Below are 267,056 nucleotides of genomic sequence, written 5' to 3'. Positions count from 1 at the left end.
TACTTACAACCCATCAAATCTTATAAATATCAAAAGTGGAGACATACGGAATGCATAGGGTCACGATGTGGCATATAATCAAGTTGCTACCTTGACATCAAAGCAGTGAATAAAGGCAATGCATGACAGTACTAAGCAGCTTGATTTTATGGCTTTCCTTATAATTTCCAGGAGTGTGGCAGGGAACCTGAACTAAAAATATGGGTCTCCATGTCTTGTATATGTGGGGGGGTGGGGGTGGCGCTAAGCGGACATATGTAGATTACCTCCCTGGATTTCCTAGCTCAGGGAATTGAGGGGCCTGACTGACGTATTTCAGTCTCTTAGGATATTAACAAATCAAAAATATGTCATTGGAAACAGAGCAGACTCCCTCTCATCCTAAATACAGGGGTTTTCTCATACTAGATGACTCCGTTATTGCTGATCAGTCCTCCAGGCTGCTATGTAAAGCCACATTAAAACCATGTTAACAAGGGAGCAGTTTGGTGCAGGTTGGATAGCAAGTGCCGAGGATAAGAAAAGAAACAGGCAAATTAACAGTTTAATTCAGCTCATGTTGTGGGGATAAATTCAGTCAATTTAATATTTGAGCAGCACTGTGCCATGACAAAGAAGCAGCTGGAGGGAATAATGGAAGGGTGCCTGCTTGCCAGGTGCTGAGTTTCACTGAAGCAATGTGGGAGCAAGACTCAACAGAATTTCCAACCACGTGGGTCTCTCTCTGTGACAGCAGGTGGGGAAGAGGAAGCTGCACAACTTAGGCCTTGGCTACACTGGCGCTTTACAGCGCTGCAACTTTCTCGCTCAGCGGTGTGAAAAAACACCCCCCTGAGCACAGCCAGTTACAGTGCTGTAAAGTGCCGGTGTAAACAGTGCCCCAGCGCTGGGAGCGCGGCTCCCAGCGCTGCAAGCTAATCTCCACGGGGAGGTGGAGTACCTGCAGCGCTGGGAGAGCTCTCTCCCAGCGCTGGCGCCGCGACCGCACTCGCACTTCAAAGCACTGCCACGGGAGCGCTTTGACGTTGCAAGTGTAGCCATACCCTTAGCGAGAAAATAGTGCAATGCCATTGCCAGTTACCCTGCTTCTGTGTCTCTATTACCCCCACTGTTCTTTCCTCTGACCATGGCATAACCTCTGGCAATGTCCCTTTGGTGTCAACAGAGCCAGCTCTTTTCCATAGGCAAAGCAAACAATTTCCTAGGGAAGCAGAGCAGCTGGGTTGTGTTTGTTGTTTGAGTGTCAGCTGGGTGGAGTGGACGTTTGCCCTATTGCCCTATTTGCCTCTAATTTGCCTAGGGCAAATGAGCAAAAGTACCTGAGCTGGTTACAGATACCAATGGTGCCGCTATTGATAAGTGCCACTCTCACAGATCTCGCTTGGGCCCACAGCCAGTCCTTTCGATAGTACCCACCGGGACGCGCACAGTCACTGTCACCACCCTTTCTTTCCACCCCCTGTGGTTAATGGCACTCTACCCTCCATCAGAGGTCTCAAGACCCATGCTCCCCTAAACACAGACGCTCCTGCTCGGGCACATATTTTAAACATATTGGAGGCTCAGATTGTAACATGGCTCAGGAAGGATTGGGAACATCCCTTACAATCCTGACTGCTCTTTCCTGGCAAGGGTTGGGAATACCATGGCTGATAAAACTGAGTTGCTCAAGCACCTGCAGACCCCCAGTTCTCTCCTCGATAGCTCACTGTGAGGCCACCTGTTTCGCTGCGTCAGGGAACAGAAAAAGAAAGCCCCTGCTGAATTGTTTGGGAGAAACATGAAAATGCCCTAGAACCCAGCAGGAGGCTGAGTGGACTTCAGGACTCTTAGGCCAGGAGAATCCTTTGTTGATGGAGCATTGGCTGTGTAACCTAACACCCTGCTAGTAATGGTAGCCTAAGAGTTGTCCTTGAAAAATGACATGCAAAGGGGAAAAAATAGAGCGGCAGCCTTTTGCCTTTCTTTATGATGGCTAAAGAAGGCCTGAAGCTATTTTTAAAGGGCTTTTCCTTCCTGGTTTTTTTACATTAGAAATTTTGGTCCTGTCTACCCTGTTTTTCCTGCAAGATTCTATGAAGAACTAGTAGGATTGTGACATCGAGATACAACATAAATAAAGCTGATTGACTGAGAAGAACATTGATTTGTATTCAGTCATTTTCAAATTCTTTGCTTTTTGTTTGCATAACTCCTATTTAACTCAATTACGCGATTAACAAAGATATATATTTACCTATGTGTTTATGATTCAGCATCCCATCTACCTCCGACAAAGGGCTGAGAAAGCTCATAAACTTCATTTCTGAGACTTCCAGTAAATCCTCTAGCAAAATCAGGAAAGACAAAAATTTGGCATTTCTGAAAAACAAGCAGAAAACCCTTTGGATTTTCATCATAAAGCAGAAAAAAATACCACAAAACCAATGTTTCTGCCTCCTTCTTCAGATCACCTTTAAAATTAGCTTTCAAGCTTGGAAGCTGAGACACCTGCCAATGTTCCACCAGGGGGCACCATGCCATTTTCCAGGGTAGATTGAAAAATTCCTGTGGAAGTGAGGAAGGATGCTGAAAAGAGCAGGAATTAGAGAGGAAGAGTCATCAGAGTGGGGGTTTCTGAAGATGGAAGAGACTCAGATGACCATCGTAGATAAAAGGGGCTCAACGTACACAGAAAGAAATGCTCTCCTCCTTGTTCCCTGTCACAGAAGTTTCTTATCTGCTCTCCTCCTCTAACACGTCCACTTCCCCTAGTGAATGACCCCCATCATCATCATATATCCTGGTCTTCCTTGTGCCCACTCTCATCCCCTCCCTTCTTCCCCCCTTAATCTCTCACTCATGTGGAGCTTTCTGCTCACAAGACAAACACCACTTTAGTTGCTCCCATATTAAACCGGCCTTTGATTCCACTTGTCTCTCAAACTACCACCCCATCTGCCGTCTGCCTTTCAGCTCTAAGCTCCTTGAACGTACTGTGTACAATGACTGTCTGGAGTTCCTCTCCTGCAATTCAATCCTAGGCCCTCTCCAATCCAGCTTCTGCCCCTTGCACTCCACCAAAAGTGCTTTTGCCAAAGTCTCTAATGACCTCTTAGCCAAAAAACAGAACCTGTACCCCATCCTCATCCTGCTTGACCTTCAGCCACCTGTGGGTACATCTACATGGCAAACAAACAAACAAAACCATAGCAGCAAGTCTCAGAGCCCAGGTTAACGGACGCAGGCTCATGCTGCAGGGCTAAAAATACCAATGTAGTCATTCAGGCTTAGGCTGGAGCCTGGGATCCGCCAAGACCCTCACCGGGTTTCAGAGCCCAGGTTCCAGCCCAAGCCCAAATGTCTACCCTGCTCTTTTTAGTCCCAGTGTGAGCCCTGTGGGCCCAAAGCAACTGATCCATGCTCTAAAACTCACGGCTGCAGTTCTTGTTTTTTGCTGTAAAGACATGCTCCTAGATACTATTGACCATGCTCTTCTTGAAATGTTGTCCTCCCTTGATTTCCATGACTCTGTCCTCTCCTGGCTCTCCTCTTCTCTAATTATTCCTTCAGCACGTCCCTTGGATGGTCCTCCTTACTGCCCTCTAACTTTTCTGTGAAGCTTCTACAGCACTCTGTTCTTGGTCCCCCTCTCCTCTCCCTCTACATCTTATCTTTTAATACTCTCATCTGCAAACACAAATGCAACTACCAGCTCTGTGCAGAGGACTCACAGGTCTACCTCTCTACTGAAGACCTTTTACTCTGTCCAAACTAAAATCTTGGCTTGTCTCTGACATCTCCTTGTGGATGCCGAGCTGGTGTCAGCTTGAGCACAGCAGGACTAAAACAGAACTCTTAATCTTCTTCCTCCCCTTCTCCCCTTCTTCCCCCCGCAAAAAGAATCCCATTCCCTCCTTGGATTACTGTGGACAAACCCACCATCCTGCCTGCCACTCAAGCCCATAACCCAGTTGTCATCTTCAATTCGGACAGCTCGCTAGGTCCTTACATCCAGGCTGTCCAAATCTTGCTGATTATTTCTGCATAACACCTCTGAAATACCGCCTTTCTTATCCATCCACACAGCTAAAACTCGCATCCAAGTTCTCATGATCGCACATCCTGACTACTGCAACATCCTTTTCTCTGGCCTTGACAAATGCTAAATATTTCCCTTCTTGTACTATTCAGAATGCTGCTACAAAACTCATTTTCCTAGCCTGTTGTTTTGCCTATGTCACCCCTCTGTTTGCATCCCTCATACTAGGTCCCCCTTTTTTATTGCATCAAACATAAGCTACTTAGCTTAACTTTAAAGGCCCTTCAGTGCTTATCCATATGCTATCTACTGTCACTCATTCACTACCAAAGGTCAATTCCCACCTCTGATCGGCCATGTCAGCATCCATCAGATTTTCAAATCTCTCTCATGCCACCCCTCACACTTGGGATGGCCTCCCTGTAAATATTCACAAAGCTACCTCATTATCCTCCTGAAAATTCTGCCTTAAAACTCTCCTTTGCCATGCTGCCTATAAAAAACTTGACAATGGTTAGGCCACGGGTATGCTAAAAACACTGCCCTATCATACTGACCAATATTGTCTCATTGTCTCCTTGTATTCTCCTGTCTCCATCTGTGTCTCTTGTCTCATGCTTAGATTGTCAGCTCTTTGGGGCAGGGACCACCTTTTTGTTATATGTTTGTGCAGTGCCTAGCACAATGAGGTTCTGTTTCATGCATTAAGAAAAAGAAAAGAAAGAAAGAAAAAGAAAGAAAGAAAGAAAGAAAGAAAGAAAGAAAGAAAAAATAAATCTGAGCAATAAGCCAGAGTCCAGGCATTTCAGGGGAAAGGCAGCAGTAAAGAAAAGAGCTTTATCATCCAGACACGCCAGAGCCACAGCCTCACTTCTGTCAGGGCTTGTCCACACTTGGCAGATGCATCATGTTAGAATATGTGTTAACTAACAATGATGTAAAACAACGTAGACAAGACCTGTCATGGTTACAATCCTCTTGGCTGGTTCTGAGGCTTGCCCACAACCATCAAGCACAGTGTTAAACAAGCACCGCTGGCCCTGTCTACCTGGAGTGTTTTCCAGTCTAGGGGGCGTGAATGAGGGATTTGCTCTAGGCCCATCTTTAGATCCAGGTGAGTATCACTTTAATATCTGAGACAGCCCCTGACAGGGGGAGGATGGATGGTCTAATTAGTATTTCCCATCTCTAACTATTATAATCCTAATACCCAGTCTGACTGTTTGTGTACCAGAGGGCAAACGTCATTATGCTAATGAGATGCAAATGTTCCCCTTAGAGTCATTCATGCCCAAAGGGAACCCAGCAATGACAAAAAATGTCATGCTCACAATGGTTCCCTCTCGTTGCACTACAGGGAGTGGACTCCTCCAGACCGAGGCTGTTATTTCAATGCTGCATATCTTCTTTAAGTCATGATGCCGGGGCAGGAAAGTAACGCTGATATACAGTGAAATGCACTCCCCTCTTCTCGCTCAGCCAGCCCTGCAGTAGTGCTAGACAGAGCAGTTCCCAGTGGTGACCCAAATAAATCAGAAGAAATCAGAACTAGTCCCACAGCCCTGACCCTTCTTCACCCATCCTGAGACCTGGGAAATAGAAATGCTGAAAGAGATAGAGGGTGATAATGGAGGATAGTGAGGCCTGATTCTGTGAGGTGCTGAGCATGGAACCTGAAGGCAGCAGGGTTAGATATGAGTTTTTGGTGCAATGTGGCAGTGAACAAGGCTGACAGCTTGGTGCTGCATACATAGTGGCACCGTGCCCCATGTCTGGACAGGAAAGGGTCCCTCTCTAAACAGCTCTGATGTGTCTGCAGTAATGGGTTTATTTCTAGGAATCTCGGTACCTGAAAGACAAACTGGAGGAAGCTGAGAGCAAGACAGACAATCAGGGCTCAGGGATTGATGTGGGAAGAGAGATTACACTGAGACCTGGTCTACTTGATAAAATTAGGTCAAACCAACTACATTGTTGTGTCAGTGATGTAATTAAGCCAACCTAACTCCCACCTAGACAGCAGTAGATTGATGGAAGAATTCTTCTGTCAACCTAGCTACTGCCTCTTGGGGAGGTGAATTACCTGCGCCTATGGGAGAACTCCTCCTGTCATGGAAGGGAGTGTCTACGCTGAATCTCTACAGCAGTGCAACTGTGCTACTGTAGCATTGCAAGTGTATACAAGCCTTGAGTAAACAACTAATAAGGGGAGAGGGGAAGGGACACGATAACAGTAAAGGAAAGTGGAGCAGACCCAGCAGCCATCCTTAAAGAGGAAGCTAGACATCCTTGTGGCCTGCCTCCTAATTAGCTAACATCACACAGACAGATACCTGAACCTGTTGCCGGTAGGGTTGTGTAGGCAGGAAGTTCTTCACACAGCACACAGTCAGCTTGTGGAACTCCTTACCTGAGGAGGTTGTGAAGGCTAGGACTATAACAGCATTTAAAAGAGAACTTGATAAATTCATGGTGGTTAAATCCATTAATGGCTATTAGCCAGGATGGGTAAGACATGGTGTCCCTAGCCTCTGTTTGTCAGAGGATGGAGATGGATGGCAGGAGAGAGATCACTTGATCATTGCCTGTTAGGTTCGCTCCCTCTGGGGCACCTGGCATTGGCCACTGTCGGTAGACACAGCAAAGAATCCTGTGGTATTCACCCACGAAAGCTCAGGCTCCAAAATGTCTGTTAGTCTATAAGGTGCCACAGGATTCTTTGCTGCTTTTACAGATCCTGACTAACATGGCTACCCCTCTGATACTTGTCGGTAGACAGATACTGGGCTAGATGGATCTTTGGTCTGACCCGGTACAGCTGTTCTTATGTTCTTAAGGTTGCGAAGCCTGTTGCACAGTCACAGCAGAAGGCCCTTGCAATTCTGCAGACTCAGAATGAAAGCTGTCACCACCCCAGCCCAGCAAAAGAAGGTAGAAAGGTCACAGGATCCGTTCAGTTCATACAATGTAGGAAGATTACCATCGTGTTGGTTGCCAGCTCTATCTATCAAATCATTCTCAGTACTAAACAGCGAGGGAGAAAACCCTGCAGCAGATCTGGGAGGGACAACAGAGCCGCTGAGAGCGGGTTCGGGCCCCGGTGAAAAAATTTTTCGGGACCCCCAACGAGGGCAGACCAGCTAAACAGGGATGACGAAGCCAGGGAAGCTGGGCCCCAGGCCCCCTTCCAGACCGCCGGGCCCCAGTAATTTGTACCGGCTTCCCCCCCTCTCGTCGGCCCTGAGAGACAGAGGTAAATTTGGGCCTGAAATGAGCAACACTCCCTTGCAATGGAGGGGGTGGGCACTGTTAATGAGCGAAGGGGGATACCAAAATGCCAACATTGCCCACCATGGAGAGAAAAGAAGTTTCTCCCTTGACCCCTTTTCCTCTCCTTTATTATCTCCCCCTGTCCCTTGCTCCGGGCCTGTCGTTAGTGAATCAGAACTCAGGGCTATTTTGTTTTGAGCTCGCAGAGCTTGTCAAAGAGAAGAAAGGCTCCTTGTCTGGAGGTTCGTGGCTCTAATCCGCTCATGTGTCCATGACAGAAAAGAGAGAGACAGAGTGAGAAAGACAGACCTCGTTTGTATGCCAGTTCCCTCTCTTTTATACCCTCTCGCCCATGCCAGCCATCGCCCTCTCACAAAAGACAGTCTCCCCTCCCGGCCAACTAACCAAGCAACTACAGTGAATAGCTGCCTGCAGCCTCTCAAATTAAAAGTGATTAAACATCTTATTAAAACACATGTGTCATTCTGCTGAATGGGAGGCACATTCTTTTGCAGTGAATGTGAAATCAATTCAAATGACCAATTTAACACAGTGTGGCACCTCTTACCCCTTCCCTCCTTCACCTGCGCCCTGTCTCTCTTGTGTCCCACTGTATTGGAGTGAGGCCCTGGACAGGAACCAGACCCCTCAAATGTACCTGATTACTCAGGCTGTCATTCCTGTCCTTTCTAGGACTAACTTTGCCTCCATTCCATACAAGACCTGCTGGTATCTCACTTTTCCCCTCCATTATTGATAGCAGATACACTGGAGCATTAAACCTGAGGCTACAGAAAACTTTGTAGGTAACAATTAGAAAAGCACGTTATAAACATTAGCCCTCACATCAGCTAGAAAAGGTTCATCAACCTCATTATACACATGGGGAAACCGAGGCACAGAGCAGCAACATGACTTGCCCAAGGCCCCAAAGGGAATGTGTGCAAAAGATGAGATTGGCGCTCCTGACTTCCAGTCATGTATTACCACCCTTTGGGTCTAGGCAAGTACAAGAAAACAATCAAACTCCATGTATCTGGATGGAATGGGAAACTTCAGTGACTCAGATACTATATTAACAGGTGCAGTATAGGAACCTAGATAGAACTGAACTGAACAGACTAGACTAGAATTGTCCAGGGAACCCCTAAGCTGAAGTAATTTACATCTTCTGGAGCTCTTAACACGTTGGTTACATGAACATGGCCGCCCTTAGCTTTACTCACATACTCCAGCCTGACTGCTGCACTCAGTTACATTCCCGTAACCCACTGAAGTCCGTGGGCATGCATAGGTGTAACAATGGAGAGAATTTGTCTCTTAGGTTCGCACCCATTCATACCCCCTTACTCATATCCTCTGCAACGAACCTCTGAAGTGTACGGGGTTTGGACTGGAGGCAGTCACCAGTGCACTCAAACAGGTGGGTAGGTGAGGGACAGGTGCTGCTTGGTTTTTTTGCTATCTGCTCTATTTTCTATGCTTGTTATAACCTGAGCTGCTTTCTGAGCAGCCAAATAGCAGCCAGAGGAAAAGGAATAAAAAATGAGTCATGCCGTCTCCAATGTGAAGGTCAATTACCGGTGAAACCGTTTCCCATCAGAACCCTTGGAAGTCTCACAAAGGTGCTGTGAGCAGCGGCTGTCTGGGAGGAGGGCGACGGCTCAGACCATGCTTCAGAGCCAGCGGGCTGCTGGAAGGCTGACCAACCGCTAAACAAACAAATTAAAAAAGCGAAGGCAGAAATGCTAATTTCCTTTCTTTCTCAGAGCCAACTGGTGATGGCAGCCCAGCTGCCAAGTGGGAAATCTCCAGTGCTTAATTTGTAATGAAAGAGTTGCTGGGGCTCACGCCGTTTTTTTACTTTCATAACTGATGTGGCAAGCCCAGAGGTGCCCGGGCTATGAACTGCTAAGCCTAGAGGTGCCAGGGCTCAGCCCTTGCAAGTCCTGGCACAAATTAAGCACTGGAAATCTCCTTAGGGCTTCCCAGGGAAGCAGGGACAGAGTGGGTCCCCCTGTCTACTGGGGCTCTTACTTATACCCAGTGGTTTTCTCCTGCGAAGGAAAGTTTTCCCTCTCCTGCAAAACTGAATCATCTGAGTAGCCAAATCCACAGCACTTAGCTCTGATAACTCCTCTAAACGTGGGTGGCGGCAAAGTGAGTGGACTGTGTTTCTGAAAGACCCTCATTGCAAGTGCTCAAATACTGTGGTGAAGTAGATGGTATAGGAACTAGTAAAGCAGAGATAGCAGAGAGATAAGGACAGGACAAGTCAGCTGTGAGTAACGCTGGAGCTACCTGGTGTATGCTCTTACAAATGCGCTCCAGAGGGACATGCACGCTTAATATATAAATACAGCCAGCTGGTGGATTCTTTCACACACACTCAGGGGACGGTTAGCATTGTACCTGCTGCACACCTTGTCAACCCCTTAAGTGCGTGAAGGGCAAATGGGAGAGTTCTCTGGAAGTTCCCGCCGAGCGAGGGGCTGGTTTGAGATCACAGGAAAGTGCAGTCAAGTTTAGCTGGAGCAGGAGCATGGTGAACTATGCACTGTGCACAGGGCTGGGGCCAGGAAATCCTGGTGTCCAAGCCCAGCTCTTCCACTGACTTGATGTGCAGGCTCTGGTGACTCATGCAACCTGCTGTCAGTTGGTCTGTAACCTGGCTTAGCGCTGTACTTACAACCTGGAGTGGTTTGCCGATGGATTAACTAGTGGCGGTTGCAAAGCCAGAAGGGACCATTGTGATCATCTAATCTGACTTCCTGAGTAACACAGGCCAGAGAGCTTTCAGGAACTCATTCCTGTTTGGATGAAAGCAAAGATCTTTAAGAAAAACGTCCCATTTTATTTAAAAATTGCCAGTGACGGAGACTCCACCACAACCCTTGGTCAATTGTTCCAAGGGTTAATTACCCTCATTGTGAAATCTTTCTTGCTTCTACTTCCTGCCATTGGCTCTTGTTAGAGCTTTGTCTGCTAGGCTGAAGAGCCCACTAGCAACAATCTGTGCTCCATGTGGGCACTTACAATCAACTAGCCCTGAAAATGGATGGCGCTGGAGCGTCGGGCCCATCCCCGGCCATCGCCGCAGTTTTATCTGGTAAAGAGACTGTGATCAAGTCATCCCTTAATGTCCTCTGTTAAACTGAATAGATTAAGCTCCTTGAATCTATCACTATAATGCAGGGGTTCTAATCCATTAGCCATTCTCACGGCTCTGCTCTGAACACTCTGCAGTTTATCAACACTCTTCTTGAATTGTGGACACCAAAACAGGACACAGTATTCTGGCTGCAATGGCACCAGTGGTAAGATACAGAGGTAAGATAACCTCTCTGCTTCGACTCAAGACTTCCCAGGGACCATTCTAAGTTTGATGGTGAAATATTGTTTTACTTCTTTTATCTGACTTGGAGGGATTGGCTTGCAGGCTTCCATCCTGAACAAATGACATTTTTCTAACGGTGTGCTAATTGCTTATTTTTCTCTCTCTGAAGGCTATATTAGGCTTGGCTTGAGGATGAATTCCTCCTCTAGCAGAAACCAATAGATCTGGGCGGTCACTTGGAGAATGGTACTGAGGAGCAGGCACAGTTTCGCTTTCCCCACAGCGTTGGGCTTTATCGTGCTGTCCCTGCTCATACAGAAAGCCAGATTCTGATCTCAGTAACTCTAGCACAAATCTGGGATAATGTTGTTGAAACAAATGTCTTGATTTACACCCATGTAAGTGAGAACAGAATCTGGTGCAAAGTCACTGAAGTTAATAGGAGGTCTGCTTAAGCAAAAATGACAGGATTGGGACTGTCTGTATTCAGCCCCTACAAAAAAAAAACCACCTGTGTGAACTTTGAATTAGGGTTGTTACATTGCCTATCGCTCCAATGCAAACCATACAAAGCAAGGAATAATGCCAGTTGCAATTGTCCTCTGAAGAGTCATTCTGCCCAGTTTGGAAGATGAAGTTCAACCATTACGGTGTGTAACCTTGTGCTTTTAGTGCTGATTTAAGTGCAAATCTCAATGCGACCTGAACTACAGAGTTGTTACCAACACAATCAGAGTACGTCAGACAGTACCGTCTGATTAAAAAAGTATTGACTGAATTCCTACTCTCACTTACACTGTGTTATTCCAGAGTAACTCCTGTGACTTCTCCACTGTAACTGAATGCAGAAGTTGGCTTGGAGGGTTTGTTGATGGGGTCACACACTGAACTGCTGAGGGGTTGCCCCACTGTCTGGGTAAGCACCACAGACCAGGTCAATATATTGCTACTCCTTAATTGTATTACAGTAGCACTTAGGAGAATCAAAGAACAGAGCCCCTCAGCCTCATTGTGCAGAGCGCGGCACAGTCAGCAGTAAAAAGGAACTCTCTGCCCCATTGAGCTCACAAACTAGGTTAGCACAATATACAACAGGTGCCGGAAAAAATGAATGCGGGGGAGAGAATGAGGTGAACTAAGTCAGTCACTGTACGCTAAACAGGGGTGTCTGCTCACCATGGGCCTGATCCAAAGCCCAGTGGAGTCAATGGAAAGACAGGATCTGGCCCCTCCTGCCTATCTATGATAAGCATTGCAGGTAACATGGCAGGACTGAGGCCTCAGGTGGGACTGGAAGAGTGAAGGTAGAAATTTGGCTGATGTTTGCGAGAGGTTTTAATGCAAGAAAGCCTAGTCCATTGAAGAGAGAAATGACCCACAGATGGTGACGGCTGGGAATGTTGGCAGAGAGGATGTGAGTGGTCAATATGGGGAGGCATTAACAGGGCAGCTAGGCAGGTCAAGGCACGTCAGCAAGGGCTCTACAGGCCAGAAGCCTGAGTTGGTGGAAATATTCTCCTCTTGTCCCCCACTGCTGAGCCTGGTTTCTATGTCCAGTAGTGATAATCAACAGCAGCTTTCCTCTCCCCTACGTACTATGGCCTGATGTCAGTCTTCGTGTCACATCCCCTGGCTAATGTAGCCTGCAAGCTCTTGGGAGCAGGGACCTTGTCTGCCTTATTTGTGCAGCACAGTGCACCTAAGGGACATTCTGTACATCACCATTTCTCAACACCAGGCAACATGGTTCTGTTTCATTATCCTGCTCAAGTGGTTGAATTCCTTCAGCATCAACAGGGGGAAAAATCCAGGAGCAACCATTTGCCTAATGCCCTGGACTTAATCCGGGGGAGGAAACTAGGACATTAATAATTGAAATGTAACGATTAGGCACTCAGCAGTACAAAGTCCATTTTGTAAAAAAATTTCTTTTTACATAATGGTTTGGCAATGTTAGAAGATTGTGAGTGGCTGTCTGGACCCCCTCTGCTGTCACTGGAATAGACAGTGACATTGACCTAACTAGTGGGCTTGGTGCAAATAGTTATGAACTTTCTTTCTCTCTCTCTGAAGATCAGTTTGAGAAAAGGATTTAGGAATAATAGTCATTTATTACAAGAGTTTGAAAAATCAAAAAAAAAATAATCTGGCAACTGGGCATCGTCACTGTACATAGTACTTCACACACCAACGAACGCTTACCTAGAGTTCATCTGGATTAGTAAGGGCGTCACGTTCAGAATTCTAATAATTCTTGGCATTTACAGAAAGCCGCCTGATTTTAGATGACCACCTTGAGGCATCTTCAAAGGTGTTGAGGTGTTTCGTTAGCACCTAAGTCCCCCATTTAGGCATTCAGCAGCCTTCTAACCCCATAGGCACTTAAGTCCTGTAGATGTCTACATTTCCACTGGCCAGCATCCATAAAACTGCCTAAATCCTGACATCATCTCACAACTAACGAGCCACTGAGCATCCTAGCATATGCCAAGGCCCCTCCACACAATTCTCAACTTAGTCGGAGGAATATCTATCCTGCCAGCAGGGTCTGAGCCTTTAGGCGTGCTGTGAGCACACCTAACAGCTGCTGGACCCCCACGGCATAGCTTCACAGATTCCAAGGCCCAAAGGGATCAGTGTGATCATCTAGTCCGACCGCCCGTATGACTCAGGCCAGAGAACTGCCTCGAAATAAGGCAGAGGGCTGGCTGCAGGCCTCCAGTAGGTAAGTGGGCAGCACAGCATCCACACAAAAGACAAATGGGGGCCCAGGGATCTATGGGGTGAACATGAGAGAGGTACTGAGTGTGGCAGGAGAGAGAGAGAAATAAGTGTGATGGCTACAGCGTGGGTTACTAAAGTGCTTCCACTGACTGCAGGGAGAGCTCTGGGCACTCAGTACCTCTGAAATCAGCCCCTGCGGGCGTCTGAAGTTGGGTACCCAAAGGTTGAGGCATCTAAAATTCGTCAGTTTGTCCTGACACTTCGCCCATCACCGTGCTTAAAAAGATTCCAATAGCCTTGGGCCTGGACATGAAGTTTCCTACCTTGACAGCACTCTTGGGGTTTTTTTGGACCAGCTGGGTGTATCCTCTAGGCCTAATTACCTGCAGCAGCAGGAGGAAAGAGAATGGATTATTGCTGGAGCTAGGGCTTTGGAGTCATCATCTGTATGACTGACTCCATTGTGGAAGGGGCAAGAGAAGTGACTTGGCTTGGGGTCCTCTGTGTCATTTGACTTTCCCTTCCCGTTGCTTCTCTTTAGCTGCACCCGGCGTGCCCACGGCCGTAGCATGCAGTGAAGTGTGGCACTGATTGCCTTCCCAGCAGTGTTTCATCAGCACTGGCCCGGTATCATTCTTCATCCAGCCTTCTCTCCCCTCACCACCCCAGCAGCTGATGACAGTGGCAAATATGAGCAATGGCTTGACACGGCAGTGGTCATATGAGAGCGTGTGCTTCTCCTCCACGTGCCTTATCCGGAAGGCTTTTTGCAGGGCAAAGCTCCCAGTGCCATCACAAACACTCTCAGCTTTTGCCAAGATGGACAGTGCAACACTGCAGTAGGACCCCACCTTGCAATGGAGTAAATTGAGGTTCCGACTCAGTTTCACCCTGGCATTATTAGGCAAACCAAGCAAGCCTCACAGGCCAAACCCCATTGATGCCAATGAGAGCTTTTCCCGAGTAAGGACTTCAGGAAATTACCCCCTTCTAAACAACATTTCCCCAGGATCCTCGCCAGCCCTCCACAGGTGGCATTAGGCAGTTGTGTTGGGAATTCTGCAGGGGGAGCTGCTCCCTGTGGCTCAGCAATCAACACCCCAGCAGGGTGTCAGACAGTACTATTCGGCTGGATGTTAGCTGCTATTTGTTATTCTGTTTAACATGCTTCGTCTGCCAGTAAGGGGCAGAAACCATATATCGTGGCTTGACTGGGTTAGCACAGCCTGTGACTAATGGCTAGCCACAAGATGCAGTGAGCAGCTCCCTGCCAATCCATGCGCTAACATTTTTTCAAATCGGGTGCAATTCAAGGTCACTGCACCACTACTTTGAGGACTTCAGTGCTGCACAGACTTTGTGCTGGATCTATGGACGGCTGCGGGTTATCACCCATAATCCATTTGGCAAATACAAATATATTCACAGCTATCACGATCAATATGCAAATAGCACCAAGGGCTAAATTTACAACAATGGTTGTTTGCGATTATCGACACTTGCTGAGCGCTGAAATGGGCAGCCGCTTGGAAACAGGAGTCGATCGTGGCCTATCAATGACCTGTTTGACCTTTTCCATCTCCAAGACAGGGATTACAGTCCGGCCCACTCACACAACAGCAACAGGCAACCGTGTGGCTTAACTTTAAAAAAATGTTTTATTTCAAGATCTTTTTTTTGTTTTTAACTCGTATTTCAAAAAAAGTTGGGTAAAAGTACAAAAAAAGTCAGTTGAGTAACAGCAAAGGTTTAGAAATCACAGCCGTGGAACTAACCCAAGCAATATACAGACAGAGCACATACCAGACAACCCAACGGACACAATTCATCTGAAGAGCATTTTGATTCTTCTTTTGTATTATTTTTTCTCTGTACAAAATACACCAAAGCATGCCATGGAGCCGGGGGAAAAAAATATAACAAACAGTTACTAGAAATGAGAGTTGTACAATAGGAAATGGAGTGTGCTCTCTCTTTCTCTCTCCCCCCTCCTCTCTGTTTCCTTCATGTCAAGTTGTTCTGCAGACAGTTCACACCGGCCTCATCCTGTTCGCCCTTCCCGTTATCATGCTTGGGCGACATGGAGTTCTGAATATTAAATGATTCCTCTTCTTTCACGCAGGATTTCAGCGAGTCCTGCAGTTTGTGGGAAGCATTGGGGTCATCCTAGAAAAGAAAGAGGGAGGGGAAAAAAAAGGAGAAGAGAGGTCACAGAGGAGGCTCTGAAGGAGGCCAGAGTAGCCAGAGAAACCCTGCCCCTCTTTATTAGCAGAGCACTGAGAGAGCAGGGGGTGATCACATAGGAGTAACAGGCACAGCACTGAGAGTTGGAGCAGAGGGGCTCCCTCGCTGCGAATTACCATAGAAGGTTCTCAGCCGGCCTGTCACCCACGCTCCTCCCGCCTGCCGTCCTCTCAGACATGTCGTGTCACGAGACCCCATGACTCAGCTTTGAAACAAACCCACAGTGAATGAAATCTGCTCTCAGCGAGTTACTGCATGGCCTTGCTCTCAGCACTGAAAGCCGCTGAGCATAAACAAAGGACCCTGCCTGCCTTAGGGGCCAGCTGCTGTCATGCATCCTGTCACAGCAATGGAGACTGCCCGAGCTGGGTTCAGTTTCGAGAAGGCAAGAGGCAGGGCTGGGGAATTGTGTCCCCCTCGACACACAGCCTTTGGGGGGAGGATTGAGATTGTTTTGTTTCCTCCTCATGTTGCTGATGGAGGTTGTGTAGGTCCCTATTGTTTACTGGGGTTTCCCGGACATTGCTTCCATGCTGCCGCCCCTAATGACCAATCATGCTGAGCCCTTTCCACCTGCAGATGTCAAAGCACTTTACAAAGTCAGGGGAGAGACTATCAGTTAACGGCTCTGCCCCTGCACTAATTGGCACTGCTAGGTAAGCCACAGGAACTAAATCTCTTAACACCCTGGTGAGACAGGTCACCAGCGCCACCATAGGCACGGACTCCGTGGGTGTTCAGGGGCTGGAGCACCCATGGGGAAAAATTGGTGGGAGCTGAGCACCCACCGGCAGCACTTCACCCCACCCCAATGCCCCAGCTCTCCTCCACCTCCTCCCCTGGGCGCGCCGCGTGCCCGCTTTTTCCCCCTCCCTCCCAGCGCTTGCGCCACGAAACAGCTATTTCACACGGCAAGCGCTGGGAGGGAGGGCAGAGGAGGGGAAACGCGGCACGAGGCAGGGCCGGGGATTTGGGGAAGGGGTCCAATAGGGGCAGGGAGGGGGCGGAGTTGGGGCAGGGACTTTGGGGAAGGGGTTGGAATGGGAGCGGGGCTAGGGAGGCACGAACACCCACCGGCGCTGGGGAAAGTTGGTGCCTATAAGTGTCATCACCTTACTCTTTTACAGACGAGGACACTGAGGCAGAGTCACTCAGCCAGTCAGCAGCAGAACCAGGAATAGAAACTGGGCGTCCTGATTCCCAGCCTCCTCATCGTATACCATCCTTCACCCCTTCTTATATTGGAATTGGAAAAGGTTCAGAAAAGGGCAACAGAAATGATAAGGGGCATGGAGCGGCTTCCGTATGAGGAGAGATTAATAAATCTGGGACTTTTCAGCTTGGAAAAAAGACGACTAAGGGGGGATATAATAGAAGTCTATAAAATCATGAGTGGTGTGGAGAAAGTAAACAAGGAAGCATTATTTACTCTGTCTCGTAACACAAGAACTAGGGTCACCAAATGAAATTACTAGGCAGCAGATTTAAAAGAAACAAAAGGAAGTATTTTTTCGCACAATGCAGTCAATCTGTGGAACTCCTTGCCAGAGGACATTGTGAAGGCCAAGATTATAACAGTGTTAAAAAACACCACAACTAGATAAGTTCATGGAGGATAGATCATGAATGACTGTTAGTCAGGATGGGCGGGGATGGTGTCCCTAGCCTCTGTTTGCCAGAAGCTGGGAATGGGCGACAGGGGATGGATCACTTGATGATTCCCTGTTCTGTTCATTCCCTCTGGGGCACCTGGCATTGGCCACTGTCGGCAGAGAGGACACTGGGTAAGACAGACCTTTGGTCTGACCCAGTGTGGCTGTTCTTATGTTCAAAAAAAAAAAATCCTTGCTGCCAGGTGCTCCAATGCCATACCCTCATCGGAGCCGGACAAGGTTCGTCACCACCCCTTGCTCCTGGAGGAGCTTCTTCGGCAGGGCCCCAGCATTATGGATGGTGCAAGGCGTCTGGTGGGCTGTGAGCTGGGTGTCTGAGAGGGAGCTGCTGTTTTTGGAGGGAGCATGAAGAGCTCCTGGGGATCTTTCTGGGGGCCTCAAACAGCAGAGCCTAACCCACTTGCTCAAGCCCCTTCAGATGTCCTTTGCATATTGCTGCCACACTGGGAAGCCCTCTGGGCTGTAAAATCTACATTACCACATGAATGTTAAAGGATTGCAAAGACAGCTGTATATGGCATCCCCTGGGGCCTGGCATAGCCTCCAGCAGCTCCAGGCTAGCCCACACCTCTGCCCATTGCACCTGGCTCCTATCCGGCAGCCCTTCTGCTCATCCACTTCTGGGTCCTTTCCCAGCTCTGCCGAGCCGCCTCACTCCTGCTGTGCCAGTCCTGCCTCCCACAGCCTTTCAGCCCCGCTCCGCCACACCACCTCCACTCCTATTTGCAACAGCCTCTGCTTTTCTGACCCCTGCCTCCCCTGGATACAGAGATTTTAATGACTGATCCTGCCGTGCTGATATGTTAACATGCTGCCTCTCTGCTGTGCTACGCAACCATTGCACCATCAATTCCCTCAGTGATTTGGGGGATTACTCTGCACTCCATAGAACAATAATTCTACAGACAATGAATCAAATCCATTGATGGGAGGTTTGCTACTTGTACATGAACATGGTGCCATGAGCCACTCCAGAAATCAGGAGGAATCTGCCTCTAGTAAGGCGTGAGATGGTACGTTTGGATCTAAAGGCATTCTGGACTGCTCCCTTTAACTAAAAGGAGAAAGCCATTAGTAGTGACTAACACCACTTCCAGACCTCCAGCCACTAGAGAGAGAGATGAGTCCAGCCTTGTGAAAGGTCAATACTGTATCTGCAGCACTGCCCTCTACTGGATGGAATCAGTACTGCTATGCTGTGTGTCATAGGTGCTATACTTCTAGCAGGTAAAGGAGATTCTCTTTTGGCTCAACTCCTAGGATCCTATGCTTTTGGATGAGGAGGAGGATCTGAGCTCTGTCCCCAGTGGTGCTGTGAAGTTCTGCATGGCCATGATAGGCAGCATAATGAAGACCTAGGCAGTTGCAGGTTCCTTGCAGGATTTTAGTACCCAACATACTGCATATAAGAAAACAAATGCAACAAATAATGAATTCGTAGCTATTAGCGGGTGCTACGCTGAGAAACTGGCTGCCTGGCAAGAGCCCAGAGAAGGGTTAGCTAATCACGTGACACACTACAGTAGCACGTTCGACCAGCAGGCTTAATTAAATGCCATCCCAATCACTGATGCTTTGCACATCGAGTAACCGTGGTTATGTAGCTGTGGAGCGAGAGATGCAAATTCTGAGACTCAAAGTGCTCCAAGCTGATCAGATCTGTCCAGTGGTAGTTCCCCTGTCACAAAATACTCATCTTTAGTCCAGTTTCTCTTTACCAGTTTTCCCTCCATTTAACTGAGTGTGGTGAAGGTACTAGATTAATATCCCTGGAGCCTGAGCTCCCCTCTGTGTACACAGGACAGGTACAGCCTAGACAGCTTCTGTGGAAGATTCATACATTTTAAGGCCGAGGGGACCATCTGGGTGGGCTCCCTACTTTGGGACTCCCCCAGCGAGCCCTCTAACTTCTCACACACCTCACTCTGCCGATCTGCCTGCCTTAGCCCCACTCTGGGGATGGAGGGCAGTTCATTCTCCAGGGCCAGTTCAAACCTATGGTCAGCTGTGGTGGTGGATTCTGAAATCCAGACACCCCCAGCCTGCTTCCCACAGACCGCTAGACTGGACTCAAAGCCAGGCCCTAGAAGGGGAAAGTGCCACCATCTGGAACCAATCCTTGAAGCCATCCAGTCTGCCATTGCTGCAAGGTTTTGTTTGTGTTGGTGAGGAGGGAAAGAAAACAAATGAAGCAGCTCGAAGCCAGAGCACAGGATTTGGAGAAGACACCTGGGAGGTGCTGGAACAGGTCTGATCCTTGCACTCCTTCCTCTCTGCTGAGCCAAACTCCCATTACACAGGAGCTAGCCCATGGGATGTAACAATGACCAGGAAAGATGCTGATCTGCAGAGCAGTCAGGAGAAGGGAGCCAGCTCCCGTGCACAGCTCCTTACCCAGCCAACTTAGGCAGCTGATGGACCTGGGAAGCAATGGGTCAGACCAGGGGAGGTGGAGAAGACAGAGGACTTGATTATACTGATGGTTGATGGTCCCCCAGCCTCATAGATCCAGATGCCAAACGGCCCATATATTAGTGCTGCTAAGTTTCTCTCATATTTCTCAAGATATGACCAATGTCTTCCACCTGGAGTGGGGAAACGAATGGCTTCTTCATTTCTCTAGTGGAGCCCTCGGGATCTTTCCTCCCAGTCCCCCGCGAGCCATTCAGCTCAGGGGGTTAGTGCATAGACCTAAGGACAGGGAGATTGATGGCTACGAACCAAGGACGGCCAGTTGTGGTGAGAGGAGTGAGAGATAAGGAGAGTTGGGTTCTTGTCCCAACCCTGATACTGGCCTCCCAGCATGCTCTTGGGCAAGTCACTTAGCTTATCTCTGTTTCTGATTTTCACCCTCTGAAACATAAGGCAATATTATTCCAACTGTGGGGAAGTGTTTTTGAGCTCTGGAGGATAAGTGCAAACTCCCATGGCCTGAAATCTAGCAGAGCTGTTTCAGTATCAGCCAGAGGGGACACTGCACTTTCTAGCCTCAACTAGCTGTACCACACAGTGTTACTGTGTGCTGTGAATCAAGTGCTGGGATCCACCCCAGAGCGGGCTGCGTTTCAGTCATGGGTGAAGTGATCCATATATATCCATTCCCTTCTTCTCAGGGGTGCCGTGGGAGTGTGTGCCAAGCACTTTGAGATTCCCCAATGAAAGGAGCTATAGAAGAGTGAGCATCATTCTCTGTCCTACCCAAAGGTCAGGATCGTTAGAAGAGGTAGATTAATCGCAATAAACGCTGCAGGTCACCCTTGCCCTCCTCTCTGATTGTCACCTGCTCTCTGCACCGGTTTCTCATTGAGTCTTCTCTAAAGCCCTGTACACGCTCTGGCGCTGGGACTGCACCTGTACTAACTGTCTGCGATCAGTGCTGCCCAGGGCTCCAGAGGCTCTGGCTTGCGACTCAATGCTCACTTTCAGGTGTGAGTCAGGAGATGGGAAGAGGAGACCAAGAGATCAGGGCCGGCTTTATGAACGGCGGGTTCCGATTTGAATACCCAGTGGCAGACCGGGGTTTCGGCAGCACTTCGGTGGCGGGGGGGTCCGCTCCGGGTCTTCAGTGGCACTGAAGGACCCCCCCGCTGCCAAAAGACCGCCAAAGACCCAAAGCGGCCCCACCCTCCACGCCGCCAGGTGAGTTAAAAAAATATTAAAAATTAAAAAGATGCCTAAGGCGCGGGGCCCGATTCCAGGGAATCAGGGGAACTGGCCTAAAGCCGGCCCTGCAAGAGATAACAGGTTAGTTTTCACCCCCAATGGTGGCATTCTCTGCACCCAGGTCCTAACCTTACAACACCTTCCTACCGAGAGGCAAAATGGAAGCTGTGGGTGAGCATCTGTCCTGTACTTGCCCTTAGCTGGACATGCTCTGCAGTTTGCATCTTTGGCTCCCTTTTCTGACAGGGAGTAAGGAGCTGGGCGGTGCCCCTGGTCAGGCACAGAGAGGAAGCCGAGCCTCTGGAGGATTCAGCAGGCTGCAAACCCACCTGGACAGGCCAAGAGTGGCCTCCTGAGGTAAGACCCCATTGCTGGGAAATTGGAGGGGGTCATGCAGGATCTCTCAGGCACCCTGTCCTTGGCTGTGTCCCATCTAGCTGCCCCATGCTGCTGTGTCAGAACCACTCACTCCCCAAGGAACTCTGCTTGCTCCAAGGGGGCAGAGCAGGCATAGGGACGTGGAGAGGTGAGCTGGGGGCACCGGGGAAATGGGAGAGAGAGGGAGGGAGCCGGAGGGAGGGCAGAGAAAGAGTGGGGGGAAAAATGCTCCCTGGATTTCAGGGATCAGTGACCCACATCATCCCAGATATGGCATGGCAGGACCCTGCAATGTCCTACGCATGGTGACACAATGGGTCCCTCAAAATCTTACATTCAGAGGGTTCCACAAAGTGCAACAGTGCCCACAGTGTCCCACACAGAAAGGGTCCTGCAATGCCCTATGGTTGGGGGCACAGTGCCTAGAATGCCCCACAGTTGGGGGTGCTGGGTCCCACAGCATCTCCTGTGTCATGGGTCAGCTCAGCCTCTCCCATTTCAGAGCTCTGTGTCACCCATTTGAGGGCTTGAGACCCCTATTTCCACTTACAACACCCAGGGCTCACAGTGCCTCTCCCCCATGCCCATGCCTTGGGGTCTTTATCCCTTTCTCAGGGTCCACTCCCCCCCGACACAGCCAGCGAGGCCCCGAGACATGGGATAGGGGTTTGCACTAGACAGGGCCTCAGAACCTCACAGGCCCCACGGCGCTTTGCTGGAGAAAGTGAGTGACACACAGGGACACACACAGACAAGCCATGCTGCACTGCCATCCAGGCCTGCACAGCACTCCCACGTGAGCATGGACACGACAGAGGGAGGGCAGGGGAAGAAGCCGAAATGAGCGACAAGGGGGAGACGCTGACTAGACTGGCTGGTAGCAGCTACGGCATTGACGGAGGCTGCTTCAGAGTGCAAGGCACAGGCTGAGCAGGGGGTCCTGCTCCAGCAGGGCAAGCTCCCAGAGCCTGCGAGGATCAGGGGCCTCGCTCAGTGTCAGAGAACAGGGGTGAGGAAATGGAGATTTCTCCCCACTCCCACCATTACTGTTCTGGAGTTTGCCCTGAGAGAGGGGCCACTCTGGGCACCGCCAGTGAGAAGGCGGGAGAGAGAGCAGGACGTTCCACCCAGCGGCTTCACTCGGGCTAACAGCTGCCACCTCTGAGGTATGAAGTACCAGGAGGTCTGGGATGGTCCTGAGCCCACAACACTGGCTGGCTGGCAGTGGGTGCAGAGCACCCTTCCACACTGCCCAGGACAGTCCTGGGAAAACCTCGGCCAGTGGCAGCCCCACTCAGACCAGTGTCTATGTCAGGGTCCCCAGAGTGAGTCCACGGCCCCAGCCTGCAGACATCCCCCCTGGAGCCAGTAACCATCCCCAGCAAACCCTTTCTGTGCCCCCCGGCAGGGCCCTGAACTCTGCATTCCCTTCCCATGGCCCCTCCATGGGTGGCGACTCCCTCCTAAGTGTGTGAACCTCGGACATCTTCAGCCCCTGCACTCTCTCTCCTCAGACCTGAAACTGCTCCTGGCTCCCACCCTGTCCTGCCCCGCAGGCTCCTGCCCGGACTCCCTACGCCACCCCAGTTCCTGCCAGGATCCTGCTGTATCACAAGTGAGCAGGATGCCAGGCACTGCAACTCTCGTGGGTGGGGTTACAGTCCAAGACATGTTGCTGCGTCCTGCTGGGCAGCCGGTCACAGGGGCCCGGGAGTCACCTACACCTCTACTCCCCTCTGCACTGCTCCCAGGGGCAGGCCTGTGGCTATGGGCCAGGGGGTTTCACCACAGCCTGATCCAGTGCCAGCCTATTGGCACCACTAGCCGCAGTGCCCCCGCTCTCTGTGCCGTGACGCTGCATGCGCGTGCTGAAGCAGCCCCTGGCCAGTGCAGGCTGTGGGGAGGGGGAGGCGTGCAGAAGGGAAGACATGAAGAAGACGAGTTACCTGACAGATAATGTTATCATAGTAAGCCAATGCACGGGCATGAGGGGAGAGGTTACATGGGGTGTCGTAAAGTTTCCTTACATTTGGATGGGAGCCCTCGGCAATCGTGGACAGGGAAAAGTTATCGTTGTGGAGCTCAGACGGCGTTCGGTACCTGCCAACGGGGAGAGGAGACACAAATGGTGAGAGGTCAGCAGCCTGCTGATCAGTTGTACAGTCAATTGCTTGACCACCCTTTGGTTAGGAAATATACCCAAGAGACCAAATAACACACTGATTAATATGGCACAGGGAAAAGGTTCTACGCGATATGGGCCCCAGAAGAGTCATCCCATGCGATGTTCCATTCACCTTACGCAGAAGGCAGGCTGCCCAAAGCCACGCCCTGAAACCGGTCTTTCATACCCCACTTGTTTACCAGAAAAAGGTACCGCATCCGTCATTCAGCTTTCACGTGTTTGTGCTGGTGAGCCTGGTGTGCCCCATATATTCCAGACAGGGACGTACCCTTGGCTTTGTGTCATAGACTAGCAGGGTTGGAAGGGACCTCAGGAGGTATCTAGTCCAACCCCCTGCTCAAAGCAGGACCAATCCCCAACTAAATCATCCCAACCAGGCTTTAAAAACTCTTAAGGAAGGAGATTCCACCAGCTCCCTAGGTAACCCATTCCAGTGCTTCACCACCCTCCTAGTGAAATAGTGTTTCCTAATATCCAATATCCTAATGTCACATATGGACATTCCAGGTGCTAGGGGGAATGAAAGCACCACCAAGGTCCTGTGGGCAGCTCCTTTCCCATTGTTCTGAAGACATAATCAGCTGCCCTGATGCCGACAGTTTGCCTATCTAGTCAGGCCAAGGCCTCCCTCGGCCAGTGCAAAGAGTTATGGGCTATTGAACATCACTGTTCAGGATTATGACGCAGGGCAGGCCAAGTGGCCTCCATAGGTATAGTATGTCTATTTAAATGCTTGGGATACAGATAATGTGGGAAGTATTACTAGGATAATACATACATACATGCTGGCCAGTGGCTATTAGTCAACAGGCCCCACGAGCTCAGTCAAGACACAGCAAGGAGCACATGCCAAGCCAACCGACCCTCCCCTCCAACACCCAGCTCCCAGCCCCTCCTGCCCTGGCCCTCCACCCAGCTCATCCCCAGCGCCTTCCCAGAGGCCTTCGCTTCATGCACCCTTGCTAGCACAGAGCGATGGCACAAGGAGGCACCTCATGCTAGGGACGCCTCCCTAACAGCAGGGAGTGGGACTGCTGTCACAGGCAGAGTCGGAGATGGGGCCGTGCTAGCGCCATCTCCTGGAGTCCTCACACGCTGCCCACACTGACCTTCACCACGGTCACACTCACATATACTGGCCTGTACTCACAGCTACACTGGTATGTGCGTGCAAACACACACACACACACACTCGTCCGCACCCTCACCTCTAGGCCCATTTGCACACATTCATTCGCCTGGCACGCTGGTGTATACACACTCCCAAGCCAGCCTACATACCCATATGCTCACTCCCCATCCTATATGAACTTGAATGCATCGCGTGCACACATGAGTGTCTCCACACACCCACGCCATGCTGCACGCACATCTCCACCGATTAGACCAGGTATGCCTATACCCGCTCATGGGCACTGTGACAGGTACACTGGCCCTTTAATCCTAGAAAGACCCAGAAGACCCCGTTCCAGGAACAATGGAACGAACAATGGCTCAGGAAATGGTGGCCGCTGGAGGAGAGGCAGCAGTCCCAGGAATTAGTAGTGGAAATGGGAAAAACTCAGGACACCATCCTTTTCAGGGTGCAGGACAGGGTGGGGCAGGCCCGCTGGGAGGAGCTCTCCGCAGGAGGGCAGTAGATCTGCTGCCTGCCTTCGCCCGCAGCACAGCGGGCGGTGGGCAAAAGGAGGAAACCGAAATGGCTGAGCTCCGCCTAGAAAGGGCTGAGTGGGAGGGGTCGCTGTGTGCGGAGCAGGCTGGGGCAGAAGAGCCAGAGCCGAGTGTGACTCTTGGTGTTGTGGCCTGCAGCTTGTTTTGAATAGTTTCGGGGGGGCGGGGGAGGGAAGGGAGGGGCTGTTAGTCATGAGAAAAACTGCCTGGAGATCTTTAGGGGAAACAGAGGCAGGCTGCTGCAAAAACGCCTCTGGCCACAAGGGTGGGGGGTAACTCAACAGGCAGCTGCCCTGATATAAGCATATGCCCTCCCCCACACACACACACTACACACTCTTCCATGGACACTGGGGCACACCCCTCCCCCATACACAATAGCACACTCTCTCCATGCCTGCTGTGCCACCCTGCACTAGTGTGCACACACCGTTCTCGTGCATGCCCCTCCATGCATGTTCACACAGGTCAGGCGAAGCAGCTGGGGTGATGCTGCTGGACTGACGGCCAGCACCCTTCCCCCTGCCCCCTCGGTGACCTGAGGCCCAGAGGCTGGTGACTGGTGGAATCTGTCCCTCTGGGTTTTCCCCAGAGGCTCCTAGCCCTGGGAATGGACAAAACACCATCTGCTGCTGCCAAGCTAAGAAGCCCCATGCAGAGCAGCAGCTGCTGAGGGCTTTGCAAAGCTCTTTCCCGCGCCTCCCCCGAGGAAGGACAGAAGGGACAACCGCTTTGTGGCTGTGCATTCAGGCAGGGCCCGGGGCCTGGCTCGTTTGCATTTGTGCCTGCGGCGAATGGGAGAAAAGTGCCGCATGCACGTGCTGACATGCAGGCTGGCCCCATGACCCCCAGTCATTCAGGAGGAGAGTCCAAGGCAGTTCCCAGGCTGCACAGAGGGGCAGCCGCTAGGCACCGATCCCAGCAGCTGGGCTTCGTTAGAGCTTGGATTTAGATCTGAAAGGAGCCACTCCAATTTACAGAGGCTCTTTCATCCCACTGAGAATCCCAAGCCCTGAATGGGCACCAGTCAGCCAGCCAGCTCCTCTCGTTCCCTGAGACACCAGGGTCACCCCCACTATGCCACATCCACCCACTTCTGCATCAGGGCCTCATCCAAAAGGGCCACAGAGGGTGGGTGCATCTAAGCATGGAGCCGAGTGCAGGCTGGCAAACATGCATGAGCTTGTGCCATGCTGCGACTTTGTGGACAGTTTCAGAAACCCAGGGGCCAGTCCATCTCTGCTCCTTAATAACCCTGGGCCCCATTGTGCAGAGGCTGGGGTGAGACCCCAAGTGTCCTGGCCAAATTCAAATGGAAGAAATGTAAATCCGCTCCTCTTAATCTCCTCTTGTGTTGCAAGCTGAGAGGTTTGCTCACAAGACTGGGAGCTAGGAAATCGTGAGGATTAAACCTTGCTCTGAAAATGACCCTCTTCATAGCATTAAGGTAAATCATGTCCCCTCAATGCCTCAGTTTCCCCATCTATAAAATGGGAATAATCTTTAACGACCTCAGTGATGGGGGGTTACAAAAATGGTTACTGCCTGGGAAGTGCTCTGAAGATGTAAAGAGTGCTAATGAACCACCAAGGATTGTGATTCACTGGATGGAGAATTCTTCACTGCCGCACTACAGTGTTGTGTCATGTTGTGTGCGCTGTTAACCGCTACCAGGCGTCACTCCAGAGCTGGCTGCATTTCGGAGAGGGCTGAAGTAATTCACATGTCCTGTGTACTGCAGAGTTTGCTGGGCTCTTCGGGACAAAGAACTATCGATGTCTAGCCCTGAGGGAATGCAAGAGAAGAGTCTGCATGATCCTGCAGAGTGCACCCACCACGGAGGGAGGGGGCTTAATGAACAGACAGCGGGGGCTGTGGGGCGCCAGCTGGAGCAATGGGATGAAATTAAGAAAGGGAAAAAATGAGGCCAAGTGTTAGAAGCGAGGCGTGGCTAGCTGGGCTGTGGAATCGGCGCCAAGTGGAGAGAGTTGAGCGCCCCATCGCTTGGGACATTCAAACCAGGCAGTGCAAAGCACTTCCTAATAATAACACTAGGCACTTTACAAACACTAATTAACCATTCGTTAGGGAGCCCTCCTGCCTGGCCCCGAGGGATGGGAATCTAGCTGAGCTTGTCAAGTCCATCACAGGCAGTGGGGATCCTACAAGCCTTTGCAGTCCAGCACTGTGCTGCTTGGGGGTATAATCAGAGGTCAACAAAGCCAACAGATGGATGATCACAGGATGGGGGTGACTCCAGCAGCTAGCTCAGTCTTTTCCTCTCCAGTCTCTTCAGGGCAGAGAGTAACATGCATCTATAGTCTGGGGACGCAAAGGCAAAGCTCAGCTGGGTCTCTCTTGAGGAGCTGGGATGGTTTTGGGAAGGCCGTCTTTCTGCGCTCCAGAACTCACTGGGGCTAGGGAAGCGGTAAGGCTGCCCTATCCCTTTACTCTGCTAACACAAGCTGAGAGCTGCCCCTAAGAGATGCATGACTTGGCACACAGCCCTTTGCCCAAGAGACAAGCACCAAGCAGCAAGGTGGGCTATGGGTCCGAGCCCAACAACATGAGCCAGGAACTCCTGGGTTCTAAGCCCAGCGACGACACGAACTGCTGCTGTGTGCCTCCGTTTCCCCATCTTTAACATTGGGAATCAGAGATCTTAAGGTCGAAGGGCTCATCTTGTCTCATCTCCTGCATAATTTAGACCAGAGAAGTTCAATAACCTCCAACTCCCATGGGGGCCATGAAAATTAATTAGTTAGTGTTTCTAAAGAATGTTAAAGTATTAAAAATGTTGCAGGGTAACAGCGATGATTGACATTTCTATAAAGCCTTGCAGCCCAAGACTTCAAAGTGCCTACTCACTGAAATGCAGCCACCTCTGGGGTGGGTGGCATCAGCTGATGAACAGCACACAGCAACACTACCCAACAGCCTGGCACAAGTCGTGAAGAATACCTTCTCCACTTAATACTGCCAGAGGATTTAGAGAGGCAGAATCTAACTATCCAGACTGGACTCTGACTAGGACACGGGGGGTTATACTCCAACTTTTCCAAAAAATGCCAGGGGATCTTCGATAGTCGCAAATTGTCAGCACCTGTTTCATGGCTCATTCAAAAGATGGCACTTTCCGCAGCATAGCGCCCCCTAGCACCAGACAGGGGCATTGCTTCAGTACTAACAGTGGTAAGAGCACCACCTACTGACTCACCCACACCACTGGGGTTTCTCTGGGAGGTCTCCCACCCAGACTCTGCTTATTGGCAGAGATCTCAGCCTGCTGAGATGGTGACAAACCCAAACCAGAGGGAGTCAGAGACACGTTATGACCCCTTAGGATGACCAGATAGCAACTGTGAAAAAACGGGACAGGGGTGAGGGGTAATAGGCACCTATATAAGAAAAAGTCCCAAAAAACGGGACTGTCTCTTTAAAAACGGGACATCCAGTCACCCTATGACCCCTCCTGCCTGATCCCAATGCCCTTCCTGCTGAGGCTGTTCACACTGAGGGGGAAGAGTCTGCTCCTGTAGCTCGCTCGCTGCTACGCACGTCTGGGATTTCACCCAGGAGATTTACTAGCTGACAAGAATAACAGAGACGGACGAAACTGTTCCAGGTCACCGGCCAGGCAGCCTTCTGCCCAGCGCGGCAGCTCCACACATAACTCAAAGGCTCTGGCAGGGATTCCGCGGGTCTCTGGAGTGTGAAGCTGTGCCAAGCGGGAGCACAATGCTGCGTCTCATGAGGCTGTCCCATTACTCTGCACCTGTACCAACCCAGCCACTTCCTCCTGTGCCATGGGGAATTCCTTGGTGCGTGGATGAATGCACGTTGCACGGGGAAACAGTGCAAGGGCCTGCAGCTGGGGCTGGGGTTCTGGGGCGTTCCCTACATCCTGCTGTCCTACACCATTCCCAGTAGACTCCTGCTGGGCCTGGGGCACTCCCTACACCCTGCTGTGTGACACCATTGTGATGTTGCACACCATATGTTTACGGAAATATGCTTATGAGTGTGAATATAATGTAACTGGAATATGCTTTATGCAAAAAGGTCTCATTACAAAGCTTATCATCTACTGAGTGTGTTCAACCTATTTGTATGAAAGTATCATTCTTGTATCTGAAGCTAGAAATATGAAGGATAACTCTGAAGTCCTATTGTAATTATGCAAAGTGTGGGCCATTAATGGTGGCTTGGAATCTCGATGGCTTCCATAGACCAGGACAACTGGTTGTGAATTGGTTTAGTTACCTGTAAGCCTTCCTGTGTAGTGATGTGGGTAATGAAGAATGAGGTCTTACAGTGACATGTGGCCACATCACAATACTGGAATCCATCTTAAAGCTGGTGCTTTTCCATTTAGGAGGAGGGGTGGGGACCCAGAGAGACAAAAGATTCCCACCTTGGGCCAAAGCTATAAAAGGGGGTGGAACAGAACAAAGGGGGCTGCAGTCATGAGAAATCCCCCTAGTTACTACCTGAGCTGGAACAAGGACTGGACCAGGGGAAAGGATTGGGCCCAGACTAGGAAGCCTAGTCTATGAAAGAAGCTTATTGCAATGTCTCTGAGGATGAGATTTTACCAGTAATCAGTTTCTTAATGTATTAGGCTTAGACTTGCATGTTTTGTTTTATTTTATTTTGCTTGGTAATTTTGTTCTGTTATTACTTGAAACCACTTAAATCCTACTTTTTATACTTAATAAAATCACTTTTGTTTATTAACAAACCCAGAGTAAGTGATTAATACCTGGGGGAGCAAACAGCTGTGCATATCTCTCCATCAGTGTTATAGAGGGCAGACAATTCATGAGTTTACCCTGTATAAGCTTTATACAGAGTAAAATGGATTTATTTGGGATTTGGATCCCATTGGGAACTGGATGTCCGGATGCTGAAGACAGGATCACTTTCTGGGCTGTTTTCGGTTAAGTCTGCCTGTAGTGAAGTGGTGTAGCGCCTCCTGCTGGTTGTCCTGGGAATTAGCTCAATTCCAGCTTGGAGCGCCCTCTGCTGGCCAGTGGTTCACCTGCCTCAGGCCCCCAGTTCAATTATCCTGGGGTTCTGCCCTCTGTAGTAGCCCGCTCTGAGTTTCCCCTCCCAGGGGAACCCCCAACCCTCTGTCCCCACCTTGCCTCAGTGGCTACTGCCAGTCATTATCTCGCCCCCGCTCACTGGGGCAAACCGCAGTCTGTAAAAGGCCACTCATCACTGGCAAGGGGGGTCAGACCAGCTGCCTCCACCTAACTCCATGCTACAGCCTCTGCAACCCCAGTACCTGTTTGGCCTTTAGCAAGGCCCGCAGCCTGGGGATTTGCCAGGCTAGAGCTCCACAGCATCTCTAGCCTTTCCCCAGCCCTGCTCCGTCCCCTGTACCCTGAGCTCCCAGGCAGCCTGGTTCTTCTCCCTCTAAGGCTGGGGAGAGACTGACTCAGCTTTTGGCCTAAAATCGGTGAGCCCTCTTGTTCCACAGTGTCGCCTCCCCAGCTGGCAGGGCCAGGGGGCAGGAATGCCCCCGGGGGTTGGCAGGCAGTCACTCCCCTTGGATACTAGGTAAGTCCCCTTCTGTTTTTCACTGGCATCCCATGGGGTGGCTGGCATGTGCTCAGGTACCCTCCCACTCCCCATGGGTTAGACAAGTGGATGCTCCCCTCCCAGGTTAGCTGCATGGTGCCCTCTTGACCAGCATACTCCCTGTAAGCTAGCAGACAGGTCAGCTCCTGGGGGGCCCCAAGTGGGCATGGTACAAGCTGATTAGCACATGGACCCTGTCCTGTGAGCTGCCAGCTGGGTTCCTTCCCACTACCTCCCGCATCCCGCTGGGCTCTCTCCCTGCCCTCCCCACCGGGCCCCTTCCCGCTCCCAAGGCCGCTCACCTGGTCTTGCGCAGCTTGTTATTCTCAGTCTTGAGCAGGTATAGCTTCTTGGCGAAGAAGACGGTCATCATGAAGAGCAGCAGGACCACGAGTGCCGCCGAGCCCACGGCCACGCACATCACCTGGAAGTCGGTGATGATGGACTCGCAGCGAATTCCCTTGTGCCAGATGTAATCCTGGGTGTTGCACCTGTAACGGGACCCGTCCCACCAGTTAGGGGCCAGCTCAGCAAATGCCACCCAGCAACAGAGCCAGCAGGACATGCTGAGAGCTGGCTCAGCCTGGGGTGGGGGGGTAGGAAAAGGGTTTGCAGGATAAGAGAGGGGCAGTCAAAGCCAATACTGTGGGGGGCTGCCTAGGCACCAGGTCTCTGAGCAGGAGGGGAGAGTCCATCAGCCCACAGCACCCAGGGAGACGGAGACAAGCAGCTGAAGGATTTACAGGCCAGACTATGTGTCTGGCTGGGCTAAGCACAGAGATTACAAGAGGCTGAAGGCTGAGAACACAGAGGACGGTGAGGAATTCTTCAGGGTGTTCCGTGGGGGCCTCCCCAGGAGGAAATAGGATTACACCAAGAAAAGGGGAACCCAGGCTGAGTAACAGGAAATGGTTCCTAGCGGTGGGGCGGATGCCTGCGAAAGTGTTGCCTAGAGCAGAGGAAACGCCTTTATGTAGCCCCTAAGTCCAGCTCCGAGGTGATGCATGGCAGGGGGAGTCATGTGCCCCCCCCCCGCTCCCGATTTAACTGCTTGGCTTATAATATCTGCTGAAGACACTGCCTCACTCTGCTTTTACTTATGCCCCCTACACACATACTCCATAGGTACAGGGTGTCTCTGGACCAGATGTGCCAACCCAGGTGCCTAAAGTCAGGCTTGTCCCTCCACAGTTCGGTCCCTGAAGGAAAGCTGATCACTGGAGTCAATGGAGGCTCTGGTCGCCAAACCCACGTGCCTGGGTCCAGATGAAAATGGCTCACTTGACCAACATCCAAGTTCTGAGAACTGTTGGCCGAAGTCTCCTGGGGTGGGAGAATTTCCTTGCGAGTCACTGATGTGCTGCACCTCCAGACAACTAAAACACAACGATCAAGGCAATAAACCTCGGCATACAGCTTGACGGCCTAGTGGCTTTCATGGCCAATGGATCCCAGACAACACTGCAGGGTTAACCCATACACAGCCGGGGGGCTACAAGCAAGGGATTTGGAAAATGAGGCCACGAGGTCCCAGGAGGCTGTTCTAGATGGCCTGAGCTGCAAAGTAGAAGGCTCAGGAGTGGTACGAGCTGGTACTAGATGGACAGAGGGGGCCAGGGTAGCAGAGAGGGGACATCAATGAAATCAGCTGGAGCACATCCAGGGGAGGCTCTAGACATTTCGCTGCCCCAAGCAGGGTGGCATGCCACGGGAGGCACTCTGCCGGTCGCTGGGAGGGTGGCAGGCGGCTCCGGTGGACCTCTTGCAGGCGTGCCTGCGGAGGGTCCGCTGGTCCCACGGCTTTGGCGGACCGGAGCTGTGGGACCAGCGGATCCTCCGCAGGAACGCCTGCGGGAGGTCCACCGGAGCCGGCTGCCGCCCTCCCGGCGACTGGCAGAGTGCCTCCTGCGGCATGCCGCCCCAAGCACGCGCTTGGCGTGCTGGACCTGGAGCTGCCCCTGAGCACGTCCTTGGAAGGATGCAGACTCAAGGAGGCAGGGTGGAGCCATGTCCTGAAATAAACGGGAGGCCGACGCGGAGTAGTTTAGCGATAATAAATAAAACTGTTCCCTCCTTTAGCACTCTGTGAGGACCTCACAGCATCTTACAAACCTGCAGGAACTGAGCTCGTAGCCCCAACCCCCGTGAGATCTTAGCACCCCCACTGCACACAGAGGAAGCGAGACACACAGAAGTCGCATGGCTTGCCCCAGGGCACACAGCGAGCCTGTGCCAGAGCCTGGCAGAGAACTCAGACAGTCCTGCCTCCTTGGAGAGGGGCTGGGGCAACGCTCTTATGTCCGTGCTTGCTGCACATGCCGGGGCCCAACGAGCTGGGAAAGCTGTGAGGAGTAGGGGCAAAAGGGAGGTCTGGGACAAGAGAGCGAGCACAACCTTGGAGAATGGACTGCAGGGGGCGCTCCTGAACTAGCCAAGGGAGATGCTCTAGGGCTGGGGCTGAGGGGATCAGAGTGCGGGAGGGGGCTCCGGGCTGGGGCAGGGAGTTGGGATGAGGGCTTGGGGGTGGGGCTGGGGATGAGGGGTTTGGGGTGCAGGAGGATCCTCTAGGCTGGGACCGAGGGGTTCGGAGGGTGGGAGGGGGATCAGGGCTGGGGCAGGGGGTTGGGGTGTGGGAGGAGGTCAGGGGTGCAGGCTCCGGTCGGCGCTTACCTCAAGCAGGTCCCAGAAACTGCGGCATGCCCCCCTCTGGCTCCTATGAGGAGGCACAGCCAGGCGGTTCGCACAGAGCCATGGCATGCATGGAGTGGGGCAAGTCCCCAACCCCGCTAGAAGCTTGAGGGCCGGATTAAAAGGTCTGATGGGCCGGACACAGCCCATAGTTTGCCCACCCCTGCTCTAGGGGGCCCAGTAGGTCTCTTCCATTTCCAGCTTCTCTCCTCGGATCCAGTGGCCCAGCAGAAGAGATGTAGGTTCAGATAGGGGAGAACTGAGGCATCGGCAGAGCAGGCAGGAGGAGGGGCTGTCTGAGCACTTCTGGTGCTGTACCAACAGGAGGCTGTGCTGGGCTGGTCACAGGGCAGCTTGCTCCACGCTCACCAGCTCTGTGCCCAACTGTATCCAGCGATCTCAAGCCCCGGCTGGCCCAAGCCCTTGGCTGCCTCATAGTTTACCTCTGAGAAAGCCAGTCAGTCCTAGAGCCGGTCACGTCTCCTTGGGGTGTGGGGAAGTCAGCATCCAGGGATGACACAAACGCTCCCCATCTAAGGAGCAGCCCCCAGAATCCCGGCAGCGATGGGTGGGAATTTCTGCCCTGATTCCTTTGGACACAAGGCCCCAAACCTCTTCTGGACAAAGGGGAAAAGCAGCCCCGCTGACTGGTGAACGAGAAATGTCTAACAGCACAGGAACACCATGCCGCCCGGGGCCGTGGTGAGGAGCTCAGCCAGGACACCAGAGTGCACCCAACAGCCCCCACGCTCCTGGACATGGGCTCTCACCTGTTCTGGAAACCATCTGTCTGTGCCGTGAGCACCTGGACTAAAGGGCCAGGCCTGCGCTGGCAGGGCCTCCGGTGGAGTCATACCACAGATCGATCTCTCAGAGACAGTGTGCCTCAGATGGGCCCCCCGCCCGCCATCCGTGGACTCTAGGGCTGGCCACCTCAACTGCTGTAACCCTCTTCTGTCTGTGCCCACCACATCCCATCCCTAGTCTGTCCAACATGCCACTGCTCCAGCCATGTGAACCCCTCCGTGCCTCTCTCAGCAGCCAGTGAAGCTCCTCGTCCCCCACTGCAAGGTCCTGCCATAATCCTGACCTCTCCCACTGCTCACTCATACCTCCCAACCCTACGCGCTTCCTTGTCCTGTAACCTTACCTTCCTCCCTTCCCCTCCTTTTCCCACCCGGAGCTGCATGGCTTCCATCTCCCGGGCCCAAGCCCCCAGCCTCACCCTCCATGTGCCCTCACTCCACCGCTCCTGTCCTGTGTCTCCGCCCTAGTTGGATGGTCAGTGATTTGGGAGGGGGAATTGTCTCTTCTATGGCTCATGGGGACTGGTCTAACTCATAGAGAACAGGGGTTTCAAAAGCCAGCTGGTAGGTGACCAGAGGAGCTAGCAAAAAGGAGAGGTTTGCAAAGGAATTTAGACAGGGAGCATGAGAGCCAAATACACCTAACAAATATTCCCTAAACTTAGGCCAGTAACATCCCACCCCCAAAAAACAACACCCTGCAAGAGTACAAATAATGCAGGCAGAGTCCAGTGGCAGAGTGGGCAGTATCCAATTTATTGGACTGAATGCAGCATGTCCGGGTACCTGCCCTGTGGGCAGGTGGCGTATGGGGGCCTACAGTACTAGCAGCTCATGGCTCTCAGAGACTGAGGATGGGTTCTTGAGCCCAGAGCAGCTGAACTGGAGGAGCTAAGGGAGATAGAGAGGTACACAGAGGAGACTTTCCAGGGCACAGCAGAGTGGTTCCCCCCTGCCTGACAGCCTCTGTGCTGTTGAGGAGGATGAAAGTCCTGGGGAAGGAGAACATCAACCTGGAGCGGAGAGAAATGATCCCATAGTTGGAACTCTCCTTCCAGCTGACGTCATGGTGTCCTCTCACACTGAGGATTCCCCTGTGGGGGAGGGGACCCCAGTTACTAGGAAGAGACAGGTAATAGTAAGGGGGAATTTGATTATCAGAAATGTAGAGAGTTGGGTTTGTGATGAGCGGGAGAACTGCGTGGTGAATTGCCTGAGGGGTGTGAAGGATGCAGACCTCTTAAGACATCTAGATAGACTTATTTGCAGTGAAGGGGAGCAGCCAGTGGTTGTGGTACATGTAGGTACCGATTACATTGGAGAGAGGTCCTGGAGGCCAAATTTAGGCTGCTAGGTAAGAGAGTAAAGTCCAGGACCTCCATGGTAGAATTCTCTGAGATGCTCCCAGTTCCACACACCGGGCCAGTTAGACAGGCAGAACTGCAGGGTCTCAATGCGTACATGAGGCGATGGTGTTTAGCAGAGGGATTTAGGTTTATTAGGAGCAGGGGAACCTTTTGGGAAAGGAGGAGTCTGTATAGGGAAAGTGGACTCCACCTAAATGGCACCAGACTGCTCGCATGTAAAATTAAAAAGGTCACAAAGGAATTTTTAAACTAAGGGCTGGGGAAAAGCCAACAGGTGCCTAGGAGCACACAGTTCGGACCAAGACATCCCTTAGCGGAGGATCTATTAATGGGGATTCCCTGCATCCTAGTAAAGAGAAGAGGATGGAAGTTGATAAAGTGCAGGTAGCAGCAGAAGAGAAACAGTCAACGAAAGAGAGCCCTATTCAATTACATCACAGGCAGGCAGCCCACAAAATATTGATACACTTTATAAGTGCTTGTAGAAGACTAAATACTAAAATGGGCGAACTAGAGTGCCTGGCATTAAATGTGGTTATTGATATAACAGGCATCACAGAAACTTGGTGGAATGATAATCAATGGGACATGGTAATTCCAGGGTACACAATCTATAGGAATTATGGCACTATGTGTTAAAGAAAGAATAGAGTAAAATATAGTAAAAATCTTAACTGAATCAAACTGTACCACAGAATCTCTATGGAAAGAAATTCCATGCTTGAATAATAAGAATATGGCAGCAGGAATATACTGCTGACCACCTGATTAGGATGGTGATGGTGTTTAGGAAATGCTCAGGGAGGTAAGACAGGCTACAAAAACAGAAATCTCATTAATAATGGGGGATTTCAACTGCACCCATGTTGACTGGGTACATGTCACCTCAGGACAGAATGCAGAGATAAAATTTCTAGACACCATTAATGATGGCTTCTTGGAGCTAGTCCTGGAACTCACAAGGGGAGAGCCAATTCTTGATTTAGTTCTAAGAGGCGCATAGGATCTGATCCAAGGGGTGATGATAACTGAACCACTCAGTAACAGTGACCATAATGTAATTAAATGTAACATCCTTATACGTTAAATCATCCTTAATTAAATTTCCCCTTATTTGGGGAAAATACCAGAGAAACCCGTCACAGCAGCATTTAACTTCAAAAAGGGGAACTGCACAAAAATGAGGACACTAGTTAAATGAAAATTAAAAGGAACAGTCACAAGAGTGAAATGCCTGCAAGCTGCATGGAAACATTTTTCAAACACCATAATAGAGGCTCAAACGAAATGTGTGCCAAAATTAAAAAAAAAAATAAGAGGACAAAAAAATGCCACGATGGCTAAGTGACAGAGAAAAAGAGATGGTTAGAGGCCAAAAGACATCCTTTAAAAAATGGATGTCAAATCCTAGTGAGGAAAATAGAAAAGAGGACAAACTCTGGCAAGTTAAATGGAAAAGAAAAATTTAGCAGGGCAAAAAAAAATTAAAAAAATGGAAGAGCAACTAGCAAAAGACACAAAAACTAACTGCCCAAAAAAACCAAAAAAAACCCTAAGTATACTAGAAGCAGGAAGCTGCCAAACGTTCAGTGGGGCCCCTGGACACTCAAGGGGCTAAAGGAGCACTCAAGGAAGACAAGACCACTAGCTGTAGAGAAGCAAAATGAATTATTTGCATCTGACTTCACTGCAGAGGATGTGAGGGAGATTCCCTCACCTGAGCCATTCTATTTAGGTGACAAATCTGAGGACTGTCCCAGATTGAGGTGTCAATAGAGAAGATTTTGGAACAAATTGATAAATTAAGTCACCAGGATCAGATGGTATTCACTCAAGTGTTCTGAAGGAACTAAACTATGAAATTGCAGAACTATTAACCATGGTATGCCCTATTGCTAATGTGACGCCATTTTAAAACAAGCTCCAGAGGCGATCCTGACAATTACAGGCTGATAAGCCTAACTTCAATACCAGACAAACTGGCTGAAACTAGTATCAGACACATAGATGAACACGATACGCTGAGGAAGAGTCAACATTGTTTTCATAAAGGGAAATCATGCCTCATCAATCTATTGGAATTTTTGGAGGGGGTCAAACAAACACGTGGACAAGGGGGATCCAGTGGATATAGTGTACTTGACCTTTAGAAAGCCTTTGACAAGGCCCCTCATCAAAGGCTCTTAAGCAAAATAAGGAGTCATGGGGAAAGAGGGAAGGTCCTTTCATGAATAAATAACTGGTTAAAATATAGGAAACAAAGGGCAGGAATAAATGGTCAGTTATAAACGGAAAGAGGCAAATAGTGGTACCCTCCAGGGGTCTGTGCTGGGACCAGGGCTGTTCAACATATTCATAAATGAGCTGGAAAAAGGGGTAAACAGTGAGGTGGCAAAATTTGCAGAGGATACAAAATTACTCAAGATAGTTAAGTCCAAAGCTGACTGCAAAGAGTTACAAAAGAATCTCACAAAACTGGGTGATTTGGCAAGAAAATGGCAGATGAAATTCAATGTTGATAAATGCAAAGTGATGCACATTGGAAAACATAATCCTAACTATATATACAAAATGATGGGGTGTAAATTAGCTGTTATCATTCAACAAAGAGATCTTGAAGTCATTGTGGATAGTTCTCTGAAAACATCTGCTCAGTGTGCTGAGGTAGTCAAAAAAGCGAACAGAATGTTGGGAACCATTAAGAAAGAGATAGATAATAAGACAGAAAATATAATGCCCCTATATAAATTCATGGTACGCCCACATCTTGAACACTGTGTGCAGTTCAGGTCGCCCCATCTCAAAAAAGACCATATTAGAACTGGACAAAGGACGGAGAAGGGCAACAGAAATTATTAGGAGTATGGAACAGCTTTCATGTGAAGAGAGATTAAACAGACTGGGACTGTTCACTGTAAGAAAAGAGACGACTAAGGGGGAATGTGACAGAGATCTACAAAATCATGAATGTTGTGAAGAAAGTGACTAAGCAAATGTGATTTAACCCTTTACATAACACTAGAACCAGGGATCACCCAATGAAACTAATAGGCAGCAGCTTTAAAACGAACAAAAGGAAGTATTTCTTCACACAACGCACAGTCGCCCTGTGGAACGCATTGCCAGGGCATGTTGTGAAGGCCAAAGTATAACAAGGTTCAAAAAAGAACTAGATAAATTCATGGAGGACGGGTCCATCAATAGCTATTAGTCAAGATGGTCAGGGATGGAACCCCATGCTGGGTGCCCCTAAACCTCTGACTGCCAGAAGCCAGGAGTGGGTGACAGGGGAGGGATCCCTCGATAATTGCTCTAGTCTGTTCATTCCCAAGCAGCTGGCACTGGCCACTGTCAGAAGACTAGATGGACCTTTGGTCTGACCCAGGATGGCTGCTCTTATGTTCTTAAGTCCCATTGACTTCAACGGGGCTACTCATAGACTAAGTCCGAATCCAGTCATCTGCATGTGAACTGGTGGGACTACTGAAATGGATACGCTCATGAACGGGATCCTCTGACCAGGTGTCCTGTGAAAGCAAATGACTGGACTCAGAAACCCAGGAGATCCTGTCTAGTCCTATGCTCCTAAACAAATTACCACCCCAGCATGCACATACACACCCACTTTTTGATCACAACAGGGAAGACCCCTGGTAATGACGACATTCTATAGGATCCTACAGTTATAGTCCTAGGCTCTGCGTGACCCTCCCTGCAAGCTGCAGTGCCTGGGACCGGGCCTGTAGAATCCTAAAGCATCGTTCTAGATGAGAGAAGCTGCTCCAGTACATGACCCTCCAGGTCGGTTCCGCTACGGATCTGCAGTCGCTCTCCATCCCCTATGGAGTCTGGCCTTGGTCACTAGGTTTCTCCCCTTCGCTCTCACTTGGAACTGGAATCAGTTTGGCTCCTCTGCTTAGGCAAAACAAACCCCTCTGCACGGGCCCCGGGGCTCATCCTGCTCATTTTCCACTTAAGCCTGTGGGGCACGCCATGTGCTCTGGCATGTACACGCACAACTCTGCGGAGGGCGCCAGTGCCTGCGCTGTGCAGAAAAGGGATCTCTGGCCATTGCATTTGGGTGTGTCCCACCAATATGAAGAACAGTTTGGGCTCAGAGTAGTTGGAGGGTTTTTTGCGTTAGTTCTGGAGTCAGTACATAGGACCCAGAGGCTGTTTCCCACACTGGATTCTAACGATCATACAGGGGACGAGGGAGCTTGACTGAGATTTGGTGCCTTGTTTCTTCAATAAACCTTACAGAGCATGGCTGAGCCATGTGCTGGTGTCAGGATCGGTCTGGAGGCCCTTTCGTTCCTCTACTGTAATAACCCCTCGAGTGCTCTCGCAGGCTACAAGATCAGGTGTGTTCTATTATTGGCCTCACCACTGTGTTTCATGTGGTGCAGCTTTTCTATGAGTGACCGCACTGATGCTGGGAACATTGATGGCAATTATATAAGTGAACAGCCAGGTTTGGGAACACAATGCAGTGGCTTTGGAGTTTGAAGTAGCAGGAGTTGCTTCGACCTGCAGTTATAACTTGACATTAGCCTGGGCTGAAAAAATGAGTTGCCGAGCCAGGGTTGCCACAGATAGGGCTGGGCTATGCTGTGGGCACAGCCTGTGGCTGGAGCCCAGGCAACATCCTCCCGCATTACATGTCTCCCCACACACGTCAAACATCTCACTGGGGCTGTTGGGAGATCAGCTCTGCTGTGCCCCAGGTCACACTGTGGAAAACCTCCTCCAGCTCAGCCACATGGGGACCAATCGGACTTGCCTCTGATCTAGTGCTGGGAGGCAAGGGAAGCTTTCCCTGGCAGGGGTGCCCCTGCCACATCGCGCCACCTGTCCAGGTCCTCATCTGGCCCTTGTTGGTAGCAACCGAGACCCTCATGCTCGTTAGTGGATTTTCTCCTCACTGCCCCCCAGGAGGGAGGGAAGCATCATCCCCACTTCACAGTGAGTTGAGGCCCAGGGCAGAGGAAGTCACTTGGCCAAGGTCACACAGGGAATCTCTGGCTGAATCAGGAATCGAACCCTGGCTCCCGAGGCCCCGTCTGGCATCCAATCCAGTAGGCCATCCGTCTGCCTCAGAGAGCACTGTGCTGGATGAGGGTATGCCCAACCTCTGCCTGAGGCTCACCCCTGATAAATCACAAACCCTTAAGGCACAGGCTGCATGTCCAGTCAGGCAATGACCCAGCACGTCAGCCCATTATTACTGAGATTTCTGGTTTTGTAGCCTGTCTTACCTCCCTGAGCATTTCCTAAAAAAACTCTAGTGCCGCCGGTGAAGTGAAATATCAGGACAAATTGTGTCCCGACCAAACATTGGTCAGGACATGGGACAACCACCTAAATATTGGGATGGTCCCGATTTTACGGGACGTCTGGTCACCCTACCTCTACCCAGGAGTCCACTCACATTCACCAGATAACATTCCATTCTCTTTGTCTCTAAATTCATATACAATGGGGCCTCTCACATCTGCACACAGGGCACATGTACATTGTGTGTGTCATACGAAGCACGCTTGTCCTCCCCATGTGCACCAGGTACACGCTGTACATTACACAGGTGTCCTCCTCCCAGTGCACATGGGGTACATGCCATTCGTACACATGGCCTTCCCTTGTGCACATGGGGTACATACTGAACGTTACACACATGGCATCCTCCTTAGCACATGGGACATATGTTGTATGTTACATATGTGGCTTTGTACATGGCATACCTTACACATTCCCTGTGCACACGGAATACATGGCATACATTACACCAGGGGTCAACAACCTGCAGCACGTGTGCTAAAGGTGGTACGTGAGCTGATTTGTAGTGGCACTCTGCTGCTAGCCGGGGTCCCAGCCACCGGCCCCACTCAGCCTACTGCCGGCCTGGATGGACAGAACCCCGGGCCAGCAGCGGGCTGAGCGGGGCTGGCAGCCAGGACCCCGGCTGGCAGGAGCTGGCGGATGGAACCCCAGATCGCAGCGGGCTGAGCGGCTCAACGCGCTGCTGGTCTGGGGTTCCGTCTGTCGCCCCCACTGCTGGTCTGTGATTCCATTCGCTGGGCCCTGACAGCCAGGGTCCTGCCATCGGCCCCGCTCAGCCCACTTCCAGTCTGGGGTTCAATCCGCCGGCCCCTGTAGATGTAAAACATATTACTGGCATGCGAAACCTTAAATTACAGTAACTAAATGAAGCCTTGGCACCCCACTTCTCAAAGGTTGCCGCCCCCTGCATTACACACATGGCCTCCCCCTGTGCACAAGGGATACATGGCATATATTACATGCATGGCCTCCTCCTGTGCACACAGGGAATATGGCAGTGGTCCATCAATGGCCAGCCCTGGCTTTCCTGCAGCACAATCTGCCAGTGCCGATTAGAGACACGAGAGCATCACAGTGCACATCTCAGCAGAGTGGCACTGACCTAATTCCTACTCCGCTAAGCCCAGGCAGCGCTGCGGGGGCAGGGAGGGATGGGGAAATCCTTCCCCCTCGCCATCCTTGCCCTGCCGGCACTCAGGACCTGGCCTGCCCTCTCGATTACTAAGGATAGAACCGGCTGCCCCAGCCACAGGGGGCTGGGCCAGGATCCATGCTCCTGGAGGGCTTCTGTGGGAGCAGCAAAGGGAGCAGAGGAGCTCTGGGGCTTGGCACTCACCAGCTCCTTCCCAGCGTCACCCAGAGTTCAGCTCAGTCCCCAAACGAGCGTTGTCAATGAGGTCTGAGCGGGGAGCACGAGAGGGGTGGAAAAGGCCAGTCGCCAGCAGGCATCTCCTTCCTTCTGGATGATGCAGCCTGACGGGGGAGAGGGGCCTTCTTCTGCCCCATCCCCCTGCCAGACACTGCAGCTCCACAGAGGGATGGTACTGCAGAGGCCAGGGAGAAGCAAAGATAGGGTGGGGAACGGGGAGAAGGAGCCCCCTGGAGCCAGCTAGCAGAGCTGGGTGGATATCAGCAGCCATGGGGTCAGGAGAAGAGGGAGTCGTGTGATTATCAGATGCGAGGGGACCCAGTGTAGCCACACACCCTGCTCTGAGAGGCCAAGAGCTGTCTGCATGTAGTGTGCCACCCCGAACAGCCTCCGGCACCACCGCTTGCAGGCCAGCCCCACCAGGCACAGGCTGGCGGAGCTCCAGTGGCTCACCCGGAGAGACCCGGGGAGATTCCTGCCCACAGGGATCATGGTCAGTGACTCCAGAACCCCAGGAGCCAAGCAGGGAAGGGAAAAGAAATTCCCCCCAGCCAGGTGCCACAGAACATCGGCAACAGGCGTGCCTGGGAAAACACCAATTGTTGTACTGCTGCTGACTGCAGATAGTAGCTGATCCCCTTCAAATCAGAGCTTGAAAGAGAGGCACTGAGACGGGGGAAGGGGGAGAGAGGAAAGGCAGAGGGCAAGAGACAGAGAAGGGAGGGAAACGTGAAAGAGATAGAGATAGAGGGAGTTAAATTAGTGCTATTAAGCATTATTACTGACAGCTTCATTCGCATTTGCCCTAGAACTGTGGTGCTCAGATCACACAGTGATCGGTGCTAATACAAAAACGACAGAGTAGGAGGGGCTGGACAGATGGACGGACAGACAGACCGATAGGGTTTACCTGGCACAATACAAATTCCTCCTGGTATTTCCTAAGCCTGGACAGACACCCAGTTTCCCCTGCGCTCAGCCATAGCCACTAAGCACCTGCTACTGTGGCAGCCCCATGGTAGCTGCTGTAACTAACCCACTTCTGAAGGCAGAGATCAGCCTGGCCATGAGCAAAATGCCCAGGGGGTTAAAGAGCAGGCGGGGCGGTGCAGCAGGCTGTGATACTGTTCATGAGGTCGGGATGTGGCTCTGCCCCTCATGGGTCCTGGGTCACCCCAATCTTGTGGCTTGGAGGCTCTATCACTCCCCACCCTCACCAAAAGACACAGGGCAATTCAATAATAGATCTCACCTTGACAGACAAAGAGGAACAGATCACAGAACTAAAAATTCATGGTGGGTTACATAGAAGTGATCACAACTTGATCACATTTATAACGCGCAAACAGAATAAAGTCCAAACCAGTGACATATACACATGTGGGGCTTCAAAAGGGCCAACGTCATAACACCGAAAACAATCATTAGCCACATCAGCTGGGAGGAAGAACGTAATCAGCAAAATGTGAACGATAATTGGGAACGGTTTGAGAACGCTTTACTGGATGCTCAAAAAGCCACAAGCCCACAACAGACGATGAAGCATTGGCTAAAAAGACGACCTGACATAGCGGGGAAGTGGAAGCAGTTTTTAACTCAAGCCTGGAGGGCTTTCTAAAGATCTGCTCTAGGAACTATTCGGGGGGAGTTCACTGGCCGGCAGCATACAGGAGGTCAGACTCTATGATTGCAGTGGTCCCTTTTGGCCTTGGAATGGATGGCTCTATGAACATGTCCTCCACACACCACGCTGGCTTCTCACAGAACCTCAAGCCTAGATCCAGGTCTCGATCCTTATCTTCAAAGAGCTCCCTGGCCTGGGCCCAGCATATCAAAAGAGCCTAAGGCGCTGAGATTTCGGGCCACGGTCGACAGCTCTGCTCCTCAGGCACCAAACGGCCACAGATCATCTGTGTGAGAGACAGAGCTCGTGCCAGGGCTGGGCCGAGCATGTGGAACCAACTAAAGGCCACCACAAACCTCCTCCCAGAGAGGCAGGCAGCCAGTCACCCTGCTCCAACCAGTCCTTCTCTATATAAACACAGAGCAGTGTGAACACCACCCTGCCAAAACACACAATTCTCTGCTGCGAGAGAGGATGAGATAGAGCAAACTGCACAGGACAGAGGTTGGTCATGTCGCTTATTGCCCCACCGGAAAGGACTCAGAAGCTATGGTGCTGAACACGGAATAAGGAAGAGAAGAGAAGACACCTGAAAATTCCCTCAAAGAAAGCCCCTATCTGACAGCACCAGTGAGCTGGGACAGCAGCCCTGCTAATCCATGACCCCTCTGGACAACCCGCTCCATGCAGAGCCCAACAGAAATGCAACCCAAGAGCACTTGCACTGGGCTGTTCTGTCATCTGAGCTCCCGTCCCGCTGGGAGCAGAACCATGCTAGCTCCTGCCCGGGTGGGGGCAGGGCCGGAGCAAGGATGTTTCGCGCCCTAGGAGAAACTTCCACCTTGCGCTCCCCCCCACGCTCCCACTCTGAGGCGCTCCCCCCCCCGAGGCAGCTCCCTCCCCCGCCCTGAGGCGTCCCCTCCCGCGGCAGCTCCCCACCCCCTACCCTGAGGCACTCCCCCCAGCTCCATCTCCACCCCAAGCACGCCGTCGCTGCTTCACTTCGCCCGCCTCCCAGGCTTGCAGCGCCAATCAGCTTAGGTGAAGCAGCCACGGCGTGGTCGGGGAGGAGGCAGGGCAGGGGTGAGCTGGGGTGGGGAGTTCCCCTGCATCTGCCCCCCCCTTACTTGCTGCAGGTGGCCCTCCCCTCGCTCCCCTGCCCCAGCTCCCTCTGCCTAAATGCTGGCAGTGACTGGGGCGGCCAAAGATCCGGCCGCCGCGGTCGCTGTCGAAGAACATGGCGCCCCCAAATCCTAGCGCCCTCGGCAACCGCCTGGATCACCTAAATGGTTGCACCAGCCCTGGGGGCGGGGGCTGTAATGGCAGCTCCCAGTGCATCCATCACCACGCACAAGGCAGTACCCAGCACTTCCCTGCATTACACACGAGGCGGGAGGGACGGTGCATTCAGGAAGAACGAATCAAATGCTAAAACTCTCTGGAAATTAAATCACCTCTCATGTCTACAAAACTGTCTGGCGATACCTGCAACTTCGCTCTGGCAGGTCCCCCCCGTCCCTCCCCCTGATGGCTGCACCTCAGAGGCCATCCACACCCCTGCCCTCCCCTTCTCTCACCTCAGTGATTGCATCTCTCTTCTCTTTGCCCCCCTCTGCCCCAATCTCCACACTCCAGCATCCAAGGGTCAAAACTTCCATCACAATGGGAACATATCAATATATGCAGGCAGTGGGGTTCGGATCTCACAATGGAGTTACTCCAGATTTACACGAGAGTGCCTAAGGGGAAGGATGGCCCAGTGGTTAGGACCCTAGTCTAGGACTTGAGAAACTGGTGTTCCATTCCCTGCTCTGACACAGATTTCCAGTGTCCCCTTGGACAAGTCACTTAACCACTCTGTGTCTCAGTTTCCCATCTGTACCACGTGGGTAACAGCACTGACCTTTTTCGCAGGGGGGTTGTGAGCCTGGGAGATGATCAGGCAGGCTGGTAATGGCTAGCTTAAGTAGGGAGCAGAAGCAGACTCAAGCATGCTCAGATAACAACAGCAATTAAAACCTTTCATATATTTTCTCCCATCAAATGCCACCTGCCTCTCTGTGCCATGGTCTCTACGTTCCTCAGAGAGAATATTAACTGGAGGCTGCCATGCTGGTCCCAAGCAGGCCTTATTTTTGCTGGTGCCTCTTCCCTCTCTCAACTTTTGATCAGCCGGCTTAAGTCACCCAACACGATCTACCTCTCTGAGACTACAGGAGGGTGACGGCAATCGAGGGGAGCTTGCTTCAGGGGAAAACACTCGCTATAATTTAATAAACCGGAGCTTTGAATACTTGAGATATAGTAGGGCGAATACTGCCCATGCAGCCTCCCAGTTTGGTCCAGGATGTCTCGAACTGTGTCATGCATTTTGGTCCAAAATCTAGAGAACTGGTGACACTAATCTCTTCTCCTCTGCACACTGGAACAGCCTCTTCCTGCCTCCATTCGAATCGCAGCTGAAAACGCTTCCATTCTCCCCTGAGCTTGGCCTGTTAAACCCCGCACCCCTCCCCGATCATAACCTGCCTGCACGACCTGCCACTGCACAGCCTGATTCTGGGAGGCATTCGGGGGATGCGGTTTGCATGGGAGACCCTCCCCAGAGAATATTGTTGCATGGTAAGTTTTGGACCTCCCACCACACTAGTCCCTTTCGGGCCTGGCTCAGGCACCTCCTCGCAGCCCAGGTGTTGGTGCTTACCTGCAGAAAGCGCCCAGGCCCTCCACGAGGTAGCACTGGCCCCCGTTGTGGCAGTAGCTGGGGAAGATGTCACACACGGACTTGCAGGAGTTATTATGCCTGACGTAGCCACTCCTGCACTCGGTCCCGTTCTCGCCACCAGGTCCCGCCGCCATGGCCGACTGGCTCAGGTCCTTGCTGGTCTCTGCTGGGCGAGGTCTGGAGGTGGCATCACCCCCAGAGACGATGAAGGTCTGCAGCGGGGGGATGACGTAACGGCGGCTGGTGGGCTCGGCCTGCTGCACTGTGGTCTGGATCTTGGGCGTGAGCGGGGTAGGCAGCTTGGAGTTCTCTTCCTCCAGGTCCCTGGCCAGCCCACCACCCCCATCCTCCTCCTCTTCCTCCTCATCCAGCTCATCATCTTCACCATCCTCATCCCCGTCCGTGTAGAAGGAGGTGGTGGGGTAGAAGTCAGACTCGTCGAAGGGCGTGAAGTCGTCGTAGAGCTCGTGAATGGCCCAGGACGTCGTCTTGTCATCCAGTTTCCTCTTGGGGGAGTCTGCTCCCCCCGGGCCCCTGGCAGGGAAATCCTCCAGGCCCCCACCCCTGCCTTGGCTCTCCCCACCAAAGAGGTCGTAGTAGTCGATGTCGATGATCTCGGAGACCGACTGAGCTGAGGGAGGCTCGGGGGTCTTGAGAGCATTGACAGGGGTCGTGATGGCCAACTGGGGCCCCGGGGACACTTCAGTATTGAGCCAGGTTAGATCAGTGTGGCCTAGAGCCCCCTGGGCCGGGGAGCTGCTGGACGACGCCAGCCACAGGTCCAGGGGCTCCTCCTTCTGGGCTGAGTCCTGTGCCAGCCCTGCGCTGCTCTGCATCTGGGTGCCCAGCTCAGGGGCACGGCCATCCGGGGTGGGGGGCTGCAGCACCACTTCCCTGAAGGCCTCCAGCAGCAGGTCCATCTTGGGTGAATCAGAGCTGAGGCCGGGTCCTACTGATGAGCTGGCTGCGCCCGCCATCTCCATGGGGACCCGGTAGGCAGGCGGGGTGACCATGAGCTCCACGAAAGCTCCCGGGTTCCACACATTGCCCGGAGAGGCTCTGGCAGGCTGGTCTCCGCTCCCAGCCTCCTCCTGGCTCTCAGGGACAAGGGCAGTGCTCTCCGGCGCTCCCTTTGTGTCACTTAATGCCAAAACAATGGCCTCTCCATTCACAGGCCAAGCCACACTAGTCACGGCTGAAGAGGCTTCCATGGCCCCCTCATTGTCCTTAGCCAACAAAGGCTTCGGGGGCCAGGCACTCTGGCTGTCAACCCCCCTGGGGCATCCCAAACAGAGCGATGATTCATTGCTCTCCTCGCTAATCCCGCCAAGATAATACCGTACAGAGATCCCTGCTCCAGGAAGGCTGCTGACTTGGTCGGAAGCTGCAGCAGCTGTGCCTACGCCTTCTGCTGCCAGCCCGGGGAGATCAGCAGGTGTCTTTCTCCAGGATTCCTTCACTCTGGCTGCCTCTGAGGGCTCCACTGTGTAGCTATTTCCCCCTGCCCCAGTGACATTTCTCAGGAGCTCTCCGCTCTTGGGGTCCTGTTCCCTTCCACTGTCCGGGGGTGACGGAGGGGCCTCCCAGACAGCCCCCGGGGCATCTGTGGTGTTCTGGTGCTCTGGGGACCTTTTGGACGCTAGAGAGTAAATTACACAGGAAAGAAAAAGCGTCAGGCTGTGCTTTAAAGCCAGGTCTGCAAATCACAAGGAGGAATGCGCTGCTCTGTGTGTGTGTCTGTGCTCTGCATGTACATGGCAAATAAACCAGCACCTCTGCATGCCCAAAGGGTACTCCCCGCCCACCGGGGCAAATGTTCATGGCATCATTTTGAAACAAATCATTGTTTTCATAACAACAGACACCCCGGTAAAAATAGCGTCTGCATTTGCTAAATTAAGCCCTCGTCTGCGCTCAATCTCTCTCCTACACTCCCCACTCACACACACGCTCTATCTCTTTGATTCATGGTTCCCCCCCCCCCCCACATTTCAAGTGTAGTAAAGTAGCATCAGCTGCAGGGAATAAAATAGGAAAGTTTGTTCCAATTCCATCCCCTCCCCACTCCGGCTTCATTTTTCCATTCCTGCCTGGGTGTTCCCCCTAGTCTAACCCAAATCCCTGCCTGTCTCCCTAGAACGCTGCTGAAGAGGAGATCCCCTCTCTGCACAGGCAGCCAATAGGAACTGGGGGAGTGGGTGTATTTTGGGGGGTTACCCCGGCATGTGAACCTTTGCAGGACTGGTGAAAGCAGGCAGCAGTCTAATCTCTGCCCTCCTGGCTGTTATCATCATAGGGACCATTCACGCCTTTCATGCAGCTACTACTGAAAAATACACAATTAGAATCGTGCTCCTATCGCCGTTTTCACTGGAGGAAGGGGACAGAAGGGACTTATTTCCCAAGGCCGAAGGCCCCTGAAACCGAATTCACTGGGTCACGGAGACGTGAGCTGTATCACAGATTCTCAAGCCAGAAGGGACCGCTGTGATCATGTAGCCCCCCGCAACATAGCGCCAGCCAGAGAACTGCCCTCCAAATCACTCCTGGAGTCCCTCTGCTAGGGAAAAACCATCCTGTCGTGGGTGATAGAGGCTCCACCATCACCCTGGGGAAATGCTCCGCTGGGATGGGGCTCTGATTGTGTGTCTTGCTGCGCTTAAAAAGAAAAAAATCCTTCCAAAATAAACCAGGGTCCTGATTCTTTTTTGGGGGGTGGAGGGGAAGGTAAGAGGGGAAATGCGCCCAGTACAACCCCAATGTCCCTCTACCGCATCCCCCCACCCCACATCCTACAGGTCGCACATGCACTATGGCCAAGGGGGGGACCCCCCACCTTCGTCCCCCTCCCCCCACACATGCTCCATGGCTGAGAGGGACCCCCCCACATTCTTCCCACACACACAACATAGCCGAGGGGGGAGGGACCCCCCATCATGGCCAGAGGGAAGGGGGATGTCCCCCCACATTCTCCCCTCCCTTTTTACAATACAAAACAGCGATGTTTGCAGTATCGGCTCCATTTCTGGGGGCCCCCCGCCCCAGCTCGGCGTGGCCGTGCGGCATCCCTGCACGGAGCGAGGCTCAGGACGAGGAAGGATCCCCGGGGAATGAAACGCACCCCCAGACTCCCCCCCGCGGGTACCTACCGGGAGCAGCCCCCGGGCCGGCGGCGAGGATCAGGGCGAGGGTCAGCAGCAGGGCAGGTCTCCGGCAGGGACCCCCGGCGGCACCGGCAGCGCTGCCCATTGTGGCATTGGCGAAATCACCCCCCTGCGCCCCCCCCCCGGCTCGACGCTTCTCCTCCTCCCACCCCGACGGCGCCCGGCTCAGCCCCCGACGCGCAGCAGCCGCATGGCCCGGCCCGGCCGGCGGTGGGTGGGGGGCGGCCGCGGGCTCCCCGCTTTGCCCGGCTCCAGCGCCGCCTGCACTGGCGGAGCCCAGCCCGCTGCACCGCCCTGGGCTCCCGGAGCCCGCACGTAACTGCTGACGCCGGCTGGGCTGCTGCTGCCCTGGGAGGGGGAGAGAGGCTGGGGGGGGCGGCCAGCGCGGCCCCTGCCCCCCCCGATCAGTGCCCGCCCCAGCCCCGCTCCCCACGCCCGGCTCCGGCTGCCCCAGCCCGCTCCCCGGGTCACTCTGTCCGGGCAGCGGGGAGCAGGGACCCCCCACCGGGTGCGGAGCGGGGAGCCGGACCGGGAAGCGGCGGGCAGAGAGCGGGGACCGGGCTCGCCCTGCCTGCGGGCGGCTCGGACCCCGGCAGCGAACCAGGTAGGGGCGCGAGCCCGGGAGACAGCTGGGGGTGCCGGCTGGAAGGGGCTTCACAGGGGTCACCGTTGGGTTCAATGGCTCTCAGCAGCACCCCCACTATAGAAATTGTTCCAGCGCCTCTGCACCCAGATTAGAGGGATGGATGGGGGGGCGCATGGGGATGGATGGATGCCGGGGTGGATGGAGATAGATAGAGGGAGTGTAGGGGGACAGACAGACGGTCTCACACACATATGCTGTAGCTGCACTGCAGGTTTATGGGCTTGGTGCAGGAATCACTGGTGAAATTCTGAGCCCCCTGTGGTGCAGGAGATCAGACTAGATTATCCTAATGATCCCGTCTGACCTTAAAATCCCTGACTCTGCACACCTCTGACAGAGACATGTGCACATATGGAGAGACCATAGGGATGAGACCTGGAGCGACACAAAGCAGTAACATCAAGAGAAGGCGATAGGACGGAGGTGTCTGTGCAGTGAGACTGATGAGACAGACACATGCAGCTCCATAGAACAGAGCTGTACACACACGTACACACACAGGCATCACATATCAAGGTGTGAGTGCAGCTCATGCATTCAGACGAGTGAAACATCAAGAGGTACAAAGCTTAATGTGCAGCCATGAGAAAGCCAGGTAAGCTATCATATAGGTATAGTACACAGGAGCAACCTGCATGTCTACAATAAGACAGAGCCAGCCCATCTCACCACACCAAGTCAGCGACATGCTTCAGAATGAGCTGTGAAGCAGCATTACACACGAGTGGATAAAGAGCCAATCTGCACAACATGAGAGCCCATGATGGGATGATAGACAGCTTTTATCGAGGGGCATCTTAGCCAGAAGACTCGAGTGAGGGATGTGGATCATGCCAAACGAGCACTGGTAAAACCTTCCAACCTCTCCCTGCCCCAGGTAGTCTGCATATTAGATCCAGTCAGAAAATAGAATTCCCATCCCACAGGAAATTCTAACATTTCAAATTTGATTTTTCCCCATTCCAAGTCAGGGTGGAAAAAAAAATGTCAAAGTTTCCCACAGAGTGGAAATTCCAGAAAATGTTTAGTCAAAACTATTGAAAAGCTTAATTTCAGTAAGATTAAAACATTTCCATTCAGTAACATTGAAGCATTATTATAACATATGTTAAAATTAATATTATAAAAGGCAACACAGAATAAAAACTATAAAGTTGAAACAAAATGTTTTTTAACCCATATCGACACAAAAACCCTTTTGACATGATTGAAACAAGAATGTAAAAATGGCTGATTTCAAAACACTGCCGTCTAAAAATGTCATAAAAATTGACAGGGTCCCCCAACATGTTTCAGATTCAATTAAACTGCATTTTCTGGCGGAAAACTGTCCCACTAAACTTTTTCAACCAGCACGAGCTTATATGGCGCATATGTCACAGCCAGATTATTCTTAGGAACAATTTGGAGAATTTAAAAACATTTGCTGGCGCTATTTCTTTTATCCATCTGCCTGCAAAGTGCCAGTAGCCAGAGCAGGTATACAGGGCTCAGAAGGGACAAGGAATAATTCCACTTTAATGTCATTGTCACGTTAGCACTGACCCCCCCACTTGCTAAGGCAACTCCCATCTTTTCATGTACTGTGTATATATACCTGCTACTGTATTTTCCACTCCATGCACCTGAAGTGCGTTACAACGCACGAAAGCTTATGCCCAAATAAATTTGTTAGTCTCTAAAAGTGCTACAAGGACTCCTCATTGGTTTTGCTGATCCAGACTAACACGGCTACCACTCTGACACCCCTAAAAGTGACCCTAAATATGTTTTCTCTAAATCATGATTTAAGGTCCAACCCCTCGCAACATATCAGGGCTCAACACAAAAGGGAAACCTCAGTGCTACTCCATTATGACTCTACAGCCTGCATTATAACTTCTTAGTCCAGGCAGGTTACAAAACATCAGGTTGCCAATCTGTCATAGGTTCGGGCCTGAATGTTGCCTATCAGACAGATGTCATTTGGAGGAGGAAATTCTATAGGGAAGGGCAGAGAAAGGGCAGGCAGTGTTGATCAGAAATGGTGCCCGTTTGATAGAAATAGTCCTGGTGGCGGGATTAGTGAGCAGCAGGTAGGTGACACCATGCAAGCTAGACTGGATTAAATTCATAGACACAATAGGCCCATGCCTGGCACCAGGTCTTGGAGTCATGTGATGATGTGAGAATCTTGGTTTTCTTAAAAAAAGGTTTTGAGTCCTCATGGTTGTGGAGAAAAGTTTGGAAGCGTGACCTGCAGTCAACCAATGCCATGGTGTCTGCCTGAGCCTGCAGACAGCCTGAAACAATAGGGTGAACTGTCCTCTACATCCAGAGGTGAAAGTAAGCCAGTCCAGTCCGGTACGGCGTACCAGCAAGAGCCAGTACACCGTGCTGGACCGCACCAGTTTCCATGGCGGGGATTGAAAGGACTCTGGACTGCCCGCGGCTGCGGGTAGCCCAGAGCCCTTTGAATCCTGGCCACGGCTCTGGCAGCCGGGCTGGGGCCAGGATTTAAAGGGCTCCGGGCTCCCCTCAGTGGCAGGAGATCTGGGCCCTTTAAATCCCTGCCCCAGCCCCGCAAAGCTCCGGGCTCCCCCGGCTGCCGGAGCCTCGGGCCCTTTAATTTGCCCCTGAGGGCTCCCAGCCACCTCTTCAGCTGGGAGCCCCTGATTGATTTAAAGGCTCTTAGTCTCCCAGCCACAGCTGGTGCCCCAGGGCCTTTAAATCTTGAGAAGCCACGCCTCTTCCAGATGAGGCCACGCCCCCCTCAGGACTCCAGCAGTACCCATAAGTCCTGTAAGTTACTTTCACCGCTGTCTACATCTCAGTGGAGTGTTAACACCCAGCCCCGCTGCTCTGGGGGGGCCCAGCCAATGCCACCCCAGCAGAAGACTGTTTGTGTGGGGCAGGAGAAGAGTGTAGTGGTCCCAACTCCCTTCCTCCCAAATAGACACGCCCCATCCACTGGAATAACTCTTGGGGGCTCCCCTGCTGTCAACTCTGCCTCTTCAGAGTTGGGGGAACCCTTACTGCTGTGCCTGCAGGAGGGGGCTATGCTACTGCCCGCACCCCATTAGGAGGGAGAAACCCCACCACCACAACGCCAAGTAGCGAGCAGGGCCATGCACCACAGGGCCCCACGGCAGTGCGCACAGGAGCCTGGGTTGCCTTGATCTGGCTTTGAGTGCAGGTCACCTCACATGGGAGGAGGGCACAGGCCATAACTAGCAGGAAGCCGGCGCTGATAAAGAGAGCAGCAGGGACAGAGCCTCATCCAGTGCACATCAGGACTCCCCGCTGAGTTCAATGGAGCTGGGCTGATTTGATATCAACTGGAGGCCTGTCCTCCGGAAGGGATAGATATAGGGTGTGTGTGGGGTGTGGGGGGGACTGGATAGATAGGTGTGTGGGGATAAGATAGGTAGAGGGGATGTGAGGATAGGTAGAGGGGGTGTGTGGGGATAATATAGATAGAAGGATAGATAGAGGGGTGTGTGGGGTTAAGATAGATAGACCCCTTACAGGATCCTCCCCCCCATTTCCATTTGCTGCCCCTGGGCCATCCCAGGGCTGGGCTCAGGGCTAGGTCCATGGGGGGATGAGGGAAAGCAAAGGGCTGGGGGTGGGGATGGAGCCCACCTGGCTCATGTCCCTGTGGTGACAGCAGGCCCTCAGCAAGGAGGCAGCCACCAGGGATGGAGGTGAGGGGGGGTGTGTGGACAACACGGCTCCACAGCTAGAGGAAGGAGCTAGGATGTGGCCAACCCCTCCCCTCCTTTGACTGAGGACTCTTGTTGGAATCAAGCTGCGAGTGGGGCGGGGCGGGGGCACAGAAGACTCGTTGGCGCTCTGTCCCTTTAAGAAGAGGCAAGGTCTCAGCCGCTATGGGGATGGGCACTAATAGCTCAGTGATTGGAGCACTGGCCTGCTAACCCCAGGGTTGTGAGCTCAATCCTTGAGGGGGCCATTTGGGGATTTAGTGGGTGTTGGTCCTGCTTTGAGCAGGGGGTTGGACTAGATACCTCTTGAGGTCCCTTCCAACCCTAAGAATCTATGATCTATAGGTAGAAGGTGTGTGTGTAGATAAGAAAGAACGGGGAGGTGTATGACAGATACAGAGAGACACTGCAGATGGAGATCCTGGCCAGGCAGATGGCAGGTTTCCTGGAGAACTGATTTTCCCCTCCATGAGCATCCAGGCTGACGGTGAGATCCAGATGCACAGACACCCCCCGCCCTCTCTGAACTGTCACCCTGAGGAATGCAGCCAGCTCAGTGCTTTCCCTGTCGGGCTGCTCAGTGTCCTTCTGAGGCAGAATTGCCCCCTCTTCAGCTCCAGGTGGGCAGAGGCTATGCAGAAGGGGGGCATCAAGGGAGTTTCCTGTGCTAGGGACTGGTCCAGAGGGAGGCTGCCTGTGGCAGTGGGGTCCTGCAGAGAAGCTGAGCAGCTGTGCAGAGTGGGCCTGGAGCTTTCTTCTAAGCATCCTGCTTCTTCCTCAGCCAGCTCTTGGGCTTTAGCTCACACATGGCTCTGGGATCCAGCAGTGACTGCTGAGGAGTGGGTAGCGCCTGGAAGGAGGAGCAGCTGCCCCTCACCTCTGCCAAATGCAGCATGGGCCAGAGACACCCACAGTGCAGAGCTGGGCCCAAACCCAAACCCAGCAGGGAGTTCTGGACAAGGCCTCTGGGCCTGGTGCTCAGCTGATGTAACGCAGCGCAGCTGGGCCCATTTCCCTTTGGAAGGGAGCTGAGACCAGTCCTGGCCCCAAGCCCACCCAGGCTTTCACTAGGCAGCTGCGTGCATAGGCTCATTCACCTCTTACCCAGGAGCCACGGGTGCTGTGGGAATGAGAGAGTGGGGCAGACCCTGGGCAGAGAGGTGGCAGTTTTAACCGGTCCCCCCACGGGAAGCAAGGCAGCAATGTGCAGATGATGACACACCAAGGAGACCAATTCTCCCCCTTCCCTCAAATGAACCCCAGTGACTTTGCTCAGAGGCTGCAGTGGAAGGATCAGGACCACGTCCGGGAGAGAATGCGGGGGAGGGGCTGGATGCCAGACTGCAATTTAGCTCAATTGATTGGGCCTGAGCTGGAAAAGAAAGGGGCTGGAGAGGGGAGTGCGCTGGGGAGGAAGGGGTGGGGGACTGCTGGGAGCTGTACAGAGGCTGGATTGAGGAGGAGAACAGAGGGGAGAGGGAAGGAGCTGTGCGGTCGTGACCGGCTTAGCAATCGGAGAGAGGGAGAGACACAGAGAGGTTCTGGGCAGCAGGACAAGGGAGTCTGGGGCCAATCATCCCTGGGGGGATTCCCCTGGCTCCAAGGGAGTAGTGCTGGTAGCAAACCTCACCCTGTGGTGTTAGGAGCCATTAGATCTGAACCAGCTGGAAGCTGAACCACCGACTGTGTGTGCATGTGTGTACACCTATGCACAAGTGTAAGAGTGAGTGTGTGGTGTGCATGCACGTGGGTGTGTATAAGACTGATCATGCTTGTGGTGGCGCAGATTGTGTGTGTGTGTGTGCGAGAGAGAGAGAGAGACCGAGCACGGGTGTGTCTCCACCCTTGCACCCCTCCTGCTCCCATAGAAGTCAGTACCTCACTAGTCAGTACAGCACCGGAGTCGGGCTTGCTGCCTGTGGAACGGAAATGGGCCCAACCTCCGGGGGCAAAGCTGGGTCCTCGCGCAGCCAGGCCTGGTGCAGTGGGGGAAGTTCCAGAGGCCTGGTACAAAGTCAAAGTTGTGCCGCTATTCAAAAAAGGTCAATGGACTGCACTGCATAACCATCGGCTGGTGAGCCTGGCTTCAATCCCTGGGACAAGCGTGGAAAAATTGCTGTATGATGCAAGCAGAAAGCCTTAAAGGCAGGTAGCACACTTAATGCCAACCAGTGTGGGTCTATGGAAAACTGGTCTGGTCAGACAGTCGTGATATTGTCGTTAGCTAAGGCCACAAGTCAGGCCGATAGAGGTGAGTGAACTGATACACAGACATCGGGGTACATGGAGGCATTTGACTTTGTCCCATCTGATATGCCAGTAAAAAAACTAGCGCTGTACAAAATGAATGGAACCCATGTGAAATGGATTAAAACCCAGCTATGTGATAGATCGCAGAGAGGCATTGTCAGTGGGGAATCAGCATCCACAGGGGGCGTGTCTAGTGGGATCCCAAGGGCCTGGTGCTATTCAATATCTTTATCTATGATCTGGAAGAAAATATAAAGTCACTGCTGGCAAAATTTGCAGATGATCCAAAAATTGGTGGGCGCCGTAAAGACTGGTGGGGCGAGGTCAGTTATACAGGGTCAGGTAGTAAACTGGGCTAATTTGAACAACATGCATTTTAATACAGCCAAACGCAGGGTCATACATCTCAGAACGGAAAACGGAGGTCAGGCGGGGGTGGGGGGTTATCCCACACTCTTAAAGACAATGGGCAGGGGGGCCCAGTAGGTACCCAACTGCCTGGGAGCTCCCAGTGTGATGCTGTAGCTGGGAGGCCTAAGGAGATGATCCTTGGACGCCTGAGCAGAGGAATACCAGGTAGCAGCAGGTTGGTGGTATCACCCCTGTATACGGCATTACTGGATACTGCGTCCAGCTCTGCTGTCCACATTTCAAGGGTGTTGCAAAACTGGAGAGGGGTGCAGAGAAGAGCTGCCGGAATAACTGCAGGAAATGCCTTCCAGTGAGGGATTTAAGGAGCTCCATCTGGTCCGTTCATCCTCTAGGAGACTGACGGGAGACTAGATTATGGAGTACAAGTACCGTCCTGGGGCAACACCACCAGGGACTAAAGGGCTCTTTGGCCTATAACAAGAACCAATGGTTGGAAGCTGAAGCCAGACAAATGCAAATGAGAAACGGGGCAGAAATGTTTTCTGTGCTTCCCGGAGTAGGAGCAGGCAGGGCGTCAGTTTTAAACCTCACGGCGCTTAGCAGGCTCAATACCAACGCAGAGGGAAGAGTGCTGCCATCCGCACTGCCTGCAGCTGCTGGGTTTCCCCAAGCTGTCTCCAAGTCCTGTGCTGACCTGGCCCAGCCCTGCTTAGCTTGGGATGGGCGCTAACTGGGGAGCGGCCCCAGGATCCCAGCCCATAGGATGGAAGGAACAGGACTCTGTGTGCAGGGTGACCAGATAGCAAGTGTGAAAGAGGAACACACTGTGTGTGTGCAACATGCACAGTCTGACGGACATGGGGTGTGTGTAAATGCACACAGAAGGCCCGCTCTGATCTGCGTGTGAGCTGTGACCTCTACAGTGTATCGGGGTTTGTGTGAGCTGCATTGTGTGCATGCTTTGACCCATACAATGTGCATGTGTGCATGCACGGGTGCTCTGACCCATGTAGCGTCTATCTATGTGTGCACATATGCGCTGACCCACATAGTTCATATCTTTGTGTTTATGCACTGCCCTGTGCGGTGTGTAGCTGTGTGTGTCTCTGTGCACACACCTGCTCTGCCCCGTGCAGTGCGTAGCTGTGTGTATCTCTGTGCACACACTTGCTCTGCCCTGTGCAGTGCGTAGCTGTGTCTGCGTGTGCACAGGCATATGCTCTGCCCCGTGCAGTACGTAGCTGTGTCTGCGTGTGCACAGGCACACGCTCTGCCCCGTGCAGTGCGTAGCTGTGCGTATCTCTGTGCACACACTTGCTCTGCCCCGTGCAGTGCGTAGCTGTGGCTGCGTGTGCACAGGCGCACGCTCTGCCCCGTGCAGTGCGTAGCTGTGCGTATCTCTGTGCACACACTTGCTCTGCCCCGTGCAGTGCGTAGCTGTGTCTGCATGTGCACAGGCACACGCTCTGCCCCGTGCAGTGCGTAGCTATGCGTATCTCTGTGCACACACGTGCTCTGCCCCATGCAGTGCGTAGCTGTGTCTGCGTGTGCACCGGCGCACGCTCTGCCCCGTGCAGTGCATAGCTGTGTGTGTTGCATGAACCCTGAAAGCGGGTGAGGAAGAGCCTCTTCCCTGGAAGTGGGACAGTCCCTCAGCCTCCCCCCGCGAGGCCCGCGCCGCCCTGCCGAGCACGCTCAGCTGAGGGCTGATGAGTATTGAGTCTGGTTTCACTGACCAGCTGGTGCAGTTGCCTCCTTCCTCCTGGGGCGAATTGGGCGGTGCGCAGCAGGGGGTACGGCCCGGCTGATGGGATCTCTGCAGTCACCCACCCATCGACTGCACGTGGGGTCACAGCTGGCTCCAGCACGGGACACTCCTCCTCCCAGCAGAGCTCAAAGGCAGTGCTGGCACCAATCCTGCCCAGCCCCACTCCCTGGCTGGTGTAGGTGCTGAGGGTAAGGGCTGCGTGCCCCCAAATGCCACACCCATGGGTGAGTCTGCACAGCTGGGGGCTAAGGGAGAGACCATTACACAGATGGTGCCTAGCCCTCCGCCAAGGGGTCTGTGTCTTGCAGGGGCTGGGGTGGATGCCCCATGACCCCACTGTGCTCGCTTTTGCTGGATTGAACCCCCATCTCTCCAGCTCCCCCTGGGGCCTGCTGGGCTGAGCACTTTGGGCCCAATCCAGAAGGGACGGAAGTAAACTCCAACATGCCTCCTTCCCCCCACTTGCCAACACAGGGCGTAGCCACACCCAGGTTCCGCGAGGCAGGGGACACTAACACAGGCTGGGGGGCACTTACATGGACACCCCACTGTTAGCAGCTTTCTCTGCCGTGCACCTCTCTCCTGGCCCCTCATCTCTTAAGAACATAAGAACGGCCACACGGGTCAGACCAAAGGTCCATCTAGCCCAGTGTCCTGTCTACCGACAGAGACCAATGCCAGGTGCTTTAGAGGGAATGAACAGAACACGGCAATCATTGAGTGATCCATCCCCTGTCATCCACTGCCACTTTCTGGCAGTCAGAGGCTAGGGACTCCCCAAGCATGGGGTTGCATCCCTGCCCATTCTGGCTAATAGCCATTGATGGACCTGTCCTCATTGCAGCAGCTTGGGCTCCCAGGCCCACCTGATCCCCTGGGCTGAGCTCAGATGACTGGATGGAGTATCTGCCAGAGACAATGTTCACATTGCCATTTTTAGCACGCTACCTTGGGCCCTGCTGGCACGCTCTGACTGCCCAGGCTGGGCGGCTTGCCCCCCCGCTGTAGTGTAAACAGGTCCTAAGTAACTCACTGAAAGTTAAAGGAGAAAGAGAACCCAGGAGTCCGGACTCACAGTCCCCTGCTCTAACCAGACAAGTTGCAAGTTCAGGAGCCTGTGAGTCCCCACTGCAAGATTTCCCGGCCCAGGGCCTCTAGCACGCTCATTGCGAGGCATCAGCTTGCTAGCAGCTGCACGCGTTTGGACCAGATCCCGACTATGGCCTCCAGGCATTACTGGACTAGAAATACAAATCAATAGACACTCTAGTCCTGGAGCCAGTGCAGGAGCATCTTCGACAGTATCTGCTCCACTGTTCATTTTAAATATCCAAAGGGATGGCGCCTCCACCACTTCCCTTGGAGACCAAGAGACTTCCACATGCGAGTGTTTTTTCTTTGTTTAATTTCATCCTATTAAAAGCAACTGATCACATATCATTTATCACGTGAAAGGACTTCTGTAAAGCAACCACTTCACCTACCACTGACATGCAGCCCCCTCTGGGCTGGAACAGGGCCTCTGTTTCACAGTGCACAGGAAACACTGCACAGCAGTTTGTGAGGTGTGACAGAAAAGTGCGCCCACGTGGAACTGCAGGGGGATGTTCAAAAGGTGGAAGGCAATTTCCTCGGTTGGCATTTGGACAGGGCACTGCACTGTCCCATTGTGTCCGGAAGAGGACCCCTCTGGCCACCTAGGCTCCCTGAACACCAAACTGGGGCACTGGCTCGGTACTCACTCAGGAGGGGAAGCAGGGCCCAGCTACTGACTTACCAGCATTGCTCCCCTGGGGTCACCCTAAACTCCAGTCCTCTCCTTGCTCAGTGCTTGCACTACTACTACCCGAATACTGACTCGGCCTCCTAAACCATGGGTTCAGAAAGCTTGTCAGCTCTCCTATAAACGCCCCTTGCATGCATCCACCTCTCCCTGGTTGGAGCGACGGTGACGGAGTGGAGAGGGAAGTTACCTGGCCACAGAACAAGCGGAGCATGGCCAGGTGCAGGGCAAGCTCCCTACCCCCGCCCATGCCTTCACCTTGCCCAGGTGGGATCCTCTCAAGGGATGAGTTTGGTTTCTGCAGCCTTTCAGTCCTTGACTTGTGGCCACGACCAAGGGGCCCAGTTAGCGCCAGTTGTGATGGTGGTTTCCTGCGGGGGATAGCTGGCACCAGCAGCCAGGCTGAGACCCGTCACACTCATTTCACATGGTCTAGCACAGAGTCACAGAGGATACCAACCCCTTTCGGTCTCCACCCGGCTCCTGGAGGTGGGAAGCGTCAGCTCCCACTGCCAGCTCTTTGAAAGCAGCCGTCCCTCCCTTCTGCTTGGACAGCATTGTTTTCCTGAGCGCAGTGAGGACTGAGACCCTACATTTTTGATCCATGCCAGGCACAGTCAGCCTTGGTGCCCCATGTTGTACTGGTGCATTTCCCATGGGGAGTGGAGAATTCAAAGGTGTTGGGGTTAATCTGACAGGAACGGAACCCTAGAGGTGCAGGACACTGGGCCCCCAAAAGCCATCTTCTGGGGATACCTTCAGCCCCACGCTCACCAGAGATGCTGAGCCAGCCCGATTCCTCTGAGAGCCCCGTGGCCACGAACAAGGACACATCACCCCCGCTGGGCTCTGAACTCCCCCAGGGGGCTCCTGTCACACAGCACTTGCTGCAAACAAGCCCAGCTCTGTCTGTTTGATGCTGGTTTTCACAAGGAGTTTGAATGGGCTGCACCTGCTTAACATTCCCGGCGCTTCCGCCTCGGTGGGATGAATGCGCTCCCAGACTCCCGCGCACGTCTCAGAGCAGTTTCCAAGGGGACCAACTGAGAGGCAGCTCGGCCAGGCCTCAGGCTTGCTGCCGTGCCTGGGGGTGGGTAGAGAAGCTGGAGCGCTACAGCCTCTGGCTGCCTGGGAAAGGATCATCGCATGATTAGTGCAGAGTCCACTTCCAGCCCACTCCATACTGCCCTCCTGGAGCACCCACACCATCACCGTGAGACGCAGCCACTCCCGCTCTCCATCTTGGAGGAGTCTGGCCATACAATGGGGAGGAGGGTGAGCCTTCCCTTCCCCCCCCCACTCCTTTGGAGATTGTAAACTCTTTGGGGCTGGGTCAGACTCGCAGTCTGGCTAATCCAGTGTCTTCATCCAAGAGCAGCCAGTGCCAGCTGCTCCAGAGAAAGGTGGGCAGAGGTGGGATTCTCCTCTCACTACGTGGCCATGCAGCACCATGAGTCCTGGATCCCAGCTCTAACACACTACAGTGAATAAATACTGCTGGGGGGATGCTGAGGACAGGAGTGAGGGGGCATGGAGGAGCCATGCAGGGAACGCTCACCCACAGGACAGCACCACACACCTGCCTCTCCCACAAGGCCCATGAGCTAGGCTTGCCACCTTTCTAATTGCTGGTAACTGGACCTCCAAGGCCCCAGCCCCTGCTCTGCCTCTTCCTGTCCCCAAGACCCTGCCCCTGTCACTTGCTCCTCTCCCCCTGTCACTCGCTGGATAGTCTCAAGGAGCCTGGCTGCAATAGGAGACGGTGCTGGCTGAGCAGCGGCTGGTGTGGGTTAATGGCCCAGCGCCTTCTCCTGCCCCGTGGTATCTGGGCTTTTGGGTTGGGTGCCATTTAGGGTTGCCGGGTGCCTGGTTTTCAACTGGAAAGTCTGGTTGAAAAGGGGACCTGGCAACTCTACATCACAACCGGACACAGAAGCCCGAACCCGGACAGGTGGCAACCCTACACGAGCTGCCAGCCAAGAATGTTCATTGGTGTCTCTCCCTCCCTTGTTTTTAGGGTCTGGATAAAAATACCCTGAGAACCGAAGTAGCACGACAGGTGCCGTCCTCCCATCCAGCAGATGCTGTCTGGCATCTGGGTGGGTAGCATCTGGGGGTATGGGGCAGGTGTCCCCTGCAGTCTGTTCTGAAGCACCCGCTGAGCTTTGAGTTGTGCTGAAATAATGCTATGTTTTATGGTAGTGCCCCTGTTACAGTTGGGGCCCTGTGGTGTTAGGGGCTGTACGGACAGACAGTGAGAGAGGGTCCCAGACCCAGAAGTGCAGATTCAGAGGCAGGAACATAGGCTCTCGGGAACTTTCACTGCAAAAACATAGGTGCCGAGTGAGACCAGGTGCCTATAGCGTTTGGCAGACACCCTGCGGGAGCTTTGTGAATCCCAGCAGTGCCTATACACAGGCGCTGGGCACTTAAGCAGCCTGGGGAGCGTAGTCCAAAGACCAGGCAGCTGCACTTCAAGACACGGGTCAGCAGGGGGACAGCAAGGAACCAGTGGGATGAACCATGGTCACCACTCACCAGTGGCCTAACTGTGGTTCAAAGTTCTTTGCTACCTGCCATCATTACCACCCTGGGAGGGTGGGAAACACGGCCTCCGGTCAGAGCCAGGACCCTACGGCCAAGTCAGTACCAGGATCAGAACTCAGGGCTTCCCAAGTCCATACCCTGTGCTCCCACTGCTCCCTCCATCACCCAGCCTGCCCACAGGGGCTCCAGCAGAACCCGTCTTGCTGCAGAACGACGAGACAGCGCGTGATCCAGACAGCTCCACTTCCAGGCAAGGTCCTGGGGGAACCAGGCATCGAGTCTCTTCTGTTATTAATGAGCACATTTAACCATCACCACCTGCATGAAACATCATCCCAGGCACCCTGCATCCCAAACCAGCAGCATCAGCCTCTAACCCGTTCCGAGCTTTTTCCACAAAGCACCTCCCCTCACTCTGCCCAGTGGGACTGTTGCAGTGTAGTGGGGGGGAAGAAGCCCCATCTTTTCCAGTGTCTGATGCATTGACTCATCTCTATTCCTCTATCTCAGGGGTCTCAGATTCTGTCTCTTCCTTGTTCCCAGCTCCCTGGTTTCTCCTGGGGGACCCCCAACCAATCCTGTGTCTTCCTCTCCCGAACCCTATTGCCTCTTGCAGAGCTGCTGGGGAGCCTTGATCCACACTCCTTCCTACCTGTGGGTTTATAGATCATAGATTCTTAGGGTTGGAAGGGACCTCAGGAAGTATCTAGTCCAACCCCCTGCTCAAAGCAGGACCAATCCCCAACTAAATCCCCAAATGCCCCCTCAAGGATTGAGCTCACAACCCTGGGTTTAGCAGGCCAGTGCTCCAATCACTGAGCTATTAGTGCCCATCCCCATAGCGGCTGAGACCTTGCCTCTTCTTAAAAGGGACAGAGCGCCAACGAGTCTTCTGTGCCTCCGCCCCGCCCCACTCGCAGCTTGATTCCAACAAGAGTCCTCAGTCAAAGGAGGGGAGGGGTTGGCCACATCCTAGCTCCTTCCTCTAGCTGTGGAGCCGTGTTGTCCACCCCCCTCACCTCCATCCCTGGTGGCTGCCTCCTTGCGGAGGGCCTGCTGTCACCACAGGGACATGAGCCAGGTGGGCTCCATCCCCACCCCCAGCCCTTTGCTTTCCCCCATCCCCCCATGGACCTAGCCCTGAGCCCAGCCCTGGGATGGCCCAGGGGCAGCAAATGGAAATGGGGGTGGGGGGGACCCTGTAAGGGGGGCTGAGGGGCCACCCTGCTGAAGGGGAAGGCCGGGGCCTGGTATGAGGCCAGCTCTAATGGCCGCTGCGACACCCCTAAGCCAGAAAGCACAGCAACCACAAGGGACTTCAGCTGGGGGGCAGTGGGAGATGGGGCCGGCCAGCTCGGAAGGGGAAGAGCAGCGATTCCTTAGAATAAATCCAGTAGCGGGAACAAAAGGCCCATCACAAGCACCCCTGCCCGGCCCCCTCCCTATTCACCCCTCAATACCCACCCGCTCACATGCACCCACCCCCTCACCAGCCCTCTCCTTACTCACTCCCTCCACTCCCTGCCTCCATGTCCCCTACTTACCCCCCCACCCGATGTGCCCCCTCCCTACTCACCCCAATACTCACCCCCACCATGTCTCCTCCCTACTCACCCTTCGACACCCTGCCCCTCCCCCTCCTTACTCACCATGTCCCCCCCTACTAATCCCCACCCCCTCACCATCCCCTTCCCTATTCACCCCCCCGCCATAGATCCCCACTCATTCTCCAACCCCTCACATGCCCCCTCTTCTTTCTTACTCCCTGCCCACTCCCTCCCCCACCATCTCCCCTGCTGCACCCTGACAGTCACAAGTGGGGAGGGATAGCTCAGTGGTTTGAGCATTGGCCTGCTAAACCCAGGGTTGTGAGCTCAGTCCTTGAGGGGGCCACTTAGGGATCTGGGGCAAAAATTGGTCCTGCTAGTGAAGGCAGGGGGCTGGGCACACTGACCTTTCAAGGTCCCTTCCAGCTCTATGGGATCGGTGTAGCTCCATATTTAAAAAACAAAAGTGTTGGGACAGGGCCCAGTTAATTATGTATCAGGTACCTGCACTGACTGGCTTAGTCACTTGGGTCTAGATTTCTAAAGGCAAACCCCACTAGGTGCCTAAACCCCTTGAAACATACAGTCCTTTCCCCCTTAATCGTGTACACACCTGCATCTTTTAAATGACCAGCAGCCAATCCAGGATCTCTCACCTACCACTGCAGAATCCGGGCCCTGAGCCAGGGACATTGGCTCCAGCTCGCTGCAGAGCAGAGAGGCTCCTGATTAGACCTCAGGACAGCGCTGGGGAATTTAAAGGCAGCTTGGGATGAGCCTGTGTTGTTCTCACTGCCCCGCGTCCCCCGCTGGTGTGCGCCGGCGAAACGATGCTTACTGACAACACTCTAACCCTTCCAAGGACAGGTATGTCCTTTGCTCTGCTATGAAAGACCTGGGTTCTACTGAGCTCTGCTGCAGTGACCATGTGCAATTAAATTACCTTGTTTATCACATTATGTGAACATGATGGATGAAACTCGATTCAATTCTGTCTCCAACTCTCTCTAGCCCAGAGGTGGGAAAACTATGGTCCAAGGGCCACATCTGACCCATTGGACTGTCCTGCCTGGCCCCTGACCGGGGAGGCTACCACAGCCCCTCCCCCACCATACCCCCTACCCCGCAGCCTCAGCTCACCCTGCCAACAGTGCCATGCTCTGGGTGGCGGGGCTGCCAGCACTTGCCGGGCAGTGCAGCTGCAGAGCTAGCCTGACCTGGTGCTCTGTGCTGGCGGTGGTGTGGCTGGCTCCAGCCGGGCGGCATGGCTGCCTGACCTGGTGCTCTGTGCTGCGCGGTGGTGTGGCTGGATCCAGCCGGGCGGCATGGCTGCCTGTCCTGGTGCTCTGTGCTGCGCGGTGGTGTGGCTGGCTCCAGCCGGGCGGCATGGCTGCCTGACCTGGTGCTCTGTGCTGCGCGGTGGTGTGGCTGGCTCCAGCCGGGCGGCATGGCTGCCTGACCTGGTGCTCTGTGCTGCGCGTTGGTGTGGCTGGCTCCAGCCGGGCGGCATGGCTGCCTGTCCTGGTGCTCTGTGCTGGCGGTGGTGTGGCTGGCTCCAGCCGGGCGGTATGGCTGCCTGTCCTGGTACTCTGTGCTGCGCGGTGGTGTGGCTGGCTCCAGCCGGGCGGTATAGCTGCCTGTCCTGGTGCTCTGGGAGGCGTTGTTGTAGCGCTGCCAGCGCTCCAGGCAGCGCGGTAAGGGGGCAGGGAGGGTTGGATAGAGGGCAGGGGAGTTTGGGGTGGTGGTCAGGGGGTGGGGGTGTGGATGGGGTCAGGGCAGTCAGAGGGCAGGGAATGGGGGGGTTGGATGGGGCAGTCAGGGGACAAGAAGCAGGAGGGGTCAGATAGGAGGCAGGTCCGGGCCACACCTGGCTGTTTAGGGAGGCACAGACTCCTCTAACCGGCCAAAAAATGTGCCCATCCCTGCTCTAGCCTATTTCCTGTTAGATACCTGCAGGGTCCACAAGAGGCAGTCTGCCACCAGAGTCCACGAGCCTGCTAGATGTGTCCCTACCTGCCTGGCTCATTAAATCTAACTCCTGATTGTCTGCCCCACCGGGCTCCCCCCATGACTCATTTTCTGAGGAATCTGCCATATTCACAGCTCTCCAGAAGCTCAGAGAATTCCTGGCAGTGCTGAGAAAGTAACTGTCCTTCCTCTGGTACCTTCCACTGTAGCTGCACCTACCTAGACTTCTCAGAGGTAGAAGCAGCCCACTTCAGATTTGCTTGAACAGAAAGCAAATAAAACAATTGATCCTACTTACACATTTCCCTACATTGCTGAAAACCAAACCACAGTATCAGGCTAGTGCCTAACCACCCGCACGGTGAAGCTGATTAAACCGACGTAAATTGGAGTGAGCCGTCTGGTTTCTTTGGCCAAGATTAGCAAAATGCAGAGAGTGAGCCACCACCACCAGAAGGAATTCGATTAACATTTTCGGTTTTAATAAGATGAGGTATCATCAAATAATGTTTACATTTCATCAGTGCCTTTTATCGCCAAGGATACACTTTAGAGATGCGATTGCGCGCACAAATCCATCTGCTGTTGAAACGCAGCCACGTCTAAGGTGGAACATGGCAGATGTTTAACAGCTCAGGGCAAGGAGTGAATAGAATGCTGTATCCAACTGAAACTGCAGGGAATGCTTAGGTAGGCAGAATGTAATGTAAAGCCCTGGCTGGGATAATTGACTGGGGATTGGTCCTGCTTTGAGCAGGGGGTTGGACCAGATGACCTCCTGAGGTCTCTTCCAAGCCTGATATTCTATGATGGTATCTGGCTCAGACTGATAAAAGCCCTTAACTCGTACAAAAACTGTCACAGAACCTTTAATGACTTCGAGTGTTCAGGACCTTGGATTTAGGTTTCATCCAGATGATGGCACCTCCAGCTGTGCAATGCTATCTGGTACCATACGCCGCGGTACTGGTTGCACAGTCAGACAGAAGAGTGCTCCCTCATGAGTCACTCACTGCTCATATGGCACCAGTGGATGTGCAGTCCCAGGGCGGAACTCTTCAGCCTGGATGCATTGGGACCATTACAAAAATATGTCCCTAAAGTGGTGGCAGCTGCTAAGAGAAAAGATCAATAGAGTCATGGGAAGCAAAAACACAAATGTAAAACATGCTTTAGATGTTTTACTCACACCTTTTGCCCTAAAAAAAAAAAGTGTCTTTCATTTAAGGATTTCCAAGCACTTAATGCCATTCTAAAGCCAGCACAAGCCCCTCAACCTGCTTCCCAAGCTGGGACGAAGCAGGAATTTTTTGTACTATATTTATGATTCCTATGCATGCCCCAGTTTCCTTCTACACTGGGCCTGTCTATTGGGGGCAGGGTGCGGGAGAAGGATTAAGTCTACTCTCAGGGAAGAACAAGAGACACAGGTGGACATGTGTCACCTAGCTGTCTGGGGCATTAATGAACAGGCTGGAAAAAACTGACCCAAAGCAACAGAGGATCCTCCAGCAAGACAAAGATGCCCCAACACCTGAAAAATCCACACCTAACACCAAGAAACCTTGGCAGGCGGGACATATGAACTGAGCTGGAGAACAAAGAGGAAAAGATGTCAGGTGATGAGAATAGCTGTCCTTTGGATGGGGATAGGGGTTTAAGAGCTCTCATCTGGGGGAGGGCTAAGAGACAAGAGAGGGAGGCAGCAATGAAGTCCATCACAGCTTGGTTGGCTCATCATGGCACTTGTTTGACTAGGATGGACTAGGGTTAACTTCTGCCTCTCTTTGCTAACCTAACGACTTTCAGATTCTGTAGCCAGGTGCTTAATAAATTGTTACTTTGTTTGGAAAGGCTGCCTGTGTTGCTGCAAGTATTCCCTGAGCGTGTTGCGCCCTGAAGGAAAACAGTACAAGCCTCCCGCAAGACTCTGGCTGGGCTGGATTCACTGCAGTGAACCATGGAGAGACAAAGAGAAAGAGAGGGAGGGATCACTGGGGCTGAAGGCCCAGTCTTGGAATCTTGTCAGCCATGTGCCTGCTCCTTGGACCTGTTGGGGTCTTTGGGGCCTGGCACATTAACGGGGTTACTCCCAATAGACTGGTTACAGGCTGAGGCATAGACCACATCCTGTGACTCCATGACACGAGACACTTGTGCCATTCTATAAACTGGCAGGCTGAGTACCAAGGTCTCCTGACTCCTAGCCCTGGCCTGCAACTCCAAGACCATCCTTCCTCATTATAGATATGAGTTGGAGCATGATTCTTTACCATCATTCTTACAAAGTTGGGCAAGGTCAACCTTATAATAGTGTTATATATTATAGTTCTTATACAGCAGTTTTCATCCCTGGATCTCAAAGTGCTGAACAAAGAGGGTCGGTATTATCCCCATTTTACAGATGGGGAAACTGAGGTAGAGGAATGAAATTACTTGCCCAAGGTCACCCAGCAGGGCAGTGGCAGAGACGGGAATAGAACCCAGGTCTCCTGAACGACAGCGCAGTGCTCTATCCACTAGGCAATTCCACTTTCCATGGCAATACAATAGTGTCCTGAGTGTTAGATCTGGTGCAATGCACAGAATAGACATGGCCATACCTGGCTCGTCTATCCTGACCAAGGGAACAGGGCTAGAATCCTGCTAGGGACAAAGGTGATTTGGGAACACAGCAGTTAGCACAATTTTGTCACTGGCACAGATAAGGCCCTAGGATCCAGTGCATACTGCCTCCATTTTGAGAGGAACCACAGGAGGTTTGCAAAAATCAGCAACTCAATTATCTAAACATTTTCCAGGAGAGATGCTGAAGTGACCTCTAAGTGAATGGATTGCCTAGGTGACAGGGAGATCCCCTATTCAACATCTTGCTGGCAGAGAGGATTCACATAGCCTTTCAAAAGGCTCCCTGAACTGTGACCCCCAGGGGTCTCCCTGGAAGGGAAATTTCTATGCATGCTGCACACACAGCTGGAAGGGAGATGGCACAGACAATGAATGACACTGTTCCTAGAAAGCCAGGCAGGGATTGGATTTGGGATAGCCAAGCCACTCACAACTCACTCTGAATCCCAGATCAGAGAGAATGCTCCCAGATCTCCATTTTGCTCAGTGTGTTGTTTGTAGTGCAGTAATGCGATATTTAAATTCAAGGGTATTTATTAGTCCACTGGATGAGCTTTGATGCCCCGCATCATAGGATTGCTCCAACTTAGAAGGGAGAGGCGCTCCTGTTACACTTGTCACAAACCTCAATCAGCAGCAGGTAGTTTAAAGGAACCGAGTATCCAGCACTGCTAATGCCCCACCAACCTCTTTTGAAGCGGTTTCCAATGATCAGGGATTGGGGGAAGGAAGGATGAACCTCACTATTCCAGTAAAACAGCTTTATAAGCAAACTTCACTCATCTATCACTCAGCCCCTAACAGTAGGACAGCAGACTCATAGACTCATAGGTCAGAAGGGACCAATCTGATCATCTAGTCTGACCTCCTGCACAAGGCAGGCCACAGAACCCCACCCATCCAATTTTATAACAACCCCTATCCCAGGACCGAGTTATTGATATCCTCAAAAATGGTTTGAAAACCTCAAGCTGCAGAGACACCACCAGCAAGCGACCCGTGCCCCACGCTGCAGGGGAAGGAGAAAAACCTCCAGGGCACCTGCCAATCCGCCCTGGAGGAAAATTCCTTCCCGACCCCAAATATGGCGATCAGCTAAACCCTGAGCATGTGGGCAAGAGTCACCAGCTAGCACCCAAGAAGGAATTCTCCGCAGCAACTCAGTACCCATCGCATGCAACATCTCCCCGCAGACCATTGAGCAGACCTGTCTGGTGGTAATTCAAGATCAATTGCCCAAATTAACGATCCTATCATAACATCCCCTCCATATACTTATCAAGCTTTGTCTTAAAGCCAGGAAAGTCTTTTGCCCCTACTACTTCCCTCGGTAGGCTATTCCAGAACTTCACTCCCCTAATGGTCAGAAACCTTCGTCTAATTTCAAGTCTAAACTTCCTAATATCCAGTTTATACCCATTCGTCCTCGTGGCTACATTAGTACTAAACTTAAGTAATTCCTCTCCCTCCCTAACGTTAACCCCCTTGATATATTTATATAGGGCGAGCATATCCCCCCTCAGCCTTCTTTTGGCCAGGCTAAACAAGCCAAGCTCTTTGAGTCTCCTTTCATAAGGCAGTTTTTCCATTCCTCGGATCATCCTCGTAGCCCGTCTCTGAACCTGTTCCAGTTTGAATTCATCCTTCTTGAACATGGGACACCAGAACTGCACACAGTATTCCAGATGGGGTCTCACCAACGCCGTATACAACGGTACTAACACATCCTTATCCTTGCAGGAAATACCCCGCCTGATGCATCCCAAAATCGCATTTGCTTTTTTAACAGCCGTATCACATTGGCGACTCATAGTCATCCTGCTATCAACCAGTACCCCAAGGTCCTTCTCTTCCTCCGTCGCTTCCAACTGATGCGCCCCCAACGTATATCCAAAATTCTTATTATTAATTCCTTAATGCATGACCTTGCACTTTTCACTATTGTATTTCATCCTATTTCTATTACTCCAGTTTACAAGGTGGTTCAGATCTTCCTGAATAGTATCCCTGTCCTTCTCCGTGTTAGCAATACCCCCCAGCTTCGTGTCATCCGCAAACTTTATTAGCACATTCCCGCTCTTTGTGCCAAGGTCAGTAATAAAAAGGTTAAATAAGATCGGTCCCAAAACCGATCCTTGAGGGACTCCACTGGTGACCTCCTTCCAGTCCGACAGTTCACCTTTCAATACGACCCTCTGGAGTCTCCCCTTTAACCAGTTCCTTATCCACCTTACAACTTTCATATTCACTCCCAGCTTTTCCAATTTAACTAACAGCTCCGTGTGCGGAACCGTGTCGAACGCCTTACTGAAATCTAGGTAAATTATATCTACCGCATTTCCTTTACCTAAGTAATCCGTCACCTTCTCAAAGAAGGAGATCAGATTGGTTTGGCACGATCTACCTTTAGTAAATCCGTGTTGCAATTCGTCACAATTCCCATTGACCTCTATGTCCTTAACTACTTTCTCCCTTAAAATTTTTTCGAAGACCTTACATACTACAGACGTCAAGCTAACAGGCCTATAATTACCCGGATCACTCTTATTCCCTTTCTTAAAAATAGGAACTACATTAGCAATCCTCCAGTCATACGGCACAACCCCCGAGTTTATCGATTGCTTAAAAATTATCGATTGCTTAAAAACGTGTGTGGCAAGTTAACAACGCTGGACTTGCCTAGGGTGACCAGATCTCCCAATATTACAAGGACAGTCCTGATTTTTGGGGCTTTTTCTTATATAGGCTCCTATTACCCCCCCACCTTGTCCTGATTTTTCACTTGCTGTCTGGTCATCCTAGACTTGCCAGACTAGATCAGAGCAGTGTGCCCATCTAGTTCAGTATCCAGCCCTTTACCAGTACCAGATGCTTCAGGTGAAGGTGGAAAATACCCGTGATGGTGTAACCTACCAGTAGGGGAAGTTTCTTTCCAAACGCCTTTAGGCACTGAATTGGTTTCTACCCCAACTATGGAGATTCTCATTTAGCCTAAAGAGCTCTTGGTCGCAATGACTTCTTATGGGCAGTGAGTTCCACAGGTTAATTATGCTTTGTGTAAAAGGTTTCATAGCTATTTTAAATGAGGTGCCTTTCAGTTTAATGGTTTGTTTTATGAGGTGGTAAACAGTCAATTTATGGTCTCTGTACCAGTCATTATTGTGTACATCTCATGTCCTCCCTTATGTCTTCACTCTAAGCAGTCCCAGTCAGTTCAATCTCTCCTGCATTCGAATCCCCTTCCATTTGACAAGCTGTAACAGATTCGAAGTGGCAAGCTCCCATGTATCACAAAAGGATATAAACATGTGGTACCATCAGCATCAGAGGTCTGACCCTGTGATGGCTTCAGCAGAGTTTGGATGAGGCCACACTTCTCTTTATCCAATCTTCCTACGTATTTTACTGTAACTGACCATCTTTTCACTTCTATAGCACCTTCTACCACAGGATCTCCGAGTGCCTGGCACACTGTGGATGCTATATAACAACAAAGTACACTAAGACTCAGGATAACGGCGAGGCAGGTGGTATCCTTATTTTCCAGAAAAAGAAACTGAGACAGGTCAGTTAAGTGACTTGATTCAGGTCCCAGAGCTCTCTTCCTAACATGGCAAAGTAAGGAGGAGAACCCACATACGATCACCAGTCCTACAGCTTAGCCACAAGATGATCCTTACTGGCAACCATAAAACTCTGTAGGGAGGGACAAAATTGGTCCATTAAAGCAAAACACTCAAAAGAGAAGATGACCTTCAGATCCACTCTGGAATTGGAAGAAGGGTGACTTGGCCAAGTTCACACAGTAGGTGAGTGAAAGAGCTGGGAACCTGCCGATCAGACCCAGGCTTTAATCTATCATGGTGTGTGGCTTGATTTCACCACTCCCATTGAATGTTGATTATCTGATGCCTGGGTATGTAAAACACTCATTAAGACACAGAAATAAATCAGATACATTGGAAAGGGTCCTTCTTCCCTTATTTAATGACTTCGATGTCCCCCATCTCAACTGGGTAACAAGCTTAGACTTGAAAAAGCAGCAAAGAATCCTGTGGCACCTTAGAGACTAACAGACGTTCTGGAGCATGAGCTTTCGTGGGTGAATACCCACTTCATCAGATGCATGTAGTGTATATATATATATATATATATGCAAGCAAGCTAGAGATGGGTGGGTTCTGTGGCCTGCCTTGTGCAGGAGGTCAGACTAGATGATCATATTGGTCCCTTCTGACCTATGAGTCTATGAGATAATGAGGTTATTTCAATCAGGGAGGATGAGGCCCTGTTCTAGCAGTTGAGGTGTGAAAACCAAGGGAGGAGAAACTAGTTTTGTAGATGGCAAGCCATTCACAGTCTGTTTAATCCTGAGCTGATGGTGTCAAATTTGCAGATGAACTGAAGCTCAGCAGTTTCTCTTTGGAGTCTGGTCCTGAAGTTTTTTTGCTGCAGGATGGCCACCTTAAGATCTGCTATAGTGTGGCCAGGGAGGTTGAAGTGCTCTCTTACAGGTTTTTGTGTATTGCCAATCCTAATATCTGATTTGTGTCCATTTATCCTTTTCCGTAGAGACTGTCCAGTTTGGCCGATGTACATAGAGGGCCATTGCTGGCATATGGTGGCGTATATAACATTGGTGGATGTGCAGGTGAATGAACCAGTGATGGTCTGGCTGATCTGGTTAGGTCCTGTGATGGTGTCGCTGGTGTGTACATCAGCCAAACTGGACAGTCTCTACGGAAAAGGATAAATGGACACAAATCAGATATTAGGAATGGCAATATACAAAAACCTGTAGGAGAACACTTCAACCTCCCTGGCCACACTATAGCAGACCTTAAGGTGGCCATCCTGCAGCAAAAAAACTTCAGCACAAGACTTCAAAGAGAAACCGCTGAGCTTCAGTTCATCTGCAAATTTGACACCATCAGCTCAGGATTAAACAAAGACTGTGAATGGCTTGCCAACTACAGAACCAGTTTCTCCTCCTTTGGTTTTCACACCTCAACTGCTAGAACAGGGCCTCATCCTCCCTGATTGAACTAACCTCGTTATCTCTAGCTTGCTTGCATATACATATATACATATACATATACATATATACATATACACACACACACACGCACACACACACCTGCCCCTGGAAATTTCCACTACATGCATCTGACGAAGTGGGTATTCACCCATGAAAGCTCATGCTCCAAAACCTGTTAGTCTATAAGGTGCCACAGGATTCTTTGCTGCTTTTACCGACCCAGACTAACACGGCTACCCCTCTGAAGCTTAGACTTGTACACACATTTAGCTGTAGCTGTAGCCAATGCATTTTCTGAAAACCATTTGATACCCACATCTCAGAATATTGCGCATGAGAATTTACTTCAACTCCCCACAGATTTGCAAAACAGTTTTGTACAAAAACCATGTTTTTTATTTCACAAAATTGGGTGGCTGTGTTGCAGGAATAAAACCGGCCCTATACAGAGGATCAGATGAAAAAGTTGCCACATGTATTTATACAGAAACACAACAGCGTTAAGAATTCAGGTACTTTGTAGGATCATCACTAGTACAGTAAAAAATAGTCTCCATCTGGATCCTTTAAATTTGAAATTGATCACACTAAAAACAACCTGAGGTTATTCTAAACTGGACCATGGCCTGAATCAGAATTCCATGCTCGCTCCAAAGGCCCTGGAGGGAAAGGTAACATGTGGAATGGATTTGTTTTATGAAAGGTGGGGGGAGGAGAGGCCCTGACCGTTCTTTGCTAGGCACTGCAGATTCTTGGAGCTTGACAATGGGAAAGTGTTATTCCTAAACACTGGAAGTAACAAGGCCAAGTACAATTGTATGAGCATGGAGTTGATGTGCAGACAGCCCAAAAATGGTTACTTCACATATATGCGCAAATTGTCAGGGTCTGGAAAGTTCAACTATTAACATTTCGAGGCATCAAGCACTTGAGTGCTCTTCAAGGCAAATCTGTATTTGTTCTTTATGAAATAGCTCTGTGAGTTTCAGATCCTCCACCCCACTAGTGAAATAGCTGTGGTCAAGCTTTAAAACAGCCTTACACTCCTGATCACAGAGATCCACCTCTGAATGATCCTAAGTGCGTTGGTGAGGACGCTTGTCAGAAAGCTCTCTGGAAGGAGAGGGTCTGAACCACACAGAGGATGTGAACCATGCAGTCACTAATGATGAGGGCAAGGACCAGCATTTGGCAGTCCAAACTCAGTGGCATTGTGTTGGCCTTCTCAATCGCCTCTAATCGTGGAACATGCTTGGAGTCAACTGCCAAAGCTGTTCCCCCACTGCCCCACAAAGAATGGAATGATAAAGCTCAGCAAGTGGAGGGTGAAGTGTGAACAGAGGAGCGAGTGTTCTCCCACCTCCAATCCCAGTCCAGAAAGAAAAAGTACCACGTTCGCTGAATTCTGCCCAGCCCGGCTGACTGCAAGAGGTAGTTCTGGCGTTCACCCCCCCAGCCATCCCAACCCAATCCCATACACTAGCACTTCATTGCTATCTACTATTTTTTTTTAAGTTCAATTTTAAAAGAAAAAAGTATATGCTCCAAAAACAGAGGGACTAAAATTTGTTTTATTCCTCAGTTGGCTACTGTACCAAACTACCTAGAAGGAAGAGGATTCAACTACAAACGTCCCCTCCTTCCAATTAAACAAAATAAAATATAAACTGGAGCAATAAAGCTCAGAGTGGTTTGATTCTAACTGATTCACTCCTGGCTCTATTCACATCGGATCAATATTTTCTTTAATAAGTTAGCAAGGCAGCCTTGGGGCTCAGCTATTGCCCTTAATGATTATCTACCTGTAATGAATACGGACAGAATTAACAAAGCTTCCGCTCCAAGGCAGTGGAAGGAGAACTCCTCCCTCACTCTCCCTTATGTGCTCAAGCCACTGGTTGTTCTGTTTACTCGATGCCTTGCACACTGCACAGTAGATTACACCTCAGAGACTATGGATGGAACCCACCACCTACTACAGCCTAATATTCAGTTATGCGTCCAGCCTAAAAGCCCCTCTCCATCTCTAAAGAGAATCCAAAGATTAACCAGCAGAAGCAGCAAGATAAAGGAAAACCAGCGCAGAGCACTCATTCCATAGGGTAAACAGACAAACGTGTGAAGGACGTCCTAGCAGCAACATCAAGTAACACTACTGCTCGATGTGTTCAGCGTAAGAGCTCCCCAAAGGAGTACAGCCAAATAATGCCAGACTATAAAGTCGGTGAGAGGGGAGGAGGTGCAGGCAGGCTGACAGGAGACCAAACCCCCCTGAAAGAAACAGAAGGAAACTGAGGAAATCCATTTTTGGTCGCCACTATCTTGGTTCTAGGGATCAGCTCTAGAAATTAGTTGTTGTTGGATGCATTAGGGAGCTGCTGAGGCCGGAGTTGCTCCCGTTGTAGGTGGAGTCACCCCATCAGCTGGTGGTGGCGGCTGCTGCGATGGAGGGGGATCTGCAAATAGAGTGGAGAGAAGCATGTGAGCACCAGAACCAGAAGAGGTAGAAAAGTTAATCAAGAGGTTTAAATGATGCATAAGAAGCTGAGCCATTTCCTTACGAAATCCATCTACGGATAGCAATGACACATGGCTTCCAAAGGGAAACGGAGGAGGGTCTAGCACTGGAATTATTTCACACTAGTCTGGGCACTGCAGTAAACTGCACTGGCTCCTGGAGATGGCCATGACCCTCTAGGGCTTTTCCATTCCAGTCTTTGATTAACACTTTGAACGTGTGCTGTGCTTTTCATCCTCAAAGCACAGTACACACTCACGTTCCTCTAGCGAGGTAGGGAAGTGCTATCCCTACTTTGTACAGAGTGGGTGTCTGATTTAGTAGATTATGGAAGGAGTTAATGTCAAACCTGGGTTTAGCACTTCACTGTTCCCATCTCTCAGTTCTGTGCTCAAGAGCATTAGACCAAGCCTCTCATCTGTTTAAAACAGATGTAACAATACACTTTACAAGCACAGCTCTGCACATACAGATTCAAGAAGTATATGTATGTGCCAACACAGGCAGACATCTGAAGATGTGGCACAGTGGGGAGAGAAGAATGAGGGTAGGTAGAAAGGCCAGGTTTCAGGCACAGTGATCAGAGCACTAATGGAGTAAGACGGGGTTGTTCAGGAGAGGGAGAAAGTCAGGAATCAAGGCGAGGAAGGAGAGAACGGGGAAATCTTCAGCAGAGAGAGGACGCTGTTAGCGGCGGAGTTCCAGTAATATGGGAGAAGGAAAAGGAAAGAAACAGCATAAGAAGGGGAGACGAGACAAATCCAGGCAGAAGTAGCACTAGAACAAGACACTTCTGTTCACAGCAGTTACCATTAAAGAGTCAGCATTTCCCTCGCACCCCTATCTGAGACAGCAGCATTTGATCTGTAACTTTGCTAACAGGTAATGGCAATACTTTCAGGTACCACCGTATAGTGACAGCTCATAAAGGGCTGACATTTCAGGAGCACTGCACAGGTTATCATCACACTAGGTCAGGCCAGTGGCTCAGCCAGTCCCTTATCCCGTCAGTGCAAATGGACAGTAGCACATACTTCTAAAGAAAGTGCGAGGAGCCCTGCACCAGACAAGCCTTCCTGCTTTTTTGGGTGGAGTAGGGTGGGGGGGCTTATGGGTATGCGTAACTTCTGCGTCTCCTGCAGCTGTCTAAGTAACCTCCATGCAAAGCCTAAAGGCTTTTGGGCCAGATCTTTGGCTGGTGCAAGCCAGTGTACCATCAACCAATCAAGCCATCTAGATTTACACCAGTGGAGGATCTGGCCCATATATGTCTTCAGTTTCCTTCTAACTAGCTTCCTCTTATTTTAAATCTTCCCCTTTTCTGAGGATGAAATTCACAGTGCTAGTTTTTGGTATGATGCTGCTGCACTTAATTATACTGTGGTCACTACTAATTAGTGATTTAGTCTCAGTTATGTTTTGAACCCACTCCTGTGTGTTATTCTGGATCAAGCTGTGACTGGTTTTCATGGTGACCACAATGCCTCACAACCTTTACAAGTTAATCAAAGCAGCAGTAACACATGCTATGTTTTGTTTTTGTTTTTTTTGGGTGGGGGGGAGGGAGAAAGACAGACACTTTTCAATGTTCCAACACCCCTTTGATAGAGATTTTTGACTGCTAAAAAACACAGATCTGATGGTTCCCACAGCACTCACAAAAACGGTTTAAACTACAATCACTTTTCCAGTACTAAAGAGACAAGCAATGGAAAAAAACAGTAGGTACATTCAGACAGAGCTAATTCTGAAAACCCACTTACACATGCCATTTGGAGCTGCTAGGGGAACACGAGGTCCAATTATGTTTCCTGACATTGGTGGCATGCCAGATGCGGGAGGGCCACCGCTGGCTGGGTGGATGTTGGCTGACACAGATGGCATCATCCGGCCTGGCATGGCCTGCCCAGGTATCATTGACCCTGGCCCTGGCATCTGTCCTGCAGGGACATTAAAGAGAGATTGCAATGAAACAGTTAAAATACCTAAGTGGAAAAATGTGGCCTAATTGTTCTCTGAGCAGGAAGAGAAAAATCTCGTGTGCTCAGATTCAACTCTGTGCTTCCACTCCAAATGCCATCTGCGATCATCCCAAAGGACAAGCTTCCCACCACTGAATAACACTCCTTTCAGGAGGAACTGCCGTGAGATCTTAATGTCGCTAAAACCTTACAACATAACAGGCAACTGGAGGAGGAGTTTATTCACAGTTGCCTCTAGAACGGGAAGGAATCAGGGTAAAGAGGTGATTTTTAGTGGCCTTTGAAGATGCACTACAAACTGCACAGGGAGAACGAGGCTTCAAAACAGCAAAGTGCTCAGTAAAAAGGGTAGGGAGAAGGACTAATCGATTAACTGAATAGCAGAGTCGCAGTCACACAGCTACAAATGATACCGGAAATACCTGCACAATGTAAAATACAATTTTCAATGTCAAAACACCTATAACTCCCTGACTGGATTTTAAAATCCCATTTGAAGAGAGAGGGTCCATAATCCATTACATTGACTTCTGCAGGATTCAGGGAACACACACTTTGTAGCTGTAGTACTTTAGTTAGGGAAGCAGCCACTAGCCATGGATTGTAGCTATTTACAAACGTAAGGTAGGATTATTTTAAAAGGTCCCTTCCATCCCAGACCCCAGGTAATTATGTAAAATAAACTGTCTGATTATAGAATCTCTTAACATAGCCCCACACCCACCTTCTTAAACAACCGAGCACATATACAAAACAACATTAAGACCATGGTGGAATTTAAAAGCCAGAAAAATTCACAGGTCTGCATTTAGGACTGTAAGTCAGTAACTAGGCACAAAAATACATACGTCTGTAATGCCTGCTGAAGTTCAGTTACTGGATGAGATGCTTAAATGAACTAACAGTTTTCTTAGGATCTATTACTCATTTAGCATCCTTCAAACTTTATTCTTAAGAAATTTATAATGTAATATAGACTTATAAAGAAAGTCAGCACCACGGACAGCATCACTGTAGACTTTCAGGCAATTGGACCTGTTTGCAAGTCTAATAGCTCAGAGGAGTCAACTCCAAATAAATTACACACACTCTCACTTATAATATTGTTTGGGCTGTTCTGAACTTGGCCAAGGGGGGGGAGGGGGGCAGAAAAACAGGAGCCCCTGCGCCCCGACACCGCTTCCTGGCAGGCGCTCCGGGCAGGTGGAGTGGGGCAAGCCCCTGTGCCCCAACCCTGCTGCCCGACAGGTACGCCAGGCAGCATGCCATGGTCTGATTTCATCTGAGGAAGCTTCCTGCCAATCATATACTTGCCACTCTTCCTCAGCAGGTTGGGCCGATGGTATCCGCATGGACTGGAACATAGGCGTTCTTGAAGACAACAGCACTGGGGGACGTTTGGTGCCAGGACAACTTTCTACATGGTGCAGGTGCCTCCAATATCAGCAAATTGTCAGTGTCAGTACCAGAGCAGCCGATAGTGAAGTGCTGGGTTTGGAAGTATCTATGAACGCCTTCACGGATTCTTGAACGTAGGGCCATGTGAGTAACTGAAGAGTGCTCTGCAGAACGTCATTCCATGCCAGCGGAGTCTCAGATGAAGGAAGCCAGCTGGGCTTTCTGGAACAGCAGAATTTGCACAGGTGGTTCCAAGGAAAACTCAGGTTCCACTAGAATTTTCCTGACTGAAACTGGTGGTGAATACTGCTGCACAGAGTCAAGCAGCAGAGGCATCGACAACAGATTTGACTGAAGTCCCCAAAAGAGAGTGGAAATACTCAACAGAAATGGTACACAGACACCAGAGATGGATCTACAAAAGTCAGCCACGAAGCCTCCAGCTAAGGAGAGGTGTGTGTGGAAGCCGGTGTCAGGAAACATGGGTCACTGGTCGAGAATGAGAATGATGCCGCTTTTTCTCCTTTGACTCCCTCCAGAAGTCAGAATGCCCTCTCTTCTTGGGCCGTGGAGCAGGGGTCACACAGAGATCTGGAAGCGTGCATTTCGCTTACAGCGTTCACTGGCATTGATTCTAATGGCACCAAAAGTGTCTTTGGTGCAGACAATAGAACCAATATCACTGCGGTACCAGTGCAGATTGTGAAGCTGGTGCCAGACGGGAAGCTGAGACACTGTAGGCATTGGGCTGAGGGAGGCAGACCCGTCAGCTCAACATTAAAGGAGGCAGAAGTGCTTAGGTGTGTTTCAGGTCACATGATAGAAGAGTTCAAAGCACAGAAGCAGACTTCAAACCTCTTGCAGGAGTATCAGGACAAGCCGATTGGAGGCTTATTGAAGCCAAATACATTTGCAGACTGTTCTTGCTTGCCCAAGGAGTACAAGCATGGTGGACTGTTCACTGGGAAACTACATGCATGTCTCCCAGGCACATAAGGCACCAAACACGTGCATTTGTCTCCAGAAAGATGGCTGAACAGGTTACATATCCTTTGACTCCTTACATGGTTTAGGACCAGACATGATCTCAGGGTAACTGGAGGCCAACAGTCACAAATAACCTATTTTAAGAAAGAACGCTAACTAGCTTTGCATACAGGAGAGGTAGATCCATCAGCTTGTGGCAATAGAACTAAGGTGGATGGGGAGTGTGCTTCCTTATATCAAGCCAATTACATCACTTCTGAGTGAGAGTGTTCCAAACACCACCCCAGCACACCCAGCTTTCCTACACACTTTCCACAGCTCAGTGCCAGAGGTGCTGAAACCCATTAGCGGGAATGCACAGAAGTCCTTGAAGAAAAGAGGATTAAGTTAACATTATACCGTAATGACCAACTGCTCTAATAACCCTTCAATTCAATAAAAGCCTGAAATTGTCCAATCGTATGCCAATTTCCCTCACAACTGCAGCAAACAGATTTAAAAAAAAATCATGGAAAAAACAAGGTTTTTTTTTGGGGGGGGGGAGGAGGAGATATTTACATAAAGAGGAGAGAAACATCTAAATATATCCATGCACACATTGGTCAGTGGCCCGTCATGCAAGTCTGTGACATTTCCATTGTCACAAATGAAAGAGCAGCAGCAGCCGACCAGAAAAGCTGTATGGATTTGAGAATCCTCTCCTCCCGCTTCAGCAAAATAGTTTCCACTCTGGTGATTGTGAACAGGTGTACATGGAAGACCATTCCAATGAACCCTTGCTTCTCCAGTCAAGGATCTAAAGTGCAAACTGGAGGTGGCAGACTTCCTGAAGACACTTGCCACAGGAGTCACTGAAGCTTTCCTAACCCCAGCACACATGTGGTGCGGTCCTTCACAGGTATGCACTGTAATGGCAAGTATAGTGCACACCATTTACAGCTGCAGATATCTGAAATCAGATTCCTCTCAAACAAGTTCAGCCAGAAGTTACCTAGCTTGGCTTGTTCCCTTCCCCTTGTAGCAAGCAGACAGCAAGAGCAACGAAAAGAGTTACCCCAGTCAGATAAGAGGATTTAAGCAGGCATACACGTCTGTTTTAGTCCAGGTCGCTCTTTGAGGTGAAGAACAAGCAACAAGGGCATGGTAGGTAGTGTGAGAGAAAGCTACAACCAGCCTGTGGCTGAGGTTTAAAGTCATGGTAACCCATTAGCATTAGAAATAAACCAAAATTTCTAGGATCAGTATAGGTCCTATGTGGTGGCAGGCGACTCCAGAATGAGAACACCCCCAATCTTTCACCATCAAGAACCTACCTGCTTTTCCAGATCCTCTCCATACAATCACCAAAAACTGAAGAGTGCGGATTAACCCGCTAGGCAAAACTTCTGCTAGGGGTCATTGTGTGTTAGTGTTTAGCCTCTGGGAAATTTCAGCTTGTGGCTTTGTACAGGTGAATATGGCAGGTAGATGGGAAGCAATTGCCTCTTATTCCTTTTGCACAGCCAAAATTTAACAGCATATAAGAGCACCATTGTACTAACTGTCACATGTGAAAATGCAGATCAGCCTTGCAGCAAAGCCCATTTGAAAACATGAGGGCACAAGATAAGCTGAGGTCAGTTGGTCAGCACCATGAGTCAGGATTTTCCCCAGAACTGCAGATGTGAGAGCTTACCTGGCTGGTATCAAGCTACTAAAATTCTGAGGCGAATCAGAGTAATACAGAATTTAGACAAGAAAAATCCTATTCTATTTAGCAATCTAGACAGGAGCACAGGCCATTAACCTGAACCATCCAAGGAAGGAAACTTCTAACCATGATATTTCCTTCAAGGCATTCTGCAACCAAATTTACACTCCTCTTTTCCATTTGGAAGACAGGATTAGAATTCAAAATGATCTTGACAAACTGGAGCAATGGTCTGAAGTAAAGAGGATGAAATTCAGTAAGGACAAATGCAAAGTACTACATTGAGGAAGGAATAATCAATTGCACAAATACAAAATGGGAAATGACTGCCTAGGAAGGAGTACTGCAGAAAAGGATATGGGGGTTAGAGTGGATCACAAATTAAATATGAGCCAACAATGTAACACTGTTGCAAAAACCCCCCAATATCATTTTAGGATGCATTAGCAGGAATGTTGTAAGCAAGACATGAGAAGTAATTCATCTGCTCTACTTAGCACTGATAAGGCCTCAGTTGGAGTACTGTCCAGTTCTGGGGACCACATTTCAAGAAAGATGTGGACAAACTGGAAAAAGTCCAGAGGAGAGTAACAAGAATGACTTACGGTCTAGAAAATATGACCTATGAGGGAAGATTGAAAACACTGGGTTTGTTTAGTGTAAAGAGAAGAGAAGACTAAGGGGGAAGGGAGGGAGGGATGGACGGACATGATAACAGTCCTCAAGTATGTAAAAGATTGTTACAAAGAGGAAGGTTATAAATTATTCTCTTTAACCAGTGAAGACAGGCCAAGAAGTAATGGGCTTAAATTTTAGCAAGGGAGATTTAGGTTAGACAAAAAAAATTCCTAACTGTAGTTAAGCACCAGAACAAATTATCTAGGCAGGTTGTGGGATCTCTGTCACTGGAGGTTTTTAAGAACAGGTTAGACAAACACCTGTCAGGGATGGTCTCTATACTATTTATTCATGCCTTGAGTGCAGGGTCTATTAAGCTGCCTTCCAGTCCTACATCTATAGGATTTGTATTAGTTCCCCTACATCTTTATGACAATGAACCCTCAAACAGCAGCTTGCTGCTCTAGTGGTTGCCTTTGCAACATAGCTTATACCCTGAAACTCAATACCAGAGAATACTGATAGAGTTCACACTCCCTTCCCCCGACCATAAGTTTATTAAATATTTTCCCATCTGTCCCAACAGATTTTATGTTCCTGTAAAGCTTGAAATGTTTTGGCCTTCCCAGTGCAATCAAGACACTGATGCTTTTGACAAAGAAATGGATGCTTAATGGAGGGATCTAGCTGTGCAACTAAAGTCAACCTGGGCTCTGGGAAGATGTGTACATGACTTTGCCACAGATATTTTAACGATTATGAAAAGTCAGGTTAGGAACTTGATAGTGCAGTGGGGTTGGCATACTAGCCTTTAACACCTAGACACCTGTATCCAAACCTGGATTAGTTCACAAGTGAAATAAACTTGTGCGCGCGTGTGTGTGTGCGCGTCTCTCTATTCTCATTTTATTCTCAGGCTGTCGATTAATCGCAGTTAACTCATGCGATTAACTAAAAAAAATCACAATTAATCGCAGTTTTAATTGCACTGTTAAACAATAGACTACTAATTGAAATTAATTAAATATTTTTGGATGTTTTTCTACATTTTCAAATACACTACTCACTTTACATTATTTTTATTACAAATATTTGCACTGTAAAAATGATAAAAATAGTATTTTTCTGTTCACCTCATACAACTACTGTAGTGCAATCTCTATCGTGAAAATGCAACTTAAACTGTAGATTTTTTATTACATCACTGCACTCAAAAACAAAATAATGCAAAACTTTAGAGCCTACAAGTCCACTCAGTCCTACTTCTTGTTCAGTCAATTGCTAAGACTAACAAGTTTGTTTATATTTACAGGAGATAATGCTGCCCACTTCTTATTTACAACGTCACCAGAAAGTGAGAACAGGCTTTTTGTATGGGACTTTTGTAGCTGGCATGGCAAGGTATTTACTTGCCAGATATGCAAAACATTTGTATGCCCCTTTGTGCTTTGACCACCATTCTAGAGGACAAGCTTCCATGTTGATGACGCTCGTTAAAAAAATATATTAATTAAATTTGTGACTGAACTCCTTGGGGAGAATTGTACATCTCCAGCTCTGTTTTACCCCAATTCTGCCATATATTTCATGTCATAGCAGTCTTGGACGGATTACTCAGCATATACTGTTCATTTTAAGAACACTTTCACCGCAGATCTGACAAAACACAGATGGTACCAATGGGAGATTTCTGAAAATAGATACAGCACTCGATCCAGGGTTTACGAATCTGTAGTGCTTTCCAAAATCTGAGAGGGACAAGGTGTGGAGCAGGCTTTCAGAAGTCTTAAAAGAGCAACACTCTGATGTGGAAACTACAGAATGCAAATCACCAAAAAAGAAAATCAGCCTTCTGTTGGTGGCATCTGACTCAGATTATGAAAGTGAACATGCATCGGTCCGCACTACTTTGGATTGTTATTGAGCAGAACCTGTTATGAGCATGGACCATGTCTTCTCGAATGGTGGATGAAGCATGAAGGGACATATGAATCTTTAGGGCATCTGGCATATAAATATCTTGCAACTCCAGCTGCAACAGCGCCATGTGAATGCCTGTTCACACTTTCAGGTGACATTGTAAAGAAGAAGAGGGCAGCATTATCTCCTGCACATGTAAACAAACTTGTTTGTCTGAGCGAATGGCTGAACAAGAAGTAGGACTCAGTGGACTTGTAGGCTCTAAAGTTGTACATTGTTTTATTTTTGAATGCAGTTATTTTCTGTACATAAATCTACATTTGTAAGTTGAACTTTCATGGTAAAGAGATTGCACTACAGTACTTGTATAAGGTGAATTGAAAAATACTATTTCTTTTGTATTTTAATGTGCAAATATTTGTAAGAAAAATATAAAGTAAGAACTATATGCCTTGTATTCTGTGGTGTAAGTGAAATCAATATATTTGAAAAGTGTAGAAAACATCCAAAAATATTTAAATAAATAGTATTCTATTGTTTAACAGTGCGATTAATTAGTTTTTTTAATCACACGATCACGATTATTTTTAGTTGCTCTACAGTCCTAATTAGAGTTTTTTTAATCACACGCTTAATCACGATTAATTTTTTTAGTCGCTCTACAGCCCTAATTTATTCACATCACATAACCACCACAACTGTCTGGGTTGATTGTTTTTGCTCTGGAGGGCCCCTGAACAGCCGGGGGTTGGCAGGCCAGGAGTGAAGGACTTTGGGAGACCCATGTGGCAGCCTGCTCACACTGGGTCTGGCTCAAGTCAGTGCTTGGTTATTTTTATGACCACTAAAATCTATCAAAAAAATCATCAAGAGCTGGGTAACCACCACATCCAGGATTACATAGCCACTTTCTGATATAAGACCACATCTAAAAGGGGATAAAAGAGGACCTCACCAGAGAAGTGGAGATAACGCCACTGAGGCTGGTGGAGCAAAGGCAGGAACCAACCTTGTGCTGAAGTAAGAAGTCACAGAGAGCGGGGGTAAATTGTGGAGTGCTTTGTTAGTATGGGCAAGCAGCTTATGTCTGATGGAACAAAGAAGGGGGACTCTTACCATGTATGTGAAGTGTTATAGGAAGTGACAGGGGAGGGACCAAGTGGAGGGACTGAAATAGGAAGTGACAGCGATGAACAGGAAAATTATTTTAACAGCAACATTTTGAATGGAGTGGAAGGATGAGAGATTGCAGGCAGTGAGGTAAGCATGAAGGAGATTACATTAGCCAAGGCACAAGCTGATCAGGGCTTGGATAAGAGTTTTGACAGAAAAGAACATTAGGATCTTGGAAATACTATGCAGGAAGAAACAGCAAAATTCAGACACTGCTTGTAGGCCAAAGAAGAGAGCCTAGTAAAGATGAAACCAAGATGAACTCATGTGTATTGTATGGAAAAAGATGGGTATGGAAAGGAAAGACGCCCAGTTGGGGACCACCGTTTGATGCAGAACAGACCCCACCCACCAAGGTTATGGTCCTGTAAGGGGCACCAGGCCTCTTCCATCTTCTCCTGTCAGATTGTTTCAAGCAGTATCCTTCCCCCCACTTGAAGCATGAGAATCTCCAAGCCTAGGCTGGCTCTCTCCTTTTCCTTCCCTTGCTTTGCGTAACAAGGCTTCTCTGTCCACATTATAGAACAACCAACATTACTTAAAACTCTTTGGGATAATTCATGCTACAGACGGCCACTCTAGGCAACCTACAGTAACGCATAATATAGTTATAAAAACTGTATGGAAACAGTTTCAAACGAAGGTGTAAGCTTTAGCGTAGATAGGGGCTTCTTAGATAGATGGAAAAAATCAGAGCCCTTCAGAGTTGCAGTAAGGTATGGGTTTTATTGTTATATTAACAGCTGGTTAAGACAATATTAAAGAGAATTTAACCCAAAATTTTATATGGGGAAGCAAACGCTTATTTTGTATCATGAGTTTATTTCCTGAGTCTTACTCTACACTGCTGTCCAGAAGACAACTATGTATCCGTCTGTTAATGCTACAATTAGTTCCAGTGAATATCTTCCTTGTAAATTTAGAAGGTTATATTGTATTGCAGTTTTCCATAAAGCATCCATGAGATGGGTCTTTAACACTGCCCAGAGAAGTTCTGTGTATGTGTGTTTAAGGACAAGACTAGCTTTTTTATTTCTTGGCTTATTGCAGCAGAATGCATGCAATTTTATTTTAAAGGCAGCTAATGATACTTGCAAGAGATGATCTTATCACATCTCCATTCTATCTCACACTAAGAGTTCATTCAACAAAGAGTACCTAGTCAAACCTGGATTAAGCAATTGGGTTTACAGTTGTCAGCATGGCAAAATGAAATGTTATTTCTACAGAGATAATATTCCTTTTCACTTAATGAGAAAGATACAACTTCAAAAAGACAGGCTAAAGCAGAAAATGTCAAAATGTGACCTACATAAAGGAGAGAACTTAAAAACAGCAGATGTTTGAGAAGATAAAACGGAAAGATTCACTAAAATGAGATTCAGCTTGCTGAAAAATCCTTATGCGTTTACAGATTTTAGATATTTTCTAGTACGTGCTAAGAAGTGTTACTCTCACTAGTACTGCATGACACACGTATTCATGTTGCAGTGAAACTGGTACATGAAGCGATCCGTAACAGACTACCCCAAGGTCTGTATTAGATGTCTCACCTCCATTAAAGGTCATTTGAGGGGCTACGGTGTTGGGTCCTAAGACAGGTTTCATTATTTTTATTTTGAAGTGGGGATGGGGGAAAAGAAGCAGAAAGTTTTGTAATCTTCTAAACATTCACTTGCAAGTTTTCTCATTAGCACACCCCTTAAACAAATGGCCAACTGCTAATGCAATCAGTGCTAAGGGAGGGAGGATGCAACTCCTGGGGCCATGAGTTCTGAAAAGGGATGAAACACTGACTCTCCACTTCCAGGGGGGCCAACCTGAGCCTGAGAAGGCGCCAGAATTTACCAGTGAACGTTGCCAAAGAGCCACAGTAATACATCAGTAGCCTCGCATCCGCTCCTCTGTCCCCGCTCCCAGCGCCTCCTGCCCACTGGCAACCCCAAAAATCAGCACCTCTTCCTCCCTCCCCACCAGCTGTTTCATGGTGTGCAAAAGGCTCCGAGGGGGATGGGAGGAGCATGGGAGGAGCGAGGGCACAGCAGGCTCAGGGAAGGGGGCGGGAAGGGATATAGTGGGGGCAGGGCCTGTGGCAGAGTCAGAGGTGGAGCAGTGAGCACCCCCCGGCACATTGGAAAGTTGGCACCTGTAGCTCCAGCCCTGGAGCCACCCTTGCTCCACTTAGCAGTTCCTCTAGTGCTCTTTTGCTGAGCAGAAGATGATGATTCTGCATGAAATCATGCTCTCACCTGAGTGAATAAATCCCTTTCGAGAAGCTCGAGACATTTTTGTTAGACTGGTAAGAACAGGAAAATTCTTTGAGGGCGCTGTCTGCAGGCTTCACTGCAGGACCAATTTTGTAGTGTCACTAGACATGCCTCTTCCCTACTGTGAATGATTTTCAGAAGCAGAGTCAGAAACTGATATTGCTAACTAATCTTCAAGACACGTCCTTACTTTAGCGTGTCCTCCCCAACACACTGCTGCAGACAGAATTCTAGAGCCAAGAACTCTGAATAAATAACCATAATAACTCATTTCGCATTAAATCTCCAGGGAGGCAGTTTCCACTTCACATGCCTATTGTATTTCTGTCACTTCCCTCTAGCACAATTCATTCACTGTAGACTATACAAGCACCAGCTTGAACGCCAAAGTGCACTCTTCTGGGGCTTTCTTGGTCCTGGTCAGACTGGACCCCTAGCAGCTGGAGGCTCACCATTGTTTTTCCTATAACACTTCACATACATGGTAAGAGTCTTACCCATCTACATGAATGAGGACAATCGCTACCCAGGGCTGCACTGGCTACCTTAAAATATGTATGCATCTTAAATAATATATATGTGTACGGGGTTAGGAAGTGCTTAAACTCACTGGAGAGGCTTTGATGACATCAAAAAGCCAGGAAAAATGAAGCAGTTAAACCATCATATAGCAACCTCAATGGAATTCTTGTCCCTTGGCTGACTCTGTTATTTGCTATTCTACATAATACTTTTGCATGGTGAGGCTTTCACAGGTGAGACGACGCAGCTACCATTTTGTTAGTGGAAAGAACTCAAGAATTCTACTTGCAAGGGTTTCAATGGTTCAGTGCAATAGAGATGCATGTGCACAAAAATTTCCCTTTCCTACTGCGGTGTTAACAGCCTTCGTTCAAGTCGCACTCCCCCTTAGTACCCAGCTGGGGTTGGGAAAGCTAATACTCCAACCAGGGGACCACATTCGGTGCTGAATCATGGTCATGTGCCACTTTAGGCACGTGGTACATTCGCTAAGACAACCAGGCAGTATTAAAGCCACAGTACAGGAACTTTAAAGCCAGGCTTTAAGTAGAATTAATGCTGGTCATTATGTCAAAAAGGAATCATACCAAGCAATCAAGAATACACAGAATATAGTCCCCTGTCAGGCTTCACATGACTATAAAGAGTTACAGTTTTAACACAAATTAACAAGTCCATAATTACACAATTATCTATCAGGTTGTGACTGGGAGAATTCTGCAAAGCATTTCCCACCAATAGCAGTTTACACTCCTCCTGTGACCCTAGAAAAATGGAGTTTAGTGGCAGGAGCGTTCAACAGAAAACAGTAATTTAAGTGAACATTGGAGAATATTAGCAAGAAGAAAATTATGAATCCAAAAGTCTGAACATTTGCAGACGAAAAATGACTTGGAGTTACAATAAGCCAGTGTGGAAAATGAAACATATGGTGTGACTAATGTGGACACAGTTAAAAACAGCTCAAATTCTGAATTTTGGACACTCACTATGAAATGCTTGCAAACATGCTACTGACAAGAACTAACAACAAAATTATTCATGGAATAATTTCAACTTCCACATCACAGAAAACTGGTTCAGGATGATGTGTGAACATACAAGGCAAAATTTGAACAACTGATAATACAATTATTCACCTCGATGTTGTGGCATATTTTTAGTGAGTTTAATACTAAGAGGTGAAAACCATGGAGACCCTTTTATCCACAGCAAAGGGGGGGGGGCGCTGCATTTTCACCGTGGGGAGCTCATCAAAACAGTCTCTGAATGAGGAGGAAGGTAGTCTGAAAATTGCACAGACCAGTTCCTCTTTCACTGGAAGGTATTTTCCCTTGGACATAGCTTGTTCACCCTCTTTTACCGATGGATCTCACTGATGGCTGTCAGAAGGCTCAAACATAGCTGGTGGAAAGCACGTTCACTGGCTTGAGATCATAATGGAAAACAGAATTCCTGCCATCTTCTGAGAAGCTAGAGCCAGTGGAGGAGAATCTGGAATGATTATTAAGACTTCTTTTGTGCTTTTCTTTTGCCAGGAACATACTTGCTTCCAGCAGGAGATTGCTTCCTTTTCCAAGATGATGTCTACCGTTTGGGATTTAGGGCTGGATTTTCACAAACAGCTAGGTGCTTAACTCCCATTCATTTCAATGCAAGCTAGATGCCTATCTGCATCTTCAGAAACGTAGATACCTTTGAAAATCTGACCCTTAACTCACAAGCAGGGTTTTGAGCCCCTCTGCCCCTTGTCTCTCCAATATGTAATTAGAGAGGAAACAAAGGGGATCACCCCTGAGGGAACCCAGAGCCTGCTTTTGGAGAGAAAGGAGAGTCAGAAAAACATATCAATCTTCTCAGTGAAACGACTCCAAGATCCCTTTGAAAAAGTGTGTGTGTGTGTGGGGGGGATCACAGAGCTTTTCCCCTTTGAGGAGGATTGGGCCGGGACTTGAAAAGGACTTCCCCGTCAAAGAATTCCCCAATCAATGAAGACTGACTTGTCTGCTGGTTCTCAAGCACTTGTGACAGTGTCTCCAAGCAGTCTCTGAAGGACGGAGAGGGGAAGAAATGCCAAATTCCAACGAGCCATCCAGATTCTAAGCCAGCGGTCAGCAACCCTTCAGATGTAGTGTGCTGAGTCTTCATTTATTCACTCTAATTTAAGGTTTCGCGTGCAGTAATACATTAACGTTTTTAGAAGGTCTCTTTCTAAGTCTATAATATATAACTAAGCTATTGTTGTATGTAAAGTAAATAAGGTTTTTAAAATGTTTAAGAAGCTTCATTTAAAATTAAATTAAAATGCAAAGCCCCTCTGGATTGGTGGCCAGGACCTGAGCAGTGAGAGTGCCACTGCAAATCAGCTTGCGTGCCGCCTTCAGCATACGTGCCATAGGTTGCCTACCCCTGTTCTAAGTCCTTTCTCTCTAGCAACAGAAGCATCTGCAGGCTGCACCACTGCAACATTTGCAGCAGAGTTCCTCTTCTGAAGCTTCTAAGAGGTTCTCCTTAAAAATACAGCATCAATTGGCCTTTTGTCTGCTTCAACAAACAGAGGGGAGAAACCTGGCAGTTGATCCCATTTTAGGAATGAAGCCTAGGAAAAAATTGTTCCCTACAAGGAAGATGGGGAGGGTTGATGGGAGAAGAATGCTGCTCACTGCTGCACCAACACTTGTTTGCAAGAGACGGGATGATAACAGAGGTGGAAGAGCTGACCTACCTTGCTCTGCTTGCACGGCTAAAAGAGGCTTCATGGTCAAATACGCAGAACCCTGAAAATCTGTGTCTATTTGCTTTATATTTGCGGACAGCTGGCTGTGGTATTTGCAGGAAAAGAGTTGCAGATGAGCTGTCTCAGACTGGGGGAGAGGTCAGGATCTAGAACCTGCCATTCCTTTGATATTTTGATGTAAGAATTGTTGAAAATGGAGCTCCTGAAGGAGGATGGAACACTATACCTTTTCCCCTCCAAGCCTCTGGACAAGAACCCATTTATGTGATAGGAAGCCCCTGTAAATGCATGTAAAAGAAAGATACAGGTTAAGTGCCAGCAGCATGCTCAGTCCTTCACTAACAAAAAGAGACATACCTCCTGCCCCATGCAGATTTCCATCCAGGACAGACACGCAGTACACCATGCTGATGGTAGAATCTGGTAGAAGTGTTTGTTAAGGCTTTGTGGAAGAAGGTTTGAGACGTTTAGTGGATGAGGACAGAGGACATAAGGTGCTTAACTCTCCTCTTCCTTTTTTCTCTCAATCACTGTATCATTCTTTTTCTAACTGTTCTCCGGTGCAGAAAGGAAACCAGGCTACTAAGTGGTGCATTGTGGTTGCTGCTTTCTCAGGTTAGGAAAGGGGACTAACGAGACTCCGTGAAATGGAAAAGCTTTAGTGGATGTCCCCTTTTCAGCCCTATGGCAATGCAACCTACCAGATGAGCCAGGGTCAAAAACTGCAGAGGCTTCCTTTCCGCAGCTTGATCCAGACAGAATTTGGATCCATTATGCAATGAGCCACAACAACAAATGCTGTAATTAGGCTTTGGGAAATGTAAAGCATCCTAGGAGCAGCAATATGCAGTCAAAAGGAACTGAGGCCTTGTGGGTAATTCTGCTGTATAAGAGACAAAGCGTTACCCTGGGAGCTCCACTGAGGCAGGTTAGTGAGAAAAGGATCCCCACTGTAGCTTCAGGGGCTACCATCCTACTTTCTCTCAGCATCTGAGCTTGTTGTAAGCCAGGGTTATTTTTTCCTTCTGTTAATAAATGTTCTACAGACTTCAGTCATCTTGCTTGAAATCATCTCTTCATCCCCTATCTCAGTCACTTGAAGGACACTCCAAGTATCATTTTGTTCATGGTCTAATGGATTGTAAGTTACTACTTTTTATTCTTTAAAAAGAGAAAGAGCGCAGCCAAAAGTGAAGCCTGTTTAATAATGCTGTTGGGAAACAGAGTAAAGTCCACACAGTTAAAGCCTACAAACTTCTCAGGCAATCATACAGCCAACTGAGGAGTTGCATATGGATAGCCGTACTAGTACTTTTTCCCACTCAGGCCCACTTCTTTTCTTCCATGTGTAAATGTGTTTTGACAGCGTGACTTCTGATGTTTCTGTCACTGTTAAACTTTCACCAATGCAAACAATGAGTCACCCTCTTGCAGAAATCTGCCAGACAAGTCACAGTCCACCCAATGGACTCTTTGTAGAATGAACATTATTATACTGCAGAACTTGTCACTTGGCTAGATCGCTGGGGGGGAGGCCTACCAGCATTATTGGAGGAGCCCCACAAAACAACAGGCAAGGAAATGGTTTGCTCTTTTTATAAAGTCATTTTAAAGGGGTGTGTTGGGTAAAAAGGCTGGACTCAGTCCTGGAGACCAAAATTCTTTTTCTACAACCCTGGCAGCAACAGCACATGCTTCACCAAACTGCTCTCCTGCCAGTACACCCTCAGCCCAGACCACGAGGGACTTCTGTTAAGTGTCAGGTGAATTCCATCTCCAGAGACACTACGATCTTTAGCACCTTTGCTAAGATTGTTTACCTGGGTGCTAATCAGCAACTATTGTGGTGAAGTAGATTTGTGATGTGGATGCCTAGCCAATACTTATTTTAAAATCATTAACTTTTTTCAGAGAGGCCACCACAACAGCAATTATTTGGTAACAAACTTCGTTACTGATTGGGCTGAAATATGAATTGGTGACGCAGAGACAAAAGATTCTGTATCTCACTACTGTCACAGGTATGTCCAAGCAGGGAAATAAATACATGAGAGAGGAAAGAGATGTAGGTGAAACACACACATCACCCAAATCCTCTTCCCAGTATGGACTGTCTCAATCTACAGCTAAATGGTACACCAAAAAAGGCTAGGATATCCATTTATAATGTGGGGAAAGGTGAAACAACCTTTGCCAAGTGATGTCAGAATGAGCTCAAAGTTTTTACCTTCTTCATATCCACGAAGCTGAAACTATTTTTAACTGGACCAAGAATTCCCTATCATACAAGTGTTAACAGGATCCATCGCAGAGACATGTGTTAGTAGATTGAGCACAGAACTGGATGTCAAGAATGCCCCATTTTTAATAATGGCTCTACTACTGACTTGCTGCATGGGTTCTAGGTAAGTAATTTCTGTGTCTTGAGTTTTCCTCAGCTATAAAATAGGGATACATGTATCTACATCACAAGGGTGCTGGGATGACTAGATATTTGAACTTCATTTGGAAAATGTAAAGCCCTTTTTAAGTGTCAATTATGACTATGATCTACCTATGCTAAGATAAAATGTAAGGTATTTTGAAGCTTCAGATGCAAAAGGGAAAAGAAGATCTTTTCCTGGAACGATTCTTTCATCCCTAGAAAGTTCACTGTTGATCAGCTGATAACCCTCCTTTCCTCTAATGAGGGGAAGGCTCTTCCCTTCATTCATATCTTGGAAGCTCCTGAAGGATCCATCAGTTTCAATTACTCTGGTAAAGTCCAACACACCCATTTGCTTACAGTGATCCAAGATAAGGTCATGTCTGTTGGGAAAAATATCGTCAACTCCTACCAATCCCCGAATGGAAGGGCTCCCAGATTTGTGCTGATTTCTCTCATTTCACAGACTGGGTCCCACCCACTCTTTTAGGATTGTTGGTATTTAATGGACGGATCTGTGCACTGTAAAACAGGGCCAAGAAGATCTGCAGGATATACAGGCTGGAGATTCCAAATTAAAGGCAAATAATCTAACATGCAGTGGCTGTCTTTCTCAGAGACCACATTAATGAACAAATCCAAGGCTTTACATAAAAGTGAAGGCCTCCTTTATGAGGAGTTCCATAATTAAATTTAGATGGGATGGCCCTTGCCTCAGGCATAGAAAGAGGGCCCCTCCAGGCTGAAACTCTGCTATTCATCCTGATGACAGAACATTTGATACACAACTGAGCTATATCATTCAAGATATTAGATTAGCTTCTTATTTAAATGCCTGCTAGCAGTTTTATACCAAGCTCCCCAAGAGCACTAGAAAAATCTTATCTATTTGGATTTTAGCCATCCATTTAGTGGCTGCACTGGAAAAAGGTAGGTTGAGCAAACAGAGGGTATGTATACACTGCAAATTCAAAACCTGTGGCTGGCCTGTGCCAGCTGACTTGTGCTCACAAGGCTCAGGCTAACAGGCCGTTTAACAGCAGGGTAGACATTCGGGCTTGGGCTAGAGAACAGGCTCTATAACCCTGCAAGGTGAGAGGTCCCAGAGCTCAGGCTGCAGTCTGAGCCAGAAAATCTGCACTGCAATTAAAAAGCCCCTCAGCTCAAGCCAGCTGGCCTGGGCAGCACCAGGTGTCTAACTGCAGTGTAGACATACCTAGAGAGGCTTAGTTCCAAAACAATAAGCATAAACTCCCTTCCAGGCAGGGCCGGCTCTAATGTTTTCGCCGCCCTAAGCAGCGCACTGAATTGCCGCCATGGACGGCGGGGGCAGTCTGTGCGCCTTTAGGGTGGCACGTATGTTTCTGCGGCAGTGGCAATTCGGCGGCAGCTTCTGTCTTCAGCCAGAAGATAGAAGCTGCACCGCCACGGACAGCTGAAAATAGAAGCTGCCACTGAATTGCCGCAGCCACAGAAACGCGTGTGCCACTCTAACGGCACAACGGAATGCCCCTGCTGTCCGTGGCGGCAATTTGGCATGCTGCTTGGGGGCAAAAACACACAGACTGCAGTCCCAAGCACCTGCTTGGGATGCTGGAGCCGGCCTTGCTTCCAGGGTATACTGTGTTTTTCTGTTTAGTGAAGTGTCCCTCATCTCAAAGGACTCTAAAGCACTTTATAAACTACATGCAAATATCACTCCACCCAACACAAAATGCAATAATCTCATGGGTGGAAAGCAACACAGGAGTTAACCTAATTAGACTATCAACTCCTCTGGACAGGGGCTGTATTTTCCTGTGTGTGCAGTGCTTAATACAAAGCACCATCATCCTGACTAACAACGGAGTGAAGAATAGTGTATCAATCGCAAACCGCAAAGGGAGTTTGGGGAGGAAGGCGGGCAGAGTGCTATTACCCAACCTGGAGTTTTTCCAGGACAGCAGGGTTAACAACCTTACTCTTAAATAATACACTGGACACTTAACGAGCAGAGGTATTTGGGTGGTCAGTTTTAAACCTGGTCTGAAAGGACTCATTTTCAGATGGATGAGTGCCAGCTGCTAATATATATTTAAGGGAAACTAAAAATCAGAGAAGGGAAGTGCTTGTGGCTCATACCACCATGAAGTTCACCACAAATACTCATGTTCTATGATTACAGGCGTTGATGTAGATATCTGGACAGATATATTTGTGGATTAGTTATCCTAGGTCTCAGATGGACATCTATTGGATGCGTCTATATGCTGTTTGTCAAGTTAACTGCCATTGAGGGATCTTCCAACAGAGACCCAAGGTGCCAGGATGCGGTGAGGGGAAGAGAAATCGAAAAGCAAGTTGTCTTCTATGCCTGTTCCACTCAGGTCAACTTGTGAGTCACTGACTCAGAGGACTGAGGGGGCCCCCCAACTTGTTGGGTGTGCTTAAGACTGGCCTCAAGGATCAAAGTTCTAGCTCTGATGCACTCTTGAAACCAGAGATTTATCCCATTTTCCCTTCACTAGGTAAAAAAAAATTACCCAAAGTTATCTCTCAGTTTGTAGCTGGAGAGGTTTTTTTTGCTACTTAAAATCATGGAGATTCTCCTAGTCTTCCTAGGAGGATATCATAGCAAACTTCTGTATTTCCACCTGAGATTTTGAAGGCATTTAAATCAATTCCCCTTTCTACAAGGACACTACAGGGGGAAGGCAAAAGAGGGAGAGAGAGATCGACTTTACCCTTGAGTTTTCAAGCAAACAAATCCCTTGAAAAGGCCAAGGATTCTTACCTTTAAGAAAACTAGAATACAGGAATAGCCGTACTGAATCAGGTGCAAGATTCACCTAATTCGGTCTTCCAGTGATCAATAACAGATGCTTCCCAGGAAGATGTAAGAACCTCACATAGAAGGCAGATGTGAGATCATCAGATATTAGGTCTTATCCTGATCTCTAATAGTTGCAGATTGGCTTAAACCCTGAAACTCTGGTTTAATACCCCTTCCAAAACTTGTTCTAACAATTCAGGATATTCTTGATATCCATATAGAATGCACAATATCTTTTTGAATCTTGTGAAGTTTGTGGCCTCAATGACATTTTGTAGTAATGAGTTCCATCATCTAATTACACGTTGTGTGAAAAAAATATTTCCTTTCATCTGTTTTGAATTTGCCATGTTTTAATTTTGTTGAATGCCCCCCGGTCTTGTGTTATAAGACGGAGGAACAGAAGTTACCAGTCCACTATCTCTAGGACATTATTGTATATACTTCCTTTTCTAACGTAACAATCCTCATATTCCCGACCTTGATTCAGTGAAGAGTTTTTTTTTCAGGTCCTTGATAATTCTCTTCTCTCAATCCTCTCCAGTTGTACAAAAATATTCTTTTTAACACTGAATGGCCAATACCACACACACAATTCCAGATGAGGCTGCACCACTGATTTATATAAATGTATTATAATATTCTTCACATTATTCACCATCACATTCCTTATGCAACTTAACATCTTGGTAGCTATTTTGACCACGGCTGCAAGGGAAGAAGAGGTGTTCATTCAACTGTCTACTGGGACACCCAGGTCCTGTTTGTGATTTGATACAGTTAGTTTAGAATTCTGTATGATGTATGTGTAGTTTAATTTTTTCCCCCAATGCATTTCTTTGCAATTGTCAACCTTGAATTTCTGATCACTCTAGCTGATTTAGGACACTCTGCAGTTATCACAGTCCTCTCCGGTCCTGTCTGACCTAAATAAATGTTGTCACCTGCAATATTGGCCAAGTCACTGTCCACAACCCTCTTTCCATACCATTAAATCGGTTAAATATGGGACCTAGTACACAACTCTGCAGCCCCTACTAAACCTTTTACCATGATGAAACCTGACCATTTAATCCTCTTTGCTTTCCATCTCCTAGCCACTAGTTTTTGATTCATGACAATACTTTGCCTCTCACCCCATGACTTCTCAGGTTCTTTAGTAGCCTCTTGTAGGACCTTGTCAAAGGTCTTTTAGAAGTTCAAATACATTTTGTCAGACTGTGGTTCTTCATCCACTACTCTACTGATAGGATTAGTGAAATGCTATTTTCCTTTGCTGAAACTTTGCTGGTTAGACCTTTTCATATCATGAACTTCCAAGTGTTTTTTTTTTATTAGTTTTTTAATCATCATTTGAAATGAACTGCCAGATAAAGATGTAAGGCTTAAAGGCTTTTAATTCCCCAGGATCACCCCTATAAAACTTTTTAAAAATATAATTACAACATTTGCTACCCTTCAATCCTCTGGAACAGCAGCTGGTTTCAATGAAACATTGCATATTTTGTTAGCAGCTCAGTTACGTCATCCCTAAGGTCCTTAAGAACTCTTCGATGGATCATCTCGACCTGTTGATCTATTGTACTTTTATTTATCAATTTGCTTCTGCATCTCCTCTTCTGACATCTCAATCTCAGAGTATCTCATCATTGTTATCAGAAAAGCGTTGGTCCGGGGTAAGAAATTCCATGACATTTTTAGCACCGAAGAAAATGCAAACAAATCATTTAGCTTCTCAGCAGTGTCCTTCATTACTTCCTCTATATATTACACACACATACACACTTCCTGTTTCAGTGCTGGCTTAGCACCTATATGATGTGTGAACAGAAGAGGGGTGCCTCACAGTCTTTGAACAGTTCCAAAATTTGTCACCTTTGCTCATTTCATAGTGCCCAACTGGTAGGTGCCTGACTCCTCCTCCTGGTGTGCTAAGAATAAAGCTACTTGGCGGTGCCACCAGTGAGACAAGGGGTTAACCGCACCAAGGGAGTGACCACCACACTTGGCCTCTCAAATAATTCAAACTCACATAAGCAAACAAATTAAAAATAACTATAAACTTTATCTCAGAATTTGAATAAAGAAAAATATACAAGCAGTAAAAATATTCAATATTAAGATGATTAGAGATATTTCTAAAGTTTTTTAACTACTATAGGCTATGCTGTCAAGCACACTAGGTCACGTGACCACATACTCTCTAATGTTCCTAATCAAAAGTGATTCTCCCCTCAGTTTTGTCCATCTCTCCAGTCTCAGGTACCCAGACGGTGCATATGGAGATGTGTTAGGCCCATAAGGAAATGCTGTTAGAAACACACTTTAGAATCAGAAATGTAGGGCTGGAAGGGACCTCGAGAAGTCATCAACTCCAGAGCCCTGTGACGTGGTAGAATCAAGTAAACCTAGACCATCATTGACAGATGTTTGTCCAACTTGTTTTTAAAAGCTTCCAATGATGGGACTCCATGACCTCCCCTGGAAACCTATTCTAGAGCTTAATGATCCTTATAGTTAGAAAGTTTTTCCGAATATCTACCCTAAAGCTCCCTTGCGTCAGATTAAGCCCATTACTTTTTGCCCTACCTTTAGAGGACATGGAGAACAACTCATCACAGTCCACTTTATAACAGCCCTTAACATACTTACTGGACTTAGGTCCACTCTCAATCTTCTTTTGTCAAGACTAAAACACACACAGTTTTGTTAACCATTACTTACAGGTCAGGTTTTCTAAACCTTTCATCATTTTTGTTGCTCTCCTCTGAACTCTTTCCAATTTGTCCACATCTTTCCTAATTTCCCTATTATCTATTGCCTGTTGTAATTTATACTGTTTATTGGCTTCACTAGCATCATATCTCCAAAATTCAAAGGATTTCTGTTTGGCTATAAAAAAAATAAATAAAAATCTCTTGAACCTAATCTTGTGGTGCTTGCTCCAAACATTACAGTATCACTATTGTAAAATGTCGTATTTTGGACTATTACTGAAGAATACAGTAACACTTTTTATAAGGTAACTAAGATGAATTAGATTATTTAACTAGCTGGAGTTTTTCTTTTACGAAACCACAGATCCACTCTGGTCTTTGACCTTCTCTTCTGTTCTTCTAAAGAACCTCATTTTTTCAGGGGATTGGAAAGAGAAGAGACTAATGCTGGGCTCCAGAGATGGACGTGGTTTCAATTCAATGAAAACCATGTGGGTCACTTTGACCACCACTTTGCTCATCTGATGGACCATTTATTCTAATTGTAACAGGGGAAGAGTAGCACAATAAATCCATGATTTATCATAGTACTATAATTTGTCTCCATTATCCTCCTGTTTCTGAAGCTCATAACTTTGGGTTATCATGAATTCTTATGTTCTCCTCTCCTCACAAACAGGCTCTCTCCAAATCTTGTCATTTCACTCTAAAACATTTCTAAAATCTGTTCTTTCCTTCATAGTCCCATATCATAACTCTCATATTTGAGCTACTACAGCCTTCCCTATCATCACTCCATCTGTTTATCCTTCCTGATATATACTGCTCCATTCTTCAGTGTAAAATCTAGAAGCTAAAATAATCTCTTTCCAGATGCTCTGACCAAGTCACCACCTTCCAAACCCAAAGACCTTCGGTGTCTCCCTATCATTGAATTGTAGGACTGGAATGACCTTGAGAGGTCATCTAGTCCAATCCTCTGCACCCATGGCAAGTCTAAGTATTACCTAGACCATCCCTGACAGGTGTTTGAGTAACCTGCTCTTAAAAATCTCCAGTGGCGGAGATTCCACAACCTTCCTAGTCAATATATTCCAATGCTTAACCACGCTGACAGGAAACTTTTCCTAATATCCAACCTAAACCGCCCTTGCTGCAATTTAAGCCCATTGGTTCGTGCCCTAGCCTCAGAGGTTAAGAACAATTTTTTTCCCTCCTCCTTGAAAACTTACGTCCCCTCTTCGTTTTCTCTTCTCCAGACTAAACAAATCCAGTTTTTTCAAACTTCCCTTAGAGGTCTTATTTTCTAGATCTTTAATAATTTTTGTCACTCATCTCTGGACTTTCTCCAATTTGTCCACATCTTTCCTGAACCGTGGTGCCCAGAACTTAACAGAATATGCCAATTGAGGCCTAATCAGCACAGAGCAGAGGAGAATTACTTCTTGTATCTTGCTTACAACACTCCTGATAATACATCCCAGAATGATGTACGCTTTTTTTTGCAACAGTGCGACACTGTTATCCAGTATGACCCCCATATAGCCTGCAGTTATGCCAAGTCACAGAAGTTACCGCACAAAATTGCATCATACTTGAATAAAAGTTAGCCATTCTGGCCTCAGAGTGCATTTCTCTTTTATAAAAAGAGATACCTTTTATATGAAACATACAATACATTAAATAAGTACACAAGCAGATGTGTATTTTCATCAGTTTGAGCACTGGCCTGCTAAACCCAGGGTTGTGAGTTCAATCCCTGAGGGTGCCCACTTAGGGATCTAGGGCAAAATCAGTACTTGGTCCTGCTAGTGAAGGCAGGGGGCTGGACTCGATGACCTTTCGGGGTCCCTTCCAGTTCTATGAGATAGGTATATCTCCATATTTTTTATCTGTCATCACTTCTTCCTCTGGTTTTAATCAGTCATGATGATCTTCTCTTACAAACTCTTACCTGGTTGTGGTGGATGAGGGGGGGGCATCTGGTGGTGCAACATAGGGTATGGAGGGGGCTGCTGATGAGGCAGCATGCCTGGATGACCCGGTGCCCCAAGTGGGTTCATGCCAGGCCCACTGGAATGCTGGTGTGATTGTTGTGTGTTCTGACTGTGCTGCTGCTCCATTTGCTGGCGTGCCCTTAATTCTGCATATTTCAGCTGCTCCATGTGGAAGTTCTGTCGTTCGGTCAGCAACTGCTGCCTTTGCTGTTCTAACTGCAATCAAGAGAAAAAACATTCAATTTAGAAATATGATAAGATGTAAGAAGTGCTCCCCACAATGCTAGAAATTCTTACCACCAATTAGCAACTTAACCTGCTCAGCTCACCACTATTTTCCAGTCAGGATGACAATACGTGCCATTAAAAAGGGATATTGTCCGTTACTGCCAACAGCAGTTAGTTAACTCTGCCATGGTGTTTCCGTTCCAGGGAACACCATGGCACAACAACTACAATTTAACCCAAGATAGACTGTAAACGTTCACCTCCTCTCAATTCTGCTTGCCATCACTCTCTTCTCTGATCCAGTTTCCTCCCCATGTTGCACTGAGGGAAAGACAATCCCTAAGAAGGAATTGGATACAACCAGAGGAGTTTTCTATGGAAAGATTTTACCACTGGATTCTGCCCCAGCATGGGCTCACAAAGTTCAAACGGGGTCCTAATTCTATGCCTAGATTTCCAGAGTGAAATCTATGCCTCAAAACACCCCTTAACCATTGACTTGGATTGCTGAGGCTAATATCGTTTTGTGTTTGGACCAGCTGCCTTTTCCTTAAACTTTTTAAAAACAAGTTGTTATTGTGCTTTCAGTACAAAGCTTTGTAACAAGTAACCTAGATGCTGAATAAATAAGCCATCTGCAGAAGATACTTTTTACTATGAGGCTGTTACTATGCTGATCTTCTTATTATGGTTAGAAAAGCTCATATGTAAATCTTAGCTAACTCTAAGCCCAGCAAGGTGTAACAGATAAGTGTGCCCTTGTACCTCTAAATGTTTTAATCTAGTTGAGGTATACAGCAACATAGTTTTCACCAGATCCATCCAAACCTCCTCCTGCTCAGAAAGTCATGGAAGAAAAGCAAAAATGTGGGGAAATGGGATTCTGGAAAGTCACCTATGAAGTTTACCTGCTTGCCAACATTTTAAAAACACATCCACCCTGCTAGCCAGGAAGCTGATCAGAGACCAAATACCAGCCTCTGAGACACGCTGCTCATAAATTCCTTTCCCAGTTTCTTTGCAATCTCAACACAGGTGAGTTACGCTCTGTGAAGATCAACTGCCATGTCTAGATACAAACTAAACTCTTCTTTTCCTTCCCCAGGAAGAATGAAACAAAAGAGAGATGATGTGATTTTTCAGTAAAACCAAAAACATCCTCTCCGCCTCAGAAGCTAAATGCCCATTCAAACAGAAGCATTTAAAGCTACAATACATACAAACTATGGGGTCTAAAGAACAGTTTGTCTGCATTCAGAGTCCTTTACTCATTGCAAACATACTTTAAGATTTCTAGAAGAACTCCACTCCACAAAACATTATGCAGCAGACTGTTTGCTACCAAAGTGTGAGTGAAAAAACATTCGGTCACAGAGCATTCACCAGCAGAACCAGATGGGGACCAGAGCCAATGAATAATGCATAGCTTTGAGGGGTGGCGAGGGGGGGGCTGTGTTTCAACATGTAATGACCACAATGTGTTTATTCATGCTGCCATGATTTCTTTGTCTTTGACCAATTTGATGCTTTACCAGGAGGAACCTGATACAATGAAAAGACAAAAACACCAATGGTGTAATGATTCATGTGTGAAAACAGAAACAATAGGTGGCAGGCAGTTCACAGCAAAATTGCTTTAAGGGCCCTGAGAGCAATGCTCAATAAAGAGAGATACCACTGCAGCTTACTTTTATATTCTAACACATTCCTGATTCTACATCTGCAGGTCACCTTCTCTTGTTGCAATACATGTAAAGAGGGCAGTCCAGTAGAATGCCATTACAAACTTTCCCACAATGCAAACAAACCTCTAGCAATATGCATCAGATCTAAATGCTGCTGAAAGCTTTTCCTCAACACATTTCCCCCAATGGGATGGCAAAAAGGATATGGGGACAAGAACAGACAAAGTCCCACAAAAGAGACTCATGAAAGTTGAAGGCTCATGTGAAACATACATGAGCTATGATGCAAGTCAGGCCTAAAATTGATTCACAGCCCAACATAGCAGGTTCCACATGCTAGCTTGGAAACTGCTGAGCCACACTCCATGAGAAGTGCAAAAAAAGCAGATTTAAAAAGACATGTAACATATTTTGTCCATAGAATTAGGCTTCAGGAGGGTTAGTCATCAAATACACATAGGTTTTCCGTCGAGGCAGATCAGTACACATGCATTTAACTTTCAATTCTCGGAGCCAGGTGAAAATCTGACAATGACAAATCATACAGGAGCTAAATTAGATTGTCTCAGCCTGGATCAGAGTGCACATCTGTCCACACCACAAACCAGTGCATGAACAACTTGACTCATGGAGGTGACATGAAATGGAAAAAAGTGCTATGTTCAGGAGTGACAAAAGCTTCTTCAGTATATTTGCTGTAAACATCTACAACAGAAAAAGGTTTAGGCATAATGTTTTCAAGCTGCCTCAAAATGATGCACAATTAGAAATGACTTATAAACATCTAATATGTATGTGCACACTATAGCAGCCATCACTGGTTCATCATTCTACCTCCTACATTGCCTTTCCATGACAGTAAAAAGACTGCATTCATTCATGTGTTATCACAATTTCTGGGTCAGCAATGCTGCTATCAATAGAATCTCCAGTTACACATAATCAGCGCTGACAGCATTGAAATAGCTTCAGATTACAAATAGAACAAAATGTGCTATGCATAAAACCTCCTCCCTCCTAGTCCCACTTGCAGATTTTTTTTTTTTTTAACAGTTACAAGCAGGTGACCTTTACTATAATAGAGGGCTGAGACAACTCAAGCGGAGCTGTATGGACATGTGGGTATGGAAAGTGGGTATGGAACCTGCCAAAATACCGAGGAACTTCTGTTTTGGTTAAATTTAATTACTCCACTAAATATCCAGAGTGATAGTGGAATAAAACTGAATTTTGGCCACCAGGAGCCAGGGAGGAACTCACATAGAAAGTTAAAAAAGGAAATGTCAGGTTGCCTCAAAAGGAAGAAAAAAAAGAAAGAAAGACTGTCACTGTAATGGAGTTTTTCCCCTAAAGATAAGAAAATCTACAGAGAACCTTTTCAACTTAGTTACGGCCATTTCTTTAGTTGCCAATCAGAGTCAGATGCAGACACACACAGTGAAACAGCTGAGGATACTAGGCAAAGAAGAATCTCTTGTTGACATTCTATTCTGATAAAAGACCATAGTTCGTCAAACTCAATCAGTCTGACTAATGCTAAGATCTGGATGTAAATTCCATTAAATTCACGTGAGGACTGCCACAATGTCACAGGAATTGCATCCATATCTTCCCCTGCCTCCCCTGCACACCCCAATCCCAGCAGTCCACTCCAAGAGTGTCCAGCTGTCACATATCTGGGCAGGGACCCTTGTCCCACTGCCTTCTGACCGAAGATTTTAAGGCTGCACAGCTCCCTTCCTTACACTGTGATATCCTCAGCAAACCAGTCTGCTCTCCAAGGACCATGAACAGGGTGTTGCCAGCAGTTACAAGTTACCATGCTGCTCTGTCTATGCAAGCACATTTATTCTTTCTCCAAATCTTCTGCAAGGGTTGGTGCCTCCCTAGGACAGAAAGTCCTAACAGTTTGCTGGATCAGAAAGAAAGCCCTGAAAGCCTTTTATACACATATTTTTAACCAAAAGGCTTGTCTGTGCTGCCTAGTTTCTGGAAAATCCAGCTTGAATGAGGGAGTCTGTGCAAACCACTGCACGGTATGTACCTCTCTAGAGTTATTTAGTTTCAGTGATTCACCTTAATCATATCCCACTGTTTTGAATTCCTGCAGGAGCTGTGGTAACCCTCCCCCCTGGAGTAGAACACAATCATACAGAAACCATTTGTAGATTTAATACAATACAGCCTACTGTTGCAATATCTGTCACAGGGGCAGGTATGGAAAACCCAGGAATTAGAGGTAAATATCCCATAACCTCATCTACTTCTACCATCAGGCTGCCCACAAAGAGAAACAAACAAACTACTCCACCAGGATATGCAAAAAACGTGATGAAAAATTTAACTTTGAGCTCACCGCTGAAGTAGTCAAAAGGATACCATGTCTCTTTAAAAAAAGACAGCTGATCAATATATCAGAGGTCGATTCAGTGAATGCTGAATATCCTGCAAAGACAATCTCTCTTCTCCTGATATTTCTTATTCTAATTGTGCACGGCAAAGAAATTACTGACTGTTAAAACAAGGGACTCAAGAAGCCACCAAAAAAATCATTAATTTATTACTATTAATTTGTATTAGGACTGTCAAGTTTCAAATGATCAGAAACTAAACTAAACCTGTGTCCTAGCCCCTACTATTACGCTGAGTCTCTTCCCAAGACAGAATGCTGATTCTTTGATCAGTAATCACCTTATCCTGCTGCTCAACTCCTCCTTTTCTCCCTCCACTGTCTCTACTCATTGCCTTCCATGCCCATCTGAGCACATTCTCAGAGCAGTGTCTTCCTGGCGCCCTCTCCTCTGTCCCATTTTCTTAGCTGTCTTTTTTTCTGTCCCTTTTTGACCTGCCATTTTCCTATTATTTCTCATCATTCCCCTCTGTGCCTATGACTGCATCCTCCTCTTGGCTCTCCGCTCTCTGAGAGCTGCCCACTCTTCCTCCAGCTCAGAGATCTGTTACCTACTCAGGGAGTTCCTCCACAGCGTAAAGTGTACTGTGCAGACTAGGGAGCTGAATGCTGCCCACAGGAGTGCACACACTCTGCCACTCAGGTTGAGTAGAATACTGACTAAAAGCATAGAGCAAGTGAGAATCTCAGGGGAGGTGGAAGAGCAACTCGCACAAAAGAATTGGAAAAGCAGACTGAAAGACCAAACTAGGTGTTTGATCTAAAACCAAGGTAGCACAGGAAAGGCAGAGGGCTGGTGTCCTAGAGACCATAACCTCAACAACATTCCCTGTGGAGGAAAGAATAGCTATCCTTGAATTACAAATTGCTCCTCTCCCCCTACTCATCAGATGTAATCTCTGCACAGGCTCTGCACATCTTCATCCCAGAATGAATACAGGGTGGGGGCAAGAGGCAAATTAGGGGCCAAAGCATAATAGCTACACCTCTACCCCAATATAACAGGATCTGATATAACACGAATTTGGATAGAATGCAGTAAAGCAGCGCTTCGGGGGGGCGGGGCTGTGTGATGCAGTGGATCAAAGAAAATTCGATGTAACGTGGTTTCATCTATAACGCGATAAGATTTTTTGGCTCCTGAGGACAGCGTTACATCGGGGTAAAGGTGTAGTCCTAACTCACTCTTTTACATTACAGAAGAGATCCTGGGTAGACACATCAGAGAGGTGAATTAAACAGCTTCATGTGGGTAACTATGAGGGTATGTCTACACTGCAGTTAGACAGCAGTGGCTGGCCAGTGCCAGCTGACTCTGCTGATGCTAAGAGGCTGTTTAATTGCAGTTTAGACATTCGGGCTCTGTCCAAACTCTGAGACCTTTTCACCTGACAGGGTCCTAGAGCCCGGGCTCCAGCCCAAGCATGAACATTCACACCAAAGTTAAACAGCCCCTTAGCCCGAGCCTGAGTTAGTTGGCATGGGCCAGCCGTGAGTTTTTAATTGTAGATATATCCTAGGTGAGCTAACGAGAACTGTAGATCTAAAGAGTTAGGAACAGATGAAATTGCTAGTACACCAGCTATTCTGACACGCAGAAACCTCTCTAGCCATTGGTTTGCTTTAGGATATCAGAGAATTAGTCTCCTGCACTTACTGCCTCTTTCTCTCTGTCCATGATTGTTTCCAGCTCTTCAAAATGACGAAGTTTGATCTCCAGTTTCTTCATTTGTGTTTCCACCAAGAGGGCTACCAAGGACTTGATCTTTCGCTCTTCCACTGCTGCTAGGTGCTGAGGATAAAAAACACACAAGCTAGTGCCCTCCTGCACACACAACCTTTACAAAATAGACAGTTCATGCTTTAACGGATTGAATAACCAAATATGAATTGTGTCCTAGCTTTTCCATTTGTTCACTTTAACCAAATATTTATTTTCTTTTCATTTTCAATCCTTTATCTTCACAATGACAATCCTCCCAATATTTCTGAAGTCTTAGTCACAGAAGATAGATGTTAGGTTTATATATAAATGAATACTATACAAGCTCACTCCTCCTAGACCAGGGGTAGGCAACCTTCGAGAAGTGGTGTGCCAAGTCTTCATTAATTAAAGGTTTCGCGTGCCAGTAATACATTTCACATTTACAGGGGCCAGCGGACGGAACCCCAGACTGGCAGCGGGCTGAGTGGGGCTGGCGGCCAGGATCCCAGCTGGCAGGGGCCAATGGATGGAACCCCAGACTGGCAGGGCGGGCGGCAGATGGAACTGCAGACTGGCAGTGGGCTCAGCCCGCTGCTGGTCTGGGTTTCCATCTGCCAGCCCTGCTCAGCCGGCTGCTATCCATCCAGGCTGGCAGTGGGCTGAGTGGGGGCGGCAGCCGGTCTGGGGTTCCATCCGCTGGCCCCATTCAGCCTGCTGCTGGCCCAGGATTCCATCCATCCAGGCCAGCAGCGGGCTCTGAGGGGCCAGCAGCCGGGACCCTGGCTGGCAGCAGAGTGCCACTAAAAATCAGCTCACGTGCCGCAGGTTGCCAACCCCTGCCCTAGACGATTTGATTTTGCCTTAAAACCATCTGAATTTATGAGCAACTGGAGTAGGAGGTTTTAAAATGGAAGAGCCAGGGGCTAACAAGGGATCAAAGGGCAAAAGATTTATGGTGGTTCAGTTACGTGTGATCTAAAAAGTCTTTACTATTGTGGTGTTTGCGAGGCTACTACACACACACTCAGGAAGACTGATATACCTCTGTCATTCTAGAGATCTTTGCTCGAGTGAACTGGAAGTTATGTAACTAGTTAAAAGTGGATCCCATTACAACATTCAACAGCCAACAAGTAAAATTACAATTTTGCCCATTGTAGCAGTTCCATATCAACCAGGGAGAGAGTCTACACAGCCTTAAATAGCTACAACTCTCTGTCAGTGTATAAAGTTTGTTGAAAGGTTATATAAAAGAAACCCATCTTCCTTTACAACCAGCTTACATTACAGCATTGCTCTTTTATGAAAAACTGAAGCTACATGCGAAATTTAAGAGTGCAAAAACAGATTACAGACAAAACCAACAAGCCTCAAATATCTCCCTCAAGCTTTACCTTTACTACTGAGGATAATCAGATGTATGTCTAAGGATGATTAATTATTTAAATACATGACATCTAAATGAGACAGCCCTCAAGCACTGCTTGAGTATTTCAAGTTTAAAATGTAAAAAGACAGAAGGATGAGCAGTTTAATCGACCACACATACTAGCTATTGTTACAACTCATTGCACAAATACAAACCCCTGCCCTTTCCCATCCCCCGAAAAATCGTTACCTATCTTTCATAACTTTTGTTCTTTGAGACGTGTTGATCATGTTTAGTCTATTCTAGGTGTCCACACGCCTACGTGCACAGTTATTGGAGATTTTTGCCTTAATGGTATCTGTAGGGTTGGCGGTAGCATCCCCTTCAGTGCCACACTCATGTGTTGGTGTATTAGGCGCAGCCGACCCTACACTCTTTTGGTTCCTTCTTGCTGGCAACTCTGACAGAGGGGTAGGAAGGTGGGTAATGGAAAGGACATGAGCAACACAGCTCAAACAGTTACGAAAGGAAGGTAACCATTTTCGATTCTTCATGCGTTCGCTCATGCCAATTCCATTCTAGGTGACTAACAAGCAATAGCCTTGAAGTTCAGTCTAGCAGCTTGCAGTGCTGCTCTACTGAAGCCAGCATCATCCTGGGCCGGCTGGATAAGTGCGTAATGGGATGTGAACATGTGGACAGATGACCAGGTGGTCACTCTACAGATGTCCCGGATAGATGCTTGGGCCAGGAAAGCTGCTGAAGAGGCTTGCACCCTGATCGAGTTGGCGGTTACAATCGCTGGTGGTGGCATCTTCGCCTGATCACAGTAGTAGCGAATGCAGAATGTAATCCAAGAAGAAATTATTTGAGAGGACACTGGACGACCTTTCATCCTGTTGGCCATTGTGATGAACAATTGCGTCGACTTGCGGAATGGCTTGGGCCTTTCAATGCAGAAGGCCAGTGCCTTCCTGATGTCTAGGAAATGCAATCTATGTTCCTCCTCCGACTTATGTGGCTTTGGAAAAAGAAGACAGGTAAGTAAATGTTCTGGCCCATATGAAACTGTGAGCCCATCTTGGGCAGGAAAGCTCAGTGCGGCAACAGCTGGACCTTGTCTTTGTAGAAGACTGTATTGGGTGGTTCTGGGATAAGTGCCCTAATCTCAGAGACCTGGCGGGTGTATTTTATCACAACTAGGAATGTGACTTTCCAGGACAGGAGAAGGAAAGAGCAAGAAGTCAGAGGCTCGAAGGGGGCCCCATGTGAGCCGCAACAGCACAAGATTCGGGTCCCTGACATGTGGGTTGAAGTGCTCAAGGTTCCCCTTCCTTCTTCGGGGACGACTTCTTAGTTGCTGGAGACTGATGTGCCGACCTCACATTGGATTTGGTACCGTGTCTCAACTCTGGTGCCAAAGTTGATTTGTTTGAGATGGACAGCGAGGACTGGTGGGAATATGGGACTAGCATTATGGGCATGCCCCAGAGGCTCCAGTACAGCCATTGAGAGGGTCTATATTCCTGCTACCATGCGGTTGCTGCAGGTGCTGTGTTGGTTTCATGAGTTGGCAGTGAATCCCCCTCCTTGGCAAGGGACTGAATCCTGGTCCTACTTAGACCATTGCTCTTCCGGTGACCAAGGCAGAGCTCTTGAGGCCTGAGTTTGTCGACTGACCCTGGTCGGTGACCAGAGAGGTGTGGAACGGTGCCTGCTCAACGAGTGGTACCGGGGAGATGGAGACTGGTGCTGAGACAGGGAGTGATTCCCACCTGGTGGAGACTGGCATCTGGGAGACTGTCTGGGTGAAGGTGACCTGCGCCGTCGCGATCTTTGGTGGGAAGCTGTCAATGTTCAACTAAACAATGGTTCGACATGAGCAAGCACTGAAAAAGTCAGCCAGTCCAAATAACTTGCATCCAAGTGTTTTGAAAGAGCTGGCCTAGGAGCTCTCTGAACCATTAATGCTGATTTTCAGTAAGTCTTGAACACCAGGGAAGTTGCAGAGAACCAGAAGAAAATTAACGTTCAGCCAATATTTAAAAAGACTCAACAGAATGATTTGGGTAATTATAAGCCTGTCAACCTGACACTGATCCCAGGCAAAATAATGGAACAGCTGATATGGCATATGATTAATAAAGAAAATAAGATATTAATAATTAGTGCCAATCAATGTGGGTTTACAGAAAACAGATCCTGTCAAACTAACTTGATATTTTTTTGATGAGATGAAAAATTTGGCTGATAAAGGTAATAGTGTCGGTGTAATACATTTAGAGTTGATTAAGGTATTTGACTTGGTACTGTATGACATTTTGATTACAAAAAGTGGAACAAAACAAAATCAACATGCCACACATTAATTGGAGTAAAAACTAGGCAACTGATGGGTCTCAAACCGTAACTGTAAATGGGGAATTGTTATCAAACAGAGGAGTTTCTAGTGGGACCCTGTAGGGATCAATTCTTGGCCCTACACTATTCAACCTCTTTATCAATGTCTGGAAGAAAATAAAATCATTGATAAAATTTACAGAAGAATCAAAGATTGCAGGAGGGCTAAATAAGGAAGAGGGCAGGTCACTGATACAGAGCGAGCTGGATCACTTGGTAAGCTAGGCACAAGCCAACAATATGCTTTCTAATATGGCCAAAGGTAAAATCATACATTTAGAAACAAAGAACATTGGCCATGCTTAAAAGATGAGGGACTCTACCCTAGGAAAAATGAATTCTGAAAAAGACCTGGGCATCACGGTGGATAATCAGCTGAACATGAGCTCCCTATGCAATGTGGTGGCCAAATGGACTAATGAGATCATTGGAAGTATAAACATGGAACTACTGATTAAAAGCAGAGAGGCTATTTCACCTCTGAATTTGGCACAGATGCAACTGCTATTGGAATAGTGTGTCCAGTTCTGGTATCCACAATTCAAGAAGGATGCTGATAAATTGGAAAGGGTTCAGAGAAGAGCCACAAGAATAACTAAAGAATTGGAAAACATGCCTCAGTGACGACTCAAGCAGCTAAATCTATTTAATTTATCAAAATGACAACTAAAGGGTGACTTGATCACAGTATATAAGTACCTACCTGGGGAACAAATATTTGCTAATGAGATCTTCAATCTAACAGACAAAGGTATAACATGATCCCATGACAGCTCAAGCAAGAAAATGAGATTAGCAATATGGCAAATATTTTTAACAGTGAAGGTAACTAACCACTGGAACAATTTAACATAAGAACGGCCATACTGGGTTAGACCTATGGTCCATTTAGCCAAAATCCTGTCTTCCAACCCTGGCCATTGCCAGGGGCTTCAAAGGGAATCATCAAAACAGGCAATTATTGAGTGATCCATCCCCTGACGTCCACTTCCCACTTATGGCAATCAGAGGCTAGGGACACCCAGAGCACAGGGTTGCATCCCTGACAATCTGGGCTAATCGTTTTGGCCTTCAAAATATCCCCTGGCAACGAGTTCCACAGATTCAGTCTGCATTGTGTGAAGCAGTACTTTCTTATGTTTGTTTTAAACCTACTGCCTACTATTTTCATCAGGTGACCCATGATTCTTGTTTAAGTGAAGGAATAAATAACACTTCCTTATTCATCTTCTCCACACCATTCGTGAATTTATAGACCTCTACCATATCCTGCTTAGATGCCTTTTTCCAAGCGGAGAAGTCCCATTTTTTTAAAATCTCTCCTTATATGGAAGCTGTTCCATACCCTTAATCATTTTCGTTGCCCTTCTCTGTACCTTTTCGTTTATAATACATATTTTTTGAGATGGGGTGACCAGAACTGCACTCGGTATTCAAGGAGTGGGCGTACGATGGATTTATATAGTGGCATTGTGATATTTTCTGTTTTACCATCTATCCCTTTCCTAATGGTTCCTCACATTGTCAACTGGTTTTGACTGCCACCACACATTGAGCCCGAAAACCCCAATATCTCGTTCTTGAGTGGTAACAGAAAAATTTAGACCCTATCATTTTGTATGTATAGCTGGGATTATGTTTTCCCATGTATATTACTTTGCATTTATCAACAATGAATTTCATTTGCCATTTTGAGCATGAGCTTTCGTGGATGAATACCCACCTCGTCAGATGCAGCATGCATCTGATGAAGTGGGTATTCACCCACGAAAGCTCATGCTCCAAAACGTCTGTTAGTCTATAAGGTGCCACAGGATTCTTTGCTGCTTTTACAGATCCAGACTAACACGGCTACCCCTCTGATATTTGCCATTTTGTTGTCCAATCACCCCATTTAGTGAGATTTCTTTGTAACTCAAATTGTGACTTAACTATCTTGAGTAATTGTGCGTCGCCTGCAAATTTTGCCAGCTCGCTATTTACCTCTTTTTCCAGCTCATTTATGAATATACTGAACAACACTCGTCCTAGTACAGTTTCCTCCCTCGACTGTGAAAACGGACCATTTTTTGCTACCCTTTGCTTCCTTTCTTTTAACCAGTTACTGATCCACGAGAGGACTGTACCATGGGCTGTTGTGGACTCTCCATCATTGGAAAATTTTAAATCAAGACTGGACGTTTTTCTAAAAGATCTGCTCTAGTTCAAACAAGTTATTTCAGGGAAGTTCTACAGGCTGTGTTATGCAGGAGGTCAGACACAATGATCCCTTCTGTCTTGATAATTTATGAAATCAGCAATCTTCTCATAGGCTGTTTTGATCAACCATGTCTAGATAAAGAGCATTATATCCATCTACAGCAGAAAGTGTGTCCAGTGGTGGGAAAAAATGAAAAAGGACCCATAGGTCCTGAAATGCATTTTCATGGTAAGGGAAAATTAATTCAGCAATTTGGGGTTGGGAAGGGAAGATATGCAGTGGGTGTATCACCAAAACAAGTAAAAAACAAAACCAAACCCCAAAACAAAAACAAAAAACCTATTAGAGAGGTAGCTGTGTTAGTCTGGATCTGTAAAAAGCAATGAAGAGTCCTGTGACTATTCACCCATGAAAGCTTATGCTTCAATACATCTGTTAGTCTATAAGGTGCGACAGGACTCTTTGTTGCTTTTTTAAAAACCTATTTACCACTTTGAGCCTTTCACCAAAGGTGTTAAAGCACTTCACAAACTGGGTGGATATGGGGATTATTAACTCCATTCTACATGTAGAAAGCTATAGTGCAGAGGTGAAGTGACTTGCCCAAATTCAAAGTTATTAGCAGATCTGCGAACAGAAACCATGTCTTCTGATGACCAGCTCCCAACTCACCACTATATTGTGCTGCCTTCAAAACACACTGACACGTTCTTTTAATAACATTGTCCTGCAGCCATCAACCTCCCCCAGAAAAGCTAACTGCAAGATTTCTCCTGTGACACTTACAGTTCTATTTCTAACGCAAAATTTGCAATACTATAATAGCTTTCCATATAATCTAGAGTTAATGGTCTGGGGTTAATATTGAAGTTTACATTATTCCATCTCAGACACAGACATCGCTCACAAATGGCCTTAATGCTGTCTGAATTTTTAGTGTAAATGGGAAGAGAAGTCCATGTTGCACTCCAATTCTATGCTGGAGTGTTAAGGTCCTGATTACAGGATATTATTTCCTCTAATATAAATTTTCTCTGTGTGTCTTTGTCCAAATCAAAAGGACTGCATTATCCAAGCCCTTTCTCCCTCTTACATCTACCATCAACGGAAGAAAATGGCGACATGAGCTTGATTGGGAGCAGGAAGCCTCTCAAAATAAAAGATGAAAATTTCACTCCTATTTACATTTTTATTGCTTGCCTGAAAATGCCTATCAATCCATGGTGAGCAGAAGAGAAGTAACTCTTAATACAAGTGCATGGTGCTCTGGCTATAAGGGGTTTTGCTATTTACAGAAGACCTCATTTCTACTCTTCAGACCTAGATGCAGAAATGCAAAATTACCTACAATGAAGCCAGATGGTCTGAAGAACCAGTGCCTTTTTGGGAAATAGTCCGATATTATAGCACTAGAATTTGGCTTTAAATAAGGCCTTTCATGCTCTGACTGCTTTGTAAAGCGCCTTGGGACATCTAGCCTCTCGTATTGCACTGACTGCATATGTAAACTAGGTTGCAGTTTAGAACCTTTGATATTAAAATCCGTTTTGAAAGGAAACATTCACTAGTTATCACCAAATGTCATGAGATCATAAAGCAAGGACCCCAGTTTATTGGGAGGACTTCCAATAGTGTAACATTTTTCCATTACCAGTTTGCACAACTTTTTTGCACCCAAGAGAAATACACAGATAAGATCTAACAGATCAAGAGTCCAGAAGGCTACACTCAGCCACACACACAGCACATAGGCAGCTCTTATTGTGCATCCCAAGGCATTTCACAGTACAACATAACAAATCATATGCATGCCTCAGTTTTGCCATCTGTAAAATGTGTACATGTTGCCCATGAATGATGTGAAATTAAGTTAGTGTTTGTTACGACAGTGACATCCTCAGATAAAAGGTTCTTCAGAAATTAGATCAGAATTAAAAGTACTTGGATCATCTTACCATCACTTGATGAAAGAAAGGAATTCCAGATCTGAGAAGCATAACTAAGGTGTACATGTCATTTTTTCACAATTGTGTGGGTTATCACAGCAGACAAAGGGTTATTAATGCAGAGAGATCTCGAAGGTGTGTCAGAACATGACTTTTAAACAGCTTCTTTAAATGGCTCAAAATATCTGCTCCTTGTGAGCACTATCTGCTTACTTTACTAAAAGCATTTATTCCTTTTAGCCTTGCAGTGCTAACATAGCTATGAAAGCATGATATGATTCTGCCATGGCTTGTGCATCAACATTTAAGATCTGAATTAATCCTTGATATTGATGATGCAAGGGACAGAAAAAACAGCTTGATCTTCAGATCTCAGGCTGAGTTTATAAGGCTGATAGAAAAAATGTCACCTTGGTATTCACATCTCAAAATAATCCTAAAATTAATAAACGAACCATGGGGGAATCCCATATGCCAGTTTAATATTACATTTTAAAGTTTTTGTCAAATTGTAAATGGGGCTTTGACTTAATCCCCTTTCTCAGATCAGTCTCAATAAAATGATGCATGACATTTCGATGACTTTAAACCTAACTATTGCAGTAAGGTGTCAGATGACTACCTAAAAGATTGCTTTACCTGAATCCAGCATCTCAAATTCAAGCGTTTTAGAGTTTAAACAGTCCCATTTTAGTGACATCATCATACCCTAACTTGACAGAGTGCCCTTTTCTCAGATAAGAATTCACAACAATTTAAACCTAATCAGAAGTGAGTAAAAGCATGCTCAGGGGAAGGGAATAAGGCCTATATTAATGAACCTGCCTAGACTGTAGGTAGATTACACACATATACACCTGAACAATTGTCAGAGTCACGACAGAGGCCAGAGTATGACTCATTATCTGGGAATATAACAAACAATAGGGACCAAAGTCTAACGACACAGCTACACTGACCTGCAGTTTGGACAAAAGGGGTGTGAACAGCAGTGCACACGGAAGTGCTGTGCTATAACTTCCCCCTGTGGATGCTGCAAACTCAGGATCTTCAAATTTGCACCTTCAGCATCCACATACCCGAAGAAAGTAAGAACATTTATGGCTAGGAAAATCTAGGGCGCTTCCTGAATACAGACTAGTTTAAAGGGAAGTGAAGCCCAAGACAGGCAAAACAGTGGGAACTCCTTTCAAGAGTTGCTGAGCCCTTCCAGAACCAGAGGCTCCACTAAAAACCAGGGGGAAGGACACTGTCACACACTCCCTACAACTCCCCTCATCATCCACCTGCAGGGCTTCTGTGTACCCTCCAAAACCTCCTCTTCCCATACCAAGATCCCCTAATCTTCCTCCCACGGCAGGAGTTCTATATGCTCCATTCTCCTTCCCGCCAAGGGCTCTCTGTGGCCCCATACTTCCCTCTCCCACCCCGAGTGAATATCTATTCCAGGAGCAGGCAAACTTTTTGTCCTGAGGGCCGCATCGGGTTTTGGAAATTGTATGGAAGGCTGGTTAGGAGAGGGGGTCGAGGGCCAGCCCCCACCTCCTATCTGCTCCATCCAATCCCCCTGTCCCCGCCCTCCAGGACCCCTGCCCCATCTACACACCCCTGCTCCCTGACAGCCCCCGGACTCCTGCCCTGCCATCTACGCCCCCCCCCCAATTTCTGATGCTCCCCTGCCCTGGACCCCTGCCCCATCCAACCACCTCTTCTCCCTGTCCCCTGACTGCCCCCAGAACCCCTACCCCTGACTGCCCCATGCTGCCCTGTCCAACCCCCCTCTCCTTCCTGACTGCCCCCCCGGAGCTCTACCCCCATTCCCTCCCCAGCCCCGACCCACTGACCAATACCCCAAACTCCCCTGCCCTCTATCCACCCCCCCCAACTCTGTGCCCCCTTACCACGCTGCCTGGAGCACTGGAGGCTGGTGGCGCTATAGCTGTGCCACCTGGCCCTGCCACTGCTGCCACCACCATGCAGCACAGAGACCGGGTCAGATTGGCTTTGCAGCTGCGCTGCCCCCCGAGCTCACAGTCCCTCCACCCAGAGCATTTCGCCGGAGCCAGCAAGCTAAGGCTGCGGGGTGGAGGGGGCACAGCAGGGGAGAGGCTGGGGGCGAGCCTCCCGGGCCAGGAGCTCAGGGGCTGGGCAGGACATTCCCGAGGGCTGTAGTTTGCCCACCGCAATCTATTCCCAGCATGTCAGGTTCCTCCAACCACATGCTATCAGGGGTTCTGTTTGTCCCAAATCCCGCACTTACCCTAACATCCTTCCCCCCCCACAAGACGGGTTCATTTCTTCCTTCCCCTCGATGCCAGAGGCTCTGTCAATCTGTCTCCCATTCCTCTTCTGAGGTCAGTTTGTTTCAAAGAAATATACAGTAACCAACTGGAGTTCTTTTTCCAGAGGAGCTAACAGCTTTCCCTTGCTCTACCAGAGTATTATATTTGCCTCTTCTAAGCATCATTAGCATGGCAACGACTACTCAGTCACTGTCAAAAAATGCAGGACAAAGAAATCCAGCACTGGAAAGTATGTATCCCAAGCAGGGTCAAGGGACCTGCAAAGAAGAGACACGTACACACACACACACGGGATGAAGCACAAATCATCATCATAAAGCAAACCAGGCAAGTGATGTGGCAGATAATCTAACTGACCTACCACACACACGATGGGGTCACAGTAATAAGGGCCTCTCACAGAGGTAGATAAATGCCACAGATCCATCCTACAGCAATAATTAATTGGGGGTATTCTACTGTATGAGCAATTCCAGTGCTGAGGCCCACCCAGCTGGACCGAATTATACATTTTATTACTAAAACCTGAACTGGAGTTTGTGATGCATAGTATTCAGCAGAGTTAGTGAAAAGAACAAAAAGACAGAGAAAGGATTACAATGAAACAAATTATCTGGGAAGTAGAGGAGATGTCTTAAATATGAGGAGGGAGGAGGAAGAAGGGTGTAACATTCATTAAATTGAATGAAGCAGGATACTCAGAAGATATTTACAATAAAAACTGTAAGCCAGAGCTGCCATGTGGAACAGTGATTCAAGCTATGGCTCATTAGGTAAAGTCTGCAGACAACTTAATATGTGAGAAACAAAGATTTTAAAATATACATAAAAAAGGTAGACTAAAAAAAAAATTCATTGATTTGTAGCTGGAAAGTTTAAGAGGCCATTTAACACAAACATGGAATGGAAAAAATACCACACTCAATATCCAGCCCTGAAAAAAAAACTGGTTACTCACCTTTTAGTAACTTTTGTTCTTCGAGATGTGTTCATGTCCATTCCAAGCACGCCGTGTGCAAGATTTTCCCCTAGCAGTGTCCCGTAGGGTCGGCCCTGGCGCCCCCTGGAGTGGCGCCACTACGGCGCCCTGTAAAGGGGCCCACTGACCCTCCACCCCCTCAGTTCCTTCTTGCAGGCACTCCGACAGAGGGGCAGGAGGGTGGGTATTGGAATGGACATGAACACATCATCTCGAAGAACAACAGTTACTGAAAGGTGGTTAACTGTTTTTTCTTCGAGTGGTTGTTCATGTCCATTCCAAGCAGGCAACTCACAAGCCTGTACCGAGATGGTGAGGTCGGAGCTCACTGCTGACCGGAGTGCTGCACGACCAAAAACTGCATCATCCCTAGCCTAGTGCGTGATGGCGTAGTGCGACGTGAACATGTGGATGGAGGACCATGCGGCCGCTCTACAAATCTCCCGAGTCGGGATCTGAGCCAGGAATGCCGCAGAGGAGGCCTGCGCCTTAGTGGAGTGGGCCATGACTGGAGGGACAGGGGTCCTAGCTATGCGGTAGCATTCCCAGATTCCCTTGCGATCCACGAAGATATTCACTGAGAGGAGACCGGGAGCCCTTTCATCCTATCTGACACCGCGATGAAGAACTGCGTTGAGCGTCTGAACGGCTTGGTACGCTTGATGTAAAAGGCTAAGGCCCTGCGGACATCCAGGGAATGTAACCTCTGCTCCTCATCGGAAGAGTGTGGTTTCGGATAAAACACCGGGAGAAAGATATCTTGTCCCATGTGGAACTGTGAGATGATCTTGGGGAGGAAGGCTGAGTGAGGTCTAAGTTGGACCTTGTCCTTATAAAAGACAGTGTATGGGGGCTCGGATGTTAACGCCCTGAGCCCCGACACCCTCCTGGCCGAGGTGATCGCCACCAGGAAGGTGGTCTTATACGACAAGTACAACAGGGAGCACGAAGCCAGGGGCTCAAAGGGAGGCCCCGAGAGGGCGGAGAGAACCAGATTCAGGTCCCAGGCAGGAGCTCGCTGACAAACATGCGGAAATAGCCTGTCCATACCCTTGAGGAAACGCCCTAGCAGTGGGCTCGCAAACACGCAGGTACCTCCCCTCTCCCTGATGGAAAGCCGAGATGGCCACCAAGTGAACACGAATCGAGGAGAGGGAGAGGCCCAGTTGTCTGAGGTGGAGCAAACAAACAGTCTAGGACAATGGGGATTGGGACCCCCAGAGGATTGTGACCTCACTGACCCGACCATATGGAGAAGCGCTTCCATTTGGCCAGGTAGGTGGCCCTGATTGATGGTTTCCTACTACCGAGCAGCACTTGTCTGACCTGCTGGGAGCACTGCATCTCCACCGGGTTCAGCCATAGAGCATCCAGGCTGTGAGGTGCAGAGATTCTAGGTTCGGGTGACGGAGGGAGCCCCGGTCCTGCGAGATCAGGTCCGGAAGCAGGGGCAGCGTCAAGGGCGCCTGAATGGACATGTGCAGGAGTGACGTGTACCAATGTTGGCGCGGCCATGCCGGAGCTATCAGGATTACCCGTCCGTGGTCCCTGCGGATCTTCAAAATCACCCTGTGTATCAGGGGGATCTGAGGAAAGGCGTAAAGCAGACCAACCCCCCAAGACTGGAGGAAGGCGTCCGACAGAGACCCCAGACTACGGCCCAGGAGGGAGCAGAACCGTCGGCACTTCCTGTTTTCCCTCAAGGCGAACAGGTCTAACTGGGGAAAGCCCCAGAGCTGGAAGATTGAGCATACCACATCCCTTCGGAGGGACCACTTGTGACCCTGGAACAAGCGGCTGAGGGTGTCCGCCAGGCTGTTCTGCTCCCCTGGAAGGTAGAACTCTGTCAGGTGGGTAGCACTGTGGACGCAGAAATCCCACAACACGAGGGCTTCCCTGCACAGGGGAGAGGAGCGTGCACCCCCGTTTGTTGATATAAAAGACTGCTGATGTGTTGTCCAAGAGGACTGAAACACATCTGCCAGCCAGATGGGACTGGAAGGTCAAGCAAGCCAGGCGGACCGCTCTCAGCTCCCTGACACTGATATGCAACTCGAGGTCCTCTGGAGACCACAAGCCCTGTGTTCTGAGATTTCCCAGGTGCGCTCCCCAACCCCGATCCGAGGCATCCGTTACCAGAGAGAGGGAGAGTTGAGGGGCGGTGAAGGGGACACCCATGCACACTTTCTGCGGGTTGAGCCACCACCGTAGTGAACTCAGCACCAAAGGGGGGAATGGATACCATTGAGTCCAAGGGGTCCCTGGCCGGGCAGTATACTGTTGCTAACCAGGACTGCAGCGGACAAAGCCGGAGTCTGGCATGGTTTACCACATAGGTGCATGCCGCCATGTGACCCAATAGCCAGAGGCCGATCTGCGCTGTAGTAATCGGGGCACATTGCAGTCCAAGGATGAGCTCGGAAATCACATGGAACCTGGATTCCAGAAGGAACGCTCTGGCGTGGGTGGAGTCCAGAACCGCCCCTATGAACTCTATTCGTTGCATAGGAGACAGGGTGGACTTGGCTTCGTTCAAGAGAAGGCAGAGATTGAGAAAGGTCGGCTTGGTGAACACCACCTGAGCCTCCACCTGCTCCTTGGTGTGGCCCTTTATGAGCCAATCGTCCAGATAGAGGAGAACCTGGATGCCCCGCCTGCACAGGAAGGCCGCCACAACTGCCATGCACTTCGTGAAGACCCTTGGGGCAGCTGACAGGCCAAACGGGAGCACCACGAACTGCAGATGGGCGTCGGCCACGATGAACCTGAGGTATCGATGGTGTCGGGGAATTATGGCAACGTGGAAATAAGCGTCCTTCAAGTCGAGGGTGGCGTACCAATCTCCTGGATCCAGGGAGGGAATGATCGAGGACAGGGAGACCATGCGGAACTTGAGCTTTTGTACAAACTTGTTCCATCGCCGCAAGTCCAGGATGGGTTTCAGGCCCCCTTTCGCCTTCGGTATTAGGAAATACTGGGAGTAGAAGCCTTTGCCCCTAAGCTCTCGAGGGACTTTCTCCACTGCCCCTGCCTCCATGAGGGATTGCACTTTTTGAATTAGAAGTTTCTTGTGAGATGGGTCCCTGAAGAGGGACAGGGAGTGGGGCTGGTGGGGCGAGAGGGAGGAAAACTGGACAGAATATCCCCTCTCAACCGTGCGGAGCACCCAGCTGTCTGACGTGATTCAGAACCAGGCATGATAGAAGGGGGACAGACGTGATCCAAAAGGTAGGGGTAGAAGAATCTAGAGTCTCAATAGGTAGGTCGCCCTCAACCGTACCATCAAACAGGGGGCCTAGGCCCCGACGACGGTCTTGGTTGACCGGACGCCTGGCCGGAGAGGTGGCGTTGGTGACACCTCTTGCCATTTCTGCCCCGCCTGCGCCCTAGCTCCTGGCGAGTCTGAGGCTGGTGGGGGTGTGGGGCCGCCTGCGGCCTAAACTGCCTGTGCTGGGATGCAGGGGTATGCAAGCCCAGCGAGCGACGCGTGGCCCTTGAGTTCTTCAGGCTATGGAGACACTTGCCCATTTTTTCTGAAAACAGTATCTGCCCCTTGAAGGGGAGGTCCTGAATGGTCTGCTGGACCTCACAGGGAAGGCCTGAGACCTGGAGCCAGGCTCCCAGCCTCATGACCAGGCCCGTGGCCAGGGTGCACGAGGCTGAGTCCACCGCATCTAGGGCCACCTGGAGAGAGGCTCAGGATATCAGTTTCCCCTCCTCCACCAGAGCCGAAAATTCTGACCTCGAGTCCTGGGGGAGGAGCTCCGTAAACTTCGACATGACTGAACATGTGTTATGATCATATCGGTTTACGATCGCCTATTGGTTGGCAATACGGAGTTGTAGGCCTGCCGCAGAGTACACCTTTCTACCAAAGAGGTGTAGTCTTTTGGCGTCCCTGTTCTTTGGTGTTGACCCCTGACGCTCCTGTTGGTTGGCTGGGTCCACCACCAGGGAGTCCGGTGTGTGTGTGTGTGTGTGTGTGTGTGTGTGTGTGTGTGTGTGTGTGTGTGTGTGTGTGTGTGTGTGTGTGTGTGTGTGTGTGTGTGTGTGTGTGTGTGTACACACAAATGTTCGTGCCACTTAGAGGGGACGAAGTAATGCCTTTCCATTCTCTGGGCAGAAGGGGCCAGTGAGGCTGGCGTCTGCCATAAGGTGCGGGACATATCCGGTTTGGTCTTGGTTAATGGAAGAGCCACCCTGGATGGGCCCTGAGGGAGCCAGGATGTCTACTATCGGATCCGCACCCACCTCGATTTCCTCAGCCTGGATTGCGAGGCTTTGAGCTGCTCCCCGAGCAGTTGGAAGATCTGAGTGTCCTCCAGGGGCGGTGCCGCAGTCCTGCCCGAGACCGCTTCGTCTGGGGACGAAGACGAGGAAATTACTTGGATTGGCCCTTCCTCAGGTGCATGTAGCCCTTCGGGGTCCTGCAGCACATGGTATTCTCGTTGCAGGGCTGGTTCCAATTCTAAATGCGGCACCGCAACCGGTACCAGGGTCGCCAGTGAGCGGCTTGGTATATCGGGCGGTGCCTGTGAACCTGAACTGTAGTCGCTGCTGGTGCCGCTGCCCGGCTAGGGGATGCTGAACTTGAATATGGCACACCTTTGCGCGGCGACGGTGGAGGAGGCAACTGTGCCAGGGCCACCAACGCCGAGGAGACCGAGGACCAAATGCCTGACCTACCGACCGGTGGTAGGCCCAGGGGGTCCAAAATGGCCAATGATGGCGGATGCCATTGCTGCTGCCACTGTCGGTAACGCTGGTGGCTCATCCCCGAAACCGATCTCCTGCTCTGCGACCGGCCGGAGTGGTAGGAGTCTGCCTCTGAGTATGAAGTCTCTGAGTAAGAGGACTTGGGGGGAGCAGCACCTCGTGCCGTTGGAGAGCGATGCTGAGGCAGCAGGGAGCCTCCCGTCTGGTCCAGTGCCGCCCTAGCGGTGCGGGGTGGGGAGAGAGGCAACAGCATGGCTGGCTTGCCCCTCGATTGTACTGGGGGTGGACCGTGGTAGGCAACTCCCGACTACAGTGCGGGGAGGCCGGCGCCGGGAGTCCCATCAAGTCTGAGGCCACCTTGAATGCCTCCGGTGCTGAGGGGAGGCGCAAGTCTCCGCTGAGGTCTGGGGATCTAGGCCGGTCCGGACTCGACCGCCCTCTCTACAGTGCAGGAGTCGACGGAGCAGCCGAGGGCTGTAGCCCAGCCTGTCCACTTGCACCCGCGGACGGCGTCACCCTCTGGGGGTCCTGGTGGTTCTACAGCCACATAAATAAGAAGAAAACAAAGAAAGAAGAAGTGGGGCCGCTATACACTGAGGATGGAATGGAGGTTAAGGATAACCTAGGCATGGCCCAACATCTAAACAAGTACTTTGCCTCGGTTTTTAATAAGACTAGTGAGGAACCTTGTGATGATGGAGGGATGATAAACGGGAATGTGGATATGGAAGTGGATATTACTGCAACTGAGGTAGAGGCCGTACTTGAACAGCTCGATGGGTCGAAGTCGGAGGGCCCGGACAATCTCCACCCGAGGATATTAAAGGAACTGGCGCGTGAAATTGCGAGCCCTTTAGCGAGAATTTTTAAGCAATCGATAATCTCGGGTGTTGTGCCGTATGACTGGAGGATTGCTAATGTAGTTCCTATTTTTAAGAAAGGGAAAAAGAGTGATCCGGGTAATTATAGGCCTGTTAGCTTGAGGTCTGTAGTATGTAAGGTCTTGGAAAAAATTTTAAGGGAGAAAGTAGTTAAGGACATAGAGGTCAATGGTAATTGGGACGAATTGCAACACGGATTTACTAAAGGTAGATCGTGCCAAACCAATCTGATCTCCTTCTTTGAGAAGGTGACGGATTACTTAGATAAAGGAAATGCGGTAGATATAATTTACCTAGATTTCAGTAAGGCGTTCGACACGGTTCCGCACACGGAGCTGTTAGTTAAATTGGAAAAGCTGGGAGTGAATATGAAAGTTGTAAGGTGGATAAGGAACTGGTTAAAGGGGAGACTCCAGAGGGTCGTATTGAAAGGTGAACTGTCGGACTGGAAGGAGGTCACCAGTGGAGTCCCTCAAGGATCGGTTTTGGGACCGATCTTATTTAACCTTTTTATTACTGACCTTGGCACAAAGAGCGGGAATGTGCTAATAAAGTTCGCGGATGACACGAAGCTGGGGGGTATTGCTAACACGGAGAAGGACAGGGATACTATTCAGGAAGATCTGAACCACCTTGTAAACTGGAGTAATAGAAATAGGATGAAATACAATGGTGAAAAGTGCAAGGTCATGCATTTAGGAATTAATAATAAGAATTTTGGATATACGTTGGGGGCGCATCAGTTGGAAGCGACGGAGGAAGAGAAGGACCTTGGGGTACTGGTTGATAGCAGGATGACTATGAGTCGCCAATGTGATACGGCTGTTAAAAAAGCAAATGCGATTTTGGGATGCATCAGGCGGGGTATTTCCTGCAAGGATAAGGAGGTGTTAGTACCGTTGTATACGGCGTTGGTGAGACCCCATCTGGAATACTGTGTGCAGTTCTGGTGTCCCATGTTCAAGAAGGATGAATTCAAACTGGAACAGGTTCAGAGACGGGCTACGAGGATGATCCGAGGAATGGAAAAACTGCCTTATGAAAGGAGACTCAAAGAGCTTGGCTTGTTTAGCCTGGCCAAAAGAAGGCTGAGGGGGGATATGCTCGCCCTATATAAATATATCAAGGGGGTTAACGTTAGGGAGGGAGAGGAATTATTTAAGTTTAGTACTAATGTAGCCACGAGGACGAATGGGTATAAACTGGATATTAGGAAGTTTAGACTTGAAATTAGACGAAGGTTTCTGACCATTAGGGGAGTGAAGTTCTGGAATAGCCTTCCGAGGGAAGTAGTAGGGGCAAAAGACTTTCCTGGCTTTAAGACAAAGCTTGATAAGTATATGGAGGGGATGTTATGATAGGATCGTTAATTTGGGCAATTGATCTTGAATTACCACCAGACAGGTCTGCTCAATGGTCTGCGGGGAGATGTTGCATGCGATGGGTACTGAGTTGCTGCGGAGAACTCCTTCTTGGGTGCTGGCTGGTGACTCTTGCCCACATGCTCAGGGTTTAGCTGATCGCCATATTTGGGGTCGGGAAGGAATTTTCCTCCAGGGCGGATTGGCAGGTGCCCTGGAGGTTTTTCGCCTTCCCCTGCAGCGTGGGGCACGGGTCGCTTGCTGGTGGTGTCTCTGCAGCTTGAGGTCTTCAAACCATTTTTGAGGATTTCAATAACTCGGTCCTGGGATAGGGGTTGTATAAAATTGGATGGGTGGGGTTCTGTGGCCTGCCTTGTGCAGGAGGTCAGACTAGATGCTCAGATTGGTCCCTTCTGACCTATGAGTCTATGGTGGGGTGATTGTTCCCTTACGCTGGCTTCCTCCTCTTAGTGGGCACCGGAGATGGTGAGCGGTGCCACACTGAGGCCTACTTCCTATGACCCGACTCCGTTTGGTGCTGGGTTTTAGAAGACTTGGGCTGGGCCCTAAGTTCTGATGCCGGTGCTGGAGTGCTCCGCACCGAGGAAGATGTGCTGGGCACCACCTCGGCCGCTTCTGGGTCCGAGGGTGGCTGCAGGGCAGCCTCCATCAGGAGGACTAAGTCTTTGAGCTCTGTCTTTGAGAGTTCTCGGGTGGAAGCCCCTGCAGATAGAGCACCGGTTCTTTTGGTGGCTCTCTCTGAGGCACCTCAAACAAGCAGAGTGCGGGTCACTCTTGGGCATGAATTTCCCGCAGTCCTTGCAGAGTTTAAACCCGGGGGACCCAGGCATGCCCCAACGGGTGATGAAATGTGGGGGCGGGGAACCCAACTACCAAGAACTATATACAAATGACCTAAGTAAACTAACTATATACTAACCATATACACGGACTATACATGAGGATAGGACACTGCTAACTTGCTATGCACAAGACAAGTTCCAGCTAGCCGTCACCGGTGCTAAGTCGGCGGGCCCCTTTATAGGACGCCATAGTGGCGCCACTCCAAGGGGCGCCAGGGCCGACCCTACGGATGCTGCTAGGGGAAAATCTTCCGACTGGTGTGCACGCGGTGTGCACACACCTGCTTGGAATGGACATGAACAACCACTCGAAGAAGAACAACAGACGACCTTTCATGTGAGGATCTCAAAGATCTTTACAACTATCACATTGCCCTGTGATGTAAGTGTTATACTTATTTTACTGACAAAGAAACTCAGGTACAGAGAAGTTAAATGAATTGCCTAAGGTCACACAACTAGTCAGTGGCAGATCCAAGAAGAGAACCCACAAATCTTGCCTCCCAATTCTGTTCCTTGACCACTAACAGCACACCCAGCAGAGACAACTGCCCACATTATACGTTGAAAAGATGACACTCTTTTTGGGGATGCTCGCCCTGACTTTACAATGTTTACAATTGTAGCATTAAACTATTCACAGGGAAACAATTTCATTTAATGATAGTGTTCAAAGAGCAGAAGTGAAAGAGCACAAACAAACAAAGGAGCACTTCAGGTCCCAGTGGTTTGGAACAATGGACTATTTTTGAATACTGCCCAATTGAAACTGGAAATCAGCTGCGGTGGACATTTCTGTATGACAAACCTTTGCTTTGGTGGCAGCTGAGGCAAGAGCAGCAGCTGCAGCTGTAGCTACATTTCCTTCAGAGATTTCGTGTTCCACTTTCTTCTTTCCAGTGTCGCTTTCCTTGTCTTTGCACGCCTCAACGTTCTCCTTGTTCTCTTCTGCCTCCTTCTCTTCTAAAGAGATGACCCAATAATTTTTTTACATTCATTCTTCACTTCATAATTATCACATCAGGGACAGGATTTACATAGCACGTACTTCTATGCTCTCACAGCATAAACCATGAATGAGCACATTACAACATTCCCACTTGGGTGCTTTATATTATTATAGTACCTCAGCATTTCCTCCACATACTGCTACAGAAGCAGTTTGAACACCTCCACAAAATGTATATTCCAGAGGATCCCCCCAAATCCTTAGGCGTGATGCTCCCAAAGTGTTTTCATTTTCGACCCTGTGCACTCTTCTCTCTCCATCATTTTTTTTAGTCTTAATATCAAAATAATTTTAAGTTGTATTTCCAATAAACAAATTCCATGATCATCTCCATTTTGAGAAGCAAATGGAGACCTTTTTATTGTTTTGCTCTGTCCTCTCCTAAAATCCTGATGAAAAAAATCCTGTCAGAATAGATGTGCCAGATCTATACGACACAGTCAGAACACAGATTCGTGTAATAAATGACATGGTATTTTAAAATATAGGAAGATACTATGATTTTTCGGTACTTTATTCCCAACCAGTCAAATGAAATGATTTGCACAACCTCGTAAGGAAACGGAGAAAGCTTGTTAAGCTTTTAAGCACAAAGCTGTGTTCATAGTAGTCCCATTCATCTGCTTCTTTACATTAGGAATGGACCAACAGATTAGCAATACGGAAATAAACTCATTTATATGATTTGTGCTCACTTTAGTTTAGCAATCTGCTCACCCAGTCCCTACAGCCAAGATGAAAAAAGTCCCTAAACTGAAGTCTGAAATGATTGCAATATGAATTTAGCACTTGAGCTTTTCCGTGAAATGACCTGGAATATCTACTGCTGAACCAGACTGCAGACCTGATGTGCGAGAGAAAATATTTCTGCCACAATTAACTTTATAGTCTATTCTTGCAGCTTTGGAGAAAGGCTTTTAAAACTAAAATGCAGCTCAAGTAACAGCTGGTGTCTATTACCTGACTTGGTATCAGACGTGACTTCAATGTCCTGCTCCTTTTCTGGATTTCTCTCATTTTCTCCTTCCTGAACCTTATCACCTTCCTCTATTTCACTTTCTCCTTTGCTTTCAACCTGGAGTGTTGGAGGGGGATAAAGGAAGAGAGAAAGGGGAACATAAGAAAAAAATTCCTTGTTAGCTTGGTCACAGAATCACCTGAAAGCTCTATCATCCTTGGGAAGGTGGAATCAATTTGGGACTGCCTGTTAGTTCTTTTCACAACCATGGTCAAGATTCTTGGGCACAAAGCAATTGCCATATTGGATCAGACCCATGATCTATCTAGTCCTGTAAGCCAGCTCCAACAGGGGGAAGCACCAGATTTTGTTTCTTGCTCCTCCTTGCTGATTGATGTAAACACCGCTGCTCTGTTGTCCAGCATTATTCTGACGGTGTCCTTGATGTGTGGCAGGAAGTGTTGGCAAGCATAATGGACTGCTGAGCTCCAATATGTTGATATGTGTGTGGGGGGGTCTATTTGCCCTGAGCTTTAAGGTTTTGGAATTGTGCACCCCAGCCTATGAGGGAGACTTCTGTGGTGACAATCCTCATGGGAGGAGGCTGTACAAGTGAAACTCTTCTCTCCCCCACCCACTTTTGTGGGTCCTTCCACCAACTCAGAGGACTGAGGACCTTCTGAGATATGGACACCTGCTTGGACCAACAGTTTGTTGGGAGTGTAGACAGTTCTCAATTATGGTTGAAGACACCAAGAGTTAAGTCTTGCTAGGGAAGTCATGAACGTACAGGCTGCCATATGGCCTAGAATTTGTAGCAAAGCCCTTGCAGTGGGGTTTGTGGACTCCACTGGACTGTTGAAACAAGGTTGGACACTGTGATCAATCTGCCCCTGGGGAAGTATGCCCTATCATGAAGCACCCATAGGGACACTACTCAAAGAAGTGGAATTCTTCACAGATTCTAGCTTATCCCAACTCAAGGACCTTAACTGTATTAATGAAATGAGCAGTGATTTTATGCGTAAGGGTGGAGGTGGGAAATATTTTAAAATTGGCAAGTAATTTGGACTTATCTGAATGTCTGTTCTACTAGACTGGGAATTAGTTTCCAATAAATTTGGAACAGTAATTTTCATGTCCATCATTACCTTACACTGTATTTACATCTCTTATTTCATACAAGCAATATAAAGATAATCAAAAGAATACAGCAAACAAGGAGTAACATTCAGAATTATGTATTGTGAGTATTAGGCTTGGACTATACTACAAAGCTAGGCCGACATTGGGCAGCTTATGTTGACCTAACTACATCAGTGTCTACACTACAGACTTGCTACTGACGATGTAAGTGCTCTACTACACCAACATAACTCCAACTCCATGGCAGGCATAGGGCTTATGTCGGTGTAGCTAGGGTGACTCAATGTCTATGCAGATACTGTTCCTCACATTGGCTGTTAACTGTCATACTTGTTAATTTCACAGCTCTGCTTGAGCCATGAAATTGACAAGAAAGCTGGCTCCTGGCTCCCCAGCTGGGCTGCTGCAGGTCTCCGGCAGGGCCGGATTAAGGCAGGGGCTCTAGAGGCTGCAGGCCAGGGCCTTGGCTCAAGTGGGGTCCTGCAAAAATAAATCACAAACTGCGATCTCCAGGCCGCTAAAAGGGGCTCTCAGGCTGGCTGCCTGCCTGCCATAGCACCATGCTGCTCCTGGAAGCAGCTGGCTTCTGTCATGTCTCTGCAGCCCCAAGCGGGGAGGGGAGGGGGGGAGGCGGCTCCATGCGCTGCTCCTGCCCCTAGCACCATTTCTGCAGCTCCCTGTAGCTGGGGGGGCAAGGGGAGGGCGTTTGCAGGCACAGGCAGCATACTGAGACCTGCTGCCCCCCTCCCCCCAAAGGGTGTGCAGAGATGTGCTAGCAGCGGCTATGGCAGGCAGGCAGCCTGAGCCCTGCTGTGCCATTGGCCGGGAGCTGCTTGTGGTAAGCACCTTCCAGCTGGAGCATTCAACTCTTACCCCCTTCTCCACCTCAAACCTCTGCCCCAGATCAGAATCCCCTCCTACACCCTCCCTCCCAGACCCTGCACCCCCTCCTGCACTAAACTCCCTCCAAGGAAAAAGGCTTGTATACAGGGGCCCCACAAAATCTAATAGCCCCGGGCCCACAGGAGAGTTAATCCGATCCTGGTCTCTGGTCCAAGCTGGGCTGTCAACCAAGCTTCTGGCTTGGGCTGTTGCCCAAGCGCCCCGCTGTGAGCCTGGCTGTGCCCCGGGGTCCTGGTTCCCTGCGGGGAGCACTGCAGCCAACCAGAGACTCTGGGCATGGATCTTCCTGCCGAAGGAGAGAAGCCCCCTGGCTCTTAGCCCCCCACGCTGTCCCTCTTCAGCTAGTGGAAGCGCTCCTGGTGAGGACACGCACCACCGACAGGAGGAGGGTAATGTGGATATCAGCCACCGCAGTAATTACTGTGATGGCTGTAAACTGACCTAACAGAGGTCGACTTAAGATTGTCATGTACACATGTCCTTAATTTAAGCACTGGTGTTTCATTCATTTGACTGAAAAAGCAGGGTAACAGGAAAGTGTTACAGGTAACTGCAGACACAATGTAGTTATTGTTCATTCAAGAAAATGATGAATCAGTTCTAGAGCACTAGTTTGGATTTAGTGCAGGTCAGTACTGCCCAGAAGTCTCTGCCATTACCACTTCATAGTTCTGTGACCTCTTTGAAAGGAGCTGCTAGTCATAGTCTAGATCTTAGTGGACATTTATCTACAGCACAAAACGCACTACTGAAGTCACCTCCTGCCGACAATCTCCGTAGGAGAGATGAAGGCCCGAATAAACAGACTGAACTCCTCTCATTCTTAGGCAGCTTGTCTCTAAGGGTTTGATCATGCACACACTGAAGCCAATGATGCTTTTGCCACTGACTGTCATGGGCTTAGGTTCAAGCTCTAAATCAGAGCTGAGTCACATTCATTACACCAGAGATTGGCAACCTTTCAGAAGTGCTGTGCCGAGTCTTCATTTATTCACTCTAATTTAAGATTTCACGTGCCAATAATATATTTTAACATTTTTAGAAGATCTTTCTATAAGTCTATAATATATATAAAACTATTGTTGCATGTAAAGTAAATAAGACTTGTAAAATGTTTAAGAAGCTTAATTTAAAATTAAATTAAAATGCAGAGCCCCCTGGACTAGTGGCCAGGACCATGTGAGTGCCACTGAAAATCAGCTCATGTGCCAACTTTGGCACATGTGCCATAGGTTGCCTACCCCTGCACTAGACAAAGGAGGGTAGCTTGCACTGCCATTGTCTGTGATGAAACTATGAATAAATGCCTTCACTCACATTGCCAATCCAACTCCAGCTGGCACACAGAAGGGAAATACAAGAACTATTTTCTGTGTCTTTCATCCTCTCGGTGTCTCTTGCTTTATATTTGTGTTATAAAAATAGGTTACTCGGAGAACTTGGCAGTCCAACACAACTGAGTTACACTAAATTCAAAAATTAGGAATGGTTCTTGGAGAACTGATTTCTCTTTACTGATCTCGGGTAAGATTAGAGCAAAGGTACTTCATCTTGGAAAGCCAATTTCTCACTGAATTAAACTGTGCAGAGCCAAAAACATCACAGCACTGCACGATTAGGAGTCAGAATCGTCAATCCAACACTACAAGAAAAACATCGCAACATGTCAGGATATGCTGCTGCAGTTTTTCTATGGCTCTTCAATTAAAACTGACATCTCCACTTCGATCCTTCCTCAGACCCTCTCCTTATGGCTAGAAAGGACAGGAAAAGATACCGACATCTCTTCCCACTTTGCTCAGCAATAAACTTGCAAGAGGGCACTCCTACGACAGGAGTGTTTAATTCACTCTGCAGAGATGAGGCTGAGAACAAGAATCTCTCTACTACAATTTAAGTCACCTGGGTAAGGCCCATCTTTTCATTATATATTTGTACAGTGACTAGCACAATGGGCCCCGATCTTTGATTAAGGCCTCTAGGTGCTACTGTAACACAAAAAACTCAGACTTGTGAACTTCATGAAAAGAATCACTGTATCAGAGACAAATCTCAGATGTTTACCTTTTCTGACTGTTGCCCATCTGTCTCAGTTTCCATTTTTTCTTCTTCAACTCCATCTGTGACAAGAAATACAAGTACATAAAGCAGAGTGGTTAGAAGTGCCATAACCACCATTTATTACACTTGAAAATTAATTACAGGTCTAACTGAAATGTCCTACTCTGTTCTGCTGTGGTAATTGGGTTTATAAATTTACCTTAACTGTGAGTTTAACTATAAAAAGTGAGCGTAAGTTCATAAGATGTCACAACCTATAACAACAAATGTTAATAGGACTAGATGCAAGAAAACCAGAGAAACTGGATTAGTTTAAACAAAAAAGACCATGTTCAAATAACTCAAGGACTGCTGTAATTATACTTGTTAAAAACAAATGATGTGGAGTTAATGACCCAAAATTAGTGTCTCAGAAAGTAGGCCTAATTGATGGGCAAAAATAATGAGGGGATGGGCTATTCCACCCTTTTTGAGTCCTGAAAGAAAGACATTTTTGGGAACTAGGGGGAGGAGAGGTAAGGAGAACAAAGGACAGAAAAAAACCAGAGTAAGTGAAAGAATAGAGGATACTGAAGCAAGCTTCACCATCATGGCTGCCACCCCCTTCATCTCCTGGGGTCCCAGGCCTTCATTATCCTAACCCTGAGAGATGTCCTGACCAGACCAGGCCTGAGAGGGACCCAGATAATATTCTCACTTTTACTGGCTCCAACTGAATCCCAGCCACCACCTGGGACGAAATGGGATCAGATTTTAACAGTAGTAGCTCCAGCTCATTTCAACTAACTTTCTTTTTCCTAGAGGGACAGTTATTACCATCTTCAATAATATTTAAGAGACTGTCAAACCAGAGGTTTTTGCTTCTAAAACTCTCTCCAGCTAAAGGGAACAAAACATGTTGAAATAAAAGCCTGACTTAATTCTTTACATTTCAAATGCTTTAACTTTTTTTCTTCCTTTTCTTTATCTTTAATAGAAGGTTAAAATAATTTTCAATTGTGTTTGGGCCATGGTACTAAGCAGGCTGAGGCCTCTGAATGCCAAACCCTGGACCATGTTTAACACTGTTTAGTGTTGGACAGAGACTGGGTTGTTAATGGCTTTGGCCCATTTGTTCCACCTAAATAAATAGAACTGTTCTTTAGAAAAATGCAAGAAAGCTTCATAACACTGGACACGAGAGGCTTGACAGCACAAGACATTATGCTATAGCCTTAGTTTAAAATTCAGGTTTAAATACAGCTTTACCTTTGCAGGTTTGGCCAGCCAGGGTATGTGAGGCCAACAATATTAAAATAGCTATGCATAAGGATACGGTTGTGTCACAGAGGCATGGATTCTGTGACTTGCAGAGACTTCTGTGACATTTTCTGCTTCAGCCACAGAGCAGTGGGGCCAGAGCTGTCTGCTGCGGCAGGGGGCCCCCGGGGCTCTGAGCTGCTGCAGGCAGTGTGGGGGCCCCAGAGCTCTGAGCCACTGAGGCTGCGGCAAGGGGCCCCTGGAACTGCTGCAGCAGAGGGTGCAGGACACCACCCCCAATAGTGGGGTTTGGGCTTTCATCCCCCACTTGGGCTTCAGTCAGACCTCCTGCCCAATTACTTTTTAGCACAAGTCACAGACAGATTGCAGGCTTCCATGAATTTTTGTTTATTGCCCACAACCTGTCTGACTTTTACTAAAAATAACTGACAGCATTTTTATTTTGCTATGAAGATACAATTTGCCTGTACAGACAAAACTCAAACTGCTGCACCCCTGCAAAAGGCCAAGGATACACCACAATTCTATAACATGTTCAATCTGTACTATAATTCTGTTGGTTGACTGTAATATAACAACACGCTCTGCCAATGTAGTCGATTTGTCTGTGTAGATGGTCCATAGCTCAAGCATGCAAGACCAGCCTCACTTAAGAACTTATTGTATTACAAGAGTGGGTAATCACTGCTTAACACAAACTTCCTGAATTGCTTTATGAACTCTATGCACACAAATGTCAGCATGCATGGAAAGTCAGTAGGAGACTATTTCCAATTTGCAGGTGATCAAAACACTATCAGAGGCTAATTTTATCATGTTATCCAAATCTGACTGTAGAAGAATAATTTATGTTCTGTAAAAATATTCTCACACTAAGTTCTAGCACCTCTACAAACAGTGTTAAAGCATTAAACATTCACAAGAAAGCCTCTCTATTTCCCTGCCTAGAATTTGCAGGTTTTCTTTCATGCCCCATAAAAGACTGTTACTCACCTTTGTAACTGTTGTTCTTCGAGATGTGTTGCTCATATCCATTCCAGTTAGCAGTGCGCGCGCCACGTGCACGTTTGTCAGAGATTTTTACCCTAGTAACACTCGGTGGCCCGGCAGGGCACCCCCTGGAGTGGCGCCGCTATGGTACCGGATATATACCCCTGCTGGCCCCACCGCTCCTCAGTTCCTTCTTGCTGGCTACTCCGACAGAGGGAAAGGAGGGCGGGTGTGGAATGGATATGAGCAACAAATCTCGAAGAACAACAGTTACAAAGGTGAGTAACCATCTTTTCTTCTTCGAGTGCTTGCTCATATCCATTCCAGTTAAGTGATTCCCAAGCCTTACCTAGGCGGTGGGGTTGGAGTGAGACGTTGCGGAACGTAAGACCGCTGAGCCAAAGATGGCATTGTCTCTAGACTGCTGGATCAGTGCATAGTGGGATGCAAAAGTATGGACAGAAGACCAGCTAGCTGCGCGACATATTTCTTGGATGGGAACGTGGGCCAGGAAAGCGGCAGACGAGGCTTGAGCCCGAGTAGAGTGGGCGGTGAGATGGCCAGTCGGAACGCGGGTCAAGTCGTAGCATGTCTGGATACAGGACGTCACCCAGGATGAGAGCCTCTGGGAAGAGACAGGCATGCCTTTCACGTGCTCCGCAACCGCTACAAATAGCTGAGGCGAGCGTCTGAAAGGTTTGGTCCTCTGGATGTAAAAGGCGAGGGCCCAGCGGACATGCAGGGTATGTAGCTGTTGTTCCCGGTGCGATGCGTGCGGCTTCGGGAAGAAGACTGGTAGAAAAATGTCTTGATTAATGTGGAAGGCAGAGACCACCTTGGGAAGGAAAGCCGGGTGTGGTCGCAGCTGTACCTTGTCCTTGTGGAATATCATATACGGGGGATCTACCATCAAAGCACGAAGCTCCGATACTCGTCTGGCCGAGGTGATAGTGACGAGGAAGGCTGTCTTCCAAGATAGGTACAGCAGCGAGCATGTGGCTAACGGCTCAAAGGGAGGGCCCGTGAGCCTAGCTAACACAAGGTTGAGATCCCAGGTAGGGGAAGGGCGCTTAACCTGAGGGTAGAGCCGCTCCAAGCCCTTAAGGAATCTGGAAACTATAGGGTGAGAGAAGGTCGAACTGCCAGATTCCCCAGGATGAAAGGTGGAAATCATGGCCAGATGCACCCTTATCGAAGAGAGCACCAGGCCCTGCTCCTTGAGATACCAAAAGTAGTCCAAGATAATGGGGACCGATACGCCTTCAGGAATAAAGTTATGCTGGGTGCACCAATGGTAGAAGCGCTTCCACTTGGCGAGATATGTCGCCCGCGTGGAAGGCTTTCTGCTTCCCAGTAGGACCTGTTGCACTGGGGTGGAACAGAGCAATTCGGATGGAGGGACTGCAGGTTCGGGTGGTGAAGTCTGCCGAAGTCCTGTGTTACCAGGTCTGGGCAGAGGTATCAGGGCCGCTAGAGATAGGTCAAGCAGCATGGTGTACCAGTGCTGCCTCGGCCATGCCGGAGCGATTAGGATTAGCTGGGCCCTGTCCCTGCGGAGCTTGAGCAGGACTCTTTGGACTAGGGGAAAGAGTGGAAAGGCATAAAGTAGACGACCTTCCCAGGGAATTAGGAACGTGTCCGAGAGGGAGCCTGGGGAGCGACCCTGCAGGGAGCAGAACACCTTGCATTTCCTGTTCTCTCGGGAGGCAAAGAGGTCTATCTGGGGAAAGCCCCACTTCCGGAATACTGAAAGGAGGATGTCCAGATGGATGGACCACTCGTGGGACAGGAAGGACCTGCTCAGGTGATCCGCGAGACTGTTCCGGACTCCCGGGAGAAAGGAGGCTACCAGGTCTATCGAGTGGGCTATGCAGAAGTCCCACAGTCGCATCGCCTCTTGACAAAGGGGGGAAGATCGTGTCCCTCCCTGCTTGTTTATGTAATACATGGCCATTGTGTTGCAGTGTTCACAGACAACACAACGGCCCTGTAGATGACGCTGGAAGGTCTGGCACACCAGTCGGACCGCTCTCAGTTCGTGGACATTGATGTGAAGCGCCAGCTCCTGAAAGGACCAAAGGCCTTGGGTGCGAAGGTGCCCTAAGTGAGCGCCCCAGCCGAGAGAGGAAGCGTCTGTTGTCAGGGACACAGAGGGCTGCGACGGATGGAACAGACGACCGGCACACACCAGGGAGGGTGTCAGCCACCAGTCGAGGGAGCCCAGAACACTTGATGGAACAGTGATCATCATGTCTATGGCATCCCTGCGTGGACGATAGACCGAGGCGAGCCAAGTCTGAAGAGGACGCATGCGCAGTCTAGCGTGCTTCGTAACGAAGGTGCACGCAGCCATGTGACCGAGGAGGCCTAGGCAGGTGTGGACAGAGGTTGTTGGGAAGCTTTGTAGTCATTGTATAAGGGAGACTATAGCCTGAAACCACGATGGGGGCAAGCTGGCCATTGCAAGACTGGAGTCCAGCATGGCCCCTATGAATTCTATCCTCTGCGTAGGTAGCAGAATGGATTTGTCCAGATTGATTATCAGGCCTAGACGGGTGAATAGGCCCTTGGTAACGTTTACATGAGCGGTGACCTAAACCTCGGAGGTCCCTCGAATAAGCCAGTCGTTGAGGTATGGGAAGACATGTATTCGACGACAGCGGAGGGAGGCAGCGACTACCGCCATACACTTCGTGACTACCCGAGGGGCCGAGGAGAGGCCAAAGGGAAGGACCACAAATTGATAATGTTGACGATTCACCACAAAGCGTAGGTACCGTCTGTGCGGAGGGTAAATTGCGATGTGGAAATATGCGTCCCTCATGTCGAGAGCAGCATACCAATCTCTGGGATCCAGGGAAGAGATGATGGTTCCCAGGGATACCATGCGGAACTTGAACTTTCTCATCAATTTGTTCAGTCCTCGCAGGTCCAGGACAGGCCGGAGGCCCCCTTTTGCCTTGGGAATTAGGAAATATCTGGACTAGAACCCCTTGCCACTTAATTCCTCCGGAACCTCCTCTATAGCTCCCACCATAAGGAGCCTCAAAACCTCCTGCAGAAGGAGTTGCTCGTGAGAGAGGTCCCTGAAGAGGGACGAGGAGGGAGGGTAGGAAGGTGGGGTTGAAACAAACTGAAGACGGTAGCCACACTCCACTGTGCGGAGGACCCAACGGTCTGAAGTTAGCTGGGACCACGCAGGGAGGAATGCGGCAAGGCGGTTGGAGAACTGAAAAGGATCCTGGGAGGTCATTGGTACAGTGCTCTCGGGCACACCCTCAAAAGTTTGGCTTCGGTCCCGCCGGTGGCTTGATGGGACCGGAATTGTTATCCCCCCGAGGTCCAGACTGTCGTCTCCGAGAGGTACAACCTCGCCTTCTGGTGGAGTCTTGCCTTGGCCGAGGCGGGGGGTAGGGGCGCTGATGTTGCGACCGGAAAGATCGTCTTTGAGTCTGCGGCATATGCATTCCCAGCGAATGCATAATTACGCAATTGTCTTTCAGACTCTGTAGCCGAGGGTCTGTCTTCTGGGAGAAGAGGCCCTAGCCATCAAAGGGTAGATCCTGTATCGTGTACTGAAGTTCAGGTGGCAGGCCTGACACTTGCAGCCATGATATATGCCGCATGGCAATTCCAGAGGCGACGGTTCTAGCTGCCGAATCGGAGGCATCCAGCTAGGCCTGGAGGGAGGTCTGCGCAACTTTCTTCCCTTCCTCCAGGACAGCTGTGAATTCCTGGCAGGAGTCCTGCGGGACAAGCTCTGCAAACTTCCCTACTGCCTCCCAGGTGTTGTAGCTGTACCTATTCAGGAGGGCTTGCTGGTTCGCCACCCTGAGTTGGAGGCCTCCCGTGGAATAGATCTTTCTTCCCAACAAATCCATTCGCCAAGCCTCCCTTGATTTAGGAGCAGGGGCTTGGTGGCCACAGCGCTCCCATTCATTGATGGACTGTACAACCAATGAACAAGGAGGGGGAGTGTATATATAGGTACTCATACCCTTTGGAGGGTACCATGTATTTACGTTCAACCCCTCTGGCTGTGGGTGGTACGGATGCCGGGGATTGCCAGATGGTATCCGTTCTAGCCTGGATCGAGCGGAGGAAGGGGAGGGCCACGCTGGTTGGGGCCTCCGCCGACAGTATACTGACAACCGGGTCGTCCACCTCAGGAACTTCCTCTACGGGCAAGCTGATATTGAGGGCGATGTGATGCAGAAGGTCCTGGTGTGACCTGAGGTCGATTGGGGGCGGTCCAGATGTAGACGTCCCTGCCACCGCTTCATCCGGGGAAGAAGAGGATGAAACCCCAGGAATAAGCGGGTCTTGGATCGACTCCTGGTCTTGGGGGATATCCTGAGGCAGCGGATCTTGTGGGTCTGGTACGTGGGCTGGAGATTCCTCCGTACCCGCTGGGGAAGTCTGCTTACTGTGGTCTCTGGCGCCTGATGTTCAGAAGGGCCGGAGTGCGATGGTATATGCGGCCCATCTTGGGTTTGGTGGTAGGCCCAAGGCGTCCAAAAGGACCACTGATGAGGTCCCTGGTGGTTATCCAAATCCCTATAAGATGCAGTATCTGCATGGGAGGAGATTGACGGATGATGAGAAGGCCACGGGGGGGCGGAGACCGTTTGATGTGGGTCTCTGTGTCCACTCGAACCATCCCTACGCGGTGCCGGAGAACGGTACCAAGAGTCGTGACGGTGCCGGGAGTGGGACCTGCGACCAGCGCGGTGCCCGGAGGTCGACCGATGCCTGGAATCGCCGTGCCGGGATTGGCTGCGAGAGGTTCGGTGCCGCGAGTGGTGCCGAGATCTGGAGCAGTGCCGATAGTATCTGGACGGCGACCAGGACCTCGAACGGTGCCCCGAGTACGACCAGTACCTCGATGGGGAACAGTACCGGGACTGCGAGTGGCCGCGGGACCGGGATCGATGATGGGACCGGGAGTGCCTGTGGGACCTGGTGGTGGTGGTGGTGTTCAGTGACCGGGCGAAGAAGGTCTCATGGGGGCCGGCTTGCCTACAGACTGAAGAACCCGCACTGGTGGTGCTGGGGGTTGAGGCAGCTCAGGCTCCGTCAAGGCAATCAAGTCCCGTGCTGTGGAGAATGTCTCTGGAGTCGAGGGCACGATAAGCTCAACCACGGCGCGTGCCGGGGAGCTGGTAAGCACCAGACTTGACGGCTCTTGCGAGGCGGGAATCAATGGTGCAGAGGACATCGGTGCTGCAGCAGTTGACGGTGCTGGGCAGTCTGACTTGGCTAAGCGCTCAGACTGTGGGGTAGATATAGCAGCCACAGGAGGCTTGTGCTTCTTGCTCTGTGGTGAGAGTGAATGGTGCCGGGTAGGAGCTTGGGCCGGTGATGGCTGATGTCGAGGAGCCTTCACCGTTGGCGTGTGCTCTGGTGCCGAAGAGGCACTTGTTCCCGGTGCCGCTGGCGGTGCCGAAGACTGGGGAGTCAACGCTGCCTCCATCAGAAGTTGTTTTAGGCGAATGTCCCTCTCTTTTTTAGTCCGGGGCCTGAACGCCTTACAGATGCAGCACTTGTCCGTAAGATAGGATTCACCCAAGCACTTAAGACAGGAGTCGTGTGGGTCTCCTGTGGGCATCGGCCTATGACAGTCCGAGCACGGTCTGAAGCCCAGTGAACCAGGCATGGGCCCCGGTACCGGGTGAGGGGAAGGGGCTAACCCCCGATCCCTCTTAACTATCTACAATAACTACTACAGAACTAATAACTAAACACTAACTATACTTGAAGAAATCGAACTATATACACAATTACAATAGAAACGAGCGAATCACTAGGGAGGTGGAGATCAGCTAAGCTGCGCTCCACTGTTCCAACGACCGACACGGGCGGTAAGAAGGAACTGAGGAGCGTAGGGGCCGGCAGGGGTACATATCTGGCACCATAGCGGCGCCACTCCAGGGGGCACCCTGCCGGCCCACCGAGTGTTGCTAGGGTAAAAATCTCAGACGAACGTGCAAGCAGCGCGCGCACACCTAACTGGAATGGATACGAGCAAGCACTCGAAGAAGAACCACAGTTTCTTTGCCTAAGCTTCATGACCAGGGACCCTAGTTTTCAGTGATAATCCCCCCAAATTCTGACCACCTCCGCCAAAAATCCATGTTTTTCCATGATTCAAATGAAATGCTGAACTTTAGTTCCCCTAGCCACAGCATATATGAGTATCAGTTGAACACAATGTTTTATCAATATATTGACAATTTTTAAGCTTACCACCCAAGCCTTGCAGCCTAGGACTGACAGCTGAAGCCCCACCCATTCTGTTGATTATCCGATCTGGCCCCAGTCGCAATTAGATTGTATATGTTTATTTTTTCACAAAATGTAAAAACTAAAGATTTTCTGTATAAACGCAAATTCGTGTTTTTCTGTGGCAAAATGGATTTCTAGGATCATTGTTCATGATTAACTGAGCCTTCATGTCTCCCATCTCCAGATCTTGCTCCTCAAAACATTTATTTCAAAAGGCCTACAAGACCTAGGCATACACTCAAAGAAGTGCTATAACAGACAACAGAATTCTGATTTAAGGAATCTGTGTATGACTTATGAGTTCTGCCCGATCTTATGAAACTGCTCATTGAAATGCCTCAGGGTGGAGTCAGCCACATGTTGTCAGGGGTGTGCTACCCACTCCCCAGATCAAGGGCAATGGAGGGCTGTCAAACCTTGACGCCCCCCATTCAAGTGAGAGCACCGCAGTACCAATGAGATGGCTGAAGACAGGGAAATTAGGTTGACCAAATGTTTCTGCAGGACCGAATTAGAGCAGAATAATTTTTGCAGAAGCACGACAAAGAACAAACAAGTGTTATTGTTGGGTTTTAAAAGTCATAGAACCTGACAGACTTGAAGAAAACTCATGAAGAGATATGAGGAAGCCTGGGTAGGGAAGATGAACAGAGGGGCATGTTTCTATAGCAGGGGAGTCTTGTTTTATTGAGGAATAAGCCCAGGAAGGAAACTGACTGCACTAGAGAGAAACTCCATGATTCAGAGGAGAAGGCATGTGCAAGAGGTAGGATTCTGGGCTCCTTAGATGACTATGACCTAAGCCCAAAGAATGTTCAAGAGTGGTGAGAAATTGAGGCTGGGAAATGCAGCTATGTTTTTGTTTTGTTTTGTCGGGATCTATATATTTCTTGTGCTAACCAAAGTGAAGGGCGACTTTTTTTTTTTTTTAAAAACCCTTACAAAGCTTGTGTGTTGTTTGCTTTCACTCTCACATGTCCCTGAAGAGGTGAACTACAAACCTATAAAACCACAAGGCAGGAGCTCTGGGAAAGGACTTAAACAACTGGGGAGTCTAGGAGGTCAGCATTAATCCTGGGGGCTTCGGGCAACTTGGCCATAGGGTCCCACTTCTTTGAAGGAGTAACAGACAGAGATCCTGTGCCCAGGAAAAGTGCCAGAAAGGCCAAGGGAAGAGACAATGTTGCAGCCCTCTGAGACCAAGGAAAGCTTAAGTGCACATTGATCTAGGATGGGGTCTAAACAGTAGTCTGGCGAGTGCTTAGCTTGGGGAGCTCTAAGGCTGCATGACAAGAAGCCTTTTCATTTTTAAAAAATGAAGAGATGTCTGGGTTTAATAAGAGTTGACTGTTCAATCACTTGGTTTTTGTTACAGTCTAACCATACACCAAGTGTCAACTACAACAATATATATTTGCTAAGCACCTACTACACTGTGGGTGAAATATCAACAAAAATGGCTTAGCGGTCTCTACAAAAACTCAACCAGGTTCTGTTTAGTAAGAAACTTGCTGCATAAATAATTATTGCCCAGTTATCTTACTATCCCATCCAACTAAGAGATCTACAAAGTGTCATGTTCCACGAAAAATCTAATCAACAGTATGCAGAGGTCAACATGAAGAAAAGTGAAATATTGAAAAAAAAAGTCAGTAAAATTGTTACCAGTGCTAGATGCATAGATATCTCTATAAAGTATGAATGTTTTAATACCAATTAGTCTCATTTCAAGCTACTTCAACCGTCATACACTTGTCCTTAGGATAGGTTTCTTGATGCCACCCCCAAGTTCATTTAATTAAGCTATTCTTTTAATGAATGTTTATGTACAGTTTCCACTAATAAAGATTGGGCTCTTTGGGATAGGAAAAGTATACATACAGAGCCAGAATATTACAAAGCTTTATTTGGACTTCATTATGGACTTTAATTATCCCTGAGGTTTTTATTTAGAAGGTTCAGAAACACCTAAAAATACGGCAAATACATAGCGGAGAGGGAAATATCAGCACGTAACAAGGGCAAACAGCATACCCCTCAAGTCTGAATCCCATAAGGTATCTGAAAACCTTCAGAGCTGAGTCTCCAGCACCATATATATGTACGCAATGGCTCTATAAAGCATTAAAGAGAAATTCTTAGGGTTAGATCACAGGCTTTGACCCATGGTGCCATGTCTTTAAATCTAAAGGTGTTGGGCACTGCAGGCTGATTTCAAGAACGCAGGAATAATTAACAACACTCAACCTATCTACATAAATCTCAATATAAGGTATTAGTTGACACAGTTTTGATTAAAAAAATTCCCACCCTAATGATAGCACAAGTCTGCTCTAAAACAGAGTTGGTGAAGACAGCTTGGTCTCCAACATGCAGCGATAATTTCAGTGATGTGTCACAAATTAATTCTTCACATATTAGAAAAAAATATGATGTAAGAAGAACTAGAAATTAATTAACACAAATTAATTCTTTATTAAAAAACATTTAATCATTTTTCAATTGAACTTATCTGGGACAGATAACTCTGCCCTTCTGAAGTACCTGCCTTCGTCCACTGAGAGGGGATTCAACCCGTGTTACAGACTGGTCAATATGCCGTCTTAAAAGGAGAGAATCTGTTCAGGAAGGGTTATTATTTGGAAGATACAGATTAGATGGTCTCAGAGACTCTTGTCCACAGCCTAAGAGCAGAATTCCAGACTGCTTAAAAGTGTGACTCTTTTTGGTAAAAGGAGTGGCACTGATAGGTTATGAAGTTTCAGTCTCTCCTTTGCAAAATAATAAGAGCCAAAGAATAGGGAATTGAGAGTGGTGTGTTTAATGGGAAATAAAGCTAATAACCTCAAACCAGAAAATTCTACAGAAACAATATATAAAATTCTGTTTAAGTGCATCTGAGCCAGAGCTCCAAGCTGCTGGCAACCCAAAACTCCCAAGGATCTTTCAGTACAGATGAACTGATGGAACTCATGGGCAAAAGCAGCAAAACAGGATGCTACATTATGTAAAAAACAAAAATGACTGATAGAAAATGGGGTGAGAGAGAACAGTGAAGCAATTCTGAAGTTTTGATTCATGCAGATCTCCCAGTCAGAATGACCAATCTCGCTTTGCTCAGCCATATGAAGTATCACAGGTTGACAAAAGTACTCCCTGCTATTTATACAGTCTGAATTGCATTTGATAATAAAAGGTTATAATTAAAATAATCATGCGGGCTGCTTGCTGGCAGCCACCATACCATTAAAAAATAACACACCACGCAGACATGTTTTCTTTCTTTACACACAACAGTACTGCATGTTCCTCTCTACCCTGTGTAAAATTAAGTTTCATTCTTGCTTTAATACTGACTTGGCAATCAAAAAAACATTAAACACGTAATTGTTGTTTCAAAATAAAATTCTTGAGATGACACCTTTCAGAAAAATGGTGGTCACCACTTGGGTGACAGATACATCGTAGTCCAATAAACCAGAGAAATTAGAGACTGATGATTAATCTCTATTTAGTTCACCCTTAGGATGCTATTTCAGCATTGCTTCCTACAGCATATTCTCCAGTTCTTTGCCCTTTCTACTCATCAAGTATACTATTATAAACATACTTTGCATTTCTATAGCATCTGCTATCAAATGATCTGTTAGATCTTTACAAACATTAAACAAGCCTCCCTGGGCCTTTATGTGGTATGTATTACCTCCAATTTACAAATGGGAAAACTAAGTGTGGGTTTACACTACAGCTTAAGTCAATGTAACTTGCATTGCTCAGCGGTGTGAAAAAGCTCCCTCCCCCCACGCGTCTCCACCCCGGGCTATGTCGGCAGGAGATGCTTTCTCAGGCCACGTCCAGACTAGGAATTAAAATCGATTTTAGATACGCAACTTCAGCTACGAGAATAACGTAGCTGAAGTCGAATTTCTAAAATCGAGGTACTCACCAGTCTGGACGGGGCGGCATCGATGTCCGCGGCTCTCCGCGTCGATTCCGGAACTCCGTTCGGGTTGATGGAGTTCCGGAATCGATGTAAGCGCGCTCGGGGATCGATACACCGCGTCCAGACTAGACGCGATATATCGATCCCCGAGCAATCGATTTTAACCCGCCGATGCCGCGGGTTAGTCTGGACGAGGGCTTACTGACAGCTTCCGCATCTCCGATATAGAGTAATTATGCCGACAGGCGCTGTAGCTGTGCCCTAAGACACACAAGTTAAGTTAGTTGCCCAGTGTCTGAACTAAAGAGTCCTGAGTCCCAGTATCATGTTCTCACTAACACACAGTACTCCATCCCATTCTGTTAAGCAGTTTCTTATCAAGTTACTGTGTAAGTGCAAGATGCAATCAATGAACAGAAAAATCTACCATACAAGCAACGTGACTTTACTTTGCTACTGAGCATTTAGATTTGTTCCTGTTCCTCTCTAACTCCCCTGGTACAAAATCCAGAGCTCTTTGGTTTGATTATGCAAACTCCTTGCAGTTAATCTATTGTGCTTGTGGAGTTCACATTCTCAACTAATACTTCATTGTGCTCTTGCAGCAACTACTATACACACACTTTTTAGCTGGTGCAGCCGATCAGATCTGCAGGAAAAAGGCTCCCCCCAGCACAGCATGCCAACTTTGCAGTGGCATAAAAATTTCACTCATAAAACACATTTATTCTTTTTAAAAGAATATTTCTAAGTTGCAAATAGCCTATGAAATAAAGTTTTCTACATTTAAATCTTAATGCGTTTATTAGTTGTAATGTTATATTGAGGCAACACCACAGTTCCCATGTTTACTTTTTAAATTGTATTTGCTGAAAAGTAAAGGACTAGTTCTCAGTGTGACTAGACTGCCAGAAATACCTAACGTTTTAAAATTCAGCAACAAAAAAAGTGCACAAACAAATCTGACACTTACCCCACTACAAATTTTGTTTTTCCCCACCCTCCCTTGCATTACAAAACTAAAAGAATTTTCCTTAAACTTCCAAAAATATATTCACCTCTGCAATGAGACTAAACATGGATATGTTTGATTACTAAGAAAATATCTTAAGTTTCATTATAAATTGCATTTTCACATGTTTATAATTCCTGATGTAACCTAGGTTGTCCAGCAGTGATTGTAATAATAAAATTTTGTTTTAACAACAAATAAAAACAGTCAATATGGCAAGTTTAGCCAGGTAGTAGTTGATGTTTTTTGAAAATTGTCTTATCGCATTGGTTGCAGAGCCATTATTTGCAGTGAAGTGTTGTGACTGCAGGCCTCCAGCTGGCATGAACCATTTACATTTTTTGCTTATACTGATGGGTGCATGCAGGAATACTAAATGAATGAAATGAAAAAGGAAACTGAAAAAGTCTCTGCTATGAGTTTCAGGGCAAACTGAATTTAATTTACCTGAGTTCATGCAGGTTTCTATCTCTACATTTTAAGCCATTTTTACTACCATAGTAGTGGGAATTTTAAAATGAAGTTAATGTAACAATGAGACTAGACTCCGGTAAAAAATATAAATATGACATCCAAACGTGAAAGGTATGTGAACCTGAAAACATCATATTTTGATAAAATAAAGGATGCCTGTATTCCAGGAAGATACAGACATGGCCCTTATTAATTTTGTTGCAAACCAGAAGCAAAAATCTGACCAGGTACTGAAGAATATACAAACTGACAATTTAGATGGGAATTAGCCCTCTGGGTCATGGGTATCCCCATCACAAACCGATGGTGATAACCTTCCTTCCCTTCTACAGGGAGTGCTCAGTAGTCCCTCTTACAGGGCCTCAAGGGTCTCTATTGCCACAATCCTCTTTAGCAGGTCCTGCACATCACAGCAATCATCTTTTTCTTGTGGGGGAAAAACTATATGGCTCTCCCTTCAGAATCAGTAAATTATGGTTCTTTAGCAGCAAGAGGTAGCTAGCTGCCAAGCAATGCAAGGCATCATCCCAAGGAGGAGCACAGCACCTCCAGCCCAAAAGCATACCTCGCCCACACTCCAGGAATCATATTCCTAGTCTTAATAGTAAAACACAACCCTAAGAACAGGGAGCTCTGCCTAGTTAGGTAGCAACACCTATTGGCTAGTGATGAGGAACCTATGACTGGCTTCTAAGGAAGCCCCATTTAACCCTACAACTGGAGAAGGGAAACAGACTTCAAGTCAACAGGGAAATTACAAAGTGTCTGAACTTTGTTTAATTTCTCTAATCAGGTTGCCTGCAAGCTACATGAGACAGCCTGGCCAGATAAACTCCCCACTCTTATCAGCAGAATGCACCAATGCAAAGTTACCTTTAAAATGTTTTTAAACTTAGTAATTCACAGGTGCCCTGAGAGCAGGTTGGCCCCGTTTGTTTTCACTGATAGGACCCATTTACATAGTTCATTATAACATACTCTTTAATATGAACAAATACTTAATTGATTCTGGATAATCAATGTATTAGCAATGAAAAGGCTGATGTGGTCGGACTGATTTGTGTGCTCAAATGTATGGCAATCTTGCTAGTAAACAGAACCATTTTTTCCCTCCATGCTCAGTGAAAGGTAGGAATGCACAACGGTTAGTGCTTCCCATACTTGTACTCTGTGACACTTCTACATGCTCAGCACGACAAACCTGCACGCTCTCCCCAGAGGAGAGTGGGTATTTCACGGAAAGCTTGTGAAGCAGTCGTGAACACTGCATGAGTCCGTTTTAAGAAAGGATAGATAGTTATCACTAAGGCTGCAAGTGTCACGGAGGTCATGGATTCTGTGACTTTCCATGATCTCTGCAATGACACGTGCTGTCCAGCAGCAGTAATTTGGGTGTGTGGGAGGGAGCTACGGTCTAGCAGAACAGGCGTTTGGAAGGTGTGGGGGGCACGCTTACCTGGGGTGGGGGGCCTCCCTGAAGCTCCTAGGCAGGTGTGTGCACCTCCCCGTGCCACACACTGCCCACATCCACAGCTCCCATTGGCTGCGGTTCCTGGCCAATGGGAGCTGTGGCAGCCGGAGCTTTTGGCTGGAGTAGCGGAGGAGCCCCTGCCTCTACCACCTAGGAGCTGTAGGGACGTGGAGCTGGGTAGGAAGCCCCTGCCATCCCCACCAACCTTCCCTCCCCTAGTAACAGCGAGGGTTCTGGGTCACCTCCCCCAGCACCCGTGGTGGTTGCCACCCCTGCCCAAGTTTTAGTCCAAGTGGGTATTTTTAGTAAAAGTCATGGACATGTCACGGGTCTGTGAATTTTTCTTTACAGCTTGTGACATGTCCATGACTTGTCTAAAAATACACGGCTAAAAGGTAGCCTTAGTTATCACCAGTCCTCAAAAGGCACTGTATTAGCTGAGAGAGGTCTTGGCAAGGACATGAATGAGTAAAACATTCCACAACTGCTTCTTTTTAGCAATGTTTGCATTCAGTCAAATCACACACAGAGATGAAAGGGAAATCATTGCCTGCCAAAAATACAGGAGGTAAAATGACCACCCTTATCTGTGTTTATTCTGCCTGTGAAACTTTCAAGTGCACAGACACAATAGGAACTGGGGGAAAATCATTCATAAAACCAAGGGTGATGAAGTTTAAACACACCTTCTCTCTCTTATGCCTCTCTACTCCACGTATTCACCACTGGCTTCCATCTTCTTTCAGTTCTGTTTTTAGTGTGCATTTCCTTGGTCTACCTTGTTGCCTCTTGACCTGGGGGTTCCAGTCCAATGCCTGTCTTATGTTATTCGGGTCTTTCCTCTATGTATGTCCTAGCCATCTCTATTTCTGTTCTGTAATTTGTCATTTTTTTCCTGGTCATCTGATATTGAAGAATTGTCTAAAAACTGTTTATGAAAGCCTGGAGTTTAGGTAGTAAGATCTTAATAAGAGAGAGGGTTACTCACCTTGCACAGTAACTAAGGTTACTCACTTTGTGTGGTAACTGAGGTTTTTTAAGATGTGTCCCCCCCATAGGACTCCACTGTAAGTGCAGCAGAGAAGGAACTACAGTGGAGCACCCATGGGGACATCACTCAAAGAAGTCATCTCCAACTTTTAATGCCACAGAGTAAGTTGATGTTACAATGGTGTTGAATACTCTAAGTTTAGTTTGGAGGACAAGATTTCTGTTTCTTCAGCTTTAGAGTTACAAAAGGTATGGGAGGTTTTCACTGTTCTGGCTTTAATGTTTTCATTGGTTTCATCTGTGCTACTTACAGTGTTGCCAAGATATGTAAAAGAGGTCTGAGGTTTCACATCAGTCCCATGGACTGTGCCTTGAAATGGCTGAAAGGTTTGAGTTCCCCATGATCCCAAGAGCTTTGCTGATGGGAGCATAACTTTTGATAGGGCCACTCATGCCAGACAGGTGAATGGATAGGACCAGGCTGATGGCCTCTGTTATACATACCTTTGTCAACTCCCTGTCTGGACAGCAGCAATGCAATATACTTGGGCAACAAACCTTCAGCTCTTAAGTTAACCCTAACTAGTACAAAATGCTGAAGTGCATTTCTTCAGCAACATAGGCTAACATGAGCACATCAGACCTGTCCTCTGCTCTCTAAATTGGTTTCCCTTAGAATATCATATCAAGTTCAGGGACTTGGTCATTATTCTCAAGGAACTCCATGGCCTGGGCATAGTATAAAGATCACCCAACCCTCTGAGATGAGGACAAGATAGACCATTCCACTCCGCAGGCACAGTGGAGCTTTTTACAACAAGGGCAAAGACTGCAGAAGACAGAGCTTTCCCAGGGCTCATCTGAAACCATGGAACAAGGTCCAACAGGAACTAAGGGCCATCACAAATCTCACTCCAAGTACAAGGTGAACTTCTTCAACCTGCCTTCTCTAACACACAGCACTAAACACACAAAAAAACCCTCCACCACAACCATACCAAAACAACACACTGTAGTGCTCACAAAATTTTCCTGTGTGAAGTGGAAAAGTGAAAGAATAAACCACTGTTGGAAGGGACCTGGATAGAACAGTACTGAGGGCAGGATAAGACTCGGTATGAAACCGAACAAAACAGAACGGAAGTTTGCTTTGTTTGGTGTAGTGCTTTGAGATCCTTGAATGGAAGCCATTACAGAAAGACAAAGTACTATAACTCTACCCAGGAAACGCAACCTTCACCATCATCATCCAAACTGAAATCTCCAAGTTCTTTACCTTCTTGGGTTCATGACCTCAACTTTCCTGGATTCCACCAAAAAAAAAAAAAAATTTTTTATGAAAATAATCTTTTGCAGCCAAAATTTGATTGTGGGGTTTGGGTCCTCTGACGATACAGTGGGAGGTTTTGGGGGCTAGAAGAGGTGCTCTCTGCTAGAAGTTGGGCAGGTGTTGAGCTGGAGGGCTTGACACAAGAAGGTTGGGGGTTACTGGTGCTGCTCTTTTCTCCCTCCTCCCCACACTCACCTAACACTCGGATATGAGGCCTCACTGCTCCAAAAACCCGAAACTCAGAGGTGTGTGGGCAAGGACTGACAGGGAGGAGAAAGTGTAGGGCTGTTACTGGACTTGGGGACAGGAATCTTTGAAGCAAAGCAAGAGAGGCTCTGAAGAATGTATGCAGAAGTTAATTTTGTATTGCTTATAAGATAAACCAACATTCATATGTTTGAGTTAGGTAACTGCTTTTGTCTGGACATCTTGCATCTGTCTAGAGTGGAGTTGGCTGTACCTTTAAGATTCTAGCATTCAAGTACTCTTTGTACAAGCAATTAGAACTGAATCCTGCCCACAGTTCATCTGGGCAAACATCAATGTGCATCTTGCAAAGTATGTGTGCAAACAAAACTGGTTTAAAACATGGTTTAAAAATCATGAAATACAGGAAGACAAGACTGATTATTAAGGGCTTGATTCTGCCCTTAAAGGTAACAGTGAACAAAAATCCCTAAGATGAGGGCTCCCAGTGTATTCAGAAGGGGAATTCTGGATGTCCTTGATTCACGGCATCTATCATGTTAATGATCTGATCCACTGTAGACTCTAATTGTCTACAAGGGCTCTAGATATTGATGTGAAGGATCCTGGCTGCCAGCTTTGAATACAGCAAACCACAAAGGTTATTACAGGTCAGAATTCTAGACGAACAGCGGCTCCCACAGTCTATACCAGTGTTTCTCAAACTGGGGTCACCACTTGTGTAGGGAAAGCCCCTGGCGGGCCCGGCCGGTTTGTTTACCTGCCTCGTCTGCAGGTCCGGCTGATCACAGCTCCCACTGGCTGTGGGTCACTGCTCCAGGCCAATGGGAACTGCTGGAAGTGGGGTGGGCTAAGGGACTTACTGGCCACCGCTTCTGGTAGCCCTCATTGGCCTGCAGTGGTGAACCGTGGCCAGTGGGAGCCGCAACTGGCCGGACCTGCAGGTGGGGCAGGTAAACAAAGGGCCCTACACAAGCAGCGACCCCAGTTTGAGAAACACTGGTCTATACCAATCACATTTCCCATGTGACACTGAAATATATCAACATAAAAAAACCACTATTTTCAAAAGACTAGTGGAGCTGTAATTTTATTTCTAGGCTACATCAATGAACCTTAATTACAGTGCATTCCTAAAGAGATAATTTAGTTTTCAAGAGTGACATATTTAAGAGTAATACTTCAGTTCTAGTGATGCAAGCACAGCTAGCTTTTTCAGTAGGCCTATGCCATGCAGATATACTTTATCTTATGAAAAACACTACTGCAAGTGCAACCTTGGCAGATTCTTCTTCTGCGTCCTCCACTGCAAAGCTGTTTTGAGGTGAAAGGCCGAGCAGATTGTCGAGTGACCCAGTTAACTCTTGTTGTGAAGCTCCCTCCGGGAGAACCGTCTGCTGTTGTCCTAATTTATTCCATTAATCACAGCCCAATACAAATGGCATTAACTATAAACAGGCCAGTACTGGAGATAGAACCCAGTCCACAAGAATTGGGTTATGGTTGTCTGCTTTCCACATCCCCTTATTAAATGGGAAAGGCAACAAAATCTGTATTTGCAACTAGTGGGTATCCTTTCGGAGAAAAGGGCAACGACAGGCCAGTGTCCAATACTAATGATGGAAAACTAAGGAATGTCAGGGCTCAGGCCTCAGAAAAGACCACTCCTGCTGTCTCAAATCCTGCTGGGCAAGACTATCAAATTGTAACTACTCCAGCTAAAACAGACATAAATCCATTGATTATTTTAATATAACCACTAATTTAACCTCAATCCAAGCTGGAAAATACTTACATTTGTTTTACATGAGACTCTCAGATAAGAAAAATAAAACTATTCCCCCTTTAAAGGATTTAGAGGGCTATTATGCCTCCTGTCAATTCCACATGACAAAACAATGCAACACAGATATGGAGGAGATATTCCAGATGCCATGATGTTTATTTTTCAGCACGTATTTGTCTCGTCATTTCAGAGTTCTATGCTCCTCCAAGTCAGCTCTGCCCTGCTCCACCATGTGGAACTGACAAGAGGTGACAGAGCACTATGGAATAGCTTGCTAATTTCAGTTTCCATTATAAAAAAGAAAAGTCTGACAAGTGTAATATGAAATTCAGGGGGTATTCTGCAGTGTTTTTAGTTTAAACTAAACACTGTCCAATTTAAATCTACGTACTTTTTAAAAATAAGAATCACACATGGTACACATATCTACTTCAACTACGGAATAAAACTCTGGCCTGGTCTACACTACGCGCTTAAACCGATTTAATGCTGTACTCGTCCACACAACGAGGCCCTTTATATCGATATAAAGGGCTCTTTAAATAGGTTTCTGTACTCCTCCCCAACGAGAGGAGTAGCGCTAAAATCAGTATTATCATATCGGATTAGGGTTAGTGTGGCCGCAAATCGACGGTATTGGCCTCCAGGCGGTATACCACAGTACTCCACTGTGACCGCTTTGGACAGCAATCTGAAATCCGATGCAGTGGCCAGGTAGACAGGAAAAGCCCCGCGAACTTTTGAATTTCATTTCCTGTTTGCCCAGCGTGGAGCTCTGATCAGCACGGGTGGTAATGCAGTCCCAAATCCAAAAAGAGCTCCAGCATGGACCGTACGGGAGATACTGGATCTGACCGCTGTATGGGAGACAAATCTGTTCTATCAGAGCTCCATTACAGAAGACAAAATGCCAAAGCATTAAAAAAAAATCTCCAGGCTATGATACAGAGTCCACAGCAGTGCTGCGTGACATGCGTAACGGAAAGCCAAAGAATCAAATGGACGCTCATGGAGGGAGGGAGGGGGTACCGAGGACTCCAGCTATCCCACAGTCCCTGCAGTCTCTGAAAATCATTTGCATTCTTGGATGAGCTCCCAATGCCTGTAGGGTCAAACACATTGTCCAGGGTGGTTCAGGGTCTATCTTGTCAATTTACCCCCTCTTCCCTTCTGTGACAGAAAAGAGGAAAAAAATCATTTCTTGACTTTTTTATATGTCACCCTATGTCTACTGCATGCTGCTGGTAGACACGGTGCTGCAGCAGTAAACAGTAGCACCCTCTCTCCACCCCTCCTAGGTGGCAGACGGTACAGTGCAGTAGGGCTGATAGCTGTCCTTGTCTTGAGCCCGTGAGTGCTCCTGGCTGGCCTCAGGTGAGGCCGGCCGGGGGCACCTGGGTAAAAATAGGAATGATTCCCGGTCATTCCCAGTAGATGGTACAGAACGGCTGGTAACCGTCCTCATCATAGCAACTGGGGGCTGAGCTCCATCAGCCCCCTCCCTTTCATGTGTAAAGAAAAGATTCTGTACTGCCTGGACTATCATAGCAGCGGGATGCTGAGCTCCTCTCCCCCACACGGCTTAATGTCCTGCCTGGACTGTCATAGCAGCTGGCGGCTGCCTCCCCCTCATTTTATCTCACTAACAAGTCAGTGTTTCTTATTCCTGCATTCTTTATTACTTCATCACATAAATGGGGGGGACACTGCGATGGTAGCCCAGGAAGGTTGGGGGAGGAGGGAAGCAACGGGTGGGGTTGTTGCAGGGGCACCCCCCTGAATGGCATGCAGCTCATCATTTCTGCGGGATCTGACACAGAGCGGCTGTGATCTCTGGTTCTCTAGTACACCTGCCCCATATTCTAGTCAGGACTGACTATTTTTAGATACCATAAAGGAGGGATTAACTCGGGGAGTCATTCCCATTTTTGTCTTTGCACCCTCGGCCGACCTCAGCCAGGGGCACCGATGACAGCAGCAGACGGTACAGAACGACAGATAACTGTCTCTGCTATCATGCAAAGGCAAATGAATGCTGCTGTGTAGCGCTGCAGTACCGCGTCTTAGCAACATCCAGTAGATATACGGTGACAGTAAAAAAAAAACTGAACGGGCTCCATGGTTGCCCTGCTATGGCGTGTCCCAGGGCAATCCAGGGAAAAAGGGCATGAAATGATTGTCTGCCGTTGCTTTCCCGGAAGAATGACTGACGACATTTACCCAGAACCACCCGCGACAATGATTTTTGCCCCATCAGGCACTGGGATCTCAACCCAGAATTCCAATGGGCGGGGGAGACTGTGGGAACTATGGGATAGCTACGGAATAGCTACCCACAGTGCAACGCTCCAGAAAATCGACGCTAGCCTCGGAAAATGGACGCACACTGAATTAATGTGCTTAGTGTGGCTGCGTGCACTCGACTTTATACAATCTGTTTTACAAAACCGGTTTATGTAAAATCGGAATAATCCCATAGTGTAGACGTACCCTTAGAGAGGTAGGTGTTAAGTGTACTATTGTGCTCCTAGTTCCTATGAACCCACCTCAAAAACACACCACACAATTCTGTACTCTCTACTCATGTCTGGAGTAATGGGGGATACCGTAGGTAAGGCCTGAGGTGTTCTGGCAGAGCTCGAGGCAAAGCTTGCACACTATCCAGATTATACTATGCTCAACTTTATCTGGTATGAGACATGCTTCACTGGCACAAACCCTAAATTCACTCTCAAATTATTTGTGGTAGGATGAAGAAGACACCAGCCAACCAACGCTGAACAGAGATTGAGATATTAAAAATTTACTCACAAACATTAACAGTGCTGCCAGATCTTTACTGAACGTTTAAAGATTAAAATCTTTTTGCGTTTTAGTGGGTATATAGCAGAGTCCCTGCAGGCACACTGCAGTAAACCAAATGGAAGAAATAAGAGCAGCTATGCTGCAGGGTTTAAGGAACTAAACAGAAAACTAAGTTATATGACTTACATTCTCTATTTAAGAATGGGATTTAAAGAGAAGTTAGCTTTTAGCAGAAAGGAGTTTCAAATAGGGATTTTCCACGTATTCTAGGAGGTTGAAACAGCTGCATAGCTTCTACACATCTGTGCTACAGAGGACAATTTTTGTAACATGAATAATCATAGCCCAAAATATTAGCCTTATATGCCAGAGTATCTACTGAAGTAACTCAGTAAGCAAATGCATCCGCACATTAAAAACTCAGCTCAACTGTGACAATTACAGCTACATTAGAGTTTTCAAAAATCTAAGAATGGCCCAAACTATGCAACACAAAAGCATTACTAGCCAATATGCATTGTCCATGTGCAGTTCAGCTCTAATGAAACAATGTTTTCTCATCATTACTGTTGTCTAACTCTGTACCCAGAACACAGGCAGGAAGTCATGAAAACAGAGTGGAAATGAAGAAAACACATTATGTAATGACCCTCCCTCCCTCTCCCAACAGTACAGGTGTTCTGTATTTACATTTTGACAAAGTCATACAATCCAGTTGGTTTTATCATAACTTCCAAAGAGATGGAAGGCATTATGTCTCATCTGGTCTGAACCAACCTTATTATCAGTGGGGTCAATGCAGAATTGTTCCCTCTGGAATATTTAATTGTTTTGCTTAGTTTGCTTTTATATCTCCCAAGAAATAGGGTTTTCATTCTGAGTCTTGTATACAGGAACATATGAAGTGACATTCTGGATCTGAACCAAAGTCCATCTTGTCCAGTACTGAAGGCTTCAGAGGTAGGTGTGAGAACTCTGCAGTAGGCAGATGTGGGATAATCTATCCCCTAGACCAGGTTTCATCCCAACTGTTGATAGACATTGGCTTAAACCCTGAAACATGCAAATTAATATTCCTTTCTAAATGGTTAGAATTTATTATGACAACTCTGGATATTGTAAATTACCTATATAAGTGTCCAATCCCTTCTGAACCTCGCTAAGTTCTTGGCCTCAACAACTTCCTGTGACAATGAGTTACAGTCCAACTATGTGTTGTGTAAAAAGGAATTTCTTTATCAGTTTTCAGTTTCCCACCTTTTAATTTCACTCAGTGTCCTTTTGTTCTTGTGTTATGAGAATGGGAGAACAGAAGCTCCCAATCTATCTTCTGTAGACCATCCATTATGCTATATACTTTTATCCGGTCTCCTTTTATTTCTTACAATTGTGCATATCAGTGACAGTGTCAATAAGAGTATTGCTTGGTCTAACACACATCTAACTACCACCAATGAGTCATGTCAGCTACCTGTTACTTACACTTTTATATAAATGTTCAAGATTTTTCCATCAGCAAAACCTGAAAACCTTCTATATTAAAATGTTAGCAATAGAAATAAATGGGTGACATTTTCAATGTGGCCCAAGTTCCCTGCAGGAAAGCTGTATATTATAAAAATGTTTATAGTCAAAAGACTCTAAATGCTGTGGAACACTAACTTCTAATTTTGCTAATGACAAATGTGTCCTACCTTTAACTTCAACATTTCAGGAACTGTTAACACAAAACAGATTTATGATAAGCCATATGCAAGACTTATTGCTGACAATTATTTGTTCTATAATTGTCCAGATCTCTTTCTGACCTAAAAGGGACAGAAGAAGTGAGGGTGGGACCAAAGAAGAGAGAGACAGTATACTAAAGACAAACAGATTCAGGTTTTTACTATATTCTACATAGAAAATATATGAGCTTGTTTCTCGCTGAAAAAAGTACTAAAGATAAACCTGATTTGCAAAAATTTCTGCATTCAAAACTTAGGACCTACCAAGCTTCTCTGGCTCATCTGGACCTGTTCCAGCAATGCAGCTGCTCTCTAGTCCATATGTTGGATCCACCTTCCCAGAAGTTCTTGCTGCCTCCTGCACTTTCTTGACATGGGCTTCAACTAGTTCCAGTGGTACCTCCTCTCGGACTCGAGAAAATTCCTCTGTTAAAGAATTAAAGAAAAAATATTATGTCTGCATGTCACATGTCAAAAATAATCCGTTTTCACAGACTCACATAAATACGACAGTGAATTTTCAATATGTTCTGAAGGTCCTCCTCAATTATAACATAAGGAAGCTCATTCCTTCCCTTAAATGTGATAGTTAGCAATAGTTAAGAGTTAACATCTCTCCCAAACTATACATATGCAAACTAGTACATTTATTCTATCTACAGAAAATAAGATAACCGGTTACTGAGTATGCAAGAACTATTCTATCCAATTACGATTACATAACATAACCAGGAAAGCAACAAGTTAAAATTAATAGAACCAAAATCGACTGCTAGGATCTCTATGTTTATCTTTTTTGTACAAGATTCCAAATAAGTGATTTAACACTATAGCAGTATTTGTTAATGTAATGTACATTTAAACAAAATGATAAAAAGTAATAATGGGCACTAATGTAGTGCTTTACAAACCAATTAATAGTTCATATAATCATAGAAGTGTAGGACTGGAAGGGACCTCAATATGTCATCTAGTCTAGCATTAGTAAAATGCAAAACAGACAACCATACTGGTAGCTCCTCCCTGAATAATTTTATAGATATTTGCTTCTGTTTTCAACTTATGTTAGCTGCATTTTGAAGGAACACTAAAGATAGCAGCTGATCTTTCTAAAGCTCAAGGGAAAGCCAGCAACCAAGCACGTAGTTACACTATGTCAGACAAAATCATAAGGAAAGATAGCCATAGCGACCCCATACCTAAAGCAGCTTTAGCTGCAGCTGATGCCACCCGAGGATCTACCACAGATGCCAAAAAAGCAACAGTGCTCATCACTGGGTTTCCAGACTGGCTGAAAGGTACAGGCTGGTAAGCCAATGGGCCCAAGGATGCATCAGAGTTCTCCAGATAAGGGTCCTCTATGGGAAGTCTCAGAAAATGGAGAATGCATTCATCCTGGGTACGACTCCCAACGTGCTCAGAGACTTTATTCCAGTCATCTTTGTACATCTCCAGAGCCTGCAACAGAAGAGTAAAAACTGTTTTGCAAATAATGCTATGTATACACAAGTTTTTTCGTTCTCACCACCATCCATTCTGGTGACAAACAGAATAATGAATCAAGAAAGTGGAACTATGTGAAAGGGAGTATATAAACAGATTTTTCATAAACACTTGTTTAGACAGTTGAGGGCCTCTCACTTAAACACTAACTTGAATTTTTGGGCTATGGGAACTGGTAAACAGTATAATTCTGGTCTTTTATTCTGTGCTCAAACAAACAAGTCTGAATCTCTGTTTGCTAATTACCATCTCAAAAACTTGAAAGATTTTACAAAACAATTGTTTAATTTGTGAGTCAACACAACCTAAAATGAGAACATCTAAACACACCAACATTTGCAACAGACTACAGCAAAGGGGAGTGAAAGAAATGGAAAATATTGTTAATATTTCTGAAGAAGAATTCTCTCTCACATTAAAGGGACATCATGAACTTGGAACCTCGTTAATTAAAACAAAATTACGTAGCTTCATGTACTCCTACCAATTTTTTGGTTTGACACATCTTATTTCTTAACTTTAAAAGTGTTTCCCTTTCCTTGTTGCTGTGTGACAGACTAACACAAACAGGGGAAACTGATCGACTATAGATGGGTATAGAGTGTTGCTTACACCAAACGTATTAGTTTCACTGTTCCCTTTTCTCTCCCAGACCTACACCCTTCATGAGGTTTCTCCTCACGTTCTCTCTCATCATATGCTAAAATTATAAGCCATTTGGGGTAGGGTCTGTCTTATTTTTTGTGTGTACAGTGCTAGCACAATGGGGCCTGGCCCTGAACCTGACTGGTGTTACTACAATGTAAACAATTGACTGTACACAAAGTGCTGTCAGCTGCACAAAGCAAAACATGAAAAGATGAAAAAAATGTCTTTTCCCCATAATCTTAGTTACAATCTACTAAAAAAGGTAGGTAAAAGTTTTCAAACAGGAGTTTGATTTTTAAATTGATGGCATCCTTGTAAATTTTCAGACTAATGAAACTGCTAATGCAAATAATTTTGGCAGCATGTTGAAGGATACCAGTGATGATAACCATAAAATAAGCTATACAGATAAGTATTTTTTCTTAACAGCCTAGAAATAAGACTAGAGAACATTCTTGATCACTGGCAACTAGACGGAATCCATGAGTTATAAGATGAGGATCTTGGTGCATCAGAAGCAACAGATTGTCAATGCGGCTATATTTACAGAGCACCATCTATTAGACTATAAATGGCAAGGAAAATCCTGTGTTCAGAATTGAAGTATCAGAATGCAGTGTTGAGAGATTATTAGATCCCTTAACTAATCTTTGGTAAGAGCAGAGGTATTTGAACCACACTTCAGATGCAGGAGATCTTGTCCACAAAGTAGACAAATAAGTCTACTTTGTGGACAAGATCTCCTGCATCTGAAATAATTTATCAGAATCCCAAGTGATGGGGATTAGACACTGGACCACTGGTATACCAACTTTCCCAGACCTTGGTCCAGTTATACAACAGTAAGCCCTTGAAGACGGAGGAAATTCAAATGATGACATGCAATTCGAATTCCCGCCAGATGCGGATAGCCAAAAAGGAAAAAAGTTCCTTGGGCAAAATGAAATGCCTTCCTTTACAGAAAAGTCAGCTATCTACCTTGAAGCATTCTATGATCTGATCACCACCTAAGATGTTGATCATTGTCACCAAATTTAGAGAAGCCAGGGAACAGCCATCTCCCAACTACACCTGCTGCGGCCAATATCCAACACTCTTCCCAATTGGGTGTTTAACCCATAAGAACGGCCCTACTGAGTCAGACCAAAGGTCCAACTCCAGGACATGGTACAGAAACAGCACTTGCTGAACTGATGGAAGATTTCCTCCTGGCCACCACATACACAAAAACAAGATCCATACTAAGATTCCTTGGTCATCTCTCATCAGTTTTCAACACAGTTGAGTATGAGATGCTGCTGGACCACCTTAACTTTGCAGTGGTGAGCGCTAATGTTAGGAGTTGGTTCAGATCCTTCCTCTGATCCCCCATTTTCACATGTAGAACCCTCAACTGTGGAGTACTACAAGACTCTGTCCTCTATTCCATCACATTGATTACATATTTAAAATCACTATGGAAGGCAGTGAGAAAATACAGCCTCACTTAACAGCATACAGATGTCACCCAGCTCTACTTATTCTCCAAGACTGTCCCAGTGCCTAAATGGTGGATCAGCATTTGAATGAAAAGCACCAGGAGAAGATAAACCCAGACATGATGGAAACAATGCTAGTGGAAGATGGAAGTATTCTGAAGATCCAGTGAAATCTGTCACCAATCTGAAATGAGGGATCTGTACTCCAGACATCAAAACAGTTTGCAGCCTATTGATCCTCCTAGTTCCTTCTTTCACTGCTACTGGATTCACAAATAGTGGTATCTTTAACAGGCCACAAGTCAACAACTTACCCAAATGGATATCAATTTAGGCACAGTATTCCAAATCCTTTTGTAACCTCCACGATGGACTACTGAAATATACTGTAGCTGGAAACAACTAGTGCCTTGAAAACAGCTTCAGCTAGCTCTAAATGCAGTAACCTATCTTCCAAACAGGTAGATGTGAGCCCTTCACCTGATCCTGGGGATATTACACTCCTCACAAACTTATCACAAGTTGTTATTTAAGGTTCCTGTTAGAGCCCTCAGAGTGGGCTCAGACTACCTCAGCACTGATCACTCTCTCTACATCCATGACAGTTATATTACTCAAAAGACTCGATTGCACCCATTACAAAGGTGAAAGTCTAGAGCAAGAGAAATCAGCAGCGCAGCGGCTTTTAAACTGCCTTCCACAAGACATTCAAACTACCAGAAATTTCTTCACTTTCAGCACAACATGCAAGATTCTCTGGTTTACATTCCTCCCTCTCCCATACAAGAAAGATTTACACAACCTTTCTGCACATGCAGGGAAGAGAAGAGACCCAAAAGGTAGATCAGCTTTAAATAGACTACTTGACTTACCGATTTCCACAAGGTACTTCGATAGCACGGGGATGGGTGCCTCAAATGTTCAGATAGAATATTCTCTTGTGAGAGCTCCAAGACACACAAGTGCAAAAAGTAAAAAGATCTTGGAAGTTTTAACAGAGGTGTCTAGGACTAAATGGACCAGAGACCAAACTATCACTTTCACCCTCTGAGGCAGTTATTCCAATTTAGGACTAAGGGGAGGACAGCTTGTACAAGTGTTGAATATGCTGTAACTTGTCCTGTGGGTAGAGGACATCAGTCTCCAGGACTATAAATATAGCACCTTTCACTAGCACTATACATACTTTTTTTTTAAATCCAAGAACTTTAGAATGAATTGTTTTCCAGACTGGAGTACTGCCCTCATAAGCCCATAAGGAAGGGTTTTTGCAGCTGCAATAGCCTCAGCTGTAATTGAAATCAAAGCCATGGTCATCTTCCATCACAAGACACTTTGGGCTGTCAAGAATGCTGAGTCAGCTATGTAAAATACCACCCAAGGAGCACTTTGGAAAATGTGAAGAGACTAGCCAGATGGATAGCTGAGCTGAAAATTGAAATGTTATAGATTTGTTGTGCATTGACCAACTTGAAGAAATACACCCACACTAGATGGCCTAAGGTCTTGTTTTGTATGATTATTTATAAGTGGTTTAGTTTTGCCTTGTTGAAACTTTTGAATTAGTTTCTCTTGCAGAGTTTAAAACTAGTGTAGCTCGACGTAGTAAAGAGATCTCCAGAATGACCTCAGTCCACTGCTGTACCCTCCACCCAAAGTGTAGGAAGCAGGATTAGGTGGACAAATGCAATACAAATTCCTATTTAATACTTCAGGGGAGAGCAAATGTTCCCTGTCACTATAACTTAAGAAGCCAGAAGGGGAAGGGCAACATGAATTATGAAAATGTCTAAAACCATCAAGTAGGCAATCAGTACCAAAAGCTAAGGTATCTTCTAAAAGAACCATGGAAAGGAGAAAACACCAGGAAATCAGAGATTCTGTTTGGTCATCTGGTCCATATTACAGGCACCAATGCAAGGTTGTTCTTTATGGCATTTATCAGAGGGGTAGCCGTGTTAGTCTGGATCTGTAAAAGCAGCAAAGAATCCTGTGGCACCTTAGAGACTAACAGACATTTTGGAGCATGAGCTTTCGTGGGTGAATACCCACTTCATCAGATGCATGTAGTGGAAATTTCCAGGGGCAGGTATATATATATGCAGGCAAGCTAGAGATAAAGAGGTAGTTCAGTCAGGGAGAATGAGGCCCTGTTCTAGCAGTTGAGGTGTGAAAACCAAGGGAGGAGAAACTGCTTTTGTAATTGGCAAGCCATTCACAGTCTTTGTTTAATCCTGAGCTGATGGTGTCAAATTTGCAGATGAACTGAAGCTCAGCAGTTTCTCTTTGAAGTCTGGTCCTGAAGTTTTTTTGCTGCAGGATGGCCACCTTAAGGTCTGCTATAGTGTGGCCAGGGAGGCTGAAGTGTTCTCCTACAGGTTTTTGTATATTGCCATTCCTAATATCGGATTTGTGTTCGTTTATCCTTTTCCGAAGCGACTGTCCAGTTTGGCCGATGTACATAGCAGAGGGGCATTGCTGGCATATGATGGCGTATATTACATTGGTGGACGTGCAGGTGAATGAACCGGTGATGGTGTGTCTGATCTCGTTATGGTGTGTCTGATCTGTCCTGTGATGGTGTCGCTGGTGTAGATATGTGGGCAGAATTGGCATTGAGGTTTGTTGCATGGATTGGTTCCTAAGCTAGAGTTCCTGTGGTTCAGTTACTGGTGAAAATATGTTTCAGGTTGGCAGGTTGCCTGTGGGCGAGGACTGGCCTGCCACCCAAGGCCTGTGAAAGTGTGGGATCATTGTCCAGGATGGGTTGTAGATCCCTGATGATGCATTGGAGAGGTTTTAGCTGGGGACTGTATGTGATAGCCAGTGGAATCCTGTTGGTTTCTTTCTTGGGTTTGTCTTGCAGTAGGAGGCTTCTGGGTACACGTCTGGCTCTGTAGATCTGTTTTGTTATTTCCTCGTGCGGGTATTGTAGTTTTGAGAATGCTTGGTGGAGATTTTGTAGGTGTTGGTCTCTGTCTGAGGGGTTAGAGCAGATGCGGTTGTATGGCATTGTTCTCCTGTGCTTTGTCCAGTCCAAATTTAAATGTCCCAAGCAATGGGGCTTCTGTTACTTTCCTTGGAAAACATTTCCACAATTTAGAAGATCTCAGCATCAAGCAGAATTTCCTTATATTCAGGCTATAAATTTCTTTCCCTAATTTCATCTAATTACTGCTGGCTATAGCCCTCTTTTATCACATTAGAAAGCTAGCCTGGCTGTATTTTTGCATAATATGATTCAGTGCATTCTACTTCATCGCTTATTATTTTTCTGTTAAACTAATGTTTAGCTTCCCACAACACTTGCCCTTATTATGAACTGCTGAATATGATCTTGTAGCAATGCAAGGCATACACAGTGCTAGACAGATACAAGTGAAAAACTGGCAAATTAAGATGCTTGGGAGAGAAGCAGATTTTTCTCTCTCCAGCCATTCAGTCTATGGATAGTAGGGCAATAATTATCTTGGATAAGATTTTCTTTGGAACTTTACTGCACATATTTGCCCAAAGCTACCCTGAGGATTTAATTGGCTTGTTGTAGCAGGATCACTTAAGCTTGAACTGATCTCCTCTCTATTGTTTTATTTATAGGCTAAAAACCAAAAAGACTGAACAAATAGCATGGGCTCAGGACTCATTCCTTGTTTAATAAGCATTTGCTGAATTCGAGGTGATGTTTATTTGGATTATTCCATTGGGATATTTTCTTGCCATTTTTGGACACCATATGAGTATTGCACCTTTTTACGATAAATCAGTGGATCATGGCTGGATCATCATCCTCTCCAATCAGTTTTAATCAAACAAACAACTTTATTTACTGCAGTGAGGTGCTGAAATGTTGGATTTGCAATCCAGATTTTGTTTTTGCTCACAAGTCATTCTATTATTTCTCTCCCATTTTAGTGGAGCTATAACATTCCATGCTAGTGAAGTTATTAACTATCGCTAAGGAAATTGACAATAGAATATTGGTTGAAAGTTACTCCACCAGCATGTTTAATCCAAAGTAATATCTGTGTTGAATTATAATTAAACAAATTAACTATAGCATAAATTGTGTGTGTCAAGGCTGATAAGCACGGAAATATCTCTATTATTTAAGATGAAGTATTAAGAGTCTTATGTTTATACAGTACATGCCCAATATCAACTGCTACTTAGCTATTCTTGCGCTGTAAATCCAGATTATATGGTACTATATAAATAATTATCGGGGCAAAGGTCATGTTTATCTGTAACATGAGAAGAACTAAATCCGTTTTACTGAATACACTTCCAGTTCTACGAAGACTTAATAAATTTTGCTTATTCATATAGGTGTGGTGGATATTAAGAGTCAGAGTATGACGTACACTGCACTGTTGAAATTAAGGGTCCCTGGTTTTCCTTATGATCTCAGAACTTGGTAGTGGGGTTTCTGACAAGTGGTGACATCGCTAAAAAACCTAGACAAATCACCCAATAATACTCTGTTTGCATGGCAGAGTAGTACAATTCTGGAATATATAAAGTTTCTATATTTGGCTAGTAGTATAGTACAGGCAAGTTCAGAAAATGGTAGGGTTGGATTATTGTACGGATTAACTATCATAAAATGGGAGTAAATAAATAGGTATGAGCACAATTACACTAGACACACACAGAAGGACGATACCACCACAGAAATAGTTTCAAAACTGATAGCTCCTTTAGGTCAAGATCATTGTACTTCTTGTTTTTCTCTATTCCCTATAAAGACTTTCCCTGGTTTGCTCACTTTCCACTTTTTCCCCCAAAATGGCAATGCTCTTGTGTTGCATTAACACACAGCACAGCTGACATGTCCATCTTCCTCTATTGCCAAGCACTGCTGGCTCTTAGGGCAGGTAAGTTTTAAGAAGAGCAGTGGTACTTTTTCTGTTTGTTTTTTTTTTAAACGAGGCCCCTAAATTACATAATTGTAGTACACAAGGCTACAGCCAGGAGTAAAGGAAAGGTATTACGGAAAAGAGAATCTTCTCTATAGGCAATGGAAAAGATTTCTAAGGGAAATGATGGGAGCTCTATTACTGAAGACTTAAACCTAGACTGGACAAACCACTAGTAAATAAGAAAAATCCTGCCCTGAGCCACAGGAGAAAGCCTGGGACCCTCGTGTTCATTACATGTTTACACAGCACCTAGCACTGTGAGACTGTGGCTATGTGATCAGGGCTCATTAGCGTTATCACAATGGAACCCATAACAGATGATCCAAGTGTTAATATGCGAGTCAACAGCTCTAGTTCCAGTCAGTTTTGGGGGACAGACCTGATAGTTTGCACCAAAACAGAACGTATTATTGACTTTATTTATAGAGTCAACTTAACCCTGCCTTCTTGCACTCATTCCCTTAAGCCGGTGGTCCCCAACCTTTTTTTGTCTGGTGGGCACCAGACGACGAGCCACTAGGACCGTGGCTGGCGAACAAGCATCTGCCAAAATGCCGCCGAGATGCGGCAACGTCAAGAGGTGTCGCCGCTGAAATGCCGCTGAAAATAAGCAGCATTTCGGTGGCGATGCCTCTTGATGTTGACGCATTTCGGCAGATGCTTGTCCACCGGCCAGTACGCAGGCACAGACAGATGTCCTGGCGGGCGCCATGGCACCCACAGGCACCGCGTTGCAGACCACTGCCTTAAGCTTTTTCCAGAAGTCTATCAGAACACATTAAAGTACAGTTCTGCAGTCTAGAGCAGGGGTTCCCAGGACAAATTTTGTGGTGGCTTCAGAGTGCAGCCACCAACTCTTGCTGGCAGCTGCTCTCACATTTTTTCCTACAAAAAATAATTAACTTTAGGAAAAACAAATAAATATGGACATGTACACGTTCAAATCATTGCAATGTATCCATTGCTAGCTAGTAAGTCTGCTGTGAGAAGTGACATTAACCAACATACAAATATCACTTCTCACAGCAGACTTATTCAGCCCTGGAACGCCTGGGGACAAATTAAGCCTTGGATGGGGGCAGGGTGGAAGCAGCATGGCCAGAGACAATGGGGTAGGGCAGGGAGGCAGCAGGGGGCTGGAGCCCGAAGCCCCATGGCCAGGGCCTGGGGTTGGAGGCTGGAGCCGTGCGGCTGTGCAGCCAGAGCCTGGGGCTGGAGCCCGAAGCCCCAGAGCCTGCTGCCCCGCCGCCCCAGGGTTGAAGCCCAAAGCTTGAACCCAACTTCCCCATGGAAGGTGGGGAAGTCACTAGCTGCCTGCTCCTCCACATGTCTCCAGAGCCTGATCCCTGGGCTGGTGGCCCCAGCAACCAACACCAAGGCAGCGCGTCCAGGGGCAACGTGGGGGGAGGGGCCACTACTTTGTACCCTCTCACGCCCCCCCACCCATCAGTGTCCAGGATGCTATGGCTGCAAGAAAAGCCCCTGCTGGCCACATGTAGCCACAGTGACTGCATTTCAGAAACGCTGGTCTAGAGTCTCAATAGCATGTTAACTCGCACTATGGTTTTGCTATACAACTACATGACTAGGTGGCCACCTCTTAACTTGCTTCCCCTATTTATAGTGATGAAAGTGAAAATTAGTCAACATGTAACAGAATCATCTGTATTCCAGGAACAGATACGCTTCAAAAAGGAATGTTTGCAGTTTCCTCCAACACCTTGTGGCATAGCTGGGGAGCTGTGAACATTATCAGAACTTCACAGCATTCACCTTACTTGCAAATATATACACATCACTCCAAGGGCATTTCTTTCATAGTATAAAACCACGTTTTCAACTATCTGTTTGTCTCAAGACCTCATTGCATTGTAAGATACACACAGGCACACAGCAGGATTCTGGGGCTGCAGATACAGGAGTCACATATTACTGGAAGTTAAAGCACATTTTATATAAAGATATTCTTATGAATTCAGGAATGGCAGCCTCACCATCCATAGTTCTAAACTGCATGGGATCTCTCAACTGTCTTACTCCATTTTACATATGTGACTCTTTTTAAGAAGCTACCCCCATTTTAAAACTCAATTCATCGAGGCGGTCAACAAAGATGTGGACAAGGGGGATCCAGTGGATATAGTTTACTTTCAGAAAGCGATTTTCAGAATGCTTTTGATAAGATGGAGCTAGGTTGTTCTCAATGGTGGCAGATGACAGAACAAGGAGCAATAGTTTCAAGTGGCAGTGGGGAAGACCTAGGCTGGATATTAGGAAAAACTATTTCACAAATGGATTACCTAGGAAGGTGGTGGAATCTCCATACAGAGGTTTTTAAGGTCTGGCCTGCCAAAGCCCTGGTTGGGATGATTTAGTTGGGGTTGGTCCTGCTTTGAGCAGGGGTTTGGACTAGATGACTTCCTAAGGTCTCCTCCAACCCTAATCTTCTGTGATTCTAAGATCCCTCACCAAAGGCTCTTATGCAAAGTAAGCTGTCATGGGATAAAAGGGAAGGTCCTCTCATGGATCGGTATCTATTAGCTGGTTAAAAGATAGGAAACAAAGAGTAGGAATAAATGGTCATTTTTCAGAATAGAAAGAGGTAAATAGTGATGTCCCTCATCGCATCTGTTGTGGGACCAGTGCTATTTAACATATTCATAAATGATCTGGAAAAAAGGGGTAAATAGTGAGGTGGCAAAATTTGCAGATACAAAACTACAAGATAATTAAGTCCAAAGCAAACCACTAAGAGTTACAAAGGGATCTCACAAAACTGAGTGAGTGGGCAGCAAAATGGCAGATGAAATTCAATGTTGATAAATACAAGTAATGCACTCTGGAAAACAATCCCAACTATTCAAATAAAACGAAAGGTTCTGAATTAGCTGTTACCAGTCAAGAGAGAGATCTTGGAGTCATTGTGGATAGTTCTCTGAAAACAGCCACTTAATGTGCAGCGGCAGTCAAAAAAGTGAACAGAAGGTTGGGAATCATTAATCAAGGGATAGCTAATAAGACAAAAAATATATTGTCTCTATATAAATCTATGGCACACCCACATCTTGAATACTACATGCTGATGTGGTTGTCCCATCTCAAAAAACATATACTGGAATTGGAAAAAGTTCAGAAAAGGGTGAAAAAACGATTAGGGGTATAGAACAGCTTTTGGACTTTTCAGCTCGGAAAAGAGACTACTAAGGGGGGATATAATAGAAGTCTGTAAAATCATGACCATGTGGAGGAAGTAAATAAGGAAGTGTTATTTACTCTGTCTCATAACGCAAGAACTAGGGATCACCCAATAAAATTAATAGACAGCAGTTTTAAAACAAATAAAAGGAAGTATTTCGTCACAGAATGCACAGTCATCCTGTGGAACACTTTGCCAGGGGATGTTACGATGGCGAAGACTATAACAGGATTAAAAAAAACAGATAAATTCATGGAGGATAGGTCCAGGATGGTGTCCGTAGCCTCTGTTTGCCAGAAGTTGAGAATAGGCAATGGGGATGGATCACTTGATGATTACCTGTTCTGTTCATTCCCTCTAGGCATTGGCTACTGTCAGAAAACAGGATACTGGACTAGATGGACTTTTAGATCTGACCCAGTATGGCCATTCTTATATTCTTATCAACAAAGAAAAATTACTTACCTGCTCAGTAACTGGAGTTCTTCAAGATGTATTATCCAGATGTGTATTCCACTCAAAGTGCACATGTGCTCATGTGCCAGGATCAGACATTTTTGCTAGCAATGTCTGGTCCATGCATGCGCCCTGAACACCTTCCTGCCAACAGTACAAAGAGCGAAGCTGGTCTAACTACCACTCCAGTTCTCCCTCTATCGCAGAGCCCTGACATGTAATAGGACTCCTAAGCAGAGAGAAAGGAGGGCAGGTTGTCGAACACACATATGCACTATACATTTCAAAGAACACTAGTTACTATACAGATAAGTAACTTATTTGAATGCTTGTTCCTATATTGACTCTATTTGAGATGAGCCCCAAACAGTGACCTGAACAAGGAGATCGGAGCTTAGAGTTTTACCCAAACAGAGAGTGACGGACTGTTCTACTCAAAGAAGCTTCCACTCTGGACGCCTAGCAAGCTATGTATGGAACCCCAGGTGGCAGCTTTTTAAGTGTCAACACTGGGATTTTTTTTTTTTTTTTTTTTAAAAGACAGTGCTCAAGCCTCCAGAGTTCTGATGGAATGGGCCTAACAATGATGGATCCTCATGGAATAAGTCCAAGGAGATTCACTTTTAAACATGCCTTCTCTGGACTTTTTTTGTCCATCTAGTTTAGAAAAGGACTGGCATATTCCACACTTTGCTGGCATATATGATTCCTCCAGACCAAACAGACACAGAGTGTCAGTCATTCTAGGGAAAGGCTCTCTCACAAGAGGTGCAGGACTTCAAACCAGGAGATTTGGTATGAGATATCATCCCTAAATAAGAAAGCTTTTGATAAATGAAAGGGGAGAAAACAGGGGAGGTGTAAAGAAGTAAATTCTCAAAAAACCTGATAACTATGACTAATACAACAAATTGCCAGATGTCAAAACACACTAGCTCTAGTAACTATAAAAACTACTCACAAAATTATTAGAAAAGATTTGAGGGATGCAGATACTGTAGCACTCCATATCAAGCCAATGGCAGCAAAGATGAACTGGAGTGGCAGTTGACCTGGCTCTTGATACCCTCTGTATGGGACATGAGGGAGTCAGGGGGGTTCTGTTTACAGGTATAGGTATTTGCTAGGTAAGGCATGGGTATAAGCTAAAGCAATGATGTAATGAGCCTTCAAGGCACGTAACTATGTTTAACATAGTTAAACAATCCATAAGGCCCCAAAACCTTAGCATAAGCAGTTAACTAGGAGGAACCCTAGATTATAAGGTATCATAAGACAGAATGCTGTAATGACTAAACTGCTGTCAGGTAATCACAACATGCTAGTTTATACCATCTTGGGATATTTTAAATTAGGATTATCGCAGATCTCTGATCACAAGAATGCCATGGTAACTAATTGACATATACGCTAATAAGCATGAGGTAAGAGGCCTAGTAACCTATGAGAGAAGGTAACCCAAGATTAGTAGGGTGAGGAAATACAAATAAGGAAAAGGGGAGTAGGCACAATGTGTCAGCATAACACATTATAAAAGTTGTATCCCAGCCTGTGTGCACTGGAAGATGTAAGTCTTGGGAGGTGCCAGGATGACGACCACCGGTGATGGTGACGAGGAAGATAATGACTAATACTTCAGGTTCTTTTGCAAGGGCTGGTGAGAGTATGTGGAATCTCAGATGCACGTTCTGTATTACCTTTATCTACCTTGTGGGGTTGGGGTGTTTAACTTTTCTAATGGTCTTAGATACAGAGGGTTTTTCCTAGGTGAGAGTGTTGCAACTCTGCACATCAGGGTTCCCAAGAGACCAGTAATTTTAATACTCTTGGACTTGATCTTGGGACAAGAACCTACCTAATCTCAGAGTGTCATGTGGGAATTCTTAAGTAATCGATATAATTAATACACAATAGATCTAACAACAGTGCATGTATGGCCTAAACAGACACTAAGTGAAAATTGGAGATTGAGACCACATGCGCACCTCAAGAGGTGCACACACATGGACAATCACCAGAAGAACCACCAGATTATATTTCATATTACTAAGGAATAATTTTGTCACAGAATAGATTCCGTGACTTAAACAGACCTCCGTGACTTCATCGACTTCAGCCCTGGCAGCTGACGGTCAGCTCTCGATGGCAGGGGCTCAGACTGTTAGTTCCCACCAGGTATTTTTCATAAAAAAGTCAGGGATAGGTTGCAGGCTTCCATGAATTTTTGTTTATTGCCTACGACCTGTCCATGACTTTTACTAAAAATACCCACGACAAAATCTTAACCTTAGATATTACATACAAAAACCTCCTTTCTCTGGATTACCTTCAGCATAAAACATTCTCCTTCATCAGCTCTTACCTCTAGTAACAGCAGTGTCTCTTGCTCTGTCCATTCTCTTCCAGCACTGGCTCCCTTACTCTATAAAGGAAGAAAAGTCAAGACAGATTACTTATCTTTGCAGGAGCACTACTTTGAGCAAAAATAACTTCTTGTAAGAGCAGCAGCTGTGGTGGTTCTATCTACCACCACAGCCTATTAGTCACTCTTCACAGCAATCCTGCTATAGTTGACCATATTGCCGCTTACTGTAGGCAGCTGTCCAGTCTGCAAGAGTTACACTCAGAATTTCAAGAGAGACAGGAGGACAGGAAAGTATGTTTAACTAAGACAACACTTGCATAGTAGACAGGTTTGATTGTATTAGGTGTATAATGGATACAGTAATGTGCAGTTTGAGAGACTGGAGTAGTAGATTCTTACTAGGAAAACGATCCTCAAAAAAAGATAAAAATACCTGGAGCGAAAAAAGAATCTCCAAGGATAATTGATAGGGAAATGCAAGCTCTCTGAAAAAGATACATTCTCTCCCTGTAACTGCCCTTTGCCCTCAGTACGAGTATTTAGCATAGCATCACTCCCGAGTTTACTGTATCTACACCAAACTGATTTAGGAGTTACTTAAAAGTTTCCTTGAAACTACAGAACTCTTGAAGAGGATTATATCAGCTGAAGCTGGTGGTAGTAACACCAGCTTCATAAGGAGGGAAGGTTAATGGGGTTATGTAGTTCTATGTAAGACACTGAATTAATGCCAATAACTTATCCTTTCCCCAAATATCTGCACGGAGTACAGATCACTAGCCCATGACACAGAAACTAAAAAAGTGTCAGCCATCAGACACTCACAATTCTTACATAGGTGGTATGAGTCCTGAGGGCATTCTGTGCCAAAAAGTTAAAAATTATGCATTAAAAAAAAAAAAGTTCTATGCACAATATTTTAGAATTCTGCAAACTTTATTTGTCAAATAAATGTGGATGCTCCAGCATGGCACTAGGCAGCACAGGACACTGGCTGCACAGAGATGGCAATTCATGTGCAGCTCTCCCCGGGACACGGACTCAGCAGTGAGGCTGCACCCAACCCTGACATAGTGCAAGGACCGGGCCTGCTCCAAAAACACCCTAGAGCCCTGCCCCTCTGTGGCAGGTGCACCAGGTGTGGGCAGGCAGGCTTAGCCCAGCAGGATCCAAGTGTGGGGGGATCCAGGTTTGGGCTGAGGAGCGATGGATACAGCAAGTGGAATGGTGGGGGGGGAGGGGAGGGAAGGAAAGAGTTTGCAGAGCTTCCTTCAGCTGGGAGGAGAAATCTCGGGGTGGGTCTGAGACAGCCCCAGATGCCGTGCAACGGAAGAGGAAGTCCTGCCCTGCCCAGCCGGGACTAGCAGCGGAGCCTGCTGCAGGATAGGAGCCACCAGCCAGGTCTTCCCCAGTCCCACCCGCTGCCTCACAGTGATTTACTTCTCTGTCAGCTTTTCTGGGGCCCTCGAAACATACTGTCGAGGAGGGTCACATGACCACTCTTGTGGCTCCCCCTCGATTCCCCATCAGAAAGTCATTTTTCTGTGGGGAAGCAAAGAAATCTGCAGAGGACATAAATTCTGCACATGTGCCCCCCAGGAGTAAATTGCATGTACACAAAAGGAAAACACTTTCGGGGAGGTGGGGGGGAGCCCCAAAGCCTAAGTACATTTTTATAATTGTGTTTAAGAAGCGTCAAGGAGCACCTAGAGAAAAGGACAGGCACTGTCACTGAATGAGTGTCTCAATCAAAAATAAATGAATAAATCACACAATGAAATTTGGTATGGGTTGAATACCGATTTCTAGTTGGTACCCTCAGTCTTTAGAACAGTGTGACATTGTCAGTAGTAATCCTCAATCTGCGCGCTCTTTGGGACAACAAACACTGCTCTTATGGAACCCACGTCCAAGCAGTTTGTCTGGTGTCAAGCAGAGCGAGTGAAACCACGATCTGAGAAGAACCCTGTATAGTTCCCAACATGAGGCAGCACTGAATAAATGGACCAGGGTTTCTAGGATACCCAAGTACTGCCAAATACCTTCCCTCTAAGCAGTCAGAAGGGCAGAGGGAGAGAGAAGTGTGAAATGCAGCAGGCAGCCACAGAAGCATGGCATTTTGTCTTGATGCTGCATTGCAATGGTGCATCACAGCATTAAATCTGTTTGGGACATGCTGCAAGGATGGTGTGTCAGAACATCACTTCATGACTTGGCTCAGAGAGCCACCCTTTGCTGATGAAGTGACTTTCCAGTTCTGTAAGACTGAGGAACACTGTCTCATACGAACTGGGAAAACAGAACAATCTATACAAAAATTGAGTAGTGGGAAGTACCTCCAAACCTCCTATGAAATCTATTTTGAAACACTGAGCATGCTGCATGTGACACCTATGATGAGAAGGGCCCTACCACTTTCACGGCTGTGAAAAACATATCATGGTCAGTGAAATAAGCCCTTCCCTGTGATATCCGATCTCCTCACATGCTGCTGGGAGTGCTCCAGTTGGGGGATCCTAGCTGCTAGCCTGGGCCAGGGAGGGACAGTACTTGTGCTTCCCTACACAGCTGCTGTTGGTTGGGAAATCAGATCCACACTTCAGTGCTGCAGCTGCCCCAGAGCTTGGCTCGAGGCACTGGGCTGCTGCCCCCAGCAGCTCGAGGCACCAGAGCTTAAGGTGCCCATTTTTCTGGAGGCCACAAATTGGTTGGAGCCCCTGGGCACTGGCGAAGACAAGAAACTGAGTTCTCAGCTGGGGTGCTCCCAGCAGCACAGAGGAGATTGGACCCACTGCCACGAACTTCTCCCAGCTGCATGCAGCTCCAGGGTTGCTGTCCAGCGGCAGAGCTTCCTGCAGCTGGAGGAGGTACTTGGAGGTGGCTCAGATCTCCCTGGTATGCAACGAAAGGGGCCATGCAAAGAAAGAACCAGTCCTGTCCCTCACCCAGCCAGCTGGGACTAGCAGCTAGCAACCCCTGGCTGGGGCATTCCCAGCAGCATAGGAAGATCAGACTCACCTCCAGATGCAGGAAGCTCCGTAGCTGCTGCCTTCAGAGTTCAGCAACACAGAAGTGAGGGTAGCAGCCTCACGACCCCTCTCCTCCCCCCCACAACAGCTTCGTGACCCTCCCTGCCATGATCTCCTTTCGGGTTGGGACCCCCGTGGTTAAAACACAGTGAAATTTCAGATATAAATTTAAAAACCCTCTGACCATGAAACTGACCAAAATGCGCAGTGAATTTGGTAGGGCCCTAATCACGAGGCAGGAATTCCCAGAATGTTTGGAGAGGGACAGTGCTGATGAGCTTATGGCAGTGTAAAGGTTTGTATTTCTACTGCATTAATTATGTTTCAGGCACTTGGCACAACTACAAGAGGCCACAATCTAGAATACTGTCCAGGTAGAAGACACATGGGACAAGGATGGAAGACCAGCAACATCCCACCCAGTGATTATGTAATGACTAAGGTTTGTGAAAGAAAGCTCAATAGAAGCCAAAGGGAAAGAAAACCCCAAGCGACTTTACCTTTGCCAAGGTCTTCTTTGAGTAAATGTCTGTGCGAAGTCCAAAGTTCTGCAGGTCAGTAGGCTTTTCTTTGTTCTTCTCAGGAAAGCTCAACATCTGCTGGGCAGCAGGGACCTAAACAAAACCCCGCAACAAATCATCATCAAAATGCATCTACACAGGTGTGCACTGAACTAGTATTCTCCCCACTCACCACTATTTGTACACAAAACTAGTAAATGTGGGTTTGGAGTGCTGCAACTGTAGGTGCACCGTTACTCTACAGAATGATGGAGAGATGGAAAATCTACTACTAACAGAATTTCACTGAGACTGAAGGGCACGTGGAGAGAAGGATGCATTTTTTTCAGAAAACGCATGAGCTACATACTTCATTCAGGTACACACAGCACTGACCGTAGCAACAAATACAGACTGGTTGGGACTACATTAAGCCACTCTCAAAATACATGTATCACTATTTCTATCTGAATAAGTGTGTGTGCATGGACATGGTGGTGGCATCTGTAGGATTTACCTGAGGAGCTCGGAGATGAAGAGGCATAAGTCCAGAGGGGGTATCAGCAAGAACATTGAAGTGAGGAGTAGGAGGAGGACCCATTGCCATGGGACGGCTTTCTGGATCCACTTGGTAGTTAACTAGACCCCACTGCTCCAGAAAGGCATGCACTCTAGGGAACAACATTACATGATTAAAGTCTGAGGAAACAAACCCTCAAGCACATCTGCAGCTGCAGAAAAGATACCAGGGAGAAAGTTCAAGTGTGGAACTGTGGTAGGTTTGCTGCCAATCACAGACAGGGAAACATAACACATTGCTTTAATTCTCAAAGCAGGCTTGACAATCCCACTTTTCCGAGTTCAACAAAATGAGAGTGGACAGACAATTTCAATTATGGGCAACAGGAAACCACTTCACACAATTCAGAACACAAATCTAAAGCTAAGCCTGCTGATGTGAAAACGTCTTTGGGGGACTGGCGAGGGGGGGGGAGAGGAGGAGGAGGAGAGAGAAGAGTGGGATGAATTGTGATGGTTTCCGCACTATGCAGTTAGCTCCCACCATCTGTCTCAGGGTGATTCTGCATCAGCAATGCTGTATGTATGGAGTATAACATGCTTTGTAATCTTTTGTACCAAAAGAGCTATTTTAAAGAAGTATTTATCACAACACAAATTAAGATGCTCACTTGGCAAAAACACACAGTGAGCTGCCATACTGGAAATTCTGAAAACATTTAAAAAATTGCATGGTAGAAGCTGAATATCACTGTCTTAGTTAACATGCAATCTCTTGCTGGTCTCTGAGCCATGCTCACGGTATTTAATTTTCACTGTAAATAAGGGTATTATAAAATGTGGTGTTCACCACAAAAGGAAAAAAGATGATCTGCTAATAGAAACATAATTGATGCGCCCAGGCCCCAAGTCTTCTACCTCACTATGCAGTAGGTATAAAAAACTTACCATTTGTAATAAAGCAGCTTTCCTGGGATAAAAAGTATTGTTACAGCTAAGGGTAATGGCCGCAAGATTTAAGATTTTACCTCATTACAGCACATACATCTCCAGTCAGGTTCCTTCTGCAGGCAGTGCTGGTCAAGTACTCCTGAGGGTTTAGGCGATATGTATCAATCATGAAGTTACGGTAAGCCAGGTATCTGAAAAGAGAAGGCAGTTCACAGACATTGAAAATCTACACAAGTTCGTAGTATGTGTCATTTCAAATTCTGACCATTACTAAAACATCTCCATGTTGGCCCTCATCCTTCAATATATACAGCATGCCAGGGGTGCCTGATATTCAGTTCAAGGACCATGAAGCCTTAAAATGCACACTTATAACCACAGGGTGACAGTGAAGCTCTGCGCTTGCAGAAATAGGGGGGAGTGGCATTTAACCCAGTGTGCCTCCCTATACTTCCCCTCTGTTTGGAGGGGGTGGAAATCTCCCCCCCAAAACTGCACCTATGCCAATTCCTGCCCCCCCCCAGCACTGGAATTCTGCAGGGTGGGGGTGTTTTCTGCAGGCATGCAGAATCCCCCCTGGAGTAAAATTGCACTAAGTCAAACAGAGGTGTGACCTGCAGAAGCAGAGAGAAAATTTCAAAGCTCTTCAAAAACACTTGAAGTGGCAAAGAATGAAGCACCAAAACAAAGGAAGCAGAGGAAACTCGAAAGAAAGGGGTCACAGGAGAAGTGATTCAAGAAAGAGTCATGGAGCCAAGAAAATCATTTATGAATTTTTACTCCCATTATTTCTAATTGAATTTTACTAGGTATCCTTGTGTGGGCTGGAGTAGTGGCAGTTTGAGAAATGCCTTCACCGGTAGATATAAGCAGTTGTGTGATTTTCTAGCATGCTAATTAAATGAAGTATTAGTGAGGGAGGAAGAAAGCTATATTAAAGCACTATTTAAGTCAGGGATCTTAAACTCAAATCAGCTCGAGGGCCACATGAAGACTAGTACATTGGCCCAAGGGCCGCATCACAGAAACCTTTTCATACAACAATACAGAAGTATAGTAAAAATTAAGAGTAATATAGTGTGCTATTAAAAGTCAGTGTATTAATTTTTTTAAAACTAATGTGAAGAGGAGTTTTAATAAAATATAAACACTCAGTAATGCATCTCATTCAAATGACAAAACGTGCATTTACTTTTAGAATTACTTCGGTTAAAGATCCCCCCTCTGCTCCCGTCCCTACTCCACTCCTTCTATGAAGTCCTGCCCCACCCCTATTCCAACCCCTTCCCCTAATCCCCGCTCCTTCCTCCTGGAAAGTCCTACGCCCTGTTTGGCACTGGGACAGGCAGGGAGGTAGGAGGAGGAGCAGGGACACGGAACAGTTGTGGGGGGAGAGGGGACAGAGGATGAGGGGAACTTGGCTGCTGGTGGAGTCAGCACCTATGGGGGGGCCGCAGGAAATATTCCATGGGCAGCATGAGGCCCATGTGTTTGAAACCCGTGATTTAGGTGAAGTCTTTACCCTCAGCAAAAATTTCCTTTAAGACACATCTTTGCACCAGTGGTACTCGGCCAGTATTTCAAGTGACAACAGAAATGCTGCGTGTGTTTGGTTGTTCAGTTATGACACAGCCCATTCAAAAGTTTTTTTTTTTAAAAGGTTTATTTCTTATGTTTGGCAATCAACTTGCGCTGTCAAATCCCAATGCCAAAAATATGCAGCATTCACTGTAATTGCAGCAAGTACACAAAACTGTGCTAAAATTCCCACTCAAGATCCAGCTACCCAAATTGGTGCCATAATGTTTTACAGCATTACCACAGATTTTAAGATTTAGTATGAGCAGACATGTTTTCATGAATCCTTTTAAACTAAAACAGAGTTTTGTCAATTTAAATATCTTCCTGTATTGCTGAAAACCCAATTATCAGCCTTGTGCTATTCCACAAAAATCTGACAGTGAAATACACTTTAAACAAACACTAAATAGCATAGTTTTACTTTTTGTGTTGACAGACATGCAATACTTTACAATAGTGAAGAGTAAATGTAATTCTCTCAATTTCATTAATCTAAAGAGTTATTAACAAAAAAATAAGATTTATCTTGACAACCTCCTTTTAACCTTTCATATTAAAGGCAGTATTTCCAAGACTAGTTGCTAGTGTATATGAACAAACATAATTAGCTTATTATTTTAATAGGAAGATCTTCTTAAACAGATGGTAAGGAGGAGATGCATTTATTAAAGCATACAGTAGGATTGCAATGAGAACAGCAAATTCTAGAGATAAGCCAGTGATCTTGCATCAAAATGTTTATCATGTTATGTCTTGAACTGAACATAGAAGTTAATCTGGTGTACAGAGCAACCTGACACATTTTGAGATGGTATTACAGCCAAAGAGCCTTTTACACTGAAATAAAAGACATTAAAACTGCCATTCCCAGGTCTGAAAAGCAGCATTTGTAGTGAGGATCCTATGGTAAGTGGTTTGTTATTTTTAAACAATTGTGTAAAGTTCCGCAGTGGATGATAGGCACTAGATATCACAATGATGGATGAAAACCTCTAGTTCAAATCAGAACAGCACAACTGCAGGTTCATGAAAGCAGCTACTTTATAAATGAAAAATGGTTACTAGGTGGCTTGGGATATTCTTTTTTTATGCTTATAATGGAACTGCAGAATCTGTGCTATATACTTGGAACTATGAACTTTAATGTTTAAATCAATGTGCTCAGGTGTTGTATATCTGTAAACAATGATCAGTGGCAGCTAACTATTTTCATGTTTTGTTTTATTATGTAGGCTTAAAAAACAAACTTCTTTCAGAAACCATTTTACTGCGTACATAACATACTGTACTAGGTTTGCAACCATCCATCAGCTGTATTTCTCCTAAATATCCAACTTGTTTAATATTGCTTAGATATGTACAACTCTTACCTAAAATCACAATAAAGTTCACTGTATAAGCAGATACTTCTTGACAATGGACAGACCAGGAATACCTCAATGCTCTTTACACTATTTTCTGACGCATCAGTTCACCCTTGTGTATGTGAGGTGGCGGAAGGAGGAGAAAATAACTACAGTTTTTCCGGAACTGAAAACATTGCTTAGGCTTCACTAGGAACATAGCCACAAGCCTATATCTATATGCATTTTACTTACATTTCTGGAGTCTTGGACTTGTTTTTCCCATTGAAGAACTCTGGCAGAGCGCGGCGTTCAATTACATGAATACTGCAAGAAAGTGTGATAAGCAACATGGTTACTAAAGAGAACATACAAAATCCAGCTGCCAATAGCTTGAGTTCACCTTCAAGAACTTCTACATGCCCTTAACATGTGCACCTAAAGCGCTAACATTTAAAACAAACACTGTTGTTCAGACACCCAAATATCCCAACACAACATATAGAAATATATCCTCTGATTACTTAGTTTTAACCACATAAGCAGAGCAGTTTAGACATGCATTGCAAAGACTGTGCTTAATTCAAGTGATGAAAAGATACACGCCCAACGTTCCTTAAATCAGACTTGGGGGGAGTGAGAGGAAACCAGATTTTCAACCCATAACACAATATTTTTACACGAATGTTTTGAAAGTTTATAGGTTGGTAAATGCACTCGTCTGCACCTCAGTCTAATCAGTAGAGAGTATTCAGCACCGGTCTGATTGCCTCAAAACACCTAAATGTTTGCAATTCATATGTAATTGATAAGCCTGCAAATATCTGCTTCAAAATCATGCAGCATTAGAATTGGGTGCTCATCACTTTGAAAGTCAGGCAAATGCCTAAATAGGCATTTAGGAGTATTAAGTTTATGATCCTATATTTCAAAATCTTTGCACTAGTCAATTTTTTAAAAGTGAATTAAAGCTCTGGTTGTTTTGGGGGGATTTTACAATCTCATTTTCTTATAAAAAAGTCTCTGCTACTGGCATGTGAAAGACAAATGAAAGAGGAAACTGACTTATTGTACAGCAAAACTGAGAATACACAAAGTAAACTAGCTCAAAGGATAAAGTAAAAATTCAGTTTCTTTTAGTCAGTTATTTAATGCATTACATGTAAATACTATGAGGGAAATTTCAAATAAAGAGGAATTTTTTAGTTGACTGAAGGGGGATGAAAGAAGATTACCATTCTACAGCTTTTATTAGACTAGCTGCAAGTAACAAGCTGTAGAAGGTGAAGAGATTTCTGTTAGTTTCTCTCATCCTTCAAATAAAGCATAAGGAGGAAATATGGTTTGCGGATCTGTTACATTAAAAAAAAATACAAAGCAAACTGATCCAAAGACATTTCAACTTTAGAATTCTGGAGGTGGAATTACTCTATCACCATAAAGCTAGTCAGTTCATTTTGTGCAATCCACACAAAATAAATAGAATATGAAAAAATCTTATACCAGGCTATGAAATGTAAAGTGCAAATAGAAATTCATCTTGCTTAAAAAACAAACCTGTCTACCAAAATTTATATGGTCCTTGATTATTCAACTCATTTCTCCGTGCTTTAATGGAAGAGCCCTTTCCTGGGTTATGTGTATTAAAGCAGCAAGGAATACACAGTATTCTGGATATAATTCTCTTGCCATCAACTGAACTATGAAATAGCTTTTCTGTTTTAGACAATGATAAAAAAAGTCAGCCCCATTTTGTAAAAGAAGCTTAAATGGCACGGTAATGAGATTCCCTCCATAAAATTACTTTAATAAGCTCATACAATGACAACTATTTTGTATGAAAAGACGGTTACTCACCTTCGTAACTGTTGTTCTTCGAGATTGTTGCTCATATCCATTCCAATTAGGTGTGTGCGTGCTGCATGCGCGCTCGTCAGAAGATTTTTACCTAGCAACACTCGGTGGGTCGGCTGGGCGCCCCCTGGAGCGGCACCATTATGGCGCTGGATATATACCCCTGCCGACCCAACGGCCCTTCAGTTCCTTCTTGCCGGCTACTCCAACAGAGGGGAAGGAGGGTGGGTTTGGAATGGGTATGAGCAACACATCTTGAATAACAGTTACAAAGGTGAGTAACCGTCTTTTCTTCTTCAAGTGCTTGCTCATATTGATTCCAATTAGGTGATTCCCAAGCCTTACCTAGGCGGTTGGGTCGGAGCGAGATGTAGCAGAGTGCAAAACTGCTGAGCCAAATGCTGCATCATCTCTGGACTGCTGAACCAATGTGTAATGTGCGGCAAAGGTGTGAATCGATGACCAGGTAGCTGCCCGACATATTTCCTGGATGGGGACATGGACTAGAAAGGCAGCAGACGAAGCTTGCGCCTGAGTAGAACGGGCTATGAGGTGGCTAGCCGGAACACGAGCTAATTCATAGCATGTGTGGATGCAGGATGTTACCCAAGATGAAATCCATTGGGAAGAGACCGGTAGGTCTTTCATCCCGTCTGCGACAGCTACAAAGAGCTGAGGTAACCTTCGGAACGGTTTGGTTCTCTTGATATAAAAGGCGAGAGCCCTGCGGAAGTCCAGGGTGTGTAGCTGTTGTTCCCGACGTGATGGACGCGGCTTCGGGAAGAAGACTGGGAGGAAGATGTCTTGGTTGACATGAAAGGCAGACACCACCTTAGGGAGGAAAGAGGGGTGTGGTCGTAGCTGTACCTTGTCCTTATGAAATACTGTGTATGGGGGGGTCCGCTGTCAAAGCCCGAAGCTCAGATACTCGTCTCATCAAAGTAATAGCGATGAAGAAGGCTGTCTTCCAGGAAAGGTACAGCAGCAAGCAGGTTGCCAGTGGTTCGAAAGGAGCACCCATAAGCTTGGCTAGCACCAAGTTTAGATCCCAGGTAGGGGTTGGGTGTCTAACTTGAGGATACAAATGTTCCAATCCTTTGAGGAACCTTGAAACTATAGGGCGAGAGAAGATCGATCGCTCATTTTCCCCTGGATGGAAGGCGGAAATGGCTGCCAGATGCACCTTTATGGAAGAGACCGCTAGGCCCTGGTCTTTTAGGGACCAGAGGTAGTCCAGGACAGTGGGAACGAACACCTGTCTCGGGACTAAGTTACGCTGAGCGCACCAACAGGAGAAATGCTTCCACTTGGCGAGATATGTCATCCTAGTGGAAGGTTTCCTACTGCCCAAGAGCACCTGCTAGACCGAGGCAGAGCAACGCAACTCAGACTGGCTCAACCATGCAGCAACCATGCTGTGAGATGAAGGGACTGCAGGTCCAGATGGTGAAGCCTGCTGAAGTCCTGCGTTATGAGGTCCGGCCAGAGTGGCAGGGGAATCGGGTCTGCCACTGAGGTCGAACAATATGGTGTACCAGTGCTGCCTTGGTCACACTGGAGCAATCAGGATCAGCTGGGCGCTGTCCCTGCGGAGCTTGAGTAGGACTCTGTGGACAAGTGGAAACGGTGGGAAGGCGTAAAGTAGGTGCCTGTTCCACGGGATCAGAAATGCGTCTGAGAGGGAGCCCGGGGAGCATCCCTGGAAGGAGCAGAACACCTGGCATTTCCTGTTCTCTCGGGAGGCAAAGAGGTCTATGTGGGGAAAGACCTACTTCCGGAAAACAGAATAGATGACGTCCGGATGAATCAACCACTTGTGTGACAGGAAGGATCTGCTGAGGTGATCCGCCGGAGTGTTCTGGACTCCTGGGAGAAAAGATGCTACCAATTCGATCGAGTGGGCTATGCAAAAGTTCCAAAGGTGGACGGCTTCTTGACAAAGGAGGGAGGAGCGTGCTCCGCCCTGCTTGTTTATATAAAACACGGCCGTTGTGTTGTCCGTGAACACTGATACACAATGGCCTTGGAGATGGTCTCGAAACACTTGGCATGCTAGACGGACTGCTCTCAGCTCCCGCACATTGATGTGTAAGGCCAGTTCTTGGGATGACCAGAGGCCTTGAGTGCGAAGGCTTCCGAGGTGGGCACCCCAACCCAGAGATGACGCGTCCATGGTTAGGGCCAGAGGGTTGTAGTGGGTGGAATGGCATCCCTGCACAGACTAGAGTGGGGTCTAGCCACCAGGTTAGGGAGCCCAGAACCTTCCTGGGGATAGTGAGCACTGAGTCCAGGCTGTCTCTGTGTGGTTGGCATATTGAAGCAAGCCAGGCTTGGAAGGGACGGAGGCATAGCCTGGTGTGTTTGGTCACGAAGGTGCAGGAGGCCATGGGACCTACTAGGCTGAGGCAGGTGCGCACCGACGTTGTTGGGAAGGTTTGAAGACTTCGGATTATTGAAGCCACTGCCTGAAAACGCGACTGCGGGAGTCCAGAATCGCTCCAATGAAGTCTATTCTCTGCATGGGTGTGAGAGCAGACTTTTCTGTGTTGATCATGAGGCCTAGGCTCCCGAAGAGGTCTCTGATGATGCGCAGGTGCTGTGATACTTGCCACTGGGAAGTCCCCTGAATGAGCCAATCATCGAGATATAGGTAGACGTGAACTTGACGACGCCGGAGGGAGGCAGCGACTACAGCCATGCATTTTGTGAAGACACGCGGAGCTGTAGAAAGGCCAAACGGAAGTACAGTGAACTGAAAGTGTTGGTCGTTGACCACAAAAGAGGTACCGTCTGTGTGGTGGATAAACTGCGATGTGGAAATATGCGTCCTTCATATTGAGGGTGGCATACCTGTCTCCCGGATCCAGGGACAGGATAATGGTCCCCAGGGATACCATGCAGAACTTCAGCTTTATCATGAATTTGTTGAGTTCTCGCAGGTCTAGGATCAGTCGTAGACCTCCCTTTGCCTTGGGGATTAAGAAGTAGTAGGAATAAAACCCCTTGCCTCTCATGTCCTTTGGCATCTCCTCTATGGCTCCCATGGCTAGGAGCAACTGGACCTCTTTTAAGATAAATTGCTCGTGAGAGGGGTCCCTGAAGAGGGACGGGTAGGGAGGGTGGGAAGGTGGGGTTGACGCGAACTGGAGGTGGTATCCCCCTTCCACCGTGTGCAGGACCCACCAATCTGAAGTTAGCTGGGACCAGGCAGGGAGGAATTGGGAGAGGCGGTTGAAAAAGGGAGGAGAAGGATCCAGTAGGTAACTGGTGGGCCGTCCTTGGGCGTCCCATCTAAAGTTCCGCTTGGGCCCCGCTGGTGGTTTAGGGGGTGCCTGATCTTGAGCTCCTTGAGGGCCAGACTGTCTCTGACGATTCCCCCTGCCACACCTTCTGGTAACATCCTGACGCGGCCTAGGCTGGGCATAAGGACGGTGTGGCTGGAGCCGGAAGGTCCTGAGTTGGGTCACTGGTGAGTGCATACCCAGCAAGCACATTATAACATGATTGTCCTTCAGACTTTGCAACCTGGGGTCAGTCTTGTCTGAGAAAAGGCCCTGGCCTTTGAAGGGTAAATCCTGAATAGTTTGTTGCAATTCAGGGGGAAGGCCTGATACTTGGAGCCAGGAGATACGCCTCGTCGTCACTCCTGATGCCAGAGTTCTGGCTGCAGAGTCCGCTGCATCCAGAGAGGCCTGGAGAGAGGTTCTCGCTACCTTTTTACCCTCCTCAAGTAGGGCCGTGAATTCTTGATGGGACTCCTGGGGAAGAAGCTCTGTAAACTTCCCCAAGGACACCCAAATGTTAAAGTTATACCTACTTAGGAGGGCTTGTTGGTTCGCCACCCTAAGTTGCAGGCCCCCGACTGAGTATATTTTGTGGCCTAGGAGGTCCATACGCCTAGCCTCCTTTGACTTAGGAGCCGGGGCTTGTTGGCCATGACGCTCCCGTTCGTTCACCGATTGGACAACTAGAGAGCAAAAAGGTGGGTGAGTGTAGAGATATTCATACCCCTTTGAGGGGACCATATATTTTCTCTCTACTCCCCTTGCTGTAAGTGGAATTGAAGCTGGGGATTGCCAAATCGTGTCCGCATTAGCCTGTATGGTGTGGATGAACGGAAGAGCGACTCTAGTAGGAGCATCAGCCGATAGGATGTCCACAACTGGGTCCTCTATTTCAGGGACCTCCTCCACCTGCAAGTTCATATTCTGAGCCACTCGCCTCAAAAGGTCCTGATGGGCCCTGAGGTCAATCGGTGGAGGGCCTGAGGAGGATGTCTCCGCCACTGCCTCATCAGGCGAGGAGGAGGAGGAGAGGCCCAGGACCAAAGGGTCCTGTGGTGGCTCTTGTACTTGAGGGGCATCATCTGCATCCAGTGGAACCTTGGCGACTGCAGATGGAATTGGAGCCTCATCCATGCCCATGGGGGGGAGCAGCTTACTGTCGCCTCTGGTACCCGGTGTTCTGACAGGGCCGACCGTTAGCCACTGATGGTGCACCTGGGCTTTGGTGGTATGCCCATGGTGTCCAGAAGGACCAGTGATGAGGCCCTTGCTCGTGGCTCTGTCTCTCTGGGAATATATGGCTGAGGATGTCAGAGTAACACTCCTGTTGATAGGATGCGCTACCAGCCCGCGATGACACCAATGTGTGTCTGGAAGGCCACAGCGGTGCCAATAGGCCCTGGGAGGGAGCCACTGTTATTGACGCTCAGGCCCGGGGCGGTGCCGGGGAGCGGTCCCGGGAGCTATAACAGCACCACAAGCAAGACTGGGACCTTCTACCGTATCAGTGCCGGGAGGTCGACAGAGATCTTGAGTCCCTTCGTCTGGAGAGACTGCGGGATACATGGTGCCGAGATCGATGCCGTGAACTGGATCGATACCAGGAGTATCTGTCCGGTGAACGAGATGTCAAACAGTGCCGCGAGTGCGACCGGTACCGTGATGGAGACTGGTGCCGGGAGCAGGAACGGCGCGATCGAGAGCGTCTGCGAGACCGGGATATTGAACGACGTCTCTCTGGTGGACCAACAAAAGGAGGCCTTACCATAGCCGGCTTGCCGATGGATTGTATGACCCGCACCGGTGGTGCCGGGGGTTGAGGCCATGTTGACTTCATCATTGCGATGAGCTCCCTTGCCGTGGAGAAGGTCTCCGGCATAGAAGGGAGGGCAAGCTCAACCACAGCATGAGCCGGCGAGCTGTCAGGCACCGGACTCGACGGCCCTTGTGGGACCAGAATCAACGGTGCCGAGCTTGGCGGAGGCGCAATCTGCAGTGTCACAGCTGACGGTGCTGCGGCAGATGACGGTGCCAGACAAACCGTCTTGGAAGAGCGCTCCTTCTGTGGAGCAGAAGTTGAAGCACTATGTTGCTTCCCGGGTCTCGGGGACAGGGAGCAGTGCCAAGCAGATGTCGGTACCGGTAAGGGTCGGTGCCGGGACTCTCTCAGTACTGGAGTGGTCCGGGGCCAAAGGGGCGCTCCTTACAGAAGCAGTCTGTTGGGCGCTCAGTGCCGACGCTGCAGGACTAAGTGCGGACTCCATGAGAAGCTGTTTCAATCCAAAGTCCTGCTCCTTCTTCGTCCTTGGTTTAAATGACTTGCAGATGCAGCACTTATCGGCTAGGTGGGATTCCCCTAGGCACTTGAGGCAGGAGCCGTGGGGATCCCCTATTGGTATCGGCTTCTGGTACGCCGAGCACAGTTTGAATCCCGGTGCCTTGGGCATGGGCCTGCACTAGGGTGGAGGAAAGGGGCTAATCCCTGATCCCCCCTTAAACTATTACACTAACTATAAAGACAACAACAACAACAACAACTAATACTAACTATAACTACAAGAACTTGAACTATACAAACAGTAACAGCAAAGAACTATGAGTAGCTAGGGATGTGGAGATCAGCAAAGCCGCACTCCACAGTTCCAACGACTGTCACGGGCGGTAAAGAGGAACTGAAGGGACATTGGGTCGGTAGGGGTATAAATCCAACGCCATAACAGCGCCACTCCAGGGGGCGCCCAGCCGACCCACTGAGTGTTGCTAGGGTAAAAATCTTCTGACGAGCGCAAACACGGCGTGCGCACACCTAATTGGAATCGATATGAGCAAGCACTTGAAGAAGTAGTTAAGAATTGGGGACAATTATGATGGCCTTTAGATATAACTTCTTTGGAGGGTGGGATGAGGGTATTGGGGCAGAGAAGAAAGAACACTCCTTGTAAAAGAAAATTAAAGCAGTTTTTCCTTCAGATACTCATTCTATCTAGTGTGTATTATTTGCATTGAAGTAATATGCAGTGACTCCAGTCAGCATCCTGTCGTGCTAGTGCTATACAAAACACACAAATTCTTGTTTTTTTTTTGGTGGAGCTAAATGATATTAGCCTTAGAATGACTTTGTTCATAACAATTTACAGAATATTTTAGAAGTAGTGTCTGGTCTAAGGTGTTTAAGCATGCATCAGCCTAGTGAAGTAAAGCCATCGAAAGTATTAGAGTCCAAAAGACACTAGGCTTTCTTTCACATCAATTTGTTGCTGTCTCAATGTCAGACCTCCTTCACCACAGACCTGCTATATGTTGTCTATTAAGTGTCACGGTGGACATTAATGATCTAATAAGCAGTTTTGTATGGGTCTATAGAAATGCAGCACCAAGCTTCTGCCTGTCATGTTGCACAAACTGATTTAGCTGCCTGAGACACCCCCATTAGGATTATTACTGCTGCTGCTATAAACAGATTAATCTGGAATCCTTAGTAGACAACCTGCAACTGAAATATCAGGATTTTGGCTGAAAGCCCTAGCATAACTGTACCTTGATTCCCAGTGAGGCCTGTGGGTGGTAACGTAATACAAAATGTTCTCTCTCTCCAGTACCAGAGTACCTAAGCACCTAACAATCCTTTAATGTATTTATCCTCACAACAACATAGCGAGGTAGGACAGTATTCTTAACATAAGAACAGCCATACTGGTCAGACCAAAAGGTAAATCTAGCCCAGGATCCTGTCTTCTGACAGTGGCCAATGCCAGGTGCCCCAGAGGGACTGCACAGAACAGATAACCATCAAATGATCCATCCCCTATCGCCCATTCCCAGCTTTGGCAAACAGAGGCTAGGGACACCATCCCTGTCCATCCTGGCTAACTGCCATCTTTTATACAACTTTTATTCTCATTCGTAGGCACAGGGACTTTGCCTAAGGGTCATAGTTCGGCAAAGCAGAAAACTGAACCCAAATCTCAGGCTAATGACCTAACCATTGCATCTCTTTCAAATAATAAATAATGAAAGACGACAACTAAGATGACATCTGACACATACGGTCATTTTTTGAATATTTGGAAACATACGTTAAGGATGCATTTGTCCAGATTAGAATTTGCGGTCACAACTGCAACAGCCTAGAACTTCAACAAAGGAAACATCAATGTTATAACCCTAAAATGGCACACAGGCAAAGAGGTTTTCCCCTCAAATGATGGTCTCTTCAGGGTAGTGACAATCTCTCACCTGAGTTTTGAAAACATGTATTTTGAAAAAAATCACTACAGTTAAGGGCTGGGTTTCCAGACACCAGTGATTAGCAATTCTAGATATAGTCACTCATACTTCTCCTCTTCCACTCCCAACACACCAAGCGTAGATTAGTTCACCTAGACCTCTGAGCTACACAGTCATAATAAGCTGGACACTCCTTATAAAAAAGGATGAAAGGCAATTCAAGGACAAGCAGACATTCTTCCCCCACAGATAAAGTCCAAATAATAAATAATCCTTTTAGAGCCAGTATTTGAAACCCACGATGGTTAAACATTTCCCATTTCTAGAAAAATTAGCGGCCAAGGTAGGTTATGGGTGAGCATGAAGGTTACTGGCAAATCTGGGACTCACGAAAAATAAGTCTAAGCAACAATAGCCAAGGCAAGGCATACCGAAGACAGGCACTGTGCAAGCTTCTCCACCTTAAGTCTAACCTATCACAAGCCCTACAAGACTAAGAGCAAAGAACTTCTAATCACATCTGTAGTAAGATGAGGCCCTGAAACAAACTCTTGTGTCTGAGGCCTGAAGCCTGAACCAAAGTACTTCCAGGCATTGCTAAGCAAAAGCTGGGCTGTGAGCCAGAAGCAGGCTTCACTCACAGAAGTTGGCGAGAAGAGGGTTGTTAGAAGCAGGTGCATTCACATGTAAGTGCTAATGAAAGGAACTTGTGCCAAGATGGCACCTGGACAGCCCGATACAAGGACACTCCATAGACTTAACAAGGAACAGGCAGGTGCATCTTAAAAACAGGGTCAAAAGGACAACATGATGGATAGATCAAAGAGGGGAGACCGAACCCTAACGAGCCAAGGGGCTGTACCTCAATACATCAGGAGGGATGAGTAATCTGTCCTGTAACTGTTTAGAGGTAGGTCCCGGACTGCACATCTTTGTCCAGCCTAGGGGGCAGTGGAAAGTCCCGCCACTGACTAAGCCGGTCCATTGCCAGGGGGCACATACTCATAGTATGTCCTGTACAGTCTATAGGAAACTATTCTGTGCTTCGTTTGACAATAAACCTGGCTCGGGTTTCTTCGTACCTCACTAGAGTCTGTGGTTTTGGGGGTTCTCTCAGGATTTGCTGTGTCAGTTATCTGCACAGAGCCAGGGCAGCACACAGAGGGACCACGCACGCAGCCGACTGTTATCATCGAACAAGAGCAGCACACCACACCGGTAGCTACTGACAACATTAAGGTGCATTTTGCAATGGGGACAACTGTCAAGAAGGCGCTAGTCCTAAACTAAATTAATTTCTGCTTGCAACTCAACAGAATTCCAGCCCAGGTATTTAGTTGGTGAAGCAAGTTCAGTAACTCTCTGAATCCTCTCCCCACATTTTGTTCTTACCAGTTGTAGTCAAACCATGATGCATAGCTTGGAATAATTATGTGATTGGTCTGTTCTGTGACATTGTCTTCACCTGGGTCAATGGATCGACTCTGATCACCTTTGTTGGGATCTTCATCTTCCTACAGCAGGAGAAAGACAATAAAAGTGTAAAAAACGGGGGAAGAGAGGGGAGAGCATGAATAAGGACTTGTCTGCACAGTGGTCTAGTGCACAGCAAGCTGCAGTGTGACTCCACAGTGTACTAACTGGCTGTGTGCAATCTGCTGCGCTAGGGAACTTTCAGTGCGCCACAACAAGGTCCACACGCCCAATTAATGTGCCCTGGCAATAAGCACTGTAAATACAGCATCCTAATCAGAAACCTGCAAGTCCCCCGATATGCTACATCTAGTACTACTGAAGTCAGAGAATACTTGCATGACTCAGAGGCTCACGTTCCAATGTGGAGGAATGTTTAAGAAAAGGGAATAAAAAAAGCACACTTCATCCTATCCTAACCCATGAAACACCACTCTCGGTTGGCCACAGAGATTGCAGAGGATCATCCAGCCCTCTACTATCCCATGCTGCTCGCGCACATGGGCCCTAATGACATTGCAAGGTATGACCCTGAGCAGATCAGAAGAAACTACAGGGTTCAGAGTGAGGGTGAAGGGGTGGGGGAAGCAGGTGGTGTTCTCCTTGTTCCTTTCAGTCAAGGGTAGGGACCTAGGGAGACACAGCTACATCCTGGAGGTAAGCGCACGCCAGGGGGGCTTCGGCTTCCTTGACTATGGGATCCTGTTTTGAGACGGACTGTGAGACAAAGACAAAAAATAATCCCCCACAAACTTGGCCTGATCCAGGATTCTGGAAGCTGTGCTGTGTTGAAAGAGGCTGTTGATGCTCTTTAGGGGAGATTACTGGGCTGTGGCAGCAGTGTTTAAGAAAGAAATTTGAACTGAACGCATTGACAAACGTAACTGTTGGAGGAAGCAGCCCTTGTTGAAAATGCACGACGACAATGAATATTGTGTGTGGGTTTTTGTGTACTCTGTGTGGGGGTCGAGGGGGAGGAGGTATAGGGTGAGGTTGGGGGCTATATAACATTTCAAAAGTCATACCTGATTACCATCTGGATAGATGTCATACACCACTACCACCATGTCTACATTAGGGGTGCTATAGCAGCATACCTACAGTGCTGTAGCTATACCACTGTAATCCTGCAACATGGACACAGACTAATGACAGAGGTTTTCTGCTGCTTTATGAACTCCACCTCCCTGAGTGATGGTAGCCAGGTCAATGAAATATTATTCCGTCGATGTAACTGCATCTGCATGGTGAGTTAGGTCAGCACAGCCACAGTGCTGAAGGGTGTTGATTTTTCACACCCGTGAAGACAGCAGCCTAAGGGTTAGTCTACACTGGAAACGTTAAAATGCTGCCACGGCAGTACTTTAACGTGGCTTGTGTAGTCACGGCAGAGCGCTGGGACAGAGGTCTCCCAGCACTCTAAAAAAACACCTTCACAAGAGGCATGGCTCTCAGCGCTGGTGCACTGTTTACACAGGCACTTCACAGTGCTGAAACTTGCTGCGCTCAGGGGGGTGTTTTTTCACACCCCTGAGCGAGAAAGTTGCAGAGCTGTAAATTGACAGTGTAGACAAGCCCTTAGATTCTTCCTTCTCTCCCCTTTTCAAACAGGACAAAGGTTTTTCAATTTTACAGCAAACCCACATTCAAATCAGATATGTACCCAAAATTTAGTAAAACAAGAATAGCACAGACTGACTAGAACGAGTATGGAATAGGTTTTCCAAGTTGGACATGTGCAACTGCAAACAAATCTAACTGGTGTGCACAGGTGTATGTGTTAGGCACACAAATTACACACATGCAAATAGATGCACCAAATTTTTGAAATCTGGCTCTGTCTCATCTGCATGAGTGGCCTCTAGAGGTTAGTGCTCCGACAGAGCAGTAAGGTTTACTGGGCAAATTGTTTATACATAAGACACTAAATTTTCAACAATTCAATTAATAAATTTCCCTCAAAACAGAGGATTCAATCCTGAAGGTTTTTAAAAGCCGGGAAAAGCATGCTGAAGTTTATTTAAGTCTCTTCAGATTCCATTCAACTTATGTTTAAAAGTGTGTAGTAATCTCATAATACTAAGTAAATTTTCTTTTACTATATAAAAGGAGTACTTCATATCAGTAGAAGACACTCTCCTACAAAGGATGTATTTAGTCTTAAAGATCATTTAGGAGCAAGGTACAGTTTGAGTTCTTGAAGGTCAGATGAAGGTTATTCCCTACTAAACTTTTCTAACTGAACAGTTGTTACCTTTCCTCCTGTAGCAACTGTCTCTTCATCCTGCTCATCTGCAAGGTAAAGAGCAAAGAGAATTAAACTCTAATAAAATGCAGCTGGATTACCTGCAAACCTTTGTACATCACAGTCATTTTATTGGACAGGATTTTGTTTGTTTGGGGTGGGCAGAGGAGAGACAAGAAAAAGGAACATGGACAGTGCATCAGTAAAGCACAATCTCTTCTTCATGTACACACTGAACTGCCACAGAGAAAGAGGATAAGTGCATAAATACAGAGCAAGGATAATTAAGCTCTCTCGAGATCAAAAGGTGGACTGTGGGCCAAATCCAGACCGGCAGATGCTTTTGAATGGACCGCAAAACCTTTTTAATTTTTAATCATCATTATTGTTATCGGGAAGTGAAAAATGTTTCTCGGGAGTCTGGACTTTTGGCTATACTTTGACGAAGAAATTTGGACCTTGACCAACAATAAAAAATTGACTACCCCGGCCCATGTCCTTAGATGCAGCCCTGTAATGGCTAATACCACAATGTAAAAGACTCATTTAGGTCTTTAATGCCTAGAGCGCAGCAGTGCTCAGGTAAGTCCCAAAATAAATCACTCTGGTTCCCAGTACATGGAAAGAAGGGATCTGGAAAAGGCAAGTATTTGCCCCTATATACCAAGCTCAGTAATAGCGTAAAGAATGTCCACAAGGGAGCAGCTTCAAGGGAAAAAGCTGGTGCACTCTATCATTTAGTGCAGATTTATGTGATAGAAGTTAAGTAACGAATGGAGATTCCACAAATAGAAGAACATCTAAAAAAGTTTCAAGTATTTGGTTTTACCACATTTTTCTTTTTTAAATATAAAAAAATTATAAACATTTACTGCACAAACAGGAGTCCATTATGTGAGACAATAACTAAAAAGAATTAAAAATATATAATTTTTTTTACCTAGGTCTGCTACTGTTCCTCCTTTCACTGGCGTATTTTCACTGTCTTTCTTTGGGTTCACTGTGAAAGTAAACAAGATTGAAAATGTGACATTTGTGCCCCCCCTCTATCAAGATTCAATCTTTACTAGCACACAATGTTCCCTAGCAAGCACACCTGTCTCACCTACCACACTAGCATACCTTTGTTTTACTGGGGAGAAACGGCCAACCCCATACATTACCACAGATATGCTGGGCTCTCCACATTGTGTACTCCTGGGGGAATTCTGCACCACTGTAAACACACAGAATTCATATCTGGTGCAGAGTCCGCCCCCCCACAGAAAATTCACTCTGCTAGAGGAGTGCTGCAGTTCCACCTTTCACTCACCAGATGCCACTGTGGTAACGAGAACAGCCAGCAGCTGGCTGCATTCATCACAGCACCCTGCTTGCAGAGCCAGATTTGGACAGGCAGCGTGGGACACATGGGGCTGCTGGGGGAGTCACAGACTAGAGTGCAGAAGGGCTAGTGGAAGGGGACAGACTGGGGAGCAGGCTCAGGAGTTAGTGGGATGAGAGCATTGAGCCAAGGGTTGAATGGGAGTGGAGGTGCAGGGCCACACAGAGACAGGGGCAGATGTGCCTCACTGAATGGAAAAGGTGTGGGGTCAGCCAGGGTCTGAATGAAGGAGGCTCCCCAACTCCCTAACAACTCCCCCTCCAAAAAAAAGAAAAACAAACAACCAACAACAAAAACCCAACAACAACAAAACATCCAAACAACTGTTCCATACTTCTACCCACATCCAACAACCCTGCAGGTTCACTCCCAGGCTCCTTCCCTCTCCCTCAGCTCCTCCGTTACCCCTGACTGTCCCAAGCCTTTGCACTGCTTCTGATGGATGCAAGAAATAAGTTTCTGTATTGTAGTTTAAATGAATTACTTAAAGTTCTGTATTAATATGCCTAGCAAGGAATCTATTGGTCAAAAAAAATTACCTTAGGGTTTTTTTGTCTATATTACCTGTCAGCAAGTATGTCTGTAATATTTTTAAATAAATTATCAAAATAATTGAAACTGGCATTATATTGTGCTATTTGGACAAAAATATGTCGAATTTAAAAATGTTATGTGCAGAATTTTTAATTTTTTGGCGCCAAATTCCCTCAGGAGTAGCTGTGGCTGAAGTTTATTGCTGGTGCACACTGTGCAGTATCCTTAGATCTAAGCCACCAAAACTACCTCAAACTACCATGTTCCAAATCCCATATCACAGTTAACTGACCTATTGTACTTCAGATTCAAAAAACTAAAATATGCTAATTACTGACGGCCATACGAACTACCAACACATAAAAGAACAAAGGTCTATGCAGTCCAGTATCCCACCTCTGGCAGTGACCATACTTGTTTCAGGAAGAAGAAAAAAAATCCCAAACAAACCAACAACTCAGAGGTAGATTTCCAAAGCCAAATGACACTTGGGAGCCTAACTCCTGAAATTAGGGACCTACCCCTCTTCTCATTGCCGTACTTAGCCAATTGTTCAAGAGGGATTTTATGATGTTCATAGGAGATAGTGTAGTCTAGTAAACAAAAAAGTGGTAAGACTCATAGTTGGGTTTTATTTCTGGCTTTGTCACTAACTTGCTGTGTGACCATGGGCAAATCACCTCTTTAAGAACACAAGAGCTGCCATACTGGATCAGACCATAGTCCATCTTGCCCAGTATCTTGTCTCCAACAGTGGTTCGCACCAGAGCTTCAGTGGCGTGTACAGAAGAGGGCAATTATAGACTCGATCTACCTATCTTCCACTCCTGGCTTCTGATTGTGAGAGGTTTAGGGTTGCCCCAAGTACGGGGTACCATCCCTGACCATCCTGGATAATAGCCATTGATGGACCTATCCTCCATGAATTTATCCAGTTTTTTTGAACACAGTTATGCTTCGGCCATCACAATATTTCATGGCAATGAGTTCTACAAGTTAGTTATCCACAGTGTGAAAAAGTACTCTCTCATATTTAAAACTGGATTTGTAATGGTTGTTCTCTGAGATGTATTCCACATGTCCATTCTACTTCAGGTGTGCACATGCCCAGTGCACTGGTGCAGTCACCCTCTGCTGCCTTATGTTGCTGTATGAGGATATAAAGTGCAGAGCCAGCCCTGAATCCCGTCAGTTCTTTCTTACCGGGAAATCTCCAGTAAGAAAGGAAGAAGGGGGGGCATGGAATGTGAGACATCTCGAAGAACAAGAGTTACAGAAAGGTGAGTAACCATTTTTTTCTTCAAGTGATTTGCACAAGTTCATTATGCCTCAGGTACCACATAAATAGCTCAACTGACAGGTGGGATCAGAGTCTCCCTGAATAATGACTGAAGGACTACACATCCATAGCTAGTATCATCTCTAAACTGTTGCAAGATGGCATAATGAGAGGCAAAAGTGTGCTCTAAAACCAAGTTGCAGCTCCACAAATGTATACGACAAGCATACGGACTAGAAAGGTTGCAGAGGCTGAGAGAGATCTGGTTGAATGAACTAGTACTCTATTTGGTGGAGTTAAACTGGCCATAACACTAAGAACAAGGGAAAGCCTGCAATAGCAAAGAAAAATGCTTCAACAACTGTAAAAGGCAATAAGAAGGAACTGTGGAGTTTTAGGGGAAGCTCTGACCTTTGTATCATCATGCAGTAGCATGAGGCAGAGGGCACATGCACCACCCCGATGGGTACTGCCAAGGGGAAAAAAAATCTTACACCAGTGCACCTGCTGAAATGGCAAGGAAGTGTGCAATCACTCTAAACAGGGTCAATAAAACTTCGTTATTTTTTTCCATAACGTTCATAATTTATAGATCTTTAGTCATCTCTTTTCTACTTTGACCAGCCCTAATCTTTTTACCCTCTCCTCATATGGAAGTTGTTCCACAACCTTGATCATCTGTGTTAACCTTTTCTGTACCCTCACCAATTCTAAAACATCTTTTTTGAGATGGGACAATCAGAACTGCACGCAGTATTCAAGGTGCAGGCATACCATGGATTTATATATTGGCATTATATTTTTTTTCTCATCTATTTTAATGGTTCCCAACACTCAACTTTTTTTGATTGCTGCTGCACACTGACCAGACATTTTCAGGAAACTATCCACAATGCTTCCAAGATCTTCCTTGCGTGGTAACGGCAGGGGTGGCTCTAGGTATTTTGCCGCCCCAAGCACGGCAGGCAGGCTGCTTTCGGCAGCTTGCCTGCGGGAGGTCCCCGGTCCTGCAGATTCGGCGACACGCCTGCGGGAGATCCAGCGGGGAATCAGCAGACCCTCTGCAGGCATGCCGCTGAAGGCAACCTGCCTGCCGCCATCGCAGCGACAGGCAGAGCACCCCCGCATGGCTTTCTGCCCCAGGCACGCACTTGGCGTGCTGGTGCCTGGAGCCACCCCTGGTAACGGCTAACTTAGACCTTATCATTCTGTATGTATAGTTGGGATTTTTTCCTATGTGCATTACTTTGCACTTAGCAAAATAGATTAAATTCAAAGTTGTTTAGTCAATCGGTTTGGTGGAACCCCTTTGTAACTCTTTGCTGTCAGTTTTGGACTTAACTATCTTGAGTAATTTTGTACTGTCTGCGACTTATGCCATCCCATTGTTGACCCCCTTTTCAAGATAATTTATGAATATTGTGACAGGATCAGGCCAGAGGGCTACAGGAGAGTGATAGAAGGTAGATATATTAGCCCCAGATTAAGCAGGTCCCTTTTCCCTGAGTAGAACAATCAGGAAGTTGCTGGAACCAATTATGGTAGGTAGGCTAATTAGGACATCTGGAGCCAATTAAGAAGTTACTAAAATTAATTAGGACAGGCAGGCTAATCAGGGCACCTGGTTTATAAAGGACCTCACTGCAGTTAGTGAGGCCATGGTTTGCCGCTCCAGGCCAATGGGAGCTGCTGCAAGCAATGGCCAGTACGTCCCTTGGCCCGCGCCGCTGCCAGCAGTTCTCATTGGCCTGGAGTGGCGAACCGCGGCCCGTGGGAGCCGCGATCGGCAGGACCTGCAGACAGGGCAAGTAAACAAATCAGCTCGGCCCACCAGGGGCTTTGCCTACACAAGCGGCGCCCCCAGTTTGAGAAACACTGTACTACATTAATGTTTATATCCTGTTTTTGAATCAACCACATTTATGACTGACCAATGCAGAAAGAAAAAAAGTAGTCAAATCTGAAGTCCACTCAGGTAGGGTACCACAATGATAACTTGTGATGGTCAAGGTAAGAGGAAAGATGGCAGAAAATTAAAGGGAAGGCCCAGAATGATGATGAAAAATCTTACATTTGTGGCTGACTTAAGTAGCTTTATTCACACTCTTTGGTATCCCATCCTGGAATGCTGAACATTCAAGATGCAAAATATGAAGATTGAGCAACAAAAGCATGAGCTCTCTCTTTCACACATTTCCCAAATATAGCCGTCCCTGGAGATCTTCTATGATGGATAGCGAAAAGGAGTTTACAGCCATTAACGTAGAGGTGAGATTCATGTGCCTGAATTTGGTACATCTATCTTGTCAGAGTGTTCGTTTGCTTTGTTGGTCACATGCATGCAGTCCAAAAGAGGTCAGCTGATCCTGTGCACTCTCAGAGGACAACAGATCTCCTGTTTGTGTCTAATAAAAGCTGATTTGCCTGCTTCTCAGGGCTGAAGTACTGCCACAGCCTTTTATTCTTACATATTCTGGAGAATGTGCTTTGTTTAGTGACATGAATACTATACTTCTACTGCCCACGAAACAATTATGAATATTAATTATTGATAAAGTCTGTTGTACCTTAGCTTCAAACTATGTTAAACTCAAACAATGATGAACACTCAGAATGCTCTGCCGTTAAGGATAGCGTTAGGAGGATGCAGTGTATTTCTGCTTTACTTTTCACTCAATGCATATTGTAATGAGAAACATTGTTTTCAAAGGTTTGGAGCAGGAGGTTGGGAATCAGCACTGCTTGGTTTTACTACTGGGTCTTCTACCTTGATGTGTTATCTTGGACACATCAGTTATAATCTCTTTGCTCTTGATGTAGATTTTTAGATGCAAACAACCTGACTCGAATACATATGGCAAGAACAATCTTTAATATTTAGCTTGTTATTCACTTATCTTAACTGAATTTTCATAGACTTATTTCAAGAAAAAATTGCGATAAAAGGGGTAACCTCAGTTTCAGAAGAGTGCCATATTCCAAAGCTTTGTCTAAATAAAGCCACTTGGCCACAGAGTCCAAAAGGAAGGCTACTTGTAGAGACAATATGTCAAAAATTTGGCTAAAATATACAGTGAAAATATAGTGTCTGCTGTTCATTTAGTGGTCTACCATTCATAAAACCCAGTGCAGCTAACATCTTGTGTGTGAATACTTTACCATTTTTGGGAAGTACCACTTCTTCTATGTTCGGTACAGGTGTTGGGTCCTCCATGTCCTTGGTAAGATCTTCTTGCTCATCGTCTTCTTTCTGACCTCGCCTTTTCCCATACAGTCCTGCTTGTCTAAAACAGATAAGACAAATTCTCCACAAGTGATAACTTTAAACTATAGCTGTACCACATTTGTGATGATCCCACTAAACCTGCCAAGTTAAGAGGGTTGGGTCAGGACGATACTTCTATGGAAACACCTAGGTGCTGAGGAAGTGGTCTCAGTGATTTAAGAGATAGTAGCCTTCTCAAGTCAATATTGAAGTAACATCCTAGTAGGGGTTCTAGTAGGGGGTTATGATGTAAATCCTGCGTCCTGACCAAATTCCAGCTCACAAAATTGGACTCTGCCCATTTAAATTCCTCCCACAGTTTCAAATGAATAGTCTTCTTAATTCCTTTTCTTATATCAATATGGCAAAGCAAGCCTGCATAACAGCTGCATTTCAGATAATTTGAGGTGCTAAAAATGGCACGTTTGTGGCCCTCATGTGTTAGTAAGATTACAGAGGTTAGTGACCCATTTATACACATTTTTAAATTCTGTAACAGGAGCTGCAGTTTGCAGAAGATGTTACTATACAGTCACATAATTAACAATTTGCTGTCCCAAACCAAAGACATTAAATATGAAAATGCTTAAAAATGATCTACAAATATTTTTTTAAAAATTGGACTTAGAATTCAAGTCTTATTTCTTCTGGTTTTGTCACAGGACATCTTGGGGTTTTAAGAGCAGTGTGAGCTCTTAAACCTCAGCTCAAGTGGCTTAAATGTATAACAAAAATGTTTTTGCCCAAAATTTTCATTAGTCATTAAAGTTAAATAGGAGCAGCCAAAAATAAAACAAACAAAAGTTTAAAGAGTCAACTACCAATCTCTTCCCCCCTCAGTTGCCAAACTTTACATCTCTTGGTTCCTGCCATTTCAGCAGTTCACTATTCAGAGTTTTAGGTTAAATGAGACCTGACCATCTAATGCAATTAACAGAAAAAACAAAACAAAATCCAAAACCACACAACTGAAGACTTCTAGACAACTGAAGAGATAAAGTTTCTTGACACTTTTAATAACTGCTTCTTGGAGCAGCTAGTCCTGGAACCCACAAGAAGAGAGACAATTCTTGATTTAGTCTTAAGTGGAGCACTGGATCTGGTCCAAGAGGCGAACATAGCTGGATTGCTTGGTAATAGTAAAGAACAGTTACCTACCTTTTCATAACTGTTGTTCTTCGAGATGTGTTGTTCACGTCCATTGCACATTAGGTGCACGTGTGCTGCGTGCACGAGTGTCAGAAACTTTTCCCATAGCAGTACCCGTCGGGTCGGCAGTGCCCCTGCCTGAGCAGTGCCACTGTGCCATGCACATATACTCCCACTGGCCTGACCCCCTCCAGCTCCTTCTTGCCAGCGACTCCGACAGAGGGGTAGAGGGCAGGTGGTGGAATGGACGTGAACACCACATCTTGAAGAACAACAATTATGAAAAGGTAGGTAACCATTCTTTCTTCTTTGAGTGCTTGTTCACGTCCATTCCACATTAGCTGAATCACAAGCTTACCTTTGGAGAAGGGTAGGAGTCACAGAACAATAGATAGGAGGACTGCCCTGCCAACCACCACGTCCTCTTGGGCCTGCTGGCTGACCGTGTTGTAGGTCGTAAAAGTATGCAGCAACAACCAGGTGGCTGCTCTGCAGATCTCCTGGACCGGGACCTGCGCCAGGAAAGCTGCTGAAGCTGCTTGCGCCCTGGTTGACTGGGTCGTGACCACCGGGCCGAAACACCTGCGAGGTCATAACACATCCAAATGCAGTCTGTAATCCAGGAGGAGATCCGCTGCGCTGACACCAGGAGGCCTCTCATTCTTTCTGCCATCGCCACAAACAGCTGCGTGGATTTACGAAAGGGCTTGGCATACTCCAAGAAGAATGCCAACGCTTGACGGACATCCAGTGTGTGCAGGCTGTGTTGACTCAGGTCCGCATGGGGTTTGGGAAAGAACACTGGCAGACAAATGTCCTTGCCCAGATGGAATTGTGAGACCACCTTTCGGAGAAACTTGGGGTGTGGGCGGAGCTGCACTTTGTCTTTATGAAATACTGTATATGGCGGCTCCGAGGTGAGTGTTCTCAGCTCAGACACCCTTCTGGCTGAGGTAATGGCCACCAGGAATGCCACCTTCCAGGAAAGGTGGAGGAGGGAGCAGGGGGCAAGTGGCTCGAACGAGGGCCCCATGAACTTAGAAAGGACTAAGCTGAGATTCCATGGGGGGTTGGGGGTGCGAGTAAGGGAACACTCTCTCCAGTCCTTTAAGGAACTGCCCCTCATCGGGTGGGAGATCATTGAGCTATATGAAAACCTCAGGTGGAAGGCAGAGATGGCCGCCAGATGCACCTTGACTGAGGATGGGGCCAGCCCCTGTTGCTTGAGGTGCATTAGGTACTCTAGAATGGTTGGCACCAGAGCCTGGCATGGCTGAACCTGTTAGGGCCCACATCAGCATGAGAACCTCTTCCACTTGGCCAGGTAAGTCGCCCTGGTAGAGGGCTTCCTACTACCAAGTAGAACCCGCTGCACAGGAAGGGAGCACTGGCTCTCCAGAGCATTCAGTCACAGAGCTTCCATGCCATCAGATGCAGTGATTGCAGGTAGGAGTGGAGGAGCCGCTCTCCGTCCTGCATGATGAGGTCCCGGTGTAGGGGCAGGGTTATTGGGGCTTCCACCGACAGCTCCAGGAGCGGGGTGAACCAGTGCTGGCGGGGCCAGGCCGGGGCCATGAGGATAACCGCCATCCCATCCCTGAGCACCTTGAGCACCAGAGGAAGCAGGGGGAAGGCGTATTTCAATTCCTCTCCCCACGGGACTGCGAACATGTCTGCTATTGAGCCCAGGCCTGGAACGAGCAGAATTGCAGGCACTGGGTGTTGCCCCTGGCTGCAAACAGGTTTACATGGGGAAACCCCCACTTGCGGAAGAGCGAATACATGACGTCTGCTCTGAGCGTCCACTTGTGAATGCGGTATGACCTGCTGAGGAGGTCCGCCAGTTCGTTCCGCACCCCCGGGAGATGTGACGCCTCGAGGTGAATGGTGAGGGTTATGCAAAAGTTCCAGAGGAGGAGAGCCTCGTGGCAGAGCAGCGAGAAGCAGGCTCTGCCCTGCTTGTTTATGTAAAACATGACGGTTGTGTTGCTGTCAGAACTGTCACGCTGAGACCACTCAAAGTGGCGTGAAAGGTCTGGCACGCTAAACAAACCACCTTGAGCTCCTTCACATTGATATGGAGTGACAGCTCTGCTCCTGACCACAAGCCCTGAGGTCTCCTAGGTGAGCACCTCATCTGAGGTTTGACACATCCGTCACAAGCATCAGGTCCAGCTGTTGTGCAGCAAGGGGATGCCTTTGCAAACCATGGTCTGGGACAGCCCCCACCTTAGGGAGTCTAACATGTCTCCTGGGGATGTCACTACCAAGTCCAGGGGGTCCCTGCCTGGGCGGTATACACAGGTGAGCCATGCCTGCAGTGTCTTGAGTTTCAGTCTGGCAGGCTTGACCACATGTGTGCATGCTGCCATGTGGCCCAGCATCCTCAGGCAGCATCTGGCCGTTGTAGTGGGAAACTGACACAGGGAGTTCACTGCTTGCTGGATGGCCAGGAATCGTGATACTGGGAGGCTCGTCTTTGCCTGTAACGCATCTAGGACCGCCCCTATGAATTCCACTCTCTACGTTGGAATGAGGGTGGTGTTGGCAACATTGACCAGGAGCCCCAGCGTGCAGAATAGTCTCAGGGCCACTTGCACGTGGGACCAAACCTCCTCTTCAGACCAGCTCACCAGGAGCCAATCGTCGAGGCAGCAGCTCGGCCAAATAGGAGAACCGTGAACTGGTAATGTTCTTGGCTCACAGTGAGCGCAGGAATCGGTGATGTGCTGAGTAGAAGGCCATATGACAGTATGTGTCCTTCATGTTGAGGGCTGCGTACCAGTCCCCCGGATCCAGGGAAGGGATGATGGTGCCCACAGAGACCACGTGAAACCGGGCCTTGACCAGGAACTTGTTGAGCCCTCACAAGTCCAGAATGGGTCGAAGGCCTCCTTTGGCCTTGAGAATGAGGAAGTAGCGGGAGTAGAACCTATTCCCTCTGAGGTCCTTTGGTACCAACTCTACTGCTGCCGTCTCTAGGAGCATGCAAACCTCCTTTTCCAGGAGGTGCACGTGAAAAGGGTCCCTGAAAAGGGATGGGGAATGGGGGTGGAGGTAGGCAGGGAGGAGAACTGCAGCCTGTAACCGCTTTGCACCGTGCGTTAAACACCCAATAGTCTGACTTAATGCTGGACCACGCACGGGAGAAGTGGGACAGGCGGTTCAGGAAGCAAGGGGATGGATCCAGCCATTGGTCCGGTACGCTGTCCTCGAGCGCACCTTCAAAAGCCTGGTTTAGGGCTGGGCAGAGACTTATGCTGGCCTTGGCTCTGGCCTGGCCTATTGGAGCTATTGTTGTTACTACTATGCTGCCTCCTGTTATCTCCATTTCGCCTGCGGTAGGGCTCCTGCCTAGGACGAGGTTGGTAGTGATGCTGAGGGGGCGGCTGCAGCTTGAAGGGCTTTCTTTGGGTCGCCGGGGTGTACATACCCAGCGACTTGAGTGTGGCCCTCAAGTCCTTGAGGCTATGCAGCTTTGCATCCGTCTGGGCCGAAAAGAGCCTGGACCCTTTGCAGGGGAGGTCCTGGAGCGAGTTCTGGACCTCAAGTGGCAGACCTGACTCCTGCAGCCATGCCGAGCGTCACATGACCCTGCCAGATGCGACTGTCCTGGCCTCCGCATCTGCTGAATCCAAGGACGCCTAGAGAGAGGTCTTAGCTACGGCCCTGCCTTCGTCCTCCAGTGCCGTAAACTCCTGTTGGGAACCCTGCGGGAGACAGTCCTTAAACTTCCCCACTGCCACCCAGGAGTTGAAGCTATGCCTGTTGAAGATGGCCTGTTGGTTAGCTATCCTCAATTGGAGGCCCCCTGAGGAATACATCCTCCTGCCAAACAGGTCCAGGCATTTCGCTTCCTTGGCCTTAGGTGCCAGGGCCTGATGTCCATGGCGCTCTCTCTCTCTCACTTACCACTGAGACTACCAAGGAACATGGGCTTGGGGGGCAAAACACGAAGTTGAACTCCTTTGACAAGGCGAAGTACTTGTGTTCCACACCTTTGGCTGTTGGAGCACTGGAGACTGGGGTCTGCCATATAGTCTTATAGTTCGACTGCATGGTCTTAATAAGTGGAAGCGCTATTCTGGATGGACCCTCTGGGATCAGGATGTCCACCATGGGGTCCCCCTGTTCAACTATCTCCTCGCTTGTAACCTCAAGTTATGAGCAATCTTATGCAGCAGTTCCTGGTGGGCTCTGTGGTCTATTGGCAGAGGTCCTGATACCACTGTGCCTGCCACCACTTCACCCGGGGATGATAAGGAGGTCAGCAGCTGCTCCGCTTCCTCCTGCTGGTCCCCTTGGTCTCCCTCCCCCGAAGAAGGGGCATCCAGCTCAGGCCCAGACAGCTGACCCTGGGGTGACACCAGATTCGGTGTCGGTTTTTCTGGTCTCTCCCTCGGCGATGGTGTAGGTGGTCTGGATGCCATGGCTTCCCGCACGAAGGAGTGTCGGTGCGGGACCAGGACTGGTGCACAGAGTAGCTGGCACTGGAGGGAGCTCCTTGCTGCTCGTGGTAGGCCCAGGGGGTCCAGAAGGGCCAGTATCCCGGTGGTCCCCACTGGGGTTGCCACTCAGCCTGGTAATCTCTGTCATCCGGTGTGGGTAACTGTATTGGCCTGAGTCGGCACCGGACTCTGGTGACGCCAAGCGCGAAGGCTGTGGTGGTGCCGTCGACCTGTGCTGGCGAGAGATTAACGAGCAGCTTCTTGCTGATCAGGAACGGTACTGCTGCTTGCGGGACTGGGACCAGTGTCAGAGCTCCCGAGACCTGGACTGGGACTGGTGACTTCCGGCAATGGCCGATTCGCCTTCTCCTGGTGCTGGTCTCCGGAGGGTGCTGGAGAGCATTGGGTGCCTTGCACTAACCCCGTGCGCTGACTCTTCTCTGGTACCAAGGCTTCCCTCTGCATCGGGGTAACAGAGTCCGCAGACTCGATGCTTGACCAGGGCCAATGCCGGGAGCGATGCCAGGACAGTGACCTTGAACGGCGCACCGTTGCTGGCTTTTCCCTTTCTGGCACAGCGGGCCCGGGTGCTGGAGGCTTCTCCCTGATCAGGGGGGGCTCACCGCCGACAATCCGATGAGGTCCTTTGCCGCCTCAAAAGTGTCAGGCGTGGAGGGCTGATCCATTACTCCCTCGAGCCCGTCGTCCTCACTGAGTTCACTTAGGACTGGACTCAGAGGGACTTGTGGCGCCAGTGGCGGCGCTGGTACAATGTCCATCCCGCTCTTACTGGTGCCCAGGACCTTAGATGGCGCCGGTCTCCTTTGTGGGGAACATCTGTGCTCTTCTTTTGGCTTGGCCTTGGGCAGCACCAGGGAGAATGAGCGGTGCCGGGGCTTAACTTTATCTGGGGCCGACAACTTGCAGTGCTTTTCCAGCACCGGGTCTCTTGACAACTCTGGGGCACTCTGCATTGAGGAGGCTGGAGCCAGCCTGATGGCTGCAGCGCTGCCTCCATCAACCACTGCTTCAAGCGAAAGTCTCTCTCTTTCTTTGTTCTAGGCTTAAACACCTTGCAAATCTTACACCTCTGTTTGGGGTGCTTCCCCCAGGCAACGTAGACAGGAGTCGTGGGAGTCACTAACCAGCATAGGCTTGCAACACGTGGCACAAGCCTTAAACCTTTGGGCCTGCGGCATGTCCCGGGGCAGGTGCTGGAAGCCTCCAAGCACCTAATCTATTAAGTGTCCACACAACAGAATGCTAACGAACTGATAGCAGCTAAGCACTCTAAAGCTAAGGGACTGCTTCTCGTAGGAAAGCAAGAGGTTGTTCCTACACCATCACGGACGGTAAGAAGGAACTGGGGGGGGTGTCGGGTCAAGCCAGCAGGGATATATATGCACAGTGCAATAGTGCTGCTCAGGCGGGGGCCCTGCTGGCCCGACAGGTACTGCTAAGGGAAAAGTTTCCGACGCTCGTGCACATGTACATCTAATGTGGAATGAACGTGAACAAGCACTTGAAGAAGAACCATAATATAATTAAATTAGGGCTGTCCATTAACCGCAGTTAACTCACGCTATTAACTCAAAATAATTAATCGTGATTAAAAAATTAATTGCAATTAATCAGTTTTTATTGCACTGTTAAATAGAATACCAATTGAAATTTATTAAATATTTTGGATGTTTTTCTCCTTTTGAATATATTTTGTATTCTGTGCTGTAATTGAAATCAGTGTACATTATTTTTTATTACAAATATTTGCATTGTAAAAATGATGAATAAAAAATAGTATTTTTCAATTCACCTCACACAAATACTGTAGTGCAATCTCTGCCATGAAAGTGCAATTTACAAATGTAGATTTGTTTGTTACATAACTGAACTCAAAAACAAAACAAGGTAAAACTTCAGAGCCTACAAGTTCATAGAATATCAGGGTTGAAAGGGACCTCAGGAGGTCATCTAGTCCAACCCCCTGCTCAAAGCAGGACCAAGTCCCAATTAAATCATCCCAGCCACGGCTTTGTCAAGCCTGACCTTAAAAACCTCTAAGGAAGGAGATTACACCACCTCCCTAGGTAACCCATTCCAGTGTTTCACCACTCTGAGTAAAAAAGTTTTTCCTAATATACAACTTAAACCTCCCCCACTGCAACTTGAGACCATTACTCCTTGTTCTGTCATCTGCCACCACTGAGAACAGCCTAGATCCATCCTCTTTGGAACCTCCTTTCAGGTAGTTGAAAGCAGCTATCAAATCCCCCCTCATTCTTCTCTTCTGCAGACTAAACAAGCCCAGTTCCCTCAGCCTCTCCTCATAAGTCATGTGCTCCAGCCCCTGGACTCTAAGTTTTCCACATCCTTCTTGTAGTGTGGGGCCCAAAACTGGACACAGTACTCCAGATGAGGCCTCACCAATATCGAACAGAGGGGAATGATCACATCCCTCGATCAATGCCCCTACTTATACAGCCCAAAATGCCATTAGCCTTCTTGGCAACAAGGGCACCCTGTTGACTCACATCCAGCTTCTCGTCCACTGTAACCCCAGGTCCTTTTCTGCAGAACTGCTTCCTAGCCATTCGGTCCCTAGTCTGTAACAGTGAATGGGATTCTTCTGTCCTAAGTGCACGACTCTGCACTTGTCCTTGTTGAACCTCATCAGGTTTCTTTTGGCCCAGTCCTCTAATTTGTCTAGGTACCTCTGTATCCTATCCCTTCCCTCCAGCATATCTACCACTCCTCCAAGTTTAGTGTCATCTGCTAACTTGCTGAGAGTGCAGTCCACGCCATCCTCCAGATCATTAATGAAAGTTCACTCAGTCCTACTTCCTGTTCAGTCAATCGTTAAGACAAATGAGTTTGTTTACATTTACAGGAGATAATGCTGCCCTCTTCTTATTTACTATGTCACCAGAAAGTGAGAACAGGCATTTGCAGGGCACTTTTGAAGCAGTATTGCAAGGTATTTATTTGCTAGATATGCTAAACATTCATATGCCCATTCATGCTTTGGCCCCCATTCCAAAGGACATGCTTCCATGCTGATGATGCTCGTTAAAAAAAATAATGCATTAATTAAATTTGTGACTAAACTCCTTGGGGGAGAATTGTATGTCCCCTGCTCTGTTCTGCCATATACACCTCTACCTCGATATAATGCTGTCCTCGGGAGCCAAAAAAATCTTACTGCGTTACAGGGGAAACCACGTTATATTGAACTTTCTTAGATCCACGGGAGTGTGCAGCCCCCCCGGAGAACTGCTTTATATCAGAATTTGTGTTATATCGGGCCGTGTTATATTGAGGTAGAGGTGTATTTCATGTTGTAGCAGTCTCAGATGATGACCCATCACGTGGTTCATTTTAAGAACACTTTCCCTGCATCCTTCACAAAACGCAAAGAAGGTACCAATGTGAGATTTCTAAAGATGGCTACAGCACTTGACCCAAGGTTTAAGAATCTGAAGTGCCTTCCAAACTGAGAGGGATGAGATGTGGAGCATGCTTTCAAAAGTCTTAAAAGAGCAACATTCCAGTGCAGAAACTACAGAACCCAAACAACTAAAAAAGGAAACCAAACTTCTGCTGGTGGCATTGATTTAGATTATGAAAATGAACATGCATCAGTCTGCACTGCTTTGGACTGTTATTGAGCAGAACCCGTCATCAGCATGGACATGTCCCCTCTGGAATGGCGGATGAAGCATGAAGGGACATACGAATCTTTAGCACATCTGGCAAATAAATATCTTGCAATGCCAGCTGCAACATGCCATGTGAACTCCTGTTCTCACTTTCAGGTGACATTGTGAACAAGAAGCAGGCAGCATTATCTCCTGCACATGTAAACAACCTTGTTTGTCTGAGCGACTGGCTGAACAAGAAGTAGGACTGAGTGGACTTGTAGGCTCTAAAGTTGTATAATGTTTTATTTTTCAATGCAGTTATTTTTTGTACATCAATCTACGTTTGTAAGTTCAACTTTCATGATAAAGAGATTGCACTACAGTACTTGTATTAAGTGAATTGAAAAATACTATTCTTTGTTTTTTACAGTGCAAATATTTGTAATAAAAATTAATACAAAATGAGAACTGTACACTTTGTATTCTGTTGTGTAAGTGAAATCAATATATTTGAAAATGTAGAAAACATCCAAAAATATTTAAATAAATGGTATTCTATTACTGTTTAACAGTGTGATTGATTGTGTGATTAATCAATTTTTTTAAATCACTTGACAGCCCTAAATTAAATTTAACATCCCTGTGGTGGGGAAAACACCACAGCAGTCCAACACTGTAGCATTTAATTTCAGAAAGGGGGACTACACAAAAATGAGTTAGAGAAATTAAAAGGTGCAGCGCCAAAAGTGAAATCTCTGACAGCTGCATAGAAACTTTTTAAAGACACCATAATAGAGGTTTACCTTAAATGTATACCCCAAATTAAAAAACATAGTAAGAGAACCAGAAAAAGTGCCACAGTGGCTAAATAACAAAGTAAAACAAGCAGCAAGAGGTATCCTTTAAAAAGTGGAAGTCAAATCCTACTGAGGAAATAGAAAGGAATAAACTCTGGCAAATGAAGCGTAAAAATATAATTAGGAAGAGCAAAAAAGAATGTGAAGAACTGCTAGCCAAAGACTCAAAGAGTAATAGCAAAAAAATGTTCTGAAGTGCATCAGAAGCAGGAAGCTGCTAAACTATCAGTGGGGCCACTAGATGATTGAGATGCTAAGGGAGCACTCAAGGACGATAAGGCTATTACAGAGAAATTAAATCAATTCTTTGCCTTGGTCTTCATGGTTGAGGATGTGAGGGAGATTCCCAAACCTGAGCTATTAGTTTTAGATGACAAGTGTGAGGAAGTGTCCTAGATTGAGGTGTCATTAGATGTGGTTTTGGAAAAGGTTCAGGAAAGGGAAACAAAATTTATTGAGGTATGGAATGGCTGCCATATGAGGAGAGATTAATAAGACTGGGACTTCTCAGCTTGGAAAAAAGACGACTAAGGGGGGATATGATAGAAGTCTATAAAATCATGGCCATGTGGAGAAAGTAAATAAGGAGTGTTATTTACTCCTTCTCAAAACACAGGAACTATGGGTCACCAAATGAAATTAATAGGCAGCAGGTTTAATACAAACAAAAGGAAATATTTTTTCACACAACGCAGTCCGTCATTCTGTGGAACTCTTTGCCAGAGGATGTTGTGAAGGCTAAGACTAAAACAGGATTCAAAAAAGAACTAGGTAATTTCATGGAGGATAGGTCCATCAATGGCTATTACCCAGGATGGGCAGGGATGGTTTCCCTAGCTTCTGTTTGCCAGAAGCTGGGAATGAGTGAAAAGGGGTGGATCACTTGCTGATTACCTGTTCTGTTCATTCCCTCTCGGGCACCTGGCATTGGCCATTTGGAAGCCAGGATACTGAGCTAAAACAGACCTTTGATCTGACGCAGGATGGCCACTCTTACATTTTTACCATGTAAAAACCCTTTCAAGCCTTCTTCATAGATCAAAACAACATAGAAGGGCAAAAATACAATAAAAATAATTTGCAGCTCACTAATAATCAGCAAAGGCTGGTCTGTATTAAGAAAGTTGTACCAGTGTAACCAACTGGATTAAAAATTCTCTCTAGTTATCCAGGTGAAAACTCTTCGCTGTAGACGTTTAAATTTTTTTGAACATTAAACAACTTAAATTGGTTCAGTTTAATTCAGTAATTTACAAGTGTAAACTAAAATGATGTAAGCAAAGTTTAAACCTTTATAAATGCATCCATGTACATAAGGGATTTGCACTAGTAATTAAATCAACCTAGGAACCCCGGGAATACTTTTCTAATATCGACAAATCCTAAGTCTGACTGTTAATGATATGTGCCTCTCAATGGCGGAGTTCTCATTAGGTTTAGAATAAATAACTGCATCAGACTTTGCTCCATCTGCAGGCAACACATTCCCCCTGAGTAATCAAAGAAATTCGATGTACAGCATTGAAAATTCACACATTCCAATTACAAACACATGGTTACGTTAACGAGAGTCTGATATGGGGGGACAAATGGAGGGAGCTTGTTTCAAGAGCTCTCTCTGCTCCAGTTTCAGCCTGAGCAAAGTTCATCTTTGGTTGTCTGATCCTAACACTCACCCTTTCTTTCCAGTCTTTTTCCTCGATTCCACGGGAGTCGGGGGAGGAGAAGGTGAATGCTTTCTTTTCCTGGTACTTGCTGCTGCTTTCCTGTCTCTTCTCTCAGGGCTACGGACAGGCTGTTAGAGAAGCGAAATTTTCAGTCAGTACCAATTACCACAGCTCACTGAAACTAAGCACAGACTGCAGAGCTCTCCTAATACGCCCTGCACCCAGGGTGCTGAAACAACAACACTGCAGCAGTAATCACGTTCAGCTTCAGAATACCCACATCGTAATATGAAAAGTGGCCTGTACCATTTCTACCATTAACCTTTAACTGCTGGCATGGCTGTCTACCACAGAAACGGGCTTTTAAAACACAGCACGGTCCAAATACAAACCTTTGACTTGTCTGAAGCACTGAGCTTACTCACAATGGGGAACGTTTGGCATTTAACTTTGAGCTGCGAGTAACTTCTAGGAATAGCTAATGTTTTCAGTGCTCTCCCCAGTTATAGTGACACGTGTGGGTTAGTGGTCTCAACATGTACTTCAGGCCAAAGAAATTCGGAAATTAAAATCTTAAATTGCTTCTGTACCAATATAGCCCCAATTTAAGTTTGTGGGAGGAAAAGAAAAAGCAAAGTGGGCCCCCACATTTATATTTTTTGGTGTAAAAAGACATACCCTGCTGTGTCAAAGGGAAACACCAAGTGTGTCCATTTTCCAGAAGGGTGCGATACACATGCATTTACATGTGACCTTGTTACCATTAGCTCCGGAGAGACTAGCACCTAATTTAGCAGCCTTGATTCCTAAGAAGTCTGACTTACATGGCAATAAAGAACGTAATTAACACTGCTAAATCAACAAGTCATCCACCAACAGAGAAATACCATACCTCTTCATTCTTCATAGAGATTCGCTGGCGAAAACTCACTGGCTTCTTGTTCTCATCCACCTCATAATCCTCTTCATTCATCCATTCATTGAATATATCTGTGTCCAAAATCCATTTGGCATGAACCTAACAGCAAATCCAACAAATACTGACGTCAATAAACAGACTCCCACTAATGCCAAGGTTTCTGCACTAGCTTTACACTTGAACACAAGCCTCCATGACCAATCCAGTAAGATTTTAAGGAAAGAGAGTACTATAATTTGGTTACCAAAGTTGGAGGTTTTGGAAAGCATTTATTGGTTTCCTATGTACCAAATGTAAGACACAATAACTGCACAAAGTAACGCAACAAGGTAATTATGCCAAGTAACAAGTCTATTGAATTCCTCCTTATTTCTGCTGTTTAGTTATTCTAAGACTTTTGTGCTGGCAGGTGAGAGTTCTTGTTGGAACAATGCTGTACGAGCATGTCATTTTGAGACTAAAGATACAAAACTGCATTTGGTACAAAAACCTTTAAGGTATAACAGGAAACATCTTGGTGGTCAAAATCCAGTTCCCAGTGGATAGTTTAAGCATTATTTTTGTGTGCGAGATGGGGACAACTGGTGCCTTTGTTGGCAGTCTCAACAGAAAGCTCCAGGACTGAATTTCCCTCTCATTCCTAGGAGGGAAAGCTTGCACTGATGCCATGCCTGTCCTGGGAATGAAGAGAGAACCTTAGTTCATTGGGCAGTTACTCTCTGTACTAAAGTCACACACATGTACGAATATATAGTTCGTTCCAACATGGACACTGATCAATGAAATTGACATTTATGGAATAAAGATTTGGGAAAGAAACCTCTACCAACTGCGCAGCACTAAAAGCCTTGTAAGATCCTGAAAGGGCCACATCAATGCAACTGGTTCCTGTTATCAAGTCTTATTAGGCTTTTCCCATGCAGTTCTAAAGATTGATTTGTAGCTACAGGAGACTATGCAATAAGTTTGTGTTACGGACAATGATTCATATTTCTTAAAAAGCTAGCTGAAAAGAGAAAAATTAACTAAATATACGTAACGTCAACATTCCTGGACAATGCCATCTTTTGACAGGCAGTTTCAGTAATACAGGCTCATCTATTCGCCCATTCTGAACTACATCTTAACATCAAATACTAGTGATCTTTTGACCTCTACATGCAAGTGCTCTAGTGGGCAACCATTTCTGTCAATTAAGGGTTTTCATGAAATTCAAATGGCTGTGTGTGTCAAGCAATAGTCAGAACACATCACCCCTGCCTTCATCCTGCTTGAAAGCAACACTGGCTCCACCCAGGTCCAGGATTCCAGAAGCCTAGAAGATAACCAAGAGATACTCTGCCACGGCCAAAGGAGCAAAGGGGAGGGGAGGAAGCAGAATCAGAAGTGAAAGTTTTCAGCTAGCTATGGAAGACTGTCTAGAAAACCTGGGCCAGATACTGACTTACTTGGATAACCTTTTTGAATGGGTTTCTAGTTTAAATATGTGAGTAATAAAAATGGGCTTGAGCTTGACTTTAATATTTAAAACAAGTTTTAAAGAGCTATTAATAAACTCAACTCCACCCCTCTCCAGTCATCACACCAAAAATTAATTTTCTTCACCTGATCTGACCACAAAGACCTCCTTCTGCATTGATGCTAAACAAATTAGTAACAAAACACAACAGCATGAAATCATCTTCTCTATGTATAAATGACTAAGCAGCATAACTGCAATATTTTATTACAATTGTTACCTTAACTTGTTTTCTTTCAATGAACTAAATCAAGAGAGAAACCGTTGTGCCACAAACAGACCTCTAATCATGTAAAGGACCTAAAGAAGGCTGCTATTGTCATTTTGAGCCCTTCCAAGTCCAATAGACCAGAAAGTGTTGACTTAGTTTTCATACCTAACAGCAGCAATGGTCAGAGTTCCAGTTAAATCATAAACCTTTTAACAAAAGCAAGATGTTAATAACTGTGCAAATATCACTAACAATCCATAACTGCTTTTCAAACATATGTTGGAAGGTGCTATCCCTCCAATGTTATTTTGTAAAATTGGCACAATTTTGCCAGAGTCCAAATGCTTTTAGCAAGCTGAAATCAATCCAAGGCACATGAACTGTGCAAGGTGCTCAACAGAGCCTGCAGAAACTGGCATCTATTTCAGGACTGAGCCAACCACAACCAGACTCAAGAGCTTAAATCACTAGCATGAATGCAGCAAATTGGCAAATGTAGGCAAGCCTTTAACTGATTCTAGTGATATCACGCCCAAAACAGCTAAGAATTGATTTCAGTGAAGTGGAAGACCCCAGCAAGAGTTCATTTTCTTCAGCACCTTTAAAATGGAAGGATCTACCTGAAAATCGTTAACTTCTCTACGTAAGAAGAAATCTGAATTTCTAATGCTTTGACTACTGCTACAGTATGTGGGGGGTGTTAAAGCAGTTCCTACAATAGCAAGCCTTCATAATTCTGTACAAAAATTCAGTTATTGCAGTACTTTCTGCTTCCATTACACCCTTCATAGAAGGATGTCAAATCATTTTACAAAAAACGTTGCTAATTATTTCCTTAACTACTGTTTGAGATGTGTTGCTCATGTTCATTCCGTGTTACGTGTGAGCACCATGTGCAGTGTTGCCAGAGATTTTTTGCTTAGTGGTATCCGTCAGACTGGCTCTAGTGCCCTCTGGAGCTGTGTGCATATGCACTGGCATAAGGGGCGCTGCTGGCCACATACCGGCAAGAAGGAACTGAGAGGGTAACTCCGACAGAGGGGTAGGACGGTGGGTCATGGAACAGACATGAGCAACACAGAATCATAGAACTGGAAGTGACCTCTAGAGGTCATCTAGTCCAGTCCCCTGCACTCATGGCAGCACTAATTATCTAGATCATCCCTGACAAATGTTTATCTAACCTGCTCTTAAAAATCTCCAATGATGGAGATTCCACAACCTCCCTAGGTAATTTATTCCAGTGCTTAACCACCCTGACAATTAGAAAGCTTTTCCTAATGTCCAACCTAAACCTCCCTTGCTGCAATTTAAGCCCTTTGCTTCTTGTCCTATATTCAGAGGTTAAGAAGAACAATTCTTTTCCCTCATCCTTGTAACAACCTTTTATGTACTTGAAAACTTATGTCCCCTCTCAGTCTTCTCTTTTCCAGACTAAACAAACCCAAGTTTTTCAATCTTCCCTAATAGGTCATGTTTTCTAGACTTTTAATCATTTTTGTTGCTCTTCTCTGGACTTTCTCCAATTTGTCCACATCTTTCCTGAAATGTGGTGCTCAGAACTGGACACAATACTCCAGCTGAGGCCTAATCAGCGTGGAGTAAAGCAGAAGAATTTCTTCTTGTGTCTTGTTCACAATACCCTTGCTTATACATCCCAGAATTTTTTTTTTTGTAACAGCATTCCACTGTTGACTCATATCCACTATGACCCCCAGATCTCTTTCCACTGTATTTGTTCCTAGCCAGTCATTTCCTATTTTGTATGTGTGCAAGTGATTGTTCCTTCCTAAATGGAGTACTCTGGATTTGTCCTTATTGAATTTCATCCTGATGGACCCTGAAATCATCCTGTAGAATCAGGCTATTGTGTCCTGCGATAGCCTTGTGTGGAAAGGATGAAGAGGAAGTTTGCACAAGATGAGGGGTTCCCTCTTCTGCCTCAGCGATGTCCAGCCGGGGTTGGCACCAGAGTTGGGGTCTGATGCTGAGTGAGAAGGAGAAGTAGCGTGCTTCCCAGAAACCACCAAGTAGGAGCAATGGGAGTGAGGACCCAGTGCTGGGGGAAATCCCCAGGGGTTCCAGTACAGCCACTATATTGGCCACTGACTCAGGTGCTGGCAGAGGACTGGTACTGAAGTCCGGTGGTGCACAGGTTGGATACCTGTAGTGAGCCTTAGGTTGCACATATGGATCCCCTTTGGACTCAGAAGAGGGTCTCTCTTGGAGACCACGGAGGAGTGGTAGCCAATTCTGCCACCACGCGATACCAAGGTTCCTGGGACCGGCAGTGGACCAGAGATGGTTGAGACACTTGGATCAGGGTCGGATTTCCTCTAGAGGGTGCCAGGAAGGAGCCTGATGCTCCCGTTCCTTCTTGCTTCTGGACACTGGAGCTGGAGGATGTCCCAGCAGAGGTGGGGCAGGGGACCAGGAGAGAAAATAGGACTGCTTGAAAAGCCTCTGAGATCGACAGAACAGCCAAGGGGGCTTATAGTTGTTGGCGGAGGGTCCCGCACCAGACTCATCGCTTTAGGCGGAGTTGACGGTGGCATCGTGGGCCTGGGAATGGAAGAGTGGCCCAGCATGGGTCTCACTGTGCTGCCTTCCCCCCCACTTGTCTCTCTTCTTCACTGGTGAGCATCCCCTGTCAGTGCACTGCTTTTTGTGCTTTTTCCACTTTTTCCTTGGCACTGGAGATAGTAAATACTGCCAGGAAGAACTCAGTGCCAGAGCACCACATCGCCCCAATGCTCAAGTGCTTGGTGACGGATCAGAGCTGCTCTGCTCTGAGTTTGGACTGAGGACAGCTTCCATGAAGATAGCCTTCAGCCTAATGTCTCTGCTCTTTTTAGTCTGAAGTCCCGACAGATCTGGCACATGTCCTTCATGTGAGTCTTCCCCTAAGCACTTCTAGTAGTTGGTGTACAGATCACTCATGGGCATAGGTTTGCCACAGAAGGCATAAGGTTTGAAGCCCGGGGATCATGGCATGCCTGGCCCCTGGGGTGACAGTGTAAATAGATTCTGTCGTCAAGGTACTCAATGTACAATAATATTAATTACAAAAACTATACACATTAAACTATGGTAACTAAGAACAAAAAGCGAGAGTCCAAAACCGCTGGGAAGAAAGCCTTGCCAAAGCAAAACGAGTTGGTCCAGCAACTGTCACGGGCAATAAGAATGAACAGAGGGTTTGTGGCCGGCAACACTCCTTATACTGGCGCATGAGTGCATGGCTCCAGAGGGCGCTAGAGCCAGCCTGACCGATACCACTAAGGGAGAAATCTCTGGCAATGGTGCACACAGCATGCACACACCTAACATGGAATGGACATGAGCAAGCACTCGAAGAAAAAACAAATAGTCTCAACACAGCTGTGAGGTAAGTGATAAGGATCACATTGCCATCACTGAAATACAGCTACCTCTTGGATGACACACATTAGTTATCAGAGAACCTTGCAATGCTACATCATAATCATGGGAAGTGAAAGTGCAAGGCAATATGGGGGAAGGAGGTTTAAAAATCAGCAGACCTGGAATTTGCCTCTATTAAAACAAATGCCCAGGGGCATTGGTTCGAGTACTATAGAAAGTGGTGTGGGGATTCAAAAAGCACTCTCCTCTCAGTACTGAATAAGTGTGTTTTCAGAAAGTCTGGAGAGCCATCTGTCTTGGATGTTTAGACACAACAAACCCTGCATCTTGGTAAGGGGTTAGACTGGATGACTATGGTTTTATGAATGCCCAATATCCTGTTAAAAGAGCTGTATTTCTGGAAATGTCAATTTTCAGAGGAGACACTGTGATGCGATGAAACAGACAGGAAAGCGTTATGAACTGCTTGCCTGTCACATAACTCAAGTGGGACTGAAGAAAGGGGTGCGTCATTCTTTCAAGACTAAGAGGCCAAGGGAAAGACCTCTGGGACTGCAACTTATTTTGATCAGGGGAATTTGTTTTGTGCTACTTCATAACACAAAGCATAGGTAACAAAATGGAGGAACTAGAGCTACTGGTGCAGGAAGTGACACCAGATATTATAGGGATAACAGAAACATGGTGGAATAGTAGTCATGACTGGAGTACAGGTATTGATGGCTATGTGCTGTTTAGGAAAGAAAGAAATAAAGGCAAAGGTGGTGGAGTAGCATTGTATATTAATGATGAGGTTAACTGTAAAGAAATAAGAAGTGATGGAATGGATAAGACAGAGTGTCTGGGGAAAAATCACATTGGGGAAGAAAGCTACTAGAGCCTCCCCTGAGATAGTGCTTGGGGTGTGCTACAGACCGCCAGGATCTGATTTGGATATGGATAGAGACCTCTAATGTTTTTAATGAAGTAAACACTAATGGCACTTGTGTGATCACGGGAGACTTTAACTTCCCAGATATAGACTGGAGGACAAGTGCTAGTAAGAATAATAGGGCTCAGATTTTTCTGGATGTGATAGCTGATGGATTTCTTCACCAAGTAGTTGAAGAACCAACAAGAGGGGATGCCATTTTAGATTTGGTTTTGGTGAGTAGTGAGGACCTTATAGAAGAAATGGTTGTAGGAGACAACCTTGGTTCGAGTGGATCATGAGCTAATTCAGTTCAAACTAGATGGAAGGATAAACAAAAATTGATCTGGGACTAGGGTTTTTGACTTCAAAAGGGCTAACTTTAAAGAATTAAGGAAATTAGTTAGGGAAGTGGATTGGACTGAAGAACTTGTGGATCTAAAGGCAGAGGAGGCCTGGAATTACTTTAAGTCAAAGCTGCACAAACTATCAGAAGCCTGCATCCCAAGAACGGGGGAAAAAACCATAGGCAGGAGTTGTAGACCAAGCTGGATGAGCAAGCATCTCAGAGAGATGATTAAGAAAAAGCAGAAAGCCTACAAGGAGTGGAAGATGGGTGGGATTAGCAAGGAAAGCTACCTCAGTGAGGTCAGAACATGTAGGGATAAAGTGAAAAAGGCTAAAAGCCAAGTAGAGTTGGACCTTGCAAAGGGAATTAAAACCAATAGTAAAAGGTTCTATAGCCATATAAATAAGAAAACAAAGAAAGAAGAAGTGGGACTGCTAAACACTGAGGATAGAATGGAGGTTAAGGATAACCTAGGCATGGCCCAATATCTAAATAAATACTTTGCCTCAGTCTTTAATAAGGCTAATGAGGAGCTTAGGAATAATGGTAGGATGACAAACGGGAATGAGGATATGGAGGTGGATATTACCACATCTGAGGTAGAAGCCCAAACTTGAACAGCTTAATGGGACAAAATCAGAGGGCCCAGATAATCTTCATCCACGAACATTAAAGGAACTGGCGCATGAAATTGCAAGCCCATTAGCAAGAATTTTTAATGAATCGGTAAACTCAGGGGTTGTACCGTACGACTGGAGAATTGCTAACATAGTTCCTATCTTTAAGAAAGGGAAAAAAAGTGATCCGAGTAACTATAGGCCTGTTAGTTTGACATCTGTAGTATGTAAGGTCTTGGAAAAAATTTTGAAGGAGAAAGTAGTTAAGGACATTGAGGTCAATGGTAATTGAGACAAATTACAACATGGTTTTACAAAAGGTAGATCGTGCCAAACCAACCTGATCTCCTTCTTTGAGAAGGTGACAGATTATTTAGACAAAGGAAATGCAGTAGATCTAATTTACCTCGATTTCAGTAAGGCATCTGACACGGTTCCACAAGGGGAATTATTAGTTAAATTGGAAAGGATGGGGATCAATATGAAAACTGAAAGGTGGATAAGGAACTGGTTAAAGGAGAGACTACAACGGGTCGTACTGAGGGGTGAACTGTCAGGCTGGAAGGAGGTTACTAGTGGAGTTCCTGAAGGATCAGTTTTGGGACCAATCTTATTTAACCTTTTTATTACTGACCTTGGCACAAAAAGCGGGAATGTGCTAATAAAGTTTGCGGATGACACAAAGCTGGGAGGTATTGCTAACAAAGAGAAGGACCGGGATATCATACAGGAAGATCTGGATGACCTTGTAAACTGGAGTAATAGTAATAGGATGAAATTTAATAGTGTAAAATGCAAGGTCATGCATTTAGGGATTAATAATAAGAATTTCAGTTATAAATTGGGGACACATCAGTTGGAAGCAACAGAGGAGGAGAAGGACCTTGGAGTATTGGTTGATCACAGGATGACTATGAGCTGCCAATGCGATATGGCCGTTAAAAAGGCTAATACGGTTTTAGGATGCATCAGGCGAGGTATTTCCAGCAAAGATATGGAGGTGTTCATACCGTTATATAAGGCACTGGTGAGACCTCATCTGGAATACTGTGTGCAGTTCTGGTCTCCCATGTTTAAGAAGGATGAATTCAAACTGGAACAGGTTGAGAGACGGGCTACTAGGATGATCCGAGGAATGGAAAACCTGTCTTATGAAAGGAGACTCAAAGAGCTTGGCTTGTTTAGCCTAACCAAAAGAAGGTTGAGGGGGGATATGCTTGCTCTTTATAAATATGTCAGAGGGATTAATATTAGGGAGGGAGAGGAATTTTTTAAGCTTAGTACCAATGTGGACATAAGAACAAATGGGTATAAACTGGACACTAGGATGTTTAGCCTTGAAATTAGATTAAGGTTTCTAACCATTAGAGGACTCAAGTTCTGGAACAGCCTTCCAAGGGGAGTAGTGGGGGCAAAAGACATACCTAGCTTTAAGACTAGGTTTGATAAGTTAATGGAAGGGATGGTATGATGGGATAGCTTAATTTTGGCAACTGATCTTTGATTATCAGCAGGTAAGTATGCCCAGTGGTCTGTGATGGGATGCTAGATGAGATGGGATCTGAGTTACTGCAGAGAATTCTTTCCTGAGTGCTGGCTGGTGAGTCTTGCCCACACGCTCAGGGTTTAGCTGATCACCATATTTGGGGTCAGGAAGGAATTTTCCTCCAGGGTAGATTGGCAGGGGCCCTGGAGGTTTTTCGCCTTCCTCTGCAGTGTGGGGCATGGGTCACTTGCTGGTGGATTCTCTGCAGCTTGAGGTTTTCAAACCACAATTTGAAGACTTCAATAACTCAGACATAGGTTAGAGGTTTGTTATAGAAGTGGATGGGTAGGATTCTGTGGCCTGCTTTGTGCAGGAGGTCGGACTAGATGATCATATTGGTCCCTTCTGACCCTAAAGTCTATGAGTCTATAAGACAAACTTATGCCCTTAGGCAAGGGCCTGAAACAGACTCCAGTGTGGCACTGATCTTTCCTGGACTGGAGAGGGAGAGTGATTACCTGTGGTGATTAAAAATACCATGGCACTTTTTCCAGAGTCTCTAAGCCAAAATGGACCCATTGTGATAATCTAGTCTGACCTCCTGTATAACATAGGCCACAGAACTTTCCCAAAATAATTCACAGAGCAGATCTTTCAGAAAAACATCAAAACTTGATTTAAAAATGGTCAGTGATGGAAAATCCACCACAACTCCATGTAAATTGTTCTAACAATTAGTTTAGTCTCACTGTTATGAATGTATGCCTCATTTCCAGTCTGAATTTGTTTAGCTTCAACTTCCAGACACTGGATTGTGTTATAACCTTGTTTTGTGAGATTGAGGAGCCCATATTAAATATTTGTCCCCCATGTAGGGACTTACAGACTAATTAAGTCACTCCTTAAATTTTCTCTTTGTTAAACTAATTAGATGAGGTCCTTGCATCTATCACTATAAAATATGCTTTCTAATTCTTTCATCATTCTTGTGTCTCTTCTCTGAACCCTCTCCAATTTATTAGCATCCTTCTTTAATTGTGGACACCAGAATGGTACACAGCATTCCAACAGTGGTTGCACCAATGTCAAATACAAAGGTAAAATAAGCTCTCTACTCAATCAGGATTCCTGTTTATGCAACCAAGGACTGCATTAGCCCGAGGTGGCCAACCTGTGGCTCCGGAGCCACACGTGGCTCTTCAGAAGTTAATATGGAGCTCCTTGTATAGGCACCAACTCTGAGGCCAGAGCTACAGATGCCAACTTTCCAGTGTGTTGGGGGGTGCTCACTGCTCAACCTCTGGCTCTGCCACAGGCCCTGTCCCCACTCCACCACTTCTCGCACCCTCCCAAGACTACCATGCCCTCACTCCTCCCCCTCCTCTCCAAAACCTCCTGCCTGCCATAGGATCAGGAGGTGTGGGGAGGTGCTGATTGGTGGGGCTGCCGGTAGGTGGGAGCAGGGGGTGGGATGGAGCTGATGCGGGGCTGCTGACGTATTACTGTGGCTCTCTGGCAATGTACATTGCTAAATTCTGGCTTCCTTTCAGGCTCAGGGTGGCCACCCCTGCATTAGCTCTGCACAGCACTGGGAGCACACATTCAGGTAATTATCTACCACAACTGCCAAATCTTTCTCAAAGTCACTGCTTCCCAGGATGATAACCATACTACATTTACATTACAGTAATGCCCAGGGACCAACCAAATCAGGGTCCAATCGTAAGGATGCTACCCTCATGTTCTAGGAAGATCACACTTTGTATATTACAGTCTAAGTTCCCCCTGAAATTTGATCACCAATGGTATTTTTCCACGTTCAGTCCTAAATGGTTGTATGATGATGCTATGCCCAACTAAACAGCTGCCAGGTTCTATCTCAGCAATGGCTGAAATTCAGTGATGAGTAAATGGATTCTGACAGTACTCTGAATAAGGTCTAATTAAATCTAAGAGATTATCCTTGGCATAACAGGGATGAATTATTTTTTCTTTCCCATTCTTTATAATCACCAGGAGCAACATTTAGGTCATCTCCAAACCAAAGAAATGAAGGGTTTTATATGTTAATTGGGATACTAAAAATATTGATTTTGATTTTTTCAATGTAAGTGGGAAAGACTGCATGCACATGCATCTGTCGTTAGATGTTTGGTTGAGTGCGTGTGCTCATTTTGCGTGCTATACTGACTCTGGCCAAACAGCCCATACAGCAGGCTCTGATCGAACTGCTCAATAAATCCACTGACTCAGTTTTTAGCCTCAGGCTCATACCAGGCCTTTAACACAAGCCCTTATATCTCAGGCCCTCTTTCTACTACAGCATCATTCTTCCAAAATACCCTCCATAAAAGCACCTCAGGATACAACATACTTAAATAGCACTTCAGAACAATTTTTTTTTAAAGTCTCTCACCTTCCATGGTTTTTCTGGAATTGGAGCATCTTCAATTTCAGCTTCAATGTCAGTAGCATGAACCCAAGTATCATAGCTAAAAGAGAAATCAGAAGAGAAAAAATGAATTGGTCCTCTTGGTTGTTCATCCCAAAGATCACTGGCAAGAGCATTTGTTGAGCCATCAAAGCATGTTCAAATCATACCACTGAGACAGAATGGTGTCAAGTTATTTTCTATCAAAAGAACATTTGCTGGCTTCTCTCAGAGAAATGTTTGAAAAAAATGCAGTGGAAAAAGGAGTGGTTCAATCCAGCTGATGCAATACAGAAATCTACATTTGAGTTAGAGATTTATAAAAGCTCACGACAGTGAAATTATATATTTTCCTGATAATTCCAGGTTTCAGTGGTTTTTAAGGAATTCCAGAGTGAATTCCCATTTCTCTGCACCATTAATTTATTAAGTTGCCCCCATGTTTCTTAACTTTATCTATTTTAATTAAGATTCATTAGACTCTTAAAATAAAAGGCAGCAATACAATCTTTCCCACAAGCCTCTAGTTCTACAGAATTAATCTGACCATTATTTTCCTGTTTCACCAAATTACGTGCCATCCCAAAAAATGGTCGCTTACAATAGTTCAACCAAAAAAAGTCAGATAACTTTGTAATCAACACTACGCATGTGATAAAGAGCGCAAGCAGGCCACAGCATTTCTTTGCTCCCACTTTAATTGGCTGGATTGCTCCGATTTTTATATGGACACAGTTGGTACACAGAACTGAATATAACTGGTGTAAAAATAAAATAAGTACTAAAAATGCTTTACTGCAAAATGAAGATGTAATTAGGAAGTGCGGTCCCATCCCTCTCCCTCAGCGAATGTGGTGTTCACTTCTGCTGGACAGACACACAACCACTGTTGAAATCAACGATTCCTGCAAGCATGCCACAGCGGACATTTTGGCCCTATGGAGGGTTTTTTGTTTTTTTTTCCCCAACAGAATTTCTACATTTAGGTTTGCAGATTCCTGGCACAGAGGCCATTTACACTAAGCTGCGATTGAAATCTATACAGTTCCATGGGAAAATTTAGACTTACTTTCAAGCTGGTTATTGGATGGTTGTAATGGGCATGCTTATAAACTAATTCTTATCTACTGTAAATATTCATCTCATATTCAGACTACAAAACATGGTGCAATTAAACTCTAAACAGTGACTTTGAGAAATAAGTTGGTGGGTTTGTATATTTAATAACTTTCAATCCAACTAGGTCAGTATAAAAAAGTGTGGGGTTTATTTTTTTTATTTTTTATTTTTTTTAAACATTAAGAATACACACAACCAACACAGAAACCTACCTGGGATCTGAATATACAGTTGTATTCTGCCTCTTACATCACACCATCAGTAATAAAGATCCTCATCTAACAGCTGTAGTTAATTGTGGTTTTAACAAAGAGGGCAATTAATCATTGGAACAAATTAACAGAGAAATGGTGGATTTGCCATTCCTTGATATCTTCAAATCAATTTCAGGAAGATATGCTTTAGTCAAACAAGTTATTGGACTTGATACAGGGGTAGCTGGGTGAAATTTCACGGCCTGTGATATACAGGAGGTCAGACTAGATGACCTAAGGGGCTGTTCTGGGTTTATGATCTATGAAAATACAAAATGGGATTAGACAGTGACAAAATGGGACATGACTGCCTAGGAAGGAGTACTGCAGAAAGGGATCTGGGGATCATACTGGATCACGAAATAAATATGAGTCAAGAGTATCACTTTTTTTTTTTTTTTTGGAACAAACACCACATGCAAACATCATTCTGGGGATGTATTACAGAAATATTGTAAGCAAGACAGAAGAAGTAATGCTTCTGCTCTACTCTGTGCTGATTGGGACTCAAATGGATTATTGTGTCTAGTTCTGGGCACACCATTTCAGGAAAGATGTGGACAAATTGGAGAAAGTCCAGGGAAGAACAACAAAAATGACTAAAGGTCTAGAAAACATGATCTATGAGGGAAGATTTAAAAAAACAGGTCTTTAGTCTGGAGAAGAAAAGATTGAGGGGGGACATAAAAGTTTTTAAATTCATAAATGGTTCTTACAAGGAGGAGGGAGAAAAATTGTTCTCTAACATCTGAGGATAGGATAAGAAGCAATGGGTTTAAATTGCAGCAAGGGAGGTTTAGGTTGGACATTAGGAAAGACTTCATCTGTCAGGGTGGTTAAGCACTGGAATAAATTACCTAAGGAGGTTGTGGCATCTCCATCATTGGAGATCTGAGAGCAGATTAGACAAACACCTGTCGGGGATGGTCTAGACTCTAGATAATACTTAGCCCTGCTTTGAATGCAGGGGACTGGACTGTCCTACGATTCTGTGAAAAGGCACTGGACTGGGACTCAGGAGATTCAGGGTAAATTACCAGGTCTACCAAGCCATTGAAGGAAAAGGTGCCACATCACCAATCCATAACCACTGGCAGTATCACACTGAGCAGCTGTATTACTGTGTAGATGTTAGTCTTAGGCTACGTCTTCACTGTGGAGCTTAACCCGGCACAGCCCTCTATAGTACACACAGCCTGTATTGACAGAAGTTTTTCTGTTGGTGTAGGATCACCACCTCTCTGAACTGCATTAGCTACATTAACAAAAGCAATCTACTGTCAACACAGTTGTGCCTACACTGGAGATTTTGACAGCAAAGGTCTGTCGATTAGGGGTGCGTTGTAGTCACATCCCGACACACAACTATGTCAATAAAATTTTCAAGTGTTATTAGAGTGAACAAAATCTCTTCTCTAGTTCTGGGTACTGCAAGAACTACTAAGTCACTAGGAGGCCATATAGCATGAGACCAATACACTGTGTGTTGGGTATTCCAGCCTGTGTTGCACAATCATTAAAAAAACCTGAAACAATCCAATCAGATGGTGTGCAAAATGGAGAAGGGGGAGGGGGAGGAGAAACGTTTAACTTTTCTTTTACATGAAACCAACGGGCCTGACCCTGTGGCATTATTCTGTATGACTAGAAAAGAAGAGTACAACTACAGGCCATACAAAGCTGGGATGTTACCATTTTGCTCTGGAAAACAATGTGCAAGTTCACTAAACTTAATTACAGCTGCAGAGCAGAAGGTGGTTTGACATGAGAAGAAATCAGAGCCACGAAACCAAGAGGAACAGTTCATCCATATGAAATGATGGATTAAATCATCTGCAATTTCAAACTTAAGAGATGAAGGGTCTCTCCTCTCCTCCTTTCTTTACCTGTCTGGGTAAAAGCCCCAGTGCACCAACACCTGCTTATCTTTCTTCATCACAGGTCTCAACCATTCATCTGCAAAACGAAAAAACAAAGTCAGATTGAGATAGTGAGCTAACTCAAGCAGTGGGACCCTGCCATAGTAAGAGCAGGATTTATTTCAGTCACCTCTACCAAATGTCAGAGGTGGCAGGGAAGCTGCGGGCTGTTTTTTAAAAGCAGCAAAGAATCCTGTGGCACCTTATAGACTAACAGAGGTTTTGGAGCATGAGCTTTCGTGGGTGAATACCCACTTCCTCAGATGCATGTAATGGAAATATCCAGGGGCAGGTATATATATGTGTGCTAGCAAGCAAGCTTTTACTGCTTTTACAGATCCAGACTAACGCTGTTTTTTAAGATACATTTATTTAATTGAACTACAGTGTGCTCAGGGTAAGCAGCAAGATATCATTAGCATTCGTTTGGGACTCTGCATCTGTCCTAAAAACCCTACTCCTGGCCTTTGGACAAGATCTGCAGTGGGCCATTAGAAATGCAAGATCCGCAGTCCTGAGTAGCAGAATGAGATAGGTAAAGAGTACAGCTGCTGCAAACATAGGGCATCTGAGCAGATTTGTTGCCACACTACAATTTAACAAGTTTTTTTTTTAAACCAAAGGCCTATTGCATTCCTTTTAGGCCTCTACAGATTCATAAATGGACCCACTGCCAATTTGTCCACAAGAATAAACTCACTTGAAGAGTATACGTCTCCATTGCTGACACTGCATATACGCTGCAGACTTTAACCCTGAGATCACTGGCTAATCCCCAGAGTTTTAGCACCCTAATGACTGGTCAGTGTGTAAAGACTTGAAAGTGGTCACTTGAAGGCACTGTACTAGAAGAGGGGTAGGATTTTTGGCTGATGGGAGGTAGAGCTGGGTTAAGACTTGCCTGCCCTTGAAAACTCTCCCTCTCCCAGCCTGCCCCGATTCTAGCTGGCCATCTCTCCCTGCCTGCTGCTAGTTTCTAACTCTAACGTACCAGGCTGAGAACCTGGTATGGATCATACAACAGCTCCTGCAGTACAAGGTTCAGTAAGGGGCTACTTAAGAGGCAGAAGTAAGGTGGAGAGAGCCAGGAAGTCTAGTTCCCCAGGACAAATATCTGTTCTAACTATTGTAAGGTTTGAAGCCCAACCCTATCCCTCTGAAAGTTTTTCTTGTCAATTGGAAAATATCTATTCCTCATCCCCACTAGGGTCTTGGCAGCATTCCCCTAGTCTGATTTACACCCATCAGTCTGTTTCACAGGAATTAAACTTCTAGATAAAGTGTACCAGATACAATCCTTAAAAACACTCTTCTTTCAGGAAGATGGTTTTGAAGTGAGAAATAACTAGCCTTACATGAGGGAAAATTCAGATTCTAAAGCAAGCTGGGACCATTGTGATCACCTGTTTGACTTCCTATACAGTATAGGCCATAGAACATCCCCAAAATAATTCTTAAGGCGTAACTTTTAGGAAAGGAGTATGCTAACTCAGCAGAACTTTCAAGGCAATGCTGACCTAGTGAGACTAGTAATCCAATTCTTGTTTCCTTCATGCAGAACGCTGTTACTAAGACACTTGTAATGACAATTGGTGCTTGGATACCGGCCAAACCAGGGACAAAAGAAATGAGTTTTTGCTTATCTTGCAGTGAGCATGGTTCCAATACAGTTAGATAGGTATCTGGCACTAGAGTCAATAGTGGTTTTTCTGAATGATCCTAGCTGTTTTGTAAAAGGTATCTTAAAATATTTTCCCCCCTAATGGCACTGGAGAAGGGGGAGAGGTGTTTAGAAATCTGGAGACTACTACCCATCAAACTGATTTTTAAATGTAGGTGAGAGTGTGAGTCTGAACTATGCAGCTGTATTTCTTGAGTTCATGGCTCCATTTCAGTCAAGCTGTCCCTGAAGCTCAGTAAAGTCAGCACTTAAACAGAGCCATGTAGCTCTAAGAATATAGTTGCAAGTTTGCCACAGATGTCAAACTGCGCTCATGCCTATTCAGGAAATAAATGGATTAAAGAGAGCTTCTGAACACAAATGAGGTAGTTACGTACCATCATTATGTCCCTTGGAGTGCAAAACACATTCTAAGGGATGCCAAAGGATAAAACACAACATGCTGCAGTCTACACAGAGCTAAACACTCCCATCTAGTGGAAATCAGGCGCCAGGGCATAACACTATTTCAGCTTTCTTTGCGATATGTTGCATCAGGGAAATCCAGTTCCACAGAAACAAAGTTATATTGGACAATGAAATTTGAAAAAGGCACTTTTTGTAGTCTTATCTTAAGAAGTAAGGTTCTTTAATAGCTAGCTAGATGTTGTACAATACAAGCATGATAAAATGCTTCTAGATAAACTATGAAACTTCAGATAAGAGTCTCAATGAGAACTGCAATATGGTCTTGATTTATCTAACCCATTCATTTCATTAATTTTCATTGATATTGGATTTCACTGCCACTTGTGGCTTAACCAACGCAGATATACACCCGGAAGCAAGAATGCTAACCACACTTCTATCCCTGTGAAACTATACAAAGTAGTTTTTAAATTCTTATGTGTTTTATTTTGGCTCCAGGGTTCTCTACCACAGATCTAGCTCTGTTTCTTAAGAAGTACTATTAGGAAAGCAGAACATTTAACCTTTTTGCCTATTCTTATATACTATCAATCCTGTCTCAACTTAGTTTTCAGTGTCATTTTTGTACTTAATCCTGGAAGTGTTGATGTGGAGCTATTTTAGCCACAATCCCATTGAATATGGTTTGAAATACATAATTTGTATGGATTAGCTCTATCACCCAGAGATCAGGGGCAAAAACAAATCATCAAGGTGAGGTGGTCCATGGCTGGTTCAGTCTCAAGCCTTGCTTACATCACCAATTCGTAAATTTTTGTCATCTATGACCACTCCTTCCTTTGGCTCTTCCATAATCTTGATTTTCCTTTGCATCTCCTCTAGATTATAAATTTTGAGGCATGGAATGTGATAATGTGTTTTATGCAGCACCCAGCACACTACCAGCGCTTAATGCTAATAGCACAGACTTTCACTCCCTCAAGGCCTACATCATCATATGCTTTCCAGAAAATACAGTTCCAGATCTATAAAAACACTCAGTGTATCCCAACCCACCCACCCCCATAATGTGATGCAGGACATTTAGGACTACAAACCATTTTAAAACAAATATTGAAAGTTACTACTTTCTGAACAGCTCTCAGTATTAAGCTGAGTGCATCCTCCTACCTAGTGGCTTTGTATAGCAACCATCGCTTTAGCAGGTAAGCGTTTTAGCTACAAGATTCAGAGACAAACTCTGTATGATTTACCATCATCCAGTGAGGTAGGATTAGGATAAATATGGTGGGTGGCCTTTGCCTTCTCATCAGTGACGGTTCCCTATGGAAAAAAGTGAAACACTGCTTGAGAATCCATAGCTATACAGAAATAACTTCCTCCTACAAACAGAAAAAAACTTTCCATTTCAGAAACATTAATGGGTGATTTTGGTTATAATACAGTAAGATCCAGAACCCAAGCGTTCAACCCAATTACTTCCAATATTCTAAAGGTATCAGAAAAGTAGGTTGCTGCTCATCTTTTGGAGGTTCTCTCTTTCCCCTCACTATGCTTTTCTTTATTTTAAGAAGGATTGCTTCTGGCACACCATCCTGTTTCCATCTGGTATTGCCTTGGCCCTTCTCACCTCAATCTTTACTTTCCTCTCACTGCTTCTCTCTTACTTTCCTCATTCTTTACTTTCCCAAATCTCAGTTTATGAAAGTCTATTGTAGACATTCCTATGAGAAGATACCCATAACTGTATTTGAATATAAACACTTTGATCCAAACTGTAATTTAAAGTGATACTGTCAATTTGATTTTTTGTTAAATAGACTAAAAAATTCCAATTTCTGATGGATCCCCCTTTAAATAGCATGTCCTGAACTTTAAACAAACCTAAAAAAAGAGTTCCTTAAAAAAAGGCTGTTCTGCTTCCCCTTCAATGTTTTAAAGGATCTGTTTAACAAGGGAAAGGACAACTATGAAGGAGAAAACAATGACACTGACAATATTCAAAGCTCTGTCAAATGCTCATAGTAAATTATAAAAGAGATGCTATTTTCACTGATTTCTTTGTCAGAATAATTTTAGGTATTACTTGTAACTGTAAAAGATAAATGTGTCTGTCTGAAATTATGTATTTTCAAGTTGATAGTGTCCATTTAAATATTATAATATTCAACTGTTTATTGCTTTTAAAAAAAACAGATGCTTGTTAACTGAGGATGTCATATTGCTTGACTGGTTATCTATAATACAAAATTGCCTTTCCTGTGCACTAAAAACATCAAGATTATCCAACTTACTACACAGAACCTCATAGTCACTACACAGCAGACAGAATCATACCCAAGGGACAATCTACAGATATATTTCTTCAAAATCTATGGAATTTTTCTTCAGTGGATGGAGATGTATTAACAGAAATGGAAATGTTGTATAGCATTTTTCACCCAACTGTATTCCAAAACATTTTACAGAATTAGATACTAGATGTGACAAAGTGGGACTGTACTTAATGCTTCTGCTGAATACTGTGGGGGTACCTCAGTTTGCCCTATGCATTTCTTAAGTCTCTAGGGGATGAGATTGTTGCAGAGCAAAGGCCAGTGTGCATAAATGGCTGGCACTCCGTCTCCTGGCAACTAATGGCCGGGGGCCCTTCCCTCCTTGCAAGGGGATAGCTAAAGGTGTTGGAGAACAAAGAGAACAAGAAGTGACCTCCAGCCTGGGAAAAAGGAAAGGTCCAGAAAGGAGGGGCTGGAGAGTTTCAGTCTTGGGCAGGCTGGGGAATTGTAGAGAACCCTGAGATTGGGGGCTTAGTTCCCTACTACCCAGAAGGACCTGACTACGGGAGTCCTGTTTATGCCTACAAGCTCCGGTGTGGACTGTGTTTCTGTCATCTAATAAACCTTCTGTTCTACTTCCTGGCTGAGAGACATGGTGAATTGCAGGAAGCCGGGGGTGCAGGGCCTTGTCTCCCCACAAACTCTGTGACACTACGACAGTAGAAAGCATATGGTTAAGTTACAGGAAACAGAATGATGAATAAATCAAAGCATTCAGCAGACAAGGCTACCATCTGCAAAGGGAAAAAAGTTAGGAGACCTATGCATAGGAAAAGAGATGCATTTAAGATAAGAGCAGAGTATGAGAGAGATACCACCACAAGGCTGTTCAAATGGCAAAGTAAATCCTATTCTTCTAAAATTTACTACTTTATACTTACATAGCCCATTTCACATCTCAAACTCCTTCTACATGAAGGAGTTATCAACATCCTCCCAGTGAAGAAGGTAAGTATTATTGGATTTTAAAGACAGGGAAATAGAGATAGATGCTTAAGTGACTTGCCTAAAAAACACACAGAAGTCTGTAATATAGCCAGGAACAGAACCTAGACTAGACCATCTTCTACCCAGGTGTGCACTGGCCACAGAAACACTTCTTTCTCTATACCAGGGATGAGCAACTTTAAGAAGAACAGGGCCACAAAATCCATTAAAACTCTTTGGTGGGCCCAACATTTTTTTTTAAGAGGTTACATATTGCATAACTCAGAAATGTTTGCCATAATATAACATGTTAACATACAGTTAATCATGTATTAACACTGTAAAACCAAAGTGTTATTCAAAATAAAAATCCCTTTCAGCACAACCTTGGACTTTATTTTAAGAAGATTCAACCTAAATCTTTCACTAACTTTTTTTCAGTGTCCAGAAGAGGAGGGGTATTAATAAATGAAAACAAAAAATAAAAATATATTCATGTTTTTCTCTGCTGTTTATTATTGTTACAGTTCCTCGCCTGTCAGAGTGAAATTCAAGCTTGAGCCTGCCTGTGCACTAAGAAGGGCACATCTATATAATAAGCGGGAACAGTTTCAGTCAGTCAGTTGGTTCCTTCCTTAGACTTCAAAGGATTCAACGTAGAAAAGTTACTTTCATAAGCATAACTAGCCCCAAACAGAACACAATTTCAGTGACCACTTTCTCAGATTTGGGAAATGAGATTCAGAAAGCAGTTTCCGAAACTGAATGTCCCTTTCATCCTTCTTTAAAAAAAGAGGATCAGCCTGCAGTCTGCTCAGTTCTAGTTGGTGTTCATTGAAAACACATGCAAATGAATCATTAAAATGGGTGAGGTGAGGTCAAAGACTTAAAATCCTTAAAACACTGGTGGAAATTAAGCCGCAGCATTTCAATGCCAGTAGTGTACCCGCTAAACACTGACTTGGCACACTTGCAGTTTCAATGCAAATGCAGCACATATTGTAAAGTGGCCAAAATCCAAACCCAACAGGAGAGTCTTAAAAAATTCAAGCTTACTCAGAAACCACCCAGGTGAGCAATGAAATCCAACATATCTTGTCCATGCCTTGCAAATCAGATTCAAATGTCAGGTTTTATCAGCCAAAAATGCCATATTACAGAAAAACAGAATCTTCCATTTTTTCCTGAAACTCCCTAATATCAGAACTTGCAATGTTTTTCAAAAGGTGACAATATCCCCTCAAAGTACAAATAATCTGTCAAGAGACACAACATGGGTAAGGCAATATTTTTTTTATTGGACCAACCTCCGTGTAAGCTCGAAAGCTTGTCTCTGCCACCAACAAAAGATATTACCTCACCCACCTTGTCTCTCTAATATCCTGGGACCCACATAGCTACAACACTGCATACAATAATCTCTCAAGACATTTATCATGATTCATCCATCATATTTCAGTGTATGGCTCCAAGTCGCCATACTTTACATACACTTCACTGTGAAAAGCCACAAATTTGCTATTGTTGCCACCTCAGATTATGTTTGTAACTTTCATGACATTCATGACATGATCAAAGTTCAGTGATTTTCCACACACGACTTTTGATGAACAACGCAGTGCAGTGTTGGGCAATTCACTTCATTGTGCTTCAACAACTGTGCAAACCCAACCTGTGATGTACACATAGTGGGTGGTCTGTCCGTAACAGCATCAGGCAACTTTTTGAAAATCTGCAACACCCTCCTGAACTGCACCAAAAATATCTGGGCCCTTTCTTGTTCTGTGTAATGAGGCTAACTTCATAAGCTCTTCACGCACGTTAAAACTAGTGTAAATCGTCTGGACATATTCAGTAGCTGAGCTGCATCTGACACATCTGTACTCTACTGTCAAAAGAAATGAAGAACAATTGAGCATAATTTTGGTTAACTTTTCTTCCACATGTTCATGCATATCTGAAACTCTGCAAAACTATACATTAAGATATACTGTTTTGAATTGTTTTTAAAAACCATTTTCTCATCAAGTAGAAATGCCTTCTCCATTTGCATTTCACATCAACCATTAGCAGTATATTTGTCATACTTGGCACTGCGATTGGTGCTGTAGAAATGGTTCGAGTTATATTCTTTTGTCACTGCCATGACTAGCAAACAAACGAGGCACTGAGGCTTATGTCCATTTTCAGTAAAAAGATATTCACGCTCCCACTGTTCATGAAAGACATTTCTTATAATTTTATCACAAGTTAACAAAAATTAAGACAAAAGTATCAGCCATGAGTTTGTCAAAGCACCAATTCCCACTACACTTGTGGTGCAGTGGATACAGACCTGATGTTTCAGGGTATTGAATTTCCTTGTATTCAGCCTACATGCAACCCAAGAAAGCCCACAATGAATCCCCCTAGTGATCAGTCTTCCACACTGAAACAAGCATTTTATACTCTCAGTATATTTATCACAGCAAAAAAGCTGAACAATAAAAATAAATGTCACAGCAGAATAAGTCATCTGTTAACTGTTGGCAGGCCAAATAAAATGATCTGGAAAGACAAATGCAGTTCCAGGACACCAGTTGCCCACTGCTCCTCTATACTATTTAATTTTTGGAAACTCAATTCTAAAGTAATCTCTCTACAGTTGTCCTTTATAAACAGCTGCAAAAACAAAACCTACAAAAATGCAAGGCTGTTACAAACATATGTTACCTGGTGACGTTTGACAATGTCCTTTAGTTTATTAGCCAACTTCAATTCGATATCTGGAATGAGGTAGATTGTTGGTCTGCTCAGACAATTATTCTAGAGGAGAAAGGACAAAACTTTAAATCAGAAACTAGTGGATCAAAGGCATGAACCCATCAGGGATTAATTACTGCATTAAACATTACTGCTTGACAAACACTAATGCAGAGGTTCTGTGCTGAGCCTAACTAGGCATTTTAGCGCCCATGGCAAGCAAGCATATCTGCATCCCCTAGAGGTGATGTGTGGGTGGGTGGGGATATGTGCCCCTTTTCCCTCCTCCCCACAATTTCTGCCTTCCATGTAGCAGAGAGGTTTTCAAACTGTGGGGGCATGTCCTACAGTTTGAGAACTGTTGCGCCTCCTGTCAGGAGCTGACAGATCAGAAGCTGGTGGGAGGTGGGGCACTGGCTGGCTGCCCAGCAACCCCCTCTGCTCTTTTCCCTGAGCTCGGCCACCTCTGCACAGATGGGCACTCCCCAGGCAGGGTGGGCAGCACAGCTCTGAGTTGTGCCCCAACATGCTTTTGCCTCTCCCCAACACCACCTCAGGGGCCTGGCACCACCCCAGGGGCTTGTCCCTGTCAATGGAGCCCAGCTGCCAACTTCGAATTCCAGAGCTGGAAAACCTCTGTGTTAAATGGAAGGCAGAAATGGGGGGGAGGGGGAGAGACACACAGCAAGACATGTGACCCTCTGACACCTCCCATGCGGCCCCATTTTTTCACACCCTGGGTGGCTGTCCCGCTCACCCCACCTGAGTTCTGTGCACCAGCATGTTCTTGGCCCATTGAAGAAAATGGGAAGATTCTCAACTTCACTGTGCTTTGGATCGAGTCCTGAGCATGCTACTATAAATGGAAAACTAAACACCATGTTCAATACATCCAGCTAGGATCTCACCCTACAGCACTAGTGTCTACAGATTTCAATGTTACCAGCTATCTTTAATCAAATCACAGCAAAACAATTTATTCCAAAATGTCGAAGAAGAGTGTCACTTTTTGGGTTCTTTCCCTCTTGTTTCTGATTTTGCTAAATAATTTAAAAGTGGTACAAGCAAGAGTATTGGCCTAGACCCTACAGATCATCACAGGAAACAATCACTGACACAGTAATAAACTTAATTTTAAATTGACCTGCTCTGGTGGGGAAGTGAGTAGATCACGGTAATGGCACAAGGACAAGGGATGAGTAATACGATACAGCGCTTTTCCACATCTACGTCAACGATTCAAATTTGACTCTGGACAGAAATGAGCTGCTACCATATGGCAGCTGTTCTGTAGCTCAGACAAAATGAAGTTGGAGTTTCAGTCCATTTACTAGTGGAGAGGTACTCTCATCAGAAACAAAACGAGAACTTTCACTCTAGCTGGTAGTCTTAGGTGAGCCAAGGGTGGATTTTGATGAATAAAATTAATTATCTGCACACTACTCAAGGTGGCCTCTCCAAGTCAGGACTGAGGCACATTGGTGGGATGTTGAAGTTTCTATTGCTGCTGCTCGTAATGTACTTCTACACCTGCCCTTACAACCCAGCATCTTTCAAGAGCAGTAAATTCACTTTTTGCCCTAACGTAAGTGGCCAGGCTTTTGCAAGAATAGTTCTGTTTCACAAATGTTTACTAAAGTCTAAAGCATAATGTTTTAACCCGTTAAAGATACCGGACTGTAGATGCTCAATTTTATTTTAAAGTTAAAAAATAGTTGTCTAACGATTTTAAAGCTCAAAATTATTTCCCCACCCTCTCAGGTTTCTCTGTACTAAGTATTCCCCCTAGTCAACCACACTAATTTCAGAGACTCTCAATGAAAAGAAAGGAAGACCAGACTGAAAAAGAGAAAAAAGTTACATTCAGAGAAATTCAAGAAAGTTTGGAATTCTTATGCAGGTCACACCTCTAAGGGACCTAAAAGCTAGAAGGTCATTTCCCCAAAGAAAGTGGAAAATACACTGAAACACAAAACAGAATATGTTTATGGTTATAAAATGTCTTGCCTGCACTAGTGTTTTTTCAATGTTCATGAACATCTCCACATTTCGATCCATTCGCGATGGATTCTGCAGATCAAACCTCCGCCTGTTAATGAGGAAAATGATTGAAAGATATTGAAGACTTCAACTTGCCCTATTGGCAACAGCAAAGAATCTTTAGACTTTTTTATATTTGGTTTTGACCAAGAAGTGATATTTAAAACTATGCACAAATTATACTGGTATATTTAATATTAACAGAGAATGGAATTCTTACAGTATCTGCATGCATGAACATAAATTATTAACAGAGCTTTAGAGTACAATAGAAATGGTTCAACCATGTTACTCTTGCTCCACTTAGTAAAAAGGGAACAGTCAATCCCAATCAACAAAATGCAGTTGATTTGTAAACTCTTGGTAGCACAATGTAATCCAAGGCTGAAGTTCTATTATCCAATATGATTAGCAACAAAACCTTGGAGCAAGACAGGTAGCCAATTAACTACATTTCTATACTCTAGAGTGATCAGACAACAGCAATTAATTAAAAGCAGCTGAGAATATCATTTTCTTTTATTGAGACAGAGCTCACAATGGCATCAGCAGCAGATAAGAGACTACAGTACTGGGAGCACAGGTAAATCAATGTTCATCTCTTTAAAAGACTGCTTTCTATTTATATTTCTGTTGCATTCACTAGTCTATTGGTTATGTTGAGCAATCATTTGTAGGCCTACATTCTAACCTCAGAAGCAAGCAGCACATCTTATTAAATCCACTACTGTGCTTTTTTGAACTAGATACATCTGAAAAAAACACTATTCCACGCCTGGAATATATATTGTAGACATAACTGAAACAATGTATTACATCCATCCTCACACTGGAATATGATTCTTGGCCTATTGTTAAGTGGGAAATCTTTTACAATAACCCAAGTTATTAATCTAACGATGCAGAGACACAGTAATGTGACTTCTTTCTGAAGTCATGGGATGGATTCCTTCAAATCTAAAATGATTTAGTTTCCCATCTCAATACTAAGGATTTGGGTGACAGCTGTAAAGAATTTTAAAGGTTAGGATATATGTTTAGATACAACAAGATTCCGCAATTTGACAGGCTCCAGGAGTTTCTGATCTCCAACAATTCACCTTGCATTATTAATTTGTTAAATGCTAGCAGTGTGGTTATCTGCAGTAAGTGGTTGTGAGCTTCACTTTGGCAACCAGAAGGTTTAGAAGCAAAGCTGCTGATAAAGAATTCAGTATCGGGTTCTTAGGGTATGTCTACATCTACAATTTTGCAGCGCTGGTTGTTACAGCTGTATAGGGCCAGCGCTGCAGAGTGGCCACACTTACAGCAGCCAGCGCTGCAAGTGGTGTTAGATGTGGCCACACTGCAGCGCTGTTGGGCGGCTTGCAGGGGGGTTCGGGGAACGCGAGAGCAAACCGCAGGGAAGGAGGAGAGGAGACCAGCTTCCCCGCGGTTTGCTCTCGCGTTCCCCGAACCCCCCTGCAAACCGCAGGGAAGGAGACCTGCTTGCTCGGGGTTCGGGGAACGCGAGAGCAAACCGCAGGGAAGGAGACCTGCTTGCTCGGGGATTCGGGAAACGCGAGAGCAAACCGCAGGGAAGGAGACCTGCTTGCACAGGGGTTCGGGGAACGCGAGAGCAAACCGGGGAAGGAGACCAGCTTCGCCGCGGTTTGCTCTCGCGTTCCCCGAACCCCCCTGCAAACCGCAGGGAAGGAGACCTGCTTGAACGGGGGTACGGGGAACGCGAGAGCAAATCGGGGAAGGAGACCAGCTTCGCCGCGGTTTGCTCTCGCGTTCCCCGAACCCCCTTGCAAACCGCAGGGAAGGAGACCTGTTTGCACGGGGGTTCGGGGAACGCGAGAGCAAACCGGGGAAGGAGACCAGCTTCGCCGCGGTTTGCTCTCGCGTTCCCCAAACCCCCCTGCAAACCGCAGGGAAGGAGACCTGCTTGCTCGGGGGTTCGGGGAACGCGAGAGCAAACCGGGGAAGGAGACCTGCTTGATTACCAGAGGCTTCCTCAGGTATGCTGGGATACCTGCTTATTCCACGGAGGTCAAGAAAAGCGCTGGTAAGTGTCTACACTTGATTACAAGCGCTGGATCACCAGCGCTGGATCCTCTACACCCGAGACAAAACGGGAGTACGGCCAGCGCTGCAAACAGGGAGTTGCAGCGCTGGTGATGCCCTGCAGATGTGTACACCTCCTAAGTTGCAGCGCTGTAACCCCCTCACCAGCGCTGCAACTTTGTGATGTAGACAAGCCCTCAGTTGGGGTGTATGACTTTCTGTTTGAGCATAGTGCTACACACAATAAAAGGGATTAAGTGGTGGTTAGTGTACAAAATGTAGTAAGTAGCAGTATACTTAAAATACACAAAACACCTAAGATTGTTACAGCTCATAAATATGTAATGACATTAAATTCAGTTTTACACATCCTGATGTGCAAGTTTGAATTTTACAACTTCAAAAGCTCACATTAACCTAAATATTTATAACCTCATAATCTCATGTAATTTTATGTTAGTTTACTAATCTAAGCAAGGGCATTACAGCTACCACTTTACCTTTATCTATCTGATGTCCTTAAGTATTGCAGCACATATAGTCCTCCACATGGAGGGATCTTTATAATACACCAGAGAGGTGTACATCACTAGACATTCACATTTGTGAAAGGTTGTTTCTTTCCCTAGTGGTTTCGATTTTCAGCCAATGATCTGGGATTTTTTCCACAGAGGACTGTTATGTTGTAATGCCCAACATAATAAAAAGAAGTTAAGGACAATCACTTATTTTTGTATGCTTGTCTTTCAGCCGTAAAGTCCTCTATATTTAAATGTCAATATTACATGTCAACATAAATGTCATCTTAAAGTGACTGACAGAACAAGAAATCTTAAAAAGTTGCATACGGAACACTTCTGGACTGGTGGAGGGTGGGCTTGATGATCTATAATGTATTATTCTAACTGCCTTGATTAAAAAATCTTGCCCCAATACACACATACTGAAATCATTTCACAATCTTTTGGTCAAAATGTGATCTTCTGATAGCTGCTCTGATTGAGATTAATGGGACAATGTTAAGCATTAGGAAAGTGGACACAAAGAAAATTAAAATATCGATGATGTTCACAAGCAATTTTCAGACGCAGACTCTACTATTTCAATCATTTTCAAAACACGTGTTAAGGCTTAAACATCTGTATAAATCAGGTCACTTATTTAGGTGCTTAGCTTTAACCAACCATGTTCGAAAATTTTGGTCCAAGTCAACACTAAGGATTCATTTCACTTTGTTCATACATTCACATTTTATTTAACCTTCCCTAAAAGCACTCATGTTACTTCTTAACATATAAACAGCAGCATATACTGTATTGGGCAATTAAAAAAAAAAATCACTTGAAGATCACTAGGAGGTCCTCCTGTCTTCTTGTTTAACTAATTAAGTCTAGAGCAACAAGCTTTAGAGAACATCTGTTTGAATTACAATGATAAGGTACGTCCAGCTGCACTGGATAAGTGCATTTTTCAGACATACCTATTATGACCAGGAAAGGTACTTCTCCTATAAGACAGATCATTCACAAACAGGTTAACCAAGAGCGACAATGCATACCATTGAAAAAACAAAGTATCATGCATCAGGCACATCATATTATTTGGTCAAGTCAGTGAAGGGAACATTCCAGGTTCTACATCTGATCCTCAATGTTAAATTCTCAAGTATCATTTCCTTCCCCACTCCACATGCATACACACACACAAGACACTACCAGCTAGTTTTGAGACATCAGCAAGAGAGGGAGGAGAGAGGATGCGGCCAAATGTCAGTTTTGCTCTCATTCAGACTTCTGTAACTGGGAAATAAGTTTGTCTGAAAAGAAAAGAATATTTACTGTGTGGGAGCTAACTGAGGTGCTTTTCCATTGAGACTCAGAGGAAACACAAAGCCCCCGAAAGACATACTATTCAGAATATCTCAGGCAGCAGTTGTCTGTGGCTGGGTATTAGCATTGTAGGAAAGAGAGAAGTTAACTTATGGCAGCTTCTTATTCTTTCATGTCCTGCAAATGCAGTTAGGGGACACAGCACCATCTATCTTACAAAAATAATACTAGAACATGGCTTATTTTTGCCTTTTGATTTGCTCTTTAGGGGGTAATCTGAACCCAGGTACACTCACGGGCCTTCACAGCACTTGAAAAAGAACTACATAAATGAAGGGGAAATTTCTGCCTTACTTTTAACTGAGTTATTGCTCTTTTATATTGACTATTTTCAGTTCTCAGTTTTCTCAATGATAATAATTTACTTATTATGTAACTTCCCACATGATACACATCACTGGACTCCAAATGGACAGTTTTGAACACATCAATATTTATATAGGCAGTGGTTTTATGAAACTTGCATTCTTTATTTATGAACACAGATGAACAGTAACAAAGCATTTTCTATTTATTAGCCTCTATGTGGTGCTTCGTATTTGCAGACATTAATTAAGCCTAACAATATCCACAAGTAAGAATAATCCACATTTTACAGATGGAGAAACTGAGGTACAGAGAGATTCAGCTATTTGGCCAATTTGACACAGAAAATAGATGGCAAAAATGGGATTATAAACTCAGGAGATCCTAACTCCCACTCTGAAACTACAGCCATCAGTTCACAATACTTCTCGTCTTTAGATAACTTTAAATAGAGTACATGCATCCAATGAAGTGGGTATTCACCCACGAAAGCTCATGCTTCAAAACTTCTGTTAGTCTATAAGGTGCCACAGGACTCTTTGCTGCTTTTAAATAGAGCATCAGCTAGAAAAATTTATTCCTCGTCTCAACTCCCTTTCCCACTCAACTCTTCAAGGAAGTGTATTAAAATTGCAAGTAGTTTGAATAGGCATTTCATTTGTTTAGTTTCATGCAGAAGGTGTATAAATTCAAGTAAAAACTTACCAGCCCTGTTCATTCTTATACTTGTAAGCAGCACCAAGAATATGACATAATGTACCTCCAGCTTTAAAATCCATGAAGCACTTGGCCTAGAATCAGGAGACAGAAGTGTGAACATTGACCAAAAGTGACATCTTCAATGCTATGATAGCAAAGGTATGCTTTGTATCATTAAATGTACACAATTCTGTACAGAACACAAATCCAACAAACTCACAAATGTACCATTCCATTTTCATCTGGGGCTTACTTTATAAAGCTTTACTCTTCACTCACTTCAAAACATTCCAAGTAGTAAAAAAACAAATACACATTCAAATTTAAGTAGCTTAATTGTAAAACACACAGAGAAATCAGATGCATCCTAAATTTCATCTTAATACAGTCCATTCCTTTATATTTCTATTTCCCACAGACTGGGGGCTCAAAGGCCAACTCTGATATGTATTTTCATATTTATATGGAAATCAATGTTCTACAGAATCACAGAAATGTAGGGCTAGAAGGGACCTTGAGAAGTCACCAACTCCCGCCTGCTGTGCTGTGGCAGGACCAAGTAAACCTAGACCATCCCTGACACGTGTTTGCCAAACTTAAAAACAAAAACAAAAACAAAAAATCCAACCCTCCAATGGGAATTCCACAGCCTTGCTTGGAAGCCTGTTTCAGAACTTAACTACCCTTATAGTTAGAAAGACTTTCCTAATATCTAATCTAAATTTGATTTTCCTCATGGAGCCACAGTGACCCTTTTCCATTCTTCATCTCAGGATAGTTTGTAGTTGTGTCTATAATACTGTCTGCTTGAGAAACTACCAGATCTCCTGAACTCCTTTCTCCTCTAGATTTTCTTCCCACCAGACTTTACCTACCAGTTCTTTGAGTTTGTTAAAACCTGTTTTTTTAAAGTCCATTGTCCTTATTCTGTTGCGCTCATTTCTTCCTTTCCTTAGGATCATGAAATCTATAATTTCATGACCACTTTCTCCCAAATTGCCTTCCACCTTCAGATTTGCTACCAATTCCTCCATGTCTGTCAGAATCAAGTCTAAAATAGCTGTCCTCCTGATTACTTCCTTCACTTTTTGAAAAGTAACATTGTCCTCAATACATTCCAAGAACTAACTAGAAATGTTATGTTTTGCTGTATCACTTTTTCAACAGCTGCCTGGGTAGTTAAACTCTTCCATTCCTACCAGGTCTTGGGGTTTGGATACCTCTTATTTGTTCTAGAAATGCCTCATCCACCGCCTCTTCCTGATTTGATGGTGCATACTACACCTCTACCATGACATCATCCCTATTTTTTAACCCTTTTAGCTTTACCCAGAGAATCTCAACTGGTCAGCCTCTCACTTCCTTCTGGATCTCAGAACAAGTGCATATATTCTTGATGTATAATGCAGCACTCTTCCCCAAGCCCCCGGCACAGGATTCTTACATATTGTAAGAACATAATGTATCACTGAGACCCCATCTATGAAAAATAGAAACAAAGGAATGGAATGGATTAAAGAGATAAAGGAGAATCTCAGTATTTGTTTTAAAAAGAACATTTCGGACTGTTTTCCTAATGAAGATATCCTTGAAAAAAAAAAAAAAAAGATATAAACCAATCAGCTGGGCTCCACTTCTGCAGCAGGAGGACTGGATGGGGCAGATCCTGAAGATCCCTTTCTGTGTATAAGTTTTTGTAACAAAAAAAGTTTATCTTGTGAGGACCAGCAAAAAATTGTTTTCCAGACTTATTGCTAAATGCACCTCACACTTATTTATTAGAGTACCTGAAGCATACAAGGCATTATTTCAAGTCAACCAATAAAACAGGGTATACCATACCACGCATCACCAAAAAAAAAAAAGGGAGTGGGGGAGACATTTTAGATAAAAATCCAGAATTGAGAGTAGATCATCAGTTGAAGATTTAAAAGATCCGTTAGGTCACATTCAGTCTCTAAGGAGTCAATATAGGATTGTTTTCTAGAGCAAGGACAAAACAGTGGAGAGGACTCTAGTTTTAAATTGGAAAGCATGCTTCAGATTTTAACATTCTTTGCCAAGGTCGCTAGTCAGGATATTTGTAAGTTTAGAGCTGACTGAAAATTTGACAATTTTTCCACTGAAAATCCATTTTCAACAAGATCCAGCAGGAAGAGTTCTCGGGTAAAGGATGCAATTACTGGAGAAATCCAGAGGGGGAGGGAGGGAGAGAGAGAGAGAGAGAGAGAGAGAGAGAGACAGAGAGACAGAGAGAGAGACAGAACACACCCCAGATCCAGAATTGCCAACAGCCGTGTGGTTAGGGTACTGCGGGAGACTCAAATTCAAGTCCCTGCTCTGCCTGATTTGCAACAAGGACTTGAATCTGGATGTCTCACATCACAGGTGAGCACCCTACCACCAGGCTATTGGTTATTTAGGGTTGGTCGGTCTTGTTCTTAATACAGCAACTAAAGAAATAAGGAATTGTTCAAATGTCATTACAGGCTTAATTTGATCCCATACAATTCTATATATTTAGACTATTTTAATGACTGGAAGTACTGAAAAATGCATGTGTTTAATAATTGCCATTTTGAGATGTTTGCATAGATATTCTTGTTTATCAAATTATTTGTTTAATAATAGGTATGTATAGCTGTGTTTTGTCATGAGTAAACAACTAAAATCCTTGGTGAAATAAAATCTCTCTTACATAGCCACACTTTAAAGCTACATAATAAAATGTCCGTGACTCTGAAGCTTAGTCTAAAATAATCATGGAATTATTGATACAGGGAGTGTTCTGTGACTTCTCTTTATTATTACAGTGGCCTCACTAGTCTTCCTCCCCATTTGTTGTGTCCACTTTTTATCTCTCATCATATGCTTAGCTTGTAAGCTCTTCTGAACAGGGACCATTATTCTATTACACGTGTGTAGAGTACCTAGCATAATGGAGGCATGATCTTTCACTGGAACCTCTAGGCACATTATTCCCAAACTGGCATTAATATTGAACAAGAACAACAATTCTTTGCAGCCCTCAAAACGTTACTAAATATACAAAACCAATGTGCAGTAATACACTATTCATTTTAAAGAGATTTTTAGATGGTCTATGGTACATGCCAAATTTGCAAGTCATTTCCTCAAAGTATTTTGGGCTAATTATGCATCTAGGTGACACAGGTGTAAATTGGGGAGTATTAACCCATTTGTCTCAATTGGTAGGATTAAGGTTTTAAAGTCTATTCTGAGGATTTCACTAATCAATTAAAAAAACAATGAATATACTGAAGATTCCAAATTTAAAGCAATAAAGAGATTTGTTAAGTCAGTCTAAGGAGTAGTATTTTATTACATTGACCTTTCCAACTGATGATAGGAGAGATCTCAGTTTTAGAGTTACTGCAGATTAGTGGTAGTTATGAATTCATGTCATGTATTTATAATTCAGGTAATATATTTTCTAACCAGAATACATATGCTCAAATAACATTACCGTTAGTCGTTTTAGCAGTCGAGAAAGGTAATTCTGTTCTTCCACTGCTAGGGTGAACAGTTTTTCCCTAGTTCACCAAGCATACCTCATTATTTTTACATTTCCCTTCCAGCCTCAGAGTATGCATGCCTCATTTCAACTGAAAGAGTAGCTGCCCTGTATTTCTAATACTCTAAAAAAGAAGCCCACCAGCCTCTTCAACCTTCATGTTCCTATAATCCAAGGGAAATCTGCTGATTATATGAAGCTATAACCACAACTGCATTTGTGGTAAGAACTAATTTTCATGTGCTAACCCATTTTACTGCTCCTAGAAAGTAGAACTCTTTTGATTATCAACTTAAGATTTTATACTAGGAACAAAAAAAAGCAAAACATGATTCTGGGATGCATTAACAGGTGTGTTGTGAGCAAGACACGAAAAGTCATTCTTCCACTCTACTCTAAGCTGGTCAGGCCTCAGTGGAGAATTGTGTCCAGTTCTGGGCACCGCATTTCAAGAAAGATGTGGAGAAATTGGAGAGGGTCCAGAGAAAAGCAACAAGAATGATTAAGTATCAGAGGGGTAGCTGTGTTAGTCTGGATCTGTAAAGGCAGCAAAGAGTCCTGTGGCACCTTATAGACTAACAGACGTATTGGAGCATGAACTTTTGTGGATGAACATCCACTTCATCGGATGCATGTATTCACCCACAAAAGCTCATGCTCCAATACGTCTGTTAGTCTATAAGGTGCCACAGGACTCTTTGCTGCTTAAGAATGATTAAAGGTCTTGAGAACATGACCTATGAAGGAAGGCTGAAAGAACTAGGTTTGTTTGGTTTGGAAAAGAGAAGACAGAGGGGACATGATGGCAGTTTTCAGGTATCTAAAAGGGTGTCATAAGGAGGTGGGAGAAAACTTGTTCATCTTAGCCTCCAAGGATAGAACAAGAAGCAATTGGCTTAAACTGCAGTGAGGGAGGTTTAGGTTGGACATTAGGAAAAAGTTCTTAACTGTCACGGTAGTTAAACATTAGAATAAACTGCATAGGGAGGTTGTGGAATCTCCATCCCTGGAGATATTTAAGAGTAGGTTAGATAAACGTCTATCAGGGATGGCCTGGACAGTATTTGGTCCTGCCCTGGACTCGACCTCTCAATGTCCCTTCCAGTCCTAGAGTCTATGAATCTATAAACAAGTTTAAGAGACATCACATGATTCTACATTTCAAGCCACCGGAAACTCCATAAAGAGGAATGGTGAGATAAATAAAAAGCTTAAATGTACAGTTCAGTCACATATTGTTTAAATCAGAAAGGTGTTTGAGTCTTAGAAACCTGCACTAGAGCAAAGAAATACTCTCTTTTAAAAATACATTTCATTTGAATCCTGGTTGTTTGTTTTTTAAAAAAAAACAAACAAAACCTACAGAACTCTAGAGCAACAGTTTGTGACACCATCCAGCTTGAACACTACAACTGACTTTATTCATAATCTTTGAGTTACGCAGCAGCTCTACTCCATGGAGGGGGTGTGTGTGAGAGAAATCTAGACAAGAGTGTCTGCTTGCAAAATGGGTTCTTTTCCAAGGTATGAATTGTAAATCTGCTACAGTTTTAGATGAAACACACTACCTGAGTCCAAAGTAGAATTATCTTCGGCCATTACATTTGCCCTTTATATCCCCCCAGATGATCATGATTTTGCAATTTAATTTTCCTATTTTTAAGTATTTTTCCTCTCTCATTTCAGTGTGCAAGGCCAGCATAGAGAAGAAACTAATTATATAAAAGTAACAGTGAAATGGTCCATGTAAGAAGTGCTATCAAGTGCACTCTGTAAACCAACTGGAAAAAACAAAGATTTTCCTTATAATCTTTCAGTAACAGTAATGGGGGGCATGGATCAGTGTTCATGTCGCATGCCCCATCAGTATCTGGCCCAAGCTGGGGAAACTAATGATCCAACCAGCTGACCAAATCTGGTGATGAATCCTGGTAACGTGCCACCCGAGGCACATTGCACATATGCCAAGAAAAACTGACAATAATATTTAAGTGTTATTTGCAATACAATGAGGAAAACAAATTTCTGGGCAGATGAGTGATTTTCAGATTGACTGGATCCATTTAATAGTGTCTAATTAAAACACAGCCATAATTATGAGGAATAAGCTACGAAATCCGGTGAAAAAATTTTGACCAAAGTTGAAAGTTATAAAGCTATCAGTATTGCTGGGTCTCTCCGATAAAGATAAAATCCAAGTTACAGTAAAATATTCCCAGATTTGACCCTACAAAAATTACTATGCCATTGGAAAATTAAAACCACTCCTCACTTTCAAATGAGCTGCTGAATATTGAAATGGCAGGATGTTTATAGATTAACGCTTGTTTCACAAGACAGGAGGACCAAGCTGTTCACCCATCTGCATTAAGCACTGGCAGCGACTGTAGAACAGTCACAGATCTACCTTCTCAGCTGGAAGTGTGCCACTGTGTCATTTGGCAACAAAAATATTGGATGAACAAGAATGAACTATAAGCTATAATGGCAGTCGCTCATGGCATTCAAATACTCACAGGAAGTTTGGTGAAGGCAGGATTGGTGACATGTTTCCCAAAGGCATCTTCCTGGAACTGCAGCAGCTGCACCACCAGCCCAGCCAATGTTTTATTGGTCGGAGCATCTGCCTGAACGTACTGAAAAACACAAAACACATACTTACTGGAGATGGGGGAGAAAGACAGTGCAATTCCTTTGGCAATTCAAAGACCAATCCCAGCAAGCTTCAGGGCACTTTTCCCCCCCCCCCAGCTTTTAGACTCATATAATCTTTAAAATACATAAACAAAACTCAGTTTTAGTTCTCAGGGACTATCCTTTCAATCCCAAATAAACCACACTGCCATAATCCACGAGAGGCGATAAGGTATGTATTTCTGTAATACAGCTCAATACAGCAGCAAAGAGTGGACATTTGTCTGTTTTGGGGTTTTCATTATTCGTTAGTTTTTACAGTCATGGATTTTAAGTTAAGTTATTTAACTGCATGAAGAGCAGCTACGTTAGAATAGTCATTATAGTCAGCCACATTTACAAAATCTTTCTTTCCTGTTTATTTAATATATTGCTTTAGACTGATGCATGATAGTCTGTTCTTTAAGATTTAGTCTAAGAGTTGGCAAATATCTGTGGATCGTTATTAATTCACTGGATTCGATATTCTTCAGAAAATGATTAAATACTTCATTCGAGATAGAAAACAATCTGATTTCTAAGGCTAATTCCGGCCCTCAGATATATACAACTCACTAGGAAAACACTGTCTACTCCTCTCGCAAAAGAGTTACCCTGTGAGTACCACATTAATTCTTCCAGCTGCATCTCTTCACTAATCTTTAGTGTGTTCATGCACAATCAGGAAAAATATACCCAGAAGACCAAATTTCTGCAATTTTGCAACAATCTATAATCAGGTAATTTTTCTCCAGGACATATTTATTTCCCCAGGCACAGTACTTCAGTACGTGACCAGTTCATACATAATCTGAGAGGCTAATGTTAGTTGGTCAGTAAACAGACTAATCATTGAGCCATTTACCTGGTGAACAACTGATATAATACCCAACCAGAATGACTTATTTCTTCCACTGTTTCTGTCTAGCCAGAGTCCTATGTATACTTCTGAGGGAATTCTGCACCAAAAAATTAAAAATCCTGCCCACAATATTTTAAAATTCTGTGTATTTTATTTGTCAAAAACAACAATATAATCACACGAATTTCAATTATTTTTGAAATAAATGACCAAAAGACCTGTCATCAAGTATGTCTTTAACAATACAGACAGCAAAGAAGATTCAGGATTTTTTTTTTTTTTGGCAAATAGATTCCTTACTGCGCATATTAATCCAGAACTCTGAGTAATAATTCATTTAAACTACAATACAGAACCACATTCCCCAAAACCCACAGAAGCAGTGCAAAGGCTTGGGGGAGTCATGGGTAACAGAGGAGCTATGTGAGAGGGAAGTAAATTGCTGGGAAGGAGCCAGGGTGTGAATTTGGGAGGGCTGTTAGGTATGGGTGGGAAAAGTATGCAACAGGGTTATTGTGGGGGGGAGGAAGATTGTTAGTGAGCTTCCCTCATGCAGACTCTGGCCGACCCCTAACCTCTCCCATTCAGTCAGGTACATCTGCCTGTCTCCATGTGTCTTTGCATCCCGCCCATGTGTCCCTATCCCACCATCCCCATGTGGCCCTGCACCCTCTTATGCCCCTATGTGCCTCCCCGTGTCCCTGCATCCCCACCCAGCCATCCCTTGTCCCTATGTAGCTCTGTACCCTCTCCCACATCACCATATGGCCCTGAACCTCCCTCCCCCTGTGGCCCTGTGCCTCCACTCCCATTCAGCCCCTGCCCCCATTTGTCCTTCCTCATTAGCCCTTATGATCCCATCTGACCCCCACCCCCAGCACCCCACACTGTCTCCTAATCTGGCCCATCAGGCTCTCTCCCCCTTAACTGCTGGACAGCAGCTGCTTTGTTCTATTGCCACAGCGCCATCTGGTGGGCAAAACGTGGAAGTGCAAGAACATTTTGGCAGCAGCTTTTTTCTGCACAAATAATTAAAAATATGCAGGGCTCATTAAGTATGCACATGCGCAGTAGTGCAGAATTCCCCCAGGAGCGTATATACAGAGTACCATGAGAAGTTCATCAAGTCATAATAGTTACACAGCAGTCAGAACTCCTACAAGTATTTCTGTTCTTTGTTAAGCCATTCTGCTACCTACGTATCAGGTGCTGGTGATCTCAAATTAGCCTGTTAAACAACCAAATAGAACCATGTAAGCCATTTACTAAAGTAGCATACAAGAAGTGAAGATTACTGTAAAGGCTATGGGTTTCTCACCATGAGATTTCAATAACTAAATGCTTAAATTTGTAAGTGACTTAGTACTAACTGTAGAAGTCAGGCTGACATATCTGGAGAATGAAGTTTTAACGATTCAAAGAGTATGAACAACACATGGCAGCACAAGATTCCCCAAGTTGCCTCACCAGTGTGTGCGTCTCAGCCATGACACAGAAAGGGTAGAATGGTTTCCAAACCTGTTCAATTATTCAATTCTCTGCCAAAAGGGGAGACAGTTGTGGTAATTTTGTAATGTGGATTGCTTCCCATTATAAACTAGAAAGATTGCCAAATCATTTCATACAGGCACACAGAGCGTTCTTTACTAATCTGGGCTGGATTCTATCAGATGACTTAAAGGAGCTCTCTCTGTTTTACCTACTAAGGGTATGTCTACATCTACAATTTTGCAGCGCTGGTTGTTACAGCTGTATTAGTACAGCTGTAAAGGGCCAGCGCTGCAGAGTGGCCACACTTACAGAAACCAGCGCTGCAAGTGGTGTTAGATGTGGCCACACTGCAGCGCTGTTGGGCGGCTTGCAGGGGGTTCGGGGAACGCGAGAGCAAACCGCGGGGAAGGAGACCTGCTTGCAGGGGGGTTCGGGGAACGCGAGAGCAAACCGCGGGGAAGCAGGTCTCCTTCCCCGCGGTTTGCTCTCGCGTTCCCCGAACCCCCCTGCAAGCAGGTCTCCTTCCCCGCGGTTTGCTCTCGCGTTCCCCGAACCCCCCTGCAAACCGCGGGGAAGGAGACCTGCTTGATTACCAGAGAGGCTTCCTCAGGTATGCTGGGATACCTGCTTATTCCACGGAGGTCAAGAAAAACGCTGGTGAGTGTCTACACCTGATGACCAGCGCTGGTGATCCAGCGCTGGATCCTCTACACCCGAGGTTCGACCGGGTGTACGGCCAGCGCTGCAAACAGGGAGTTGCAGTGCTGGTAATGCCCTGCAGATGTGTACACCTCCTAAGTTGCAGCGCTGTAACCCCCTCACCAGCGCTGCAACTTTGTGCTGTAGACAAGGCCTAAGTGCCATTATGCCTCCTGATAACTACTCTGTCTTCTTGAAGTTTTAAAACTTATTTATTTAACCAAGAAGGAAAGCATTTCATAACATTCATACAGTGCTGTAAGTGTATATGCCTGTAAAAGAGAAAAGACAACAAATTCATGCTCCTACAGTTTAGGGCTTAAAAAACAAAAACTTGATTAGTGTGGCTGAATCTCTTCATTTTACAACTGTTTAGATGAACAAAGAGGGTTGTGCTGAATCACCAACAGCCCTGCAATTCCCAGAAAACTGAGCCAACTGTGCACAACAAAAGTCATCACTCTACCTTGTCTGATGTCACATAACATTTTGAACTTTCAGTTCAAGAAGTATTCAACATGTATCAATTAAATTGCATAGGAAAAAGTGTAGTTAAAATGTGCATTACTAAGCTGCAAAGTTAACGTGTACAGTAGTTAGTGTATGAAACTTACAGCATGGGAAGTCAAGTGTCAGATTTTATAATCTTGTTTCCATTCTATTTTATTAGAAGTTTATGAAGACAAAATCTTTATTCAACAAGAACAGCATGTGCACACATGCTCAAGAAACAAAGCTGGCAGGTCTAATTTTAGGCCTACAAGCCTCAGCTGTACTTAAGTGAAGTAGCTTGCCTGTGCTTATCATTACATCTGTTAGAACATATCCTCTCACCCTCAAAAGCAGTATATGATCTGCGCATGCCAAGATGACAAATACTACCATTTCCAAAAAGGCTATTTTGTGCATGATCTTCATCCTCTCTAAACAAATTTTCTTTATATAAGTGTTCAGTAACAGGACAACCTTAGTGACCATGAAAACCCATTTCACAAGGTGGATCCATTCTGCCATCTCTGACTCTTGCTTTGTTCCTGTTTGAGCGCATGTGAAATCAGTTTTAGTACTGTTAATTTTTCCTGAAATATGTAATTTTCTCATTCATCCTCCCCGTGCAGGGAAAAGGCCTGGGTAGGAATTGTCAAATTGTGGAAGTCAATGAATGGCTACGCAGGTGGTGTCGGAGAGAAGGCTTTGGATTCTTCGACCATGGGATGGTGTTCCAAGAAGGAGGAGTGCTAGGCAGAGATGGGCTCCACCTAACGAAGAGAGGGAAGAGCATCTTCGCAAGCAGGCTGGCTAACCTAGTGAGGAGGGCTTTAAACTAGGTTCACCAGGGGAAGGAGACCAAAGTGGGGAAATGGGATACCGGGAGGAAGCACAAGCAGGAGAGTGCAAGAGGGGAGGACTCCTGTCTCGGACCGAGAAAGCGAGACAATCAGCGAGTTATCTTAAGTGCCTATACACAAATGCAAGAAGCATGGGAAACAAGCGGGGAGAACTGGAAGTCCTGGCACAGTCAAGGAACTATGATGTGATTGGAATAACAGAGACTTAGTGGGATAACTCACATGACTGGAGCACTGTCATGGATGGATATAAACTGTTCAGGAAGGATAGGCAGGGTAGAAAAGGTGGGGGAGCTGCATTGTATGCAAAGAGCAATATGACTGCTCAGAGCTCCAGTATGAAACTGCAGAAAAACCTGAGAGTCTCTGGATTAAGTTTAGAAGTGTGAGCAACAAGGGTGATGTCATGGTGGGAGTCTACTATAGACCACCAGACCAGGGGGATGAGGCTTTCTTCCAGCAACTAGCAGAAGTTACTAGCTCGCAGGCCCTGGTTCTCATGGGAGACTTTAATCACCCTGGTATCTGTTGGGAGAGCACTACAGTGGTGCACAGACAATCCAGGAAGTTTTTGGAAAGTGTAGGGGACAATTTCCCAGTCCAAGTGCTGGAAGAACCAACTAGGGGCAGAGCTCTTCTTGACCTGCTGCTCACAAACAGAGAAGCGTTAGTAGGGGAAGCAAAAGTGGATGGAAACCTGGGAGGCAGTGACCATGAGATGGTCGAGTTTAGGATCCTGACACAGGGAAAAAAGGAGAGCAGCAGAATACGGACCCTAGACTTCAGAAAAGCAGACTTTGACTCCCTCAGGGAGCTGATGGGCAAGATCCCCTGGGAAAATAACATGAGGGGGAAAAGGAGTCCAGGAGAGCTGGCTGTATTTTAAAGAATCCTTATTGAGGTTACAGGAACAAACCATTCCGATGTGTAGAAAGAATAGTAAATATGGTAGGAGACCAGGTTGGCTTAATAGTAAAAGCCTTGCTGATCTTAAACGCAAAAGAGAAGCTTACAAGAAGTGGAAGATTGGACAAATGACCAGGGAGGAGTATAAAAATATTGCTCAGGCATGCAGGAGTGAAATCAGGAAGGCCAAATCACACTTGGAGTTGCAGCTAGCAAGGGATAAGAGTAACAAGAATGGTTTCTTCAGGTACATTAGCAACAAGAAGAAAGTCAAGGAAAATGTGGGCTCTTTACTGAATGAGGGAGGCAACCTAGTGACACAGGATGTGGAAATAGCTAATGTACTCAATGATTTTTTTGCCTCAGTCTTCACAAACAAGGTCAGCTCCCAGACAGCTGCACTGGGCAGCACAGTATTAGGAGGAGGTGACCAGCCCTCTGTGGAGAAAGAAGTGGTTCGGGACTATTTAGAAAAACTGGATGAGCACAAGTCCATGGGGCCGGATGCGCTGCATCCGAGGGTGCTAAAGGAGTTGGCGGATGTGATTGCAGAGCCGTTGGCCATTATCTTTGAAAACTCATGGCGAATGGAGGAGGTCCCGGATGACTGGAAAAAGGCTACTGTAGTGCCCATCTTTAAAAAAGGGAAGGAGGATGATCCGGGGAACTACAGGCCAGTCAGCCTCACCTCAGTCCCTGGAAAAATCATGGAACAGGTCCTCAAGGAATCAATTCTGAAGCACTTCGAGGAAAGTGATCAGGAACAGTCAGCATGGATTCACCAAGGGCAAGTCATGCCTGACTAACCTAATTGCCTTCTATGAGGAGATAATTGGCTCTGTGGATGAGGGGAAAGCAGCGATGTATTTATTCCTTGACTTTAGCAAAGCTTTTGATACGGTCTCCCACAGTATTCTTGCCAGCAAGTTAAAGAAGTATGGGCTGGATGACTGGACTACAAGATGGATAGAAAGCTGGCCAGATTGTCGGGCTCAGCGGGTAGTGATCAATGGCTCCATGTCTAGTTGGCAGCTGGTTTCAAGTGGAGTGTCCCAAGGGTCGGTCCTAGGGCCAGTTTTGTTCAATATCTTCATTAATGATCTGGAGGATGGCGTGAACTGCACCCTCAGCAAGTTTGCAGATGACACTAAACTGGGAGGAGAGGTAGATACGCTGGAGGGTAGGGATAGGATATAGAGAGACAGACAAATTAGAGGACTGGGCCAAAAGAAACCTGATGAGGTTCAACAAGGACAAGTGCAGAGTCCTGCACTTAGGACGGAAGAATCCCATGCACTGCTTCAGACTAGGGACCGAGTGGCTAGGAAGCAGTTCTGCAGAAAAGGACCTAGGAGTTACAGTGGACGAGAAGCTGGATATGAGTCAACAGTGTGCCCTTGTTGCCAAGAAGACTAACTGCATTTTGGGCTGTATAAGTAGGGGCATTGCAAGCAGATCGAGGGATGTGATCATTCCCCTCTATTCAACATTGGTAAGGCCTCATCTGGAGTACTGTGTCCAGTTTTGGGTCCCACACTACAAGAAGGATGTGGAAAACTTGGAAAGAGTCCAACGGAGGGCAACAAAAATGATTAGGAGGCTGGAGCACGCGACTTATGAGGAGAGGCTGAGGGAACAGGGATTGTTTAGTCTGCGGAAGAGAAGAAAGAGAGGGGATTTCATAGCTGCTTTCAACTACCTGAAAGGGGGTTCCCAAGAGGATGGATCTAAACTGTTCTCAATGGTGGCAGATGACAGAACAAGGAGTAATGGTCTCAAGTTGCTGTGAGGGAGGATTAAGTTGGATATTAGGAAAAACTTTTTTACTCAGAGAGTGGTGAAGCACTGGAATGGGTTACCTAGGGAGGTGGTGTAATCTCCTTCCTTAGAGGTTTTTAAGGTCAGGCTTGACAAAGCCCTGGCTGGGATGATTTAGTTGGGAACTGGTCCTGCTTTGAGCAGGGGGTTGGACTAGATAACCTCCTGAGGTCCCCTCCAACCCTGACATTCTATGATTCTATGAATTTAAAATGGTTTGAATACTTTTAAAAAACTTTATATAGTGCATTACGTTCAAAGCACCAGAAGAAGTGAGCCAATCCTTAAAATTTCTAAAAAGTAGGTAAGTATGAAGTGTTCCTTGTATAGACAGACATTCTCTTCTGTGCTTCAGTTTTTCTGTGTCTAAGGCCACATTAAAAAAGTCAGTAATCAAACTAGGAGTAGAACTCTAAACAGCATGACTCCTCAATCCATACTCTTTCCTTCAGATCATATTGCTTACCAGCACTCAAAACAAGGTGCATTTTTTTGCTTCTGAAACTTTCTTCAGCCTACTGTAACAAAATTAAAAACGTAAAAGAGCACAAAATGTAACCTCACTCCAGAATACCAATATTTAGAAAAAATATATATATTTTTCGCTGCTACTTTATAGTTAGAATTCCAGTGTGTCCTCCTTCTACCCCACCCCTCAGGAAAATGCACCTTGGGGTTTGCATATATTTGGAAGAGTACACTTTTTTCACTCTTATTTCTTAGTGGAGACTTGTGAATCCCACTCCCACCTCTCACAGAGTTAAGTTAAACTTGAGGGCTGTCAAGTTGCTGGAAAAGGAAATAATCAGAAATAGAATATAGCAGCCCTGATGCAGTCTCAGATTTGCTGTGTTACCTTGAACATGGACATGTCGTTTAACCTCTACGCCTCAATTTCCCCCTCTACAATAAGAGGATAGAAAACTTCACTACGTCAAAGGAAAAACTTAGAGGCTCCTCTCTCATTCACTATTTGAAAGTTGTACAAGAGGGCCTTGCTATGGGCTTTTGCCAGCAATATTAATCCAACCAGATTCTTATTTGCCAGCTGATTCACAGCTGATTTTTTGGGGGAAGGAGACAGCAGTGAAGCTTACATGAATCATTCATTTTCATATTACTTTGCCCATAATAAGCAGAGGCAGCGTATGAGCCTGCAGGGAAGGAAACAATAAAAAGTTTTAGAGTAAGCTGCCCCAGGGCAAGGACTATGCCTTCTTTTGTGTTTGTAGACTCACCTGGCAGACTGTTGACACTACAGGAAACAAAATAAGACACCTGCAGAACAACACTAAAATGTCAGACTTGGATACAAAAGCAAGGAAACCCAACTTTAAGCCATCACTATCCTAAAATAACTCAACTATGTTGTAGCATTTTCACACAAAAGACCACCACTTTCCTGACAATTAACCATATCTAGACTCAATGATTTGAGCTAAAAGCAGAACAGTAACAATACTAGATTTGCCTCTTTAGCTCCTTTAAAAAAAAAAAATCTATTTTCGATTAGTTCAAAGGAAACTAGCAGAGACACACTTGCTAAATTAATGTTTCAATGGTACTGATAAGAAACTATAGAACAAGTACTGAGATGACAAGTTTTCCAAATCCAGATACTTGTAGCTAATATGAAACAAGTTGGTGGTCTCAGTCTACAGGTACATGTCACAAACAACTAAAATTAACACTAACAGAACTGCCAAGGACTGAAGCAACATGGAACATCCCTCCAGGTCAGGGTTGAGGCACGTTAACAGACTGTGTGGGGGAAGCTGACACTGCTGATGTCTGTGCTGTAACTGTTCTGTGGCTAAATAGCAGACTTTGAGCACCACTGCCATCAAGCCAACTCTTTCAACCAGCCCAGAGGCCCCCTATTAAAATTTAAAGGAAAAACAGAAACCTTGTTTTATTAAACAAAATTAGACTATTGCATTAGTAAAAATTAGACCATTTGAGAAACAAAATTTTGTGGATCAGGTTACTTCAGTATTCAGTCAGAATCCCAAATCATACCCACTAAAGACACTCAAAAGACAGCCAATCCTCATGTTGCTTGCATTCTCAGGCAGCACACCAGCTGTTTATCCATTTGTTTTCATTGCAGATCTCCACCATACCATCTGTCAGTGCTTTTTGTAGCCACCAACCTGATTTTCAGAAGCACTGAGCACCCGCAGACTGCAGCTACTTGGAGGTGCTTAACATAACTGAAAATCATGCCCATGGACTACATCTTTGGTCTGAAATCAACACAAAATTCGATTAAGAGAAGTACAAAGTACTTGACCCATGGAGGAAAAAATCAAATGCACAACTACAAAATGGAGAATAATTGGCTGGGCAGTAGTACTGCTGACAAGGATCTGGGGGCTATAGTGAATCACAAATTGAATATGAGCCAACACTGTGATGCAGCTATGAAACAAAGCTAATATTGTGGGGTGTATTAGTAGGAGTTTCGTATGTAAAACACAGGAGGTAACTGTCTTGCTTTTATTGCCACTGGTGAGGCCTCAGCTGGAGCACTGCGTCCAGTTCTAGTTGCTACACTTTACAAAAGCTGTGGACAAATTGGAGAGTCCACAGGAAAGCTAAGAAGATTAGGTCACGTTTTCTAAACCTTTTATGTAAGGAAACGTTAGGAAACTGGGCATGTTTAGCCTTGAGAAAAGACAACTGAGGGAGGGACTGGATAGTCTTCAAATTGTTAAGAGCTATTATAAAGGAGGGCAGTGATCAATTGTTCTCAAGATCCACTGAAGGTAGGACAATAAGTAACAGGCTTTTATCAGCAGCATGGGAGATTTAGGGTATGTCTTCATTACCCACGTTGAAGCACTATCCTGGCTGTGTAGTTGCAGCTCCAGTGCTGGGAGAGAGTTCTCCCAGCGGTGTAAAAAAAACGCCTCCAGGAGGGGAGTGGCTCCTAGCACTGTAGCACTGTCTACACTGACACTTTACAGCCCCGAAACTTGCATCGCCCAGGGGTGTGTTTTTTCACACCCGACCAAGAAAGTTTCAGCGCTGTAAAGTGGCAGTGTAGACAAGGCCCTGGGTTAGATATTAGGAAAACCTGTCTAACTATAAGGGTCCTTAAGCTCCGGAATAGGCCTCCAAGAGAAGTTGTGGAATACCTCATCACTGGAGGTTTTTAAGAACAGGCTGGACAAACACCTGTCAAGGATAGTCTAGGTATATTTGGCTCTGCCTCAGCACAGGGGGATGGACTAGATGACTTCTCTAGGTCTCTTACAGCCCTACAGTTATTTGATTCTATAATCTTTAATGCCAAAGCTATTTGTTGATCTCTTTAGTACAAAAAGTGTTGGATGTTAAATGAAGAAAATGTGTGTTCAAAATTAAAGACCATCCATGATTTTAAGAAAATGTTTCTAGTAGAACTAAATAAATGGCCCAGACTAAAGTAGATAGAGGTATTTAAATAGAAAGCAATTAGTTGGGTAATCATTAATATAACATGATGCTAGTTGCTGTACATGCACGTCATGGCCTGATCACTAGTGCTCAGAGACACCAGTTAACTATAAATAATAAACTATATTAAGTAATTTAATTACTCAACTTTTTATAGTTTGAATTACAGATTTCTGTGTAAAATAGTATTTTGTCCAGTATCTGTCCCACATTATGTGCATTAAGTTGAAGAATATCTCAGTCCTGACCATAAAAGACAGCAAAACTCCCAGTTACGTCAATAGATTTGCACACAGAGCATGAATAGAACAGTTTTTGCAGTCACTGAACTTTTAGTTAGAGTTCCTTGCCATCAATTCAGCATCACTAACAGTGTCACTGTTTTAACTAGCAATTTTACTTGACTTATGGCTCAATTGTTCATATTAATTCATCTACCCAAACTTAATAAACGGAAAAATAAGGCGACCACTATATCTGCTTTGTGTTTCTCTTCCTTCCCCATTCTCCTTTCTTGATTTCTCTTCTCTTTCCTGTGTTTATGTGCATCTTCTATTCTTCCCTCTGGATTTATTTCACTACAGCAACTCCCAATTCCCACCCTCCTTCCGTGGACTTCATGCCCATGCCCTTCCTCCATTTATCCCATTGAAATGATCAACAATGAAAGAGTTATTTTTGATGTTAGTGTCATCATTGGTCTTTAGAGCGGATATCCTAATAAGAATTCACCCTTAGAGTTAGTTTCAGGTTGTCTGCAGACTCAGGAAGACAACACTGCATTGATTAATATTTGATTCACAGTTGGAAAATTACCTGCTTAACTGAAAGCTAGAAACTTAATTTTTCTTTAAAAAGCCTGGATTCTACAGTATCTGTGTGTCATGCAGGCCACAAATTTTTCAACCAGACACAAACTGTTCAATTTATTAAGGACACTATCCTGCACCAGTTGAAGTCAATGGAAGTTTTGGCATCAATACAGTAAGACTAAAATAGTGCACTATAAAAACTGTAACCTGTGAAAACCACTATTAGTCTTATTATTACAATGGATAAACATTTACATCTGATGCTCTAGTTTTACTAACATTTAAAGATATTTGACTATATAAATTCCCCTGTTTAACAAAATGGAGAAGCAGTTTTTTTTTTGTTTTTTTTTTCCAGTTTTTAAACAGACTATTCACCTCTTTTATAGAGGGATTAAAAAAGCCACTTGCCAAGAATTATTAGATATCTTTTCCAGGTAAGTCCTATCAACTTTGCAGAATCTAAGTTTCCATGTAAGAAAAATATTAAGTGTCTGGCCATTGTGGTTAAAATTACCTTCACATTTAACCAATGAATTGCTCTATATTAAGCCTACACTATGACGGATCCAATGCCTCTCCTGATGCTAAGAGCCTTAACAAGCTACAACGCAGTGAAAAAGTCCTTGCCAATTTTCACAGCTACAATCCAGAATCCTATGCGCAGCAGCAAAATTAACAAGAACTGAGTTAACATCATCTTGACACCCTTGATTGTGAAAAGCTCTCAACAGCAAGAGGGCAGGCACTGATTCTACTCCCTGGAAGGAGGACTCAAACTCAGGCTAGAAGAGTGGTAAAGCAGTGGATAAACAATCTCCTCTCACATTAGCCGGGGACTCTGGGATGGAAATCTTGGGAAATGGAGTGAAAGAACACTCCTTTCTTCCAAGACCCAGAAATACTGGAGGAAGCTCATGCTTATAGAAACCAATTAGACTTCAGGTTGATATAAATGATGGAATCCCATCACAGTCCAGGAACAGCAGGTTTTCTAACACCCCCCAGCTGTTTAGGTGAAGGATGGGGAAATATCTGGCTTCTCATCTGGGCTTTGCTCCAGATAATGCTCCTCTACTTTCATCTGGGACTTTGGCTAGAAGGTTTAGTTCTCTCATAAGTATCTGGTAACACTTCAAAGACCCACATGAATTGTGGCAGGGGAAAAGGGAGAAGATGGGATAAACTAGAGAAATATAATATGGAGAGACTTAAAAAGAAAATAAGGCAGAGAACATGAGTGGAAATACACAGAGTGAAAAAGAAGAGACACTGAATAAGATAATGCAGGACAAGTGATAACTTTACATGCTATTATAGGAAAGACATGGAGAGAGCAAGGAAAGGGAAAAGTATAACAAAAGCAAGAGATATATAATTTAGTTTTTTAAGCTTTAATAAATAAGAATTTGATAAGCACGTTTTAAATACAGTTTAGCAAGTATTATTTAAATTGCAAGAGTCGTGGCTTTGAAAGAGTATTGGCCACACAAGTATATAATCAAAAAGCTGCCCTGGAGTTACAAATCAGTTTAAAAACAAGGTTGTTAAAACAGAGCAAAACCCTGTGCAGACAAACTTATTTTGATTTAAAAGTGGGTTATTTTGGTTTAGCTTAAATATATAAGGAATCTACTTTACCTAGATCAATATGAACCATTAAAACAAATAAAATTATACATAAAGGGTTTTGCTCTGGTTTAAACACACTAACTTAACATCATTAGTTAAACCAGTGCAAGTTTGCATGCAGATGAAGCCAGGGTCCTCAGAAAAATGGTCATTGGGTAACTTTTTCAATTCTTGTTTTTATATTTAGACAATGGAGTCCTGAACCTAATAATGTTATAGAAATGATGGATAGTCCAGATAGTTAGGGGTACTAGCCTGCGACTCAGGAGACCTGGGTTTAATTCCCTACTCTACCACAGACTTTCTACAAGGTCTTGGGCAAGTCATTCTCTGAGAGTCAATCCTCATCTGTAAAATGGGATAACAGCACTTCACCTCCTTCTCTCTCATAAGAGTGTATGAAGATAAACAGATTGTGCTCAGATACTGCAGTAACACAGACTGTACAAGCACCTAAAGACCATCAGCAATGTAGTTTTAAATAAAAGTTAACTTAAAACACCACAGTTTCTCTCTGTTATATGATAATCATGCTCAGCATGACTGGCACCTCATGGTGCTGGTGCTACACGTGTCAGAGTTTACAGTCCAGTACACATAATATATTCCAATAGCTGCACACAAAGAAACTACAGTTAAGACTAAGATCAAGAGAGCTCCCTCTAAAGTTGTGTAACCGGTGAAAACTAGGTTCAACCTGATGTTTAATACTTCTATTCAGTGTGGATTCAGTCAGGCTGAAGCGGAGAGAAAGGCACAGGGGTAGGACTGGCGAAGCCACCACAGCCCGGGGAGCGGAGCGGGATGCTCCGGCGCTAGCGAACGCTGCAGAGTCACGTTACCAGCCCGCTAGTCGGTAAACCGGGCCGGGATCCCGCTCCCAGCACCCAAAGGAGCGGCTGGCCCTTTGTTACCGCTCCCGGACTACCTGGGCCGCTTCGCCGGCTACGCCAGCCCCGAGGCCCCGCCGCCCACCCCTTCCCGGAGCGCTTCCCCAGACCACCCGCCTCCTCAGCTCCTCGGGCCGGGCCGCCCCTTCCTGCAGCGATTCCCTGCCCCCCCCCGGCTCACTCGGCTCCCCGGGGGCAGGACCCCTGTTCCTGGAGCGATTCCCTGCCCCCCCCCGGCTCACTCAGCTCCCGGCGGGCCGGACCCCCCTTCCTGGAGCGATTACCTGCCCCCCCCCGGCTCAGTCAGCTCCCGGGGGCAGGACCCCCCCTTCCTGGAGCGATTCCCTGCCCCCCCCGGCTCACTCGGCTCCCCGGGGGCAGGACCCCTGTTCCTGGAGCGATTCCCTGCCCCCCCCCGGCTCACTCAGCTCCCCGCGGGCCGGGCCGCCCCTTCCTGTAGCGATTCCCTGCCCCCCCCCGGCTCACTCGGCTCCCCGGGGGCAGGACCCCTGTTCCTGGAGCGCTTCCCTGCCCCCCCCCGGCTCACTCGGCTCCCCGGGGGCAGGACCCCTGTTCCTGGAGCGCTTCCCTGCTGCCCCCCCCCCGGCTCACTCAGCTCCCGGGGGCAGGACCCCCCTTCCTGCAGCGCTTCCCTGGATCCCCCGCCCCGCCAGCCCCTCAGCTCCCCAGTCCCCGCGGGCCGGGCCGCACCTTCTTGTAGTGCTTCCCCAGCCAGACCCGCACCGCCTCCAGCTGGGACACCGTCTCCGGGCTCTCCCAGAACTTGCCCGTAGGGCCGCCGTCTTTCCGCCGCGATACGGACAGTGCCGCCAGCCCCGCCGCCGCCGCCCCGGGGCCGGGGCCGCCACCTGCAGTCACTGCCGCTGCCATTGTTACCCTCGCCGAGCGCCGCCACCGCGGCCCTGCACCTCCCACTCGCCTCCCTCCGCGCATGCGCCGAGCCCCGTACGCTCCGCCCCTTGGAGCATGCTCGGGAATACCGCTCCCTGCCCCCGCCACCGCCGTGCACGCGCCGGTTCCCCACCCCCCCCCTGCGCCACCACCGCCTGTACGTCGGCACCCTGGGCCGCGCTCCACACACGCTCTAGAAGCCTGCTATCTCTGCGCATGCGCTAGTTTCCCACTGCCCCCTTTCCATACACACTGGCTTATGAGATCCAGTCTAACCTTTAACGCATGCCCCTCCCCCAACCCTGCTGTGCACGCATGCGTCAAACCTCAACCGCCCTGGACGAGTCGCGCTATTCCTGTACGCATGCGCCTACTAATCCGAGCTGCTCGAGGGGCGCTTTGCGCATGTGCCTTTTGGACAGTGATAGGGAGGGGGCTTGAGCTTCGGTTGCGGAGATTCCCAGCCTCGTTCTCGCTTCCCTGAGGTGTCGGGCGGTGCCTGCGCCCTGCCCAAGTGCTGCAGTGTCAGTCCGCACGCGCCATGGGCGGGAACGTACGAGGGTCATCCAGGCTGCCTGAAGCCGTCCGTTTCCCGCCTCGCGCCTCGGGTGAGCGCGGTGTCTTGCTTAGCCAAGCCGGGGAGCCCGACGCTGTGTCCCGCTGCCCTCAGAGGTCTCCCGCGCGGGCCAGTCACGGCGTCGGCTCCACCCGCAGGCGGCTGCCTCCTGTGCTGAGGGGACTGGTAGCAGTATAAGGTTGTTATCCTGGGGCAACACGCCCTGCCTGGGGGTCGAGTCATAGCTGGGTGCTAGAGTGACCTGATGTCATGATTTTTTGGGGACAGTCCTGATATTTGGGGCTTTGTATTATATAGATGCCTCATACCCCCCCCCCCCCATTCCCTATCCTGATTTTTCACACTTGCTGTCTGGGCACCCTACTGGGGCTGACACTCAGGAGCCGTAGTTCTGGCCCTAGAGGGGAGGGGACCCAGTGGTCATAGACTCATCTGCCCATCACTATTCCTGTCCCTGCCACCTCCTGGCTTCATCCCCTAAGCCCAGTCCCTTTGCCCAGCCAGGCCTAATCATCCCTGCTCCAGCTCTGAGTCCTGCTTCCCTCTCCCTATACTCCCTCCCAGTTCCCCCCTCCTGGCTGCTCATCTGTGCTCTCTCTTCTCCACTTTTGGCTTCTAGGCTCATAGACTTTAAGGCAGTGGTCCCCAAACTATGGGGCATGCCCCCCTAGGGGGTGCCAAGGAATGTTGGGGGGGGGTGCAGCAGGTGGCAGGGAGGGGGTGTCACCCAGCCCTGCTCTGCCCCCAGCTCCACTCTGGCCCTGCTCCTGGCTTCAGCCCCTGGCTGTGGTCTCAGATGCAGCGCCTGCCAAGTTCCTGGCCACAGCTTGGGGGTTGTGGACCGGGTAAGGGGAGGAGGGGCATGACCAAAAAGTTTGGGGACTACTGCTTTAAGGTGAGATGGGACCATTGTGATCATCTAGTTTGACCGCTCCTGTACACTGCAGGCCACAGAATCTCAGCCACCCACTCCTGTAATATACCCCTAATTTCTGGCTGAGTTATTGAAATCCTTAAATCATGGTTTAAACTTAGATTTCAAGTTACAGAGAAACTGTCATTTATGCTAGTTTAAACCTGTATATGACCTGTGCACCATGCTGCAGAGGAAGGCAAAGCACGCTAGAGTCTTTGCCAATCTGATCCAGGGAAAATTTCCTTTCTTTCTGACCCCAAATATGGTAATCAGTTTGCCCTGAGCATGTGGGCAAGACCCACCAGGTAGATATCTAGGAAAGAATTTTCTGTAGAACTCAGGGCTTGTCTCTACTTATGGTTAAGTCAGCACTGCTGTGAACGATGCAGTGGTATGGAGTTAGCGGGTTTGGTGAAGACAAGCTAAATCAATGGCAGAGCACTCTCCTCTTGACTTCTGTACTCCAACTCCCCAAGAGGCAGAAGGTAAGTTGTCAGCAGAGCGTCTCCTATTGACATAGTGCAGTGTAGACACCACTGTAAATTGACCTAAATTACGTCGACTTCAGTTACATAACTTATGTAACTGAAGTAGTGTAACTTACGTAGATGTACAGCTTTAGTGTAGACCAGCCCTCCGAACCGTCACCATCTAGATTCCCGTCTTGGTCCTAGTCTCCCTCTCTAGGCTCCTCCGGCTGCTGGGGAGCTGAGCCCAACCTTTCATATTGACCCCTTCTGTTTCCTTATATTCTTTCATCAGCTTCTCTTTATCCTTGTCTTGGCTTAGATTGTAAGTTCTCTGGGGCAGGGACTGTCTTTTGTGCTGTGTTTGTACAGCACCTAGCACAGTGGAGTCTTGATCCATGACTATGACACCTAAGCACTACAGTAATACAAATAATAGTTATCCAGTCTCAATCTCTTTATGCACTGCTTCCCTGGCTCCTTGCCCAGCCAGTCCCAGTCTCTCTTTAGTTCCTTGTCCAATCTGTTTTAGTGTTTCCCCACAGCCAGCTGACTCCCTCTTTTTCACTTACTGGCTTCAAGTTCTAAGCTCCCTCCCCCAATGCTTGGCACAGTCTTTTTGCCTATCTAGTCTCTCTTTTCCCCACTTCCAGTCCCAGTCTGACAAGACTCCTTATGCCAATCTAGTCCTTTCTCTGTCCTGGCTTTTGTTCCCTCTGCATTCAAATCAGATGGCTGCCTGGGTGCCATGAAAGGATCATGTGGTCATAGCGCACAGAACAGACAGGCTCCCTTCTCTCAGTTCTCATGCCCAGATCCATCACCACTGGGAGCAGCCACTGAGGAAAAGACTGGTTTCGCCTGTGTAGCCCTGCGCTGGAGGGAACACACCTGATCAGGCTGAAGGGATTGCTTACGTGAAGCCAGTCACATCAGGAGCACTGAGAGACTCAGGCATGCTCTGTGAGCAGAGCTGTAACAAGGGCAAGGTGACTGAGGTACTTGCCTCAGGCGCGCAAAGACGAGGGGTGCAGGTCTACCGCAATGCAGGGCACTTTGGTGGCAGCTCTACAGCCGCTGCTTCTTCGGCAGCAATTCAGTGACGGGTCCCTGAGTCCCTCTTGGAGGGAAGGACCTGCCATTGAATTCCCACCACCACTTCATTCATTCTTCGGCAATTTGGCAGCAGGTCCTTCTCTCTGAGAGGGACTCAGGGACCTGCCGGCCCCTGCCTCGGGCGCAAAAATTCCTTGTTACTATTCCGTCTGTGAGGATGGAATTTTTGGAGATTTTAACTGTTAAATATCAAAGATATTTCTACTGAGAATGTGTGAACTGTGAGTTATCAAAGACTTAACTTGTCCAAATATGGGTGGATTTTCACCTCAATGGCAAAAGGAACATCCATGCCCCAAAGGCAACCCTCCTATCAAATGTCAAGTACCTGTTCCAAAACAGTGAGTGCTACAGTTGTCCAGAAAGGATTAACAAAAAGTCTCACCCGCATACTCCAGAATTCCCAGTACAGTCCAAATCATACTTTAAATTGTTCAAATCTGAACAGTCCATTAGCACACCAAGACAGCTCTGGCATCTCTCACTACAATCCAGTTCTCTGGGATAGGTCTGGCATCTCTCACTGCATCTCACCCCAGCCCCTCTGCTTAATTTTCAGGTTTGGAGACATCAGTGGGCTCCCTTCTACATCAGCCTTCATCCTTCTCTGACCCTCTAGCTTCAGCTCTCTACCTCAGAGAGCCTTCAGCTCTCTCCAGCCACTGGTCTCTGGTCAAGAGAAACTTGTAGGTGGCTGCCTGATCTGGCTCCACTTGGAAACTCTTATCACTCCCTTCATGGCCATCCCCTCCCTGAAGCCCTCAGCATAGTTGTTTTCTGTTTTTAGGAACTCCCTCTCTGGGCTCAGAGTTCTAAACTCACTTTCAGGGCATCTCCATGAGGAAACTAGACAGTGGCTTGTGGACTCTCTTTCCTTGAGGGTGTTTCTCATTTTAACTCTGAGGGATAGCACCCCACTCCTCATTACACCACACTAGGACACATCTGGATTGGAACTGGGGTGGTGAGCCTGATTTAACTTAAGGGGCCAGCTATCCTGTTACATTTACATCACCTTAGAGTAAAACTTGCTAACGACAAGCTCCGGCTAATGCAGAAGATGTCCATTCACCTCTGAGTGGTGCAAACAAGTATGAACATGAGCTAGAACAGGGCCTTATCCTCCCTGATTGAACTAACCTCATTATCTCTAGCTTGCTTGCATATGTATACCTGCCCCTGGAAATTTCCACTACATGCATCTGACGAAGTGGGTATTCACCCACGAAAGCTCATGCTCCAAAACGTCTGTTAGTCTATAAGGTGCCACAGGATTCTTTGCTGCTTTAACATAATGTGGGTGGCAATTCTATACTTACAGCAAAGAATCCTGTGGCACCTTATAGACTAACAGACGTTTTAGAGCATGAGCTTCCGTGGGTGAATACCCACTTCCTCAGATGCATGTAATGGAAATATCCAGGGGCAGGTATATGTATGTGTGCTAGCAAGCAAGCTAGAGATAACGAGGTCAGTTCAATCAGGGAGGATGAGGCCTTGTTCTAGCAGTTGAGGTGTGAAAACCAAGAGAGGAGAAACTGGTTCTGTAATTGGCAAGCCATTCACAGTCTTTGTTCAATCCTGAGCTGATGGTGTCAAATTTGCAGATGAACTGAAGCTCAGCAGTTTCTCTTTGAAGTGTGGTCCTGAAGTTTTTTTGCTGCAAGATGGCCACCTTAAGGTCTGCTATAGTGTGGCCAGGGAGGTTGAAGTGCTCTCCT

At 46.4% G+C, this 267,056-nt stretch overlaps 2 protein-coding genes across 3 annotated transcripts; both read right to left on the bottom strand.

Moving 5' to 3' along the window:
• Positions 1-15,030: 15,030 nt before the first annotated feature.
• On the bottom strand, positions 15,031-49,929 carry CSPG5 (chondroitin sulfate proteoglycan 5). The gene is made up of 5 exons (XM_050942543.1): positions 49,821-49,929; positions 46,651-48,310; positions 31,055-31,243; positions 23,338-23,410; positions 15,031-15,518 (listed from the first exon to the last, which is right to left on the bottom strand). The coding sequence occupies exons 1-5, from the start codon at positions 49,918-49,920 to the stop codon at positions 15,357-15,359; spliced, it is 2,184 nt and encodes a 727-aa protein (XP_050798500.1). The 5' UTR covers positions 49,921-49,929; the 3' UTR covers positions 15,031-15,356.
• Positions 49,930-74,459: 24,530 nt separating this feature from the next.
• Positions 74,460-262,301, bottom strand: SMARCC1 (SWI/SNF related, matrix associated, actin dependent regulator of chromatin subfamily c member 1). Of its 2 annotated transcripts, XM_050942456.1 has the most exons (28): positions 262,059-262,301; positions 247,291-247,410; positions 241,246-241,331; positions 236,264-236,345; positions 234,227-234,319; positions 229,505-229,574; positions 226,130-226,199; positions 222,856-222,931; positions 211,937-212,062; positions 211,054-211,172; positions 199,180-199,304; positions 193,764-193,823; positions 192,833-192,870; positions 190,498-190,619; positions 179,996-180,067; positions 176,894-177,007; positions 175,864-176,017; positions 175,347-175,460; positions 171,815-171,874; positions 158,452-158,710; positions 157,517-157,678; positions 132,976-133,031; positions 128,865-128,979; positions 127,704-127,858; positions 107,830-107,964; positions 101,807-102,065; positions 78,368-78,544; positions 74,460-76,542 (listed from the first exon to the last, which is right to left on the bottom strand). In XM_050942456.1, exons 1-28 carry the CDS (start codon positions 262,299-262,301, stop codon positions 76,454-76,456), a joined length of 3,351 nt encoding a protein of 1,116 aa, XP_050798413.1. In that variant the 3' UTR covers positions 74,460-76,453. The 2 variants fall into 2 exon arrangements, with proteins under 2 accessions (XP_050798413.1, XP_050798415.1); XM_050942458.1 differs by lacking the exons at positions 74,460-76,542; positions 78,368-78,544; positions 127,704-127,858 and having other exon boundaries at positions 101,967-102,065.
• Between the last annotated feature and the right edge of the window lie 4,755 nt (positions 262,302-267,056).

This window comes from Gopherus flavomarginatus, chromosome 2 (assembly GCF_025201925.1).
Source record: "Gopherus flavomarginatus isolate rGopFla2 chromosome 2, rGopFla2.mat.asm, whole genome shotgun sequence".
In the NCBI taxonomy this organism is placed as follows: Eukaryota; Metazoa; Chordata; order Testudines; family Testudinidae; genus Gopherus; species Gopherus flavomarginatus.
Note: the sequence above shows the minus strand (reverse complement) of the source record. Positions and strands in the feature narration are given on the sequence as shown.

Excerpts from the sequence above, each read along its gene's own strand:
- CSPG5 (XM_050942543.1), bottom strand. The coding sequence starts at position 49,920 with ATGGGCAGCGCTGCCGGTGCCGCCGGGGGTCCCTGCCGGAGACCTGCC. Across the intron at positions 48,311-49,820 it reads CGGCCCGGGGGCTGCTCCCG|CGTCCAAAAGGTCCCCAGAG; the intron begins GTAGGTACCCGC and ends TTTACTCTCTAG. Across the intron at positions 23,411-31,054 it reads AACAAGCTGCGCAAGACCAG|GTACCGAACGCCGTCTGAGC; the intron begins GTGAGCGGCCTT and ends CCCCGTTGGCAG.
- SMARCC1 (XM_050942456.1), bottom strand. The coding sequence starts at position 262,301 with ATGCGCGGAGGGAGGCGAGTGGGAGGTGCAGGGCCGCGGTGGCGGCGC. Across the intron at positions 229,575-234,226 it reads ACATTGTCAAACGTCACCAG|GGAACCGTCACTGATGAGAA; the intron begins GTAACATATGTT and ends TTTTTTCCATAG. Across the intron at positions 199,305-211,053 it reads AAAAAGACTGGAAAGAAAGG|ACAAGCAGGACTGTATGGGA; the intron begins GTGAGTGTTAGG and ends TATCTGTTTTAG.